This window comes from Callorhinchus milii, unplaced genomic scaffold (assembly GCF_018977255.1).
Source record: "Callorhinchus milii isolate IMCB2004 unplaced genomic scaffold, IMCB_Cmil_1.0 Scaffold1, whole genome shotgun sequence".
In the NCBI taxonomy this organism is placed as follows: Eukaryota; Metazoa; Chordata; class Chondrichthyes; order Chimaeriformes; family Callorhinchidae; genus Callorhinchus; species Callorhinchus milii.
In genome coordinates, this window is record NW_024704742.1 from 91,447,335 (window position 1) to 91,735,692 (window position 288,358).

Sequence of the window (288,358 nt, forward strand, 5' to 3'; positions counted from 1 at the left end):
TTGTGCCAGTTTCATCAGGATTGGTTAAAGAATAGATCCACCGGTGGAGCTGGTTCTCAGGCACCAATTAAACTCTGTGTCTACGTCTGAGCTGCTGAGGTTTGCTTCCTGGGAATTAGCTAAATAGTAGGGCAATCTCAATTTTGCTCCACCATTTCTGGATCCGTAATCTTGTTATTTAATGGAGATCTGTTAATGGGCAGTTTGTCTTGTGATGGGAAATGTGTGGAGCAAGAGAGGACTGGGTGATAGAGTGCAATCTCACCTTTGGAAGATGGCTTTAAATCCATTGGAAGCTGATAGAATGAACACTTCCCTTTAATCTTTACTTTGCAAAACAGCCCAGATTTGCCAGTTGTTGTCAATCTAAATCATTCTGGAAATAGGGTGTGTAAAACAGAAATGTCACACTGGCACATTTCTGAGAAATTCCTAGAGCGAATGGTCTTGGTCTGAAAACCATTGTCCTAAAAAAAGATTGTGCCGAATTTTAGAAACCAGTCTAAATTCAGGTTTAATATGGGAGCTTGTTTCCTGGAAACTGCAGAAATATGAATTAATACAAATTAAGACTGAATTTAACACTTTTCCACAATTCCACACAATCTTAAATGTTAAGACCAGGCTCTTAAATCTAACACCATGGAGATTTGGGGACTCGTTGCTTGAGTTTGGGCCATTGTTGAGGGAGAACCAAAGGAGCTTTCTGCAGGAGTGCTCAATACTGACTCTGGATATAAAAACATATGAAAATGTTCCACCCCCACAATCAGATGAACACAAAACTATTCTGGAACTATCTCCAGCGCTAATTAATTCCCAGCAATTTTAAATTCATGACAATTAACTTGTTTAAACGTTGGGGTTTACTTTCAGGCAACTTGTCAGCCTGTGTTTTATTTCTGAAGTAACATTAAAAGGTGAACAGGGACCAGTTTGTAAACAGGATTATTATTCCCACCAAAAGTCCCGGTTAACGTGTTTCCAGATAATGCAAAGGTACAAGTCAGTGATTGCAGCATTTAAATCACTGAATGATACATTGATACAATGAAAGCTTATTCATACAGTTTCAGTTCCTCACAGCCCTTTGAACCCCATTCAATTCCATGATCTGTTGCCAATGGTCAAAAGTCTATGAATACTGAACTCTCATTTGGGCATTTAAATGTCTGGATTTAACTGTATTAGCAGTTTTGATAAAACATTTGAATGTTTTTTTTCATAATTAAAAGGAAATAAATTACCCTTTGCCACCCTTTTCTCTTCTCCCCCTTCCTGACATGTAGCATTGGCCTGTCCTAACTGGTGGGCAACCAAGCTGTAACTGCCAGGCATCACCTGTCCACGTTACAGTTGAGCTAGCCTTACTAGAAAGTGATGAGTGATCCAGGCTGACTTGCTCTCTAAAGACTCACTTTCTCTGTAGGGATGCATCTTATTCTCTACACAGCAGCTAGACTTGACACACTCAAGTTGTGGGAAACTGTGGCCCCATTCTCAGGTGGATTGGTTTCAGTTTCAGTTATTTGCTTTGTTCTCCCCTCTTCAGGCAAGAGGTCATGCCTCAAACAAGAGGGAACGGGTCACAAACCCTAAGCTGAGATGTCCATCTGTGGCCGTTTGTGCCCAGAGTGCTGTTGCCCTCCCATTTGGGGAGTGAACCTTGCTCCCAATTGGTACTTTTTACCCCAATTTACGCTGATCAATCAAGATAGTCACATTTTCACCAATTTATTCCAATGGGAAATGCTATTGTAGACATGACGAGATCGCTATTTTAGTGTGCAGTGTAAAATATCTCCCATATGGAGACTGGTGTACCTGAACCTTACGCACTACCACTCTGGTAGGCTGGAAATGAATGGAGTGGAGAGGACTGTCAATCTAAAGCATATCACTTGTCAAAGAATGCTGAATAATTAACTAACTCAAAGAACAGGATTTACTCATACTACCAACAACAACTTGCACTTACATAGCACCCTCCACGCAAGGTAGCATCTCAGAGTGCTTAACAGTACTGGAGAGGGCCAGGGGGGCAGATGACCATAAGCACAGTTGAAAAGGAAAGTTTTCAGGCGGGACTTGAAAGAGAGAGATGGGGCAAGGTGGAGGGATTGAGGGAGAATTTTCCACAGTTTGGGGGCGTAGTCGCTGAAAACACGACCTCCAATGGTGGGGCGGAGGGTGCGAGGGACGAGCAGGAGGCTGGTGCCAGTCAAGCGGAGGCACCGGGTGGTGGTTTGGCGAGTGAGGAGGTTGGAGAGGTAGGGAGGTGCCAGAGGGTGAAGGGATTTGAACATGAGTGCGAGGATCTTGAAGTCAATCCGTTCGGTGATGGGGAGCCAGTGGAGCCTGTCCAGAACTGGTGAGATGTGGGTTTGGTCTGGATCAGTATGTGGGCAGCAGAGTTCTGAATGAGCTGGATTTTTTGAATAGTAGAGCTGAGGAGACCAGCGAGGAGTGCGTTTGAGTAATCCAGATGGGAGGTGACAAACACATGCACGAGGGTTTCGGCTGCCTTTGGTGTAAGGTACGGTTGGAGGTGGGCGATGTGACAGAGGTGGAGGAAGGCGGTCCTGGTCAGAGACTGGATGTGAGGGAGGAAGGACAGCTGGGGGTCAAACCGGATGCCTAGGTTGTGCACTGGTTTGGTGAGTGTGAGGGAGAGCCCAGGGAGGTTTGAGGAGTTCAGATCCACAGGAGTGAACACATTGACAAGGAGTATGGCTTCTGTCTTGTCCACATTCAGCTGCAGGAAGTTTACACTCATCCAGGCCTTGATGTCTGCCAGACAAGCTGTTAGAACATCAGCGGACCTAGAGTTGGTACTAGAGGAGGCAAAGTAGATTTGTGTGTCATCCTCATACATGTGGAAGTTTACCCCGTGTCTGCGGATGATATTGCCAAGAGGGAGCATATAGATAAGGAAAAGAAGAGGGCCAAGAATGGAGCCCTGGGGTACCCCGCAGGTGACCGGGTGGAGGTGGGAGGAGAAACCATTTGCCGAGATGAAGTGGAAGCATTTGGTTAATTAGGACCTGTAGCTCAGTGGTTAGAGTCCTGTAGCTCAGTGGTTAGAGCACTCGCTTTGCAAGCGAGAGACCTGAGTTCAATTCCAGGCAGAGGGCGAAACCTTGGGCAAGTTTCCTTACTCCACACAGAGCCTAATAATAATCCCTCAAAAAAAAAACCAAAACAATAATTAAATTGGTCATTTTCAATCTACGACTGTTTGTGGGACATTGCTGTGCCAATTGGCTGCCGCGTTCGCCCACAAATATACAGTCAATTCACTTTACAGTGTGTTCTGTGAAGCGCTTTGGGACGTCCTCCCGACGTGAAAAGCGCTATATCAAATGCAAGGATTATTATTATTATAGGACTCGAACCATGTGAATGTGGGTCCACTAAGGTGGATCAGGGAGGAGAGGCAGTGGAGGAGGATGGCGTGGTGGACTACGTCGAATGTGGCAGATGAACCTAGGCTATTAATGTACCAAATGCACGTTAATAGCTTATTTGTGCATATATCACAAGGTTCATCTGTTCCTAGATTCATAGAAAGTACGGTTCAGAAATAGAGCCCATAAAATCTGGCTGGTGCTTATACTCCACTCCAGTTCTGCTTAATGACCTGTATAATCCAGTTCATAAGAGCATTGATTAAGTCAAATCTAGATGTTCTGCTCTGGCCTACCTAATTACATGGCATTTAGTTTATGATCAAAAATATCTCATTTTAGCAAGTAAAATCTTACTAAGTATACAGACCTTATAACCAGAAAATGCATTGCAGCAGCAGTGAAATAGGGGACTTAATGACAGATGCAATCTGGTTTGCAAAGGATTGTAAATATTGAATTCCTGGGGAGAAATTTACCCGTTTACGATAGCATTACGAAGCATGCAGAATTTGGTAAATTGTTGAATTCAGGCTTAACCTTTGAAGTTGGTTTTCTGCAGTTTTTAAAAGAAACTTGTAACTTTAAAATGTATTTAAGAATTTGTTAAATTCAGAACATTCCAAAATACTAAGAAAATAGATTCAATATTTATGGTCCTTTGAGACTCCAGGTTGAAACTGCATTCTTGACCTCAAATATATTTTTGCCCTTGAGCTCTCACTTGGGCAAGCTGTCTCTTGTTGAGCATCACGTATCACGCTGTGTGTTCAGAATAGGGATGTGAGGATTTATAAACCTGGAACTAACTACACAGAGACAGCTACTTGTGCCACTCTTCATCATTGTCCCCCAATAATATGAAGCTTTTTACAGTTTTGGTGAAGGGATGGTGGAAACTAGGCACAGGAGGCATAAGAATTGGGTTTGATCAACCTGTCAATCCTTTACAGTTTTGAGAGAATATACATCTCAGATGTGAAGTGCAAGTTGCACCTTCTGTTATGTGTTGCTGGTATTCCTTTTAAATCATGCACGAAAGTTCATTTTTAATGCAGAAAACAGCTAGTTTCCAGTGTGAAGTAGGCAGCCCAAATGGCTGACCTAAGCTGCAGCTCCATTTTTATAGCACTTGCATGGAACTTGGTTGTAAGTGATTCAAAAACTACAAGGAACGTTTTAAATTAAATGTTTGATTAGCCAAGGAGCAGTGATGTCAACATTGATTGCCTGAATCCCAGTTTGTCGAAGCATTTTCACACTTACTATACAATAAACATATTTCACACACACTATACAATAAAGTACATTATTAAAATGAAATATTGGTCCATTATAATTGCTGCAGAAGTCTGCAATTGTTACATGTGTAGTTCAGATCTGTTATGCGTAATATCACTGTGAAACAATCTTATATGCTTTTCAAAAGAACTATCAAATGGCAATCTGATTTGAACCAATTTTCATCTCTCAGAAGTATTGAGATCTGTAAGGCACTGATCATCGAACAGTGCAAAGGTTTGAGGCAGAAGTGGCCACTGGACCATCTAGCAGCCATCCAGCTTCCAACCAAATGTAACATTCTTTTCATTACTTATTTACAATTGAAAGAATAAGATCAAATTTTTAGTGAACATCGTGGAGTAGATCTCATTCTTTAATCAATAAACATGAGAATACACTTTGGGCACATTCTATTTTTTGCTAAGCAGTCGTGAATGATTTCAAACATTTGCTGTACTGCCTTATTCATCCAGTTTATTGCTATTTATTGTACTTGTGTAAAAATCTGTTTACACAGAGAAAATCTGTTATCATCAATATCATCATTTTTTGGTTTGTACCAGGGTACTTGAAGGTATTGTGATTTAATTCAAATTGATTTGAGAAAGCCAAGTCTAGTTGGTTTCCAGAGATGAAGGAGTGTTTTAAAAATGTTTGATCTGTAAATGGTTATCAGAAGCTTAACATCAATGTATGTCAATGTCCTGCTACAATTGTGCAACAAAAATACATGAAGTTTTACTTATTTTGAGAATTGGAATTTGAGATAATGATTATTATTATTTTAGAATAAAATGCAGTGGTACATGACTCGGTTCTGTACTAGAAATCATTTCAAATGCTTGATTTTGGCAAATTGCGAAAGAGTTATAAACCAGCCAAGATTTTTCATGTATCATTTAAGTTAAGAATTTGACTTTTCTTTCATTTAGTGGTGACACCTTTAGATTATATTTTAGTTTTGATAAACATTGGGGTAAGAACAAATATGTGTCTATGCTGTCACCAACATAGAATGTCAGGATTTATTATTTTTACTTCTGATCCTGCTGATAGTTGATTAAGTGTTCATGAACATGTGTTTAATTGGGGTGTTGATGGAGAAGTTTTACTTTAATTGCTTTCCAAAGTTCTCCTTAAATAAAATCTACACTGAAACTGAACTCTGGTCTGCTCCATTTTGTATGTCATTTTCTTCCTCACTTACGGTCAGCAACTTGCACCTGGTTTTGTTTGTCCATTTTAGGTAGGAAATAAATTTTGTTTCTTTGCAACGTCCTGATGTTTGAAATCTTGGAGGTTTGGCAACACTGGAATTGTGTGCAAGAACTGGTGGGTCATTATCATTATGCACAGAGGCATCAAAATGAGAAGAGATCACAAGAGAAATTACGTGGTCCTTTAGCCCATTCAATCTCATATTTCCAGAATACACACCCAATTGCATTCACATTTCCAGGATCAAGCTGTTTCCTGGTCTCAAACACCCTTCATGGTAACCCCTTTCTCTGTTGAAAGAAGCACACTTTGATATCTGTCCTAAACATAACCTTCACAGCTGTGAAATTGTGACCTATTGTCCTGTCACCTTGGCATATCTGAAGTTAATGGCCCTATTGAGACAAGGAGCTCACCAGTTACAGTGTGAACCTACATCTGCTTGATGGACATTTCTCAGTTACACCTGATGCAGTCAGAAGCATAAACAAGACTGCCATAAATTACAGACACAGAAATGTATGGACCAGAGAGAATCATTGGCAAATCTATTTTTATTACTCATCCTTCAAGTATAATCCTTAAATTGCCATCACTTTAGTAAGCGTGTGTATGCTGTGTGTGATGTGCCAAATATCATTTGGCAAATAAATATGCACAGATGTGTGCCAGTTCTCTCAAGTTCCTGCCAAGACTTCTTTACAACCTCATAATCATCCCCAGGTAGAGGTTTGAAGCTGGGAATAATAATATTAATATGAAAAAAACACTAATAAAATGACAGTTCCTGCCAAAAATCCAAAAGTAAAATCATCTTTGCTTTGAAGCTATGACTTGTTAAAGCTGGATTTCCTCACTATGTCCATGATGGTACAGATTAATTACAGAGAATGTTACTGGACAGGATGGGGCTACTTTGCACATCAAGCGAGACACTTGGGTTCAATTCCAGGCAGGACAAAACCTAGGGCAAGTTTCCTTACTCCACACGCCTAATAATAATCCCTCCAAAGCCAAAAACAATAATAAATTGGTCATTTTCAATCTACGACTGTTTGTGGGACATTGCTGTGCGCAATTGGCTGCCACGTTCGCCCACAAATATACAGTCAATTCACTTTACAGTGTGTTCTGTGAAGCGCTTTGGGACGTCCTCCCGACGTGAAAAGCGCTATATCAAATGCAAGGATTATTATTATTCTGTGAAGCGCTTTGAGACTTCTAGAAGACATGAAAAGAGCTGTATCAAATGCAAGGATTATTATTATTCTGTGAAGCGCTTTGAGACTTCAAGAAGACATGAAAAGCGCTATATCAAATGCAAGGATTATTATTATTATTAAGTCCATAATGTTTTTCCCCTGCATGGACAATTGCTCCCCATATCCTTAAATAATACTTTAAGCATCTACACCCACAAAACACACAGATCACTGCACTTTACACTAAATCCTATGAAGGGCTTTGGGATGTCTTCCCGACATGAAAGCTATATCAAATGTTATAATTTTTCCCCCCGTAAAATCTCACAACATATCAATTCACAATGAAATGAATGGTGCTAAACAGGTTGGACTCAAGCCAGAACCAGACTGCAACTCTCCATGTAAATGTTTGTAGGTGCTAAATCATTCTGGAATCGATCCATTTATCGAGTGTTTTATTTCACTAAGACAAGCAGCCAATGGAACAGTCCTAAGCATCAACTGTATTCCAATTTTAATAACCCTTATTTAATTTAGCTCCTTTCACATCAGGAGGACAACTCAAAGGATTTACTATATTGTGCAGTGACCTTGTATGTTGTAAGGAAATGGCACAGTTCCTTGCAATAGGGATGTACTCTCACAAAATCACAAAGGAATTAAGGATAAAGAATGCTTATTTTGATCTTCCTACTTCCTTCTGCTCCCGTTCCTTTAGTGAACTGGTTATGAAGGCCCATCATGACCATGACTTCATAACCAGTGATATCAGTTTGGAAAGGATGCTCTCATTGACTGCTTTCCTGGGTTTACAATCTTATCTTGTAAACTATAAAATGACTGTAACAGTGGAACCCAATCCTCCTTCTTTCTGTTCATAACCAAAACCCATTAATATGATTGCCAGTAAGAGCTAACACCCTCCAACCTGAGTCTATGGGCCATGAAATCCTGGAAGAAAACAAATGTGTATCAAATCAACAGGTAGATATCAACAGCTGGAGCTAACTAGGAAACAGCGAGGGTCGTTCCGCTCTGATTGTTACATGCAGTGAATTGAGTGAAGTGAATAAACACGCTTCTTGATGATTGGTAAGCTTGCTGATATTTTGTCCCTGTGTGCTTCTGAAACAGAAACAATGCAATTTTGAAATTGTTATTTGATTTCATATTCATAATGCTGTTTAACTTTATTTTAAAATTACATTAAGTTCACTGATAAGTGCACAGGAACAAATTCACTGAGAGTGCAGAGCAGAACAGCATTTAGCCTACAACTGTGAATCTGCTTCATGGAGCATTGAGTTTGAATCGGTGTATTTGGGCTTACAAGCCAATAGGCATATTATGTTTAGACTTACTGTTAAAATCCTATTATAAGGATACTTTACACTCAGAAATAAAAGTAGCATCAGTACTGCGTCATTCGTAGATTTCTAGACACCTCTAGATTAATGCTATATTACCACTAATCAACTAATGCAACAGAGCAGACTTATCTGATGGTTAAGTAAGATGTAGACATTAAAGAAGGTGCATAATCCTTTGGGGTCAATCTGGCTGAAATGTAGTGATGTAATCCCTGTTGAATGCAACAACCACAGCAATTAATTGCTGGAGATATTGTTGTTTGGTGTTCAAAGACCTTTCTAAGTTTTTTAAGCTAAATAGTTGGCCAATATGAATGAACAGGAGCGGAATTACTTGTGTGGAGTTTTATTTTCAAAATTGCCTTGAATTCAGTAGGGGCTAAACTGAAGTATTAGGACCTTGCTCTTTCAATTCAATCGGATTATTCTTATCACAGAGCAGCACTATATATACTGTATAACCCAAGTTATTTCCCAATCAGCAGACAGTCTTCACATGTCTTGCCATTTGGCGTTCAATAGCTATTTGCATAGTAAGATATTTGTATATAGAAACCATTTGGCTTGTGCATTGCTGAATAAGAAACAACTGACAGAAACCGCTGGTGCATTCTGCTATTTCCTAACATCATGTCAAAGAAAACGTCAAATCCTCCTGTCTGCATACAGTTGTTCTCACTGATTCTCCTGGTTCTCTTTGGACTTTATTGTGTGTTGAAAGGAGCTTCTTTTGCCTCGTTCAGCTGGTGGTACATATTGGGAGCCTCCTGCATTGTGGCAGCTGCCTTTGCTTCATTCCGTGTGTATGAGACCTGCGTATTAACATCTTTGAAAGAGACCACTTTGGAACATCCTGAACCTACACCTAAAAGTGATGACCTGGAAACTGATCTGCAACATCCAGCTGCAATAGGCAAGAGAATACTTACACCGGATGGACTCCACTGTTGAAACTAACACTGTCGTTACTGGCACAACAGTTATCTCTTAGGCAAGTTTCCTTATTTCATATGCCGCTGTTTACCAAGGAATAAGTCAATTGTCAGATTGCTTTTCAGGGGTAATAATCCCTCCCACCCAAAAATGTGGTCACTCAATCCACAAATGTTTGTGGGACATTGCTGTGCGCAATTGGCTGCCACTTTATGCTCACTTTAAATATATATTCTGTGAAGCGCTTTGAGATGTCTCAATGACTTGATAAGGCTCTATATCAAATGCAAAGATTATTATTAATTTGGATATTCATATTTTTCCTGACCGGCTGGGTAAAACTCTTGGAACTTTTAATGTCTAGTTTGGATGATCCAAACCAAATGATCCCTTGAGAAGGAAACCTCTCCTCACCCTTTCCAGAATATCTCCCCTCTGCTCCTGAAGGTGTTGACATATAATGATCTGCACTTTTAGATTACAGGCAGCAAATCTTCTCCAGCACCTTCACCATGCCCAAGTGCCCATACTTGACATGTGAGCATAGACAGTGAGTATGAGCAACCTATTCACCAGGGCTGGGGAGGGGAATTCACAGTCAAGTCCAACTCTGTCCTCACACAACGTCCACAAACAAACCTTCCAACAGATAAAAGTGGACAGTGCAGTGCTCAAGAATGGTAATCCTGTCTGATTTTCTCCCCCAATAGATACTGAGGCAAATTGTAGTACAGTATAATGCTGTCACAGCTGAGATCACAAACAACTGGAGAAATCTTTGGGATATTTTCTAATAAATGATTTGCCAAAGTAATAGCGGTGTTTATACATTGTATTTGTAACTATAACTTAGTACAGTTACCTTAACCCTAATGTGGAATAATTATTCATGTCAGGATTATGCAGCTACTTTAGATTCATGCTCTACGTTCATCCCTTTGCCGATCACATCCCAAGGGTGCTCCTTGGCACATCAATCTCAGAAGAGCATTGGAAACATTTGTCAAAATCCACAGGCTGCATTATCCCACAACCTCAATATAAAAAATTTAGCTTTTATAAAAAGTCCCTTTCAATTTGGAGTTCAAAACTGTTTGTGACTTCTGTAAAAAAAAGTTTAATTGTGAAAAAAGTGATCATTATAATTGTTTGGATGGTTGTTTTGAACTTTGAAAGCGTATGAAATGAATTATTGTAGATATGAAATGTTTGTTATTTAGAACTATTGGAAACAACCGAGGCAATCTCTGACCAAAAGTACAATAAAATATATCAGAACTTATTGTCATTAATTGGTGTTAAGTATTATTATGAGCAATTAACCTGAGTTACAACGTATTCTTGCGATGCAAACCTCTCACATCCTTTTGGCAAGCTTTTAACTCAGTGATGTACAAGACCAGAAAAACATTGGTGTCCATCAAACACTGCTCTACCTCTCATAATCCTCAATTGATTTTTATAACATGTAACTATCTAACTCTCTCTTGAATTTGCTGACACAATCTACCGCCACTTATATCATGAGTAGCCCTTGCTTCTTATCCACTATTTTCTGTCTAAAATAATTAAATGGTCCATTTGTCTCTCTCTCTTCTGAGATTGAGCCCATGTCCTGAGGAATTATCCTGCAAACGCTGGAAATCAAAAATACTAATAATCCTTGCATTTGAGAAGCGCCTTATCACATTGTTGAGACATCTCAAAGCGCTTCACAGAATATACTGTAAAGTGTAGTGACTGTGTATTTTGTGGGCGAAACGCGTCAGCCAATTATGCATTGCAGTGCTCCACAAACAGTCAAGGGTTACATTTACACAGCGCCTTTCAAGTCGGGAGGAGTAAAAGCAAAAATTGTTAAAAGTGCAGAGTAAGTCAACCGTTATTTGAAATAGAAATATAAGTAATAAATTTTGGACTTTGAACTCATCGGCCAGCAGTTGCCAACTCTAGTCTATCGCCACTATGTGGTGCTCTCGCACATCATCAAAATAACAAGTGGAATGAGAACTGCATAATTATTTAATTAGATTAGAAACAAAACATAAAGTATTTCATATACTTATCTCGAAATAATTGTGGTAAATATCGCTTCTTCCTCTTATCTTTATTAAGCAAGCGCAAGTGGACACCTAGTGGTGATCGACCGGTTGGAGACCCCTAGTTTAGGCTGACACTCCATTGTAGTGCTGAGGGAGTGATGCATTTGTGGTGGTGCTGTTGTTTGGATGAAAGGTTAAACTGAGGTGTTGTCTTCCTGTTCACAAAATAGTCAATTCACTTTACAGTATATACTGTGAAGTGTTTGAGATATCTCGAAGATGTGATAAGGTGCTATATCACATGCAAGGATTAACATTATTAGTATAACCGGCTGAACCTTAAAAATCAATTTACAGGAAATTGTGAGACACTTTCAATTATTAGGAAATGATAACATGCTATCGGTTTGTTATGTTGCCACATATGCATACAAAAAACAGTCACTGCACTTTACACAGTAAATCCTGTGAAGCTCTTTGTGATGTTCTCCCGACATGAAAGGTGTTATACCAAATCAAAGGATTATTATTCTTATATCAAACACAGAATCTCTCCAATGTAGAACTGGGGGAGTACTGTGCATGTGGAGGACAGCACCTCCACAAATGTAGCACTCCCCCAGCACTACATTCGAGCCTCAGCCTAGACTATTGAAGTCAGACATTTGAGAGCTCAGAGCCAAATTTGTTACTTAAATTTCTATTTCAAGATGTGGTTGGCCTGATCTGCAGGTTCAACAGATTCTGCTTTAATTTCAGATTTCCAGCATTCTCCATTTTGCAGGACTAATGGGCTCAATCCCAGAAAAGAGGGAGGGAAAGAGAGAAAGAGATGAACACAAAGATTATTGTCACTCAATAAGATTTCAGTAACTGAGTTGATTGACCTGTTGTGGATTCCCCTTATTTTCTGGTCTAATTGAACTGGGAAGGGAATAGATTTCAAGCCACACACAGTTAAGGTGTCTGTGGTAACATTGAATGGGAATGGGCTGAGCAGCAGGTGTTTGCAGTGACTGGAGAGGGGGCCTATGTTAAATATCTGGGTTAGACAGTGTGGCTGGAGGGAGGGAGGTTTGTTACTCTCTCTCTCTGGAGGCTGGCGAGATGCTGAGATCTGCTGGCTTTTTCTGGATTTCTCCTGCCCTTTTCTGAGCTGTGACTCCTGTCAGCGCCCCTTCTGTCACTTTAGACATGCCAGCCAAGCAGCCTGTGTTGTAGCCCAGGGTAAGGAGGAGGGGAGCCAGGGGCAGGCAGCACACAGCAGCTCCACACTGCAGGAGGGAGGCCAAGTGCAATTGGTCCAAAAATGTTGCTTAACTGTGCATGCATTCACTTTTTTTCTTGTTAAAATTTGATGCAAATCTATCCATTTGGTAAGACAGGGATAGCTATCTGATTAATGCATATTATCCTATTAATTTTCACCTGTTTGATGCTGGTTATTTTTTGCTAGCATTCCCCTCAGTGGGATTGAGTTGAATTAAGAAGAATTTAATGATAATTTAATAATTGGAATTCAGGTACAGATCAGCCATGATCAAATAGTATGTTGGAACAGGCTCGAGGGGCTTAATGGCCTACTCCTGGTCTTTTATTCCTATATGTTCCTATGATAGGTTGGTTGGTTAGTGGCCACATGCTCAGGTGATGGTGTTTTAAGGGAATTATTTATCCCCTCAGTTTTCCTTTCTTATTACTTAAGGGGGTGACTGGTGTTTGACTGAGTTTTGTGGATGTTGCCATCCACACTTTAGTGGTCACCCCAAGGTGTGTGATCCTGGGCAGCTGTTTTGACTGCCCAGGGCATCCCAGCTGATCCAGTGCAGACCTCAAGAGACCTACCTGCAATTTAATAATTTGTTGTTCGTGTAGTCTGGCTTTGGGTATTCTTAAATTGATGGGTTTCTGCATGCGTCAGATATCTGGCTGACCAAAAACAACATTGGTTAGCAAACTAATCAGCAGTGTGTTCTGAGCTTTTCCATCCCCTTTAAATTTAAAATAACTCTGCATATGCCAGGGGATGAAATCTGGGGCTATTCTGGTTTGTATAGCTCAGAGCCAAATTTCATGGTCAGTTTAACCATTAAGCTACCCTAGGGTCTAATGTTTTTTTCATTTGGGCATGATGGTCACCATTTATGTTAATTCCTGTCCTGGTATTAGAGAGGTGTTTATCTGTTCTTTATTCTGGTGTAGAAAGACGGATTTATTTTTAACATTATTGAAAGAGGAGGAGCGAAGGCAAGTATCGCCAGCCTTGCTTTTTCTGTCTGTACAATGTTTGCCTTGTAGTTGAGCTTTTTATGTTGCCTTGATTATAAGGATATCTTCCAAGAAACCTTTCCTTGTGTGTTATAACTGTCCTGATCTCCTGCCACTTGGAACTATTGGGGATTGGGATGCTACACTGTGTGACTGGCATTATATACATGCAAGTTGTTGTTGACTGTGTGGTCAGAGTAGCTGCTCCTCAAATTAAACTAACCTGCATTAGTCCTTTAGATAATTTAAATGGTTGTTCTTTGATTTTTTTTCAGGCTTTGAGAAGAGACTGTAATTTGTGCCATGGTGCCGGGTACAGGAAGTATAATACTAGCACTCCCTTTACTGATCACTGACTAATAACCATCTGGAAAGTGCATGTGTATGGACAGGATTTTGATCTGACTCTTCAGCATCTTCATATTGCAGTTGAGGCTCACAAATGAAGCTTAAGGAGTTGGATAGCTAATTGTACCGTAGAACTTCTAAGATGTATTCCACTGGGAGACAGTTTAAAAAAAATTGTTTTTCCTCCTTTCATTCGAAACTCTTTGGATAATTCCTTGATTGAGCTATAATGATCTTTGCATTTGATAAAGCGCTTTTCATGTCTTCTAGACGTCTCAAAGTGCTTCACAGAATATACTGTAAAGTGAATTGACTGTACATTTGTGGGTGAAATGCAGCAGCCAATTGCGCATAGCAGTGTCCCACAAACAGTCGTAGATTGTTTGACCAATTTTTTTTTTAAGGGATTGTTATCAGGCGGGTGGAGTAAGGAAACGTGCCCAAGCTTTCGCCCTGCTGGGAATCGAACCCAGGCTTCTCGCTTGTGAGGCGAATGCTCTAACCACTGAGCTACAGGACTCCACAGCTAGTGGGTTAATAACTTCTCTGGCCTTTGCTTCTGCTGTTTAGCTGACCAGTAGGTGGTGTATGGCAGGGTGGGCTGGGTAACTTACCATCTAATATTTATTTCCTTCTTTTCTCTATAGAGAAAGCTTTGTTTCTCTGTTTGCCTTAATAAATAATTTTGAGACATAAATCTGTTCTTGCCCGACCTCCTACCAGTTTGGAATCTCACTTTGCTTTTACTCTGGGAACGATCGGAAGCACTGTGCTACCCTGCACGAGTGGATTCTTGTAGCTTAGTGGTTGGAACGCTCGTTTCACAAGCGAGAGGACCTGGGCTCGATTCCCGGGTGGGGCAAAACCTTGGGCAGATTTCCTTACTCCACACACCTCTGTTTACCTAGCAGTAAGTAGGAGGTCAGGTGTTAGTCGATTGGCCGATCATTTTCCTGGGGCAATAATCCCTCCCAATAAAAATAATAATTTGGTCCCCGTTGTGGGACACTGCTGTGCACCAATTGGCTGCCGCGTTTCTCCCACGAAATAGTCAATTCACTTTACAGTATATTCTGTGAAGCGCTTTGAGACATTTCAAAGAAGTGATAAGGCGCTATATCAAATATAAATATATTATATAAATGCAAGTTGTTGTTGATCAGCTGGTACATCTGGGTAGATCTTGACCCATTTCATTGAGAACCTGATGGTTTTAATGTGTCACATTACCCTTTTTTAAAAAAAGATATGTTGGTTTTTTGTTACTGTTTTCATTTCATGGCTGAGTTTCTGTTTTTAACACACCAAATTTTCTTTGTAGACTAATATGTCTAGAATGTTTAGAAACCCAAATGAAGGCAACTATTTATAGTTTCCATTGACTTGATAATGTGTATTCTCTCCTTGATTACAGTAATCAATCTTGTGTACTAGGTCTTAATTTTTTTTAACAGACTCTGTAGCTGTGCCATCCGAATTTGAATTCTCTACAGCTGTGGGTCTTAAGGTATTGGAGGAGCAAAATGATTTGCCCAAATTGCCTGAAGTTGCGCATACAGTGCTTGAATTGGAAAAGGTCAGCAAAGCTATTGAGGTGGTCAAGAGTGAGGTGCAAGAGCAACAGCAGAAGCTTTTGAAGTATAAGTCGTTGCTGGAATGTGAGTCGTGTGACTCGATGACCCCATCGACAAGCAATGACTATAACTACAGCTCTCCTACTCCTAAGGTGAAGAATGTTTTACCATCTCTTCAGCGTGTATCAGTGTGTGAAGTACCAGATGCCCAATTCAACCACATTATCTTCAATCCAACTTCGATATCTAACAGTTCTGTAAGTAAGAGCTCACTCAGTGATTTGACTGAGCAAGCTGAAGAGAAACATTTATTTCAGCATGAAACCATGGCCATTTCCAAGACAACACACAGTGAGTGCACAGATCTGCATAATAAGTATATGAATGGTAATCACAGGCTATGCAATGACTTAGAGTATGACCCACTGATGAACTATTCTACTAATTTTGGGAGCCAATATCTCGGGAAGCAAAATATGGAGGAAAAGGAACGATTTCAGAGTTCCATTGAGCACAACCATGAAAAGAGGCACTCGCTAGCATCCAAAAGAGCGAGGAGCTCTGAATCAGAATTCAGTTTGCAGGAGTCATCTGATGAGCTTGTTATTGATATTCCAGAAATTCCACCCCTTGTGAAGGAGTTTGCAACCAGGAAGAGAAATGCTAAATGTTTAAAATCAGCAGTAAGCTTGCAGGAATCTGACGATGATGATGATATTCCTAAGATGCCTCTTTCCATTCAAAAGCCAGCTGCCAAGAAGAGGTTCCAGAGTGAGAGAACTGATAATACTATTTTGAATCTTAGTTTAATTCGTAAAGTAAGGCAGCGCAAGAAGGCTGAGGCCACCGCTCTACTGGTGGACGTGAGAAAATCAACGACTGATACCGATGGCTTTTCAGCAATGAAGGATGGTAACAGCAAATGTGGTATCTATTCAGGGGATTTGCAAGAAAAACAAAAATGTAACTCAAATGAGAGCAATCCATTCACCTTAACAGATGGTCCCGTGAATGAGAGCAGCAGAAGCTATGGGCTTCCGAGCAAATCTGGAAAAAGAAAGCTGTTGGGTCTAGAAATGGTTAAAAAGATAAATTCGGGGACTTGTGCAAATGCCACTAAACCTGCAAAATCTCTGGATCAGGAACTTGGAAGTGAATTTATACCTGATGAGTCCAAAGTGGTGTGTCAGAAACGTGAAGCTATGAAAGAAAAAATCTATGAAGAATCGCATTACAGAGCGTCCAAGAGACTGCCTGAAACCAGCTACACAAATCTGGAAGTCAATTGGCAGACTGCATGCACTGTACTGAAGTGCAGTGGTCAGGGTGCTGTCAATGAGAGCAAATACAGTGATGACTTGGGTAACAATACCTCAAGGATCAATCAGCAAGGACAAAAGTGGCCGAACCAAGGTGACATTTTTGATGATGAAAAAGGGGCTGAGGGTTTGAAAAAGGGAGATGAGAGTCTACGAAATACAATTGATAGAGGGGAGGAATTGTCTCTTTCAGAGGAAGATGTGTCCAGTTCACTTTTAGATGAAGATCTAGACTTTTCTGAATCTGACCCAATGGAGGAATGCTTTAGGATTTTTAATGAATCCTCCAAACAAGAAACTAAAGACAGTGGAACAGAAGCTAAACAGGTATTTACTGTATGTTTACATTGTCTCTTTTGGAAAGACTAAAACACTGAACATTTTGTTAAAAGTTGAATACTTCATACATAAGATGATTGTCTAACTTATTGATTTTGGTCAGTTGTGTTTTCTACGTGTATTTTTGTAATATGTGTGTGTATATATATACACAAAAGCACAAATTATTTGGTAATTGCAGTATATTAAAGAAGCAATAATAATTGCATTTGATATAGTGTCTTGTCTCAAGACATCTCAAAGTGCTTCACAGGATTTATTATAAAGTGGTGTAATTGGCTTTTGTGGGTGATCTCAGCAAAATTTGTCACAGCAATGCCCCACAAACAGCCAAGCAGTGAGTGACTTAATTTTATTTGGGATTTGTTAGCCAGGACACTGAGAGAAACTCAATTCCTTTTTTTTTTTTTTTTTTTTTGAAATGTTGCTATGGGATCTTTATCAGCCACCTGGACAGGCAGGTGGGACATAGTTTTAATGTCTCATTTGAAGGATGGCACCTCAGACAATGCAGTTTACTCCCAGCACTGTATTTGAATGTCAGCATACACAAGTTGGAACATAGACAACTTTAAAGTCAGTGGTATTTGCCTACAAAATACAGTTGCTAAACTTTACAGTATATTCTGTGAAGAGGTTTGAGACATATGTAGGTCGTATTCCAGGCAGGGCGAAACCTTGGGCAAGTTTCCTTACTCCACACGCCTAATAATAATAATCCCTCCAAAAACAATAATAAATTGGTCATTTTCAATCTACGACTGTTTGTGGGACATTGCTGTGCACAATTGGCTGCCGCGTTCGCCCACACATATACAGTCAATTCACTTTACAGTGTGTTCTGTGAAGCGCTTTGGGACATCCTCCCGATGTGAAAAGCGCTATATCAAATGCAAGGATTATTATTATATTCATGCGTGGACCTCTGTCTGGTTTGGATATCCTCAAACATGGGGTCTGGTTTCGCCCCCCCCCCAAAAAATAGGATTTCAAATTGAATTTTGTGCTGCCGCATTAGGAGAGTAGAGCAGTTCATAGAATCATAGAATTGTACAACACAAAAAGAGGCCATTCAGCTCATTGAGTCTGTGCCGGCTGTTTGAAAAGAGCAATGTAATGTCAATCCCACTCCCCAGCCCTTTCCCCATAACCCTGCAAACCTGTGCTCCTCAAATACCCATCCACTGCGTTTTTAAAAGTTGTTATCGAATCAGCCTCCACCACCCTTTCAGGCAATGCATTCCAGATTCGAACAACTCACTGCGTGAAAACATTTCTTCTCGCCTCCCCTCTGCTTCTTTTAGAGACTATTTTAAATCTGTGACCTCGAGTCACTGACACGCCCACCAGTGGAAACAGTTTTTCCCTTTCTAACTTATCAAATCCCCTCATGATTTTGAAAACCTCTATTAGGTCTCCTCGTAACCTTCTCTGCTCCAATGAGAATAATCCCATCCTCTCTAACCTTTCCTCATAATCAAAGTCCCTCATTCCTGGTACCATCCTTGTAAATCTCCTCTGTACCCTTTCCAATGCCTTAACATAATTCCTATAGTGTGGTGCCCAGAACTGGGTGCAGTATTCTAACTGAGGCCTAACCAGTGTTTTATATACGTTAATCATAACCTCCTGACTCTTGTACTCTATGCCCCTATTTATAAAGCCTAGTATCCCATATGCCCTTTCTACAGCTTTATTTACCTGTCCTGCCACCTTCAAGGATTCATTTACCTGAACCCCCAGGTCTCTCTGTTCTTTTAACCCCCTTAAGATTGTATTACCAGCCTGTATTGCCTCCCCTCATTCTTTCTACCAAAATGCATTACCTCACATTTCTCCACATTGAAATTCATCTGCCATGTGTCTGCCCATTTTACCATTCTGTCTATGTCTTCCTGCAGTTGGCTACTATCCTTCTCAGTGTTTACCACCCTACCTAACTGTGTTGTCCACAAACTTGGAAATGGTACTTGCTATACCCAAGTCCCGATCATTTATGTATATAGGAAGAGCATTGGTCCTAATACCGATCCCTGGGGGACACCACTGTACACTTCCTTCCAGTCAGAAAAGCAACAACAACAAGATTCCATTTATAAAGCGCCTTTCACGTCAGGAGGACGTCCCAAGGCGCTGCACAGTTGGGTCATGACCCGAGCAGGGGGGAAATGGTCAGGGTGAGGGGAGGGAAGGGAGGGAGCGAGGAGGGGGGAAATGGTCAGGGTGAGGGGAGGGAAGGGAGGGAGTGAGGAGGGCGAAGAGAGTCGAGAGGGGAGCTGAAGGCTCGGTCAAAGAGAAAGGTTTTGAGACCGGCCTTGAAGGAGGAGAGGGAGGAGGCGGCGAAGGCACTGGGGGATGGAGTTCCAGAGCCTAGGGGCTGAGAGGCTGAAAGCCCGACCACCGATGGTAGGGCGATTGGGGCGGGGGACGTGGAGCAGACCGGAGCCAGAGGAACGGAGGGTACGGGCAGGTAGGTAGGGGGATAGTAGGTTGGAGAGGTAGGAGGGAGCAAGGCCGTGAATGGCCTTGTAGGTGAGGATGAGGATCTTGAAATCAATCCTCTGGGGGATGGGGAGCCAGTGGAGGCGAGCGAGGGTGGGAGTGATGTGGTCGCGAAGCCGGGTGCGGGACAGTACACGAGCTGCAGAGTTCTGAATGACCTGCAGCTTGTGGAGGGAGGTGGCGGGAAGGCCGGCGAGGAGAGAGTTCCCATAGTCCAGCCTTGAGGTGACAAAGGCATGGACCAGTGTTTCAGCACCGTGAGGGGTGAGGTAGTGCCGTAGTCTGGCGATGTTCCGGAGGTGATGGAAGGCGGTGCCAGTTGTGGTGCGGATGTGAGGGAGAAAGGACAACTCAGGGTTGAACAAAACGCCGAGGTTCCTGACTGGCTTTGAGAGGTGGAGAGTGCAGCCTTGGATGCTGATGGTGTCGGCGCCTGAGGTGCGAAGGCGCTGACGTGAGCCAATCAGGAGGGCCTTGGTTTTTCGCACGTTGAGCTGAAGAAAGTTGTCTCTCGTCCAGGACTCGATGTTGGACAGGCAGGCTGTCAGGACATCGGTGGTCGTGGAGTTGAGAGTAGAGGAGGAAAGGTAGAGTTGGGTGTCATCCGCATACATGTGGAAGTTAACTCCATGTCTGCGGATGATGTCACCGAGGGGGAGCATATAGAGGATGAAGATGAGGGGACCGAGGACAGAGCCCTGAGGGACACCACATGAGACAGTACGGGGGGTGGAGGAGAAGCCATTCGTCGAGAGGAGAAGCCATTCGTCGAGAGCCATTCACCACAACTCTCTGCTTTCTGTCTCCCAGCCAGTTCTGGATCCATGCTACCACTGTTCCTTTTATACTATGGGCTTCTATCTTTCTTACAAGTCTTTCATGTAGCACTTTGTCAAATGCCTTTTGAAAGTCCATATAAACTACATCAACTGCACTACCTTTATCCACCCTCTCCGTTACCTCATTGAAAAATTCTATTAGATTTATCAGACAAGATTTGCCTTTAACAAATCTGTACTGGCTTTCCCTAATTAACCCATATTCTTCTAAGTGAAGATTTATTCTGTCCTGGATTATAGTCTCCAGGAGTTTCCCCACTACTGATGTTAGGCTGACTGGCCTGTTGTTCCCAGGATTGTCCTTCTGTCCTTTTTTGTACAGAGGAGTAACATTGGCCACTCTCCAGTCCTCTGGCACCACTCCTGTGTCCAACGAAGATTGAAAAATTGTAGCCAAAGCCTCCGCTATTTGTACCCGTGCCTCCCACAGTACCCTTGGCTGCATCCAGCCCAGACCGGGCGACTTATCTACCTTCAGCCCAATCAACTTTTTCAGTACTTCCTCTCTGTTTATACTTATCCTATCCATTTCCTCTACCCTCTCTGCCGATACTGCGACATTTGGTGCATCCACTTCTTTTGTGAAGACAGATGCAAAGTACTCATTCAGTACATCAGCCATGCCCTCTGCCTCCACAATAAGATTTCTGCCTTGGTCCTTAATTGGCCCCACCCTACCTTTGACTAAATTTTTTTTCTTGATATGTTTGTAAAATATTTTAGAATTCCCTTTAATGTTACCCTCTAACCTTTTTTCGTATAATCTTTTAGCCCCTCTTATTTCCTTTTTCAGTTCTCTTCTGCACTTCCTATATTCTATTTGGTTGTCTTCTGTATCTTGGGTTTGACATTTGTCATACACCTCCTTTTTCTGCTTAATTCTAGATACAATTACTTTCGTCATCCAGGGAGGTTTGAATGCCCTACTTTTCCCTTTTGTGGGAATGTATTTATTCTGCCCCCGAGCTATCTCATCCTTGAAGACCACTGCTCTTTAGTCGTTTACCTGCCAATCTTTCTTTCCAGTCCACCTTGGCTAGGTCCCTTTTTAACTCACTGAAATTTGCCCTCTTCCAGTTGAGTATCTTCACCTTAGATGGTTCCTTGTCCTTTTCCATATGAACTCTGAATTGGATTATTACCAAATTTTGTGGCCTCAACTGGTCCAGGGATTGATCGTTGTACAATTTTTTTTCAGTTCAGAGTAGGTAGAAGCAGCAGAGGAAGCGGTGGCAGCTTTATACGTTGGCTGTCACTTGTATAGCTTTCTGCTGGATTTGCAGGATTCATTTCTAACAATGTTGGTCAGGAAGATCACTATATTAAATGCAAGGATTATTTTATTGGACCCAATGCATTGTAGCTCAGTGATTAGAGCACTTGGCTCACAAGCGTGAGACCTGGGTTTGATTCCTGGCAGGGCGAAACCTTAGGCAAGTTTCCTTACTCCACACGCCTGATAATCCCTCAAGAAAAAAAGCAGTAATAATTTAGTCAATCAATCCACAACTGCTTGTGGGACACTGCTGTGTGCAATTGGCTGCCGCGTTTCGCCCACAAATATACAGTCAATTCACTTTATAGTATATTCTGTGAAATGCTTTGTGACGTCTGGAAGACATGAAAAGCGCTATATCAAATACAAGTATTATTATTTTGTGATGCTTGGTTTGAAGTGGGGCAATGAATAAAAAAAAAGCACACCAGTGTTTCATATGGTCTTCTCTACCATGTTTGCTTTGAGCAATTGGCTGCCACATTTCACTCACAAAATAGTCAATTCACTTTACCGGTACTAATTATTCTGTGAATCCTTTGAGACGTCTCAATGTGATTATCAAATATTATTATTATTTATTTAGAATGTCACAGCGGCCAAAACAAAACCAGATGTGCAAGAATCCGCAAAGGCAAAAAATGCTGTGCCAGGACAAAAGAAGAGGATTGCACACATCTCAAAATTTGCTAAAGTAGGTTTTATGTTCTCAGACAATAATTTTGATCAGGCTCATTCACACAGCTAACTGTGCATCTATAGTAGTTTATAATTAGAACTTATGGGGTAACTGTTGGCCTTATTAAAGGGTATATTTTTGGTTTCATCTACAATCAGGAAAAATCTGTCTGCAGACGAGTAATTGTTCCGTGCTCCCTCCCGATGCCCAAGCTACAGCGCCGGAATCGAATCGTGCAAGTGCAGCAGCAGGCTATACAGCTGACAGCCAATGTGAAAGGTGCTCAGGCCTATAAAGCTGCCACCACTTCCTCTGCTGCTCCTACCTGTTCAAAGAAAATACTTGTGCAAGGAGCAATCCCTCCACCAGTTGGTGCCATAAAATCAGGTAATAAATGCTCTGCTCTCCTAATGCCACAGGCAACAACAACAAGATTACATTTGTATAGCGCCTTTCTTGTCGGGAGGACGTCCCAAGGCGCTGGACAGTGTACAGCATTTCAGACCCGAGCTGGGGTCAGGGGGAGAAGGGAGGGGAGGGGTGTGACCAATGGCATGGTTGAAGGGGATGGGGTCGGGAACATCTTGGGGAAGCAACTCGGGTCAATTGTGGCAGCCAATGTGCACATGCTGAGACTCGGAGCAGACAGGAGTGTACAGCGAGCCATGGTTAGCCCGCTGGGCTGGTGAGGCTCAGTGAGGTGATGGGGGCAGTGATGGGGCCGGTGATGTCTTCCCTGTGAGTCCTGGCCTCGAGATTCAAATGAGGCGGGCGGGATAACATCATGCGGCAGCCAGTTGTTGATTGGCTGAGCCCTCAGAGTCCCGGATGGCGGTGCGGGCGCTAGTGCTGAGACCCTTGCGAGTCCCACCGCACCACCCCGGGTGGCCTTGGGCATCGAACTCCTCACCGGGGAAGTCCTCAGACCTTGCGTCAGCCTCACCATGGGTCACGCTCGCCGCTGAGCTGCCCCAGGCAACGGCTCTGACCGTGTCACAGGTCCCGCTGGACATTGAGCCACGGGTCCAGAGCGAGGCGCCAGTCCCAGCCTCGCTCCGGGCGCCTTGGGCCTTGATCCCAGGTAGGTTGCCTCCAACTCCACTCCACGCTCCCCGTCCACGGGAGACCTCGACTTTGAGCCCCAGAGCTCCTGATGCCCCAGCTCGAATCTGGACAACCCACAGCCAGCCCCGTGCGCCTCGAGGTCCGCGAGCGCCGCGCAGCACAACATTCAGCTCTAGATTGGAAATGTTTTTGGTCCCCGGGTGTCTGACACATTGTGAACTATCTCCATGTTTGAGAGCATCCAAACCAGACACAGTTCCACACTATTGTCACGTGTGGGAAGTTTCCCAGTCTGAAATGGATTGTGCATTCTCTCCCTGGAGCCACACACCCTGCTTATCTATTTCAGAGTATTACAACAACTTGCACTTATATAGCACCCTCCACACAGACTGCTTAACAGTGGTGGAGCCTGACACCGAGCCAGGGGTGGGGGGAGAGGTGACTGTAAGCATGGTCGAAAAGGAAGATTTTCAGACTGTACTTGGAAAAAGGGGAGAAAGGGGGCAAGACGGAGGGATTGAGGGAGAGTGTTCCACGGTTTCTGGACGTAGTGGCTGAAAGCGCGACCTCCAATGGTGGAGCAGGAGCATGAGGGACGAGCAGGAGGCTGGTGCCAGTCGAGTGGAGGTGCCGGGGAGGTAGGGTAGTGCCAGGGAGTGAACGGATATTAGGTATAGATTGGCAAGAGGCAAGGCTTGTAGATCCCAGAGTGAGTTGTGGAATGGCTGAAACCAGCTAAAATCCCCTGGGCTGCCATTGAGAACACTGGGTGACAAGCTTCCCACTGCATGACCAGCTAGGACCAGCCTATCTGTTAAAGTGTTTAAGGTTTGCGCTTGGAGGATTAACAGGTGCCAAGTGGGAAGAATCCCGACTCTTAGTGATTGGTTAGTTGCCCCAGGGCCTGCTGATCTAGGCTGGCTGGTCTTTCATTAGCAGTGCCCAGAGACAACCACAGAGATTGACTTGATTTCCAACATTCAATCAACCTCAGGCAAAAAAAATAATAATAATAATTTGGTGACTCAATCCATGACTTGTTTGTGGGATACTGCTGTGCGCAATTGGCTGCTGCGTTTTGCCCATAATATACAGTCAATTCACTTTACAGTATATATTCTGTGAAGCATTGAGATGTCTCGAAGGTGTGATCAAGCCCTATATCTAATGCTATTATTATATTAACCTTGTAGCTCAGCTCCAAGGAGAGCCTGCTTACCTGCTCTCCTTTACTTTCTCTTTGGCCCCCGAGGGATGGGTGTGTGTTTGGGGGGAATTGATTGGATGCTGCTGAATTTATTATAATACAGTAAGACACTAACTGGTAGTGTTTCTAGTTTCTTCAAATAACTCAGGAAGAAGGTCTGCTACACTTAGTAGCTCCAGCCATAATGCCCACTTAAAAGAGCGGACAGTTTCTCAGATTGCGGCAAAGGTTGCATGTACTTTATCCAAGAGGAAGGACTATTGCACCTCTGTTCTACAGGTGAGGCTTTTGTCATTTACCTTTTAAAGTAAGATTTTTTGAGAAAAAATTGAACCATCATGAAACTGATGTCTGCTTCTTTTGATTGTCTTTTCAGGGAACTAATGTGAAGAGAGCAGCTCCTTCTGCAGAAAGAGGTTCTAACATTTCCAAAAGGGTCAGGCATCGATACCTTAATTTTTTCATTGAAGAATTCTTAAAGATCTGCTCGACTGAGCAAGAGGCCTTCAATAAGGTAACTTTATTTTGAAGTAATTCGAGACATTATCGACGGTATTGTGCATAACTTGCTGTTGCTGAGTAAACCCAAGTTGAAATCATTTTGCTCAACTTTTTGGGAGAGGAATTTTGCATGAATGTTTGATACTTTGTATAGTAAGTACTCTTTAAGAATCTGGTAAGTATGCACACCTTTGAATTCCATTGTGTAGTTAGTTATTTCAATCTGTACTTTCCTTATAACAAACTACATTTATATAGCGCCTTTCACATCAGAAGCACATCCCAAGGCCTTTTTTTCTTTTTGGTCATCCGGGTGTCTGACACATGCAGAAACCAATCGCTGTGTTTAAGAGTATCCAAAACAAACTGAGGTTTCCATACATCCCATCTACACATGGAAATCCCAGAGATAGATTGTTGTAATGGAATGCACACTCGCTCCTTTGAGGGACACATCCTGCTTACCTAATTCCGGAAAGTATTAGGTGCAGGTTGGCAAGACTTGGGGACCCCAGAGTATACGTTGGGGTATAACTGGAGTCTAACCAGCAAATACCCCTTAGCTCGACAAACTTTCTTGCTGCTAGTCCAGCTAGGACCACCTTACCCATTAGGGCTGTGGCTTGCAGGGTTAACATGAGCTGAGTAGGATAAATCCCTGCCCCCAGTGACTGGTCTCCCCTTCCAGGTCCTGCCAATGAGCCAGGCTGGCTGTGCTGTCATCAGCAGTGCCCTGGAATACCGTGGACCTGCCTGGCTCAGGAACCGGACTACCGAGACCACTGCAGAGGGCTGGCTCGATTCCAACATTCCATTGCCAGGCATGTCACCTTGGAGCCAGTTGAACTCCAAGGAGACCCCGCTTTCCTCCCCTCCAAGGAGGATAGTCACTAATCCAAAGTGCTAGACAGTCGAGGATTTGCACCCAAGCGGAGGGTTGGGATCAGAAGGGATGGGGGGGAAGGGTATGTGGAATGGAGTTCCAAAGGGTGGGGGCAGAGAGGCTGAAGGCCCGACCACCGATGTACAATTTAATCATAGCCGTCCTTTCCTATCTATATATTAACTGTAAATGTACAAGAGAATTTGGTTGATCTGCTTATCAGTGGGAGTGAGATGATCAGTCCTCTGCACATGGTGATGATTACTCAGTTGCTGGGAGATTGGAAATGGCTAAAAGCAATGAACTCAAGCATTCGTAATCTGAAATAGGAAAATAGAATAAGAAGTGTCCCTTCAGCCCATTGGGACCATTTCGCAATCTTAAAATCGCGTCAGATCTTTTAATTCCAATATCTTTCACCTTCCCCCTTCTTACCTCTACTTCTCATCGGATGTCAGATCAACTCAATATCTGTCTCAAAGCCTAAATCTTTGAGCACGCTTTAGGTCATTCCTCCTCACCTCCCCCCTTGACTTCCAACCCTAGCTCTGGTGTCCAGCCAGTACTGTAAGTGCTTTCAGAGTGGCCTTTCACCATCTCTGCTGTATGTCTGCATACCAGTCAGCTTGACCAGGCACTTGTATCACTCTGGGTATTTTGCGATGCACCAAAATGACTGCAACGATGTGGGTTATGGAAAAACAAAATATAACTCTTTCAGTATTCCTTTATTATGTTCCTCTTTTCCTCATCTTCCGCAAATGTGTTCAAGGCAATCTCTGAAGAAATGATGATCTATGAACATAATCCAGCCAGGTCTGTATATCTGAACGTAGCTGTAAGTGCTTTGAAGAAACTCCGCAATCTGGGAAATCTTGGTTCAACTGTTTCAAATGGTATGTCTTCAGACTAAGAGAGAATGTCTGTAATAGAAAGTGAGATGGGTCAGTACACGAAGGAAAGGATGGTTATGATTAATTGCTTTTGCTTTTTATTCTAGTTAACTCTTCGGTCAAAGGCTTCCCTCCTGAAGTGGTTCTGGAAGGTCAGTTTCACAATGAGGGCCCATTTTCAATAGATGTGATATTAGCAGACATTTTCTCTGTTTGCTTCCCTGTAAGTGAATATTAGGAAGTTTCACAGGAAAAGTCACACCCCTTGTATTTTCCTAGTAGTGACCTATCTTTTTTTAATGTGCAGTTGATTCCATATCAATAGCCTGCAGTGTGTTTCACATTCTCTATATGAAGAAATCTCATCTGGTCTGATGTTTCAAATGATTTAACTCGCATTTTAAGACTATACCCCCTTGTTTTGTATCCTTATACTAGAATGGGTCTTCTCTTTGTTATTTTGAATACTGTGACTAAATCATCCTTTATGCATTAAAATCCAAGTTACTCAATCTTTTTGTAGCTAAACCCTTTAATTCCAGATATAATCTAGTGAAATTAAGGGTAAGAAAATAAGAGGGACTGATTTACAATTTAAGGTGGAACAAGAGGCTTGTTTCCATCCTGAACCACAGAAGATTCTTCTTTTGAACTAATTACACTGGATATTCACTTTGTCTTTAACTGTACAGTACATGTGTTGTGTAAGACAGATACTGCACTGTATTGGCTGCTCAAGGAATATGTCTTAACTGAAGAACAGTTAAAGGAGAATGGATATCCTCGAGAAAATTTTGATAAGCCAGGAGTTGCACTATTGTTTGGATGTGATAAGTACTATGGTGACCGTGAGTATAGTGTGAAATCTTTCCACCGCATCACATCTGACTACAAATGCATTGTAAATGTTCACTGAAACTTAGATTTATATTGCACAATGTTTCATCAAAACGTCTGTGCTTCACAAGTAGTTGCATTATTTTTGTAAGTGATAGCAAGGTCCTACAAACATTCATGAGGTGACTGGTCAATTAATCTGGAGGATTGATGGTCAGGATACTGGGAGAAACTCCTTTCTCTTTTACAAAAGTGTCATAGGATTTATTAATATCTTCCTGAAGATGGTGAGACAGGATTTCAATTTATAATCATTCACTCTGAGGACTGCATTTCTGACAAAGCATCACTCCCCAAGTACTGCACTGATGTATCGTCCCAGATTAGGGGCCTATCAATTCAAATAGCAACGTGGGACTTAGTGTGGAAAAACACATTCAGCTATTGCTTTCTACAATCATTAGATTTAAAAACCTTTTGTTTTCACTCTTGGTATTTTACACGTTTGTCAGCTGCTGTCTATCCTTTAAGATGTTTTAAGTTGAAACTAACTATCCCAAAGTAGGTATTTGATTATTTACAATATATTGTGCATTGGGATACTAGTCTACAGTAATATTCCATTGTATCTCCCTTTAAAATGATATTTGTACACTACAACCAAATGTATCCAGCAGGTGTTGGTGTAGATACAGAATTGCAATAACTAAAGTAAGCTCAGCTCTCCCAGGCAAACCTTAGCTAATTTTGTTTATTGCCATTCACTCTTATGTAGAAATTACACTTCCAACTATAGAATATTCCCAGCTACATATTTAATGCACCCAGAGAGAGTGCATGTCATAGTGATCTGCATTTCAGTATTTACAGAAATATTTGAATGTACAAAAGGTTTTACAAGCACTCTTGTGAGATTTTTTTTTATTTGTAAGGATTTTTATTCAGTGTTATGTACTGGAAATTACCTTTTTCAGGTAATCTGACTGCAGCTCACTTCTCAAACTATTTTACCAACAAATAGTCACTTTGGAAAATAAAAACCTAAATAGGGTAGAGGAGCAAAGGGGGCCATCAATATAAAATAGTCACAAATAGATCAAATAGGGAAGTTAGAAGAAGTTTCTTCACACAGAGTAGTGGGAATGTGGAACATACAACCACATGGAGTTGTTGAGGCAAATAGCATAGATGTAGTTAAGGGAAAGCTACATAGGTATATGAGGGAGAAAGGAATAGAAGGTTAGGCTTGAAGGCTTAGTTGAAGAAGGGCAGGAGGAGGCTCATGTGGAGCATAAACACCAGCATAGACAACGGGGCCGAATGGCCTGTTCTGTGCATTCTAATGTACATTACAGTAAATTCTGTAAACCTCTTTGAAACACTCACCCTTTGTGGGAGGTGCTAGACCTGGGTTCGATTCCCGGCAGGGCAAAACCTTGGGCAAGTTTCCTCACTCTACACGCCTGATAATAATCCCTCAAGAAAAAAAACAATAATAAAATTGATCACTTCAATGCCCGACTGTTTGTGGGACACTGCTGTGCACAATTGGCTGCCACGTTTCGCCCACAAATATACCTTCAATTCACTTTACAGTCTATTCTGTGAAGCGCTTTGGGACGTCCAGAAGACGTGAAAAGCGCTATATCAAATGCAAGTATTATTATAAGGGTTCTTCTAACCTACAGGAGAATTCTACTGTTAGTTTATCAGTATGAACAGCTGACTTGAAAGGCACATAAACCATTGACTCATCTCGTCCTGAGCAGCAACAGAGTAAAGCTCACACTTAAAACTTAAACTACATATAACTGTTGAGAAATCAGGGATGATTTTAAAGGTTGGGATTTGTTTAGATAATTAATTGTCTGTCGCTAACATTTACTTTTTTTGTGTGAAGTTTGATAACCTACTTTTCCCATTGATTAGATTGTATACCTGAAAGCAGCTGCACATAATAAAAACAAAAATGATAATACTTGCATTTGATAGTCTTATCACATCTTCGAGACGACAAAGCGCTTCACAGAATATACTTTAAAGTAAATTGACTGTATTTTTGTGTGAGAAACACAGCAGCCAATTGAGCATAGCAGAGTCCCACAAACAATCATGGATTAACGACATTTTTTTGAAAAGATATTCCAGTTATGCCCACCACCTGTTCTTTCACAACAACAGTTTGAGATTGCGTACCTGCCTCTGTTGCTGTGTAAACAAAGAGAAAACAGCCCACGTATTGCCAGACCCCTATTCCCGATATTGGTAAATTCTCCACCCTTCAACTTCATTCTTCAAAGCACACAGACTGAATGACTAAAATTTGTTCTGCTCCCACGCTCTTTGCACAAGCTCCTTCTTCAGAGATGGAAAGAGAAATCTTTCAGAACTTCTCTACACTTCCTCGCTCGTGCCCTTCTGTAAAGTGTGTAAGAAAGAGGTTATCTGCTCTCTTGTCAGTAAATGGAATGTGTATAAAGGGGCTTGAACAAAAATTGGAAATGGTTCTACTAAAATCTACTTTTATAATTCTATCACCAGCCTAAAGGGCCTACTAAAATCCCCATTTACTACGACGTATACCAGTGAGTTTCTTCTAAAGAGGAGACTGTTGTTTCTCTTTACTGACAAACAAATGATACAGTAAAAGCTTTCTCCATCTTGTAATTTTGTTCTTTTACTGTCTTCAGCCTGTGTTTCAAATCTTCTCAAGTGATACGGGTTTTTTAGTACTGCTTTTTGGGGATTTTTTTTAATATAGTCGTACATAAATTTTAGAAGAAGTTTACATTTGCTTATTAAGTGGTGTCTTAGCCTGAATTAAAAGTACGTGGGTTCATAGTGCAGGCTGCCAACTATAGGATGGTATTGGGAGTGAGCGCTGTTGGTGGTTTTGTCTTTTGAATGATATGTTAAATTGAGGTTCTGTTTGGGTGGCTATTAAGAGAACATCTGAGGCTATTTGAAAAGAGGAGATATTTTCCTGGGAAGCTGAGCCAACAATGTGCCACATAAATCGGTCATCCATCCCCCCCTGGCTGTTTGGGGGATATAACTGTACACAGCATGGCTTTGGCTACAAATAATCACTGCACTCAACAGTAATTACTGTAAAGTGCTTTAAGATATTTTGACATTAGAGACCCTATCAAATTGCAAGCATTATTTTTATTATTGTTCCTGTAATGTAAAAAGGTTTATGTTGTGACCTTGTTCTTTTTAAGCTTTGAACAAGATTTGCTGCCGTTGTGGAGCATTGTTCTCTGTAACACCTGGAGGAAGTTATATCTCTAAAAAGGAATGTAAATATCATTGGGAACCAGCCCAAACACAACGAGGTGAGTACATATTTTAACACCAAATCCTTAAATCAATCATTCTTTTATACATGTAAGGGAAAGGATACAGGACTTTCCTCTGGGTGCAAATGGTTGGGAACAATTGATTGTACTGAAAATAACATTCAAAGGGTTGAACATTTAAATCGATGGGCAGGTAGTCTTTCGTGTGAATAAATTTATTTTTTGCCTGAAACAAGAGTACGCAATAAATCATTAAAATTTTATAGCACAGAAGGAGGCCATTCGTCCCAAGTGCCTGTGCGGCTCTTTGAAAAAGCTACCAACTAGTCCCACTCCCCCACTCTTACCCTATAACCCTGCAAATTTTTCCTTTTTAAGTCCATAATCAATAATATTAATAATAAAGTTTGCATTTGATATAGTATTTTCTCAGGTCTTTGAGACATCTCAAAGTGCTTCACAGAATATATTGTAAATTAAATTGACTGTATTCTGTGTACTAAACACGCAAAAGGCAAACTGTTGGTGTGATTTGTTTGAAAAGTATCCAGTGTAAACTTCCTATCAACCAGGGTAATCAAGTACTCGGCTTGTTGTTGTTATCATTTTGTGTGATGTTGGGCACCCTACCCTCAAAAATGCTTCTGCATTGGACAGAGCAAAAATATAATTGTGGGAATTACCAGAAATCGATTATCAAGTATTCACCAAGACAAAATTAATATTCTTCCCAGAGAAGAGCTGAATCCCTTTCTTAGTAGGGAGTTCTTAGTTTGTGCCGTACTTGACCTGAGATATTGGCACTTGGTTCAAAATGTTTCATATACCACCATGTTTGTGCGTCACTCTATTGGGTACAAAATTCAGATGACAATAACTTGCATATATATAGCTCTCCTCACACAGGGCGCTTTATTTTGTGGGGATGTTGGGTACCTTACCTTGGGGCAAAAAGAACATTAATTAAACATGTCTGTACTTCCAATGACATAGGGATGTTGTACATTTAAAAAAAANGATGCTCTATGTAATTATAGTGCCTGGTGGATGGGAAATCCAATACAGTTGCTGTAAAGGGTCATTGGGATCAGATGGATGTGAGGTTGCTAAGCTATGCAAGACATCAGTAAATGAAAATAAGGTAGGATATTAAGAACTTGTTTTTGCTGTTAAGTGAAGTCATGCTTATTGTTTGAGATCTACATGTGTAAGGTTTAGCTAGATGATTTCTTCCTGAAATGTGACGAGAGACCATAATGACTCAATCTATTTTAGCTAAGTTAAAGCAACTTTTTAAATATATATATATATATAATATATTCTTGAATTGCTGAGCTCCCATTTGAAACTGAACTAATTTTTTCACCTTCCTGGGTTGATATGTGCATTCAAAATTACCAATTGCCCCCTGAAGAATGGAAAACAAAATTATACATGAGAGCAGGTTATTTTCTCTGTGTTCATAGATGGAAGCATTTTTTTTGTGTGTGCTGCTTTTTTTAATGGCTTTTTGTATGAAGTACTGATGTGAACAGTGCCTCTTCATAGTTGCATGTCTGCAATCGAAAAGAAAACCTTGAAGGTTTTATGAAGACCTTTCTTAGGCTGATGCCCCTTGATGGAAATCCTGGTGTGTTTGCAGTGCACTGTGAGATGGTAAGTATATTTTAAAAAAAACCTTATTTTTATTTCTGCCCTTTATTCCTTTCATCAAACACTTTTGTCCTAAAATCTTTGTACATGAGACAGATTTGTATGTACCTCCAATTTGTGGAGTCCTGTAGCTCAGTGGTTAGAGCACTCGCTTTGCAAGTGAGAGACCTGAGTTCAATTCCAGGCAGAGGGCGAAACCTTGGGCAAGTTTCCTTACTCCACACACAGCCCTAATAATAATCCCTCCAAAAACAATAATTAAATTGGTCATTTTCAATCTATGACTGTTTGTGGGACATTGCTGTGCACAATTGGCTGCCGCGTTCGCCCACAAATATACAGTCAATTCACTTTACAGTGTGTTCTGTGAAGCGCTTTGGGACGTCCTCCTGACGTGAAAAGCACTATATCAAATACAAGGATTATTATTATATAATTTAATATTGTTTGCTGCTGAAGGTGTGAGTTCATCAAACCTATGTATAATGTATCCTCTTTGTTGGCGATCTCGGGACCTACCTATGGCTGGCAGCTTAACTTCTCCAAGGTCAATGCAAATTTAGAAGCAAAAACTAATCTGCCTTTTGGGCATTCTTCAGTTCACTGTTTTCTTGCTTTCTTCTCTTGCAGTGTTACACCAGGCATGGTATGGAAATTGCTCGCGTAAGTGTGGTCAACTCCAGTTTCGAGGTTGTTTATGATACATTTGTTAAACAAGATAATGAGGTGATTGATTACAACACCAGGTAAATAGCATCCAAATTAATTGGTTCTTTTATAGAAGGAGGGTGAGAACTATAATCAGGTATCTAGCTAATTTGATTAGTGGTAGTTTTCCTTGTTTTTAAAGCAGTTTGTCATTGTGGACAAAAAAAATGATGGAGGGAAGGGTAGTAGGATGACGTAGGATAACAGTTTTATAGATATATTCGATTAACTGCTTCATTCCATGCAGACACTGCTAAAATGTGGGACGTGGATCTCAGTTTCATTGTGATGTAAAATGACAAGTTAAAACACACAACACAGATGCTGACTTATACTGTAGAAACTAGTTGTAAATAGCAGCAAAGTTGCCAAAGTACATGACTACCTATAGAAATCTGCAATATGAGTTAATACATGACTAATACATTTAAAAAAATCTTAACAACATTGCAAAGTTTGAAACTAATCAAAAGCCTGTTTATTCTTGAAGATTTGATAAGAATCAATAGTCGTCCAACATTTTACTTCAGTGTCTGAGTTGTACTAACAGAAGCACAGGTAGTGTAGCAAACTATAAATGTGCCTTAGTCTATGTTGCACTAAGTTTCCCAAGGAGGATGGAAGTGTCAGTTTTAAGGTTACCTTTTAACATTGCTCACATTTTATATGGAATAATCAGGAGCATCACAGTTACCATGCTCCCATTTAACATAAGGCTCCAACAGGAGTGCTTGAGAATTCCTAGACTTGGTAAGCTTTTGTTTTCAAAAGGGTTATTGGCTTGACCTTCCTTAAACATTGCCAGGATAATTTAAGAATCTGGTTGTGATATGACTTGATTTTGTAAAGCTGTTGTTAATTGCCAGACTGCCATTTTTTGACTATTATTTAGCATATCCACAACTCTTGGCTGTTTCCATAGTGCGTTCTGGGACTTCAAACCTACAAATGCACAGTCTGTCACTGCATCCTACATTAAATCCTTTGAAGCATTTGGTGATGTGATAAGGCATTGTAACAAACGCAAGGATTTAGGATGTTATCGTTTATAATATAATTCAATATAAAGTAGTAAGTCATTGTTTTAATGTGGAAACAAATTTGGATTCCAAAGCAGTTCTAAGAACAGGAATAGACCATTCAGCCCCTCAAGTTTGTTCGACCATTCTATAAGATCATAACTGATCTGTACCTCAACTCCAAACACCTGCCCTTACCCCATATCCCTTGATTCCCCAACCTAGCAAAAATCTAGCCACTTCAGTCTTGAAAATGTGACTGGATCCAGCATCCACAGCCTTTTGGGGGAGAGATTTCCATTATCCTTTGGGTGAAAAGCTGCTTCCTAATTTCACTCCCAAGTGGCTTAGCTCTAATTTTAACATTATGCCCCCTTGTTCTGGATTCCCCCACCAGAGGAAATAGTTTCTCTGTAGCTACCCTAGCGAATCCCTTTATTTTGAAAACTTCAATTAGATAACCCATCAACCTTATAAACTCAAGGAAATACAGACGAGTTTATGCAAGTTGTTCTTATAATTTAACCTTTTAAGCCCTGATATAATTCTGGTGAATCTGACACTGGACCCCCCCCCCCCCCGAGCCAATATATCCTTCCTGAGGTTGTCTGAAAAATACAGCTACAGCTTTAGTGGATATTTGTTTATTTTTCTTGCTGCTCAGGTTCTAAATTTTTAATTTGTAGATTTTCTGGTGTGACACAGAAGGACTTAGCAAATGCAAAACAGACACTTCGTGAAGTTCAGGCAGTGTTACTGAGCATGTTCAGTGCTGATTCCATCATAATTGGCCATTGTTTAGAAAATGACCTATTTGCACTCAAGGTAAGGCAATTTTATAATTGACAATTTTTGGGAGCAAAAACGTGGAAACTTTATAAAGCTGTAACTTTTAATTGCTTGAACATTGCTAGGAACAAGTCCACTGGGCTGATTGCTTTTGGCCTAGGTGAGCATGGGTTTGACCTTCATGGGCAGGGCAAGACGGGGAAAAAAATAGCTAACACCAAAAATTGGGAGCCCAATTAATTGGGCCTAAAATGTATAAAATAACAATTGCACAACTCAAATTAAAATAAAATGCTGGACCTGGGCTGGAAGAGGGGTGTGCTGCCCCCACTGGTCAGATTTTACACTCGTGTTAATTAAAAAGTGTAAATTTTACCCCGAGTTTCCCTTCACTAAAGGTACCCATATCACTAACTTCAATGGTGACAATTGCTTGCATTTCTCTCCATTTCCTTAAGCCTTTTCTCAGCACATTGGAATGTCCTCCCATCGTGAAAGGCGCTATATAAATTTAATGTTTTCTAACCTGCCCTTCCATGCATTACCTGAGGTCACTTTGCCAACTTTGTGTATATCCCTTTCTTGATGTTCCCAAGTGATGACAAACCTGAATTTGAAACTTTTTTTGTGGCTTGTAATCAAAAAANTGTTGATATATTTCAGCCTTCCTGCATGCACTGAGGTAGTTCCCATTAATCTGTGTTATAATAGTTAATTTCAGGTAACCACTATGCCATTCGCCTATGCAAGAATTCATTCCATTTTAAAAGAGAAATAAAGATGTTTGAAAATTCTTTCCTTCCTTATTTTGTTTCCAGTTAAATCACACTGAAATGTATTTTGGGTGTTTGACATTATTTTTGGTCAACTAAGCTCTCATTCTCTTATTTGATGCACGTGGCAGTGAATATTCATGGATGCCAAAATTTGCTGTAGGTATCGGGTTGGCTCAGCTGGTAGCTCACTTGCCTCTGAGTTGGAAGTCTGTTAGGACTCAGCTCATATTCTCGGCTGACACTCCAGTGCCTTGCTGCTAGAGCAGGTACATCAGTCATTCACCTCATGGCTGTTTGTGGGACATTGCTGTGTGCAAATGACTGTTATATTTACCTACAAATAGTCACTGCACCTGACAGTAATTTACCTGTGAAGCATTTTGAAAGACAACAAATGCAAGGATCATGATATTTGTAAACTTGGGCTTCCAGTTTATGCCAAGTTTCAAACGGCAGCACTGTTTCTTTCTTTAACAATCCAATGCTAAACCCCAGGTAAAGAGATTATTCAAAGTACTGAAGTACTTTATTGTGAGAATGCTCTTTGGTAAGTAGAGAATTACCTATTTTTGCAGAAAGTTATTTCTTTGGAATTATGATCGTTGCGATCCCCTTGTAAAGATATTGACTTGTGTTGGGGTTCATTTTTGATTTCACAGTCCTCTAATACTTGCATTCTTCATGTTTTAGCTGATACATTGAGTGTTGCCAGACTATTTGAACTAAAGACCATCATAGTGGGGGCCTGTGTAGCAACATAGGTCTCAGGTTTCTCATGTTGTTGGTCTTAAGAACATGATCTGCAAAAATTCAAATTGTGTAACTTTTGAAAACTTTCTCAAATTTGTTTTCAATTTTGAAGCTGACCACTGTACCTTCTATCAGTAATGATAATTACTTGGTTACCTGCGGCAGTAGTGGGTTGGTGAAGTAATAGTAATTACTTGGTTACCAGTGGCGATGGTGGTGGGCCAGTGAAGTCTGGCTCATCCTCTCTTTTAAAGATGTATTGACTTGCGAATTGCAAGAGAGAACGTTCTTGCCTTAAACATCCCTGAATGTAGGAATCAGCCTGGGTGTTGCTATCCAACGTTTTTTGGTGAAGAATGGACATCGAATGAGGGCAGCATTTGTCTGGACTTCACTCACCCTAACTCACCCCCTCCCTAGTAATGCGAATAGCCTGTCAGAACTCTGACCATTTGCCTTGTAACAGTTTTGTGCTTGTTAATTTAACAATCAGTTGGTTGTTTGGGGTGGGAGAGACTGTAAAATCTCCATCTACAAGTTCTAACATTTTTATCAATTTTTTTTTAAAAAAAGCAATTACATTGATGATGTTTACTTCAACCGAATGATACCTTGTTTTGGTTAAACAAGGATTGAATGTTGCAAACTTATTTTCCTAAGAATTTTATGTTGATTGCAATTTTACTTCAGATAATGTTTATTTTCTTTCAGATTATACACAGCACAATTATTGACACGTCTATTGTCTTCCCACACCATTTGGGTTTACCTCACAAGCGAGCATTCAGAAACATAGTGGCGGAGTACCTCAGACATATCATCCATGAAAAAGGTAAGTAACTGTATTCTCAGTATGGAAAAACAGTGAGATGTTGAGAATTAAATACACCTCAGCCCTGTGACTGGAAGGGCTGGACAGATGATGTGAAATGTATTGAATCAGTGGAATTGTTCATGTACGTTTAAATTACCTGTGTTAGTAAATTGTTTGCTTTAAGCCCTTCTCTTTTGTCAGATTCACTAAAATGGCATTAACTAAAATTTTGGAGATAATTATACAGAATGTACTATTATTAGTCTTGCCACTTACCCAGCGCCTTGGGACGTCCTCCCAACGTGAAAGGCGCTATACAAATGTAATTTTGTTGTTGATGTTGAATTATTTTCCAAGCTTATAGGAATGTTGGTCTAACCTTCAGAGTGAATTTAGAGATCCCTTAAGATTTGAATATAAATTACTTAGATGGGGCCTGAGGATGATGTTCCCTTTATTTTCCCCTCCCCTACAACCACTTGGCTCTCTCAATGCTGACGTTCATGAAGCTGACTCATTTGTCTTGTGGATTATGGCTTCTGCCTGCTGGTAAACAGGATTGTGGCTTAGTTTGAATGTTGTACTAAAACTGTTATCATATTAATGCAAGATCCAGCTTTCTGAACGATGGCAATGTGTCTTTTGTTGTATCCAGTAGTGTATATCAGCATTGTGGAATTCACTAACAGCTGCAAACTACACTAAACAATCAGCTTTGCAGTTTTTTTTAAAAAAATGATAATTTTTAGATGTTCACATTTGCGATGCCAAAGAACACTTTTTTCCCTGCATTCTAATCTACTGTACATTGAGCAGAGAATAACTAGTGGGCAGTAGTTTCCACAACAAAATGGTTTAGCACTATGAAGATTGATAGTAGGTGGAACATAATGTTCTGGGTGCTAATGGTTAACTTGCATTAAAACCAGATTTGATTTCCCTCCATCTTTCTTTTACTAGCTGAAAGCCACGACTCCATTGGGGATGCTCGCGAATGTGTCGAGCTAATGATCTGGAAAGTGAAGGAGGATGCAAAAGGGAAAAGGCAGTGAGCAGATTCTCTGTAGAGGACAATGCTGGCAGAAAAACAGCCAGCAATTGTGAATCTTTCTCCATTCAAATGGACTGACTGCTTCATCGGTTACACTAATTCTTCAATTTTCAAGAGGATTTACCTTATGTCTGTTATGTTCATAGATGGATGGCTAACAAGGAGTGTTTACAGACCAGTAATCCAACCACTTAAGCCCATGTGCCATAAACTGAGCAAGTAAAGCTCAAAGTGGGCTTTAAATCTTCAAGCTGTTTTCTTATATCTTTTGCTGTTCAGAACCTGTACATGTTCAGTTGTCTCTGGCTGCACATCTTTGTAAAAAGATTGTTTGTCTGTGTTTAAAAGGACTTTTTTTGTTTCGATGCAGACTGAGGCAACTGTGTGCTCCATGTTCTTGTTGACCTCACTGGAAGATTAATAATTTGTGACTGTTACTGCAGGTTTATGAAGGAAACTCACTGGCTTTAGTTGACAGGAAATTCTTGGCTACTAAGTAATGTTTAGAAGTGCATAATGATGAATATTTAAAACTTATTTTAAACACAAATTTATTACAAATCACAGTTGCTTTATTTCTCCACATCAAGCTGGTGAGTGTCTGGGCTAGACGGACTATGAATAACAGTGAGGATATTTGTCTAGTAGTAGAAAGGTTCTGAAAGCATCAGAGTAACTGAGTAACTTGCCCTTCCGCAAAGCTGTACTACTATCTTGGTAATGGCATTATTTTCCAAATATTGCAAATGCTTGTTGCTCAGCCACATATCTCTGAAGAAAGTAGAGGAGGGTGGACTCCTACGTGAAAAGCAGACTCCATTAAATTCCATTACCTTTTATCCACAAGGGCTTGTCTTGTGGATAATACTAAATGTCTAAATACATTTGTTTTATGTTGGCTTGTTATGTGTACAATTCACTCAATATAGTAGTACATAGATTTTGGGGTATAATGGGTTGAGAAGAGGCATAGCTTTTGTGGGGGGAAAAGAGAAGATGTATACATCTCTTTCATCTTACTTTGCCTCCTCCCCACTCCCTCACTAAGAACCACACAACTGTAACCCAGGATGAATGAAGTGACATTCAAATATCACTGCTTCACTGGCACCTTGGCTGAAACAAACACTCATCTGCCTTGCTTTTTTTTTTTTGTCGATGCCTATGGGTGCCAGATTATTAGAGGGGAGCAGGTGGGCACGGAACAGGGGACAGATTCACACAATGAGCTTGGTAGTAACAGTGGAGTCAACACAGCATGAAAGTGAACTTGAACCCTTCTTTAAAGGGTTTAACAGGAAGTGAAGGGCTGGCACACTTTGTCAAGTTTCTGGCTTTATTCTCTATGCCCCACCTGGGGTGAATTCATATCAATGGTTTAACTGGAGTGGGTGAGGCAAACGATGCAATCATTTCAAAATAGTGAAAAGTGCATTTAACTACTGTACACTTAATAAAAAGGAGAAAAACCTATATGGGTCCATCTAATTCCGTTTGTCTACATTTGTCTAGGGGGAAATACTCCTTGCACTTGGTAAAGAATTTGGATTTCAAAAGCTAAAGCAGAGTAGTCGTCTGCTATTGTTTTGTATTTTATGTGCTAGTGTATCTCGTTTGGGTATTTTTGATTTTGAGTTGTAAAGCTCTCTGGCTGCTCAGAAAATTACAATGAACTAATGTTTAATAGTCAGATTTCTGGACAGCAGGTGGAGCACTCTGATGCAGATTTGTGAGGCTTAATATGGAGAGTTGCTGTTCACGAATGCGTCTTGCTCTCTGGGAATAAGAGAGGCATTACTGCAACTCTTACGGTTGGTTTGGAAGTAAAGATTAAATGCTGGGTTCCGAAATGAATTGCCTTGTTCTGATAAATCCCAGATAAAGCAGTTTAGCACTAATGGCCGAAGAAAAGCTAAAAGTAATTTTGCATTCATCAATATTCTCTACCTGTGAGAAATTGTTCCTTGGCTTTACTAGGGACGGCTGCTAATACTTGACAGTTTAAGGATCATGCCAAACTGTTTGGAGGTGTCAGCTCCCCACCTAATCTTGTTGGTTCATTTGTTGGTGTTTGCCTTGATCAGTATCAGAGGAAAAACTACCGACCCTGTGCAACCTGAGGGACTTCAGACATTTATGTTTCATAATTGGTTGCAATTTATTGTTATGAAAATTAAAAAAAAATACAAAATGTGTGCTTTACCCTCAATGTTTCTTTTGGGTCTGGCTGGGTCTTATTGGAGGGCAGCACTGTAATAATAATCCTTGCATTTGATATGATGCGTTATCATGTCTTCAAGACATCTCAAAGTGCTTCACAGAATATACTGTAAAGTGAATTGATTGTATATTTTGTAAATGAAACGTGGAGGCCAATTGTGCACAGCAGTGTCCCACAAACGGTTGTAGATTGAGTGACCAGATTATTACCTTTATTGTTGAAAGAATTATTACCCCCCCAGAAAGCGATCCACCAATCGACTAACAACCCAGTTCTTACTTACTGCAAGGTAAACAGCCTAAGATTTCGCCCTTCCCGGGAATCAAACACAGGTCCTCTCACTTGTGAGGTGAGAGCTCTAACAACTATGCTACAGGACTCCATCATGGCCTCCTACCCTCCTGTCACAGAGGCTTCTGGTCTATGGAAAGGTTGCATCGTGAACTGATGCCCTGTCCTGCATAGGTTAGGGTGGGAGGCCACAGTGTGGTGGGCTTCCAATGGACCAGAGGCCTCTGTAATGCATTTGTTCATGGGCCCCAGCTCCGCCAAGTGCCCACACCAGTTGTTGGATAGGGCAGGAGGACTCTGTGATGCAAGACGCCACCCTATCAGACTAGTTATCTGATCAATTTTGCATTGTAAGTACTTAGAAAAATTTCTAGAATGTGATTAGTTATGTGTTAAGTGGTGTGACAGGTAAAGAGGCGTATCTTATTAAAATTTCACATGGGAAGCAGCTGTGCTATAGCTACTGAGGTGGTAGTTAAGCCAGTCTTGTTATCAGGAATTTACTGTCATAAACTCCAGTCTGAAATTCTTCTGTGCCAATTAAAGATTTTAATAAAATGCTTTAGCTGCCTAATAAGCAAAATAATTACTAAATGTAATAACAGGGTTGGAGGGGAAATACTTCACAATCAAAGAACTCAATTCAGCAATGAAGTAGCATATAGAAAGCAGCAGTCACTAATAAGACATAAATGGAATTGTAAAACCACATGATATTATTCAAAAGGACAAGAGTATTTCTCCCAATGTCCTGGCCAACAATCCTTCAGTTTAATTGATTGTTCGCTCATGTTGAAGATTGCTGTGTGAAAATGGATTGCTGTGTTTGCCTGCCAATAGTTACTACACTTAGATAACGCCTTATCATGTTGCTGAGATGGCTCAAAGTGCTTCAAAGCAATTATCTTAAAAGCACTTAGAGATGTTTTGATGGTGTGGGTGCCATGTCAAATAAAAGGATTATTATTACTATCTCACAATCTTGAACCATTATTTGGCGCTGGCGGCTACCTTCTATTATACTTGAATATGCGGAACTGAAGACTCATAGAATAAGGAACGCTCATTCAGCAAAATGTTCTAGGAATTACAAGACCCAAGTCCACTTCACAGCACCGTTGTTGTACTTTGGAATAAAAATATATTTTAATGTTGAAATATTAACTTGTTTACAAATGACTGAGGAAAACAGTAATGGAAACATATTTCAGAACATTGACTGGAGATACTGCTGGTGTCATTTAGGTGATGGCCAATATTCCTCCAGATGGCCGTTTATGGGATGTTGTGTGCAAATTGGCTGACTACAAAACCTATTACATTTTACAGTATATGCTGTGAAGTGCTTTGAGATGTCCTCCTGACATGAAAGGTGCTATTATAAGATGCAAGTATTATTATCATTAATACAGGTGGGAGGTGGCAGACCATAGAATAATTAGATTGTTGAGGAAACTGATCTCTAGAATGAACAGCACTGAGATAAGTTGATCATTACTGTAAAGATGTAATGTGTCTGGTAGAAGCTGGTGTATGAAGCGAACATGGACCTGGTGGAAGCTGGCTTACAGAGTATCAAATCTACATTTAGTGTCCCGAGACTTTGGATTCTCCCTGTTATCAATGAGGTGGGGTTTGGGTTAAAGGGCCTGCCCCTTGTCCTGGTAGCAGATGAGTTTGTTCTGATCATTGATTTTCAGGTAGTAAACATTACTTCATCCTGGTATGACGTGCTGCTTTGGAAGTAAGCATATCTCACCACAGACTGAAGGATCAAATCAGCTGGAAGCCTTCTGCATGGTTCAACAACACACTGGACAAACTCACTGAACCAATTCAATATTTCCCCTTTCAAAAAAGCGTCTGGTCAACAAAATGGTTGGAGAACTTTAAAATGAATCTGTAAATCAAAGGTGTGGTTATTTGCAGTCAGCCAACAGATGTTCTGAGTTCCATATTATAAACAAGTTTTTAAAGTAATGTCCCTTTGAAAAAGTACATAAAACTAAATACCCTCAGCTTGAACTACTACAGATCAATCAGCACTAACCCAGTTTTGTGCTAATGGGATTAAATGACAGAGTGATGAGATGTGGTATGGAGAGAAGAACCATTCTTAGCAAAGAGAGCGTGACAAAGTAAGATGAATTAGATTGTAGCCTCACAACTGGCTTAGTGAAACTGCAATAACTTTCAAAGCAGATTTAAGCAAAGCTGATTATTTAGTTGTGATATTTGAAATAGCCTTCAGTGCAACTGAAAGCCTTCTTTGGTCACTACTATCAAATGTGTTTGTTTGAATGCTTGAGGCTTTACTCGTTGTTATTGACCATATTCTGATCAGCCTAGAGGAAATTAGTATAAATTGAATTATATTGTAATCCATTTATTTTCTATTTTATGCATACATTTGTAAACTTTGACAAACTATTTTTAACCCTTTTCTTGATGAAGAAGCCTGGAATGTACAGGATCAGTACATTAATATATATATTCAGTGGTACAGAGGGTACATTTCACTGACTGATGTGCAGTTAATAATAATAATAATAATAATAATCCTTGCATTTGATATTGCGCTTTTCACGTCGGGAGGACGTCCCAAAGCGCTTCACAGAATATACTGTAAAGTGAATTGACTGTATATTTGTGGGCGAACGCGGCAGCCAATTGCGCACAGCAATGTCCCACAAACAGTCGTGGATTGAAAATGACCAATTTATTATTGTTTTTGGTTTTGGAGGGATTATTATTAGGCTCTGTGTGGAGTAAGGAAACTTGCCCAAGGTTTCGCCCTCTGCCTGGAATTGAACTCAGGTCTCTCACTTGCAAAGCGAGTGCTCTAACCACTGAGCTACAGGACTCAGCTACAGGACAGTTATTCTATTGAAGGGGGTAGGTTCATTGAATGATCAGCATTTACTTACTCTACATCACTTCTGTATAGTATAGGGGCACATTAAATGATGTGTACAACACCACCAACAAAATTACATTTGTATAGTGCCTTTCACCTCGGGAGGACATCCCGAGGCGCTGAAACGTACCTTATGGCACTTCTGTAGTGAAGAGATAGTAATAGATTCACTGAATGATGAGCATTTATCCAGATTCTTATGTAAGGTGCTTTGACAAACAGACATGTCCTCTGTGAAGCTGACTCCACCTCCAGGATGCTCAGTGACATGGTTTAGGTAGTTGATGGTGACTAACCCTGGTATGCGGCATTGATCCTTGACCTCTAGAATATCAAGGTGTCTGGCATGTCACAACTTTCTTCCTGTATAAGTACTTCTGTCATGCTGAAGGCAGGTATATACTCAATAACTGGTGAAAGAATTCTGATTTTTTAAACAAAAGTTGCTGAAAGGCACTACCTGGAGTCTGAGTTTGTTAACACATGCTCATATATTAAGAGCTTTATGTTCACCTTCATTGGCTCTGTATTTCCAACAAGTATACATGGAGTCCTGTAGCTTAGTGGTTAGAGCACTCTCCTTGTGAACAAGAGGACCTGGTTTTGATTCCCAGGCAGAAGAAAACATTGAGCAAGTTTCTTTACTCCACATGCCTCTGTTTACCGAGCAGTGAGTAGAAACCCGGTGGAGTCCTGTAGCTCAATGGTTAGAGCACTCACTTTCCAAGCGAGAGACCTGAGTTCATTTCCAGGTGGGCGAAACCTTGGGCAAGTTTCCTTACTCCACACGCCTAATAATAATCCCTCCAAAACCCAAAACAATAATAAATTGGTCATTTTCAATCTATAACTGTTTGTGGGACATTGCTGTGCGCAACTGGCTGCCGCATTCACCCACAAATTTACAGTCAATTCACTTTATAGTGTGTTCTGTGAAGAGCTTTGGGATGTCCTTCCAACGTGAAAAGCGCTATATCAAATGCAAGGATTATTATTATTATTGTCAGTCGATTTGCAGTCAGTCGCATTTCCAGGGGTAATAATTGGTTCAAAAAAATAAAATAAATAATAAAATAATAATTTGGTCACTCAATCCACGATTCTTTGTAAGATACTGCTGTGCGCAATTGTCTGCCTCGTTTCGCCCACAAAATATACAGTCAATTCACTTTGCAGTATATTCTGTGAAGCACTTTGAAATGTCTCCAAGATGTGGTAAGATGCTATATCAAAATGCAAGGATTATTATTATTTATTATTTAGAGTAGGACCGTTGCTCAATGGATAGGGATATGTGTCCATGATGTGGGTAGGAGGAAGGTGGCAATGCTGAGCTGTGCTGCTTAACACTGGTATCCAACTAGTGAGGGCTCAAACCTATGCGTATCAGATGTCAAATGACTAACTAGTGACTAACCTTTTTGGCGGAGGTAAGTTGGTCTACTTGGGTTTGAGGTGGCTCAAAGATAATGTGCATGGCAATAGAATGTCAGAAATTGAGTCAATCCTCTGTGGTAGATTCCTGACCGAGGCGGGTCCACGGTACTCCAAGGCACCGGAGATGATAGACCAACTAGCCTGGATCATTGGCAGGAATTGAAAAGGCATACTGGTCAATGAGAGTAAGGATTCTTCCTGCTTGGCCTACATTAATCCTACAAGTCAAAGGTTTGGTCCTTGCTGGGTAAGCAACAACAAAATTACATTTATAGAGCGCCTTTCACATTGGGACAACGTCTCAAAGCACTGAACAGTCAGGTGTCAGGGACCGAGCATGGGGGAGGGGTGGTGTAGGGATGAGGGAAGGCAGAAAGGTGGGAGGGCGAACAAAGGCACGATCAAAGAGAAGGGTCTTGAGACCAGCCTTGAAGGATGCAAGGGAGGAAGTGAGGCGAAGGGACCGTGGGATGGAGTTCCAGAGTGTGGGGGCAGAGAGGCTGAAAGCCTGGCCACCAATGGTCAGGCAGGAGACATGGAGTAGGCCAAAGCCCGCTGAACGGAGGGAGCGGCCAGGTTGGTAGGGAGTCAGCAGGTCAGAGAGGTAGGAGGGGGCAAGGCCATGGAGGGCCTTAAAGGTGAGGACGAGGATCTTGAACTCGATCCTCTGGGAGATGGGGAGCCAGTAAAGTCGGGCGAGGGTGGGAGTGATGGGGTCGCGGAGCCTGGTGCATGAGAGTACACGAGCTGCAGAGTTTTGGATGATCTGCAGCTTGTGAAGGGAAGAGTTGGGAAGGCCGATGAGGAGGGAGTTCCTGTAATCGAGCCTTGATTGAGTCTTGTAGCTCAGTGGTTACAGCACTCGCTTTGCAAGTGAGAGACCTGAGTTCAATTCCAGGCAGGGCGAAACCTTGGGCAAGTTTCCTTACTCCACACGCCTAATAACCCCCCCAAAAACAATAATAAATTGGTCATTTTCAATCCACAACTGTTTGTGGGACATTGCTGTGCGCAATTGGCTTCCGCGGTCGCCCACAAATATACAGTCAATTCACTTTACAGTATATTCTGTGAAGCGCTTTGAGACGTCTAGAAGACGTGAAAAGCGCTATATCAAATGCAAGGATTATTATTATTATTATTATTGAGGTGACACAGTGCTCTCTTTCATTGTCTTGGTGGATTTGATTGTATTTGGGGTTTACTTTTTCCATCCCATTTAAATTTTATATACCTCTATAAGGTCGCTTTCAGACCCTCTTGAAGAGCCCTAATGTAAATCCAATAGCTATTCCTCAATGCTCTTTCCTCTAACACTGGTTCATTCTCAATACTCTCTTCTGCACTGCCTCTAGGGTCAGTGTGTCCTAATGTCACAAAATTTAGAACTGTATGCAGTACTCTTGGTGCACCTCACCAGAGCATGATATAGCTAGAGTATGACTTCTGGGGATGTGAACTTGTGGGTGATCTGCTACCCTGGGTATAATAATCCTTGCATTTATTATAGCGACATCACATTGTCGAGAACGTTTTAAAGTGCTTCACAGGATTTTTACTGTAAAGTGTAATGACTGCATTTTGTAGGCAAACACAGCAGCTAATGAAGTGAATGACCAATTTTATTTGGGGGATTGTTGGCGAAGACACCAGGAGAAACTCCCTTCTCTTTTCAGATAGCATGGGACCTTTAACAACTGGTACCTCGGTTTTAATCTGTGGGATTGCACCTCCAACAATACAGCACATCACCCAGCACTGCATTCGAGAGTCTGCCTAGAGTATGAGTTCAAAGGCCCTACATGGAGCCTGAACCCACAACCTTCTGACTCAGAGACAAGAGTGCTACCAACTTCGGCAAGCTGACCTCAATAAATAACACATTCAGTAAATAATAGCTCAACAACAAATTACACCTGTGTAGCATCTTTCACATCGGGAGGACATGCCAAAGTGCTGATACATTCATGCTCCTTAACATGAAGCTTGCAGGGTATACCTGGTATTCAACTAGCGAGGGCTTAAACCTGTGCATATCTGGCCCAAAACATTCCTTTTGTTTCCTGTGAATTTGTGTGCAGTACTATTGCACTAACAGTAACACTGCATGAATGCCTCATGCTCTCAGAATATTAATATTAGCAATGTGTGGGCAATATTGTCAGAATTGATATTAACACAACATTTAAAATGTGAACTGTTTTCAGATCAGAAAAGGCTTGCACGGAAATATGTTGAGATTGTATATGTGTGGGGTTGGTGGGGGGGGGTTCCTCTGGCCCAGCAATTATACCTGCTGCTGTGCTTGTGCAACAAAAGTAGAAAGCTTGAAATTAAATCAAGGATTAGGGGGCTCATTAATGCACACAGGAGTTTCTTTTCTGAAGTAGCATACAGGTGAATGAGGTGGGATTAAAGCCTAAATCCGATAAGAGGTTTAGAACCTTAAACCCATTAGCTATTCAATTTCATATGCCATTTGCTAATTCCGACTCTTAGACAGGGTTGGGAGTTAGCTGTTTGGTCTCAAAAAAGAAAAGATTGATGAATAAAGAGATTAAAAGGTAGAAAGTTACTGGAAGTAATTAGTGAAGGATCAGCAGCTTCCTTTGTCCCTTTAGGAGATTAAATCTGCAGGTGATTTGATGCCAAGTATTAGTCTTTTGTGGTTTACTTTTTATGGTGATTTGATATATAATAGATTTCTTTCAACTTTACCTTCTTTACCTAACATAATTCTCCAGACGTTCCTCAGGTCTGAACAAGCTGCTTCCTGGTGAGAGAAAGAGACGTAAAAGTGTGTAAACTGTGTGATGTTTCATTGGCAAATGTATTGAATTTATTATGAAATGTTATGAATCTGTTACAGTTTTCACCCTGTTGAATGCGAGTGAGGGACGCAGCTGACAGGAGAAAAGTGAAAATATCTGTTCAAGAAAGGGACTGCAAGGCAAATGGAGAGATCATCAGTGGAGAAGTGGAGAGGATTTGGGAACCATCCATATACTGAGCAGAGGACATGTCCTGTACTTTTCTACAAAGACAAGGGAAAAAGTGATGGCTGTGTGACCTGAGACACTCACACCTACAGCCAGATCGAGTGGTCCAGTGGTACAGTAGATTTCAAGAAGAGATTTTTTTAGCTGAAAAAAGGATTCAGCTGAAGAAAACTGAATAGAAAAGAACTCTGGTTATGGAGGATTATTTTTGTTATTGAATAATCTCTTCCTTCAAACTCAAACCATCACAAGAGACTGGGTTTTGATGAAATTATGGTTAAATCACAAGATCAGAAGATTGAACAAAATGAAAAATACTGCAGATGCTGGGAATCTGAAACAAAAACAGAAGTCGCTGGGAACACTCAGCAGGTCAGGCAGCATCTATGGAGAAAGGAAAGTGAGTCAACGTTTCGGGTCAACGACTCTTTGTCAGAACAGTTCTGATGAAGGGTCGTGGACCCGAAATGTTGACTCACTTTCCTTTCTCCATAGTTGCTGCCTGACCTGCTGAGTGTTCCCTGTGACTTCATTTTTATTTCAGGTCAGAAGATTGGTTCTGAGGAAGCCCTTTAGCCTATCTGATCTCACCCCTCCACAACACCCACCCTCCCATCACAGCATTAATTAAGTCCAATATCCTGGCCACAACCACCCTTCCCGGTAACCTGTTTCATTCACTATTTACCCTCTGGGGAAACAAAAGCGTCCTGGTATCTGAAACTGTCTTTTGCAATTCTGAATTTATAGGTCCTCTTGTTCTATTGTCTCATTGGATTGTAAAGTATTCATCTGGGCCTAGTTTTTCAAGCCTATTTAACATTGTGTAGACCTCTATAAGGTCGCCTCTGAGTTGCCTTCTCTGTAGACTAAAGAGCACTAGCCTGTCTAATCATTGCTCATTCCTCTAACAGGATATTTGTGCAATTCATTTTGGAAGAATCCTGAAGGAATACTGGTCTAGATCACTCAATAGAGGCTGCTATGGCAAGAACATTGAATTGCAAAATTCCAACAATGCTCAAAGCATATCAACATTCTGTTATTTTCATTCATTCTGTTATTTTGGTTGATATTTTATTCATTGAGAATTAACAAGGCAGAAAAAAACATTTTCCTTCTTCTTTTTCATTTGTTCCACCTGCACTCAGTTTGTTGCGCTAACATGCCCCTAATCCCCTAATGCTCTCTCACTAAGAGGATTTGCACCTTTTCAATGATTAAAGGATTGTGAGATCAGACAGAGACAGGTTTTTCTTGGGTGTGGTGGAGGTGGGCTGCATAAAACAGAATACCGAGAGTCGCTAAGTTATCTTCACAACTGGTAATAATGTCAAATGAATTGGAGGAAGTCACTGATTTGCAATAAAAGGAAAATGAAAGTATTCGATTACAAAATACAGTCCCTGCACATTACTTTAAATCCTGCCAGATGCTTTGAGACATCTTCCCAATGTGAAGGATGCCATATCAAATGCAAGGATTGTTATTATTGTTAGTTATTATGAAGAGGGAGAGTGAAAAAAGGAGACTGAAAGAGTGTAAAAAATCTGCTTTAGGTGAAGTTTTTCCATAATTTTAAATTGTGTCCATGTTTTCGATGCTTTGAGCAAACAACAGCTATGATGGTTTGTTATCACTTTCACTCGTTTATTTTGTTCTAAGCAAGTTGCAGTCTCTGCCCACTCTCTGCCATATCTGTTAACAGGAGAGTCTTTATCAGAATCTGCCTTGACCTGATCTCTAATTTGTTACACTAATAATCCTTGCAGTTGATGTACATCAGGATGTCTCAAAGTATTTCAGCAGGTTTTGTTGTAAAGTGTAGTTATTATGTATTTTGTGGGTGAAGGCACCAGCCAATTTGTGCACAGCAATATCCCACAAACAGCCACAAAATAAAAAACTAGTTTCCTCCCTTTGTGCGTAGGCACTTGTCCTAGATAGGAACCACTAGAGTCCTAGAGATAAAAAGGCCTATTTTCAGAGGGAAACTTTGCCTTGCAAGCCAGAAATTTCAGATATAATCAAGTAAACTGCTTGGTGCTAACCCAATACAGCAATACTGGAAGTAATGCAATCTTCAGAAGAGTTATACAAGAAAAACCAAGGTGCAGCTTAATCTTGAACAGTGCTATTGCTCTTGGAGGGACCTCAGACCATTCTGAAGTGTTGCCACAATTGTTAATGGTGCTATCCCTTTAAAACTATTGAATGCTCCTGCAGTGTTCAGCTCCCCAACTTTGTGCGCCAAGGCCTGCCCCTTGTTTAGTCAGACAGGTGCACTTAGATCAGCCCATTCCTTAAATATCTTTTCTCTATTGGCTCCAGTCAGACTCTGCTCTAATTGGACTCTTATTTGCAGTTAAACCAGCCCGAGTATTCCAAGCACCAGAGATTTTGCTTCTGTAATTCCAAAGACTGGAACACTTTTTCCCTTATATCATCTGTTCTCACTTACAACTGGAGCTCATTGGAAAGAAACATTCTCCTCTTTTGAAACAAGGGACTTGCTAACTGCTGTGCCAGGTGAGTCCCAAGTGGTTACTTATTGTTTATCTCACTAGTACATGACTAATCTATATAGTGGCCCACCTGTACATTACAATGCAGATCAGTTAATATTAACCTGACTGTTCATTCACAGCATTTCTGATTTATGCAGTTGAGACACTTAATAACACTTAACCCTATGGTTAGTGTCTGTACATGTTTATGGCTGTTCAGTTTAGTGCCTCTTTTGCTGCTTAGTTACTGTGCTGTTGAACAGCTCTTAGTAATAACGGTGGAAAACCAGCTTGCACATTATGACCGAATTCATGAATTTCCTGAATTTTGCACCATCTTGAGTTTCAAGACAATGACCTTAAGGCAAAGACCAGAAGAAATGTTGTTGCCTCAGAAGCAAAAACCTGTCTGAATTTCTTCTCCTCTGTAACCTGGACAATGGGGCCAGTAATAATCCCTATAAGTCCTGGCTGAGATCAGCTAATGCAGCATTTCCCCATCCCCTGTGGTGATGAATTTTGGACTTTCCAGGTCTGTATGGTTTAGTTTAATACTTGTCCTTCTCGCTAGGTAGTGGACAAAAAGGAATCCTGTATTATTGTCTTCCAGAGCTCAAGTTCCATTCAAAGTATTATGCTACATGTAATTCACATGTACAAACATTGTCGTCATGAGCTATTTCCTGTTTCATACAGCTGCTTGCTCTCTGTAGTGATGATAAGTACTGGTTATACAATACAAAATACAAATTTACCTTTATATAGTGACTTTCATCTCTGGAGGATGATGCCTTAAGTTACTGGACAGACCAAGGTTTGCCCCTGAGCTGGAGGTGGGGGTTGGGAGTGGTGGCAAGGAGGTTGAGGGAGTGAAAGATAACCAGACGTGGGACTAAGAGGAAGGTCTTGAGGTGGAAGGAGATGAGGGAAGAGGTGATATTAAGAGTTTCTGAGATGGAGTTCATACAGAGTGGAGGCAGACAAGCTGAAAGCTTTGACTGCCGATGGTGGGTGGGGGATGTGAAGCTGGACGGAGCAGTAGGTTTGGAAGTGTTTGAGGAGATTGCAGAGGTAGGGTGGGGCAAGACCATGGATGGATTTAAAGTTAGAATGAGGATCTTGAACTTGATTTACTAGTGGATGGGGAGCGAATGGAGCCAGTTGAAAAAAGGAGGTGTTAAGCTTGCGGACCCTAGTGTGGGAAAGGATTCGAGCTGCAGAGTTCTGGATAGTCTGTAGCTTGTGAAGGGAGAGATGGATAGTGCAGTGAGCAGAGTTGGTGTAATCTAACTTCTAAATGATGAATGTGTGGATTAGGGTGAGGATGTTACAAAGTTGAGGGAAAGCTGGACAGGTCAGAGCACGGATGTGAGGCTTAAAGGGCAGTTCAGAGTTGACCAAGACTCTGTTGTTCCACTGGCTCTGTAAGGTGGAGTGCGCCTTCAAGTAGGTTGATGCTATCAATGCCTGTAGTGAGAAGGCACTGATAGGACCCAAGCAGGAGAGCCTTTGTCTTGTCAATGCTCGATTGAAGAAGTTAGAGCTCATCCAGGACTTGAAGTCTGATAGACAATCGATCAGAATATTCCTGCAATCGAAGGTGGAGGCAGATAGATAGGGTTGGGTGTAATCCGCATACATATGAAAGTTAACCCCGTGTCTCAGGATGACATTGCCGAGTGGGAGCATGTAGATGCAGTATTAAAGAGGAGAAGAACGAGGAACAGGAACTGTACACTACACAAATCCAAGCCATGGTGGTAATGAGCATTGTCTTCTGCATTCTTGATACATCTTTTCTTATTCTCTGATACTGGCTCCTTTGTAATGGTGGGAACATAAAACCCCTGGTTTTAGACAGAGCTTTAAACTAGCACCAAGACCTGCACATTTCTTGTAGACCTAGAGCGTAGGATGTGAGTCAAGAACTGAACATAAATCAATCTCATGCGACATCGTTAATCTAACTTTCTCTTTCAGACACTGATTGACTCTCTGTGGATTTCCAGCATTTTCTCTTTTTAGTTCAGAGTTTCTTGCATTAAAATAATCCTTGATTTGATATAGCGCGTTATCACATCATTGAGACAAAGTGCTTCACAAAATATACTGTAAAGCAAATTGACTACTATAATTTGTGGGTGAAATATTATCCCAAATGCAAGGAATATTATTATTTTTCTTTGTTCTGCACTGTATAATAATAATCCTTGCATTTGATATAGGACCTTACCACGTGTTTGAGACGTTTCAGCTCTTCACAGAATATACTGTAAAGTGAATTCACTGCATTTTGTGTAGCTCTTAAGGTTGATTCTCACTGATATTTTGCTTACTATTTGAACAGGACCATTTGGATGAGGTTGGAGAATGAACATGATGAATGATCAGGGAGTTGGCAGATTTTCCTCTGCCATTTCCAGTACCCCTCCCTCCCTGTACAGTTTCTACCAGCAGGGGCTGTACCCCATGACTCCTCATGTTCTCACACTCGCCCAACGCCTGACAGGTACGGAAAAATTCTACCCAGTTAGGCTCAGTTAGATATAAATAACACTGCCACTGATCCTTTACACTTTACTTATCTCTCTCTCTCTCTTTCTCTCTCATATTTTCTTACAGACTCATTAAAGTAAAGGTATAAGTTGCACTAATGTTCATTTTCCAGTTCAAACTCTTTTTCTCTCAGTTTAGTTTGAACAGTTATACTCGAGTTTAAAACATTACATCATTGCATTAGATGATACAGGGCAATCAGGCAGTCCAATTACTCTGTTTCCTCCTTAGGTTGCACTTCCTTTCCCAGAGCATGACTAGCCTTTACCTAAGGCAGGGTGATGAATACCCTCTTATACTGCATACATCGGCAATAATGTGGAGCTAAATCTTTCAGTCAGCTCCAGAGGCTTGCAGGACATGATTATCTGCACACACGCACAGTGCATTAGTATTGCAATGATGTCAAGATGTCCCCTTGATGGAACATCTTGACACTATTGCAATACCAAGAGTGGAGCCTGGAAGGTGTGCCTAAAAATCAGGTGGCTTAATAAGAAATCCCATTAGAAATCCCGCATTTTGCATGCCAGCACCACCTTTTTAGAGCACACATTAGATTGTTCAAAGATACAAGAAAATAAAACAGTCCTCTATCTTCAAGGTCTTTTCAAGGTCCCTTTCAATCATTGTGTGAAGCATACAAATAACTGTACTTTTGTGATGAAGGATATTACCTCAAGCAGGAAGTGGAATTGCTCATTCTGTTGTTGGGTATAGTCCTTGAGGTGAGATACAGGAATCATCACTATGAAAAGCAGAGACGAAGCAGGACAGCATTCACTGCTCAGCAGCTGGAAACCCTGGAAAAGACATTCCAGAGAACCCACTATCCCAATGTAGGAATGAGAGAGACACTGGCAATAAGCACAAACCTGCCCGAGGCAAGACTGCAGGTAACCTCTTTCACTGGCCTGACTTGGCAAAAAATCTAAACTTCTTTCCCAGAAAGAGCGAGAGATCTGGATGCTGTATTTTTGTTTGGAAGTTTCCTGACTATGTTAGTGGATGTGAGTGGGGTGGCTGCGGCTGGAGGTGTGCGTGTGGGTGTAGGTGGTTGTACATGTGTGCGTGCATGCTTCTTTTAAAGTGCTCTCACCGCTATCAGAAATGAATTAGTTTACAACTGATATATAGTGCTTAGAGTCAGATTCTATTATATTGTTAATTTTGGTCCATCTCTGAACATAAGCACATAAGAATTAGGAGCAGAAGTAGGCCATTCGGCCCCTCTAGCCTGCCCCGCCATTCAATAAGATCATGGCTGATCTATTCTAACTCCACCTACCCGCCTTATCCCCATATCCCTTAATCCCTTTATTCACAAAAAATCTATCAATCTCAGTCTTGAATATGTTCAAGGACTGAGTATCTACAGCCCTTTGGGGTAGAGAATTCCATAAATTCACTACCCTCTGAGTGAAGAAGTTTTTCCTCAACTCAGTGTGAAAGGGCTTACCCCTAATTTTAAGACTGTGACCCCTGGTTGTAGTTTCTCCAACTCGGGGTAAAAGTCCCCCACTATCTATTCTGTCGTGCCCTTTAATAATCTTATAGGTCTCTATAAGATCACCTCTCATTCTTTTATATTCTAGAGAATATAGGCCTAAATTGCTCAACCTATTCTCATAACTCATCCCCCTCATCCTTGGTACTAACCGAGTGAATCTACATTGTACCCCCTCCAAGGTGAGTAAATAGGAAGCTCAAAACCGCACACAATACTCTAGGTGTGGTCTCACCAGGGCCCTATACAGTTGCAGCAATACTTCCCTACTCTTACATTCTAACCCTTTTGTAACAAATGCCAACATACTGTTAGCCTTCCTAATTGCTTGCTGTACCTGCAAACTAACTTTTTGTGACTGGCGTACAAGGACACCCAAGTCCCTCTGAACGCTAACACTATCTAAACTCTCCCCTTCTAAAAAATAATCTGTTCTGCTATTTTTGCCACCCAGGTGCATGACCTCACACTTCCCTACATTATACTTCATTTGCCACCTATTTGCCCACTCACCTGGCCTATCTATATCTCGTTGGATTTTTTTAATGTCATCCTCGGTGTTTACTCTCCCTCCTAGTTTAGTGTCATCTGCGAATTTGGATATATTAAGTTTGATGTCCTCATCTAAATCATTGACGTAGATTGTAAATAGTTGAGGCACTCCACTAGTCACATCCTGCCAATCTGAGAAGGACCCGTTTATCCCTGCTTAGAGATTTGTGGATATAATGTTGCTCCAGATTAAATTGTTTTGCTCAATGAAGTTTTTATTAAAGGACTCAGCATACAGTCTATCTTTGAGTACATGTGATGTCTGTTTACTAGTGAATCACATGGTCTAATCATTGGGCTGTGGTGGGAGCGAGGGACAGTGATAGTTGGATGGGCAGTTTTGGCTTAGTCAGATGTTCATTCTGAAATGGAGTTTGTCTCCTATCAATCTTCTAGGTGTGGTTCAAGAACAGGAGAGCAAAGTTTCGTAAAAAGCAGCGCTCTCTCCAAATAGCACAATGTCAAGGGAAGGACGAATGGCAGGTTACGGAGTCCGAACAGAAACAGGAAAAAGACTTGAAGCCAGTCGACAATGAGAGGAAGAGCCTAAGCACAACTCCCAAGGGAGGGGAGAACCAGCTCCCTTTGTTATTGGATTACAAAAGCCCTGTTAATGACTTGGCCTCTCTGAGTTCACTGGCACTCGCACCGTATTCTAATCGCACAATATTACACAAACCGTGGGATAGTGAACTCAGACTCCATGGTGTTGAAGGTAATTCAGTATTGGAAACATTTTGATATGTTTGTGAAGGAGTGAGAGGGTTTGTGCAACCAAAGTAACCTCAAACGTGTTGTTATCTTTAAATCCTTCCCTTATATTTGTATATATATACATATATAATATATATATATACTATTATATATATATACGCACACATAGGCAAGAGTTAATGGTTAGTATCCCATTCCTCGTGCTAATAAACATATGTTCTCTCCTCACTGTCTCTCCTGAAATTATTTTTCCTTTTACTGGAATACAGTTTTCCACATTGCTCCATTCCTCTCCTAAAGACACCGAATCTTCCCGAGGCACAAATCTATGGACAATTTGCTTCCTCGCCCAAGTAGCTAATCTTTATGTCTGAGGTTATTTGACTTTGCTGGACCTTGCAGTTGAGCTTAATCCTGTTATTACCTGCTGTTCCTCACAAAAGTCCTAGAACACGTTGTTGCCAATCAACTTCGCACAAACCTCTCCTCCCATTCCCTCTTTGAACCCCTCCAGTCCAGTTTCCGCCCTGCCCACAGTACAGAGACTGCGCTTGTGAAAGTCACAAACGACATCCTCTCTATCAGTGACCAGGGCCCCCTCTGCCTCCTTGTTCTCCTGGACCTTTCCACCGCGTTCGACACAGTCGATCACGCCATCCTCCTCCACCACCTTTCCTCCGTCATCCACCTCAGTGGGTCCGCACTCACCTGGTTCGAGGCCTACCTCACAAACCACCAGCAGTACATCTGTACAATGGCTTCTCCTACCGCTCTCAACCGGTCACCTGCGGGGTACCCCAAGGATCCATCCTTGGCCCCCTCCTCTTTCTGATGTACATGCTCCCTTTTGGGGATGTCATCCGCAGACATGGGGTACACTTCCACATATATGCAGATGACACCCAACTATATTTTCCCACCTTTCTTTGTGACCCCCAGTCCCCTGATGTTCTGTCAGCCTGTCTGTCAGACCTCAGGAGCTGGATGAGTGCAAATTTCCCTTCAGCTGAACATTGACGAGATGGAAGCCATACTCTTTGGCTCTCTCAACATCTAAAATCTCATGGTTCTCAACTCCTCCACCTACCTGACCTCCCCCTAAAACTCTCCGAACCAGTACGCAATTTAGGCGTCAGGTTCGACCCTCAATTATCCTTCCTCCCCCACATCCGGTCCCTCACCAGCACCGCCTTCTTCCACCCCCAACGCATCGCCCGTCTCTGCCAATATCTCTCTCCAAAAGCCGTTGAAACCCTGATCCATGCTTTTGTCGCCTCTCAGCTGGACTATTCTAACGCCCTCCTCGCCGGTCTCCCCTCCACTACCATCCATAAAATCCAGATTATTCAAAACTCTGCCGCCCGCATTCTCACCCGCACCAAACTCTGCTCCCCGATCACCTCAGTCCTTGCCAGACTGCACTGGCTGCCTGTCCCAAAGAGGATTGACTTCAAGATCCTCACCCCTGTCTTCAAATCCCTCCACTCCTCTGCACTCCCCTACCTCTCTGACCTCTCTCCTCAAAACAGTGCCCGTGGCCTCCTCCTTGTTCCCCGAGTCCTCCGCTCCACCCTTGGTGGCCGTACCTTCAGCCACTGTGCCCCGAGGCTCTGAAACTCCCTTCCTCACTCCCTTCACCTCGTCCCCTCTCTTCCTATTTTTAGGTCTCTGCTGAAGACCTTTCTTTTCGACTGCGCCTTTGGTCACCTTCTTCCCCCTGGCTTGGCCCGGGGATCCGTTACTGTGAAGCGCTCTGAGATGCCTTCTGGCATGGAGGGCGCTATATAAGTCCAAGTTGTTATCATCTGCATGTAATCCACCAATGTCACTGAATAGTGACCAGGTCAAAGATGTTGGCAGATAATTTTCCTCCCTCACCCTAGGATGCTAATTTTAGCATCTCTCCTGAGGTTGGCTCACTCAGCACAGAACAGAAATCAAAACAAGTGTCCTTCCAGGTAGCAAGACTCCGTGTTACTCCAGTTATTCCAGTCAATATCTGTAAATATAGAGCAATTAAACACAAGTGTTTAGTGGTGTTCAGATTAACTTCACACTCTAAACGGGCCTCACCCTATTCTGTGATCTTCAGCTTTTTGTTACTACACTGAAGAAGATGAATGGAGTTTGTAAGCTGTTGCATATGTTTCTCCTGCAGGTGCTGATTCTGATATCGGAGGTTTACGTTGTCTGACGTCTTTGGTAACTCCCACCCACTCGTCAAACATGTGTGTTTTGCAGGATGATTTTAGCAGATATGTTCCCATTCCTGGGTCCATTGGCTGCTATTTTTCTTTTGACCTTCCATTGGGTACCAGCCCTGTTTCCTACATAGACATCAACACAGCTACTGCTCTGTGTAATATGCAGTGTCAGCAATGCCCGCAAGAAGCCTGGACTTGTCCCATCCCCGGGAAGCTGACAAGACTGACCTCCAAATCCTCCAGTATTGAAAGCCTGAGGCTCCGTGCGAAGCAGCATGTGATGGCTCTTGGGCTGCACAAATCCAGCACAGCAAGAGAATACAGGACGATAACAAACACACCTAGCTGGGAATTACATTAGAGGGGAAGTGAGATAGGCGAGCCTGTTCTTCAGGTGCATGTTAGCTGTGAGGAGCATGGTGATGGGTTTCCGAATGTATCGAGATACCCGGTTGACCAACAAAAATTAAACATCTTATCATATTTATTCAAAAAGAGAAGTTTCTCTCAGCCTCCAGACGCACAAAACCTCCAGATAAAGTGTGATGGCTATTTATTTGACTTTGATGGATTACCTACAAAAGAAAACACTTCATGGCACTTGACAGGAATTACTAGCAAAGTACTTTGAAATCTTTTGATATGATAAGTTGCTACAAGAAGTTAAACGTTTTTATGTTCTTATTCTAATGGCACAGAATGCTAGTTTGCCAATGTACTGTGGTGCACTAGATGTAGGACATAAATTACTATTCATAAGATGGTGAGGGGATGGTCATTGGTTTCCAGGACAGAGAGAGAGAGATGGGAAGGAGCTTGTGAAGTAATCTTATTCGACTCACATGCCATGTTAGTGAAGAATGTCAGTGACCATTTATAGGCATGTGGTAAATGGAGTTGCCATTCAATCCATTTGCGCCTGTTGCAGCAGGCTGATTCTTATATAAAACAATAATATTTTTTGCATTTGATATAAAGTTTCAGCGTGTTGTCAAAATGTCTCAAAGCACATTACAGAATTTTACTGTGAAGTGCAGTGACTATTTTTTAGACAAATGTGACAGCTAATTTACACACAGCAATGTTCCACAAACAGCCATGAAATAAATGAATTATTTTATTTGGAGAATTAATTGGACAAAACGTCAACTTTTCAATTGTGCCATAGAATCTGTAACATCCACCTGAATAGGCAGACACCTCCAACAAAACAGCATCTCCAGCACTGAATTGGAGTGTAAATCTAGACTCTAGATTATGATTATTTCTTTGCAAAAAAAATAACAGATTGAAATGTTTCCAATGAAGTCAACATTGTGGCCTGGTTTAAGAGTTATGAACAGACTTCATCCTTTAAATGAATAATACAAATCCCAATATTGCGGGTAGTGGAAATCTGGAACTCTTCCCCCCAAAAGGCTGTGGATGCTGGATCTATTCAAATTTTCAAGACTGAGGTGGATTTGTTAGATAGGGGAATCAAGGGACAGGAGCAAAGGCAGATAATTGGGAGTTGACGTACAGGTCAGCCATGATCTAATAGAATGGTGGGACAGGCTCGAGGGACTGAATAGCCTTCTCCTGTTCGTATGTTCCTACGTTTCCAATGGTCCGATACAGCTGATCCCTGGTGCTTACTGAAAATGTAAGTAATTCTGTTTTATGTATCTGTGGGGAACACATGTTAAATGTGAAATGCAAAGCATTGTTAATTTGTCTTCTAGACAATAAACACTTCCAGAATACTCTGGGCGCTGGGCCCATGAGTTTAAGCAAGAAAATTCTGGCAATGTAACTATAGAGACTGTTCATTGCTCCAAAATTCTGAATACAGTAGAAATCCATTTTTAATTTATTTTAGTGATTATTATAAAACAGGTGAACCTAAATTCAAATACAATTTGAAACAAGAGACTTGGATACTCGGCAAAAATGGCTGGCATCAGTGCAGTGGATACTGTGCTTGAGTGATCCAAGATCCCAAGGAGATGTTGAGAGTTTGCAGCACAGAAAGAGGCCATTCAGCCATTGTGCATGTGCTGGTGCTCTTCCTCTCTGGGGCTAAATTCTCCAATCCTATTCCAATGCTCTTTTCTTATACCCACTTTTTGCCCTGTGATTGGATGCTAATATAATAAAAACCTAATAGTCTAGGCTGACACTCCATTGTGGTAGTGGGGAAGTGCTGCCTTGTTGGGAAGTGCTGTCCTTCAGATGAGATTTTAAATCAAGGTCACTGGCAAACACTGGATAAAATTAAACACCCAATCATAACTAATTGTGGGACATTTGGAAATAGGTTGCTGCATTTGCCTAAAAATACATAATCACTACACTTTATATAAAAAACCTGAAGTGATTTGAGATGTTTTGACATACAGCCAGGATTATGATTATCATATCATTAGTGAAATATGCAAAATACATCATCCTGCCAAAATAATATGGTGAAATGTCAAAGTAAAACTTTTAGCTTCCATAACAACCTCTTTGAGTATGTTTGAAAATGATTAAACTATTGCAAAGTTGTGTAATTCTTTCACAAATCAGACCTGCAAATCTGGTTTTGTCTAAAAAGAGGCTGAGTTGATGTACTGGTTCATCCAGGTAGCTTTACACCTGAGCAAAGACATAGGCTGTTGTTCCAATTGCTTCAATTTGAAACTGAATCACCAAGGCACCTGGTCAAAAGGAAGCCTCCTTCACACATTAAACCTATGATCTTTCATTTCGAACCTCATAGCAACAAGAAGAAGATTACATTTGTATAGCGCCTTTCACGTCAGGAGGACGTCCCAAGGCGCTGGACAGAGTACAGCATTTCAGACCCGAGCTGGGGTTGGGGGGTGGAAAGGAGGGGAGGGGAAATGGGGTGACCAATGGCATGGTGGAAGAGGAGGGTTTTGAGGCGGGACTTGAAGGAGGCTAAGGAGGGGGCGAGGCAGAGTGAATGGGGGATGGAATGCCAGAGGTTGGGGGCAGAGTGGCTGAAGGCTCTCCCGGCAATGATGGGGTGGTGGTCGGAGGACATGGAGCAGTCCGGAGCCAGCTGAGCGGAGGGAACGGCCGGGTTGGTAGGGTGGGGCGAGGCCATGGAGGGCTTTGTAGATGAGGACGAAGATCTTGAACTGGATCCTCTGAAGGATAGGGAGCCAATGGAGTCGGACGAGAATGGAGGAGATGGGGTCACGGAGTTTGGTGCGGGTGAGGACACGGGCTACAGAGTTCTGGATTATCTGCAGCCTGTGGAGGGAGGAGTTGGGAAGGCCGACAAGCAGAGCGTTTCATAGTCCAGCCTGGAGGTGATGAAGGCATGAATAAGAGCTTCAGCGGCCTGAGGGGTGAGGTAGTGGCGGAGTCGGGCGATGTTACGGAGGTGAGGGAATGCAGAGCAGGTCATGACTTGGAAGTGGGGAAGAAAAGACAGTTGAGGATCGAACAAGACACCTAGGTTCCTAACTTTCCTAGCAAAGTAAACAGCGCAATGAACACATTCAAGCACATATCTGGACAGCTCATTTATCATTCTGAGAAATTAGGTGTACAAAAATATCTTTCCAAGCAGCAGCAAAGATATATGTTTCATTAAACAATCTTCTTTCAATCTTGATGCAATTGAGAGATTCAATACCATGTATTTAATTCGACTTGTATGTTCCTGGAGGTATGATTGGCTTTGGGTGATGGGGATGAAATGTTCATACAAATACTGTAGTATCAAATTGCTGTGGATTTTACCAGTATCAACTTCAACTCACTGTGCAATTTCTGATCTATAGCTTGCTTCATCCAATTGTTTAGCAACCAAGAATTTATTTCAAATGGTTTTAAGTGCATGCACACAAAGCAAGTATTGGTTAAAACAAATGCAACTTTTTTTATTGGAATCTTTTTAAAAGAATAAATTGGAGCCTCTCTTGTAGGAGAACTGTTAAATGAACTGCAGGTAAACGAACCTGGACCAATAATTATTGAGTATGTTGCACATATATACCTCGGATCAAACTGTCAAGTCAAGCACCATGCTATCCAGACAAGGCTAACACCTAGCAAGGATATCTATGCAGCTGGTAAACTGGGGAGTACATAGAACTATACATAGTACATAGGGAGGAAGTGCAAGCATGCATGCAAAACAAGTTACAGTGGGGGCTAGAGTTTCTGATCTCCAGAAATATGTTTTTGTTTTACTAAGCTTTTATAATTCTAACCTGAAATGGGATTTTCCTGTCACAAAGATACAGTGGAAAAGATGGCTAATACTTAGCAATTGGCGTACGTCAGAGCCTGATATTTATTTGCTATCAAAACTGGCAGGTTAACAAAAAATTCTACATTATAAACATACAATGGCATATCTGTAATTAACAAGGCCAAGCACTATATACAAAGTAGCATAACAATCCTAAAAAGTGGAAGCATTTCTCATAATGACACACAATATTTAAATACTATACAGCTTCTTCCTCCACACTGCAGGCATGAATCAAATCCCACGTTTCCTGTTGAAAACAATTCTCTGTTACTTCAGGGGGTTCACTTTAATGAGTGAGGAGTCACTGTCAAACACTTTGTTCAAGTGGAGTCTTACAGCTTAATGGTTAGAGCATTTGCCACGCAAACGATAGGACCTGGGTTCGATTCCCGGGCATGGCAAAGGGTTGGGCAAGTTTCTTTACTCCACATGTTTACCAAGCAGTAAGTGGGAACCCAGTTGTTAGTCGATTGGCGGATCGCTTTTCTGGGGGTAATAATCCCTTAAGAAAAATTTGATCACTCAATCCACGACAGTTGGTCTCTCGCTTGCGGGATGAGTGCTCTAACCACTGAGCTACAGGACTCCATGTTTTAGTCTTGGGGCGTGGGGAGGGACAGAAAATTGGTGTACATGTATATAGCTCCAATGGGATAGTCAGCATAAACTTGTTGGGCCAAATGGCCGTCTCTGTTCTGGGATTTCTATATCCTTAGTGGATCCCTGACGGATGGTTGGTTAGCTAGCTCCCCCACAACCCTAGCTCAGTAACTTCTCCACACTAACTACTCTGCAGCTATCAACACTCACGAATTAAACAACAGTTAGAGGAAGATAAGGAATGTAACCATGCTCTGGGTAGGATTTCCACCTGGATTTATATTTGCTCTATTTGTAGCATTTTAGAGCATCCAGAATCTGTCAAATTCAGTCTTAACTTTCAAGCTAGTTCTTATAGTTCTCAAAAGAAACATACAGAAAATTGCTCAAAATTCAGGCTGTATTTAAGAATTTACCAAATTCCAGACACTCTGAAAAGCTCCATAAATAGAGTGAACCAGGTGTAAGGTCTCTCCACTAACGCTTTCTTTGATTATGAATACTGGTTCTCGGCTGTGGCACATCGTTCTTCCAGCCAGATGTTTGTGAACCTATGTAGAAATATACTGTGACGCACTGCATATGTTACTGCTTGCATTATCTAAAAGGTACAAAGTTTACAAAACAAACTTTGTTCACTTTTCACGGCTGATTCCCCTGCACGGGATGTTCACCCGGCTTCTTCAGCAGAGCAGTCAATGCCAGCGTAGGTGAACTTTTCAAACAGCGTTGTGTTTACGTAGGTCTGAATCAAAATAAAAGGAAACACAATAAGATGGAGCCCACTGAACGCTTGTACGACTGAGAGCTCGGCAGCAAATGTGAACAAGCATTTGGTCAAGAGCTTTGGGATGTGCTGCATAAGAGACGTGACATAAGTATAAGTTGTATTGTATTGCAACAGTATTACCTTTCTCTCTTCTAACATTCTGTTAAGTGACACCAGAATTTGAGCGAATGTCGGTCTTTCGTAGGGTTTTTCACGCCAACACTGTCTCATCAGTTCATAGCTGAAAGCATAGAAAATTGTTTATGCTTTTGAAAAAGTTACAAAATGTTAAAAAAATTGTGACAATCTTAAAGTTACAATAAAAAAGTGCTCTAAAGAGATGAATTTGAAAGCACTTCTGACCATTTTTGCTCCATTCTTTTGTCAAGAATACACAAATCAAGATTACAATACATTATAGAGGATATCGAATAGACTACAGTGTAACAGGATAATCTGCTTGGTAGGAGCTTGGCATTTGTTGAGATTATAGAGTACTCAAGCACTGAATTTCCTTGTTAGCTTTTAAAATGACACCACCAGTCTATGACACACAGAGCTTCAGGTAACAGTTTAAATTATAGCCTCTAGAGAGGATGTGACTACCTGACTGGTCCTCATTCACCATAAATCCTTCACTCTCTGAATTTTCTATGGTCTCAGGAGTGCTTTCTTTGAGGATACTTGTCTCCACTCAATGCAGTATGGCTAGCAAATCACACTCAGACTTCATGTCTGAAAGTGGAGTCCTGTAGCTCAGTGGTTAGAGCACTCGCTTTGCAAGCGAGAGACCTGAGTACAATTCCAGGCAGGGCGAAACCTTGGGCAAGTTTCCTTACTCCACATGCCTAATAATAATCCCTCCAAAACCAAAAACAATAATAAATTGGTCATTTTCAATCTATGACTGTTTGTGGGACATCGCTGTGCGCAATTGGCTGCCGCGTTCGCCCACAAATATACAGTCAATTCACTTTACAGTGTGTTCTGTGAAGCGCTTTGGGACGTCCTCCCGACGTGAAAAGCGCTATATCAAATGCAAGGATTATTATTATTATTATTATTACAGTAAAACTCGCATAAATCTGATCAGTACAAATCATATAATCGCCTAAGTTGCACATCTGCCTGAGTCCTGTTCAAGAGTTTATAATTCTATGCAAGGTTGACATAACTCATACTTTGCATAAGTCATATTAAATATATGGTCCCAACTGATACGACTTATGTGATCTTTACTACAGAGTTAAGAGCCGATACCTCCATGTCTCATTGATGTGACTGACAATCTGGACAACCTCCAACAATGCCTATGATTATTGCGACCTGCCTGGCTTCTCTTGACAACTCGGCCTCAGGGAAAACTTGCTCAATAAGCTGGAAAGGCTAACGATCCAAAGCTCAGCATTCATTTTTATGCTGAGGGGTTCTACATCCACTGACAAGGGGAGTCAAATGTATTGAAGGATTTGAGGAACTTACACTTCACCGACACAGTTCAATGGTTTTTCCATCCTGTATCCTTGGGGTAGTTTCTCATAAAGTTCAGCACAGGACATCCCACAATATGGCGTGCCACCTAGCCACAGTTGCAAAGCAAAGAAGGGTTATTTTATGTTATCCTTAAACAGGACAATTTCAATAGTTTAGACGAACCATGCAAGAGTAAAATACCGTCGTGTAAAATACTGGGGTGAAAAATATAATAGCATTTGACAATAGTGCCATTTCACACTGTTGAAACGTCTCAGAATGCTTCAGAAAATTTATTGTAAAATATAGTAAAATATCAGCTGAGTATAAATAGCTGAATGTGGCAGGCAATTTGTGCACAGCAATGCCAAATAAATAGCCATGCGGTGAATGCTCAATTTTATGTGGAGGATTGTTGGGCAGGACATCATGAGAAATTCCCTTCTCTTTTTGAGTAGTGCCATGAAATCCTTAACATCCACTTGAATAGGAAGATAGGACTTTGGTTTAATGTCTTACCGAACAATAGCACCCCTGACAAGGCAGCATATCCCTAGAATGCCAGCCTAAACTAGAAACTCAAAGTCTCATCGTGGGCTTGGACCCATAGCCTTCTGACACCTCAACACCAAGATGTGATGTTTCATAACAGATTCAAGGTGGTAAATATCTCAGAGATGGGCAGGAGATATTCACTATTTTACACACTCAGGGAAGGAATTCAATTCAATTTGATTCACTCTAGTCTCTTAGTTTTCCAGAATTTTGAAAATTCTTAAATACAGCCTTACTTCTGAAACCAGCTGTCTGTAAGTATTTTTCCAAATTAATGAAAATTGGCTTCAAAGTTATGACTGATTTCAACAGTTTGCTCTGAAAGGCTAAGAGAATAAAAACTGAAATGTTTGAAATCTGGAGAGGTGGAATTCAGCCCGTATATAATTGTGGGCTCACTGGTATCATATAAACTCCTGTCTCCTCGCATTCCACATGGTTACGTGAATGAAGTAAAAGATTGCATCACTTACCTAAACTAACAATTTCCCACAAGAGAACCCCATATGACCACCTGCAAAAAGAAAATTCAGTGAGTGAATGTTATATGTTTACAGCTCTTTGGTGATGGGTTATGATTGAGAAACAAGTCATTGTTCTATATATATATGCAGTTGGATCACTTTATCTGAAAAAGGTATTGTTGTAATTTCTGTTTGTTAAGAATGTACAAAACAATGAAACAAAATTTGTGATATTCATAATGTGTTTTTATTGACCATATTATTATAATACTAATAATCCTAGCATTTGATATAGTGCCTTTCATGCTGGGACGATATCTCAACAGGATTTATTGTAAAGTGTAGTGACTGTGTATGTTATAGGGGAAATTTAGCAGCAGTGAATTTGAGTATAGCAATTTCCCACAAAGTCAAGTAGAGGAAGAGGGTCACAAGATCTCAAGATTACAAGACTAGTTTGAATGATGAAGGCCCTTCGGCTCATATGATCCTCCTGAACACCCAGCTTATTTTTCTCCCATTACAGCATCAAGCATCTTTTTAAATAAGTCCAGTGTCCTGGCCTCAACCACCCTTCCTAGCAATCTGCTCCAGTCATTAATTACTGTCTAGGTAAAGAAAAACTTGCTGGTGCTTATCCTGAAATTTCCCTTTGCAACTCTATATCTATGTCTTTTTGTTCTACTATCTTGGTGCATTCTAAAGTAAATAGATTCTGTAAGTTGGGGGAAGTAGCCTCAATGAGCAGATCAGGAAGCTTAAGCATGTGCTCTGAGGATGTTAATACAAGCAGATACAGGTGGAGGTTTCAGGCTGTAGATAAACTAGCAGAGTCAGGCCCAATCCTAGTGTGAGGTGCAGAAGTGAAACTTACACATCGCTGTTCGTAGTGTAAACGCTGTAATTTAAGGACTCAATAGCCATCCATCGAACAGGAAGCCTTCCCTATCAAGAACAGAAATTCAAAAATATTGCATTCAAAGTATCTACGCACACATATTGATTCAATAATAATAATCCTTGTATTAGATATGGTGCCTAATCGCATCAAAATTTCTCAACGGACATCACAGAGGCTTCTGTACAGTGTAGTGACTGTGTGTTTCTAGGTGACTCAAGTAGTTATGTTTTTTATATAAAAATAAAAATAGTAAACATTTAATTTCCTTTATATAAAATTTACTGTCTCTCAATTAAATGTTTACTATTTTTGTTTTTATATAAAAAACATAACTAGTAAACATTTAATTGAAAAACAGTAAATTTTATATAAAGGAAATTACTACCATATCTATATACGCACAAAAAGCTAACTGTGTTATCATGTCTCATGTCTCATGGGCCGGTTTACGATGAATTGCGTAAAAAGGCTGACTTCTGGGCGTTGTCAGGTCATTGCTGATTATTTCCACTGGTTGGTGAGTCAGTGAATAGAGAGCATCAATTTAAGATAACTACCAAAGATCCAAAGCGGGAGGATTAGAAGGATGTTTTTATACAGAGTCGCTAGGATATGGAATGCCCTGCTGGATGCAGTAGTGAAGGTAATATCCATAGAAGCTTTCACAATAGGGAACTAACACCTATCTAAAATGAAGTAATTTTCTGGGGTATGGGAAAAAGCAGGTAAATAGGAACTTTTTTAAAGAGCCAAAACAGTCACAATGGGCCAATATCCTTCTGTACTGTAAATTTCTTTTGTTCCAGCAGAGAGCAGTAGATTTAAGTACTGTGCCAAGATTGTCTTATGAGATAAAGTCATGCCTTCAAAACCTTGTAAGGGAAAGAATGTCTGGTGTGGTTCGTGGGCAATTATCATGGATCTCAGTTAAGCAATATGGAATATTAATACAAAAGACCATCACGCACCTCTGATGGCTCAGTGAATTGACCCATTGAGCAGCTATGTTTCACAGACCAGTGAAGTCCCTTCTCTGGGCTGAATTAGTTGATGCCACCTCAGGCAGCAGTAAGAAATCAGTCAGGGTTCAAGCCCTGATCATTATCCAGTTACCCGTTTGGGGCTGCACATTTGTAAACAATACCAGATGAGGCGGCAACTATGTTTGGTTGTGATGTCCCCTGCAGTCTATCAGACTTCTACTTTGCCTTGTTAAGGCTCACTTGAACAATTGCCTCTTGGGGAGTATTAATTGATGAGTGGTACAGTTTAACTGTATTGTATCTCATGTGGAAGAAAAAAAAGGAGACACAGGGTTCCCCGAAGCCACCAACTCATCCAAGAATGTTATGTGGCCTGGAGAAAGCTGAGGAAGGAGAGAATAATAGCATCCATCCCAAGAACCTGAAAAATTGAATCATTAAACATCGATGCATTTTGATAAAAGAGAGGGTAATAGGAAGAGTGATGATTCTTCTGGAGTATAGCAGACTAGTTGGGTTGAATAGCCTATTTCCATGCGGTATCATACTACAGTAAAACTCGCATACGTTGCATGGCTTATGCAGACTAATTTACGCTTTGCATAAGTCATATTAAATGTGTGATCCCAATTGATATGACTAATGTGAGGTTTACTGTATGTACTGTATGACCCATCTTCGACTTTGCTTTCGATCTCCCTGCTTCCCCTCTACCCCCCCCAATCCCGACCCTCAGCTCGGGTCCATGGCTCTGTCTGTCCAGCGCCTTGGGATATCCTCCCAATGTGAGTGGCGCTATACAAATGTAATTTCGTTGTTGTAACTCCCTGTGTTGTGGTATAATTCAGCAGCTCAATGCCAAATGTTGTAATGGCCACTGCCTCAAGAGCTTCTGCACTTACCATAGTCTTTTTTACATAGACCTCTTTCCCTCTGGACAATCCAAAATCTGCAATCTTAGCAACGTAGTTATCACCCACAAGAATATTTCTCGCTGCTAAATCTCTGTGAATAAACTAAAGAATTAAAGACAACCATCAATAATTGAACACATTGTAGAAGTGTATGGAACAATTAGGGATGGATTTTGCACTGTTTTCCTGCCTTCATATTGCTTGAGCCAATCAGCAAGGCCTCAGTCTTGTTCACATTCAACTGCAGGAAATTTGCCCTCATCCAGGACTTGATGTCCGACAGGCAATCTGTCAGGACAGTAGTGGCCCTGGAGTTGGCCTCGCCCCACCCTACCTCTGCAACCTCCTAACCCCCTACCAATCTGCCCACTCCCTCCGCTCAGCCGGCTCCGGCCTGCTCCACGTTCCCCGACCCACCCGGGAGACCCTTCAGCCACTCTGCCCCCAACCTCTGGAATTCCATGCTCCAATCACTCTCCCTCGCCCCCTCCTTAGCCTCCTTCAAGTCCTGTCTCAAAACCCTCCTCTTCGACCATGCCATTGGTCACCCCCCCTTCCCCTCCCCTCCCTTCTTCCCACCTGACCCCAGCTTGGGTCTGAAATGCTGTACACTGTCCAGCACCTTGGGACGTCCTCCCGATGTGAAAGGCGCTATACAAATGTAATCTTGTTGTTTTCTCCTACAGCTTTTCCCATGCCTTGCTGCAAGGGGAGAGACTTATCTAAGCACCATGTTTCTCTACTGACCAGACAGAGGCCTCATTACCCAATGTATCAGCACAATCACAACATTTATACTAAAAACATTGCGCTGATCCTGAGGTGCACATTTTGGCTTGTTTAGGTGGCTTCTCAAGATACAAATGTTAATATTCTGCGCAATTTTTAGGGTCTGAAATATGCTGGATATACCGACACTCTGGTTAATGTGCCGATCATCAGTCTGCATGCAATACACTTCACAGAGGACATGGGAGTAACAATTCCATTCAGACTTGTGAATGGGAAATCCATCGGTTGGCAACAACAAAGGCAATGCACGTAATGCTCAATGGAATGCTCACCAATAATCCTTACATTTGAACACATATCAAGAGGACATCTCAAAGCTCTTCACAGCATAGTCTGTAAAGTGCATTGATCTTGTACTTTGTAGGTGAACACATCAGCCAATTTGCATGCAACCATATCCCACAAATAGCCAATGAATGACCAATTTTATTTGGGGGATTGTTGGCCAGTCCAGAATTTATTCTAACCTGTTTCTGGCTGAGGTAATCCATCCCTTTGGCTACGTCAGCGGCGAACTGTAAGAGCTGCTGTGAGGTTAATGTGGAAGCGGTGCTGTGCTCAATGGCGTAGGCTGGGTCCGTTTCTAGCACTCGGCTGTTCCGCAGGAAATCCAACAAATTTCCATGTGGCGCAAATTCAATAGCCACGTACAGGTATCCTGCAGAACAAAGATTCCACATCATGTGGAAGAATAGGAATGTCGATCCAGAGAGATGTGAATGTGGCTTATGGTGGATGAAAGGCATATGAAAGAGAAGGGCTTGAAGGAGTAAAGGGATAGGGTACTGAGATAGGATTAAAGCTATATCATTCCTCTGTGAGCCGGTCCAGGCTCGTTGGGCTGAATGGCCTCCTTCTGAGCTGAAGATTTCTATGTTTCTATATTTTGCAAAGATAGCACTAGTACCTTTGTGTTTTGTTCAGCCAAGTGTCTGACACATCAAGAACCCCATCACCATGCTTACCAGTATCCATACCAGACTGAGAGTTCCACATAAACATAGAATTGTCAGTTGCCTAGTATAGAGTGCTCTCTCTCCTGAGGGATGCATCCTGCTCACCAAATCGCTGAAGGTATTAGGAGCAGGTTGTCAGGGGCACAGGCTTGAGGATTCTTGAATTTTCACTGAGTTTAACCAGTAAAAAAACACACAGCTCGCCATTGCGAACATTGGCTGGAAAGCTTCTCCCTGCTTGTCCAGCTAGGACTACATAACCCAATAGGGCTTTGGGTGCAGGATTAAGAGGAAATGAGTGGGGAAAATCGCTGTACCCATAAAGGAAGCAGTATAGAGATACATGAAGCAACCTCATCTCTGACACAGTTCATAGGACAACCCTTGATTAAATGGCCACATTTTTAAGAGTTCTGCTTAACAGGAATTACATTTTGATAGTTACAAATGGAAGTCACAACCAGCGTTTCAAATCCTGTTTGCAAATATCGCAATATTACAATGTAATCTCCAGTGTTCTTGAAAGGGAGAAGGAAATGGCAGGGTATGGGAGGGAGTAAGAAATGGGTGGAGACTCATATGGAGTATAAACATGCACTGGTTGGACTATATGGCCTGTTTCTGTGCCATTCATTTTTTTGTGAATCTGTATAAAAGGAGAAGCCGTGCTACACATTGTTACATTATTCCTGTACAGTTCATTTATAGGCTCTCTTGGTGAAAGTCTGTAATCTTCATTTTACTGAGTAAATGACAATGATAGTCATGTCAGGTCGGGGGAAGAACGGAGGGTGACAGGAGGCTGAAGAAACAGTGAGTACAGTGACACACTATTTTTTCAGGGCCGTCACACTGTGTAAAACAGGATAATTCCTTATCTTGTCTAATGGAGAATGCATTCTATGAAGTGCGTAGACAACTTGTTTGAGGCAAAGCTTGCAGGGTTGTGTGTTAGGGAGGTGGTAGCAGAAGCAGTGTGATTCTCCTTCCCTCTCTGCACCTCCACCCACCCCCCACACTGCTGTATAAACGTGCCATCTGTAAATCAATGCCAGCATCACTTATCAACAGTCCCTTGAAAACTCTCTTTGAACGAGAGCTTGCAAGCGGCTGTTTTTAATGCTATTAGCCATCTCTTTAATAACATTAAAAGATAAGCGTCTGACTGTGGATCTCTGACATGTGCTAAGCCTTCTGTGCACAGAACTCTGAAATTGAATGTTGGCTTATTAACAACAATCTGGCTTCCCGTTCTGCAATGCTCCTGTATTAGAAACGACATCACTTCATACCCGACAGTCAAACACACCGATGGGTAGTTTCTTTTTTCACATTCTCGTCTCCCTAACACCATATGCAATAGTTTTGTGATACATCTCTTCTACTGGTGGAACACAGAGTATTTATTTGCACTGGTATTTCTCTTCACAAGTGTTGTATAAGAACGGGGCAGACACTGAAGCTTTTTCGCTTCTACCCGTTGACTGGGTTTTGCATTGGTTGTATTTCTGTTCCATTGTTTCACAGTGGGCCTGTACCATACAATGACAGAGAGCAGTACGGGAAATCCTACCCCGATGTTCACAGGCTCCCAGCAGGTTTATTATATTTGGGTGATGTCCAAGTTTGCAGAGAACTTCCAGTTCGCCAGCAAAGTCCCTGTGATCATCTTTGGAAGCATATTCTGCAGGAGGAATTAAACAAACCACACTTAAAACACAGGCAAATGGAATTCTAACAATGCCATTGACATTTTAAATAATCTATTTGATAGAATGCACAATGCAATTTACATTTGTGTAGTGCCTTTCATGTCAGGAGGATGTCTCAAAGTGCTTTGCAGTGCTGGATGGGCACTCAAACTGGAGTTGAGAGCCAAGGAGGAGTGAAAGTACAGTCAACTGTGCTTTGAGAATACACAAATGGAGGTAAAAAAACAGGGTATCTGATGCGATAACTGTCACTGGTGATAATTCGGCTCTTGGCAATGTCCCAGTCAATGACTGAACACCCTATGATTCTATTCAAATGGTTACACTCAAAGCCATTTGTGATGCCCATTGAGATGGCTGGTGTTGCTTTTGAAACTGCCATGGCGTCGAGGCACCGAGCATTTCAGCGCTGATCGGGAAACACCAAGTTAAATCAGCTTTCACAGTTAAACAGTATGATCACTGGACTGATAATCTTTAGTTGTTGGGTATGTTATTCATCTATTAAATAACTTATTGTCCTGGCCAACAATTCCCCAAATAAATGGCTGTGAGGGGACATGTGAGCAAACTGGCTGCTGAGTCCGCCCATAAAATACACGGTCAATCTACTTTACAGTATATCCTGTGAAGCGCTTTGAGATGTCTCGACGCCGTGATAAGGCACTATATGAAATGCAAGGATTATTATTATTATCTTCAACCAATACAAAAGCATAACACAAGAGCAATTATTCTTGTGAGGGGAAGGGCTTTCAGACGTCACATACTTGTTACCTTTCATGCGTTTAATAGCAGCGTTCATTTTGAGTCCATCCTTCTTAATTCGGGCTTTCAATACCTGTCCAAAATTCCCTTCGCCAATGATATCCTCAAATTTGATGTCATCCCATTGCAGGACTGGGTAGACAATGGGCATTGCCAAATGAGGTTTCGGTTTCCTGGACAGAGTGAGAGTGCCTGAATTAAACTGAATGACAGGCTCCTCCCTCTTCAAAAGAGAACAAAAGCGGGTTGAGTCTTAACCAGTCAGAAAAAAGCAACGTTTAGAAACAAAATTACATTTCTCTTTTGCTCAGGGATTACTGCTGGGTAGTCAGATCACATGCGATCTTTTAATCCTCAAATTGAAAAACTGAGGCAGCGCGGAAGAGAGTAACCAGGTTCCTTTTGTTCGTGCTTTAATGCAAACCTCTAAGGTTGGTTTTCTGAAAGGATGAGATCAAGTCGACCGAAAAATCTTTTTTATCCTTCAAACCTCTCTTCACCCACAAAATAGCCCGTCACATCAGTTTACATTATATCCTGTGATGCTCTCCGAGATATCACGATTATTAGCCAAATGCACAGCCAAGCTTCATGGCCATTGACATATTAGTTAGGGTGGGGGGGGTGAATGAGGAGGAGGAGGCATGAACCGACCATCGCCATAACATCAGAATAATTCCTATTTGGTGGTTTAGGAATTTCTATATGTAAGCCATGTGTTAGACCTATTGTTGAGGATGCAGCAATTCCACGTTGAGTTGACTGTTTATTAGCACTTGCTGCTTTCTCTGTTACAACAAACACTCATTCAATCGACTGTCGCTGATATGGTGAAGAATTGTGGCAGGCAACATTTTGCAGTAAAAGGGGCTCCACTTAGATTTAAATCACCCAAAAATATGAATTTCTTAACATCCAAGACTAATTTTAGACGTGATAAGGCACTATATCAAGATGTGATAAAGTGCTATATCAAAACGTGATAAGGCGCTATATCAAATGCAGGGATTATAATATTTATTTGAGGTCCATAAAAATGAACTGCAGCATTTTATTATATAAAATAGTTACCAATTTATAGCCACAGAGAGCAACACATGTAATGATTCTTAGCATAACCCTACCGAACTGTTTTGAAAAGCTTGAACCATTCTTCGTTGGAAGTTGTGCCTCTTGAAGTGAAGGACAATGCAAAAGGCTATTAGGATTGTCAGGCAGGTCATTCCAGCTGAGCCCAGAATAGCATAGAGCAGCAGCTTCCCCTCACCACTGTGAGCATAGTGTCGCCCTGCAAAATAAATCAACAGGAGCCCAAGGTAGTTTATTCTCCAAATCATAGAACACAGCTTGACAAGGTAGGTGGGTGATCTGCTGAAACAACGTGATCAAATGGATCCAAACCCCTATTGTGATTGTATATTAAAGACTGGCCACTGATGTGAATCTACCCCACCCCCTCCTCCCCAATTCCTTTACAATAAACAGACCCAAAGCCAGCACACATCTCCACTGGACTATGGGCCCTTGATAATGGGCTTCAGTGTTATTATCCTTGCTAACCGGCACTCTCATGTGCTAAAACGCAGGTCTCTGAGTGGCTTTGGATTAAACTATTACGATGGATTTTGGAAACGGGGAGACAGCTAAATCATAAGTCTAGTAACCTCGCTATCATGCATGCATTGCTTGCAAACAACTAGAGATTTTTTATGCTCGGATCTCACAACCACATTGGAGAGGGATGAGGTTAAGTACATTGCACTTAGTTGAAGATTGGTGTGTGAATATTTGTCAATCGACTGACTATTAACTGTAAGTACCTTATGTTTATTTTCCTTAATTGTTTTTGGTGAACTCTCATCAACACAACAAATATACACTCAGCATGGGTGCAACACCAACACTTCGGCAGAGCAGTCAATACCTGAGGCTTCCTCCAGTGTGTGTAGTTCCATAAGAAAGTTGGGCTTGCTCTCTCCCATGTTATTCTTGGCGCAGACTTCCACCAGGTACGGGGTCTTGGGCTCCAGTCCTCGGAGTTGGAATTGATTAATGGGGTGGTCCCTTATTTTGATTTCTGTCTCCTGAGTGTAATCCACGGCCCCATATATTTTGTAGCGAATGATGATTGAAGATATTGAGTTGCCTTCCTCGATTAACCAGGAAATGAATGCCGAAGTATCAGTAATGTTAAAAATCTTGATTTTAGCAGGAGCGGGTGGCAATTCTGTCAAAGTGAGTAGCAGGTTAGCATAACAACACACCCCGCAAAACTATTTATCTGATTTCAAACGTACACTTATCCTGAAAACCGCACTTCCCAAAGTCCATATAAAGTCCTGGTAAGTGAACTGGGCTCAGTTGAGACATTCAATTCAACAGACTTTTTTTCTTATCCGAAGCTATGCAGTAAATTGTGTAGTATTCCTCAAGAGGTTTCCTAATACTGGTGTTAGTTACCACAAATGGTGGTGCTTAGAGTGGGTTTAGCATTTCTCCCTTTACACTGAATCTGCTGTAATACTGACTGGTCATTTGTGGAAGTATCTACCCTCTACTCTCCTCATCTTGATGCTTTGGCATCTTGTATTTCCAGCCTGAGGAGACAGACCAAGGGCTTTTGACCCTTAAGAGATTCACTTAGTTTGTTATCATCATGCCGCTATTCCATGTCCTTCCCAAACTCACAGAGATTGAGATTTTCAAATCGTGCCATGGTACATCAAATGGTACATGAATTTTACATCAAACCATGGAACAATCCCTGAGCACTGCATTGAAGTGTCAGCTATGAATTCAAAGTCCCAACATGGAGCTTAATCTCACCACCTTCTGACTCAGAGGCGAGAGTGCTACCAACTAAGCCACACTGACACATGAAACTTTGGAATGAAACTTACTGAACCAGTATGTCATTAATACTAGCGATCCTGTTTTGTTATGTGTAATATAACGGGCCAAAAAGATACTTTGAGATCACACCATGTGCTATTCATGGCTGGCTGCTAGGGTCAGTGTGGCACTTCAATGAGCAAAACCTGTCCTTTGCCAAATAAATGGCAGAAATTAAAATTTGTAACAAGGACTACAACAAACAATTAAATAAACATTTGAAACTCACTTTAATAAATATACAGGATAAATCATAGAGTATTTAATTATTAATTATGTTTTTTCTTATTTCTCAGAGTGTACAACGCTCATGAACGTTTTTGTCACCGAGTCAATATGTGTAAATGTCTACATGGCAAGCAGTTTGAACATCTCATATAGACTTAGGAATAAGGGCTTTTGATTCACCCGGTATAATGAATAAATGAACGTTCACATGAAACTTAAAAGGACATCACATTCACTGTGACTCCAGGGAGGAGGATGGTCAGCACGAGCTTCAATAAGAGTAGGAGAAAAGGAAAGAGAAACGTACCATTGCTGTAAGTCCATGAAGTCACCGTATCACACCACTCTCCCATAGACTTGGCTTGAGCTTGCACCCTGCACTTGTACTGGTGTTTCGGCTTCAGATCCGCAATATCCAGACTGGATAGGTTCCCAGGTACTTCAAAGACAGTAGGTTTGCCCTTACTGTCATTGGCGACCTGACATTCAACACGGTACATGACTTCCTCCTGGATACCAGGCACTGACTGCCATGTTAAGATGAGGGAGGTTTGGTTTTTGGGCGTGATTTTGAAATTCAACGGAGCTGGAATACCTGTATATTTTCAAGGTAATATAGTTGCACAGATATTTTAGCTGCTAAATGTTTGTGCTTATTTCAAGAAAATACTGTTTGTTTAATTGCTAAAATTATTTCTTAAAGCTCACTGCACCAAGTAATATCTTGTTATACCTCAGTTAATACTCCTCTAACCACAGGAATACTCTAGGTTAAAGTCCTTAAGTATTTAAAAGTACATTTGCAGATGACACTAAGTTGGGGGAGAGTCAGAGGAGCCAGTGAAAGACTTACAAAGAGCTGAATAGGGAAGTTCAAAACAGATGAATGCAAAGTACTGTAGTTAGGCGCTCCATGGTTGGATAGGAGTTGTCAAGGGGGAACTGAAAGAGATCTATGTCATGATGATAGTCCTGAGTGAGTTAAGACAGGCATACCATGAACCAGCCCTCAATGCTGCATGTGATCTGTGAGCTGCCTAGGGCTGATTTTGACCTCACTACAACAACAACAAGATTATATTTGTATAGCCCCTTTCACATCGGGAGGACGTCCCAAGGCGCTGGACAGAGTATAGTATTTCAGACCCGAGCTGGGGTCGGGAGGGGAGAGGAAGGGGGGTGGCCGATGGCATGGTCGAAGAGGAGGGTCTTGAGGCGGGATATGAAGAAGGCTAACGAGGGGGCGAGGCGGAGTGACTGGGGGATGGAATTCCAGAGATTGGGGGCAGAGTGGCTGAAGGCTCTGCCGCCAGTGGTGGGACGGGTGGGTCGGCGGACGTAGAGCAGGCCAGAGCCGGCTGAGCGGAGGGAGCGGGCGGGTTGGTAGAGGGTTAGGAGATCGCAGAGGTAGGGTGGGGCGAGGCCATGGAGGGCTTTGTATGTGAGGACCAGGATCTTGAACTGGATCCTCTGAAGGATAGGGAGCCAGTGGAGTCGGGCGAGAGTGGGGGAGATGGGATCACAGAGTTTGGTGCGGGAGAGGACACGAGCTGCAGAGTTCTGGATTATCTGCAGTTTGTGGAGGGAGGAGTTGGGAAAGCCGACAAGCAGGGCGTTTGCATAGTCGAGCCTGGAGGTGATGAAGGCATGAACAAGAGTTTCAGTAGCCTGAGGGGTGAGGTAGTGGCGGAGTCAGGCGATGTTACGGGGGTGAGGGAAGGCAGAGCGGGACATGACTTGAATGTGGGGGAGAAAAGACAGTTGAGGGTCGAACAAGACACCTAGGTTCCTGACTGGCTTACAATGGAGCAATAGAGAAATATTCAGAGCTAATCTTTAGCTCATTTATCAACAATATGTTGATTATCACTGGTGACAATTAGCACATTATAGGTTGCAATTTTCATGAGTACGAGGCCAAAAATCAGCACTCCACAACCACCCAGCAGCCAATCCTCACCACTAAGTCAAGTGCTGAGTGGAGCTATTACTGTAATCAGCATAAACCAGTGGAGAATTTGTCAGTGTGTCCTCTGCACATACACTCTCAAACATGTTTATTTGCTGAAGTTCCCTAAATTAATAATAATTCAATTTACACTGAAAATTTCCTATTAGCTGTCTGTTATGTTCCTATTCACTGAGGGACAAAGAAAATCTCTTGTTCATAGGTTTCTGTGGCTAATTGGTGCTGCACTAACAATTGCAACTGCAGGGTGTTTGTGGCTCCCGCCAGCGCCTCCATACCTCAGGCCCTGACAGCATCTCTTCCCTTGGATGCACTCTACATCTCATGGAGCCAATACGGAACCTCAGTATCCTGTTCGACCCTCAACTGTCCTTCATATCCCACGTCTGTGCCATGACGCGTTCCACCTTTTCTGGAACATCACTCACTCCACAACTACCGCATACCGCTGAGACCCTCATACATGCATTCATACCAACTATTCTACTACTTAAACTCCCTGCTTGTCGGCCTCCCCAACTCCTCCCTCCATAGTCTACAGATCATCCAGTACTCTGCAACCCTTATCCTCTCCCACATCAGGCTCCGAGACCCTATCACCTCCATCCTCGCCTGACTCCACTGGCTTCCCATTATACAGAGATACAGTTCAAGATACTGATCCTCACATTCAAAGCCCTTCATGGCCTTGCTCCCACCTACCTCTGCAATCTCCTAACTCCCTACCAACCTGCCTGCTCCCTCCACACAGCGAACTCCGGCCTGCTTCACGTACCCCGCCTCGTGTGCTCCAACAATGCAGGAGGGCCTTCAGCCACTCTGCCCCCACCCTCCAACTCCATCTTGCAGTCCCTCCACTTTGCCCACTCCCTTGCCTCCTTCAAGACCCGTTTCAAGACCCTTCTCTTCGACTGTGCCTTCGGTCACCCTTCTTCCCCCCTGCCCTCCACCTTCCCCAATTCCGACCCTCAGCTAGGGTCCGAAACATTGATTGTCCAGCACCTTCAGACGTCCTCCCGATGTGAAAGGTGCTACACAAATGTAATTTTGTTGTTGTTGTTGTTGTGTGAGTGTGTGATTTTACTGTTTCTCACAAGATTTTTTGCTAAACTGTAAATTGCTAATTGCAGTAGTGGAGGAATTAGTGCGGCTTTCAATTTTTACTGCTTAAAAAATAAAAACATGATTTTTACACAAGAAATATGGTAATTATCTTCAGTGCTAAGGACAGCAATGTAATTAACAAAACCCACCTTAACAGCCATGATTAGATTGGTTTGTTTTCTGGGGGTTGTACATAACTCTGGTAAATTTCTTAATTATCCCAATTGCTGATGCTACGCACAGTGAAATAATTCAGAGTACTATAAGCATATACATTACTTGGGTATTTCGTCCAGAAATTTGCCACTGGGCCAGGATGCCCTTCACCTCCATCTCCCGGGCGACTGAGCTGCACACAGATACTATATTCACACATTGGCTGTAGGTTGTCCAACTTCACTGACGCTGGTGATTCAGTTCCTGAAGAGAAAAGGTCACAGATTATTTTCAAATGATGTTTGTGCTCAATACACTCCATCAACCTTTTATCTTGCAGCCATGTTAGGTTTCTGCTCTGATGAACACTGAATTTGTTGTAAAGGAACTGGCTTGGAACAAGGCAAACTTTTGAGTCCCAACCCCTTGGTCCCAATTAGATATGTTTCTCAGTTCTTGAATAACTGCCAAATGTACCTGCACACAGGAGATTCCTTGCATCAGGAAACTGTGGTAGACATCTGTCAACATGCAATTTGCATTTATATAGCGCCCTTCACGTGGGATAGTGTTTTGGTGATCTGACAAGTGTCACACCACACTTTTTGGAGTGAAAATGCAGTACTGCATGTGATGTGGTATTTTATTCTTTGTGGGATATTTAGCTCAAGGATGCGTTCTTTCCAATAACTATTCCGGAGAATACTTCACAACTTTGTTCCAATGAATTTGGTCAAAGTTGCTTTCTGTGGCTACTAACTGACTGGTAGAGCTGCCACACAGATCTTAGCCACTTTGGGAAATACAGGCTTAAATCAACTGTTAAGTTGGTCATAATATAAAGTAGTCTGTCTTAACCTTTTAAAGCCTATTTAATCACTGTGAATTCCTTTTGCTAACACCATCTTTGTTTTAAATCCGTTTGCAAATAATTGCCAATGTTTAAAATTCCACCATTCAAAGCCTACTTTGCTTGACATAAAGATGACCTTGTGGATCCTTCCTAGTTTCTGGACAAACAACACAAAGGCTTCTCTCCAGTACACAGGAAATTTTTTAAACTTCTAGTAAACACCACACCGCCTTAACCAACTGAACAAAATAATGTTAATTCAATACCATCAAAACACACAATGTTATCAAAGGGATGTAGCTTCTCTTTTCCTCAGAAATGTTGTTTACATACACTACAGGCATATTTCAAACAAAGCACTGCTCACCCTACCCCCAACTCTTTCCTCCTCCCTTCCCCCTCCTCCCATATAGGAAGACTTCCCTGAGAACTGTTGAGTGGCACATTGATTTAAGTTTTAAGTGCAAGAAAGATTAATCAATGAAAACTGTCCTCACATAGAAACTCCAGGAATGTTTATTTGCTTTAGTCCCTTGAAGGAACAATAATGTGGAGTGTGATTTACAGTGAAAAGACCCAGCAGCTGGCCTGGATGCTTCTTCGTGCCTGGGAGAAGAGTGTGTTCAAAAAAATGCTCTAAATGAAGAGATCCTTTCAAGTTACACTCTACATTAAATGGATGTGTCAGCGCGGAACATCCCCGATGTTCTCTGATAATAATAATAATAATAATAATAATAATCCTTGCATTTGATTTAGCGCTTTTCACGTCGGGAGGACGTCCCAAAGCGCTTCACAGAATAGACTGTAAAGTGAATTGACTGTATATTTGTGGGCGAACGCGGCAGCCAATTGCGCACAGCAATGTCCCACAAACAGTCGTAGATTGAAAATGACCAATTTATTATTGTTTTTGTTTTGGAGGGATTATTATTAGGTGTGTGGAGTAAGGAAACTTGCCCAAGGTTTCGCCCTCTGCCTGGAATTGAACTCAGGTCTCTCACTTGCAAAGCGAGTGCTCTAACCACTGAGCTACAGGACTCCACAATGATGTTCTGAAACTGATGTTCCACTGATGTTCTGAAATCAAGGCGTATACTCGTCTTCTGGCTCATGGCTTTTGACTACTGGTTAGCAGGATAACGGCTTTACGATTAATTTTAGTAAACAACAAATTGAATTTATATAGCACCCTTCGCACAGGACAGGATCTCAGAGCCTCAAGCAAAGGGGAAAGGGAGGTGACCATATGTGTGGGGGAAGGGGCATGTTTTTAGGTGGGATTTAACGATAAAAAGTAGTGAGAGGCAGGGAGTATATAGCCACATTCTTAATATTTCTAACAAATAGAAGTCGAAAGCCGTGACCTATCCCAACTTCAGGAAGTCAGTGTTGAGTGGGCTGGGGGAGGGACTCTGCCTCTCACACCCACATACTGGTATTTCATATTCACTATGTAAAGAATCTATCAATTCAAAAGGCATGTGTCCAAAGTGCTTATACCCATTGCACCTCACTGTTTGACTATTGACCAGATGATGTGGAGGGGGAGAGGGAGACCCTCCCATTGAGATGCTGTTTATATCATCCCCAGACCTGGAGAACCAAAGTAAGTAATAACTGCTTTGTTTTTTTTTGCCGATTAAAGCCACAGCAACAAGCAGCTAGCTCAGGTTCAAATACTTTTATTTTTCTCCGAGCATGATTTGCCTATAAAATACAAAATACAGTCACTATGCTCTATAGGAAAGCCTGTGAGGCGCATTAAAATGTTTTGATGAAGTGATAGGAAACTGTATGAGGTATCATTGTTAAGATTATAGCGGTTAGAGACACAGTCTTACCTTCTATGAATGACCATGACTGCACTGCCCTCGCAGGTTTATACAGGAGTTTCAGTGAGATGATTGGCCCATCCCCGATTTGTGAGTTAATGTTGGTATCGACAATGATATATCGAGTGCCGCTGCTAACCCTAAGCGGGGGCTTCTGAGGTGAAGGTGCGACTGTTGAAAGGGTACATCACACAATAAGTCAACACGGCACTGATATGGAAATTGGTGAGAATGAACCACAAAAGTATTCACAATGATGAGAAGAACAAAGCTGGGGACAGATTTTGAGTTTCTCCATGGACCTATGAAGATATATTTACTGTGTATATCCAACCTCTGTGCTTTTACTGGTGGATTAATTTAGTTACTGTGTCTCAAACACAATTATGCAACTGCATAATTATGCAATAGCTGGAGGTGATGCCATTGAAGAGACAGTAAAATTAACTTAGGCCTTTGCTTTCTTTGGTGGCTTTATCGATAGCAGGTAATTGACTTCTCCGACAGACATCGAGGATTGATTGACTGGAAATGACTGTCTGCAAACATTGTGCTCTCTGCAATGATGACACAGAACCAGGTTGCCAGGAAGGATAATTGAGGCCAGGACACTGAAGGGCTTTCTTCATTGAAACTAACCATGTGATCTTGTGAACCCATCACATGGCAGACCTGGTGATAGCGGCAACTGGTGACATGGAAAAAATGGTATCATGCAGTGATACCAACAACACAGTTGTTGGGATCATACCAGTCATATAAACTGAGAAAGACAGACTGGTCCCCAAATAAGAACCTACCTTTAACAGAGATATTGAATGGTCTGTCAGCTATGCCGGCTGCTGTCTGAACACTGCAGAGCCACTCTCCTGAATCTGACCGGTGTATAAGAGGCACTTCGAAGGATGTAATGGTCTGATTAATTGGATGTGTTAATGTCTTTGTGGCAGTCGGCTGAAATTAATAAGTAGGTAACACTATAAAAACATACACAACTCACCACTGGGAAATCAGAGATGCCATCTTATTAACTGAATCTCTTTTGTGCAATATATCTAACAACCACGCTGAGTAAGCCAGCTTTAAACATAGGAATATTGTGATGATAATATTCAAATAATTATTCACATTGACTCCACCAGTGAAAGTACCTTCAAACTTATGAAGCCCCCTTCCCCCCCAAGTAACAATTGCACATATTGACACGTTGTTATGTGACTTATCATGCAGGTGGTGACAATGAGCAATGACATTTTGGCCAAGGTGATCTTAAGATCATAAGATCATCAGAGAGGTTTGAATGAAGATTCCTTGGCCCATTTGGCTTGTCCTCCCATTACTGCATCAAGCTGATTTTTAAATGAGTCCAATGCCCTGGCCTCAAACACCATTCCTGGTAACCTATTCTAGTTGTTTAATTACCCTCCAGGCAAAGAAAAACTTCCTGATGTCTGCCCTGAAATCATCCTTTCCGCGCGGGGGTCTTCCTGGACGGCCCGGAACTGGCCGGCCGGGGGGCGCCGGGGGGCAGTGTCTGCCGGCTGTGCCGCCCGGCCGCGAGCCGGGGGGAGTTACCGAGGGGCCGCGGGGAGAGGTGGCAGGAGAGCCGGGCCGGGCCAAGGGGAAGGGAGAAGCCGGGGGACTTTGAGGTGTGGAGGGACTACCTGGGGCTTTCCAAGACCCTGCTGGAGTCCTATAGCTCAGTGGTTAGAGCACTCGCTTTGCAAGTGAGAGACCTGAGTTCAATTCCAGGCAGAGGGCGAAACCTTGGGTAAGTTTCCTTACTCCACACGCCTAATAATAATCCCTCCAAAAAAACAAAACAATAATAAATTGGTCATTTTCAATCCATGACTGTTTGTGGGACATTGCTGTGTGCAATTGGCTGCCGCGTTCGCCTACAAATATACAGTCAATTCACTTTACAGTATATTCAGTGAAGCGCTTTGGGACGTCTAGAAGACATGAAAAGCGCTATATCAAATGCAAGGATTATTATTATTATTAAATTTGTGTCCTCTTGTTCTGCTGTCTTGGTGTATTCTAAACTATTATTCTGAGTTTATTTTCTCAATCACATTTAAAATCTTATATAGCTCTACAAGGTCTCCCTTGAGACATCTGTTTTCAATGCTGAAGAGTCCTAGCTTATCTAATTTGTGCTCATAACTTATTGCTCTAACGGGGGATCATCCTTCTTCCTTTCCTCTGTACTGTCAGCGCCTTGGGATGTCTCTTGATGTGAAAGGCACTTTACAAATGTAATTTGTTGTTGGTGCCTCTAGGGTCTGGGCAGCCTCCTTATATTCTGGCAACCAAAAATGTACACAATACATTTATTAATAAGTGTATAATAATGTTCAAGGGCAGCTACACTGAAGTATAAATGATTGTCCACTACGTTTATCCAGTGATACTAAGCAACTAATTACAAAGGACATTATGTTATCGGTGCATATTTCCCCTAACAGCACAGTTCATTCCTCTACTGAGAGGAGAGACAGATGGCTTGCAAACCTAGGAGGTGATAATCTCACTCACATAGACCACAAGGCAGCTGCAGTGAGCAAGGAATAGTTTGAGTCGGTCTACAGTGTCCCAAGTGTAGTAGGAGGTGTTCTTCCGAGTTGGGGCTGAGATAGTTTACTCTGCATCTAATCATGCTGCTTTTCTTTTTCTAAGAGTTCTGGATATTGAGTGCCAAAAATAAGAAAGTGGTCGATTTCTTGGTACTAACGTGTCTCACAGAAAACAATAGTAAACACGGGTTGGATTGATGAATTAACAGACCTAGTGTCCCAAAGAACTTACATGAACCTCTCTTCCACTAGGCTTTATAAGGTGAATATTGCCATGAATGGGCAATGGGCGGCCTGTTGCAGTACAGTTGAGGTGTAAGGTAATACCCGAGTTCACTTCAATATTGTCAATGGTATTCACCACCTGAGGAGGCATGTTTCCAACCCCTGAAAGAGACAATCATATTTACAAACAAGGAAAGTGTTTTACAAACCTTCACTGATGAAGCATTGCACTGGTCACCAATAATAGACTGTAAAAATGGAAATAAAAATATCCAACACTGTTGTTTTCTTTGTACTTAATTCTTAGGTGTATGTAAATAATTTTGGTGAATTTATGTCTTGCAGTATTCACTGCTAGAAACAGACATTTGCATTTATGGTAAATTATCATTATGAAACACTCTCTGGTCAGGTATTGCCTGGATTATAAGGAGGCCTAAGAGGTTTTCAAGGAAGAGCAAAGACTGTCTCGGAGAGAAGCGATGCAATTTAGGAAAGTTGAAAATTTAGGAAAGGAATGGGAATATCTCAAGGGAACTAATGAGATTTAGGGAACAAAGAATATCTCAGAGAAATGGAATGGATTTAGGGAACGGTGACTGTCTGAAAGGGAAGCGATGGATTTTGAAGGAGACAGTGTGTTGGAGGAAACTTTACTTCAGTCACTGAAAAAACAGTTTCTAAGTAAACATTTAGTGGCACATTTGTCAACAGATCTGAATTTCACATTTTCAAACAGATCAGTTCCTGAACCTCATTAGGGTGATATGAAGGCTGAAGAAAACAGATTGATACATTAGCATTGCCATCAAATTGCTCAGCATATTTATTTGTCATCCCAATTATTTGACTTTGAAGGCACTGGCAGCCATATTTGTCAAGAAATCCAATCCCACTGGGTTCTAACACAAGCTAATAGCATCACTGGTGTATCTTCTATTATCTAAGAGTCAGCTTTTCTTTCCATAGTATCTTCTTTAGCCTAAAGTCATTCCCTGGTTACAATGTACCTTGCTTTACCTTCTTTCTCACAATGTAAGCCATGCCACCCTTGGGGACACAAGCAGCCTCGGAAGCTGTCGCATGTTCCCTCGTTGTCACACTCACACCTCAGCTGGCAGCCGGGCCCATAAAACCCAGGATCACAAGCTGAAAATAAAAAGGAGGAATGTTTCAACAAATTGCAATCCAACAGTTTTATATTAGTATACATCAAGGATACATTGTCGTGTGCAGCGCCTTGGGACGTCCTCCTGACGTGAAAGGCGCTTTATAAATGGAATCTTGTTGTTGTTGTTGTGTGCTATTAAGTGCTGCACAAAAGTGGTTTTACTGGCCAAGAACGTTAAACTTCTCAAAGTACTTGTTGAAACCTGTAATATTTCAGGGAGATACATAGCAGTCAGTTTTTGTGCACAGTAAGTGTTCAAAAAACATGATCAATTTATCTGTAGGACTGACACCCAGGACACCGTTTGTCTTTTTGAATGGTGCCATAGGATTTTATCCACCCGATCAATAAGCATGCAGAACCTCAGTTTAATGTCTTATCCAAATTATCACCTCTGACAATGAATGTTATCCCAATACTACATCGGTGTGTCAAGGTAGATTATGAGTTCAATTCCTGACGCTGGGTTTTTAACCCATAACCTTCTGATCCAGAGGCAAAAATCCTCCTAAATGAGCCAGGCTGATATCTACAATGAAACCCATTGTAATATAGTATTAGTGTTTGGGGGAATGGAATGCAATACAGTACTAATATAAATGGAGTCTTTGAAAGGTGGCTTATTATTCTCATGCACTCATGCTTTTGCACTCCTTTCATACTTATGCAATATTTCATGCCCTGCTTTCCAAGGTCCTGGAATAAGTTGTTGCTTCCCAGCTTTGCTCCTCCCTCTCCCACCAGTCCCTGCACGAGGTCCTCCAATCGGGTTTCCGTGCCATCCATAGCACAGAAACAGCTTTGGTCAAAGTGCCAAACTTCCACATTATGTGGATGACACTCAACTGTATCTCTCTGCCCCCACCCTCGACTCCAGGACTACTGCTGACCTGACAGAATGTCTGTCAGACATCAAGTCTTGGATGAGAGTTAATTTTTTACAGTTGAACATCAACAAGACTGAGGCCCTCCTGATTGGCTCCCGTCAGCACCTCCACACCTCAGGCACTCACAGCATCACCATCCAGGGATGCACACTCCACCTCACTGAGCCAGTCTGGAACCTTGGCGTCGTGGGACATCCTCCCGACATGAAAGGTGCTATACACATGCAATTTTGTTGTTGTTGTTTGACCCTCAACTATCCTTTGTACCCCACATTGTGTCATGACCCGCTCTGCCTTCTCCCACCTCTGCAACGTCGCCCGGCTCTGCCACTGTCTCACACCAAACTCCCTGCTTGTCGGCCTCCCCAACTCCTCCCTCCATAGGCTATGGATCATCCAGAACTCTGAAACCTGTGTCCTCTCCTGCACCAGACTCCATGACTCTATCACCCCCATCCTCACCCGACTCCACTGGCTTCCCATCACACAGAGGATACAGTTCAAGATCGTGGCCCTCAGTTTCAAAGCCCTCCATGGCCTTGCTCCCTCCTACCTCTACAACTTCCTAACCCCTTACCAACCCGCTCGCTTGCTCCGCTTAGCAGGCTCCAGTCTGCTTCACGACCCCGCCTCGCCTGCCCCACCATTGGCGGATGGGCCTTCAGCCATTCTGCCCCAACCCTCTGGAATGCCGCAGTCCCTTCGCCTCACCCCCTCCCTTGCTTCCTTTAAGACCCATCTCAAAACACTCCTCTTCAACCATGCCTTGAGTCACCCTCCTTCCCCCCCTGCCCTCCATCCTCCCTGATCCCAACCCCCAGCTCGGGTCATGACATCCATTTATCAATTTATCAACATGAAAGGTGCTATACAAATGTAATTTTGTTGTTGTTGTTATGCCCACAAATACCTTCATCACACTGAAGCCCTTTCCATCCAGTGGCACAGGAGCACCCGTAAGGATCCGGAAGGCAGAAAACAGAGAAACTGCAGTTTCCTTCTTTGCAGGTTTCTCTGCAGTTTCTGCCATAAGCACCTTGTTCACAGGCTGAAATTAAAAGGAAAAGGACGTAAATCACACAGAGGCTTTGCATTTCATTTGTACAAAGTTCCAAATTGTGTAATTTTATAACTTACAATTTGATAGTAATAATTAATATATAAAGGTATTACAGTACAACAGATAAAAATAGTTCTATGACAATGGTCCATGATACTTTTTTTTGCAAGGTACAGCACCTTTCATGTCAGAAGGATATCTCAAAGTCCTTCACAGGATGTATTGTAAAGTGTAGTTAGTTTTGCTGGTGACGTCTCATTTGAAGTATATTAAACAGGAGAAAGAAGTGGTAACTGGTAATAATCATACTTGCACATAATATGGTGCCTTATCACATTGCCAAAACATCTCAGAAGCAATTTACAGGATGTTTACTGCCAAGGTGTAGTGACTGTGAATTTGCAGTTGACACGGCAGCCCATTTCGCACCCAGCAACGTCATACAAGCAGCCATAAAGTGATGATCAATTTTAATTGAGGGATGGTAAGCCAGGGGAGAAACTCCCTTCTTTTTTGAATATTATCATGGGATATTTAACATCCACCTGAACGGACATACAGGACCTAGCGTTATCGTGTCATGGTACCTCTGCCAATGCAGGGGAATGCATACTCATGAGAGATAAATGTAACAAAGTCTTCAACTCTGCCAGTCAACAGAATCAGAAGATAGGGTCATCTCAGCTGGACAAGAGGTGTGAAACTTAACATTACAATGTTATTTCTGCTAATGTGCAGATACGAGAATATAAGAATATACAGAATTAATCTTTTCAGAATACAAGATTAAAAAAACACCACCAATGATATTTTCTACACTTTGAGTACATCTTCAGCAGTACACAGTACACGGTGAGAATACACATTTAACAAATGTAACTTTTACACGGTTTGTGAATTTCTTACCAGTTTCGCATTGTTCCCCCATGAAACCAGGTGGACATATGCACTCTCCCACCTCATCATGACAAACACCTCTGTTCAGGCACATTGGGCAGGTGTTTGTGCAGTCAGTGCCCCACTTCTGAGCTTCACATCCTTTAATGGTAATATTAAATGCTTAATATCATTGAGTAATCTTCATTTAAATTCACACCAGCTACGACTACTACGACCAGCAATCTCAATGACACTTTAAACCTACTAGAGACATACTGTACTTGATTTAGTTTTCAATTTAAACAGGTTTCTAGAGGCACCTAAAATATGTCATGAGGTATTTCGAATGTGGTTATTAAAAACATAAATCTACTGTTTACAATAAACAACAACAAATTACATTCATATAGCACCTTTCACATTGGGAGGAGTCCCTAGGCGCTGGACAGTCAAGGATTCAGACTCAAACTGGTGGTTGGGATCAGGAAGGGTGGATGGCAGAGAGGGTAGGAGTAGGAGGGTGACTAAAGGTACGGTTGAAGAGGAGGGTCTTGAGACGAACCTTGAAGGAGGGAAGGGGGTGGGTAGGGCAGGGCGAAGGGCCTGGAGGATGGAGTTCCACAGAGTGTGGTCAGAAAGGCAGAAGGTCCAACCGCCATGTGTGCAGACATGGAGCAGGCTGGAGCCCACTGAGTGGAGGTCATGAACAGGTTGATATGGAATTTATACCATTATCCCTGTTATTCGTGGTCTTGCTGACAAATTAAATGGAGTAAAACACACCATTGAGGCCAATTCTGATATTTATCATTCATTTTTCACTGATAACATAGGGTCAACTTCGCAGTAGCTTATAAAGAATTTTGTCACTGGAATTGATTTGAGTCTTGTTACATATATCATTCCGACTCAAGAGAATGCCACTCTGAAGATAGGAGTGAAGTTCCCACTGGTCACATCATGAACTTCCTGATTTTTTAACAAAGCAATCTGATAAGGAATAAAGTAAGATAAACCCCTGTTGGTTAGAAAATCCACCTGGATCGAGATTTACTCTATCTTCTTAGCATTTTTATTTGCCAGAAATTGGCAAATCAGCTTCAAGATGAAGACTGTATTTAAGAATTTGGTAACTCCTGAACATTGTGAAATGCTAAGAAAACGGAGTGAATCTTGGACCCAGGCAGAATGTATACGCCCTACATACCAATTGAAATTCCAGGAATACCCATCAGGGAGCTGCTGGCAATAATATTTATCAGTCAGACAGGCTCAACTGAATGATTTATGAGTGGGCCAGGGCTGTATTAAGATATCAGGTCCAATGCTAATTGAATGTTGATGCTGATAGATGCCGATGTGCTTTCTGCTTCTGCCACGTCAAGGGGATATCTCAAATTGCTCAAATTGAAATAAAGATAAGTAATAACTTTACATTGAAAATTAAATGGAAATGCATTGGAATTGTCATTCATTTTTCTGGTGATGACTTTATGAGTTAAAATGCAAAATGGTGAAAGGTTCTCGTTTGATGTTTTAAAGCATCTGGGAGGCATCTCTATCATTCACCAAACATCTGGGACTTAATCAGCTTTTGAAGTCAGTTATCAGCCAATCAGCTTGAGGCTCTGAATTTCAACCAGTCTCAGCCTAAAAGACCATTTTAAAATAAAAATTAAGAGTGCACAGAAAAGTGGAAAATTTTCTTAAATTCAGCTGAATTTGGAAATCAGTTTCTTTTTAAGGACGGTGTAAATTCGACTTCCAAATCAAGACTGAAATTAAAGTGTTTTTTAGTCTGCGCAAACTTAAATTTTAAGATGCATTGGACATACAGGCTAAGATAGTGTGAAATATCAGACCTTTAGTTGGTAGGACCTGAGTAGCTGTGGAAGTTGGCTAAACCAGGGTAGCAGGAAATTCCCTGGATCTATCACTGTTACAAGGGTTAAAACAATCAAGACTTTCCGCTATGCCTGTATATTAAATCAAAATAGTTTTGTGAAATTTGCTCACGAAGGGATGTTTCCTCCTAAGCTGAACAATGCAGCTCCTGATGTAATGTGTGTGTCTAACTGCATGGAAATGAGCCAAATTAGTCAACTTTGCTTAGCTTAGTCTCGTGGTCAAGTAAATATAGGAATCTAAAATATGGTTTAAATTGAGAAATTCATAATAATGCAATGACTGGGAATGTATCCAGCTAAGCTGGAGGCAGTTCCTTCTCCACTCAACACTGGTGCTCAGTGGGTGTCTACAGGCTGAATCGTGCATCCAACTTCTTACTCACGTATTATAGTGTTGGGTTGTTTAGTGGGATAGCGGCTTACCCTGAGTATTTGTTTAGTAAACTGCTGCCATTAACCATCAGTCAAATGTTGCGATCCACAAGCTCGAAGGTGAATATACAACCTGGCTTCATGACTTTGTGATCAAGAAAGGTCCCAGGGGATGGAATTGTGGAGAGGTGGGGGAAGTCTGAGGCTATCTGCTTCTTGCATATTCAGGTACAATTATAGAATCAAAGAGTTTTTTAGCATAGAAGGGGCCATTTGACTCATCATCGTTTTGCTGGCTCTCTGAAAGAGCTTGTCCACTTCCTCCCTGCACTTTGTCTATTTTAAATTTTTCTTTTTCAAATAATTGTCCAATTACCCTTTTAAAGCTATTCCTAACATATTCATGATCATTTTCTGAATTTAAACCACACGTGAGATCTCTTTGGAATTGTGAGAAGGATCTGCAGTACATAACAGGAAAGAGCCTTGGCCAGTCTTTATTTGGACATTTAGTGATATGATCAAACTCAGTATTTTAATCAAAGGATCATTTATGAATGGGGGTGGTCAGTCAGAGGGTTAGCACCTATCATTCTGTTTGCCTTTTTTTTCAAGCATTCTGGGATGCTACCCTGTGTGAAGTGTGCTACCTAAGTGCACGTTGTTGTTCTTGTCTTCTGGAGTCATTTTACTTGGAGTTCACAAGGAGAGAAATATGGGGAGAAATTTCACTCGAGTACAGATTTACTTAAATCTATTTTCTTATGTTTTACTTCATCCAGAATTTGGCAAACTGTAAGAACCACAAAAAACGCGCACAACTTCAAAGTTACGACTGAATTCACAAATTAGCCAAATGTTGTGCACTCCAAAACATTGTATAAATAGAACTAGACACAGACAACATTTATTCTCTTCTTCCTATTCTGGATCAACCTGTCCTCGAGTTTCCACAATCTATCCCTTGATTCAAAATTTCCAAATCTTTAATTTTTGCCTCCGATTTTTACCTCGATCCTTATTTTCTTCCTGAGATTTTCCTCACCCTTCAGATCATTAGACTATGGGATTCTCCAAATATCTGAGCAACATCAAAGGCCTGAAAGTCCACGTTGGTCTCAGCCTTAAGAGCGTTACAAAAGTTAAGATTGCACAGAATTGTAGAAAATTCTTAAATTTAATTTTAACTTGGAAATTGTTTTCTGACAGTTTTTTTTTTAAAAAAAGAGCTCTGGGAAAACCTGATTCCAGATTGAGCCTTTATTTAGGAATTTTCCAAAATTCTAAGTTTTGAATGTTAAAACAATGGTCTTCATGTTAAGACCAGATAGATTTTGGGCCACTTTTGCCTCAGGATGGAAATGGTGTTTTCTCCTGGAATACTGGGAATGTTCCAAATGGCTTTTAGTTTCCAGCAAACACCCACAAGCTGGGACAATAGCAGAGATCACCAGGGAGTATAACGTCCGTTGGTGTACTTCTTAACCCTTCAGCAGCCAAAGTTAAACTTCAACTTTTTAGACAAATTTATAGTTCTCTACAAACTTGAAAAAAAATGTAAATGCCTGTTCCCCGACTTGGACATCAATCTTTTCCATTCAAAGTATAAGTTTTGGTAGAAATGTATAAACTCTTGTATATTGCCTACAAACCATAGGCGGGGAAGATAGGTCTTAGGAGGCTCTTGAAGACAGATAGAGAAGGAGCAAGGTGTAGAGGAGAAGGAAGCAGTTTCAGAGGCTAGGGGCAAAGTGGGTGAAGGCTTGAGCATTGATAGTGGGGTGAAGTGGGCAGGGAACATGCAGCAGGCCCACGTTTGCTGAAGGCGTGAGCAGAAGAATGAGCTTCAGAAGATCACAGGAAGAGGGAGGTGTGAGGGCATGGAGGGATTCATGGGGAGGGAGAGGACCTGAGCCAGGGAGCCTGTGGAATCTGGCAATGATGGGCATGCAAAGATGTGTGAGGGTAAGGATAAGGGAGATGGAATTTAGTTTAAGGAGGAGCTGAGCTGGAGTAGACATTGACTAGTGAAAGCCAAGGAAAGAGATACCACAAAAGTAACCAATCTTCTGGCAATCCTTACTTCTTACTATCAGCTTGGTGAATGCTGCTGTTAGAAACGAGCTATCAATCAAGTGCACATAGTAGACCCCAGTGTCATCCAAGCAAGCAGAGGCGATGGAGTATTCAACAGTGTCATTGACGTCCTGTCTGGGTACGGACGTGATAAATATGTCTGACGAGAAACAACAGAAAAGCTGCAGGTTAAAATATGTTCAATAAATTCCTTGTAAAATCCACTGTCAGGCTTCCAAACTGGACACCATTTAAGCGAGCACAAGGCTGCATTTCTCTGGCTATTTTGATGGCTGAATCACAGCACTGACTAGTGTGCTTAGGTAACTTAGGCAACTATTTATATCAGAAATGCAATCACTCCTGTCAATTGGCTGGAAAACTTTAAAATACCTTTGATATAGCAAATTATCACCTCTCAAAGTGTTTCACAGAATTTACTGTAAAGTGTAGTGACTGCAAATGTAGGTAAACAGGACCAAGGCCTTACCCTCATATGTACGGGTGTATAAGGAGTAATCAGTCTGTGAAGTGGTAGGAAGGAAGACCTGAAGTACACTCATCTCATACAGTATTATTGACAGACAGGTATTTGAACAAAGAAAACAGTAACGTTGAACCGGAAACTGACTGAAAATGTTTCTGATCTATACACTGAACAATGATGTAGTGTAACTAAAGAGAGAGCGATCAGTTAGTCTGAAAGAGAATGGACTGAATGCCCTGGGCTAGGTTACCATTTTTATAGATCATCACATCCGCTGTTATCGAAAGTTTCTTCTTGAAAGACATCCTCACACTTTCTCCTTTACTTACAGTCACTGTGATGGCTGTGGGCAAGAAGTTTGCTGCAAAATAAAAGAAAGAATACTGCTTTCACTTGATGCAAATAAAGTTCCTTATTCTACAACTACTTATCAGATACAGAGAATGAGATTGGAATGAGAGAAGGGAAATAACTTCCCCCATCATTGGCTCCAATGTTTTTTCTGCATATTACATGCTGACCCCCATTATAACATCCCACCATTTAGTGTGAGGCATTTTGTAGAGTGGGTGTACTGTGGAACCGTAAGAAATCGAAAGTGAGGAACATCTCTGGCTTCTGGTAGTGATTCGCTGGCTTTGCAAAAAAAGTAATGTCAGTGATGCTTCCTCATGCAGCAAGTAAAATCCGTGGCAACCTGATGACCCACAAATCCTGACCCACAGCCATTTTTAGTGCACTTCAGTAAAACGTGGGTCTGAGTTTATGGACACAAATTGCCGTGCTATAACGGGGTCAATCTACAATACTAAATTATAATACTTGTATTTGATGTAATACCTAAACATGTTAAAACGTTTCAAAACCACACAGCTCAATACTGTATTTTGAAGTGCAGTGACTGTTTCAAAAGGCAAACACAGCTACTAATCCGCACCAGCAACAAGCAGCAATCAAACTGGGTGACAGGGGGGATTGAGAATTTGGTAAAAGAGTGGAATATTGGCCATGTATTGGGTGAACTCCCAGTTCTTACTCTAAATAGTGGAGTGGCAACTTTCAAGTCCATTGAAACCAAGAGGTAGCTCAGAGGAGATCAGTGATCTGTGGTGATCGAGGCACGAGTTAGGAGGAAAAACTGGAAAAGCTAGGGATCTTCCAGCTCGAAAGGAGGTATCTTGGAGGGGATCCTTAGAGATAGCTAAGATTCTAGTGGGTTAGATGAAAGCAATAATCCCTCAAATAAATAAATAAATAAATAAATAAATAAATAAATAAATAAATAAACAAACAAACAAACAAACAAACAAACAAACAAACAAACAAACAAACAAAAAAAAAAATAAATAAATAAATAAATAAACAAACAAACAAACAAACAAACAAACAAATAAATAAATAAATAAATAAATAAATAAATAAATAAATAAATAAATGAATGAATGAATGAATGAATGAATGAATGAATGAATGAATGAATCAATCAATCAATCAATCAGTCAATCAATCAATCAATCAATCAATCAATGAAATCATTTGATCACTCAATCCACGACTGGTTGTGGGTCACTGCTGTGTGTAATTGGTTGCCGCATTTTATTCAAAATATACAGTCAACTCACTTTAGAGTATATTCTGTGAAGCGCTTTGAGATGTCTGAAACAGGTGAAAAGGTGCTACATCAAATGCAAGAATTATTACTATTATTTTAAAATACTTTGAGATTCACCAGCAATGAGAGCAGGATTCTGAGGTAGTGTGTAGGCACAGGGGCACCACATGAGCAGTGTGAGGTGTCAAACCCCTGCCTACACTGTATTCATAAATCAAACCACGGCTGATCCGTGGCCAGAGAGGAAATGTCCTCCTTATTCTTATCAACATGAGAGGCCATGTCCTCTGTGGCTCTTGGGTGTAATTCTACTCTGACAATGCAGCTGATGGCCTGGAAACCTCTTGACATGAGCTTGAGTTTAAAAACTGATCCCAATTTGGACGCCATCAGCTCCTCAAAGTTCACATAAATTGTGTTTGCATTGGTGCTGAAACTGAAAAACAATCCTACCCTATCCCCCGTTTCCAAATGTTATTCTTAGCTGCCAGTTTTTCCCTCTATCCTTCTTTTTCTCCTCTATCCTTCTTTGCAGCAAGCATGCTGCTGTTCTCATATTTGTTTTTTCCCCCTATTGTGGGTAATTTGTTACCTGTCTCCACTTGCTAACCTCACCCTGTGTATGATGTGTTTTTATTTGTCATCTTGCAGTCCTGTGTCCTGTATAAGCACTCTTTCCGTTCTGATTACACAAAATGACACAACACGGAAACAGACCATTTGCGCCAACTAGTACGTACCAGAGTTTTTTTCCACACTAGCTTCCACCCCTCCCACACTCCTCTTCTATACCCTTCTAATCCCTTCTCTCTCTTGGTATCAAGCTTCCTCTTAAATATGTTGATGCTTAATCTTCAAATACATCTTATGGCAGTTGGTTCTGCAATAAAAGGCTTTGCCTGAAACTCGAATCTTTCTCTTTTGGATGCTAATGACTGCCGGCAGGTTTGCAGCATTTCTGTTTTCCCTTCAGATTTCCAGGATGTGGGGTTTTGTTTTCTTTTTAATTCTACCCATTACATTTGCTACACCATGATCTTACTCAACAGACAGCACCGTTGTTATTTCACTGCCATCTCATTTATGCCAGCGTTCCCGATATATAGAATGGGAAAATCAGCAGCCCACACTCAGGCAGACAGGAAAATGGCAGTTTTGTTGAGCGAAGCTTTGTTTCTCTTTTTGCTTTCTGAGCTCCCTCACTGTCTGCCTGTGTTTCCTATTTCTCTGCCTCTGCAGATTATTTCCTCTGTTTCAGAAGAGATTCAGCAAAAAAAAAGGAAGCAAACTCACAGATGAAAAGATGTTGAAAAGATTGTTTTTTTTACTGGCACCGGTGTTATGTGCATTGGCACTCCCCTTACCCTGCCTGACCTCAGTGCTGCTGCTCTGTTCCTTGCTCGGTAAAAGAGATGGCACACAGAGTTTATCTATGGACCATGGGAAATGGGATTTTTAAAAACAAAATAATGTATATTCAGTATAATTAAACCAATTTCATAGTGATAATCTTTTTTTTCTCTTTAATGGAGATCTGGGTGTTAATCCTCTGCCCTTTCATCTTGGGTACTCGCACACCTCCTACTCTCCTCCCTCCCACCCACATACCCTACCACCCAACTGCTGGTTCCGAGGGTCCTTTGGGAGATAGGTTTGGTCTGTCACACTCTGATCACAGTGAAAGGTTCACAATAGGAAACGAATGACCCCGGAGCTAAGGTGGTATCTGGAATAACGGCAGATCTGCTTTTCGCATGATTAAAAAAACAGCAATACCCCTGATAATGAATCTTTAGCTCGGTGAAAACATAATGTGTTGGAAATGAAGGCCCAAAACATAAAGACAATGAGGTTTTAATTGCATTTTTTGTTCATGCCCACCTCCCCCTCTCCATTTTATTTTAAAATCATTACGAGATAAAAACAAATTCTCAGGATCATAGAAATGACAGCCTTTGAGGAGGCCCTTCCAGCCTCTGCTGAGGTTTAATCCTCCACCAAAGCTACCTACTCCAATCCCAATTGCCTCCTCTTTTCCTTGTACACTTCTACATTGTTTCTCTTCAAATGTTTATCCCTTTAGCTCCCTTTTGAATGTTTTATGGTCTCAACCTCCAGAGCTACGGGTAACAATTTTTTGCTAAATAGTCTTGAGCATGCTTTATATGGTAACCGAAAAATAATGTGGTACATCCCGCATGTGCTGTTGAGAATCTCCATCTTGCAAGTATGTGGTTTTTACCTTGTTCTGACATCTTAACAGTAGTTATTCTGGTGCTTGTTTCTTTAAATCGTCCATCGCAATAGAATATTCCAATTCCATCTGACTTCTCCTCTGTCTTCCACATAACCTTCAAAGAGTAGTTTTTGATCCTATTCTGATGCAAAAGCCACCTTGACTGATTGACCAGGGCACAGACATAGTGGCCTATTGATACCTTTGATACCTGATCTGGATCAGGATAACTGCCTGCAACACACAGCAGGGACGTCTCTGAACTTGTGAAGAGAGGACTCGAGTTTATTAATGTCAAGTCAGGCAATGCCTCAGTTAAGCCTAGAGTGAAGAACAAACATATCAATAAGCACACAAGGTCAAAATGAGTTGTAAACATAGAAATATAAACACAGTACTTTATCAAGCAGGAAAGTGTGCTTCCCATCTGTTATCTTATATATAGATATACATATCTAATGATAATGCTTATTATAAATATTAGATGTACCAAAACATTCAATAGTAATAAAAATTATTTGTCCTAGACTAAAAACCTGTTTATCATCCAGTGATAGCTATACCTTTCAAAACAGTGTGAATGGGTAGCCCTGGGAAGCTGCTGCAATTTTGAGCCCCATTTCTCACTGCCTGAAATTGCCTGTGTTGGTTCAGCCCTGGGTCAGTACAGCCCTGTTTCGGCTCAATGTTGGCTCAGTTGAGCACTGGCTCGGAATAGCGCTGATTTGTTTCAGCACTGGCTCAGTTTGTTCAGCCTTGGATTATTCCTTCCTTGGTTCTTCTGAGCCCTGTTTCAGATCAGAACTGTCTCAGTTTTCTCCTCTCTCTCTCTTACACCCAGGCTCTGTTTTCATTTTTTTCTAATTTAATTAAGATTTATCCTTTTTTTAGGAAGGATTCACCCAGCTTTCCTCCAAAGGCAATTTGTGCATTCTTCGCATTTATCATTTTGTTTATAAAAGTCTGGCATTTAGCTCTCCTGATGTATGAGTGAGTAAAGATGGACTGGCAGGTTGGTGGTTTCAGTGTGAAGGCCTGTGATGAATTAATAGATCTCAGCTGGAGCAAGAGTTGTGCCTCGGTTAGGGACTGTAAAAACAATCAGTCTTCCTATGCCTGATAACTGTCAAGAGACCCTGTTGGAAGGTGTGTGTTGAGATTGGGTAAGGATAGCATCAGGCTTGACTGTGATGTTCCCTGGAGATAAATCTCCTGCCAACATTCAGTGTCAAGGCTCGCACATAAATAATGGCCACTTGGGCAAGTTTCTGAATGGTGACAAGAAATTGTGGACAAGCAACCTCAGTGGAAAGGAAATGGAATCAATGTACCTCAGGCAAGGAGAATATTTGAGGTTTTATTGTACACAAGAACATAGGAATGTACAGGAATAGAAAAAGCTTGAATCGTGTTCTGAGCTGAAAGAAAATTAAATAAAAATCTACCCTATTCAATCTCTTGTGTCCTTCAATTTATTACGTCACCAATTAACTGTAAATAATAATAATCACTGCATTTGTTATTCAGCCTTGGGAGGAAATGTTTCAAAGCGCTTCATAGGACTTACTGTAAAGGCTGGTGACTTTATATTGCGTAGTATCCATCATGTCATAATAATAATAATAATAATCCTTGCATTTGATATAGCGCTTTTCACGTCGGGAGGATGTCCCAAAGCGCTTCACAGAACACACTGTAAAGTGAATTGACTGTATATTTGTGGGCGAACGCGGCAGCCAATTGCGCACAGCAATGTCCCACAAACAGTCGTAGATTGAAAATGACCAATTTATTATTGTTTTGTTTTTTTGGAGGGATTATTATTAGGCTCTGTGTGGAGTAAGGAAACTTGCCCAAATTTGACAATGGAAATTACAGCAAAGTTTGATGCTGTTCTTACCTGAAATTCAGACAGACATTTATCAGTCTGGATAGTGATCAGGAACAGGAATATTAGCAGATATTTTTACACTCACTAATCCAAGAGTACTAAATATCATGTGAATGGATTCACAAATATCTCAGTTCAAAACCTACTGGTCCCAAGTATGATAATGTCTCTAAGTGCTTCACAAAATTTTTCTAGAAAATGGGAATGACTGTATTTTTGGCCAACATGGCAGCGAATGACTACATTTTTATCTGGAGGATTGTTAGCCAGGACACCACATGTAAAGGAGTGCACCTCCATCAGCGCAGCATAACTCACACCCCTGCCCCCCCATCCCATCCCCCAGCACTGGAGTGGCAACCTATGTTGTGGGGGCAATGGCTTGATGTGGGGCTTAAACCCAAATGCTACCAACTATGCCAGACTGACACCTACCTATTTTATGTTTAAATACAATTTATGGTGCATTCTCGCAGTAGTTGAAGGTCATAAAATCCATGTATAAATGGTATGGATTATATTACTGTATTGCCTCAGTGGGGAGTGGCCTAATGCTGTTACAAGTGATTGCCCACAATTGGCTCATGGCTACCAACATAAAAATGAATGTAAGCTTACCGACACGAAAAGCACACGTTTTTGATGACGTACTTTGCGATTTAGCTTTTTAAAATTTTGCTTGTTTGACTAGTCACTTGAGGTTTTTGTGAGAGAGCAACACAATCATTTAATTTCAGTCCAAGGACAAGGTAAATTGTCAAGGTCAAGGTTAATTGATGCACAATTTACTGCAACAAGAATCGCAGGGCCTAGGTGTCACTCTTATGTCTGAGTGTTCTTACATGAAGAATGTACATCTTGTTGATCACATATCTCAAATAGCTAGTATACTGAAACTAATTAAACCAAAGCTGCAAACTATACCATTGCTCCATGTATGTGTAAAGAGAGAATAAATATTTGCCAAATATTTTTTCATGTGACGGTGCTCCTTTAACATCCTCTGATGGTGTGAGGCTCATGGCATCTGTGAATTATGATACTTTAAACAAGTAAAATAAACCTTGACCCAGCATTAAGTGCACTTATGTTTGATTTAAGGCTTTGTGTCAATTTTTTACATTTAGGTGGAGGGCAAATTGACCTCAGGAGGTGTTGTGAGAAGTAGATCCAGATGTTTTTTTATTTGACCAGTGTCACATCATGGCCCCATAGTCATAACTACACAGCACAACATACATAAATGTCATTACAACTGGTTTAGAAATTAGTCAGAAAACAAACCAAGAGTGACTGGAGTTTAGGCACGAAGAACATAATGGTGATTGTATCTTACATATGGATCTATTTAAGCACCAAGAAAGTCATGCTCTTGACAAAAGTTATGTTTTATGTCTTTAATTGTGAAAAAGCCAAGTTCACCTAACTCAGAACCTACATCCCCTCCTCTGCACACACAGACACACGCCTCACTGTCCTGTCTCTAAAATTATTAAATATTTAGCGAAAGCATGGTAAGTTCTAGAATATTTGTGTAACATACCTTTAAATATAAGGTGGCAGATGGTGGTGCACAATTTGCCTGACATGTTTGCCTACAAAATACAGTCACTTTGAGACATCTTCCGAATGTGAAAGGTGTTATATGAAATGCAAGGATTATTATTAATTTGATGTGTGAGGTAGAATCTATGATAATGAGAAGTTTGGCGGAGTCTCCAAAAGAAGCCAGCCAGATGGGCCCAATGGTCCTTTTCGATTCCATGATTTGTGTGCTAGTCATTCTAGACTTCAAAATTCCTGTGCTTCTTAATATTGGGAACCAGGGATCAAGTCCCTGCTTGGAGCAAAGTTATTTTCCCAAAACACCGCAACTGTGATTGTTAAGACTGCTAAAAGACTTTAAGGAGGATTCTGAATTACATAGATGGGCATCGAACTATAAAATTGGCCAGATCTGGCATTAGTGAGAGAAACAAAGGCCACACGCTTTGAATCAGAGTGAGATTCGAGAGCAGAGAATTGCAAGATTTTTGTGACAAAGAGCATGGATGCAACAGCTTTTGATGGTATATTCATGTATATATACACATGTATATGTTGGAGGGGTCGGAGGACCATTGGAAGCCCCCAAACAATGGATCTGCTGCAATATAATAAGCTGCCTGGTTTGTCACAGAGGAGCAGGACTTGAGAAGGCTTAGACTCATTAGGAAGGTGTGACTGAGCTGTATCATTTGCTTCATGAAGGCCTGCAGGAACAGGAACAGTTCATCATTAGGACTGGACAAACAGTGCAAACAGTACCAATAGACGTCACCACTGCATCAACTGTTATACAGCTGGGACATTTTCAGACACCACAAAGACCTCTCCAGAGTGAGCCAACTTGTTGTACATCACCTAACACACACACCTCAGTCTTAGGGGGGATCAGAAATATCATCAGTTCCACAGTACTGCTGGAGTCCTATATTCATTGAGAATAATTCACTACTTTCAGTAACCATTAAAGCATCCCATCCACCACAAACCCAACAGAAGGGTTGCCATATATCAACATGCAGATAATGAAAGGGGTGGGAACCATGCTTGCTAATCCCAGGAGGAGCTCATAATTAATGTATTCTAAGGGTATCGACTGTGATAGAAGGATGGATGATGACTGGCTCTTGGGGATACGTGTAAGTGGTGAATCCATAGCTTATAGCCATATTGACTAACACTGGTTATAAGCTGTGTAGGCAATAAACAGAAGAAGACTATTAATTCAGACCGCAGGGTGCAAGATGTCATAACTCAAAGAAAGATTTCTAGCCGAGACCCTGCAAATCCTTGTGGATAAGGGTTACTGAAGTCAGTGTATTTTTGGGGGAGGGTTTGACTCTTCATTGTACTTACATACAGAGCACTACATGATGACATGAATATGAGTAAAATGACACTATTCTATCCTTCATTACATCTTTGAGTGCACATCACTTGAACTAAATAAGTCAAAATGAAATGCTGCACAAATGAATCAAGGAAGTTCAGATGTTTCTGCCCAACATGATAGCACAGTAATACTTCTGATGGACTGTTCAAGAAAGTGTGTCCTAAAATTTGACACTGTCAGCCTTAAAGTATTTTACAGTATGTCACTGGTAATGATGTGAGAAATTAGGCCAGTAGCCAATCAAATCCCTGGCGTTTCAGGTTTGACAGCCAGACTAGTCCCTTAAAGATCTTATATATCTATAAAAGTGACATTAATGATGCGGAACAGAGCAGTGTGTTTGATTAACTTCTTCATGTTTTATGGGATACCCGCAGCACCCCAGAGATTTGGAGCTTGATTCTTTTTTCTTGTGGTGTATTTCTCTCCTCTGGAGAGCCTTCCTGTGCGTATGCAGAACACTGTTTTATGATTTAAAAAGGGATCTAGAATGGCATATTTGCAAATTGGTTTCAAGTCGCTTATTGCAACCTCCACATTGCAAATATCATACTGCAAGATTCACATGCGATTCCAGAGCCAGCAACGTCTGAAATAAGCCAGCGAGCAAAACAGCTGTCCGTTTCCCACCAACATTTTGCGTGACAGCCTTCTTTTTAGGTTAGGCCAGCTTAAGAATCATAATTTGCCATTTTACGACTCTCGGGATCAGATGCTTGCAAACCAGTGATCATACATAGCGACTTGGCTTGCAGATATCACATGTTAGACAATGTCTTGCCAAATGAAAAGACTTCTGGGCTAAAGTAACACACAGCCAAGGTAAATGGTGTTTCACAAGCCAGCCTGATAGAAATGAGTGAGTTGGGCATGGATGGGCTCTTTCATAACGCTAATAAGGCAATGTAGCTCCTTTAGAAATAATTTGATGAAATAGATTTTTTATTTTTGAAAAGGGAGCTGAAAAGTTTTTAATATGTAATATCATAATAAATTGGTACATTTAAACAGGACTTTTGTAATTTTGGGGGTATCAGCTGGATGTCTGACACACGCGGATGCACATCACCATGCTTGAAGATCCAAACCAAACGGAGAGTTCCGTACGCTCATGGAAATTTCCCTGTGTCTGGAATGGAATGCGCACTCTCCCTGGAGGAACACACCCTGCTTATCTAATTCCGAAGAGTATTAGGCACAGGTTGGCAAGAGCCACGGCTTGAGGACCTCAAAATGTGTGCTGGGATACTGCTGGAGTTTAATCAGATAAAACCACATAGCTTCTTGCTGCTTATCCATCTAGGACCATCCTACTCATTAGGGTTTGGGCTTGTAGGGCTAGCAGGAACTGAATGGGAAAAATCAGAGCCAGGCTGCGTCCTGGAGACCTGTATTAGGAACCATCACATTCCATTGAGCAAAGAATTTTGTAAATACATTATTCACTGAACTGAAAAGTTACATGTTGAAATGACACATGAAATTACAAAGGAATTCATATTACATGAAATATGTAGCAGTATCTGTAATATGAGATACTGACACAGAAAACAAGTTACCATAACCCTGAACTGTCACAGATAGCAACTCTGAGACAATAATTTACCTGCAAAATATTGCAAATAATGCAAAAATAGGCTTTGCATTTATTGTCATTTTATTCACTTGGCTTATTTGTTAGTCTGTTGCTATTTTCAGCAGCAGATATTGTTTGGGCATACTGTGGAACACAAAGTCCACTCACATATTGCAGCCCAGCACCATTTTATAGCATTGGTTTGAAGGTGAGGAGCAAGCACAGAGAGAACAGACACATGTTTGGTTGTGGGATTTAAGAGAGGCCCTGCCCTTCCTGTAGCTGTATTGTGAGCATGTTTCACATCATTGTGATGCCATTGAAATTTGCATGCCGATGATTTATTTGGTGACTGTAAGCGTTAATGTGTGAGAGGAGAAACTATATCAGTTGTAAACCACCACTTCAGGTCAATTACACTTACAAAGTCTTTGTGTTAATAATAATATAACCTTGCATTTGATATAGCGCTTTTCACGTCTCAAAGTACTTCACAGAATATACTGTAAAGTGAATTGACTGTATATTTGTGGGCGAAACACAGCAGTCAATTGCGCACAGCAGTGTCCCACAAACAGTCGTGGATTGAGTGACCAAATTGTTAATAAAGGAGGTTGTAAATAAGGAGACCAAAGTGCTTTTTTTTTCTTGAGGGATTATTATCAGGCATGTAGAGTAAAACAATTTATATGTTCCCAAGGTCACAAGCTAAGTTTGGATGAAGAAGGCCGTTCAGCCTTTTGATCTTATCCTTTCAGAATACCCATGCTATCATCCTCCCATCACAGCATCAGTCTGTTTTTTTGAACAAGTTCAACATCCTGGCTGTAACACCCTTCCTGGTAACCCGTCCAGTTGTTAATCACCCTCGGGATAAGTAAATACTTCCTAGTATCTGTCCTGAAATTCCCATTTGCAATCCAAAACCTGTGTCCTCTTGTGCTATTGCTCAGTACATCTGGTAATATTGTTCTTTTCGACCGCGCCTTTGGTCACCTTCCTCCCTCTCACCTTGGCTCGGTCCCGGGATCCGTTACTGTAAAGAGCTCTGAGACAGCGTCCGGCGTGGAGGGCGCTATATAAATCCAAGTTATTGTTGTTGTTCTGGCTTTACCTTTTCAATCTGATTTAAAATCACATTCCTCCATAAGATCCCCTCTGATATGACTTCTCAAGACTGAAGATCCCTAGCTTGTCTAATCATTGTTCATAGCTCATTCCTCTAACATTATGAATCATCCTGGTTGCTGTGCTCTACACAGTTCCTGGGGGTTGGGCAGTCCCCCCCCCCTTATGTTACACTGCCCAGAAGTGCATGCAAAACTAGGTGGGGCTGATCAAAGCACTGCACAAATTGAGTATGATGTCTGGGGATCTGAACTCAACTGATATTGGAAATATAGCCAGGCATCCTGTTTGCCTTCTTCATTGCTGCCCACACTGTTTCGATATGGTCAGCAATATGTTAACTACAACACCCTTAGTTCTCTTTTAGCTTCCTGCTTGGGAAGTTCTATGTGCCGTGCCTTCTATTCTTAGTTCCTGTATGCAGAACCTTCATTTATCAGTGCTGAACTTTAATTCCCAGTTATCAGCCCATGTATATACCCTATAAATATCTATTTGTACCACCTCTGCTTACTCCTCTGATTCCTCTGCTGCCTTCTCTGTTCTTTCAACTTAATGCCAACTGCACATTTAACTACCTAATTTTGGGATCCAGACCATTATTATATACAAAGAATTGGGGGGAGGGGGTCCCAGTACAGAGTCCTGATGCACTCCACTTGATACCTGCCCCATTTTGACCTCGCTTGCCTGAAAAAGATCCTCTGCTTTCTTTCCTTCAGACAATTTTGAATCCATGTTCATTTCTTGTCCTTGATATCCAGGGCTACCAATTTGAAAGAAACTTCCATGTGGCACTTTGTTAAACACCTTTTGGAGTCTAGGTATACTATGTTGTATGGCTCCCCACAGTCAATTTGAGCCCTCAACAAGAGCCAGCCCTTCTGATCCTATGTTACCTATCATTTATTGGATTATTTTTATACATCTAGTCTTCAATTTTCTTTCTGATGATTGACTATATTATTTTCTAAGATCAGTTAATGGGTCTATAATTGCCAGAAGTAACTTTCTTCAATATAGCAACATCCACCTGCTTCCAGGCTATTGAAACCTCACCTGTGGTGATTGAATCCTTCATAATCCATCAGGTCTCCACAAATCTCCCGTCTTGTTTCCCTACATAATACACGGTACAGTACAACTGAACATAAGAACATAAGAATTAGGAGCAGGAGTAGGCCATTCGGCCCCTCGAGCCTGCCCCGCCATTCGATAAGATCATGGGTGATCTTCAGACCTAACTCTAATTATCTGTCCTATCCCCATATCCCCTAATCCCTCGTTTTTTAAAAACTCTATCAGTCTCAGCCTTGAAGATGTCCAAAGACTGAGCATCTACAGCCTTCTGGGGTAGTGAATTCCATAAGTTCACTACCCTCTGAATGAAGAAATGTTTCCTCAACTCTGTTCTAAAAGGCTGACCCTTAATTTTCAGACTGTGACCCCTGGTTACAGATTCTCCTACCAGGGGAAATAGACCCTCAGTGTCTACTTTATCCAGCCCTTTAAGAATCTTCTATGTTTCAATAAGATCTCTGTACTCTAGAGAATACAGCCCTAGTTTATTCAGCCTATCCTCATAGGTCAGTCCCCTCATCCCAGGAACTAACCTAGTGAATCTACGCTGCATCCCTTCTTGGGCAAGTATGTCCTTTTTTAAATAAGGAGACCAAAACTGCACAAAATACTGCACGCAAAACTGGGGGATTTGCTGCTTTTCAGCCCCTTGAGCCTATCTGGAATCTCAGCCTTGCTTATGTCAAGTCAAGTCCTGGTGCTCAAGCAATTTCTACTGGATGTTGGGGGCATGTTCTTAGTGTTCTTCCTGGTAAACCCCCTATAAATGGAAGTAGTCATTTAATATGTTCTCTTTCTGTTGCTAATTCTCTTTTTTAACCTCCTTAGGGGTTTAATGTCTTCCCTTACTACTGTTTTTTGCCATTGTGATTTAAACTCGCTGCTATGTCCCTTTTCTCTCCAGTCCCATCTTCAGTTCTCGTTTAACTTCGCTAATATATTTATGAATCTCTTCCTGTACAGTCTTATATTCAGCCCAATGGTCACCTTCTTTCTCCCTACAATCTTTGCAAACCCTTCCCATTTTTCTTTCAATATTCCTTTCAATTTTCCTATTGATCCATTTTGGAGTATTTTTATTTAATTTGCTCTGCTGCACTGGCTTTGTATTGTCTTGCATATCTGCATAATGTTTTTATAAGGAGTAAAAACCTAAGTATTACTCCTAGTCTATGTCACTTAGCTCAGCCCTCATATCCCTGACGTGTCCCTGTCTAAAGTTGAATACTAAAGTTTGGTTCTGCGCTTGTGCTGTTTCTCAAGTTAAATTGAATGTTATTGAGTTGTGATCACTGTCACCTGACACATTAGTAATTTGTACCCCATGAATAGTGTCCGAGTCACTGATTAAAACTAAGTCAAGAAGGGACCTACCCCTGTGGGGTCCCTGACACTGAGCCAGGAAGCAGTCATGCATTCTATTTCCAAGCTCAGAGCCCTTCCGTCTTGGATATCCACAGTTTATGTTGGGTTAGGTGAAGCCCCCGTCAGTGCTCCCTTCATTTTGTTATACTCATTCCTAATATTCTCATAAAGTGACAAATCATTCTACCAACTTTGTCTGTAGCAAACCCCAAATGTTCTTCCGAGCACATCTAACCAGAGGATCTCATACCATAATTGACCATACCAGCACTGCTGACTCAACTATTTATCATAGAATCCTACAGCACAGAAGGAGGCCATTCGGCCCATTGCGCCTGGGCTGGATCTTTAAAAGAGTTGTCCAATCAGTTCCACCATCTCACTCTTTCCCTATAGCCATGCAATTTTTTTTCTTTTCAAGTAAATATCCAATTTCCCTTTGAAAGTTATTATTGAATCTGCTTCCACCACCCTTTCAAGCAGCGCATTCCAGAACATAACAACTGGTTGCATAAAAAAATTCTCCTCATCTCCCCTCTGGTTCTTTTGCCACTTTACCTCCCACATGCCTCTCAGACATATCCCACCTTTCCTATCCCTCCTACATTTTCCACTTGCGTCCTTGTAAATTGTGTTCACTTTCATCATCCTGATTTTCCATGTCTCTTGTCATTCCCACCGCACTGTAATTACTGGTTACCACTAGTGCCTCCAGATCCACCATTTAATTTCAAGTGCTTCGAGCATTTATGCATATGGATTTAACATTACTTGTTACTCCCTTAAACTTCCTGCCTGGTTGCCTAGACTTGCTCTTTGGAGCTTTCTTGAGATCTTTGTGCTCTCGACTTAAGATGTTTGAATGAAACAAATGGGGTGATATAATAGCAGGTGTCACATCTGTAACAAGTAAATGTGCTCTTACTGGATGGAATCGATTAGTTCCTCCCCCAGATTGATTCCAGTCCTCTCTCTATCTGGTGGGTCATTGACACAATCTAAACTCTATATAAACCTATGAACACAACCCGTCTTCACAGAGGAAACCCGACAAGTCCTGACTCATGTCAAAGGAGGGCTTTTTTTTAACAGACAAATGAGACAGACTGCAGATCCATTGTCAAAACACCCAGAGACTAACAGTATATGGACATACGTTCTCTCCCACAATAAATCAATCAATACATAACTAAACCAGAGGGGAAAACATCAACGAAAGATCTGAATGGTGCGAAATGCAATTTGAAACACGAATTGATGCAAACCACAGCTGTGTCCGGGCTGGGAACCAGAGAGAGGACATTCAGGGGATATATTCTTTGCACTTTTCTCCCATTTAAAAAAAAACAATGCACTTCTCCACTCCCTTCACAACACATGTGGAATAGGGGGCGATCGGAAACAACACAGTGCACTGAATGCCAATCATCCCCGAAACCATCCGGGGGCAGGAATTATATTCAAAGAAATGCGCTTTTAACTAAAATTGATCAACGCCACTTTCATTCCCAGCTTTTAGGAAATAAGTACCAACAACACACAGTGCTTTTCCAGCATTGCAATGATCTCCTGAGATAAGGACAGATATAACTGTAATCAGTGCTGCAGATTATATACACTGACTACAGTCCCACTGGTTATTATTATTACTATTATTATTATTGATCACTGACTACCCATTATCATGATTATTATTATCATAACCGAGTTGCAACAAATTGATTTGAGGGGAGAAAAAAAAACTGACACCACCACACCACACAACAAGAGGTGGTCATTGAAACAGATGTTCTCGTGTTATAATCTGAGGCAAACGCACAATCTTCTTACCTGAGTTTGACAAGACGCAAACATAAATCACTAAACTTTTCAGCAGTTCCATTGCTTGATCAAAGCTGTTTCCAATCACTATTTCACATCACCAGATCCTTCAGTCCTCAGCCCCTATTCCAGATCTTGTGAGTCACTTCGATGTGTGAGTCCACTGTCTCTCTGCAACACAATTCAAACACTGCAAATAATGCGACAATCAAATAGTTCAGAAAGTTTGCTGATTGTTCCTCAGCAGAGAGGAGAGCAGAGCAGAGCAGAGCAGTGCAAAGGCGGATTCAGGATTATTCAATGCCAGGGAGTCGGTGACTGTTCCTTTTTCCTGTTTCCTGTGGGAATGGAAGAGCAACAGCCTGAAGTTACACACCACACACACACACACACAACTGTACACTCTGGAAACCTTGAAACGACGTGATCAGCTGCAGAAAACTGCCAGAAAACCAACAAAACTGTCCTATCAAAAAAATCATGTTTTTTTTTAGCAACTGGTCAGATATGATTAAAGTTGATTCCTGTTATCTTAAGGAGCTTCTTAGAATTTTATCTCTTTCTTTTAAGGGAGGGTCACGTTTTTGCTCAAATAAACCTAGTTACCTACCCAGAGAACAGTAGTTACTTTGTAACACCATAGACAAATGTCAATAAAGTATTATTTTACCCATACATTGGAATACTGAGTATTTATCAGGTACATTTTATCTTAGTTATGGGTCAGCCTGGCTCAGTTGTTATTCTCACCTCTGAGTCAGAAGGTTGTGTGTTAAAGCCTCTACAGGACTTGAAGCTCATACAGTTTAGGCTGTGCTGTGCTCTGCATTGTTGCAAGTGCCATCCTTTAGATGAAACGTTAAAGACCCCATGGCATTATTCCAACCAGAGAAAAGAGTTTCTCTTTCCCAGTGTCCTGGTCAACAATTCCCCAAATAAAATTGGTCATTCAATTTTTGCCTCTATTCACTCATAAAATACACACAGTCACACTACTTTACAGCATATGTTTGAAGCACTCTTGAGAAATCTCAATAAATCTCAATAAGGTGCTGTATCAAATGCAAGGATTATCAAATGCAAGACTACTTTACCTGTACTGTTTACATCTATATATAGTAAATACACAGTCACTACACTTCACAGTGTATTCTGTCAAGCACTTTGAGACATCTCAAAGACGTGATAAAGTGCTATGTCAAATGCAAGGATTATTGTTGTTATGGTGTATGCCCTTACTGGCCCAACATCGACTTGCCTGAGCCTTCTACATTCATGTTAGATGTGTTTTTGAATCCAATGTGGTAGTACAGCCTTAGTGAGAGACCAATTTTTATTTTGGGGATTGTTGGCCGGAACAAGCTCCCTTCTCTTTTAAAATAGTGCTGTGGGATCTTTAACATTCACCTGAACAGGCAGACGGGGTCTTGGTTTAGTGTCTTATCTGAAGAACGTACCTTCAACATTGAATTGAAATGTCAGCATAAACTATATGAATTCCAAGTCCTAACGTGGGGCTTGCACGCATAACCTTCTGACCTAGAGACGAGAGTGCTACCAACTGAGCCAAGCTGACACAGAATGCACACATGCATCTTGTTGCATGGATAATACAAGTCAAAATACATGAGCAATGGTACATGTGTTCACACAAACATAGCACAACTCTACCCAGGAGCACTTAGAGAACCAAGATGTAGTCTCTGCCACTTCAAACTACGCACAGTTATGACTCAGCAAACTGACATGTTTACAACACAGGATGCAAAAACATTACTGAGGAAGTTTCCTTCGTTGCTTCATTGCTGACTACAGCCATCTCCAGGGCAAACATCCGTCACTGAATTGGCCTCATGCTCACCATAACTCTCTCCTTTCTTCTCTTTCCTGATGTTTGAATAGAAGGCTGAATGGGCACAGTTAAGAAATAAGAAAAATACATTGTGGTTTTGGTTGAACTTTTAGTCAAATTCTTCAGAGGTGGATCCAGGTATTTGATTTGTTTTGCTGATAGCAGCTCTGCATTGACTGGAAACATTGAGCGAATTATCAATAATCACATTTAAATCCTTTCCCTGTTCCACCTCCATAAGTGGCACCCCCACACATTGTGTAGATGTTTCCTTTTGAAATCTGTTACCTTCATTGCCCGGCTACAAAGCTTGGTATCAACACCACACCAAGCTGGCCTCTCTCTTCACTTAGCGAACACAAGCCTTCTTCATGTCCCCCACTCTATCAGCCACACCATTTCCAGATTGGCTTTCAACCATTCTCTGGAACTTTATCCTGGAGACCCTCTGATTTGTTCCCTCTCCCCCTTCGTTCAAAGCACAACTCAAAACATTCCTCTGACCAAACCTTCATTCCCCTTCCTACCCACCTTGGCTCCTACCCCCAGATTAGGTACACATTTCGCAGCATCAATCACTTTGAGACTTACTCCTGATTACAAGATGCTATATAAATGCAACTTGTATCGAGAGCAATATTTAATATTTATTTTTGGTGAATATTTGTTAAAACCTTATAATAATAATAATAATAATAAACATAGCACATAAAACAAATAATAATAAACCATTCATTGGATATAGCACCTTTCACATGCTATAAGGGAGGACATCTCAAAGTGCTTCAAGGATTTACAACAACTTGCATTTATATAGTGCCTTTCATGTCGGGTGGCGTCTCAGAGCACTTACTGTGAAGTGTAGTGACTGCGTAATTTGTAGGTGAAAGTGGCAGTCAATTTGTGCACAGCAAGGTCCCACAAACAGCCATGAAGTCAATGACCAATTTTACTTGGGGGACTGTTGATCAGGATGCCTCATCTCCTCAGGCTGTACTGGAGTGTCAAAATTGATCATGAGTTCAAAGTCCCCCTACAGAACTTCAACCCATACTTTCTGACCTAGAGGCGAGAATCAGGCACGTGTCAGCCTGACTCAGTTAGAGCACACTTGCCTTTTACTAGTGAATTCTGGATGTATTAGTCAAAGTCCTTAGACACAGCTTCAATATAAACCTGCTCTCCTTTTCTCATTTTCCTTGGAAATAGATACAGATACATAAAAAGCATAGATGGGGAAAAGATTCCATCTGGGTCCAAATTCACTCTATTGTTATTATTATTATTATTATTATTATTATTTATATACCTTTTTAGAGCATCCAGGACTTGGCAAATTGATGAATTCAGTTTTCTTTGAAGTTGTTTTTCTGAAGTTGATCTTAAAATAACTTACCAAAACATGGTTTCAAATGAAGAATTTAAGCGCTCTAAAATGCTATACAGGTAGAGTAAATATAAGCCCAGGTGGAATTTTCCACAAGACTGTTTGTTCTAAAAAGACCATTACACTACCAGAGCCGTTCATTTTTAAATGGTACTGTGCTCAAACTCCCTCCCCGCGCCCCCAGTCTTCCCTCCTTAATTCCAGCACATTCTATTTCCCTCTTGAAATTGTCAACACTATCTGCTTTCATTGCTTATGTGGTTAAAGTAGATAAATCTAAATTTACAGTTCACCTTTCGACTGTGACCTTATCTTGTGGACCTCTTGACTACATTAAGCATGATAATGTTTACCGAAGCTTTAGTAAGATCACCCCTTAAATTTTCTCCTCTCGAATATAAAAAGTTTTTTGTACAGACTCTCTTTTTGAGCTCAAGTACCTAATCCTTATATCAACTGAATTGTTGTCCTGTCTTCAATGTCAGAGTGCCCTATTATAGTATGAACACTGGAATTATACACAGTAGAGATGGGATTGGGAATTTTTTGTATTAACCCACTATTAGGTGCTGTTATGTATGCTCTAGTTTTGCTTTTTATATACTTTATCAGCAATTTCAATACAATTTCCTTGTTTATGACTGTGAGAATTTACTGTTTGGAATATATTTCCATTGTTTATTTTCTTGTCCAGTTTCATGAATTTACAGTTATCCACATTAAACAACTTCTGACACTTATCAGCCTAACTATTTAATATATCTAGATGTGTCTATTCTGTCCATATGTTCTTTATTATGAGCAACCCACCAAATCTGTTATCATCAGCAAACTTGATCATTTTTGTTTCTGTTCCTACCTCCAAGTCATTTATGTGCACTGTAAACAATGGAGTGCACAGCGGTGAACCCCCAGAGACATCCTGCTAGTCACTGCCTTCCAATATGGAGCTCCATCAACAACTACTCTGCCAATTTTTCATCCACTTTAGAAGTTCTCCCTCCTCCAATTCTACCCTTGCAGAGCAATCACTCACAAATCACTGTGATGAAGACACTGTCTACTCACAGTGAAGAATCAATGACCTCTTTATTTACACCATCAAATACAATACCAAATATTGGTTGCAAAAGGTATGTAATAAAATATTAGATCACTTTCACTCACTTACTAGCTATGAAACAAATTTTCTTATACGTTTGTTTTGCCTCAGCATATTAAATGCAGGGATTACTCGTAGCCAAGCAAATCGGTATCACTACATTTATTGTGATGGGCGAATTGGGAGGACTGTCCCCCTGGTGTTCTGCTTTGTTATGGGGAATTCTACAATTTCCTCAGTGATGTATCAGTCTTTTTATTATCAGTTGTAATGCAACAAGGACCAATTATTTGTTATATTTAAATTGCAGCAAAATATCAGACAGTTCATATGGTCATCAAAACCAGAAAAAGGTTCAGGTGTTTACTGATAACACAGACATAATTTCTCATATGCATACCCAAACTGGGGGCTGCAACAGAAATCTGCCATGTAAGATTCTGATGCCAACTCAGTCCTTTTACCATATGTTTAAAGAATTGGGAATCTAACTGAAGAGCAGTGTTTACATAAGATCTTGGTGAAGAGCTCTCGTAAAAATTGTTGAAGCCTACCTTATGCATCAATTTATAATAATAATAATAATAATAATCCTTGCATTTGATATAGCGCTTTTCACATCTTCTAGATGTCCCAAAGCGCTTCACAGAATATACTGTAAAGTGAATTGACTGTATATTTGTGGGCGAACGCGGCACCCAATTGCGCACAGCAGTGTCCCACAAACAGTCGTGGATTGAAAATGACCAATTTAGCAACCTTATTATATTTAACTCACTGAATGGTCAATTGCATGCTGGCGACAGACTGCTCCTCTCTTCAACATCTTTTTCAATAAACACACCAAGAAACTGGCCATGCACTGAACTTCTGGTTCATGGCATTGGACTGTTAGTAGCCTAATCAGCCTAACCAACCAAAACAATCAAGTAAAACTGATATACCACTAACTAGCAGTCTATTATGCAACATAGGGATAAAGGAGATGGTAAGGGAGGGGATACCACCTTCACACAAGTAGAAGTCAATGATTGTGTTAAATATCATATAGTTGCTGATTTAAATATGTTAACTAAAAACATTGTAATTTGAAGCCAATGAGAAGGATGTTGGAGGCAGAGGGAGCGGTCTGACCCAATGTTCCTCCGATGTTTTTCATCAGACAGATTGGGTATAATTATGGATTCGTCTCAGCAGATTCAAGAGAGAATTGGATAAACAAAGAAATCACTTGAGGGGAATGTGAGAAATAGTAGTGCACAGCCATTTTAGTTTGGAGCCAGCTAGATGGGTGTCTGTTATGGATTTCACATTCTTTCACTGAAATCCAACCTTCACAAACAAAGATATTGGCAGTCATGTACTTAACTGTGAAATGACTTACCCAAATCAACACCAACTTTTCCATCTAATTTGTGAAGCTTTTAGGAATAAAAAAGCTGGAGGGAGCAAATAACTTTCTTTGTGACGACAATAGCTGTTGAGAAGAAAAAAATAAATGAAAGGGTACTCAAAAGTGTGAGGGCAGTTATACAGTAAGGTTAATTGGGAGGGAGGGGTGGAAGGGTGGGGTTGGTTGAGCAGGGTCTCTTTTGGACTGAGTTGGCTCCAAGATGACGGACCTAGCAATACATTAATGGAATTAAATCAATCCTCTATGGCGGTCTCAGTAGTCTGATATGTGATGCAGGCAGGTCTGTAGTACTTACTCCAAGGTTCTGTTGATTATGGACCAGCCTGCCTAGCTCCTTAACAGGTCTCGGAGGAACACATTAATCGCTGACAGCTAGGATTCTTTCCATTCGGCTCCTGTTAATTTTGTAAGCCGAAGCCCTAACAAGTCCAGTTATCCTAGCTGAACAAGAAGATCATCAGTGTGAACAATGATATGCTGCATGGTTTTAGTTGATTAAACTCCAGCATTAACACATTGCACTGGGTTCTCCAACCTTTGACTCCTACCAACCTGCGCCTAAATTCTCTGGAATTCAGTAAGCAGGGTGTGTTCCTCCAGGAGAGAAATAATAATAATAATAATAATCCATGCATTTGATATAGGGCTTTTCACGTCTTCTAGACGTCTCAAAGCACTTCACAGAATATGCTGTAAAGTGAATTGACTATGTTTGTGGAGGAAACGCGGCAGCCAATTTCGCGCAGCAGTGTCCCACAAACAGTCGTGGATTGAAAATGACCAATTTATTATTGTTTTGTTTTTGGAGGGATTATTATTTGGCGTGTGGAGTAAGGAAACTTGCCCAAGGTTTCGCCCTGCCTGGAATTGAACCCAGGTGTCTCGCTTGCAAGGCAAGTGCTCTAACCACTGAGCTACAGGGCTCCACAAAATGCACACTCCAGAAAGGGCACACTCCCCACCAGACAGACAGAAACATATGTGGAACTTTTAGTCATTGATGTAGAGACTCTCAAGCTTGCTGCTGGTTTTCTGTGAAAATCAGAAACCTAATTGACCCCCAAAAAATATAGTGAAGGAAGAAAGCTTACCTAACTTCTAAAGGATGGAACTTATTAAAATGAACCGTTACTGGTGAGGTTTCTACAGTAAATGATAGCCCTACTATATTTAATGTAGAATTGTGGAAGGTAGGGTATAATTAATAAATAAATGCATTATTAAATATTTATTGAAGAGTCAAACATTTTTTAGCATCTATACAATTTATTTGCAAGGCACAAGAAGGTTCTGTAAACAAACTGAGCAAGGTAATTGGACTTATAATGTAGCAAGAAAAAAAAAGGGCCAGATTGCTTTTGCTAGGAATCAATCTTTTGGGGATCTGAATTTTTTAGGCATTTATGTACATTTTTATTCTGTTTAGTTTGACTAAACATTTGTCCTTCTAAGCCTATGAATATAACTTTTAACAAAACGTTGTGATCATAAACATGGATAAATATTTTCAGGTCTATATTTTGTGACTAGTTTGAACATTATTTTTTCATTCTTAACAGTTTACCATGTATCATGACTTTTTATTGTTAAGCATTGTGCCATAGGACAGCTGGAATCAGTACCCAACACTCAGGATTAACTACTGACGAGGTGGGACGTGGGGAAGGAAATCCTGCACTGACATATTGCTAATGTCAAGACGTGCAGGCTAAGCCCCCTACCCGGTACACTAGAAAATAATTTGGGAAAAGGGTGTGAGAGAATCCTTCTACAATGTAATTTAAAATTACTTTTAAAAACAGTGACCAGAATTTTCTAATTATGCTTATTGACCTTCTTAAGCATAGTTCAGAGCACAATCTATCAGGCAAAAAAAAATAATTTACAACATTTGTAGGATCATACAACAAATTCCAATTCAGAATAGACTGTTCAAAGTAATACAATCAAGATGGGATAATTTATGGGTCTACATAAATATCTTACACTTGAAATAAAAAATAAGGTTGAGACTCAAAGTACTTGATTCACTGATAACCTTCATTACATACGATGTGAATTTTAACTGAAGAATTCAAATTGCCCTTCATGTTTCTCAGGTTGCAGGATGGTTGTAAAAAGAATGCAAGAAATGTATGGTTCAATTCATAGATGCTCAAAAATATTGATTGCTGGTAGATTTCTGGGTGTCGACTAAGGAATATAAATAATAAAAATAATAATAATCCTTGCATTTGATATACCGGTTATCACGTCTTCTAGATGTCTCAGATCACTTCACAGAATATACTGTAAAGTAAATTGACTGTATATTTGTGGGTGAAACGCAGCAGCAAATTGCACACAGCAGCTTCCCACAAACAGTCGTGGATTGAAGTCACCAATTTCTTATTTTTTTCTTGAGGGATTATTATCAGGCAGGTGGAAACTTGCCCAAGGTTTTGCCCTGCCGGGAATCGAACCCAGGTTTCTCGCTTGCGAGGCAAGTGCTCTAACCACTGAGCTACAGGAATCCACATATAGGATATGGTGAAAGGGCAGGTAAATGGGACTGAAAAGATTGCTTTGGGACCTCCTCCCGACATGAAAGGCGCTCTATAAATGTAATTTTGTTGGTGTTGCAAAAGAGCAGGCACAGGCATGATGGGCCGAATGGCCTTCTTCTGTGCTGTAAATTCGAATGGTTCTATGGTAACGGTCGTCTCTTACGGTTATGATGGCTCCAACAATTTCTTCCAAAGAATTTCATGAATATGTTTTACTTTCAACTGAAACAGACGCAGTTTAGATTGACTTTTGCTGAAATGGTTTATTGGATAAGACTTGTCATTGTGCTCACATATCTTGTACTCTCTGAATGGTACTTCCCAGATTTACAAGAATGCTTGAAGTAGCTGATGTGGTAAAGACATCCAGTTCTACTGTACTGAAAGCAAAATATTTAACCCGGCTGGCTAATACATATCTGCACTAAATACATGTCACCTGCATAACATCAAATACTTCTTAAAGCAAAAATTGAAAACAACAACTCTGTAATGTGAAAAAAAGTTTATTCCACCATGAAATAAATGTAACAAGAACAATGTGAGTTTATACTGGTATGGAAATTTCTCATTGGTATGTTAAAAGAAATTGAAATGAGTCACTTCAATATCCTTCCAGATTAGTCATGAAAGAGTCCATGTCAGTTCCTGGAGTTCTGAAGGCCTTCTTGCAGTACTTTGTTGTACTCAGCAAGTTGTTTTGTCACATTCTTCACAATTGGCCGGTAGTCACTCTCCATACCCTTTGTGGCTATGACTGATGACCAGAGTTAAGGAAATGACAAAAAGAATCAATGTCTCCTGAGAACGAAACAGATTACGTGTGAAAAAGAAAAGGAATTGTACTATGTACTACATACTGTATCACAAACACTTTATTGACGAAACACCAAGTATTTCCACAATTTCGCTGAGGATCAGACATTGGTCGATATTAGAATAACCAAATCCTTTCTAAAACCTCAGGTCAGTGCTTGTCAAATATTTAGATTGATTGTGTGATATAATTTCAGTCTCCAATAAGCATCTAAAAAAACTAAAACCCAGAGATGTGCTCAATGGACAAATGCACATTATACTTAACTTACTGTTTAAGACACATTTCCTTTGATGGTGTTAGTGGAGATTTGTTAGTTTCTAAGATGTCCATTTGGATTAAAGTTAAATATTTTACCTTTAAAAGTTGCGCAAGATTATTGTACTGTACCTCTGTAAATTTGTTTACCCAAACAGGACCTTAATTTAGAAACTATAAAGTAATCTAATACCAGAATCAAATTCTTAAACTATCTGCATTGTATATAAATATAAACCAATCCAATTTTCATAAACCATTAGGATGCAACTTGTTTAAAAACGAATTAAACATCCATTGACAAAATGCAAAATACTGCAGATGCTAGAAATTAGAAACAAAAACAGAATTCGCTAGGAACACTCAGGAGGTCAGGCAGCATCTATGGAGAAAGGAAAGTTAGTCAGTGTTTTGGTTCCACAACCCTTCAGCAGAACTGGGGCATGTTGGGAGGGAGAGGCTTTTAAGGGCTAACAAAGAGGGGGAAGACAGGGCAAAGAAGACACAGGGTAAATGGGGTAGAGGACAGGGGATGATGGGTTAAAGATGTGTTAATGTGATGCAAAACAAATGGGGGGATTACAACAAAGCAGGGGAATAGAGGTGTTAATAATGCATAAGGGGGAAAAATGCAACAAAATAGGCAGAGGAGAGGGAGGAATTGTGTGTCTGGGACCCAGATGATGTGGTAATGGTTACAGAAGAGGGGGAGAGGGAAGATGAGCTCTTGTGGTCTGAAATTGTTGAAATCAATATTGAGGCCAGTGGGCTGTAAGGTCCCTAGCAGATAAATAATAATAATAATCCTTGCATTTGATATAGCGCTTTTCAAGTCTTCTAGATGTCCCAAAGCGCTTCACAGAATATACTGTAAAGTGAATTGACTGTATATTTGTGGGCGAACGCGGCAGCCAATTGCACACAGCAGTGTCCCACAGTCATGGATTGAAAATGACCAATTTATTATTGTTTTTTGTTTTGGAGGGATTATTATTAGGCTCTGTGTGGAGTAAGGAATCCTTGCATTTGAATCTGACCATCGTGGAGTCCTGTTGCTCAGTGTTTAGAGCACTCGCTTTGCAAGCGAGAGATCTGATTTCAATTCCAGGCAGAGGGCGAAACCTTGGGCAAGTTTCCTTACTCCACACAGAGCCTAATAATAATCCCTCCAAAAAAACAATAATAAATTGGTCATTTTCAATCCACGACTGTTTGTGGGACATTGCTGTGCGCAATTGGCTGCCGCGTTCGCCCACAAATATACAGTCAATTCACTTTACAGTGTGTTCTGTGAAGCGCTTTGGGACGTCCTCCCAACGTGAAAAGCGCTATATCAAATGCAAGGATTATTATTATTATTAAGGAAACTTGCCCAAGGTTTCGCCCTGCCTGGAATTGAACTCAGGTCTCTCGCTTGCAAAGTGCTCTAACCACTGAGCTACAGGACTCCACGAGGTGCTGTTCCTCGAGCTTGCGCTGTGGCTCACTGGAACGGCGTAGGAGACTGTGGATGGAGAGGTCAGAGTGCGAGGGAGAGGGTGTGTTGAAATGGCAAGAAACCGGAAGATCAGGATTGTACTTTGTTTTGCACCATTAACACCTCTTTAACCAATCATCCCATCCCCTACCCCATTTTCTCCTTTGTCTTCCTTGCTCTGACTCCCCCCTCTCCGTTAGCCCTTAAAAACTCTCCCTCCCAACATGTCCCAGTTCTGACGAAGGCTCGTGGACCCGAAACTTTGACTCACTTTCCTTTCTCCATAGATGCTGCCTGATCTGCTGAATGTTTCCAGCGACTTCTGTTTTTGTTAAACATCAATTGATTTGTTCTTTTAATTAAAGTCCTAACACGTTTATATATGCCAGAGCAAACAGAAAGGATTGTACAAGTATAAAGGATTTGGAACAGCCAACAAAGTCATCCGCAACATTTCTGAGTGACTGAGAGGGAAAAACATCACAAGTTTAGAAAAATAAAAATAGACACATCACTTCAATCAAATAATATAGAACATACAAAATTGATTAGACAATGGTAGTACAAAATAAACAATTAGAAAGTTGCCTGGAATTTTTCAAATGGCATGAAAGTGATGATTTCAGATCTTTTGGTATAAAGACATAGAAGTCATCTTGTTTTCGTTGAAGGGGCTAAATCGTGTGTGGAGAACATATTAACAATATGTAGAACAAAGAATGTTTAGCTCTTGCTGGGAAGGAAATGACAGGATCATTCTGTGAAGCGCTTTGAGACGTCGAGAAGACATGAAAAGCGCTATATCAAATGCAAGGATTATATATTATATATTTATTATATATCAGGTTTAGGGACTTCACAATTTTAGGAGCTGTACAACGTATTGAAGTGAAAGGAAAATCAAATGGATAAGAGATAAGCATGCAGCCTTCATGTTTAGCATCTGTCCTGTACCTTACAACTCAACCTCCCAAATCTGCATCTTAAATTATCTTAAAGCATAGTTTGGCATTACTTTAAAAAAGTGTGGCTCATTCTAAACTTCCATTAACAATAATATTTGCGAATGCTTTCAGTATATGATTCCCAATGTGTGGCTTGAACCCACAACCTTCTATCTCAGAGGCAAAAGTGCTATGACTGAGCCAGGCTGACACAAGGTGGGGGTGGGGGTTTGGGGAAGAAGTGCTCCTCAAGGATGAATCTTTTGAGAATATATAGACATTCTTCAGAAAGGGTAAATTAGTACTCTCTTGGCTTCCTAATCTATTATAAAGCTGCTTCTGTGTAGATTTGTACTTGGCTGAATGGTTGCTCTTTTGTTTCACAGAACTTCAGAAGCTCTTAAGAAGCCTTGTAATAAAATCATACAAGTTATGTAACAACAACTCGCATTTATACAATACCACTCATGCAGGGTAGCGTCTCAGAGCGCTTAATGAAAGATACAAATGCAAATCTTCGGTTTCATTTGTAATGCAGTGCAATCTCAAACAATCTGCCACAATATTTGTGGGAACTCAAAAAGATTTTTTCACAGCTTTAAACTAATTCCCAAAGTATCCGTTTCTCTGACCGAGGAGTGGTTTATGCTGCCAACATAATGTGCTTGACTTCAATAAGCACATCAAACACTCGATAATGAATTTCAAGGAACAGAACTTTATCAAAGATTATTAGGTAATGGATGATTTAAAAAACTAATGCAATATCAAAGCTAGGGGAAACAGTAAAATAAAATAGCAGATCATTGCTAGTGAAATGTAATTTGGACATTATTTTAAAATACAAAATCCTGAAAGCGATATAAAATAATATGTAGGAGGTCAAGTAAAATGATTATATCCTGCGAGTTAAATGAGTTATCAAGTAAAATAAATACTTATCAAAAGATTGAAGACATTCAGTCTGTACTTTGTATTCTATAATGTAATTTTTTGGTTATTTTAGTTGAAGTTAAGCACCAGTTTTGTGGCCAAAGTTGTAGTTTTAGTTATTAGGATCCTATTGTATTATAGGGATTTAAAAATGTAGCAGAAATCCCATGACTATAGCTAAACATTTCTATTTCTAAATCTAAGAATTAGTGAATTGTGGTGATATTCCAGGAGGCAGTCAGCTTGCTCCCCAATCTTGCTGAATGATACCATTGTGATACACTTAGCAAGTCTTGTAAATGGATGACATGCTCATTCAGAACCCATGGAAAGGGCAGACTGCTCCAGGATGTTCTGTCACTTAGACTTAGCAGACAACCACTGCAACTTGTATCTTTCATGTAAAAGAAACATCTTGAACTGCTTTACAATATAATACAAAAAATAAGTGAAGGTTTGTAGGATGTTGGATGGGGTATTTGCACCAGCATCATCCTTTGAGCAACAATGTGACAGTAGCTAATGCATCTGAATAAAGGGTGAATGTAGAAGAGGAAATATAAGATAGAATAACTGGGATAAAATGCTATTCTTTGAAATTGCAGCAAGACCATTAGAATTCAAATGAATCTCTTGTAACCCAAATAAATGACAATCATAAAAAGAGAGGATGATTCTAAATAAAATTCTATTTAATATATAATGTTACGTCAGGAAACTTGGCAGCAATTTCTCACCACCAACAATTGCATGAGTCAAATTAATTCGAAATTTGGTTGAGAGAATTCGGATTGGGAAGTTGTATATTTTTAAAATTCAAACAAAATTCAAATCTTATAGTATACACTATTTCCTTTTCCATTACTTCACAGAATCATAGAAATATACAACACAGAAGACCATTCGGCCCATCGTGTCTGTGCGGGCTCTTTGAAAAGAGCTATCCAAATCAATCCCACTGCCTCGCTCTTTCCCCATAGCCCTGAAAACTTGTCCTCCCCAAATAATTATCTACTTCTCTCTTAAAAGCTGTTATCGAATCGGCTTCCACCAGCCTTTCAGGCAATGCATTCCAGATCCAAACAACTCGCTGTGTAAAAACTTTTTTCCTCACCTCCCCTCTGTTTCTTTTAACAACTATTTTAAATCGGTGCTCTCAGGTTACCGACCCACCCGCCAGTGGAAGTAGTTTCTCCTTGTTCACCCTATCGAATCCCCTCATAATTTTGAGAACTTGTATTAAGTCTCATCTTAACCTTCTCTACTCCAAGTAGAATAATCCTAGTGTCTCTAGCCTCTTCTGATAGCTGAAGTCCCTCATTCCTGGTACCATCCTGGTAAATCTCCTTTGCACCCTCTCCAATGCCTTAACATCCTTCATAAAGTGTGCAGCCCCAAACTGAACACAGTACTTTAGCTGACGCCTCACCTGTGTTTTATAAAACTTCATCATAACTTCCTGACTTTTGTATTCGAAGCCGCTATTTATAAAGCCTAGTATCCTGTATGCTTTTTTTAACAGCTCTATCTACATGTCCTGCCACCTTCAAAGATTTATGTATATGAACCCCCGAGTCTTTCTGTTCCTTCACCCTTTTAAATTTCTACCTTCAGCTTATATTGTCTCTCCTCATTCTTTCTCCCAAAATGCATCACGTCACATTTCTCCACATTAAACTTCATCTGCCACGAGTCTGCCCATTTTACCAGTCTATCTATGTCCATTTGCAGTCTGCTACTATCCTCCTCACTGTTTACTATTTTTCCTAGCTTAGTATCATCTGAAAACTTGAAAATTGTACTCCCTGTACCCAAGTTCAGGTCATTTATATAGATCAAAAACAGCAGCGGTCCCAATACTGATCCCTGGGGGACACCACTGTACACTTCAGTCAGAAAAAAAACTCTCTGCTTTCTATCTCCCAGCCAGTTCTGTATCCATGCTGCCACTGTCCCTTTAATACGTGGGCTTCTATTTTGCTTACAAGTCTCTTATGTGGCACTTTATCAAACACCTTTTGAAAATCTATACAAATTACATCAACTGCACTACCTTCATCCACCCTCTCCGTTACTTCCTGAGACCTACAGGCCTTGAATAATCTGATAGTAAATGTCATTGTACCTCTTCCATCTACTTCTCCAAATTGCCAGTACCAGTACTGGTGAATATACAATGGAAACCGTCTTAAGACGGACACATTGGGGCCGGTCGTTTTGTCAGATTTACCCAACGTCCAGGGTTAACTACTGTCTGGCTAAAGGGACTTCCACTGTACATTCTTAAATGTAGGTACTAAATCTTCTAATCAATAATTTGTTAAACAGGAAAAATGCAACTCATGTAACAGTGTGTAAGGATACATTCTTTCATAACAAAGTTGTTCTGTTCATGGTGCTGCCACTTACGCTCCAAGTTTGTCAGCTGAAACAGATATAAGTACAATATTGAGAACTGTCATACTATGTACCAACATTCACAAACAATTTCCAGTTTCCACTCTTTGTTGATAGACCAGCACAGAAAACACATTTCAGAACACAGTAATGTTACGTGTAAGAGAACAAGAGAGAAAATGAGATCCGCCTCTTTGTCAGCTTCAATTCTTTCAGTTACATAAGGTTTAGTGAGGATATTAGAATTGCTAATGATGCATAGGAACTCCACTGGGGAAGTAGGTCATATCAAAGCAAACTTTCCTCGGGTTAGTAATTGCAGTTAACGGAAGGGGCCCCTAGTTATGTGATTTAAAATTATTTTTAAGAAATCACATTTAAGAAATACTGCAAATTAAGTCTTAATCATACATTAAATCAATCAATCTCTGTAGTAGTTTAATTAGAGAGAAAACATTCTAATGTACAAGTCACACAATAACTTGTTCACTCAGCTAAATGAGATCCACATTGTACATAGTGGCCAGGCTGGGTGTCGTTGTGAAAGTAATAATAATAATAATCCTTGCATTGTTTATATATCAGATCCAATTGTTTTGTAACTGTATAGAAATCAGACTGTGAACAAACATCACAAGAACAGATCTTTACAGGCGATAACAAGTGATTTTATTAATGGACTGCACAAGTGAACATGGATTTGGCAGCCTAGGTTACATGAATAATCTGAGATGGGAGTCGTTTTTTTTTCTTCAAATGGCTTACTTATTGACAATGACACACATGTGCGCAAACACACGGACACAAAATTTCCTCACTTCCACAGCCTGGCTTCCTGTTAGTTGCAATTATCTGCTAACTATAAGCTGCAGTGTGAAGATTATGAAACAACTGAACTAACAATGGCTACCCTACATAATTCAGGACACCAGCAGGAAATTTAAGTGTTTATCATGTTGATGTTTATTTCCTAGAAGATAGTGCCGCAATTTCATAAACATGGGAGAATTTTGTAACAAATGATCCAGTGCATTCCTGCCAAATGGAGAAAGTTAAAACTGGCAACTGTGGCTAACAACACTGAACAGCTTACATAAAAGGCAGAATTATTTTCAATTGAATTCTGTTTACAACACCACCACAAGTGACAAGTGAACAATTTTCTATTTAGTTTAAAATCTATTGGAGCTTATTGGAGAAAATATGATGTTTTGGGGAAATGGTTTCTATATTAGTTATGAATGTTATTGGGTCACAATGCTCACTTGTTTATGGGAACCTCTATATCATCTAAGGACTAAGTACCCTTTAGATGTTGTTTCCAGCAGTTTCTAAACAACAAACTGAATGAGAATTTGAGAAAAAGGAAGTTTATGCATTTAGCATTATTGACACTAACAGTTACAAATTGGCAAGACACACATACACCTCTTTTTCACCAAAGAGTATGTATACTTTGTTAATTTAAATGGCAGAATTTAATAACAGATAATTTTTTTAAAAAAGTTACCGGGAATGCAAGTTCACTGACAAACATTTGGAACTAAAAAAAAATTTCCCAAAGGAACTTGACAAGCTCCTGAAAATTAAAAGGATTTAAGGTTATTCGATATTGTGGGAATCATTAGGGAAGTTGGATGTGAAAGCTAGATGGATTAAATGTTTACTCCTGTCTGAAAGTCTATGTTACTACAATAGAACCCAATTAAAAATACTTCATTATAATCTGGTTTGCTTATGTGAACCTTGACATATTCCCAAAAATTCAAAATGCAAGAGTCAGGTCCATTACAACACGACTCCTAAGTATATTTCTTTGTGTATAGATGAATTGTAAGCACCTTCTCTAACCGAGATTGTTCCCTGCAAACCAAGGTGTGTACAATTCTGGCATAGTTAAGAGTGCTCCTCTTACCTGTGCATGAGTCTCATTTTCTTGCAGTTGTACCTTCAAAGCCTCATACTGTTTTGATAGCTGCTGCATAACTTTCCTGAAGGTGTCTCTACGTTTCGTCAGTGTGACCCTCTCTTCCTGCAGTTTCTAAACAACAAATGGAATGAGAATTTGAGAAAAAGAAAGTTTATGCATTCGGCATTACTGGCACATCAAGGCATGGACACTGATAGATAAAAAATTGCAAGGTATACACCAAAGGGTATATGGGCTATGCTATTTATATACTTCATTACCTTACAGTTACCTTATTTTTATAAAAGGAGGATTGAGAGAGAAGTCCAATAATGTGTTGGTGGACCAATATGGCAGAACATAGGCTCTCCCATAGGTCTCACCTTGACTGCACCTATCTCATAACGTAGAACAACAATTTACATTTATATAGTTGCTTTCACATTGGGAGGTGAAAGTGCTTCACACAGCTGACTGGGAGTCTGAGCTGGGGAAAGAAAGGAACTGTTGAGAAGGGAGGTGAAAGTGACTGAAAGCATGGTTGATAAGATAAATTTTAAGGCAGGTTGTGAAGTCAGGAAGCTAAGGCAAAGAGACTCCAGGACGGAGTTCCAGACAAAATTGAGAGCTTGAGAGTGTGTATGAGACCTTCCATGCTGAATATGCTTGAGGGAAATTTTCTCCTCTTGCTCACTCACCCACCCCTTCCGCATTCTGGACTGTGGGGTATGGTGGCAAGCTACAGCATTGTGGCGTGGCGGTCTATTTCAGATTTCTGATCTGTTCAAATTGTACAGTGGCTGCTCCCAGAGATGTTCATTCAAAAAATATGCGAGGTAGAAAACAACTTATCTTATTAACGGTGAAAATAAATCTTTATTTTCTTGCTTTTCGCCAATTAATTCTACCGCTTTTACCTTTTTTCTGTCTTCCCCGGTTGCCTTCAGTCCATCCAAGTTGCTATAGGTTTCTAGTGCATCAGTCATTTGGTCGATCTTTTCTTTTAAGGAATTCAGTTCAGTATTGATTTTGTTTTCCAGTTGCTCTACCTTTTGAAGGTCCTGCTGGAGTCGGTGACTTTCTGTGTGTGCGTGGTGGGGGGAAGGAGGTTGGGAGAGAAACAAAGTGATAATAATAATAATAATCCTTGCATTTGATATAGCGCTTTTCACGTCGGGAGGACGTCCCAAAGCGCTTCAAAGAACACACTGTAAAGTGAATTGACTGTATATTTGTGGGCGAACGCGGCAGCCAATTGCGCAGAGCAATGTCCCACAAACAGTCGTAGATTGAAAATGACCAATTTATTATTGTTTTTGGTTTTGGAGGGATTATTATTAGGTGTGTGGAGTAAGGAAACTTGCCCAAGGTTTCGCCCTGCCTGGAATTGAACTCAGGTCTCTCGCTTGCAAAGCGAGTGCTCTAACCACTGAGCTACAGGACTCCACTTTATATCTGTGTCCCAATTCCTAATAAAATTATTTTAAAAGAAAATAAACTGGGCCATTAAACTAACAGGAGAAAGAATCCTACTTTCCTCTTCCCAGTGAGTGCCTGTCAGTGCAAATGGATGGGCCAGGATTGGAGATATATTTCTTGTTGGAAAGGAAATGCTTCCTTGCGCAAAATCTCGCAAGAGCTTCCACTGCAAGTTTACTTTAAACTTGAGATTATTAGCCACATACGCCTCCCTACACCAACCCCCACCACCCCCGTACACACACACACAGAACACCAACTATATATAATAATCCTTGCATTTGATATAGTGCTTTTCACGTCTTTTCGACATCTCAAAGTGCTTCATAGAATAGACAGAAAAGTGAATTGACCGTATATTTGTGGGCAACCAATTAATGCAAGAGTTGTGCAGACTATATATATTTTTCACATAAGCAAAATGAAGAATCACTGATAGGTTCAAGTGCTTGACCCCTTATCACAATACTTATGAGCCACCATTGGAACAGACTGAATATTGGGAGAAATCAGCCACTGGTTATGGTATCTGTCATCAGAAAGTACAGATAGTACAAATGTTGACTATAAATGACCAAAGTAGATAACAAATCAGCGAGAGAGTGCTTCAAAAAGAATGATCGCACATCAATGATTTAAGACCTTTTTTGAGGTGGGGAGGGAGAAAAGTAATGAAAAGTATCTCAAATGAAAAATCGTGAAATATTAACTAAAAATAAATATCTTAAAGCACTGCAAAACGATTTCCTATGGAAGAAACAAATTAACCAAATGTTGATGGTTTGCTGGAGATTAGAATCAGAACTAATTACAGTATGTTGATTTCTAAGAGAAAAAGGACATAACTATCCCATCAGAATCAGGCGAATTATAGGTGTCAGTAAGTGGAGACTAGTTAGTTTGAGTAATACATAAACTCCTGATAACAAGACCCTGGCTTAACTAGTCACTACCACTTAAGTAGCCATGCTGTCAACATCCTGTTCGCTTCCCATGCAAAATGTTAATAAAGGACTCTGGTTTACTTGTCACTCCACTTAACACGTACCTAGTTACGTTCTATGAATTCTTGTAGATACTACTTTGGATAACTTGTCCTATAAAATGGTGCCTTGCATTGCAGAGGTTTCCCGCACTATCTTGTAACTGATGTGGGGCGCACACCAGAAGTTGGGCGCCCATGCTCACATGCATCACAGATGTATCTGGTCTATTGGAGGGTCCCCCACCCCTTATCCCACCCTGAGTCTGGATAGGGCTGGAGCCCACAGCACAGCCCTCCAATAGACCGCTGCGATGCATCTGAGCATGCGGGTCTACCCTCTGTTAAGTGCCCGCACCAGTCACCGGATCACCTTGTTTCCTGGCAAGACCTATACCTAACTAGTCACTTCGGATAACTAGCCGCTAAGCTCTTTCCCCTTGGAGTGACAAGGTATCAGGAGTTTACTGTACTTAATGCTTAAAACAACACCAGAGTTTGATTTTTTTTACACTTGCTTTGGTGATTGATATGTTCTGTTCAAATAACTAGTTTTGGCTCTTACTTTTCAAAACAAGTAAGATCTTAAATTGGCAGCAGTGGCTCAACATTTCAGCCTTACTGTTCCAAAATGCTTCACCATATAGTGAAAAGAAGGTTCACACTCAAGATCCATTACACAATGAGCACAGTGAGGTCTTGACAACAGCTGCATTGTGTGGAGAGGCACTGAGTACAGACTCGGCACTTTTCCACAGGGAGGGAGACTACAACACAAAAAGGAGGAAGGGGTGGTGAATTTTTATGTAAGGGCCAAAGAGAAGGAAGGAAACTGAAAATGGACACATTTTATACAGAAAACGCAGTTTTTTTTATTAGCGGAGCACTATGAATAATTGTTGCCAGACTTTATAAAACCATATTTATTTATTTCTGATAAATGCAAGGTTATAAAACATTTGTTTTAAAATAATTATCTACTAAAACGTATATGTATGTGTGAGATGTGTGTGCCTGTTTTGGGTGGTGCATATTGCAAAATCAGTGGTTCAATCATAAATAAAAAAAAATTAATAAATCATTAAAAAANGGATAACTGAAATACTATCAAAATCTTATTGAGTAGGATTTAAAACAACTATATGGTGTCCTGTAGCATAGTGATTAGAACACTCGCCTCTCAAGCGACAGGAGCTGGGTTTGATTCCTAGGTAGGGGAAGTTTCCTTGGTCCACACGCCTCGGTTTATTCAGCAGTAAGTTGGAACCCGGTTGTTAGTCAATTGGCGGATCGCTTTTCCGGGGATAATAATCCATTAAAAAAAATCATAATTTAGTCACTCAATCCACGACTGTTTATGGGACACTGCTGTATGCAATTGCCTGCTATGTTTCGCCCACAAAATATACCATCAATTCACTTTAGAGTATACTCTGTGAAGCGCTTTGAGATGTCTCAAAGATGTGATAAGGCGCTATATCAAATGCAAGGATTATTATTATTAACTAGAATGACATCTGTTAAGGTCCTCAGCTGCACAAGGATTTCTATTTGAATATAATTATAGAGCCATGTAATGCTGCATTATTGTTTTCAATCTCATATTCTTCTAGCTCCTTCTTTTAATTAGCATCACTCCTACGCCAAGGTCTCAAGAGATATCAAATAATCTAAAATTTTGCAAACAGAGTTAAAGCAAGTTGGAACAGAAAGTTTGTACTGAACAACCTTTACTTTTCCTCTCTAATCAGATTGAAACACTCAAATTTTTGATGTTCTCAGATAGAGACCAGAATGAAGGTAGATAGAGACCAGTAGAAGGTTGCCACTTGGCTACCAACTAAAGAAAAAGGAACTAAAAAGAAAGTAAATAAAGGATCTGTATCATTCCATTTCATGTTCAATAACAAACTTTCTCAAATGCTCTTTATTCTCTAAGCTCTGGTAAAGCAAGAGGCAGGAAGAGGATACAGTCCAGTTCCTTCTGATATGATGTTAGAGGTCAGAACACTTCAGATTGTGTACTCCTTGGAATGTATTATCTTGAAAGAACCTCTGAATTATCTTGTGGAAAAGTGCCAGAATATAAACTTTGTTTACCCATTTCAACTTCCTTCTTTTCAGTACAAAAATATCACTTTTTTTAAATCGATGTAAGACTTTAAGCAGAAGGAAATATCCAATGACAATTCAAGAACATTCCTAAAGCGATAGGCTTAAATATTTAGAAAACATTTCTTCAAAATTCTTGATTTTATCTTTTTCAATAGTAATGGATTTGAAATCAAAACATGCTGATGTATTACTCATTAGAATAGTGTAAAATTCAACATATCCTTGAGAGAAGGACATATTTGTCATTATGCATTTAGAATATTATGATACTGTATGTATAAAAATTAGGTACTGGGCTACTGTAATGTTAACAGATTACTAGGGTTGGGCTCAAGGAGGAAATCCTGAACAACAATGCAAGTGTCAGTGGAGTCACCAAGTGTTCATTGGAACTACACCCATTGCGAAGGAGAAGTTGAATTCACAGATATCAGAATGTTATAACTGTTTGTTCAGTTTTTTCAACAGTCTTGTAACCATCGTTTGTCCAAGTAACGTCAGATTAGTATTGATTGACTGAATGCAAAGGGCTGAAGTTCTGCAAAATCTATTGCCAAGGCAACAATTAAAAGGTAGTATGTTCGATACACTTTAAACCCTAATTTTATTAAGATAAAATCACAGGTAAATCTAATAAGACACAGAAATAGAGCAAGTATTTGATTACGTCTTACCATCAGTCAAACTCTTGGCAGTGTTCTGAGATTTCTGCATTTCAGTCTCCTTGAAATTTAGGTCCTCTTGCATTGACTTTAGCTCATTTGCAGTTATTGAGGAGATCTGTTTCATTCGGTTCATATTCTGAATTACAGAACCATGGGAACACATTACATGTAGCTAAAACATACTAACCTTTTGTTCAAACGACAAGTCATTAGTGCGTGATACAATTAGTTTCTTCACACAAAATCACAAAAGCTGTTCTTGTGAGGACAAGAAAGGAGAGCTATAACAAAAGATAATATTTATACAGATAGGAAAGTTAAGTTGATATTGCAGACAGGGATTTAGAAACCCAAATTGTTACACAACCCACCTGACCCTTCAGTGACCCATTTTGTTCTTTTAGGCAATTTACAGTGGTACTGGAAATCCCAGTTGCTTTAGTAATCATTTCAAGTTTGTTATTTCAGAGAGTTTAAAAAAAATAATTTATGCTTAAGAATTGAATAGCAGCCGTTTTATAACTTTTACTGTTCTCATAAAAATGTTTACTGGTCAGTCTGGTAATGAAAGGCAGAGTATCAAATTCCCAACTGTAGTATTCCATCCAAAAAAATCTGGTACTATTCCAATAGTTGTGCAGTCAGTGTGGCACTGGATTTTTGCGGGGTGAGGGGGGGAGAGAGGGAGAAGTATCTTGCACGAATTACCATCTATAGAAAATACAAAATACCTAAAATACATTTGCCTACAAAATACACAGTCAATACACCTTACAGTATATGGTGTAAAACTCTTAGAGACGCCCTGATGTAAAAAGTACTAGATCTAGCTCTCTGATCTGACAACCTACTTGACTACCTGCCCCTTCTCTCAACTGACACTGGACTTCTACATGTCCCTCTTCCCCTCCTCTCTTCTATCGAAGGCCGAGCTTTCACCCACTACACCATCAAACTCTAGCATTCTCTGCCTCAATCCCTGTTTTACCCCTTCTTTACCCATCTTCAGATTGCATCTGAAGACCGTCCCCTTTGACTAAGTCCACGGTCACCCCCCTTCTCCTTGCTTGATGTTGAGCTCCATCACTGAAAAGCACTCTGGGTCGCTACCCATGTGAAGGGTGCTATATAAATTCAAATTATTGCTGTTAAATTTAAGCATTTTATTATAAAGATTATTATAAAGAAAATTCACATCTGAGCATGGATATGCACCAAGATATAACTTGAGAATGGTTTCATGAAGTATATAATAAACAATTGGGCAGTTTCATATAAAATAATAAATATTATATGAAAATGCCCAATTAGTTTATACTAGATATAGAACGTGCAGTAGTGTACTGAATATTTTCCATTCAAGTTTTCAATTTAGACTTACTCTACTCATGTGCTCCAGGAGTGCTACAATGCTAGCCTCAAGCTGCACCTTCCGTTCAAACTCTTGGGTTTTGGTTTCTTCATAAGTATCCAGGAATGCTACAAATTAATAAATAAGAATTAAGGCAGTATTCTGAATCTCTTCCAGGCCATGCAGTATCCTTTGTCAGGAGAGCCTGGACATCTGTTTCCAGGTGTCCATCCCTGCTGTATTATACCATCTGGTGGTGTCAAGCTTATGGACCAGGCAGGTTCGAATCCCGGTCTGTGCCGAATTTGCTAGTCTCATATGGAGCTGCGTAGGAAGGCTAAATTGGCCCTGACCAATCAGGGTGCTGTCCCTCTACCGCACCCTCTATTGGTTGTACATGTATGTGGCTGGGTGGGGAGAGATCAGGCTCTGCTGTCGAATGGCCTATTGACACTCATTGTCAAGGCTCATAGATAAACAATGGCCACTTGGGTAGGGTATCGGAAAGCAACCAGCACCTATGGAACTGTATTATGAACCTACAAGAAAGAGCACAAATTCTGGAAGTCTGAAATAAAAACAAAAAAACTGAAAATACAAAGTAAATCAAATGAAATTCTATACAGATAAATGCAAGTTATTGCATGTATGATGTCAAAATAGGCAGCATACCTACTTCAAGGATAGGATAGAAGTTGCCAAGGAGGAAGCTGAAGGAGATCCAGAGGTGTTGACTCACTGCTCACCGTGCTAAATCAGTGTGATGTACAATAAACAAGGCAAACAGGATGCCAGTCTATATTATAATAATCAAATATATCAAATCCTTATCAAATGTAAGGATTACTATTATTATTGTTAAATCAGTTGAGTTCAGATGCTCAGAAGTCAAACTCCAGCTATATAGTGCTCTGGTCAGGCTGCACCGGGAGGACTGCATACAGTTCTGGTTATTGAGCCATAAGGGAGTTGCGCAGAGCTTAGATGCAGTGCAGAAGAGGGATGATCCCCAGTAATGCAGGAATGAGTTATGAGCAATATTAGACAGATAGGGCTCTTCAGCCTTGAAAATAGATATCTCAGAGGGGACCTTATATAGAAGCATATAAGATTTGAAGAGGAATTGAAAAAGTTAACTTGAAACAATATTTTTGGATATGTCAGGCCAGCAGTACAAGAGTGTACAGATTTAGGGCACATTTTCTGGACAAATATCAGGAAGTATTTCTTCACACAGAGGGTAATTAATGACTGGAATGGGTTACCAGGAAGGGTGGTTGAGGCTAGGATGCTGTCTCATAAGATACAGCTTGGCTTCATAATGGGAGGATGGTAGCTTGGGGACTCTGGAAGTATGAGATCAAATGGACTGAAGGGCCTTCATTATATAAACCTCTCCAGTAATAATTATGGTCACACTTCTGATTGATTTGTTCTGTCAGAGATTGTTTCTATTTCATATTTCCAGCATTTGTCTGATCTTTAAATACAGGTGTTTAATAGCTAAACTTCCTGTGTAAGGTGACGTCAGTGCCTTGGGACGTCCTCCTGTCGTGCAAGGGGCTATACAAATGTAATTTTGTAATGTATGATCACTATTCGCAGATGCACAAATGGAACAAGTTAAAGTTAAGAGTCCACATTTTCAAAAGGAAATCATTGTCTGACAGCACTGCAGCATAAGTACCTCTCCCTGGTTTCTAGTACAGTCTAGGGAATAGAAACAAAACAAGATATTCGCAGCAAATGTTTCAAATCTTTTGTGACTACACTTACTTAAAATACCTTCATATTTAAGAGGAGGGTGGGGTCTGTGAAAGGAAATATTAGGCTGTGTTGCCTCTACTATTTTATGCATATCCAAACAGATCAACAATGCCTGTGTGTTTTTCCAAAAAGAACAGGAATTATGGAATTTCATGAACAGGCTAAAAGCTTCTTAATTTTTAAATGGCCATCCCTTCAATTGAGTGTGGACCATATTAATTAATATGCAAACCTAAACCAAGTACACAATAATTATATTCTGTCGGTGGAACTTATATTAGAAAACATTGCTGGTAATTTAATTGCAGAAAATGAGAAAATTCTTATTAGTTTGAATGCCTAGGCTTCCTGATCATTTGTTGCCTGAGGAATAGTTTTCAATCACATGGAAGAGAAACATGGTCTCTTGGTCAAGAACAAGGATCTTTGCAGTTCGGCTATAGTAATAAAGGATTTCATTGATATGGATTTGAAAGGGCTAAAATACTTCGTTTTATTCCATTTCTGCTCAAGTGTTCAATTTCAATTAATCATTTCTGTCTGCATGCATAAGCCAACATGGCTTGGATTTCAAAAAAGTAAATAAGACAATTTAATTTTTACACAGGATATAATTAATTACAAAATGTTAAAAAGGTTTCCTAGGCTTAAGGTTTTAAAATACCAACTATGTTAACATCTGAGGTCATTTTATACATCTACTGCTAATCCACCTTGACAGCGCTACTGCAAAATCTGTTTACTCATTGCACCTTCTTGGAGATTTATGTCCCTGAGATATTGGGAGTGTAAATCAGCTGGATTTTTACAATATCAGTTTTCAGGCTGAGGTACAACTACACATCCAGAAACTCACCATCCATGGTTTCTTCCCTCTTTTTCAGTTCTTTGTACTTCTGATTTCGTTCTCCTAAAATAAAAAGCATTTTCTTTATAGCTCAATGACAGACAAAAACTACAAACCCTTTAATGTGATTCTTCTATTGATCTATTTTTTCAGCAATCAGTTCCAGTGTAACACAAATAAAAAGGTAATAAAAGAATTCAGTCAAATCAAATGACAATTATTTTAACACATCGGAGGGAAATTTGCAGTCAATATGGCATTTCTCACACTGAATGGACCAAAAGCAGAACTCTGATGCCCTTCTAAATGTGAAATCAAAGAAGCCAATTACATACCATTGGACCTGTGGCCCACAAATCAGTCGCTGACTGCTGGATAGTGGAACACCAGCATTTTGAATAACATTTATCACGCTGACTACGAATTTCACCATAATATCTTACACTTCCCCAAGTAAATTTCAATAACACCTTCTGCATTATTATTGGTGCCACGTGATTTAGCTCCAAGTGCTTCATGTCAGAAAGAAAAAAAGAAAGAAAATAAACTAAATAGATGGAGGGTGAACTACATTTAGAGGATGAGAAAGATCATACTGATCATATTTAACTTAAACATTCTCAATTCATATGTACAAAGTAATTTACTAAAGTCATGTTTTACTGGAAAGAAATGTTATAACTTTGTTTTAAGGGTATTGTGAAGCTGGGATGAAGAAAATGTCTTAAAAAATTTTTTCGGGTGGGGGTGAGGCGTGCTTGAATATCTTGGTTTGTATGCAGAGTGTGAACAAATGAGTCAGGATTTTTAAAAATATTGTTGTAAAAATCAATCTGCTATGGAAAAACCTTACTAAAACATGATTATATTATACTGCATACACAAACAGAATCTCAATGGCAACCAGGACAATTTACAATTTACCCACCTCAAGCCCGTGCCTTCGATCTCACTGCTTCCCCGCTGCCCTCCCCACTCCTCCACCCCGACCCTCAGCTCGGGTCCGTAACTGTCTGTCCAACGCCTTGGGATGTCCTCCCGACATGAAAGGCACTATACAAATGTAATTTTGTTGTTGTTGTTATCCAATCACCTTTACCAAGTAAAGCACCGAAAATGGAGAATTATTGTTTCTCAGCAGCCATTCCCTTTTGCTGGCATGATAGCACTATTCTCCAGACCAGAATTCATTCAGATTATTGTCTTTTACAATTCTTACTAAGCAACTAGTTACGGCACATGGCTGTTCTTTTGAAAAATATGGATTGCAAACATAGTAAGTGGAGTATTAGGCTAGACCGGGAGGTCAGTTCTTACCTTCTGTGATTTTCCCAACGAAAATAAGTCAATACAAAAAGGCAAGAGAAAAATGTAAGACAGGTGAAAGGAAACAAAGCTGAGAACTGGCAACAGGAGGCATCAATACAAGTAAATCAGTGACTCAATTTTGAAGGTCAAGGAAGAAAAACTTGTAATGCTCCTTTAATTAGAAAACAAGTTCAATTAATTATTGTCTTGTGAATTCTAAATTGGTCAAAAACATAAATTAAACACAATAAAAGCAGAATGCATTATTTCAAGAGCCTGAATGCCTCATTATGAAATACAAATATAAGGAGTCCATGGGTGGAATTGCTAATCCTTACAAAATTCTATCAGGGAAATCAATTTTCTCAGGACCAGAGGAGAGGCTGAGACTGTAAAATAGGTTCAATGATTGGTAACCAATGAAGACTTTACTGCAATTCTGCATGGCAATGCACAATGCTCCCAGTCATTGTGTACTTAAGGGAATCATTTTACAATTGCTTTCCACTTCTACCTAATTGCCTTTTCAGATCATTTTCATCATTAAGATAGATCCTAAGAAGTCCTTATGTCTTGAAGAATCAAGATTCAAAATTTGTGAAAATGGGATTACCTTTCGGGATGAGCTAATCAAGCACTTCTGCCATGTAACAACAGCACATCAGAATTGCATAAGCATTCTAAATGAGTTTCCGGGCCATAAACAAAACCCACCTTGATGCTCCTCCAAATCCAAGTCAAGATGTCGAATCTCCTCAGTTACCTGGTTGATTTTCTCTCTCATTTCAGTCAATCTATAATATAAATCCACCATTTCTGCTTTAGACTAAAGATATACTCTTCATTATCAAGAATAGTCCTAAACATTGACACGGATGAATGACAAAACTCATTATCATCAAGGGTGTTTTCTTACTGTCTTTCCATACTTGCTATTTCCTGGTTATCTTCTTTAACCTGTTAAAAAACAAGAGGTAAAATAGCTGAAGCATTTCAGTTTTACTGTGCAATCCATGGATGCACACGCCATTTCACTAAGCCAGTCCGGAATCTTGGGGTCTCGTTTGACCCTCAACTATCCTTTCTACCCCACATCTGTGCCATGACCCGCTCTGCCTTCCCCCACCTCCGCAACATCACCCGGCTCTGTCTCATACCACAGGCCGCCGAAACCCTCATACTTACTTTCATTACATCGAGGCTCGACTATGCAAACTCATTGCTTGTCGGCCTCCCCAACTCCTCCCTCCACAGGCTGCAGATCATCCAGAACTCTGCAGCCTGTGTCCTCTTCTGCACCAGGCTCCGTGACCCTATCACCCCCATCCTTGCCCAACTCCACTGGCTTCCCATCACACAGTGGATATAGTTCAAGATCCTGGTCCTCACCTTCAAAGCCCTCCACAGTCTTGCTCTTCCCTACCTCTACGACCTCCTAACCCCCTACCATCCTGTTTGCTCCATCCGCTCAGCGGGCTCTGGCCTGGTTCACGTCCCCCACCTTGCTCGCCCCATTATTGGCAGGTGGGCCCTGCCCCACTCTGCCATTTAGCCCCTCCCCCTCTCCTTATATATACATACATTATATACATATAATCTTTACTAATAAAGACATAATGTCTGTCTCTGTGTCAATCTACTTTCCATATTGGATGCTTTGGTTGCAAGTGAAGTTGCAATGGGTGGGTACAGCTAGTTTATAACAAGCAAACTCAAATCTCAGTATAAATAGAAACAACAGTTGGAAAGAAATCTATCACAACTTGCACAAGTATAAAGGACTTGATGTTGTAATAAACTGTGTATGAGCTTGTGTTGTGCAAAGAAATTATATGACTACTCAAAATGTATATTGTGATGAATTACAGTAGTTACCCACTACTGTGTAAGCCAACTTGGACTCACTCTCAAGATAGAACAATTTATGAGGCCAATGTAAGGATTCTTAATATGAAATTATTTTTAACACTCATATATATTTTATCATATCTTCACCTGCTTTAGTAGTCGTTCTCTCTCTTCCTGTGGAGAGCCCATACTTTTATCCTCTGAGATGATCTGATCACGATGAGATTCCAATTCATTGAGCTTTTCATACAGTACCACGGCTTCTTGCTTTACCTGGGAGTGAGCTATATCCTTCAACAATGGAACATAATTTGGATTTTATGCAACATGTCACATTAATCCAAACACATAATCAAATGACTTAAGGTGGATAGGTCTTAAGGTGGATTGTCAAGGTGGAGAGTGAGGGGGCAAGGCAGAGGGATTCAAGGATGGAATTCCAGAGAATGGAAGCAGTTTGTCTGAAAGATCACCCACCAATGCTGGAGCAGAGATTGTGGGGAATGTGAAGTAGGCCAGTGATGGCTGAGCATAGAGAATGACAAGGGCAGTAGGATCGTAAGAGGTTGCAGAGGTAGGGTGGGGCGAAGCCATGCAGACATTTAAAAGTTAGGACAAGATAATTGAGACAATGCAGTAAAAATTTAAATGAATGATTTGCTTTTGAACCTCTCCTTTTACTCCCTCATCACAATCTTGAATTCATGCTCTCCTATATATATAAACATGTATACATATATAAATAATTAAATCTCAGAATTACTGGCCCACCATACAAACATTTCACATTTGTTTTCATTGAAACTCACTAATATTATGGCATTTTAGGTCTCTTGCTGTTTATAACAAATATTTTACTAGATTTTCAATTTGATTTACTGACAGTATCTAAGAATTCTGCCAATATAAAATACTATTGTCTTTGCATATGAAAGAATACTTTCAATGCAAAGCCCTTCACCACATATCACACCACTTCATTAATTTTCCTCCTCCAACCTCAAGGAGGATATTTTGAGTGAAATTCAGCAAACAGCAAATCAGATGATGTTAAAGGTCATGTCTCTACAGATAATTTTCCACATAAGTGGCGATCTCATACTTTACATTCTTAAGTTCTGATTTGGAGGAATCAACAACTTAAAAATGGAATAAGTGCTAGGCAGTGCTGTGTAGTTGACGCGTATTGGATTTCCAAATCACGAATTTACATATCCAGGGCCAAAGAGCATACAATCATTCACAGATCAAATATCAATGGCAGATGCTGTTTCTTGTTCTGGAGCTGGATGAAAGCAATTAACTATAAGATTTCTAACAGGTAGTAGAGATTAGGAGGCTTGAGTGCTTTGCATGAAAAATAATATACTGAAAGCTACAGATCCCTGTAATCCAAGTTTCCATAAGCACAAATTCAAAGCAGGGCTCCTAAATTTTATAGAAATTATGCAGCTGGTTAACCAGATATTCAGATTTATTATTTCTTCAGGGCTAGTTGCAGTTTAGTCATCATTCTGTTAACTTGTTAGAAAGAATTGCTGACATAGATGACAAACACTTTTCTGTTTCCAGTTATTCAAAGAAAATTGCAAATGTAACCCTTTTCCAGCTAGTGAATAAATACGAAGATAGAAATGTAAACAATGGTTACAACTCTTACAGTCTCCAAAGCTTCCTTCTTTGTGTTCAGCCCATCTAATTCTTGCTGCCGAGCATCCAGCTCCTGAAAATGAAATATAAAAGGAAAGATTCAACATGCTCTTTAAATAACTTCATCAATATAAAAACAATACTGCAGAGATATTTATAGATTTTGCAAAACCCTTTCAGTTCTGTGGTTATATTTCAGAATCAAAATAAAATACTATTCTGCAGTTTTTTATATATAGCTGCAATTTTACATTGAAAGCCACAGAAAACTTAATCAGTTAACATTCCATATATACAAATGAGTCAGGTGTTACTTGCACTTTGAATCATAGGTTTCAACAGAAGTAATTATGATTTTTCACGAGTTCCCTTCTTAGAAATCCTGTTAACAATAGAACTGATAATCAATGTTAACTCTGGAGTAATTTTAGCTTTCAACCACTGGGTACTTTTTTACAAATTGATAAAAAGCACAGATAGTTTGGAACTACCTCAGCACTTAGCTAAAAGGTGTAGTGTTACTATAAACAGGAAAGGTTCATTGAACCTTTCTCCAGACATCCGTTCAGTGTGCTGTAATCAACAACAACAAAATTGCATTTGTAGAGTGCCTGTCACGTCGGGAGTACGTCCCAAGGCGCAGTGTTTCGGAGCCCCCTGAGCGGAGGGAGGGGGCAGTATGGTAGGGGGTTAGGAGGTCACAGAGGTAGGGGGGAAGCAAGGCCGTGGAGGGCTTTGAAGGCGAGGACCAGGATCTTGAACTGAATCCTCTGTGTGATGGGAAGTCAGTGGAGTCGGGCGAGGATAATAATAATCCTTGCATTTGATATAGCGTTTTTCACATCTTCTAGACGTCTCAAAGCACTTCACAGAATATGCTGTAAAATGAATTGACCGCATATTTGTGGGCGAAACGTGGCAGCCAATTGCGCACATCAATGTCCCACAAACAGTCATGGATTGAAAATGATCAATTTATTATTGTTTTTTGTTTTGGAGGGATTATCATCAGGCGTGTGGAGTAAGGAAACTTGCCCAAGGTTTCGCCCTGCCTGGAATTGAACCCAGGTGTCTCGCTTGCAAGGCGAGTGATCTAACCACTGAGCTACAGGACTCCTGGACTACAGGATGGGGGTGATAGGGACACTGAGCCTGGTGCGGGAGAGGACCCGGGCTGCAGAGTTCTGGATGATCTGCAGCCTATGGAGGGAGGAGTTGGAGAGGCCGACAAGCAGGGAGCTTGCATAGTCTGTGTGTGAGACAGTGGCAGAGCTGGGTGATGTTGTGGAGGTGGGGGAAGGCTGAGCAGGTCATAGCACACATGTGGGGTAGAAAGGATAGTTGAGGGTCAAACACGATGCCAAGGTTCTGGACTGGCTCTGTGAGGTGGAGCGTGCATCCTTGGATCATGATGCTTACTGTCAGTACTTGAGGTGTGGAGTTACTGACGGGAGCCAATCAGGAAGGCCTCAGTTTTGTTGACATTCAACTGTAGAAAGTTAGCTCATCCAGGACTTGACGTCTAACAGACATTCTGTCACGACAGCAGTGGTCCTGGAGTTGAGGGTGGAGGCAGAGAATTAGAGTGGATGATGTCACCAAGAGGAAGCATATAAATATTGAAGAGAAGATCAAGGGCAGAGCCCTGAGGAACCCCGCATGAGACGGTGCGGAGGCTAGGGGAAAAGCGTTTTTGGAAATGAAGTGGATTCGGTGTGAGAGGTAGGATCTTAACCATTCAAGGACAGAACCATGAAGGTTGAGGTGAGAGGAGGCGGTGGAGCAGGATCGAGTGGTCAACGGTATCGAAGGCAGCAGAGAGGTCAAGGAGGACGAGGAGGCAGAGTTGGGCAAAATATCTTTTGTCACTTTGACCAAAGCTGTTTCTGGGTCATGCTTCTGTGACGGCAAGGAAACCCGATTGGAGGGGTTCATGAGGGGAGTGGCCGGAGAGGAAAGAGCGAAGCTGGAAAGCAACAACTCGTTTCAGGACCTTGGAAAGGAAAGGGAGGTTGGAGATCGGGCTGTAATTTGAGGAACCGGTTGATGATGTAGAAGTGGAACCTGCAGTCGTCCTTGGCCTCCAAGATTGTCTTGGAGTACAAGGATGATTTAGTGGAGGTGAGGGTGGAGTGGTAGGTTTTGAGAAAGTCCAGTCAGTTCGGCCGATGGACCGTTAAATTAGGTTGGAGCCGGGTGCGTTAAGCGGCTAGCACCTATACCTTGTGGGAGCAAAGGTGGCTGGTGTACCAGGGTGCCTTCCTTGAGTAGGAGGTGGTCGGGAAGTGAGGGGAGCAAGGGCATCGAGAGTGGATGACAGGGAATTGTGGAGGAGAGTGACCGAGGAGGATTGGTAATTGCGGGAAGAAGCCCGGAGGGAGAGGAGTTCAGATGACTCCAACGCAGCGGAGAGGGAGGGTGGGGGAGATTTTTTTCTAAGGCAGTAGGAGATGGAGGTTGATTGGGTGGTGGTGGGGAGAGGGATTGAGGAGTTAAAAGAGATTAAGTAATGGTCCGAGATGGCTTTGTGGGTGATAGTGAGGTCCGAGACGGTGAGGTCCTAGGTGATCACCAGGTCGATGGGGTGACCGTGGACGTGGGTGTCGGAGTGGATGTGGAGGGAGAGGTTGAGGGAGCAGAGGAGGGAGTAGAAGTCAGAATAGGTAGAGTAGGAGGAGATGAAGGTTAAAGTCGCCTAGGATGAGGAGGCATTCGGAGCAGAGGGAGAGGATGGTGGAGATGTCGGGGGGAACGCGTTAGATAAGGAGAATTTTGAGGGAAAGATTGGAGGGATGGTAGAGGGGAAGGTGCTCAAAGGAGGGGAAGGTTCCGGAGGAATGAGGGGATAGGCCGAGCGGGGACCGGGAGATGAGAGCCACGCCACCACCACAATGGTTAGGTCGAGGGTGGTGATGGAAGGTGTAGCCGGATGGTGTGGCCTGTGTCAGGGGGAAGGTGTCACCTGGAGTGATCCAGGTTTCAGTGAGGGCGAGAATGTTGATGTGTTCATCGACGATGAGGTCTTGGATGGTGAGTGTTTTGTTGGAGAGGGAACAGACGTTTTGGAGACCTTTTTGGCCAAGAAAACGTCGTGCTCTGCCACTGTCAAGCTCTCTGGGATGTTACCCTACATAAGGGTCGCTAGTTGTATAAATGCAAGTTGTTGTTGTTGTATGTTTCTAACATAAATGGACAATTAATATTAGTAATACTTGGACTTAAGTCACTGCAAACAAAATACTTTTTAGTAATGTTCGATAAGCTAAAGCTGTTGGAAGGTAGCTCAGTGTCACTCCAAACATCTACTTACCCGAATAAATCTAATTTCTCTCTGAAACCCTTATGGTGGGGGGGGGGGGGAATCTTCTGTTAATTCTCAGGTTACTTTATTATAATCCAATCAATAAATTTATATGGTGATTATTTATCAGAAAAAATGACCCACGTGTAACAGATGTTCATTTGTTGATTTCATTTTCATGTATTTGGCCTGTTTGTCTTCTGACATATTTTTGATGATGGTATCTGCTGCCTGTTTTTCCTTTTCGATTTCTTCATCTATAACTCGAATAAGATCTTCCTTCCTGCAAACAGGAAAAGTAAGTGACAGTGTCAAAATCAATTTGTAATCTGGAAAATCAGAAATGTATTCAATTTGGGAAAATATAAAGAAATAGCTACAAAATACGTACTCCATTATACTTTGCAGTAAAAAGATTTATTACAAAATAGCGTACATTTTGCTCCTATTTTTTCCAGGTTTATATAATAATAATCCTTGTATTTGATATAGTGCATCATTGCATCTTTGAGATGTCTCAAAGCACTTCATAGAATATACTGTTAAGTGGATTGACTGTATTCTGTGAGGGAAATGTGTTAGTTTTGAAAAATCATTTAAGGTTTGCAAGTTTGGAAAAAAAACGTAAAAGGTTTGCAATTTAGGTAATATTGTTTGTGGAGATTTACAAATGTGCTCTCAATGCACATTGAGGTAATACGAGGAATGTGCTCTGGCAATACCAGAAGCATCCGCTCACCTCTCTTCCAAAGCTACTTACTTGAGAGGACTAAACTCTTTTTAAAAGGGAGAAACAAAACAAAAATCCAGCACATGCTTTTTGTTTTCGATCTCCCTGTTTCCACCCCTGCCCTCCCCCCTCCCCACCCCGACCCTCAGCTTGGGTCCACAACTCTGTCTGTCCAGTGCCTTGGGACATCCTCCCAACTTGAAAGGCGCTATACAAATGTAATTTTGTTGTTGTTTGGCTGTAACCAACCAAATGTTTCAAATATCAATTGAAGTAAAACGTCTAAAAATGTAAAACTTATCTGTTACTATATAAGTAAATATATAAAAGATAATAATAATCCTTGCATTTGATATAGCACCTTATCACATTGAGACATTTCAAAGCGCTATACAGAACATATTGTAAATGATTGACCGTGTATTTTGTAATACATTTTATAACATGCTCAATTGTCAGTACTGCAAGCCATAAGAAATTGTTGATGACAATGTATTTACACATACAATGAATTCTCATCTCTTGTAAAACATATTTGTAACTGGTTTGAAAAGCTACTCTTTTATAGTGTGTAGACTATAGTGTAGACTTGTGGTGGCCAACCTGTGGCTCGCAGAGCCATCAAGAAGCAGCCTCTGAACATTCACATGAGACATAGTGTGATTTAGTTTTTTTCGTGATTGAATATTTCTTGATTCATGGCATAAATCAATAATAATAATAATCCTTGCATTGGATATAATGCTTTATCACGTCATTGAGACATTTCTAAGAGCTTCACAGAATATGTTGTCAAGTGGATATTCAATCAAGAAAATTTTTTTGTTGGCTGACCATAAAGGTTGACTACCACTGCTGTAGAAAGCTTGGCAAGTTTAAGATTTGATCAGAAATACATTGTAACTTCTTGTTGAGGATATTTTAATATTCCTTAAAAGTATAATTTTTATGGGTAAATTCTGGACACTTGTGACGGTGCTAGCACTCCTAAGGTACAGTACAGCAGATGCAGGATAAACTTCCTTCTATTTTTCCTATTTTCCTGATAACTTCAATCTCAGAATAGCAGCCTCTACTGCACAAGCATGATTCCCCTCTCTCCCATTTCCCATACCAGCTCTCTTTATAAATTTTGATTGCCATTTTGGTGTCAATTTTGAGCCAAATCGTGATTTTTTCCCCCTGATGTCTAGCAATTCTATGGAGATAGCTTACTATAGCCAGTGCTGATGGGACACTCATTTCATCATTCCAGTTCTATTTTCCCTTTCAGAGTGCAGTATCTACCCCCTCTTACGCTTGTAATGGGATTTTGGCTTAACTGCCGCAATACTATTTTCACCCAAACTAATTTGTTTGTATTTTTTCAGATGCCAAAGGAGCAATGGGTAAATGTAATTTGCAATAAAACTGAAAATGAAATACCTTTACAATAGAAAATATCATCATTTACTCAGCATTATAGCCACAAAATTATATTCAATATCACCAGTTAACAAAAACCTCACTAAGAATGGTTATTCATTGGTGTTATTCATAGAATCATAGAATTATACAGCACAGAAGGAGGCCATTCAGCCCATCATGTCTGTGCCGGCTCTTTGAAAAGTGTTATTGAAACCAATCCCACTCCCCCACTCTCTCCCCATAGCCTTGCAAACTTTTCCTCCCCAAATAATGATCCACTTCTCTGTTAAAAGTTGTTATCGGATCAGCTTCTACCACCCTTTCAGGCAATGCATTCCAGATCGGAACAACTCGCTGTGTGAAACAATTTGTCCTCGCCTCCCCTCTGTTTCTTTTAACAACTGTTTTAAATCGATGTTCTCAAGTTACCGACCCACCCGCCAGTGGAATTCTGTAGTATATTAAGTGCAACAATGTATTAAAGACTGAAAATCAGTAACACAAATCTTGTGACCCCTGACGTGTGTAAAACACATACCATCTCAATCACTGGATTAACTATTAACAGAAAATATTTAAACATAATGTTGTTCATTTATGTCTTTGACAGGCTTATATGAACCTGCTTTATGTAAGTCATCATTTTAAGAAACAAAAATATTACCATACTTTGTAAATCTAGTTTATATATCCCTTGGTAAAAAAACACTGTAGTGGTACATTTTAGTTAATATTTAGCTGGGAATCCAATTTACATTTCGGAACAAAGGTCATCACTAAACTTTTTCTCATATGAACTGGGAAACATCAACTATCTGTTAGTTTGAAAGAGAACGTTGGACGATCATCTTAACAGGTATGACTTTTACAGCGGATATAAATTATTTTCTTTTAAAGGGAGTAGGACTTTATGGAATTGTGTAGAAAATCAGATCTCCTTACTTTGTGTGTTTAAAGCATTGAAAACTGCTGAAAGTCTTTTTAGTGTTTTCTAGTTTAAACAAACAAGGTAGTCAATGATGAAAACACCAGTTTTAAAAAACAAATCTGAAACTGCGATTGCTGCCTTATGTAGGACATGACGACTAAAGTTCTCGAGCTTGGGTTCCAGTTGAAATTTGGGAAGAATGCCATCATAGAGAACATTGGAGAAATCTCTTAGAAGTTCCAAAAGCATGGATAAAAGTTTCAGACATGGTAATAAAAAGATTGGGGTGTAAAAACATAATGTTTTGGAGGGGGAAGAAGAATGGAGCAGAAGTTGCATTTGAAATTCAGCTCAGAGTCAAACAGAACTGAGTTTTTTAAAATACAATATACATTTATATAGTGCCGTTCATACTGGGAAGACACCCCAAATTGTATTCATGACCGTATCTCGTGAATTCATGACATGTATACATAATATTTCAAGGTTCACCATTGGTTCACCAAAAGATAAATTTACTTTAATCTTTTCAAAATATTCATATTTTTCAATTTTAACCAGGATATCTAACTTTGTTGGTCTGCAATTTCCCATTAATTGCTATTTTATCATAAATATTTAATTTACACCCTTCCAGTGTCTCTTTCAAAGCATGGTTCACTTCTCCAGTATAAATTCCAACTTTCCCCTCCATATTACACAGTAGATTTACTTTAGTTTTCACAAAACCCAGAGTATTGGTGCCCGGTGGACAAGTAATAGCTAGGAATGCGATATAACTTGCTTCCCATGCTAAAATATGATCACATTTTGGGTTGTAGCTTAGTGGTTGGAGCACTCACTTTGCAGGTGAGAGACCTGGGTTCAATTCCAGGCAGAGGGCGAAACCTTGGGCAAGTTTCCTTACTCCACACAGAGCCTAATAATAATCCCTCCAAAACCAAAAACAATAATAAATTGATCATTTTCAATCTACGACTGTTTGTGGGACGTTGCTGTGCGCAATTGGCTGCCGCGTTCGCCCACCAATATACAGTCAATTCACTTTACATTGTGTTCTGTGAAGCGCTTTGGGACGTCCTCCCGACGTGAAAAGCGCTATATCAAATGCAAAGATTATTATTATTATTATTATTATTGTCAGGATGGTGCTGGCTACACTTCTCATGTGCTGCATATGTGTGCAAACGCAGGTGACTTTGTGACGAAAGGATGCTAGTGGCACTTAAATATTAGCTTCTTGCACAAAGCTCGTATGTCCAGGGTGCAGGAAATGACATCAATGGTGACTTGACCACCTGGAAGACTGTTACGTTTTTGTGCTTCACTCAGAACCCACCTCTGCCTTTTAACAAAGTTCCCCTATAATCTATTCTCTCTTCTGGTATCTTCTGTACATCTTAGATAAATATTAACTAAAAACTTGTATTTTAACAGAACAAGGGCATGGCGAAACCCTGGTTTCAACTCTGGACTGGAATTCTCTTTATGACCACTGCTACAACAGCCTCATCCCTATGTGTTTTCAGTGGCACAATTGTAAGTATAGTAGCTTAATGAACACATGTTTATTGCATTTGCCAAGTAATTCTAAGTATTATAAAAACAACTTGACAATATGACTAGCATGTCTCAGTTTTCCCTTGTTTTCTTCTTTCAAAATCCTGGTTAAAGTCAACATAATTGTGACTTTACTCAATCTTCAATGTATCCTCAATTAATGCTCCAATATTGTTCTACCTGTTAGCAATAGTAAATCAATTGTCAATCATGTGCATTTCTGGATGGCACATAGCAAAACTGTTTATTTGCACATTTATTTATCTGCATTGGACTGGAACTGGATGTTGGGCTGTGATACAGTCAAAATAATTCCGTCTGCACATCTGTAAAGTTTCACACTTCCTCAAAAGTCGTTAAAGATGTGATCTAAATGCTCTTGAGTAGCATTCTTTGCGACTGCTTGCACATGTGCAGAACTGGCTTTTTCTCCAATTACACAAAGGTCAGTCTCCCAAAGTAAGTTTCACCCACATCCACCACTATCTCTCCACTTGGATATCAAGAACGTTATCCATGCCTTAATCAGATCCAGATTCCATTGGCCCCATCGGTGCCTGGCTCCATGACTCCCCAATTGCTAGCAGATTGAATTCAAAATCAAATCTCTTCAATAGCCTCACCCTACCGTTGACCTCTTCGTGCCTGCTTCATGTTCCCCACCTCGCTCGCCCCACTATTGGTGGGCGAGCCTTCTGCCACTATGCCTGCACCCTCTGGAACTCCATCCCTCTGTCCTCCGCCTCACCCCCTCCCTTGCCTCCTTCAAGACCCATCTCAACACCCTCCTCTTCGACCGTGCTTTCAATCTCCCTGCCGTACCCCCTACTTTCCACACTCCCCGAACCCCCAGCTTGGGTCCGAAACTCTGCCTGTCTAGTGCCTTGGGACATTCTCCCGACGTGAAAGGCGCTATACAAATGTAATTTTGTTGTTGTTGTTCTGCAACCCTACTGCCACAGACACTACCCTACTCAGCAAACACTTGCTTGCTTCGTGTCCCCCACAGAATCCACTCACCATTTAACCATTCTGTCCCCAGTCTCGCACATCTCTCCATCTTAGAATCCCTCCAGCTCGCCCCCTTCCTCCTTACCTTTAAACGTATCTTCTCAAATGTGATTTCGGTCGCCTTCCCCTTATCCCCGAGATCAGGTAGAGGGAAGATCATTCTACTCTCAAGTAATCCAAGATACTTTCACATACATTTGAGAATGAATTGTTGAAATTTAATAAGAATTAAATCGACAAAACATTCTGTGAGTTAACTAGACGTCAAACTCACAGAATAACAACTTTTGTTTTCTCCCACAGTGTGACTGCAGTGGAAAGAATCTTACCTTTATTCCTGATAACCTATCTGCAAACATAACCAAGTTAATCCTCACTAATAACAATATTTCTTTGACTTATCGTGATGTTCAAATTCTTCGGAATTTAACACATCTGAAAGAACTGTACCTTGGATACAACCTGATACAAAGTTTATCTTCTGAAGTATTCAGCAAGTTAAAAAACTTGGCTATATTGGAACTACACAATAACTGCCTCACATATCTGGATAGTAATGTTATGCCATCATCGAATTTAACACATTTAACAATATATGGAAATCAATGGAACTGCAGTTGTTCCCTTCTAGATTTACAGACATGGATCAATCGCTCAAAAGCAATTTTAGGTAAGATTTACTTCTATTAACCTTTTTTAAAGCTCTGTTAGACTCATCCTCAGACCCCTTTTGTTCTGCTAAATAGTCTTACCATCTTTATTTGTTTTACACCTGCTACAGTGAAATGATATGGTGAATTAATGAAATTAATCTGAATGTTTTTAGTTTAGAAAAAAACGCATACATCTGTTTTAGGGAATTTAACCAGTACAACATGCAAAACCCCTGAAAAAATGAAGTACTTCACTATCGAGACAGCTCCCATCAACCAAAGTGAATGCTTCTCTGCATCTAAGAGTACTCCTGCTATCACTAAAAGCAACTTTATTACAAACCAGTCTGTGACGATGCATGTTGTTGGATCACAGACTTCTGCTGTGACTACACAAAACACCACGAATAATCAGAAAGATGGATCAGGTAAAATACAATTTTTGTCTGAAGTTACTTGCTGGTATGTTTATAAATAACACAAAACTAGCTGCCACATTTGCCTACAAAAATGCACAGTCCCTACACTTTACAGTGAAGCACTTTGATACCTTCTCCTGAGATAAAAGGCACAAAGTGATGATTGACAAGTGATAAGAAAGGAGATAAGTGATTTTACCCCACAAGCCCATCCAATGCTGGTCAGAGAGCACAGTTTCAAACAGCCAACACAGTGATAATGGGCCAAATGACCCTTTGTGCTGTAAATGGTTCAATGAATATAGGTGTTTATGAATCATTTCTGTTGGTATATCCCATGGTTCTGTGTGTGTTTTAATATTCAGATAATTGTGGTCCACTGGGCTTTAGTGTATTTAGCATTTTTGGAATTAATAACATTTGTAGATTAGTGTGGACTTAACCATCATTTCAATAAAGAGGGGAAGAGAGTCCCTCTCAAAAAACTGCCATTCAATACTTGAAAACAAACCAGCAACAGAGAATCACCATATAAATGCAGCACTGAAACCATGTGCAAACCACATTCCAAATACTCACTACATTTTGAGACCTCTGCTGCCTCTTATCATCACAACAATGGCCGGCTAATTTCCACCGTATTTTTGTTAATATCCAATACACTTCTGCACTTTGCCTGGATTTTTTTTAAAGCTACATACAACTCTCCTAAAACATAGGGCAGAATTTGCCCTTGTTGATCAAGAATGTAGACAGTAATTCCACTTTTCAGGTTCACTTAAATATAACTTATATTTGGTCCAGTCAAAATAACTTGCACCTAAGCTTACACCAATATGCAAAGTATTAACACTCGATACTAACAAATACTGTATTACGACTTTCTAACTTTATTATTCTTATTGAAAGATCGACATAGAATTGGAAAATCTTGGAAACTCCTGTTGACCATTATGGCTGGCTCAGCTGGTTCCTCTTTTCTACTAATCATCATTGTAAAATGCTTCAAATGGTACAAATGGCTCTCTGCCTACGACCACCATAAATTGAGGGAAGAACCAGAGCTGATCATGGAAAATCCATCTGAGATAGGTTTGAATAGTGTTCCATGGGCCACAACTACAGATGAAACCAATGACCAAGAAGAGGAAACAAAGACAACCACGTACAAGCTTCCTGAAGACGATGATGGATATATTGAAGATGTTTATATAGATACAATAGAATTCAAAGATTATGAGGAGTAAAAATGATTTATGATCTGGGTTGTAGTATAAGATTTGATATCCAAGGTGGCAGCCTCTGTCAGGTACAATTAAGGCTGATTAAGTTAGAACAGCCAACATTTTAACTACTACTTTAGCATATTTAGCTCTGCTTTCCCTCAACACACTGGCTGTAGTTTGTGCAACAAAACTATTTCCCCAAATTCACATAAAATCATGTGAGGATATGGGAAGTCAAGATCAGGAATATCATAACAAGAATTTATAAAAAATCTCCGTAAGTCATAAAAATATCCATACATCTTACTATTCTCCTAAAATATTTATCATCTTTCTTTAGGAGAAGAAAATTGTCATATTCATCCAATTTCTGTGAATCTGTTAGCTATGTTTGTTCAAAATATATACAAAGGTGCACACAAACATAAAAAGGTGCATTTTTTCCAACTGACTGCATATGGTAGTCCACAATATTGAGATGTCTATGTTTGAAGATAGAAAACAAGGATAGACAACTGTTAGAAGTTACCTTTGATCTACTTAGGACTAAGATAGCTATTCAAGTGCACCAGATTAGAATGAAGTTTGGAATATAAAGAATGAATATCCCACTTTCAAATGTATGCATGCATACATCTCAGATTTTAACATTTACTCTTTCTCAACGCCTTTTCTCCTTAACCAGTGAATTGATGTAGCAATGAGAAGAACCTAAAAATGATAAACCGCCAAAATGGAGATAATTTAAATTAAAAAATGGTATTAGAATCCAAATTAAAATCTTTAAAAAAAATCTGATAAATTGAACTGATTAGTGATAGAAAAGTAAACTTTGATGAATGAATCTGAACTCGTAAGCAGAACATAACATATAGGAGCAGGAGTAGGCCATTCGGCCCTTCGAGCCTGCCTCGCCATTCAATCATGGCAGATCTTCTTATCTAACTCCAGCTAATAACCTGACCCTGCCTTATCCCCATATCCCTTAATCCCTTTTGCAATAAGAAACATATCTATCTCAGTCTTGAGTATGTTCAAGGACTGAGCGTCAACAGCCCTTTGGGGTAGTGAGTTCCATACATTCTCCACCCTTTGAGTGAAGAAGTTCTTCCTCAACTCAGTGCGAAAGGGCTGGCCTCTGATTTTAAGGTTGTGACCTCTGGTTTTAGTTTTTCCAACCAGGGGAAACAATCTCCCACTATCTACTCTATCATGCCCTTTGATGATCTTATAGGTTTCTGTAAGATCCCCTCTAATTCTTCTATATTCTAGAGAATATAGGCCCTAATTGGTCAGCCTATCCTCGTAACTCATCCCCTTCAGCCCTGGTACTAACCGAGTAAATCTACGCTGCACCCCTCCAAGGCAAGTACATCTTTCCTTAAATGAGAAGACCAAAGCTGGACACAGTATTCCAGGTGAGGTCTCACCAGGGCCCTATACAGTTGCAGCAAGACTTCCCTACTCTTATACTCTAATCCTTTCATAATGAATGCTAACAAACCGTTCGCCTTCCTAATTGTTTGCTGCACCTGCAGACTAACTTTCTGTGACTGGTGTACAAGGACACCCAAGTCCCTCTGGACGCTAACACATTCCAATCTCTCCCCTTCTAAAAAATAATCCGCTCTACTGTTTTGCTACCTATGAACATGATTCATAAATAGGAAGAAAATGATACTGTCTACTGGTGGATTTATTTTATTGACATTCAGATCCATTTTGCTATGTAGAATGCACTCCAATATTGTAATAATATATAAACATTTATCTTCAAAAAGGAATGACATGTATAATGCACAGTCAATCCAACAACTAGTTGCATTTATATAGCATTCCAGAGCACTTAACAGTGTATCCTGTGGATCGCTATGAGATATCTTGATTTGATAAGGTTTTATAACAAATGCAAGGATTATTATTATTTATATGTGTAACCAAAAGCAAAATTTGTAAATGTAAATTTGTATTACATTGCTGTGCACAATCGGCTGCCGCGTTTCGCCCACAAATATAGTCAATTCACTTTACAGTATATTCTGTGAAGCCCTTTGAGACGTCTAGAAGATGTGAAAAGGGCTATATCAAATGCAAGGATTATTATTATTACATTTAATATTACGTAATGACTTGAATTACATTTTTACAATCAGGGAAATAGCAATTAGCACTGTGTGAACAGAATATAACGCTGCCAAGGAATTGCTTCAATACGTTAAACCTAATGTACTAGATAGTCTTCAATATAAATATTGTGATTATCACTACTCACTCTCGGCGTTCTGTGAAGATTATATCCATGCTCTGAGTTTCTCGATCATTTTGTGCTTTCAGCTAAAACACAAATTCACAAAATAAGAATACTGCAGAAGCTGCTTTATGGTTGATGATGATGGTTAACTCTTGACATTGGGTAAATCGGACAAAGCACCCGGCCACGATTCATTTTTATTCTTACCCATTTCAAATATGCTGGTTAATTAGGACAAAAATCAAATTTCGGTTAATCCGGAAAAAATGGGAAGCCCACATGTGTCCATCTTAAGCGGTTTTCACTGTACAATGACAGCTTCAGTAAAGTCCATATCCTATACAGAGGGTGAAAATTTAGATTTGTATGGCTCCTTATCACATTGAAGGACCAACCTGCCCCCTAACAACCTGCCTGCTTCCTCCGCTCAGCGGGCTCCAGCCTGCTTCACATCCCCCGCCTCGCTCGCCCCACCATTAACGGGCGGGCCTTCAGCTACTCTGCGCCCCACCCTCTTGAACTCAATCCTGCAGTCCCCTCATCTTGCCCCCTCCCTTGCCTCCTTCAAGACCCTCCTCGTCGACCAGGCCTTCGGTCACCCTCCTTCCCCCCATGCCCTCCATTCTCCCCAATCCTGATCCTCAGCTCAGGTCTGAAACACTGATTATCCAGCACTGTGGGACGTCCTCCCGAAGTAAAAGATGCTATACAAGTGTAATTTTGTTGTTGTTGATGAAATCTCTCCAGCTGTCCCAGCCGATAATTCCCCCAAAGAAAATTGGTGATTCATTTCAGAGGTGTTTATAGGATATTGCTGTATGCAAATTGGCTGCCACGTGCACTTACAAAATACAGTCACTGTGCTTTACAGTAGATTCTCTGAAGCTCTTTGAGACATCCTCTCAACATGAAAGCCACTATATCAAATGCAAGGTTTGTTTTTCTGTCCTTTCCGGTCTGACTGTGCCACCCAACATCCTGAGGGCAACCGTTAAAATTTCCTCCCAGGTATCCAATAATGATACTTGACAATTAAACTTCTGGAGGTCCAGAGCTTTCCTTGAGGGTATTTTCTTTCTCTCTCCAATTAAGGAAGCACAAATAGTTCAAATGGGATCTGGAACTGAATGATCAGAAGCAACCTGAAGTTGCTTCCCACCATTGTGGCACTGACACAGGACAAAAGTTTCAGTTCCCCAAAATAAAAATGAGTCATTTATTACATGTGAAATATTGCTGTCCACAAATTAGCTGCTGCATTCACCTACAAATAAATGGTGAATTCACTTTGCAACATTTACTCGTGGCATTTGGGAGACGTTTTGACATTAATAGACACTGTATTAAATGCAAGGATCATTATATTATTGCTACTACTATTAGTATTGGAGGAACTTATTGCATGGAACAGGTAATTATGTTAATTTAGCCAAACTAAATATGATAAAAAAACTTTCATTTTATTTGTCATTATAATACTTACAATGTTAAAGTCATTCATAACTTCCTCCATATCTGTATTTGTGTTCAGTTTATCCACCAGCTAAAGACATATCATAGAATAAATTGAGAAAACATAAAATACAGATTATATCATTATTTGACGAGTTTTTAAAAATATCTGCTTTGTTAATTTATTGAGTTTTACTTTGAACCACATTTAAAATGTTTATAATTGAGCAGAAAAAGCACAAACTATTGTGCCTCTTCCACAAAAATACAAGTCACTTACAAAAACAAATCAACAATATCCAACGCACCATATTGTAGTCTGCTAGCTGCCCCTGGAAGTCTTTAATTTCTACAGCCAATGCTTCAGCTCTGTGGCAAATGATTAAGAATGTCAATGAAGATGTACAGAATAAAGTATTTAAAACATGAGAATTTGAATACTCTCAGGACTGAGAACTTACCTCTTTTCATAAGATAAATAGACAGAATTTTCTTGATTAAACATATCGATTTCCTTTTGTAGCTTGCTAACTTCTGTAGTAAGTTCATTTATTTTGGCTCTGTATGAAAAAGATTCACAAAATATTAACATCATAATCTTACACAATCCTGTTTTTCCTACCTTCAAGTTAATAAAAAGTTACTCCTCCCTCCACAGGCTGCAGATCATCCAGAACTCTGTAACCCATGTCCTATCCCCAGCACCAGGTTCTGCGATCCCATCACTCAGAGGATACAGTTCAAGATCCTGGTCCTCAACTTCAAAGCCCTCCACGGCCTTGCTCCTCCCTAACTCTGTAAACCTATCCTCTCCCTCCAAACAGCGGGCTCCAGCTTGCTTCACGACCCCCACCTTGCCCGCCCTACCATTGGTGGATGGGCCTTCAGTCTCTCTGCCCCAACCTCTGGAACTCCATCCCACAGTCCCTCCGCCTTGCCCCCTCCCTTGCCTTCAAGGCACGTCTCAAGACTCTCCTCTTTGACCATGCCTTTGGCCATCTACCTATCCCTAACTTCCCTGCCCTCCACCCCTTCTGATCCCAACCACCAGCTCGGGTGCAGATCCCTGACTGTCCAGCGCCTTGGGACATCCTCCTGACGTGAAAGGCACTTTATAAATGTAATTTGTTGTTGTTGTCACAACTGCTAATTCTGGGAACTCATCCCTCTACCTCCTTGGTCTCACCTCATCTCCATCTGTCTTTAAATCCTGCCTCAAAACATACCTTTTTGACCACACCTATGGTCACCTCTCCCCTCCCCCCCTTTCTCAGCTTCCCTAACCCATTTTAGTAAAGTACTCCGAGACTTTAACTTACATGAAGTTCGCTGTAAATAAATGTAAGTTGTTGTATATCGATTAAGTAGTCTGACACATGCTGAGTTTTACGATTGAAATAAACATTCTATACTAATCACACAGGTCCATCAAAACAAAAACATCTCGACACTGACCTAAGGAGTCCAAGAAAATAGGATTTGTCCAGGATCTGACGTTGTGGACCTATAAAGACAATTTAAAAATAAAAACACATATTCCTGTTGTAAATTATAATTCAATCCTGCATTGTCCAATTAAAAATATAAACAAGACTTTTCACATTTTCAAAACACATTTGACCAAATAATTTGACCGTATGAATTTAAAAATGGAGAAAAGTTTACATACCTTTCATTCCAGTTTTCATTCCGCTCAAACCTTGCTGTGTTACAGGGCGATCGGCAACTTTGATCTGAGCAGAGAGCAGTCCTCCAGGCATTAGCCCCCCACTACGGGTTCCAGGTCTAGATGTTCCAGGAGTCATCTAAAGAGACAGAGCTTACTCGTTGAAAGGGCACAAGTATAAGTAACAATTTCCAGACAAACACAATTCTAATGTATATAGCACTCCTTCACTTTTTCTTGCTTCAGGCCCATTTCCAATTTTGTAACTTTGCAAATTCTGATTTCTAAAAAAAATTATAACACGGACAAATTCTGAAACTACATTAATCTCCTCTTACTTTTTTGTTTGTCAGCCAGATACCTGACATACTAAGATTCTATCAAATAACTGTACATACCGCAGTTCCCATCCTCACAGCAGTTGATGGAGCTCGAAGAGCAGTTGAAGGAGGTCTTCCAGTAGGTCCCAAATTGGCTTTGGCCACTGATCGACTTGCTGAAGCTGGCCTTTGACCACTCGCCATGCTTTCGTATATTAAATGTAATATTTTGTATCTTAAAGGTCTATAACCAAAAATGAAAATGGTTACTTAAACTAATAAGTTTAAGTGGAGTCCTGTAGCTCAGTGGTTAGAGCACTAACCTTGGGCAAATTTCCTTACTCCACACGCCTGATAATAATCTCTCAAGAAAAAAAATAATTTGGTCACTTCAATCCGTGACTGTTTGTGGACACATCTGTGTGCAATTTCCTGCGCGTGTCATCCACAAATATACCGTCATTCACTTTGCCCACCACGGGGGCCAACCTCTCCTCCCTGATCCACATCCCTATTCTTCCTCCCCCACCTCGCCCCCCACTTTCCGCTACCAACTGTCCCCTCCGCATCGGTCTACAAAACGTCTGTTTCCTCTCCAACACAACACTCACCATCCAAGACCTCACTGTCGATGAACACATCAACATTCTCGCCCTCACTGAAACCTGGATCACTCCAGGCGACATCTTCCCCGATAGAGGCCACACCACCCAACTACACGTTCCATCACACCCCACGACTTAACCGCTCAACTCTACCGCTCGACCTCCACCTTCGACTCCAGGACCACTGTTGTCCTGACAGAATGTCTGTCAGACATCAAGTCCTGGATGAGAGCTAACTTTCTTCAGTTTGAAAACCAACAAGACCGAGGCTCTTTTGATCTGCTCCCATCAGTGCCTCCACACCTCAGCATGACCGTCCAGGGATGCACACTCCACCTTACTAAGCCAGTCTGGAACCTTGGACCCTCAACTATCCTTTCTACCCCACATCTGCGCCATGACCCGCTCTGCCTTCCCCCACCTCCGCAGGGTCACCCTGCTCCACCACTGTCTCACACCGCAGGCCGCCAAAACCCTCATACGTGCATTCATTACATTGAGGCTCGACTATGCAAACTCCCTGCTTGTCGGTCTCCCCAACTCCTCCCTCCATAGGCTGCAGATCATCCAGAACTCTGCAGCCTGTGTCCTCTCCCCCACCAGGCTCCATGTCCCTATCACCCCCATCCTCGCCCGACTCCACCGGCTTCCCCTCACACAGAGGATACAGTTCACGATCCTGGTCCTCACCTTCAAAGCCCTCCACAGACTTGCTCCCCCCAACCTCTGCGGCTTTCTAACCCCCCACCATTCTGCCCGTTCCCTCCGCTCAGTGGGCTCCAACCTGCTTCACATTCCCCGCCTCACCCACCACAGCGTTGGCGCGCGGGCCTTCTGCCACTCTGCTCCCACCCTCTGGAACTCCATCCCGCAGTCCCTCAGCCTCGCCCCCTCCCTTACCTCCTTCAAGGCCCATCTCAGGACCCTCCTCTTCGACCGTGCGCTCGATCGCCCTCCTTCCCCCTCTGCCCTCCACCCTCCCCAGTCCCGACCCCCAGCTCGGTCCGAAACACTGACTGTCCAGTGCCTTGGGACGTCCTCCCGATGTGAACCGCCCTATTCAAATGTAATGTCGTCGTCGTCGTGCATTGATCGAGCGTCACCGTCTACGGTCTGTAGTTGACACAGTGTCGGGGTCGCCGCTTATTGTGTGTAAAGACATCTAATCGATGCTGTACACACGGTATATATCATCATACACACGGCAGTCAGTCAGGCAGTCAGTCCCGGGTCCGCGGTCAGTCACCGCGGTGTTACACACACCGGGTCAGCGCGGGCCCTCTCGCTGGTCGCCGTCTCCACAGCAACCGCCCGTGGGGGGGGAGGGAGGGGCCTGCGGGATATCGCGAGATTACGGTTCTCGCGCGCGGGGCGGGAGCGGAGGGGGAGGGGGAATCTCGTGTGACGTCAACCCCTCCGCCCCTCCCCCCACCACCGCGCGCGGATCGTTCCGAACCCGAAGCGCGGCGCACGCGCAGCTCCTTCCTCTGACTCTGGCAGGGTTTTGGGTATCTCAGTGCAATGGGGGTGGGGGGGGGGAGGGGGGGGAATGCTTCCCCCTGTGGGTGTGGCTCAATGCAATTATCGAAGTGTTGCTGGGCAGAGGGGGGAGTGTGGCTCAGTGCAATAAGTGAATGGGCCCAACAAGGGAAGGGATGTAAATTGTTGCATGGTCTGCAAGATAATAAAAATAATAATAATAATAATAATCTTTGCATTTGATATAGCGCTTTTCACGTCGGGAGGACGTCCCAAAGCGCTTCACAGAACACACTGTAAAGTGAATTGACTGTATATTTGTGGGCGAACGCGGCAGCCAATTGCGCACAGCAATGTCCCACAAACAGTCGTGGATTGAAAATGACCAATTTATTATTGTTTTTGGTTTTGGAGCGATTATTATTAGGGCTGTGTGTGGAGTAAGGAAACTTGCCCAAGGTTTCACCCTCTGCCTGGAATTGAACTCAGGTCTCTCATTTGCAAAGCGAGTGCTCTAACCACTGAGCTACAGGACTCCAAGATGAGCAGAGCATTTTGTGTATTCCTTGTATTTGAAGCTGGCAATTTCGCTGCTTACAGGCAAGCGGCGCAGCCGATTTGCTCACCGGAATGAAAATCCGAATTCTTATTCTTACAAAGATGCTATGTTCCCCCTTGCTCCGGGCCCTTCAAATTCTTTGAATGTGTGTTCCTTGTGTTCTGCTCACACCCCAACTCCTCCACCCGCTGCCTCTGCTCAGCTGTCTTGGGTCTTCTGTAAATCCCTGGTTCCATCCGCTCTACAATTGGTCCTGTTTTCAGTCATTTTGCCGGTATCTCTGGAACTTTTTGTTTCAATCCTTCCATCTTGTCCACTCTTTCCCCATCTCCAAATCACATCTGAAGACTTTCCTCTTCGGCAGTGTCATCGGTCACCTCCCCCTACCCCACCGCTCTTTTCGGCTTGGCATTAAGCCACGCCACTGTTAATCGCTCCATGACTCTACATACATGGAGGGTGCTATGTAAATGCACATTGCTCTTTTTGTCATGTTAATAGTCCTAACAGCATACCCACTTCCCTGCTCTGATGAACTCCTGCGCTGCTTGTTGTCTCATTGGGAAAGTTAAATTTATTCCACTGATAAAGTCAGTTTGGTACATAACTCATTCCTTCTTAATGAAGTATTTAGGAACAGTAATTTTCTACACTTTGATCATGCTGATCTCTTTCTAAACAGCAACAAAATTATATTTGTATAGTGCCTTTCATATCGGGAGGACGTCCCAAGGCACCGGACAGTCAGTGTTGGGGACGGAATTGGGGAGAGTGGAGGGCAGAGGGGGAAGGAGGGTGATCGAAGGCACGGTCGAAGAGCAGATGGGTTTTGAAGAAGGCAAGGGAGGGGTAGAGGTGGAGGGACTGCGGGATGGAGTTCCAGAGGATGGTGGCAGAGTGACTGAAGGCCCGCATGCCAATGGTGGAGCGGACGAGGCAGGGGACGTGAAACAGACCGGAGCCTGCTGAGCAGAGGGAGTGTGCAGGTTGATAGGGAGGAGCAAGGCCATGGAGGGCTTTGAAGGTGAGGACCAGCATCTTGAATCTTGAACCCCAGCTCTTTAGGATGTCCTCCCAACGTGAAAGGCGCTCTATAAATATAATTTTGTTGTTGTTGAATTGTGATGGGAAGCCAGTGGAGTCAGACGAGGATGGAGGTGATAGGGTCGTGGAGCCTGATGCAGGAGAGGACAAGGGCTAAGGATCACACGATTCAGGAATGCTGTGGTTCCATCTGAAGCTTCAGGCATTAGGTATGCTGAGATGTGATCCTGGAGCAGAATTTCAATCCAGAAGTGGAAAAGAATTTAAATCAAGCAATAATCTCTTATGCCCCCTATCAGATGCCAAACGTTGACATCAGGCCATGTTTTGCATAGGGATTCTCTCTGATTGTTTCAATGCGTTTCTGAATTGGGTGAAGATTGACATCCCGGATGCATTACTGAATGACATGGATCATATATCTATCTGATCACACAACAATCACAGTATCAGCGTTATATTCTCACAAAAATGAATGCTGCACAACACCTTCAAAGGTGGTTGATTCAGCACACATACTGCCAGCAGAGTTCACCGTTCTTTAGGCGGCTGCTTGGAATCTGCTGTTTGAATGTTCCCTTAACAACAACAACAACAACAAGATTCCATTTATAAAGCGCCTTTCCCGTCAGGAGGACGTCCCAAGGCGCTGCACAGTTGGGTCAGGACCCGAGCAGGGGGGAAATGGTCAGGGTGAGGGGAGGGAAGGGAGGGAGCGAGGAGGAGGAAGAGAGTCGAGAGGGGAGCTGAAGACACGGTCAAAGAGAAAGGTCTTGAGACCGGCCTTGAAGGAGGAAAGGGAGGAGGCGGCGAAGGCACTGGGGGATGGAGTTCCAGAGCCTGGGGGCTGAGAGGCTGAAGGCCCGACCACCGATGGTAGGGCGGTTGGGGCGGGGGATGTGGAGCAAACCGGAGCCAGAGGAACGGAGGGTACGGGCAGGTAGGTAGGGGGATAGTAGGTCGGAGAGGTAGGAGGGAGCAAGGCCGTGAATGGCCTTGTAGGTGAGGATGAGGATCTTGAATTCAATCCTCTGGGGGATGGGGAGCCAGTGGAGGCGAGCGAAGGTGGGAGTGATGTGGTCCCGAAGCCTGGTGCGGGACAGTACACGAGCTGCAGAGTTCTGAATGACCTGCAGCTTGTGGAGGGAGGGGCCGGGAAGGCCGACGAGGAGAGAGTTCCCATAGTCCAGCCTTGAGGTGACAAAGGCGTGGACCAGAGTTTCAGCAGCGTGAGGGGTGAGGTAATGCCGTAGTCTGGAGATGTTCCGGAGGTGATGGAAGGCGGTGCCAGTTGTGGTGCGGATGTGAGGGAGAAAGGACAGCCCAGGGTCGAATAAAAAGCTTAGTCAAAGCTTTCAGTACAATAGTGTTGGAACTTCCAGTTTTTAAATGATGTTGAGCTTGTTGTTTTAAACAGACTCAATTTGGTCCAAACCAATACTTTTTTTCCATTTTTCTGCAAAATGTTTTTTGAAGGGAACTTCTTCCTCTTGCTTCTGCAATTTCTCACCTGCAATTTCTCTTTTCTTAGCCAGGCACTATGTATCTAACTAGAAATAAGTGGCTGCAGGTGGCGAGCTAGGTGTCTAACATGTGGAAACCAATCACTATTCTTAAGAGAATATCCCCAATATTCTAGGTGCGGTCTCACCAAGGCCTTATACAACTGCAGCAAGACTTCCCTACTCTTGTACTCTAACCCTTTTGCAACGAACAGCAACATGATATTAGCCTTCCTGCATTCACTGCACTTTACAGTGAATCATCTAAAGTACATTGATCCATTTTCCTGTTGTGAAGGTGTTACATGAAATAAAAGGATTATCATTATCTATCCTCATCATAGTGAGCGTCAACATTCACTTGTCTTCAGCTGGTTTTAGCTGGCATACTGCAGACTATTTGCTGAGCCTTAAATTTACTCAAGAATAGTTTTAAAAGAACCCTGTTACCTTTTTAAGACTGTGGGTGTCGCTGTTGCACAATGAAGCAGCACTACCAAGATACATGTGTACTGTGTCGAGAGGTGCTGTTCGTCAATGGCCCAGTAATTTATTTGCAGTATTTTACAGTGAAACTATTTCAATGATTAATCTTTCCCCAACTCACCTCACTCAGCTCCCACCCATAGCTCCGGTGCTCAGCCAGAATTGTCAAGCATTCTGGACGTCCTCCCAACATGAAAGGCCCTAAATAATTGTAAATCATATAGTATTATTGTTGTATTTTCATTTAGCTTGGATTATGTTAGTGCCACAGATGTCTTATTTGACTACAGATCTGAAATTCTGTGTCATGTTGTATTAAGGAAATATTTTGAAAGTAACATTAGATGAAACGTGTGGGGTGTTGAATGCTATGGGTTTGCTTTCTCACATCCTCCCTCAATTCCTGAATGAAACCCAATTAACCGCATATCGAATGTGTCAAAGTCTTCAGTAGATCTTAACTCCTCACCCATGTCAACCCTTTCACGTGCCTGGGGCATTACCAGGCTGTGGTCTAAGTGATTTTTCTTTGACTTTGATTCCTCACCTCTGCAATGCCCCTTGTACCATCAGCGGCCTCCCCCCGCTTTCCTTGCAAGACCCCTTTTCTGGGTGAGTGCTTTGTTGTGTGCCACCCTGCAGGACTCAGTGGTCATGTGTTCCACAACAATAATAATCTTTACATTTAGAAAAATGCCTTTCACTTCGAGAGGACATCTCAAATGGCTTCACAATATACTGTACCGCAAAGTGGAGCACCTGTATCTGAGGGTAATCTGGGTCTGTAGTGCTGGGGGAGGAAGGAGTGTGTGGAGTCCTGTAGCTTAGTGGTTAGACCACTCGCCTCACAAGCAAGAGGATCTGAGTTCAATTCCCGAGCAGGGCAAAACGTTGGGCACATTTTCTTACTCCACACACTTCTGTTTACCTAGCAGTAAGTAGGAACCTGATTTATAGTTGATTGGTGGATTGCTTTTCCGCGGATAATAATCCCTTAAAAAAATAATTGGTCACTGTCGTGCGCAATTGGCTACCAGGTGTTGCCCACAAAATATAGGGTCAATTAATTTTACAATATATTCTATGAAGCACTTTGTGATGTCTCGAAGTTGTGATAAGGCACTACAGCAAATGCAAGGATTATTATTATTATTATTATATTATAGAAGGTGGTCCAAGGAGGGCACAATAACGATCATCATCCTTGAGGTGGGATTCAGTAAGGTGGTGGATGGGTTGGGGAAGAACCCTACTCTCTACTGGTGTGTCCCCAGGGGAGTCCAATAGTGCCTGTGAAGAGGTTGCTCTTGAAGCAGATACCATTAGTATTTCATTACTTAATTGGAGCTAAATGTGCAGTAACCTTAATCTTGCACACTTTTGTCTCAATGCGTCTTTTCTGCCTCCTCCCAATCTCCTCCCAGCCTCCTTGGCCTCTGCTCCAAAGATGAGCTTCTCATTTACAATAAAGATAAGTATTGCATTTGCCTAAAATACACAATCACTATAATTTACAGTATGTCCTGTGAAGCTCAATCATGGCTTTGTCATATCCTGCTTAGATTTTTTGCCGGTCTCCCTAGCTCCACCATTCACAAGCTGCAACTCATCCAAAACTTCGTCCCTGCATCCTCACCCATGCTAAACTCTGCATAGCCATTATCCAATCCTCACACGTCTCCACTGGTTACTTGCTTAATTTCAATGTCCTCATCCACCCATACCCAGGACCTTCTTATCTCTCTGATCTTCTCCTGTCCCACTCCTCTCCGCTCAGTTAACACAAGCTGGACGTGTGCGCCCTACACTAAACATGGACAGGAGCGATAAGTACAAAGAACTATTAAATTTAGCTCAACAATGTTTCAGATTGTGACAGTTAAAGAATTCTGTAATTATACAGCCACTGGTGAAATCCATGAAGAACAAATCAATTCAGTTAAGCAATTGAGTTTCATTTCTAAGCTAGTCGCAGGGCTGTCTGTCAACATCTTACTTTATTGAATTTTAGCAGTTTTCAACCTGCTGCCTGAATGGAACATGTTGTTAGTGGAGCAGGGAGGACGGGCCGGGTGGGGCAGGGGGGATAGGGAGCAGAAAGAAAGAGATAGAAAGCTGACATCAACTTATTGGTTTTAATTAGATCATGGCCGCCCATCGGGAAAATTCAGTGACACGTTAATAGCAAACCAACACAGCCTTTGGGCAGCTAAGGGATGCACATTGACTCAATGTCCTAAGTCGCTCAGTTTTAATAGTTGACATTCGCGTGGCTCTGATTCAAATTGTTTACTGTGCTGCAGAGTTGAACTGTGACTTGGAATCACATTCATTGAATAAAGACCTACTGTCTTGTTCCAAAACATAGACAAACGGAGGCGGATAGATAGACAGACTGAACATGTCATTTTTCTAATTTGTCTGGATCTGAATAATAAATCACTGATTTCGAACCAGTCTCATTCTCTTATTCAATTGAAATGAGAGGAAAGCAATATTACCACCAATGCTTTCATTGGTTTTTATACTGTAATGATTCTTGTCTGGTTTTTCTGTCAAGCAGTTATGAATGTCGTTTAGGAAATGTTGATGGCAATGTTTTAAAAAAAAGCAGTTTATTCATTTTTTCCAAGCCTTCAGCCCATGCTGTACATACCATTCTCCCAGCAAGAGTGCTGGCATCCTTCATGTCAGAAGTCTATCTTCCAACATCTCTGAATGAAATAGCCTGTGGTACATGTGTAATACTGCTGCTAGCTGGCTCTCTCTTTGCTGCTGCAGAGAAAGCTGGTAGTGTCAGACCTGGGCACCTTCCCAGCAGAGATGAGAGGTGAGTGTGCGAATATTCATTGTTGAGTACCTGGATATGAGGAAAGCATTGATTGGCACATTAGAGAAGCTTATTCTTAGAACAAACATTAGTGTTTTCCTTTACATTCATACCAGCACAAGAAAATATATATTATCGGCCCATCACACCTGTTCCTTTTCCAGGCCATGCAAAGCCCCTATTTATTCTGTCTCTGGAGAAAATGCTGCAAAGATGTTCTGTGTTTCTCAAAGATATTCGATTAGCCCTCCCTCCCCAATCCTGAATATTTACTTGAAAGCAATTAGTCAGTTTTGTTGAACAGATAATGTCATTTGTACCTGAAAGCACATGGTTAAGTTAGTTTGGAAGCAGCTTCCAATGTTGATGACAGCTTGGCTTTTATCATCTTTCTGGCTTCTGTAACCGCTGTTTCACAGTATGAGCTCTGTTCCAGAAATCCCCTATCATTTATGATCAGGAAAGACTTCCACAGGGGATGTTTGTGGCTTTATTTTGTGCAGATGCTTCCCAGGGACTGCACAAGATGCTCATAGTTTAAGATCCCCTGAAATACCAAGGATAATCTAAGGGCTCAATATATTTCATAGGTGATTCTATGGGAAAATGGCTATAAACTTAATGGCTCTTTTCAACCCTGTGCTAAACCTATGGACTCTGACTGAGGAATGGTACAATGCTTCACGTTTCTGTACATGATTGTCCGTTAGGAACATTTTCAGTGGGACAAAACAGTGCTATCGGCTTTTTGAACCACAGGTGATGCTTTACAACAACAACAAAATTACATTTGTAAAGCACCTTTCACGGCGGGAGGATGTCCCAAGGCGCTGAACAGTCGGGGAACAGGACCCGAGCGTGGAGGGCCATGGTTGGGATGAGGAAGGGCAGAGAGGTAGGAGGGCGGCTGAAAGCACGGTCGAAAAGGAGGGTCTTGAGTCATGCTTTGGAAGGAGGAAAAAGAGGGAGCAAAGCGAAGGGAATGGGGGATGGAGTTCCAAAGGGTGGGGCAGAGAGGCTGAAAGCTCGGCCGCCGATGGTAGGGGAGGTCGGGCGGGAGACATGGGGCAGGACGGAGCCGGCTGAATGGAGGGGGCGGACAGGTTGATAAGATGTTAGCAGGTCAGAGAGGTAGGAGAAGCAAGGCCATGGAGGGCCTTGAAAGTGAGGATGAGGATTTTGAATTCTATCCTCTGAGGGATGGGGAGCCAGTGGAGCCGGGCGAGGGTGGGGGTGATGGTGTCACGGAGCCTGATGTGGGAGAGGACATGAGCTGCAGAGTTCTGGATGAGCTGCAGCTTGTGGAGGGAAGATTTGGGGAGCCGACAAGGAGGGAGTTTTCTTAGTTGAGTTTTGAGGTAACGAATGCATGTATGAGGTTTTCAACGGCCTGGCGGTTGAGGCAATGTTGTAGATATGGGGAAGAAAGGACAGTTGAGGGTCGGACAACATGCCAGGTTTCTGACTAGTTGGGTGGGGTGGAGTGTACATCCGTGTATGCTGATGCTGCCTGAGGTGCGGAGGTGCTGGAGTGAGCCAATCAGCAGGGCCTCGGTCTTGCTGACATTCAGCTGTAGAAAGTTGGCTCTCAACCAGGACTTGATGGCTTGACAGGCAGTCTGTCAGTTGTCCTGGAATCGAGAGTGGAGGCAGAGAGATAGAGTTGGTGTCATCTGCGCACATGTGGAACTTGACCCCATGCATACAGTATCACCCGAGGAAAATTATAAAGGTCTTGCTGGATTGCTGTATGTTGTTCAGTGCAACAAAGGGGAGGAAGCCTATTCTGTTGAATGTGAATGAATGCTGAGAGCTAGTGACTTGAAATAAGTTGGAGTTGTGAAGTTGGGCTGGTTCCTGGAGAACTTTGAAAAGTCAGGGGGTTGTAGGGGCCAGGGGGTGAGGTAATGATGGTTGTTTTGAAAGGGAAGAATAGAAGGCACTGGTGGAAGATAATAACAATAATAATAATAATTCTTACATTTGGTAGAGCACCTTTGCCCATCTGAAGGACTTCTTAAAGCGTTTCACAGGAATTATTGTGCAGGGGAGGAACTGTGTATTTGTTAGCAAATGCAGCAGTACAATTACACACAAAATGTCCCACAAACAGCCATGAAATGAAAAAACACTCTTATTTGGGGGATTGTTGACCAGGACACCGGGAGAAACTCCCTTCTCTATTCAAATAGTGCAGTTGGATGTTTAATTTCCACCTGACAGTCAGATGGGACCTCGGTTTCATAGAAATTTGGGAAGGACTGACTATATCACATAAAGAAATTTTGATCCACAACATTCCAATAGTGGCCTCATCATTTATTATGTAAGGTTAGAATATCTTGACTTGGCTTGTAAACAAATGATCTTGACCAAGTATCCTGATACAATAAGCCTTATTTATGATGACAACAGCGACTAATCTTATTCACAAATGCTAAGCGCGAGAAATTCATGTATTAGAAAAGAAACAGGAATTTAGATTGGTCATGTTATTTGGGGAATGAATTAAGATAACGTATGGAACTCGTTACCCCAAAGGGCTGTTGACGCTCAGTCCTTGAACATATTCAAGACTGAGATAGATAGATTTCTTATTGCAAAAGGGTTTAAGGGATATGGGGATAAGGCAAGGTTAGGTTATTAGCTGGAGTTAGATTAGAGGATCAGCCATGATTGAATGGCGAGGCAGGCTCGAAGGGCCGAATGGCCTACTCCTGCTCCTACATGTTATGTAAGACGAATATATGTAAATTCACGTGCAAAATTCCTGTGAGCCTGGCTTTGCTATGTTTTGTGGGAGGAGTTGTTTAACATAGAAAATTGCAATAAGGTTCATTGTTATTATTATTATTGTATTTTAGAGGAACATCAGCACTGTATATATAAATTCTTTGGAATATGTATGTGTACTGGAATAAGACACCCAACTCTCTCTCTGCCTCAACCTTCAATTCCAGGACAGTGCTGTTCTGACCGATTGTCTGTAGGACATCAAGTCCTGGATGAGAGCTAACTTTCTCCAGTTGAATGTCGATAAGAGCTCTCCAGCTTGGCTCCCGTTAGTGCCTTCTCACCTTAGTATCAATTTACATATATGCACTCACCACATCATGGAGCCAGTGCGTAAGTTTGGTGTCTTGTTTAACTCTCAACTGTCCTCCATTCATCCTTTGACCCATTCTTCTTTCTCCCACACAATGATTAACTGCACATCTCTCCTCATGCTGGTCTTAACATTTAATTTTATACAGAATTGTAAAAAAAATCTTCAATTTAGTCTTCAATTGGAAGCTGTTTCTGGCAGCTGTTTACTTCTTTAAAAGAACTAGCTTCCAAATTAAGACTCATTCTGCATAATCCTAAATTTTAAGAGAAAATTTTAACAAGCATTTTGGTCTTTTGAACCTCAAACCTATACTGCTCAACCTGTTATTCTGAGTGATTTAATTGGTGATTGTGGAAATGGGATTTTTATTTCTGCCACTGTCAGACCACAGGAAACGTTCTCAAATCTGATAATATGATGGTATTGGCAGTGGCTTTATTTTTAAACAAAATAAAGATTATCAAGTTCTTGTTTATACAGCCGGTTCTCACACACAATCCTTGTGCACGTTCAAAAATGTGGCCTTTACAGGCCATTTTTGGAGTTTGAAGCAATGCTTTCATTGTTTATGGCCTGTATTACAACAACAACTTGCATTTATACAGCGTGCTTCACATAGGATAGCATCTTGGAGCCCCGTACAGTGATGCGGTTGGATGGTGAGCAAGGGAAAATGGGGAGGTGACCATATTCGTGTTCGAAGAGGTGGGTTTTAAGGTAGCAAAGGTAGATAAAAATGGGCGAGGCGGAATGATTGAGGCAGGGTGTTCCAGAGATAAGCGTGTAGTGACTGAAGGTTCAGCCACTGATGGTGTCGCACAGGGGAATAGGGGTGTGCAGCAGATCTGTGTTAGCTGAGTGGAAGGGCCAGGCAGAGGAGTATTATACCAGCAGGTCAGAGTGGAAGGGAGGTACTAGATATGAAGGGACTTGTATGTCTTGATAAGGATATTCAAATTGATTCTTTCAGACATGGGGAATCAGTGGAGCCTGGCAAGGATTGGGGTGATGGTGGTGTGGAGTTTGGTATGGGTGAGCATGTGGGTGGCAGAGTTTTGTATTAGCTAGACCTTGTGAATGCTGGAAATGGGGAGATCAGCAACTGATGCATTAGAGAGTGAGTTTATGACAATCCTAGTTTGCATACAAATTGAGTTACAATTGATACATGTATTATGTATGTTGAATCTTGTTACACAAGTTGCCCTGTCCTGAGCTATTGGACACAGGATTTACTGATTGAGTAGCTGCCACCAACTGCAATTTTGACCTTCGCTGTGAATTTAGTAACTTGGCCTTTGGATAGAGTGTTATCGCAAACCCCCTTTATGATAGGAACACTCCAAGACGTTCTCCTAAAATCAACAATATAAGTGCAAATTACTGTTATAGTCTGAATATCTACAAAATGTCAGTCTTAAAGCAAAGACTTTGCTCATAACAAACAAGGGATAACATCTGTGTGTTTCGTAAAGACTGGGACACACGTTGACAAAGGTAAGGGTAGGGAAGGGCGCAGTGAATGTTAGTGTCAAAATCTTAATACGGAATACTTTAGATGATGGATAGGAACTTTAGATGATCGATACCATGAGCTGTATATTGCCTTGCACCTGGTTCCACTTGATCTATGCAGATATTTCATTTTGGCTGCAAGGGCTGCAAAAGGTTGGGCTGTAAGCGCAAAAGATTGTTTGGCAAGGACAAGGCTGTGTAATGTGAGTTGGGCTGCAAAGTTTATTGCTAAAAGCTCTGATGGCAAAATAGCTATAAAATGTACTGAGCTGTTAATTAACCATGCACTCCCCATGTGCACAGTGGGAGTTACAGTATTTACTTACATGTTAGTTTAACATCTAAGAGTCCCGGAGCTGCCAAGCAGGACTTTCCTATTAGACTGGTACAATGCCCAGTTTCTTCTTGTGGTTCTTCAGGGATCATTTAACGCTCAATATGCCTATTGGGCTGACAGTTTAATTCTTACTGAATCAGTGCAGAAAATATATTCTCTTAGGATTATCCCTATCCAGAATGAATTCCAATTTGTGTTAATTTCCTTCTGGAGGGTGTTGCTGTTTGTTGAGCACTTAGAAAACGCTGAACCGTATGTAGAATGGGATTTTCTATTATAAGCATATATCGTCATTGTCGGAGGAGCACCCTTGCTGGATGCACAAGGAGGTACAGAGCAAAACCCAAATCATTCAGCGAGTGAGGAAGACCAGTTAAATCAATGTTCAGAAGTTCCCAATTGCATATTCATATTCAATTTGTTCTTCACATAGTATGTTTAAGATTATTATTATGTTTCAGTGCTCTGAGACGCAATCCTGCATGAAGGGTGCTATATAAAGGCAAATTATTGTATGTGGAGATGAATCTTTTGCTTATGTCACATATACAATGATATTTCTGCAAATAGCCACAGTGTTCAGACTAAAGTTTCTTCCTACTTCTGGAAGTTGCACTTAAAGGGAACGTCTGCTATGGTTTCTTATGGCAGTGACTGCTGTTTCTGACCATGACTCCTCAACACCGGCTGTCTCCTGCATGTACTGCCTCTCTCTCCAGGTTGTCGACACCTTAATCACATCTTAACTACTTGAACACCCTGCTCGACAGACTCCTCAACTCCTCTCTACACATGCTGCTTACGAACTCTGCAGCCAATGCCCTCTCTCACACCAGGCTCCATGAGCTCACTTGGCTGCACTAGCTCTTCATTCACAGTGGATTGAATTCAAGATCCTTGTCCTTGCAATTAAATCTGGCTATGTTCTAGCCCCATCCTACTTCTGCAACTACCTGAAAGCCTAACGCTCAGACCGCTCCCTCCACTTAGCGAAGCCCATCCTGCTTCATGTTCCCTGCCGGACCTGCCCCACCATCGGCGGTTGGTCTTTCAGCCGTTCTGCCCCACTCTATGGAACTGAATTCCAGAGACCCTTCACCTCACACCCTCCCTCCCCACCTTTAGAGTCCACCTTTCTTTCTGACCTCAATTTTAATCATCTTTCCCGTGAAGCACTTTGAGGCCTACTCCCAACGTGAAAGTCTCTATACACTTTATACACTAAGGCTCTTTACTTACCTGCCCGTACCCTCCATTCCTCTGGTCTGCTCCACAGCCCCGCCCCAACCGCCCTACCATCGGTGGCCGGGCCTTCAGCCTCTCAGCCCCGAGGCTCTGGAACTCTATCCCCCAGTGCCTTCGCCTTACCTCCTCCCTTTCCTCCTTCAAGGCCGGTCTCAAGACCTTTCTCTTTGACCGTGTCTTCAGCTCCCCTCTCGACTCTCTACCCCCTCTTCGCTCCCTCCCTCCCTTCCCTCCCCTCACCCTGACCATTTCCCCCCTGCTCGAGTCCTGACCCAACTGTACAGCGCCTTGGGACGTTCTCCCGACGTGAAAGGCGCTCTATAAATGAAATCTTGTTGTTGTATATAAATATAAAATTGTTTTTGTCGTTCTCCCGATGTCCTAGCCAACAATCCATCAGATAAAATTAATCATTCACCTCATGGCTGTTTGTGGGACATTGCATTGTGCAGATTAGTTTCCACAATCACCTTAAAATACACAATCACTAAATTTTACAGTGAATCCTGTGAAACCTTTGAGGTGTCCTGCTAGCATGAAAGGGGCTATATGAAATGCAAGATTATTATTATAATTGCATTATAGCTTGTTCCTTTTTCCACTAGCTTCGCACCTTTGAGCTGCTCAAGGACAAAGGGTGGTGTTCAGTGCCTCTGCCAGAAGAGATTGAAAAGTTAATTGTTTTAAAAAAATGTTGTTGACTATAAAATAAGTACCTGGACTCAGTGCAGGTCCACCTAGTTAAGGGCAATCCTGAAAGACAAGGTGCTGTGTCTTGGGTTAACCAATTCTGGTAGTAAAAATCATTTCACTGGGTTGATATTTGTCAGATGAAAGTTCACCAACCATAACTTCTGGGTCACAACCCCGCATTCTGAAAGATTAAAGATTATTACCAAATGCACAAATGATTATCGTAAGTTATCCAGAAGGAATAACCTGTCATAAACAAAGTCAAAGCAGACCCTTTTAATGGTAAACTGCATCAGAGCGACTTTATGAACATCACAATGGCTAGTGAATCTTTGATAACTTTTTAAAAATATATTCAAACAGGAATCTGTATTAATCTGGTTAAAACTGCCCTACCACTTTGGGGCAGGCAGAAGAGGTGGAAATTGAGTGAGGGAGTGCTTAAAATTAGTAAGGGAAATACAAAATTGAAAGCTTGTGGTTTCACTGTGCCAGAAACTGCTGTGAATACGATTTGCCTTCTGGTACTATTGATTTGTTGATGATGACCAGATATTCCAATGTTTTCCAAAAAAGACACTAGAGTTTAATTTGTTAACAATCAAGAAAACAAAGTGTATTACCTGATGGGAAGCTGCTACGTGATCAATGGTTTATAGACTTGACTCATGAGGGAAAAGTATGTGTCTGACTCATGGGTTAGGTTTGTGAACACTGTTAACCTGCAGCATTATCTGTTTTACAGTAATTAAGTTTGAACACCTGCTAATAATGGGTGATTTCAACCTGCGCCTAAACTCCTCTTGCTCCCACCTTCTCGGATTTCACTGCCCTCCTCTCCTCCCTAAACCTCACCCTCCACATAAACTCGCTGACCCACAGCCGTAGCCACTCCCTCGACCTCGCCATCGCACATAGCCTTGACATTTCCGACCTGTCAATCACGGACAAGGCCATCTCGGACCATTTCCTCATCTCCTTCTCCTCCCACATCCCCTTCCCCTCTTCCAAGCCCTCCACCATTTTTTTACACCCCTGGAAAAAGCTCCTCACTAAGTCCCTCACAAATGCCCTCTCTTCCTCGGACCCCCTCTCCCTCTGGCCCTCCACCCACAGCGATCCTGATGCAGCTGTCAAGCTGCTCAATGACCATCTCTCCACAACCTTCAATTCCCTGACTCCCTTAAAATACAGGGTCATTTCCAAACCCACCCGCCCACCCCCCCCCCCCCCCCCCCACCCCCCAGTACAATAGGCATCTCCGCTCACTTAAAACACAAACCCGGACATTCGAGCGCAGATGGCATAAATCCAGCCTCATGATTCACTGTGGCTGGAGCACTTCCACACCGACCACCACGCCCTTTCACAGGCCAAAACTGACTTTTACTCCAAAGTCATCCTGGAGTCAAACAACAATCCAAAGACGCTGTTTTCCACCATCCTCACCTCCTTCGTGCACCCCTCAAGCCCCCTCTATCCTCACATCAAACGCCAAGTGTGAAGAGGTCCTAGATTTCTTCGCCTCAAAGATTGAAAACATCTGCTTGGCTGCATCATCCTCCCCACTACCCCATTGTGCCCTTCCACCCCCCCCCCGCCAGACCATCCACACCGCCTTATCTCTCCACTACAGCTACTGCCACTCCCCACTCCTTACATTCCTTTGGCCCCTTTCTCCTTCATCCCTTTCCACACAATCACCCAGATGAAGTTCACCACCTGCTGGCTCAACCCTCTCCCCACCCAGCTGCTGGTCACTCAACCCCCCCATTCTCTCCCCTCTGCTGCCCGACAATGTTAACCAGTCTCTCTCCGCAGGCACTGTTCCACTCCCCCTGAAAACCGCTGTCATTATAGCCCCCTCCTCAAAAAACACACCCTCGATCCCTCTAATCTTTCACACTACCATCCCATCTCGTGGAGTCCTGTAGCTCAGTGGTTAGAGCACTCGCTTTGCAAGTGAGAGACCTGAGTTCAATTCCAGGCAGGTCAGGGCGAAACCTTGGGCAAGTTTCCTTACTCCACACGCCTAATAATAATCCCTCCAAAAAAACAAAACAATAATAAATTGGTCATTTTCAATCTACGACTGTTTGTGGGACATTGCTGTGCGCAATTGGCTGCCGCGTTCGCCCACAAATATACAGTCAATTCACTTTACAGTGTGTTCTGTGAAGCGCTTTGGGACGTCCTCCTGACGTGAAAAGCGCTATATCAAATGCAAGGATTATTATTAAGGATTATTATTATTATTATCTCCAACCTACCCTTCCTTGCCAAAGTCCTGGAACACATTGTTGCAGGTCAACTTCCGTCACACCTCTCCCTCCACTCTCTCCTTGAGCCACTGCAGTCTGGTTTCCGCCCTGTCCACAGCACAGAGACAGCGCTTGACAAAGTCACAAACAACATTCTCTCTATCTGTGACCAGGGCTCCCTCTGCCTCCTCATCCTCCTGGATCTCTCTGCCATGTTCAACACAGTCAACCACGCCATCCTCCTCCATTGCCTCGTTTCCCTCATCTACCTTAGTGGACCCGCACTCGCATAGATCGAGTCCTACTTAACCACTACCTCCATTTTATCTTGGCAAATGGTTTCTCCTCCCGCCCCTGCCCGGTCACCTGTGGGGTACCCAGGGCTCCATCCTTGACCCTCTTCTTTTCCTTATCTATATGCTCCCTCTAGGCGATGTCATCCGCAGACATGGGGTAAACTTCCACATGTATGCGGGTGACACACAAATCTACTTTGCTTCCTCCAGTACCAACTCCTGGTCTGCCAATGATTTAGCAGCTTCTCTGGCAGACATCAGGGCCTGGATGAGTGGAAACTTCCTGCAGCTGAATGTGGACAAGACGGAAGCCATACTCCTTGGCTCCCATCAACGTCTTCACCTTGTGGATCTGAACTCCTCAACCTCCCTGGGCTCTCCCTTACACTCACCGAGCCAATACACAATCTAGGCATCCAGTTCGATCCCCAGCTGACCTTCCTGGCTCAGTCCCTGATGAGGAACGCCTTCCTCCACCTCCCCCACATTGCCCGCCTTTGACTGTACCTTATTCCAAATGCAGGCAAAACCTTGTGCATACGTTTGTCACCTCCCGCCTGGATTACTCAAACGCACTCCTCGCCGGTCTTCCCAGCTTCACTATTCACAAGATCCAGCTCATTCAGAACTCTGCTGCCCACACACTGACCTGGACCAAGCTCCGTACCCACATCTCACCAGTTCTGGCCAGGCTCCACTGGCTCCCCATCACCGGATCGACTTCAAGATCCTCACACTCGTGTTCAAATCTCTTCACTCTCTGGCACCTTCCTACCTCTCCTCATTCCCCAATCCACCACTCGGCACCTCTGCTCGACTGGCACCAGCCTCCTGCTTGTCCCTCGTGCCTCTGCTACACCATCGTAGGTCACGCTTTCAGCTTTCAGCCATTACATCCCCAAACTCTGGAACACTCTCCTTCAATTCCTCCGCCTTGTCGCCTCTCTCCCCTTTTTCAAGTCCCACCTAAAAACCTTCCTTTTTGACCGTGCTTACAGTCATCCCTCCCACCTCTGGCTCTGAGTAAGGCTCCGCCATTGTTAAGTGCTCTGAGACCCTATTTGGTGAGCGCTATATAAGTGCAAGCTGTTGTCGTTGTTGTTGAACTAGCCTCATTCTGAACTAATGATTTATTTTCTCTTACTGATAAAAAATAATACTTTACAGATAAACATTACAGAGCGAGTTTCACATTCCAAACACTTATTTCTCTCTCTTGTGAATCTGTTAAAGGTCTTTCCAACGTTCAGAATATACACTTCTTAATCTCCTTTGGATGTTCAGGTGAACGTTAAAGATCCCATGGCACTGCTGTATAACAAAAAGAGAAGGGATTTTCTCCTGGTATCCTGGTCAATATTTTCCCAGATAAAATTGGTCATTCACTTCATGGCAATTTGTATTGCAGGATATTTCTGTGTGCAAATTAACTGCCGTGTTTACCACATTATGGTAAATCCTGTGAAGTACTATGAAACATCCTGACATGAAAAAGATGCTATATCAAATGCAAGGATTATGATATTATTATTGTTGTTATTATTATTATTATCTGGCTTGTGTTAAATATAGAAACAAACTAATAGGGTTTGTGAAAGAGTAGTCCTGGGCTTTCATCAAAGAAAGAGCAAATTTGCACCACAAATTGAAATCAAACAAGTGTCTTATTTAAACCAACATAAAGACTATCCTCACAGCAACATTGGAAGCATCTTCTTTGTACCAGGAGAGAAACCTCACTGATCTTTCTGCTGCACCGTGGGTATAGAGTTTCTCTCATCCATCCATGCAGCACTGGTCTTGGGGAAAACTCCTCAAAATAACTGACGTATTGGTCCATTATATAATGAATGGTTTATAGTCTTGACTCATGGGACAAAAGCATGTGTCTGACTCATGGGTTCAGCTCGTGACTACTGTTAACAGTACCTTTATTTGGTTTCCAGTGATTACATTAGAGCTAGCCACATTTTGAAAAATGAGCATCAGCCCAACTCATTGGTAGCATCAGAAGGTTGTGGATTCAAGCCCCACATTGGGATTTTGAACTCACAGCCTAGGTTGACACTCCAACACAGAGCCAATGGACTGTTGTTTGTTAGATGATTGTTGTATTGTCTTAATTTGAAAGAAGACCTGTAGCTCAGTGGTTAGAGCACACACCTCGCAAGTGAGAGACCTGGGTTCAATTCCCAGCAGTTTGAAACCTTGGGCGAGTTTTCTTACTCCACACGTCTGATAATAATCCCTCAAGAAAAAAACCCAATCATAAATTGGTCACTTCAATCCACAACTGTTTGTGAGACATTGATGTGCGCAATTGCTGCAGCGTTTCGTCCACAAATATACAGTCAATTCACTTTATAGTATATTGTGTGAAGTGCTTTGAGATGCCTAGAAGACGTGAAAAACACTATGTCAAATGCAAGGATTATTATTGTTAAAGGAGGTGCTAAGCCGAGGTCCCATCTGCTTATTCAGATGGATGTTTAAGATTCCATGGCACTATTCGAAAAATGAGTCAGTTTCTCCTGATGTTTTGGCCAACAAACCCAGGATAAAATTGGATATTCACTTTGTGACTGTTTGCGGGAAATTTCTGTAAATGAATTGGCTGCCACATTTGCCTACAAATACACAGTCACTACTGCTGTCCACCAGCGGTCAACGTTTATGGTTTCTTGATTTATGCCACAAATAAAGAAATATTCAATCAAGAAAACACACAGCTGATTGAACATGGACTTACTTAGACTCCTGCGAATATTTGGGGCAGAATGGGACTGGTGTTTCTTCAAGTTCCCACGAACCACAGGTTGGACCATGAGCTCATTACCTGACCCTAAACTTCAGAACTGGAAGCAATAAATACTACCAGCTGGTAACATTGGCTTCACCGACTAGGACATGAGAGCACCTGTCTTTTGCAAATTGTCTTCCATTAAGACAAATGTGAGATGGCGAGGACCATGTGAGAATTCATTAACTGTTATAAAACATTTGGGTCAAATAATAGACATTTGATCTGTAGATTGCCCTTTCCTTCCGTGTGGTTCCTATGCCCCATACTCTCTCTTTCCAATAGGGAGGTTGGGTGGTCTCAGATCGGGAATCCTCCTCGACAAAAGCAGTCAGAACTGCACCTTTGTAGGGCTGCCGGAAGGCATGTGTAGGTAGTGTGGGAACGGAGGATTATCTCTTTGATGATGTAATGAGTGATTTTTAACTAGTTTCATACACGCACACTGGGCGACACACAGCAGCAACCTGAGGAACCGGTTATTTTTTTACACGTGAATCTGCTGCATGTGGAAATGTGGGAAGGAATCTTCACACACTGGCTGCCAGGATACAAATCTGAGCTCTCCAAGCAAAGCAAGGCACATAAATCAAAATTTGATTATTAAGTAGATATTTGTTGCCATGGTAAACTGTGCAGTCAATTATTAACTCAATTGTTACTTTGTGTAAGTACTTTTACAGGTAGACTTTATTATACGTTTTATATCTGTTTTAATCTGCAATCTGACCTTATAGAGTCAAATCACCAGGTTATAGCGGAGGTCACAGGGTAATATAAAGGCTTGTTGTGTTCTGAAATGTTATCCCGTTTGCCCGTTCAGATGGACTTTAAAGGTCTTGTGGCCCTATTTGAAAAGAGAGGGGAGTTTCCCTTGGTGTGCTGACCAACACACCAATTTCAAATAAAATTCATTTCATGGCTGTTTGTGGGATATTCTGTGTGCAAATTGCATTCTCCCACAAAATACAGTTGATACACTAAACAGAAACTTTGTACTGTGCTTTGACACATTCTCAACATCATAGGTGCTATATGAAACACAAGATTATTGTATTATATACTGGAAATTAATATTGTGAAAATATTATGAAAATAAGTACACAAGTCTCTTCAGATTCAGAATTTACCATCTGAAATCACTTTAAAAATCATATTCATCACAAATTTTGAAATTATTCAAGCCTGTTTAGTTGAAGGAGGCTGCTGAAATAGCTAAACAAGTATCAAAAGAGTAACACTGTGATGTCAATACTATCTCAACAATAGTATTAAACACAAATGCAGTCTAACTTTAGAAATTCCTTAAGCAATGAATGTGAATGACTAAAATGTGCCAAGCTTAGCTCCGGATTCTGATTAGTAAAAAACGATTCCGGGGCAGGAAGATTTCACTGTGGTTTACACGATTATGGCATAAATATAAATATTAACACAAACACTTTAATTTAAATCAACTACAGCAGCTGCAATTTACAATCAAATTTGTCTCATATACAAATTAATGATGTCTCAATGTCCTGATCTGATAAGAACATAATAATAATAATAATAATCGTCCTTGTATTTGATATAGTACCTTATCATGTCGTTGAGATGTCTGAAAGCGCTTCACAGAATATATTGTAAAGAGGATTGTCTGTATATTTTGTAGGTGAAATGCGGCAGCCATTGTACACAGCAGTCATGGATTGAGTAACCAAATATTTATTTATGTATTTATTTTGAGGGATTGTTATCCCTGGAAAGCTATCTGCCAATCGAGTAACAACCAGGTTCCTACTTACTGCTAGGTAAACAGAAGTGTGTGGAGTAAGGAAACTTGCCTAAGCTCTTGCGTCACCCCAGAATCAAACCTGGAACCTCTCGCTTGCGAGGCAAACGTGCTAACCACTACGCTACAGGACTCCACACGAGATTAATTTTTGGAGAGAGGGGGGAGCTCCTGTTCATTGCTTCACAGTAAACAACACACATTGCGCACAGCAGTCAATGTTTGTGAACTATTGTTGGTGATTTAATTATGAAAGCACACAAATTCAGGCCCAAACCTTTACATTTCGCAAAGTTATATCTTACATGAACCTTTATTGCACACCTGCGGTACATGTTACATAAAATCTAGGTGGACAGCAGAGAGTGCTGTAACATAAGAGCATTAAAATGCTTTGTACAGATGTTGTGAGGCATCAGCCAGCAGACACTGAGTGCCTACACATGCTGCTTTGCCCACTTTCCCCTTCTGGCAGTGAAGTAATAAGATTGCGTGTAATATCCTAGCCAGCAGCACCAGTCAATTATACTCCATGGCAACACATTGCTGCTCCTGAACCACAGTAACCTGCCACAGCTGCGAGGCATTCTTGGACAGATGCAATTTAATCATCTGGGACTAAATTCCAAATGCTGTTGCCCATATGCAGGCTTCCCCTGGCAAGAGCTGACACTTCACAAAAGGTAGTTAACGTTCCTTGCTTTCTGTGGTAGCTGCGTGGAATTCAATGGCAAATTCATCATTGCATAGCACACAAAGCTTCTATGAATAGGCATGGGTGTCTGCTTTCAACAGCTACCAATTTGTGACTTGAAAAACATTTCTGCCTTATTTTGTTACCAGGTCTACTGGGTGAGTTTAGTAATTAATGGGAAGCATGGGATATTTGCATGCAGACCACACTTTAAGCACTGAATTACACCCTGAACATTACTTATGTAAATTTAGACAGATGGCATAATTTGTGAGGTTAATGGAATTTTTGGGTTCAACCAAGCATCTGACCAGCTGTATGATTAAGAGTATTCAAACCAGACTGAGAGTTCCACATATATATGCCACCTAGACATGGAAATTTCCCTGTGTCTGGAATAGAACGGGCACTCTCTCCTTGAAGGAATGCACCCGAATTCCAGAGAGTATTTACCCCCCACCCCACGTGGGTACAGTTGAGCACCATCTTTGCTCTTGAAATAAAGTTTGCATAGTCATTCATTTCACCATTCCACTCCCAAACAGTGTGTCCCTGTTGTCGAGGTCTCCCAAGGCGAAAGCCTCCTGTGCATCATCAAAAAACCTCGACTTCAGCTTTTGGGGAGCTCCTCACTCGTCTCCTGTCTTAGACATGTTTGCGCATTTATTTCCCATTTTAAAAAAGGGTTTATGTACGGAGATGGGTTCAGCCTTCGATTATCATCTCATTGTGCTTGTTGACCTATGTCACAGCCTTGTGTGAAAACAGTGCCTGATCAGCTAGGGTCCTGCCATCAAATTTTGACACTGGCAAATTTGACAAAGACAAATTTCATGTGTAACGTTTTAGTGCAAAAAATGATGCAAGACCTTTACTGTGGTATTGCTTGCCTACTGGGATTTTGATCCCTAAATGGTTAGATGCCTAGTAAATGTACATACACCAAATAGACATAACCTGAGGGATATGCAATCCTGTGATGAGTATCGTTGTAAGTGATAAATCATTAAGTAAAAAGAAGATAAAATGCTGCACTGCAAACATTTGGGGTGCAGCTGGTGCAGGGTGTGTTAGTGCAATCTTGTCCAGCCAGCTTTTGAACAGCGTTATTGGAAGAGGTCCCAATTCTTGGCTGTTGGAAGTTGTCAGCCTGTCCAAAAAACTCAGAGAAGTATCGACCAAACCCATTTAACCTTTTGTGTGCCAATTACCATTGGCAGGCCATCAAAACAATAATATCTTCAGATACATAACAGGTTGATCACCAGAATAAGTTAGAAAAGCACTGTGAATTTCACCCTAGTCTTTATAATAATAATCCTTATATTTTAATTTCGCTCCTTATCATGTCATTGAGACATCTCAAAGAGCTTGACAGAATATATTGTAAAGTGAATTGACTATATTTTATGGGCAAAACTGCACAGAGCATTGTCCCACAAATTGAGTGATCAAATTATTATTATTTCTTATTTTAACATAACATAACATGTAGGAGCAGGAGTAGGCCATTTGGCCCTTCGAGCCTGCCCCGCCATTCAATCATGGCTGATCTTCTAATCTAACTCCAGCTAATAGCCTAACCCTGCCTTATCCCCATATCCCTTAATCCCTTTTTCAATAAGAAATATATTTATCTCAGTCTTGAATATGTTTAAGGACTAAGCGTCAACAGCCCTTTGGGGTAACGAGTTCCATAAAAGTTCCATCATTTTTTTCAGAAGGGATTATTACCCCCGGAAAGCAATCCGCCAATCAACTAACAACTGGGTTCCTACTTAATGCTAGGTAAACAGAGACGTGTGGAGTAGGGAAACTTGCCTAACATTTTGCTCTGCCCAGGAATTTAACCCCACTTGCAAGACGAGTGCTCTAACCAATGAGCTACAGGACTCCTTGTAGATCTCACAGGACTGTTGTAGTGAATGTTCAAGCGAATCCCGGCGAGGTTCTGTGTTGGGTCAATTGGTGCAGTGAGACGTCCTTCAAGCAACTGACCCAAATAATTCTATCAAAAAAAGCTTCACTACATTTTGTGGAATAAGCACATTTTTGGACAATAGTAATTGGTAAAAAAAAAGCCTGCTTGTGCCTCCCAAGGGATGCATCTAATAGATTTAGTTAAGTAAGTACAGATGTGGATCACCGTTCTATACAATCATGTACTGCACTTGCCTTTCTACATGACAAAGCTCGTGGCTGGATTTACTCCAACAATAACGTGGAGTCAGAATAATCAGTCAATTGGCAGTTTCAAAAAAATAAAGTCTTCTCTCATTTGAACATAGAGACAGAGCTATTTAATGCCAGCCCCATTTTAATCCCATTTGAACATACAACTTATACTTTTTTATACTTATACCTTTTTTTAAAAAAAAAGAATTACATCGATGTCCCATAGCCTTTTCATATGTCAAACCAATCGGGCATCAAACTACTTAACAACAACAAGATTGCATTTATAGAGCGCCTTTCACGTCGGGAGGACGTCCCAAAGTGCTGAACTGCCCACTTAAACTGTTTAATTAGCATATAACATAAGTCACTGACTGATGACACTTGATATTTAACATTCCCTCCTCTTGCACTCTGTCCCCACCCTCACCCAGCTCAAAATATCTTAGGTAGACAGGATCTGGAGGATGGTATTGGGAGGGTTTGAAATCTACAAGGTAGCAATAACATTCTTGCCTGGGTTAGATGGTATTCCAACTGGGAGTGAGCCCTGTTACTTTACAAGTTGCAGCAACCTCTCCAAATTGTATTGTTTCCACTTAACATTGTGGTCATTAATGCCATTGGACTGGTTGATGAAGGAAAGGGTGAGTATTTGAGGTTCCAAAACATGTTTGCACTGTTTTCAAATGTACTTTATGCATTCAAGTTTTTTTCATGTCCGAAATATTGCCCACCCCCGTCCCTATGTCATCTGCATTGTAGCCAAAACCCTCATGTATGTTCTTCCCACCTCCAGACTTAATGTATCTAATGCTCTCTTATTTTTGCTTTACCCTTCATCTGGAAGGATGAGATTGGATGGGACAGCAACAACAAAATTTCATTTATAGAACGCCTTTCACATCGGGAGGACGTCCCAAGGTCCTTCTTCAAAGGCCCTTCTTCTTCCAAACCTTTCTTGTGATGAACTCCAGGTTCTTGAGGATTCTACAGCACATATCCTCTCCTGCAGTAGCCACTTTAGGCCCACCACCATCGTCCCCACCAGGCTCATTTGGCTCCCTATCCTCCAGTGGATTGATTTCATGAACCTCATTTTGATTTTCAAATGCATTCATATCCCTCCTCACTCAACCTCTTCTCTAGCCCCACACTTCCAACAACTTCCTCCACTCTACAAACTCAAGTCAGCTGGATGTCCTCTGATCCCCCCACCATTGGCAACTGAGCCCAAGCCTTCAGTCACTACACCCCAGGCCTTGAAAGTCTTTTTCAGAATTCCTCTACCTTGCATGTGGTTACTGCATCAGCACGAATGTATAAGGATTTTCCTGGATTTCTTAAAAATTGGTAAACATTAATATTTGTAGATTTAAAGATTGATTTAACAATCTTTTTCGACAACAAAAATGTGTGTTCTGTTTGTTTCAGTAACTTCACCCTTTTGTTTCAAGGGTGTAACCTAGCATAATACAAGTACATCAATCACTGGGGTATTCTACAAAATTCTTGTTGCATTAAAAAAACCTGGAAATTCTGTGAATCATCATAGTTATTGTTAATTGATTTCAATAGTTGTAAAAATCACAGCCCTTATGTGTTCCAGACTTTCCAAACAAAACTGTTGCTAAGTATGTCTCTTACAGAGTGGAATTTAAAGTCTGCATGCACTAGACTTTATAGCATGTGTTTAGCAGACATCACGCTAGGGAACATTGCTGCATATTTTACTTAGTAACATGCCTTTATACTGTAAATGGTTTATTGTGTGTAATCCTACTACATACAGTACTTTTCTGCTAAAGTGTGAATTCAATGATAAGTGACAAATTGTAGATTTGTGATAATTCCACCCGGATCCACGTTATTCCGAAATGATTATTCTATGAACATCAGACAGGCACAAACATAATTGAGGAAATAAAGGCACGTATCGAGGAAAGAAATGTGACTTTCTGGTTTTACCAAAGACTAGAGGCAAAGAGAACGAGAGGGTGGGAGCAAGAAGGAAAGAGAATACAATGAATAGTACAAGCAAAAAGTGACCGCTGCAGGTTTTGACAATAGCTTGGGTAACCTCTTATTGCGGACAATATGCATTTTAAATACTTATAGAAAAAAGAAGCGCTTGGGTGGGGAGTTGTATTGTGGTCTCACTCACATCTGCTGGACTCATATACCTGATACCTGCTATTGATTTATCCTGGGACGAGGGGGAGGGAGGATAATAATAATAATAATCCTTGCATTTGATATAGCGCTTTTCACGTCGGGAGGACGTCCCAAAGCGCTTCACAGAACACACTGTAAAGTGAATTGACTGTATATTTGTGGGCGAACGCGGCAGCCAATTGCGCACAGCAATGTCCCACAAACAGTCGTAGATTGAAAATGATCAATTTATTATTGTTTTTGGTTTTGGAGGGATTATTATTAGGCTCTGTGTGGAGTAAGGAAACTTGCCCAAGGTTTCGCCCTGCCTGGAATTGAACTCAGGTCTCTCGCTTGCAAAGCGAGTGCTCTAACCACTGAGCTACAGGACTCCAGGATGGGGTGGGGGAGAGAAAGAGGGAGATCTTGTAGGTGACTCTATAGTGTGTACATGGCTGCCAGTGTCATGAGTGTGCCCTATTGGGTTCGAACGAGGAGTTACTGTATTTAGATCTCGTCCCCAACAAAATGCAATGTATGTTTTTTTGTATAAAAACCTTTTTCCCTGAGATGCAGAAAATATTTCTAAGTTTCAGTTCAGTAAAGTTCAGTACAGTCAGTACATTGAACAGAATCTAATTCCCCCAAAACGCCTGTCTTTTAAATTTGGACTGAACACAAAGATTTGTGCACTTACTGAAATATCAGTCCATTGCGGTACAGAGAAATTTGTGGATCAAACCCCATCATGAGTGCTTAATGGTACAACATGGTGTATTTTTCACCCACAAATTATACAGTCAATTCACTTTACAATATATTCTGTGATGTGCTTCGAGATGTCTCAACAACCTGATAAGATGCTATATCAAATGCAAGGATTATTATTATAACATTATTTTTATTCCTATCTCACTCAGTCGAAGGGTAAGTATAATGTGAAAATGTCTTTCTTTGTGTTTTCCCATCTCCCCCCGCAACAAGCCCCTTTTAAATTTCAGGCGTGACCTATAAGATTTGCTGCAAAGGATTACAAGGATGCAGCTGGATAACAGAGGATATTACAGCAGCATATTTTAATAAGTATTTAAAGAGTACAATCTGAAAGTAATAAATGAAACGATTGGGTAAACTCCCATTGCTGGCAGTGAACATTGTGTTGAGCTGGCTTGGTTGCAGGTTGTAGATGTTGATAGATCTACAGCAGCATACTTGAGTTTTGTGCAACTTGCCAGCAATGTTGGGATGACCTAGTGAGTTCTAATGTTACAACTTTCAGGTTCCCAGCTGAAATGGTTGCTCACATCCGAGTCTTGAGGGTCATTGATCTGAGCTTCTGCAGTACAGAAACTTATCACTAGATGGTGCAGGATGTCATATTATCCTACAGCGTCTCAGCCATAGAAAGGACTTACATATCTACAGTTCCTAATCACATCAAACACTTTAAAGCACTTTACAGTAATTATTTTTTTGGTTGGCTAATGCAGTAGCCATTTTGAACAAGCAAGGTCCCACAAAGAGCTTTATTGTGAATGACCAACTTATTGTGGAGTGCTATAGCATATTGGCTAGAACACTCGCCTCGCAAAGAAGAGGAGCAGGGTTCAATTCCCAGGTGGGGCGAAACCTTAGGAAAGTTTCCTTACTCCACATGCCTCTATTTACCTAGTAGTAACCTAGTTGTTAGTCAATTAGCAAATTGCTTTCCTGGGGTAATAATCCCTTCAAAAATCAAAAAAAAGTTGTGGCCTGGTCAATCAATCCACAACTGTTTGTGGAACACTGTTGTGCATAATTGGCTACTGCGTTTCGCCCACAAAATATACAGTCAATCCACTTTACAGTATATTCTGTGAAGCGCTTTGAGACGTCTCAACGACATGATAGGGCGCTAAATCGAATGCAAGTATTATTATTATTAATAATAATTAATAATTAATTATTTAATAACCTGACCCCACCTCAGGTCTGAAATGCTGTACTCTGTCCAACGCCTTGGGACATTCTTCCGATGTGAAAGGCGCTATACAAACGTAATTTTGCTATTGTTGTTAATATTATCTGGAGAATTTTAATCCAGGACACCACGGCACTAATCCTGTTTGGGTTCAGTGTTTTTTGTCTGTGTTAGAGCAAATCTTTCTAAGAAGTAGAAAGAAGTATTCAATTGTTCTAAAGCATTCTTTTGATGTGTTGATTTCCAATTCTTTTGATGTGTTGATTGACACAAAAGGTGGTCGGTTCAAGTCCCACGATAGGATTTTTGAGCTCATGGTTGAGACTGACATTTCTAGTGCATCCTATACTAATGGGTGCTCAAGTCCTGGAGAAAGACAGCACCACCGCCCGCAATACGGCTTAAAGGGGTTTAGGGAGAGATGGAACAACAGGACATATCCATCTTAATGGGTAGCGGAGCAATGGTAGAAAAGTAACTTTTTTTTAAAAAAGAAAACTTTGGGTGGGTAGTATGCAACTGGACAATCAAACGTATTCTTTCATAGAGTCATAATAATAATTATAATCCTTGCATTTGATATAACGCCTTATCACGGTCTTTGAGCTATCTCAAAGCACTTCACAGAATATACTATTAATTAAATTGATTGTATATTTTGTGGACGAAACGTAGAAATTTACAGCATTGAAGGAGACCAGTTGGCCCATCGAGCTCTCAGGACAAGATGTTCAATCAGTCCTTTAAACCCACGGTTTGCCCTATCCCCACACCCCTTTCAGCTGCTAATCTACACATATCTGTCTACTTCCCTCTTGAAACCCACAGTGGACTCTGTCACTATCATTTTATTAGGCAGGGCACTCCACATCACAACAGCTCTCAGAGTGAAAAGAAATTCTCCTAAGCACCCCTTTCACTCTTTTTGTGGCTACCTTATCTATGTCTTATTGTATAGATGTCTTATCTATATCCTCTTGTCACTGACTCCTGTACCTTTCCCCCTCTCACCTACTCATATTGCGAAATGTACAAGATTTTGATATTGCTTTTAAAATTACAGTTGGCAACGTAATGCTTAAAGCTTTGAGAAGTGCGAGCCGTTAGTAGGTCTCCATGAAACCCATCACCTGCTACCTCGACCCCCTTCCCACCAACTTACTGATCACCCAGCTCCCCCTCCTCTGCCCACTACTGGCTGACGTCATCAACCAGTCCCTCTCCTCCGGATCAGTCCCTGCCTCCGTCAAAACAGCTGTCATCATCCCCCTCCCTTCCCATTTTCAAGTCTTTGCTGAAGACCTTTCTTTTCGACCGCGCCTTTGGTCACCATCCCTCCCCTTGGCTCGGCCCCGGGATCCGCTACGGTGAAGCTCTCTGAGACGCCGTCCGGCGTGGAGGACGCTATATAAATTCAAATTGTTGTTGTTGTTATCAGTACAGTACAGGAAAAAAAGTGTCATTAATAATGTACCAAAGCAACAAGAGAGAAACCAGGCTTGCCATCAGTCAGAGCTTCAATGATGCTCACATTGGAATCTAGGTACGTGTTTGCAGCTTGTGGTTTGGACATTGCTGTGGTAACCAAGCTTCTTTGAGGGAAGCCCTTTGTGTGACAAGGTGGGCAGATGCTTAATCTTGCTGCGACCTACGTCAGCAAGCAGCGCAGGCCGCACCCTTGTGTGGGAAGCTGATGCAGGCATGTAACCTAGGGAATCCTGCACTGTTTTGCCTTTCGGGTGAAAGTAAACATGGCTATCTAAAAATACTGAGCAGAGGAATCCACTGCATCAGATTTCACTCACTTAAATCGGGAAACTCTGTACACTAGGAAGCAGAAAAGCAATCACGTGCTTCAGAGCTGCCCGGCTAAAGCTACTGAATCCATTCAAATATCTGATTTATACACTGTGAACCAGCATGAAATTAAACATACATGGTCCAGGAAGTGTAACTCTCCCGATTTGCTGCTAGCAAAAGAAGAAAATGCTATTATTTTGTTTGTATTGCTGACAGGCGGAGTTGGCTACTTTCCAAGAAATCACGATCCCATTCATTGCAAAGTATTTTGCTGACTCTCTAGCCCTGCCACCATGTGTCAGCACGTCTGAAATAATTCCTTTTCCACTCCCATTTCATGAGGTGGCCATCATGCCTATTGGGATTTCTTTAATATGTTTGCTTTGGTTACCAAGGATGAATAGTGGCTGATTCCAGCCAATCTTCAGCTTGAGATTAATAGTTAATAGTTGATACCCCATTGATTCTTAAAACCTGTGGGAAAATTGTATTCCAATTTCATTGTTTGAGAGGTAAAGGCACAAGTTCTTTTGTAATCAGCAATTGAGTACACTTGTTTCCATTATGAGCAAATAATGAATAATAATCCTTGCACTTGATATACTGATATGACACTTGATTAAGTCGTCAAAACATCTCAAAGTGTCTTACAGTAAAGGATTTACAGTAAAGTGTAGTGACTGTGTATTTGTCAGTGAACTCGGCAGCCAATCTGCACACAGCAATGGCCCACAAATGGACATGAAGTGAATGATCAATTTTATCAGGGGATTTTTGGCCAGGATATCAGGAGAAATTCCCTTCACTTTTTTGAGTAGTACCATGGTATCTTTAATGTCTACCTGGGCAGGCCTGATGGACTTTGATTTAATATCTGATTTGTAGGACAGTACTTCCGACACTAATAATAATAATAATCCATTCATTTGATATGGAGCCTTATCACGTCATTGCGACATCTCAAAGAACTTTGCAGGATATAGTGTAAAGTGTGGTGATTGTGTATTTTGTGGGCGAAAGGTACAGTGCTCCCTGTACTTTATTGGAGAGTCAGAATTTGAGTTCAAAGTCTCAATATCGGATGTAAACAACAACAACAACATTTTTTTTGCCATTTATATATATAGCGCTCGTCACAATGGCATGATAAAGCACTATATCAAATGTAAGTATTATTATTCTAATACAATATTTCAGTTAATCAGGAGGACCTGAAAGACCAACACTGAGATTTCTCACACTGTTTGCTGACTGCCATCAATCAGGTACATGAAAGTGTTTGGCTGCTCTTCAGTGCGTGGAACAGAAAGAGCTGCATGTCATTTGTGTTCCGAGTTGGATGATGCATTTCAGCCTGATGTGTGTTCTCGTCAAGGGGATATTCATGTCATATCTGATGCTGGTTCTCGTTTAGCAAACAAACTGATGGCCCCTTTGCAAATGGGTAGGGTCTATTTCTTTTCAATACTGTGAGTGGTGCTTGGCACTAGGACAGAGAGACAAACAGCTTCCACTACTTTAGCTAATACACACAAAGGGTAGAATTTCTGGCAGTGAACACTAGATGGCAATCAACAACAACAACTTGCATTTGTATAGCACCCCTCACACAGGGTAACATCCCAGAGTGCCTGTTCCCGCTCCCAATTGTCTGACTGCCCAGTGTCATGTCTAATTGTGCAGTGCTATTATCAGTCTTCATTGAGTAGTTATTAGGAAGCTATTGGGTCCTTTTTTATAAATTATCTTGAAATGTTTATTGTGGAGCATTAAAGTAATGTGAAAGGTACTCAGCAAAATAGAAGTTAAACAAAGTGCTAAAATGTTTCAATGCTGGCTGAGAGCTAAAGTCTCCATGCCTCACTTTTGTGTTAATAATTATTTGGAGCTTGTGACATTTATAATAGATTTTGAGTTTGATGTATGTAATGGCCTGATTATTGCATGAAACAATAAAATTTTTGCTAGTAATACCGTTACATGAATCACTTGTAAAGCAAAAGGCAAAATACTATAGATCCTGGAAATCTGAAATAAAACAGAAGTCGCTGGGAAGACCCAGCAGGTCAGGCAGCATTTATGGCGAGAGGAAATGTCATTCACCAAAACGTTAGCTCACTTTCCTCGCTCCATAGATGCTGCCATGCTACGGAGTATTCCCAGCGACTTCTGTTTTTATTTCACTTGTAGAGGGTCAATGGCAAGATGTCTCTGGCCTAAGAATTGTTGCATTTGATATTACACTTTTCCTGTTCTGGGAATGTCAAAAATCGCTTAGCAGTTTACTGTAAAGTGTAGTGACTGTATATTGTGTATTGATTACATATTTGTTAGATAAATGTCGTTGTCATATTTACTCACAGCAATATCCCAGAATCAGATATGACATGAATATCCCCTACACATTTCGTGTGCCCAGCCAGCAGTGTTGATCGAGTGCTTTGGGACATCCTCCCAACATGAAAGGTCCTGTATAAATGCAAATTGTATTTTTTTTATTTGGGGGATTGTTGCCCAAGACACCGGGTGAAACTCCCTAATCATATTCGAATAATGCCATGGGAAGTTTAACATCTACCTGAACTGGCAGATGGGACCTTGGTTTAATATTTCATCTAAAGGACAGCACTTTTGACAAGAAGAGCTCTCCCAGTACAGGTATGATTGTTGCTCATTACAGGTGTACAAACAAAGGGAAAAGCTGAGAATTGGAGTTTGGGAGGTAAAAGCTGGGTTTAACTAGTGCAATAGTGACACTATTGAGATAGTGTTGTTACTGAACCTCAAAGGGTGAGTCATGACAATAATCACGTAGGCTCCTGTCTTCAAATAAGGAGAAGTGGAGTGAGTGACGCATCCGGCTTAAGTGGAGCTTTTCATTTTTCGGGTGTGTGGAGAATGAAAGTCAATGTTTGCCCCTCCCTCTCTCTCTCCCACCCTCTTCTTTCTTTCTTTCTTTCTTTCTTTCTTTCTTTCTTTCTTTCTTTCTTTCTTTCTTTCTTTCTTTCTTTCTTTCTTTCTTTCTTTCTTTCTTTCTTTCTTTCTTTCTTTCTTTCTTTCTTTCTTTCTTTCTTCCTTCCTTCCTTCCTTCCTTCCTTCCTTCCTTCCTTCCTTCCTTCCTTCCTTCCTTCCTTCCTTCCTTCCTTCCTTCCTTCCTTCCTTCCTTCCTTCCTTCCTTCCTTCTTTCCTTCCTTCCTTCCTTCCTTCCTTCCTTCTTTCTTTCTTTCTTAAGTCAGCTCAAGAGTTTCCGTCACTTGATGGGAGACATTTAATGACGCAGGTTGAAGGTGACCTTTTGGAATGACTGGCAAGTGAGGTATGCAGTGCATCCATTGATCTGTGAGGATGAGGAAACAACATTATCTCCAAGGTAAAAATGGAGCTACAAGTTCCCCAAACTCATCTCCAGGCACTTCTCCCTAGCAAGGGGATTTCCAAAACTTTGGGATTGCTGGAAACAAAATATGTTTCCAAAATCAAACAGTTGGCCTGATGGGAAATGAAATTGTAAAACACTGACGATTGACAAAACCGGACTGTGGAGGTGCTGCACCAACCTGTGACTCAGGTTTAGTAAGTCAGAAGCAGTAACTGTAAATACACGCATGATTGGTTATGCCTCATTGTATTGTGCCAATGTTCAATGTCTCTAAAGAGTCTTCAACTTTCACTTCTGCTCATAATTGTAATTATTAGAGCAGTTTTAGTCTGTAGGAGAGAGTAACATTACAAGGAAAGAACGTCTACTTTATAACACTTTTATCACGTTAAAGAACGCAAGGCATTTTATAGTAATTTATGTTAACTCGAGCGACTGCTTTTGGGATATAATGGGATATGTTCCCGTTATAGTCCTGTATCTTAGTGGTTTGAGCACTCACCTCGCAAGCGAGAGGACCTCGGTTTGATTCCCGGACAGGGGGAAACATTAAGCAACTTTTCTGACTCTATATACCTCTGTTTATCCAGCAGTAATAGGTACCTGGTCGTTCGTTGATTGGCAGATTGCTTTTCTGGGCCAATAATCACTTTAAAAAAAATGTGGTCACTCAATCCACGACTATTTTGGGACACTGCTTTGCGCAATTGACTACCACATTTAGTCCATAAAATACGTAATCAATTCACTTTACAGTATATTCTATGAACCGCTTTGAGACGTCGCAAGAACTGACACAAATGTTGTACAAAAATATAGATGTCATTAATTCAGATGAATTATAAGAAATTAAAAGAATATATCACATAATGCTTACGTATGCTTACGAATTGATGCACGGTTCACAACAAATTAAGTTGACCTAACCAAATGCTGCAGAAGAGATAGAGTAGCAGTGTCCAATGTAATGTCCATTTTAATGTGTCCTTCTAATCCAAATATCTATGTCCATCCAAAGGTGTCCAAGTATTGTTGTACGTTTCTCAGTTTGATGACCCAAAAGCTACCAGGTGTTATTGCATGTTCAATTTGATCACTCGAAAGTATCCAGGTATCATGGCACGTCCAATTCTCTTATAGCATGTCCAATTCGATCCCTCTCTTTGGATTCTTTCTGCTGATTCTCTTCCGAATCGATCTCCATTTATACAGCTCCTTAGGTGACCTTTCACTTATTGTCTTTTGCAAAATGGTTCTTTGTAAAAAATACGACACAGCTCTCTCTCCAGCTGCAGACCATTTTTCCATGAGAAAATGATTGATAAAGACTGAAAACAGTTTATTGTTTATAAACAGTTTCTTGTTTCTTCTGCGAAGCTAGTCACAACCTGCTCCTATCACGTGTGATTGATCACACCTCAAACATATATATAAACATTGCTAATATAATTTGAGATATTATTTAACACATTAATTACAGAATCTAACACCTCTAGTGTATTGGTTAGAGCACTCACCTCGCAAGTGAGAAGACCTGGGTTTGATTCCCCGGTAGGGTGAAACCTTAGGCCAGTTTTCTTACTCCACATACCTCTGTTTACTTAGCAGTAAGTAAGAACCCGGTTGTTAGTCAATTAGTGGATCACTTTTCTGGGGGGGTTAATCCCTTCCAAAAATTTTTTAATATAAAAACAATAATAAATATTTTGTCACTCAATCCACGATTGTTTGTGGTATGCAATTCACTGCCCACAACATATACAGTCAATTCACTGTATAGTACATTCTGTGAGGCACATTGAACCGTCTTAAAGACAAAGCCATCTTGATTGCAAGAATTATTATCATTATCTGTGACCAGAGCTCTCTCTCCTAGTCCTTCTTGATCGTTCTGCCATCTTCAACACTGTTAACCACCCTATTCTTCTCCACCGCCTCTCTCAGCTCCATTTTCATGGTTCGGTTCTTGCCAGGTTTCACTCTTACCTTTTTCCACCATCTTTACTTTGCATCCACTATGGCTATTCCTCCAGCCCTCGCACTGTCACATGTAGTATTCCTCAGGGCTCTGTCCTTGGTCTTCTCGTCTTTAATATTTATATGTTCCCACTCGGTGATATCATCTGTGGGCACGGGGTAACCTTCTACATGCATGCGGTTGACATCCAACTCTACCTCTTTGCCTCCACCCTTGACGCCAGGATCACAATCTGACGAACTGTCTGTCAGTCATCAAATCCCAGATGAGAGCCAGTTTTTCCAGTTGAATGACGACAGGATGAGCCACTGAGCCAGTCTGGAACTTTGGCATCTTGTTCGACCCTCAACTGTCTTTTAAACCCCACAACCTCAGGCTGCTGAGACCCTCATCCATGCTTTCATCACATCCAAGCTTGACTACGCTAACTCCCTGCTCGCCAAATTTCCCAACTCTTCCCTTCACAAGATTATTCAGAACTCTGCAGCTTGTGTCCTCTCCCACACCAAAATCTGTGAGCTGATCACCCCCATTTTCACCCAGCTTCACTGGCTCCCTGTACCCCAGAGGATCGGGTTTAGGATCCTTTTCATCACTTTCAAAGTCCTCCACAGTCTTTCTCTTCTCTACCACTGCGACCTACTAACACCTTGCCAACCTTCCCGTTCCTGCGGCTCAGTGGGCACTGGCCTGTTCCATGTCCCCGTCCTGCCTGCCCTACAATTGATGGATGTGCCTTCAATCTTTATGCTCCCACACTCTGGAACTCTATCTCAGGGTCCTTTTGCCTTGTCCCCTCTCTCACCTTCTTCAACAACAACAAGTTACATTTACACAGCGCCTTTCACATCAGCAGGACGTCCCAAGGCGGTGGACAGTCAAGGATTTGGACCCAAGCAGGGATCTGGGATCAGGAGGGGTGGAGGCCAGGGTGGCGAAGAGCAGCATGGTGACCAAATGCGCGGTCGAAGAGGAAGATCTTGAGACGTGCCTTGAAGGAGGCAAGAGAGGGAGCGAGGCGAAGGGATTGTCGGATGGAGTTCCATAGGGTGGGAGCAGAAAGGCTGAAGGCCCGACTACCATTGGTGGAACGGGTTGGGCGGGGGGACGGAGCTTGCTGAGTGGAGGGAGCGGAGAGGTTGATATGGCATAAGCAGGTCACAGAGGTAAGAAGGCTCATCTCAAGACCTTTCTCTTGATCGTGCCTTTGGTCATCTTCCAGTTGCCACTCCTCATGGCCCCCTCTTGATTCCATTCCCCAGCTTGGGTGCAAACCCTTGACTGTCCACTTCTTCCCGACACTATATAAATGCAATTTGTTGTTGTTTTTGTTGCTTCTGCGCCGATCTCACCCAATTTGTTCAGCTCCCACTCGCTGGTCTCGCAATGCTCACTGTGAGACATGGAAATTCTAGGTGCCTCACTTGTCTCTCACCTGACGAGCTGACACTGGACAGGAGCGATGGCTCCATTCTACCCCATGCTTGATGATACAGTGCAGGCTGCTTTCTGACACAGTACATCAAGAACCCACAAGGGGGCGCCTCACTCCTAGACTTGGCTTTTGTCAGTGACCAATACAGGAAATAGTGTGGTTGTTGAACTATAAGCAATATTTATCAATCATAGCTCAGTAACATTTAATCTGACTTGCAAAACAGCACAGCACACAACCAAATCCCAGTATACAACTTTAGATGGGCAAACTTCATTGGTACGAGGACCTAGCTTAGTGACATAAACTGGGAGCTGCTTCTCGTGGGTAGATTAGTTGAGGGTAAATGGGCATGCTTCAAAGATATTAGGCAGAACATAATAAACATAATAATAATCCTTGCATTTGAGATAGTGCCTTATCACACTGTTGACTGTAAAATGAATGTTGTGGATGAAATTATGAAGTACGCCAAGTAAACACCTGAGTGCAGCAGAGACAAATTATCACCTCCCCCAAGCCCTCACATTATAATAATAATAATCCTTGCATTTGATATAGCGCTTTTCACGTCTTCTAGATGTCTTAAAGCGCTTAACAGATATACTGTAAAATGAATTGACCGTATATTTGTGGGCGAAACGCGGCAGCCAATTGCGCACAGCAGTATCCCACAAACAGTCGTGGATTGAAAATGACCAGTTTATTATTGTGTTTTGGTTTGGAGGGATTATTAGGCGTGTGGAGTAAGGAAACTTGCCCAAGGTTTCGCCCTACCTGGTTATAACAGATCTGTGAAAGAAATGGCCACCAAATTGCTTCTGGGGTGACCACGACATTACTTTCCACTGGACAGAATGGCTTACTGCGTATGTCTACAATTGCTCAGCCTAGAAATGCACCCGAGAGTAGTAGAGACTGACTGGCTGGCTTTCTCCTCACCTCATACACATGCCAGTCCGTGCTGGGAGTCAGACATATACTGCACCTCTGGTAAATCCTGCAGGTCCGTGGGACATCTGTATTATATGCTTGTACTTCGTAACCAGTAGTCTGGTGTTGGGCAGAGTACAAGGCTGTACAGAAGGAGCTAAATTTGAATTGGGGAGACTAACTGGAAAGGACACAGCAACAGATGCAAACCATCATACCAGATAATATATCTAATATTATAACTAGGAGTATATTCAGGGATATTTATATTTCCTAAATACTGTATAAACTGTCAATCAGTCAATCAATTTCTATAGCCAAAATTGTTCTGAGGCAAAACTGATCATTGTAGCAAATCTTTGTTTCTAGTGCTTTATTAAAAGTTATGGAGGGAGAAAGTTTTACGATCAAAATCTGATACAATTCAAATAACAATAGAGTAATTCAGTTTGACAAACTTATTGTAGCTGGAACTCATTCAATTGGCTGTGTTTATCTACAAAATACACAGTCAATACACTTCACAATATATCCTGTGAGGTGCTATGAACTGTCCTCCTGAAATGAAATCTGCAATATCAACTGTAAGGGTTATTATTCTTCTACTCCAGCAGCAGATCACATTGAATTGGAATTTACGTGGGAGGAGTCCATGGTGTGACTTGGAATCCCTTTGAGAAATACCACAAATTAGACCTGTTATCTCAGGATTTGATTATAGACTGTGGGAGCCTAATGAAGGGAAGGGAAATCAAAGATACAATAGGAGTACAGTTTATAATATGTGGTGACTTTATGGGCTTGTAATTTCAATTGTGCTTGTCTCATCAGTTTCCAACTCTCAGGCTTTATAACTCATTCAGGTAGTTCTCACCACTGATCTTGTTCACTGTTTAAACAAAAATACCATTGGACAAATAGAGATAAACAGCAAAAATATTGATCACAGTTCTTTAACATGTGGACTTTTTTTCTTAAATGGGTCTTTTTATTTGCCCTTCAAGCAGGGTAGTGTCTTATAGAACTTTAATGGCTTTAAACTTGAAGTTCACCTATGCTCATTGACGGGAGGTAATGCATGTTTACCATCTATATATGATTTCCCTTTGTTTACAATGGAATGCATGCTCGCTGCGCAGATGGACGCACCCTCCTTAACAAGTTCTGAAAGCTATTTCACAGGTTAGCAAGTTCCAAGGCTTGGGGACTCCAGAGTTTGCATTGAGGTGCTGATTAAGTGCCACCGATAAGTTTTCAAAGACATATCTTTCAACAATCTACAAAACTTAGCCCATTAAACAAAGAGAGAATTCAATACAATAAAACATTGCAATCCCAAATTACATTTGTAAAGCGCCTTTCACATCAGGAGGAGGGAGCAGACAGGTTGATAAGGGGTTAGCAGGTTGGAGAGATAGAAGTAGGAGAGGGCAAGGCTGTTGAGGGCCTTGAAGGTGAGGACGAGGACACAATGAGCTGTGTGCTGAAGTTATGCAAGGTATCTGGCACACATGGAAACCCATCGCCATTTGTCCAAACCAAGCTGAAAGTTTCATATATGTATGTCACCTACGTATGTGGATAGCCCTTTGTCTGGAATGGAATGCACACACTCCCTCGAGAGACGCACCCTCCTAACCTAATTCTGAAACGAATTTACAAAGGTAGCAAGTTCCAAGGAAATCCAAAGTTTGTACTGAGGTAATACTGCTGTTCAATAATTTAAATCTGCAGAGCTTGTCATTGTGAATAGTGTCTGGTAATCTTCTTCCTGCTTGTTCAGCTGGGACCATTATGGCTTTGGATTACAGGGTTACCAAGAGCGAAATGGGAAGAATCTTTGCTTATTTTTCAGTGATTGGACTTCCAAGTCCTGCCAATGATCCAGGTTGGCTGGTTATCAGTAGTGTATGCACACTTTCCTGAAACCAGACTATCAAGCCAGCCACAGAGGCTCACCTCTATTTTGATATTCTATTACAGATGGAGGCCATTCAGCCTATCTTGACTGTCGATTCTTTGAAAGGAGTATCCAATTCAATCCCACTCCCCCACTCTCTCCTCATAGCCCTGCAAACGTTTCCTCCCCAAATAATTATCTATTTCTCTCTTAAAAGCTGTTATCGAATCGGCTTCCACCACCCTTTCAGGCAATGCATTCCAGATCCGAACAACTCACTGTGTAAAAACATTTCTCCTCACCTTCCCTCTGTTTCTTTTAACAACTATTTTAAATCAGTGCCCTTGGGTTACCAACCCACCCACCAGTGGAATAGTTTCTCCTAACGAATCTCCTCATAATTTTGAAAACTTCTATTAAATCTCCTCTTAACCTTCTCTACTCAAAGGAGAATAATCCTGGCTTCTCCAGCCTCTCCTGATAACTGAAGTCCCTCATTCCTGGTACCATCCTGGTAAACCTGCTTTGCACCCTCTCCAATGCCTTGACATCCTTCATAAAGTGTGGTGCCCAGAACTGAACACAGTCTCTAGCTGAGGCCTAACCAATGTTTTATAAAGGTTCATCATAACTTCCTGACTTTTGTATTCTATGCCCCTATTTATAAAGCCGAGTATCCCGTATGCTTTTTTAACAGCTTTATCTCCCTGTCCTGTCACCTTCAAAGATTTACTTATATGAACCCCCGGGTCTCTCTGTTCCTTCACTCCCTTTAAGACTGTACCATCGGCTGATATTGCCTCTCCTCATTCTTCCTCCCAAAATGCATCACTTTGCAATTCTCCACATTAAACTTCATCTGCCACATGTCGGCCCATTTTACCAGTCTGTCTATTGCCAAGATTGTCACTTTGAGCCATCTGAACCCAAACGAGATCCCACTTACCTCCTGCCAAAGAGGATAGATGAACTTCTTAAGCTTAAAGCCATTAGTGTCATAAAGCTGCCATGGTTAAATAAATCTTCTTGAACACTGGCTCAAATCATTGGCCATTTCAAAAAAAGCTAAAAATACCAAAAGCAAAATTTCTTTCCAACTAATTGACGTGAAATACCAAGGCACTAATACCTATCTCTCAGCATCTTTAATGTATTTACCTCATCAGTGATGAGATAGTTCATTTCAGCTAGTATTTTTAAAAACATATAAGGATATTGGCAAGACAAAAACAAACTTAAAGAACTGATGTCTTATATTATGGTCCTTTATGATATAACACTATTCCTAAACATAATCATTGCATGTATTTTAAAACCTATAAGATTTGAACATCTCAAAGTGCTTCACAGGTAATCACTTTCACGTGTTGTGACTGCATATGAATACCCCTCTGCCTAAAAAGCCAGGGTTTGAAGTAATAGAATAATGGAAAGTATACAGCAAACATGGTGGCCATTCAGCCCATCATGTATGCGCTGTTACTAGTTTTCCCACTGGAGCTATTTACGGTAAGCCCATTCCCCTGTGTTTTTTCTCCCCTCCCCCTCCTTTTGTTAGATGCTATTCAGACCATTATATGCGTGTTAGTAATAATTTTCCCACTAGAACTATCTACATCAAATCCATTCTCTTTTCTCTCAGTATCCCTTTAATATTTCAGTATATCTGAAACCCATGTATTTGCGTAATTTCTGACTAATTTATTGTACAATATTTTAAATGGGATTGAAAAAATAAATCCAGATCAATACTTTTGGATGTATCAAGCCAGTAGAACAAGAGGACATAGGTTTAGAGTTGTAAAGGGCAATTTCAGGAGAAACACCAGAAGCTTTTCTATGCAGAGAGTAAATAACGATTGCAACACAGTGTCAGGAAAGATGGTTAAGGTAAGACTGGATCATTTAAAAAGCAGCCTGATGCAGTGATCGGGGCATGGTAGGGTGGGTGTTCTGCAGGGATGAGATCAGATGGGCCAAAGGGCTTTCTTCATTCAGGCAATCATGTGATCTTGTGATCTTGAACAATACTTGTACCATTTCAGTTTAAGTCAAAGTTTATGGGTAAATATTGTGGAAGTTGCTTACCAAGATCCAAAAGGTCCCACATCTAAAGCCATTACAAAAATATTTACAATCAATCCTATAATTACTATCCTGCATTATAATGTCAATTCTCTTGTTAGATAATTTTAATCTATTGATATTTGAGATCAATTCTATATCATTGATGCTTCTCTATTTACACTACAACTGTTGAATAAGTTTAGATCTAGATTTGCAGGTGATCTATTTTTTCATGCTTCTTCCTTAACCTTTCTTTTTAATTCCTCCAACCACCTCCTACCCCACTGTGATATAGTTGCATTGTTGATAGGGAGGGTACAATTCACCCCAAGTGGCCATTATTCAACATCAACAACTTGCATTTATACAGCGTCATTCACATGGCTTAGTGTCTCAGAGAACTATTCATGTGTAAACATTGACAGTGAAAAAATACTAGATTTCTCTACACAATGTTTGCACTCCTTATTTGGAGCCCAGCACTCCCTTCTTTTACATGATGAAACTGGCTTTCCTGTTCAAACTGGTCTATTATGAGCTTAAAAACTAGAGTGTGCTTAAAAGCAAGATACTAGGAACAGTGCACTAATTCCTCAAGTACATAGAGTCGAAGGTAACACTTATTAAGAATGAACACATATGCTGATGTTCATCAAGGTGTTCCTTGTCTTATATTCGCACAAGAAAAAACCTCAGATTTTGCCCCAATAATTCTTGACTTTCATATAGTCACTGTTTTAGTGTCAGCTTGGCAAAGTTGGTAGCACTCTCTTCTGAGTCAGAAGGTTGTGGGTTCAAGGCCCATGTTGGACTGTAAACGCATAGTCTAGACTGACACTCCAATGCATTGGTGGAGCTGTACTGGATTGTTGGAAGTGCTGTCCTTCAGATGAGATGTTAAACTAAGGTCCAGTCTGGCCTGTTCAGCTGGACTTTAAAAATCCTGTGGCCCTATTTGAAAAGATAAGGGAGTTTCTCCCGGTGTCCTGGACAATAATCCCTTAGATAGAATTAAACATTCACTTCATGGCTGCTTTTGGGACATTGCTGTCTGCAAATTGGCTGCTGCATTCACCTACAAAATACACACTATCGTTGCACTTCACAGTAAATCTTGTAAAGCATTTTGAAACATCCTTCTGATGTGAAAGGTGCTACATCAAATGCAAGGATTATTACATCAATAACATCTCTGCTAAATATTTGTCCGCTTGTTAGGGCAACAACCTAAGCTGGGAAGGATATCCTACTTTCTCAGCATTGCCCCATGCCAGCCTTCTTTTCCAGCAGCCTCACCTTCAACTCTTTTTTGATGAGGAATACAATTGTTTCTGTTATCGACGACAATTCTCATTACAAAGTGCCAAAAGTGCAAAATCCGAAATGCAAAAAGCAGCGGGCATTATGCTCAAAATTCGATTGCCATAATTTTTTAATCACTAAAAAAATTACTATTTCACACCTGATAAACCCAGTGACTAGGATTATGTTCATCGTATCCTGTTTGCACGCACCCTCATCAGGGAAAAAAAAATGCGAAACTCTGCAGGGTGTTCTACACATCCAGAATAAAGTAATCTGCTGTAACGTCTTTTCATGAAGCGAATGCTCCTTTAACTGAAGCACAAACATGTCGTCTGTGTGGTGAGGAGCAGAGCGGAGACTAAGTGGTGGATCACACTAATAGCTTCAAGCACCAGATTCAGGGTGCTTAGGTTCATCACATTCATCTTTACTGGAGGGATTAGGTTGGGGCCACCATGTATTTGATCTGCTGCCATAATATCTACTAAGGGAACCTCACGGTTGAATAATGTCTTCTGGCAGTAAAATATATTCCTGCTTACTGGAGGGCAATTTGCATTCCTGTTTTAGTTATAAAAAAATAAAATAGAATAAAATCATCCCATAAAGTTGAGTGACTACAAGCCACTGCTTGCCATGATTGCTTCTTTTGAAGCAAAGTATATCAATTGTACCTGAAATGTACAACAGCTGGAGCTCTCCTAACTGGATAAAAGTCAGAGAGAATAGTTTCCTTACTTCAGAAGTGTCCTGTAGATTTAGAAGTGATGGACAGAATAATAATTACATTGCTATTATATAATAATGAAATAATTAAATGCAGGATATTGCAGTAGTATTGGGGCATTACTCGTTTTCTTTCAGAGCCATGAAGGGCATATAATTGATGAGAATACCAGGCATTAATGTAATAGTCATAAAAACCTCTTTGACCAATGTCACAAAGCATTTAGTTAGTTGTCAATGCACTTTCTTAACTCTTAATGGACCAAAAATTTACATAGGGTTTTTGCAAGGCAAATTCACAGCAATACTATTCCCCCCTGTGTACTAACACTTGCGACAGATTACTTTTCTTTTTTTTTAATGCTTTATTATTGTGGTATTTTTGATACCGCAAAACACAAAAATTCTGTTCTTGCTAAAAATAATAATAATATTTACTCCCTTGATATAGCACCTTTCATATCGGGAAAATGTCTCAGAAAGCTTCACAGGATATACTATAAAGTGTTGTTCCTGTGTATTTTGGAAGTAAACTTGCATTGTTCCAAAAGGTGATCTTCCATATGAAACTAGTGAACTCTCTCACAAGAAACGTATCACTGTGTCCCAGTTTAGCATCATTTGGAAGGCTGCAACTTTGCAATGTGGGACATTGGTCAAAGTCAAATCCAAATGGGGCTGTGGAATATAGGGAATATATCCCTTTTATATTCCAGGTCATGAATAGAAAGCCAAAGAAAAAGGCAGCAGTAGGTCTAATAAAGACCACAAATGAAAAGGGTGGTGGACTGCATGTGTGCCTTGACCAAATTTATGATTATGACTGTTGTGGGGAAATCTGGAGTAATCCAGAAAGGTGAGCGGACACACAGGCCCTTAGGTACTGAACATGGAAATAACAAAAATGAGTCCAGATAGTTGGATGATACCTGATTGATGCATTATCGCACTATGTCTAAAACGGGAATTGACAAGGAACTTTTTCCCCCATGTCAATGATCTTCACATCCGATTTGTTTCCATCTAGTTCTGTGTGAACTGATTCAATTGAGCATAAGAACTGTGGTTGTGAACTCAGGAAACTTGTAGACAAATTAAGTTAATTTAGAGGTGCATTTGACATTTATCACTAGGAATGTACCTGGAAGTACAATAACAACAACTTACAATTATATAGTGTCCTTCCCACAAGATAGGGTCTCAAACCTCTGCACAGAGTCAAGTTGGACGCTAAGCAAGTGAGAAAAGAGAGATGACCGTAGGTGCAGTCAAAGAGGTAGTATTTCAGGTGGGAATCAATGGTAAAGAGGACGAGTGAAGTGGAGGGATTGAGGCAGGATTTTTACAGAGATTTGGAGTGCTGCGGCTGAAAGCACGGCTACCGATGATGGCACGGAGGGATCAGAAAATTCGCAGCAGGCCTGTGTCTGCTGAGTGAAGCGGGCAGTGGAGTGGGGTATGAAGAGGTCAGAGAGACAGAGAGATGCAGGGTGTGAAGGGATTTGTATATGCAGGTGAGAATTTTAAAGTGGATCCACTCAGCGACAAGGAGCTAGTGGAGCCTGGTGAGGTTGAAATGAATGGTGTGAGGCAATGGTTCGAGTGAGGATTCGAGTTTTGTATACAAGAGGTGGTCCACACAAAGCTATTGTTGTTGGTGATGTCAATGAAGCAGCCGTTCTGGCGTATGGATCTTTATATTCCAACTTTTGACTGCCAATTGAAAGGACACCAGCTTTTTACTGACTTTAATTCCATTAAATAACGTAAAAATGTATCCCATGATCTGAGAAACAATTTGTGTTTTTAAAGCACCTTAGAGCGGTTCACAGGTAATTACTGTCAAGTGTAGTTCCTGATTTTGTAGATGTTTGTGTACAGCAAGGTTCCACCAATGACCTGAAGTGAGAAACCATTCAGGAGGATTATTAACCAGGACACCAGGAGAAAACACTTCTGCTTTTGAATAGTCTCATTGGATAGAATGTCCATCTAAAACAGGCACCTGGGACCTTGGTCAACATCTTATTTGAAGGATGGAGGAATAAAAGTAAGTTCAGTTTTATTCAATACATCCCTATAGTGTGGAATGATTGATATCAAACTTTGTCTCGGCTCAGTTTACATTGTAACAACGAATTCTATTTTTGGTGGCCTCTTACGAGGTTGACTTTGTGATTGATTCAAACCTGTTTGCAGAGCAGAAGCTCACACCTCCATGGTACACATTTACTTTGGCTCTACAGCGCAGCAAGCTGCAGTTTATCTCCTGTAAACAGGCCAAGCCACCCTGGAGTAAGTGTCTCATCACAGGGCGCCTTGCGGTACCCAGCTGTTGACTGATGTTTCACAGAGGCTACCTTGTTGACAATAGTGGAAGTCAATAGGAAGGACTATTTTGCATGTAGTCATGTGGTTGAATCGATATGAAGCAGCGCTGTTTCCAGATTCAATGGAGCATAAGAGTTGCTAAGGTTGTAGGTCAAGTCATCTGACTGCACAGGAGCTGAATTTACCTCCAAACTTTGAACTTTTGAAGTTTGGGGCTGTTCCTTTTGCGTTCTTGTAAAATTTTTGGTGATTTAAAAAAAATTAACTGATAATAATTCCCAGGATTCTATTCGGTAAAAAAAGTAAAAAAGATGAAAGGAGAAAATTTCATTCAGTTCCTTAATCATTGTGGGAGACAATAGGTCTAGTTTTAATCTAGTTTTATTCTAGAATTACATTTCAGAGCGTCCAGAATTGTTGAATTCAGTCTTAACACAAAGTTGTTTTTCTGTAGTTGTTAAAAAGAAACTTAAGAGTCACCTAGCTTCAAAATTATAAGTGTATCTAAGAATTTGCAAAATAGAGAAAATCTAGACCTTGGTGGAATTTCTCCATCCCACCTCTCCCCACTCAAAAATGTTTTGGTAGTTTTTCCATTAGACCTTAGATGTGCGGAATAAGAAATGGATAGTTTTATTATTTCAAGGGGTGGTATGATAACTATTGCTGTTGAAAGAGCTTGTAAATATTTATTCTGATATAGATCTAAAACGTGGTGATGGGTTTACAAATCTGAGACACAAATAGGAACTCCTTCTGGTAACTGTTATGTCATATAGATCTGCTGCAGAAACACAGGAACTCTGCTTCAAAGTCATTTTTCTTCCATAGTAGAATTTCTGTATGATATATTTCCAGTTACCAGGAGGAAATTCATTCACGATTTGACTGGCCTGGCTCAGCGGTAACACTCTTGCCTCTGAGTCAGAAGGTTGTGCTGTCAAGCCCCACTTCGGGACTTAGAATCACATAGTCTAAACTGACACTCAAATGCAGTGCTTGGGATGTGCTGCATTGTCTGAGGTGCCATCCTTCGGTTGAGATGTTAAACCGAGGTCCCATCTACCTGTTCAGGTGGATTTTAAAGATCCCACGACATTATTCAAAAAGAGAAGGGAGTTTCTCCCAGTACCCTGGCCAACAAATCCCCCAAATAAAATTGCTTGCTCATTCCGTAACTGTGTGTGGGACACTGCTGCCACATTTCGCTCACAAAATACACAGTCAATCCACTTTACAGTATAACCTGTGAAGCACTTTGAGACTCTCAATGATGTGAAAGGCGCTACATCAAATGCAAGGATAATTAATGAATATTATTATATCTTGTGAAGAACTTTGAGACATTTCAATAATATGAGAAGACGCTTATATCAAATGCAAGGATTATTATTATTTATTAATAAAAATCAAGACCCAGGCAACCTGTGGAACCAAACCGTATAGTGAATGATCACCTTCAGAAGAGAATGGCAGAAAGTTAAACAACAATTTAAAATGAAAGGGTGACATTTGAAGTCTGTGAAATGTGAATCAGCACATTGCTGAAAAACTCCAGCCAGGCGATGCCATAATTTATCAGACTGTATAAATAACTGTAAAATGTTGCATTGGACAGCCAGGTCGGATTATTTTTCAACTGTTTATTAATTTACACAACCCAAATTTGGGATTGAGGAGGGTGGAGAGCGGGGGGGGAAAGGAGGGTGATCGAAAGCATAATCAAAGAGGAGGTCCTTGAGAAGGAGGTAAGGAATGGGGCGAGGTGGAGGGATGTGGGTTGGAGTTCCAGAAGGTGGGGGCAGAGTTGCTGAAGGCCCGCCCGCCCGCCAATGGTGGGGCGGATGAAGTGGGGGACGTGGAGCAGGCTGGAGCCTGTTAAGCGGAGGGTGCTGCCAGGTTGGTAGGGGGTTAGGAAGTTGTAGAGGTAGGGGGGAACAAGACCATGGAGAGCTTTGAAGGTGAGGACCAGGATCTTGAACTGTATCCTCTGTGTGATGGGAAGCCAGTGGAGTTGGGTGAGGATGGGGGTGATAGGGTCATGGAGCTGGTACGGAAGAGGACATGGGCTGCAGAGTTCTGGATGATCTGCAGCCTACGGAGGGAGGAGTTGGGGAGACTGACAAGCAAGGAGTGGGCATAGTCAAGCATCAATGTTATTAATACGTATATGAGGTTTTTGGCCTGCGATGTGAGACAATAGTGGAACTGGGCGATGTTGCGGAGGTAAGGAAAGGCAGAGCGGGTCATGGCATGGATGTGGGGTAGAAAAGATAGTTGAGGGTCAAACAAGATGCCAAGGTTCCGGACAGGCACTGTGAGGAGCAGTGTGCATCCTTAAATGATGATGTTATCAGCGCCTGAGGTGTGGCGGCACTGACGGATGCCAATCAGGAAGGCCTCGGTCTTGTTGACATTGCCCGAAAGGGTGGTGGAAGCAGATTTAATAATAACTTTCAAAAGGGAATTGGATATATACTTGAAAAGAAAACATTTGCAAGTCTATGGGGAAAGAGCAAGGGATTGGGACTAATTGGATAGTTCTTAAAGAGCTGGCACAGGCATGATGGGCCAAAGGCGTCTTTATGTACCGTAAGATTCTAAGCTTTTAAGCTTGCAATTTTTTAACCAACATTTTGTTCCTTCAATCTGAACTTTTGCGTGACTTGGCAACCAAGTGTTGAATTGATTTTCTTTTTCCATGTGCTTTTTTTCCCCACCTCCTTTCTTTCCTTCAAGGCCTTTTAGTGCTTGTTCATACACCCACGCTTGCCGCAGGGGGAGTGGGGAGGGAACTGGCACATAATGATTCTGCAGACACTCGATTTTCCATTCTTCAATGCCAGAACTGCTTGAGGGGGAATAGAGCTGGGCACAAAAGCGGAAACCAATTTTCTCCGAAACAGAATGCCTCACCTGCAAGCATCACCACTCCACAAAACTGCTATTTCGAACAGTCGATCTGATATTTGGGGCTGTGAAAATGAGCACATGCTGCTGCTAGAAGTACCTTTTGGCCTGAGGATGAAATGTCTGTCTTTTCCTCACCAGAATTTCAGCACTGTGTTCACCACGTCTATGTGCGTGTGTGTGTGGATTCTCCGCTTCATTGCCAACCTAAACTCAAGCTTTGCAGAGAGGGACTGATGATAGGCTGTCAGCAAGATTATACTTCAAAGGTAGCTGCCCGATATAATTAAAGACTTCATTGACAGGCTTTTGATGAATTCCTACCATAAAATTAAATTTGTCGAATTAGCCGGTGCTTTGTAATGAGAGTTATGTCATATTCTTTACATATTACACAACCTCTGCTTTCATTGAGAAGATTAAGCAATTCAGATGTCCATACCGAACACTTAACACTATTAGCTGGCAACATCCTGGCTAATGTTTGCATAAAAGAAGGCTAGGATATCAGCATAGCATCAGCAAAAAGCAGCCACTGCCAAGTCTAAGTGACGTTGGGTTGATTTCATAAGCACTGTAATTAGATGAGGCGGATGGGAAGTAAAGCAATGACTATAAAAGGAGCTAGGAGTGAACAACTTCCTGAAAAAGATACACCCCATGAATGCTTGTGAGGGATTGGTCCTTAATTTACAATAGCTTTCATTTAGCGGTGGTAAACTCAGTCCTCATAACATTATTAATGCACATAATGTTATCACTGTGTTTATTTAAACAGCTTAGTCGCAACCGGATAACATTGTAAAACAATCAAGGTGCAGAAAAGGCTTATCAGACATCTATAAGGTCCGTATGTAGCAGTGCCCACGAATGCGATCTGCTCCTCCCAGACCTCTTGAGTAAAATTGTGCTTTATTACTGTAATTCTTTTAAAAGAAACAATTTATGGAGTGGGAACCACCTAGACTACCAATGAGTCTTAGTAGAAGTAAAAATATTAAGGAATATAGAGAAAGAGCTGGAAAGTGGGATTAATAAAAGTTGCAACTTTTTCTTCTTTGCAAAAAGTGGTTTGGCTTCAATTGACTATAGGTCCTCCTGTGCTCAAGGTTTTTAACTTTATATACTGACTTTATTCTTTATATTTGTACTACACTGACTTGCAATGCACCATGGTATGAAGCTTCAAGTATCTACTTGCTGCCTTTTAAGTACACCTGAAGGCAGTGTTCCAATCACCTGTGAATACTTACAAGTAAATGCTTGAGCAACTTCAGTTTACACAATCTCCAATAAATGAGCATTGAATCACATGGTGAGGCCAAAACCTTATCCAGTAAAGAAATATTGAGGTTCAACTCTTGTGCTTTTTGTTATTTGGTCAGCCAGGTGTCTGACATGCGGAAACCCTTCACCTCACTTAAGAGTATTCAAACCGAGCTGAGAATTCCATGCATCCCACCTACCAATGGGAATCCCAGAGATAAATTGTTGGAATGGAATGTGCACTCTCTCTCTGGAGAGATGCATCCTGCTTACCTAATTCTAGAAAGTATTAGGCACAGGTTGACAAGAGCCAAGGCTTGGGGATCCTAGAGGGTGCGTTGGGGTCCTGCTGAATTCTAATCATCTAAAACCTCACAGCTTGACGTTGATATTGCTGTCTGGCAAGCTTTCCCATTGCTTGTCCGCCTAGGACCTTCTAACGGTTAGGGCTTTGGCTTGCAGGGTTAACAGAAGCTGAATGGGAGGATTTCTTGCCCCAGTGACTGGTCTGCCCAGGATAGCAGGAAAAACTTCTCTTTTCAAATAGTGCCATGGGAAATTTTAACTTCCACCTGAACAGGGAGACAGGCCTCGGTTTAACATCTCATTTGAAAGAAAGCACCTCCAACAATGCAGTGTTCCCCCAAATACCTCAGTGTCAGCCTAGAGTATATGAATTCAATGTCCCGACATAGGGCTTGAACCCAGTCTTCTAACTCAAAAGCAAGAGTGCTACCAACTGAGATATCCGATTACACCAACCTGGCTGAAACTGAAAAGCTGATACTAAAATGGTACTTGATTGCTTTTTGTATGGTGTGCAGTCTTTGAGTTTATTAGTGGCATCTTATGTATGTGCCCATTTGTCCCAGAATCTATTATTATTTTGATACTGTGTTGAATGTGATGGTTTCAATCAAGAGTTTGCCATAGGTTACCGAGCATATCAGAGGCAACTCAGAGAAAATGAGGATGACCCCTAGTGTAAGATGGATCAAGTAGAAGGAATTACTTGGTTAGGTAGGTATCTACAGTCTTGATAGGAAATGTCTGGGGTGGGTTTGGGGGCTGGATGGGAGGTGGTGGTTGAGGTGGTTCTCTGAATCGCTCTTGAATGTTTCCTCCAGGTTTTTGAGAATTCCTTGTTATTTCTGCCATTTTTTCCAACAGTTAAGTGACGAATATTCAGGGAGATGTTCATTTATGAAAAAATAAATAACTTGTGCTTGCAGAGGATATCTTGCAAAGTCACTGTCATCAGTCAAATAAGAGCAATGGTTCACAGAGAATAAAGAACCAACAGTGGAGCAGATGACTGTTGTTGCATTCTGTGGGCTAGTAAAAGCCACTTAAAAAGCTCATATGACAGTCACAGGGAGTTTTCTTTGACACTGAGCCATTTTTCATCTGAGAAACATTCATATTTGATCATTTTGTAACAAAAGCGCTTTCTTCCCTGAATGCTATTGCGATCACTAACCCCCTATATTAGGGATGCCCATTTAAAGAAACGTGGTTACTGCTAAGTGTGTGAGTGTTAACTTTTATTTGGTATGTTTAACAGAGTAAGATTCTTATAGTTCCTATTTTTCTTTCAATGCAATCTGCCAGAGAGCAGCACCATGTTTACAGCTGCAATTCTCTCTGGTTCCCTTTGGGGAGATGCCCAGTATCTGGCTGCTGTACACTGTCAAAGGGGCACACCCACAGTACCAGCAAATCCTCTACAAATCCCCGAGTCCTCCGCTCCACCCTTGGCGGCCGTGCCTTTAGCCACTATGCTCCGAGGCTCTGGAACTCCCTTCCTCACTCAACTTCGCCTCGCTCCCTCCCTTCCTATTTCTGGTCTCTGCTAAAGACCTTTCTTTTCGACTGCGCCTTTGGTCACCTTCCCCCCCGTCCCCCTGGCTCGGTCCCGGGGTCCGTTACTGTGAAGCACTCTGAGACGCCGTCCGGCGTGGAGGGTGCTATATAAATCCAAGTTGTTGTTGTTACATACATCTCCAGCTTTCACTCTATCATTCCTATTTTTGGGGGTCAGCTGGGTAGCGCTCTGGGACTCTACCATGCAAGAGGGGCACTATATAAATGCAAGTTGTTGTTATTGTTGTTGTTATATCTGACACAGGCGGAAACGCATCACTTGCTCAAGAGTATCCAAACCAAACTGAGAATTCACAACTATGCATGGAAATTCCAGAGACAGATTGTTATAATGTAATGTACACTCTCTCCCTGGAGGGGCGATTCCTGCTTACCTAATTCCGCAAAGTATTAGGTGCAAGTTGGCAGGAGCCAAGCCTTGGGGACCCTAGAGTGAGCATTGGGGCTATTGCTGGAGTCTAACCAGCTAAAACCGCAAAGTTTACCATTGATATTGCTGTCTGGCAAGCTTTCCCGCTGCTTGTCCCCCTAGAACCACCCTAACTTCTACTGGTTAAATGTATGCATGAGCGAGAAGGGAATAGAGGGGTGTTCAGAAAGCTATAAAACCTATTAGGGTAGAGGCTCATGTGGAGTATAAACTCATGGCTCAGTTGGAGTCCTGTAGCTCAGTGGTTAGAGAACTTGCCTCTGAGTTCAATTCCCGATAGGATGAAATGTTGGGCAAGTTTCCTTACTCTACATGCCTCTGTTTACCTAGCAGTAAGTAGGAACCCGGTTGTTAGTCGATTGGTGGATCGCTTGTCTGGGGGTAATAATTCCTTCAAAAAAATATTAGTAATAAAATTGGTCATTCAATCCATAACTGTTTGTGGGACACTGCTGTGCGAAACTGGCTGGTGCATTTCGCCCACGAAATATACAGTCAATTCATTTTACAGTATATTCCGTGAAGCACTTTGAGATTTCTCGATATAAGGCTCTATATCAAATGCAAGGATTATTATTTATTATTATATTTATATAATAATAATCCTTGCATTTGATATAGCGCTTTTCACGTCTTCTTGATGTCTCAAAGCACTTCACGGAATAGACTGTAAAGTGAATTGACCATATATTTGTGGGCGAAACGCGGCAGCCAATTGCGCTCAGCAGTGTCCCACAAACAGTCGTGGATTGAAAATGACCTATTTTTTTTTGAGGGATTATTATTAGGCGTGTGGAGTAAGGACACTTGCCCAAGGTTTCGCCCTGCCTGGAAGTGAACCCAGGTGTCACGTTTGCAAAACGAGTGCTCTAACCACTGAGTTACAGGACTCCACAAACTCCACAAAGTTTATTTATAAACTCCGGCATGGACTAATTGGGCTCAATGGCCTGTTTTGGTGCTGCTAATTGGATATAGTTGCCATCTATATTTGAAACCATAGGAACAACGCTCGGACCAGAACACTCAGTTTGATTTGGATCCTCCTAATCATAGTGATGGGTTTCCCTACGTGCCAGACACCCAACTGACCCCCAAAAATTAGATGTAGTTGACAACTACGTTTGAAACCATGGAAACAAAACTTTATTTGGGATTTAAAATCATTCTTAAGCTTCATAATTAGTAGAGCTTGCTTCGTCCTGGGTGGGGAGGCACAATTTCGCTAGTGAGATTTTTATGTCATACGTCAGCTTTTTAAATTTGGAGAATAAAATTGTGGCTTTGTATTGTCTCTAGGTGTGTCCATTATCCACAGGGAAGTAGAGACCAATTTGTATGGTTCTATCTAATACCTGAAAGGCTCTTGCAATTCCTTTTGTGGGTGAGCTCCAGATCTTGGTTATGCCAGTGAGCATAGATAATAATAATTATCCTTGTGGAGCCCTGTAGCTTAGTGGTTAAAGCACTCAGTTCGCAAGCAAGAGGACCTTGGTTTTTTGATGGGTTCGATACCCGGCAGGGCGAAATGTTAGCCACGTTTCCTTACTCCACACGCTTCTGTTTATCTAGCAGTAAATAGGAACCTGGTTGTTAGTTGATTGGCATTCTGGAGGTAATAACTCCTTCAAAAATAATAATAATAAATTGGTCACTTCAATCCACAACTATTTGTGGGACACTGCTGTATGCAATTGGCTGCTGTATTTAGCCCACAAATATACAATCAATTCACTTTACAGTATATTCTGTGAAGCACTTTGAGTCGTCTCGAAGACGTGATAAGGTGCTATATCAAATGCATGGATTATTATTGTTATTATTATTATTATTCCCGGGCAGGGTGAAATGTTGTCAAGTTTTCTTAGTCCACACGCCTCTATTTACCCAGCAGTAAGTAGGAACCCGGTTGTCAATTGGCGGATCACTTTTTCGGGAGTAATAATTCCTTAAAAAAAATTTGGTCAATCAATCAATCATCGACTGTTTGAGGGACATTGCTGTGTGCAATTCGATTCCATGTTTCGCTCACAAAATACACAGTCAATTCACTTTACAGTATATTCTGTGAAGCGCTTTGAGACGTCCCGAAGACGTGATAAGGCGCTATATCAAATGCAAGGATTATTATTATTATTATAATATCAAATGCAAGGGTTATTATTTATTATTATTGCATTTGATATAGAGCCTTATCACGTTGTTGAGACGTATCAAAGTGCTTCACAGAAAATACTGTAAAGTGAATTGACTAAGTGCCAGGAACTTCACCACATAGAGGGTTGGTGTGTTGGATATCAAGCCACCTGGTACCAGATTAGTGTCGAGTATCAAGAGTATCGCTATAATAAAATTAAAATTTGATTTAGTGTTTATTATTGCCAATATCTCAAAGGTAGTTCTCGTGAAGTGTATGATTGTATTTGCAGATGGACATCGCCATCAATTTGCACAAAGCCCGGTCCCTCATATGGCAAAACAATCAACTTTTATCCGTAAATTTGTTGGCCAGGACGCCCAGGAGAATTTTCTCTTTTGAATAGTGTCTTGGGTTTGTATTGTAGTGACATCTTTAACAACTATTTAAATATACAAATGGAACCTCAAATGTCTCATCCAAAGGATTGTTTCTCCAGCAATGCAGTGCCTTCCCACTCCTGGCACTGGAGCTCGGTGAACTTAAAACAACAACAACAACTTGCACGCATATAGTGCCCTTCACGCGGGCTAGCATCCCAGAGGGCTTGAAGCGTCAATTTGACTTCTTGTCCTTTAAAACAAGAACTAGTTGCAACAATTTCTAAGCCATTTTAGTGCCAGTCAGCAGTGTCAAACTTTGAGGCGTCCTCCTCAGTGCAAATGCTGTGGTGTTGTAGTAAATGTTTCACAGCATCCTTAACGTAACTGCTGCTTATCCTCTGTTGTGATATGTTAAATCAAGATCCTGCTTGTCTGTTTTCAAGTGGACTATAAAAATTCCACAGTATTATTCAGTAAGAAAAGTAGTTCTCTCCCTTTATCCTGGCCAACAATTCAGCAGATTAATTGGCCACTTACTGCTTGGCTGTTTATGGGCCATTGCTAGTGCAAATATTACCTTGTTTACTTACAAAAACAAATCACTATACTTGACTATAACTACCCGCGAAACGCTTTTAGAGACATTTTTTTACAAAATGTTATAAATTCCAAATTCTTTCTTTCTACTGTTGTGAGGAAGGCCCTTTTGTCACGTGTCAGCCTGGCTCAGATGGTAATACTCTCACTTCTGAGTCAGATAGTACTGGGTTCAAACCCCTCATCAGGATTTTGAGCTCAGAGTCTTAGCTGACACTCAAATATAGTGTTGGGGGATTGCTGCATTGTCAGATATATTGTCATTTAGTTGAGACATTAAACCAAGGTCCCGTATGCCTGTTCAGGTGGATGTTAAAGATCCAGGTGGAGTCCTGTAGCTCAGTTGTTAGACACTCACTTGCAATTGAAAGACCTGGTTTTGATTCCCGGCACAGCAAAATGTTGTGCAAGTTTCCTTACTCCACATGCCTTTGTTTACCTAGCAGTAAGTTGTTAGTCGATTGGTGGATCGCTTTTCCAGGGGTAATAATAGCTTCAAAAAATAATAATAATAATAAAGTGGTCACTTCAATAATAAATTAGTCATTTTCAATCCATGACTGTTTGTGGGACACTGCTGTGCGCAATTGGTTGCTGCGTTTCGCCCCCAGAATACACAGTCAACTCACTTTACAGTATATTCTGTGAAACGCTTTGGGACGTCTCGAAGACATGATAAGGAACTGCATCTAATGCAAGGATTATTATTATTATAATACTATTCGGAAAGAAAAGGACGTTTCAACCAGTGTCCTGACCAACAATCCCCCAAACAAAATCGGTCACTCACTCCACGACTGTTTGTGGGACATTGCTGTGCTTTCACGTTCACTACACAGTCACTGCAGTTTGCAGAAAACTCTGTGAAGGGCCTTGAGATGGTGTGACATGATAAGCTGCTGCATCAAATGCAAGGGTTACTATTAAATGGTATGATAATTGTCACCAGTGATAATTATCAATCACATGTCCCAACTATCTGAAAGGTTTTGTACAGGTTATCAGCAAATAGCAATGCGGGATTAATATACACTGACAGTTCCTATATGGTGAATCAAGGCAGCTAGGAGCTTCAGCTACCAGCTCGTAATCTGTTAACTGAAGTTGCTAGGTGCCTCGATTCACCATATAGGAACTCATGCCCAAAGTGCCTGGGGTTGTCACATGTCAAAGGGTATAAATACGTTAACATTAATGTTTCTCCAATTAGCCGAATAATTATTAACACTACATGTACAGCATTAGCCACACTGTGACACGTAAAGAATGAGCCTATCATTACATCAAAACAGCAAATATCTGGCTTGGCAAAGCAATCAGGTATAATGATTTTAGCTTGTCTTGTCTGTGCAGCATTTCAGTGCAATGAAATACACATGCATAGTTAACACTTGAGGCATGCTCTACCATCCCAAGTCAGAGGTGCAGACAGCTTTACAACAAATTACACTTGTATAGCGCCCTTCACATCAGAAAGATGTCCCAGGGCACTGGACAATCAGGGGTTTTTGGATCCCAGCTGGGAGTTGGGGTCAGAAGGGGTGGAGGGCAGGGGGTGGGCGTGGGAGGGTGGCCAAAGGCATGGTTGAAGAGGAAGGTCTTTACACGGGACTTCAGGGGTGAGGCAGAGGGATTGCGGGATAGAGTTCCAGAATGTAGGGGCAGAAATGCTGAATGCCCAATTGGTGAATGGTGGGGCAGGAAGTGCGGGGTTCCTGAAGCAGACCACTGCTTATAGTTAGACATTGATTTCTTTCAAAATAACTCTCAATCAAATCAAAGAACACCATGTGGACATACAGTGAAAACATGTCCATGGTTCTATGGTGCACAATAAATATCTAATAATGAGGTTCACTTCACTTGACAGATTTATGAAGGTGATTGGAGCCTCAATAGTAAGTGTAGCCATTAACTGAATGTCAGGTACCTGTTAAAAATTGGTGCTCATTTTGTTAACTGGTGTAAACATCATATCCCAGAATGTGCAGGTCATCGGATTTTGAACTCAGAGACTAGGCTGAAACTACAATGCAGGCCTGGGGTGTGCTGCACTGTTGGAGGTGCCATCCTTTGGATGAAACATTGAACTGAGGTCTCATCTGCCTGTTCAGGTGGATGTTAAAGAATCCGTGGCACCTTTCAAAAATAGAAAGATATTTCCTCATGTGTCCTATATCCAGTGCTATATAAAATGCAAAGATAATCATTACAGTACTGATTGTATATTCTAGTTTATGTAACATCTTTAATTTATTTAAATCTGCTTGAATATCAAGCCTGTCAAGGTTAAATACTGCAGTGCCAGCAATGTTGGTCCACCACTAGGAATCAAACAACAACTTGCATTTATCTAGAGCCCTTCATGTAACTTAATGTCCTCGGGTGCTTACCAAGAATGGAGTCAGATACTGAGCGGGGGACGGAGAAGGTGGAGAGGGAGGGGGCAAGATGACTGCAGGTATGTTTGAAGAGGTAGTTTTAGGCAGAGGGGGTAAGGAGGAGAGTTCCATAGGTTAGGGGCGTAGTAGTTGAATCATTCAGTTTATGAAGCATCTGATAAACCATCAAATGCAAATTTCACAGAAGGGACTCCAGCAATATCAGCAAAAATGTGCATGCCATAGAAGGTCTGCAAATATTTAACTATTGCATTGAGATGGTTTATGAGAATACTACCATCTGAGCTCCACAATGACCTAGTCGGTAATGGCAAAACCAAAACTTATCAAACTAAAAAGTCACAGGTTTAAATCCCAGTGTGTGTTCAGTCAGGTGATCCCTGCCAGGGTCAGCAGCTGAGGTGTTACAAATTGTCTCACCGCCAGGTTGGGGAGGTGAATATTGGCCAGATCATTTGTTTAATTCCTGATTTCTCCCCAGTGACCAATATTGTATATAGTATCTAGACCTTTACAGTATATAGTTTAGGACAAGACATGTGCATACGATTGCCAGGAAGGCAAATTGGATAGACCTTGGCCTTTTGTATAGCAATTCTTATATTCTTATTCAAGGTGGGGAGAGGAGGGGAAGAGTTGTATGTGAACATCAGAGGTCTTTAATTCTACATAGCCTTAGTTTGTTAAATCATTTAGTCCTATAAATTAGAAAACATGAACTTTATGCAGAATTGTGGAAAATACTCAAATTCAGTAGTTGATAGTTGATTTTGTGCACTTCTCTTTAAGATGAGCCTGCGGAGCTTCATCGGGAAAACTTACACTTGAGCGAGGTATTGGAATGTGTCTGGCACCAATGGAGCCATATCCCAATAAAAGTAAAAATTGAGTCAAACACCTTCAAGTAGTGGAGTGAATGAGAAAAATGTGAAATGTGTGTGTGTGTGTGCTCGGGGGGGCGGGGGTTAAGGGAGGCGGTGTGAGAAAAGGGAGTGGAATACCATCAACTTGTTTTATGGTGACAGCTAGTTGCTGGAGGCTGTTGAGCAAGGAGCAGGTCAGGGCCATAAAATCTAATTTTACATATTTGTTTTTAAAATTAGACAGTCAATAATCTTGTCTTAGAAAATCAATGTCTGCCGACTGAATCCATTTTCGCTTCAGGGACATAGAAACGAAAATCACTGCTAAATCTGAGAGAGAAATATCCTTGTGACCGTACAATTTATGATTTTAGTGGCCTGCCTTAACCCAACGACATACCTTGAGGGTATCAGATGGTCCACCGCTGTGAACATTAAAAGTAGCGAGGTTTAAGGTAGCAACCAAGTGAACCCTAGAGTGCTGGGTAAGCAAAACCCTTTGGACGTGATGTGAGAATCTGCGTTCAAGGTGTGCATCGTCAGCATACACACATTAACAAGGCATGTGAAGAGAAAGCTTGATTCTTCTCTGAAGTGCCCAGGTGACAGTACAGGTATGCATGCTCCTTTTCCCTGGGGGCATTGTTGTTTTTTTGTCTTTGTGAATATTATATTTAAATACCAAAATTCTCCGATATTTACTGCACTTGGTTGGAAAAAATTGTGAAGATGAAGAAGAATGTTGTTTTACCTTAACATCCACCCCCCAACCCCCACCCCACAAACAACAATCATTTAATTTGCTTCACGAAATTAGAAAAAAGGAGTAAATCAAGCTGTAGCAAATAAGCATTGAAATCTAAAAAGCTTCTGTCAGTGGGAAAGCGACATTAAATGCTCTCTCAGGGAGCCTTAGGTGTTATGAGCTGATATACTGAGAGATAGTGCAGAGTTTCTGCATGACCACTCTACAGCATCAGGATCCATGACCACACACCGTGACCATCAGATCAGATCATACACATGAGCAATGATGTGACTACAAGGGTGTACAGACCTTGCTTCTCATAAATTGGTTAAAAGGGGGCAATTTGAGTCGAATGTTGAAGTCTCTCAGCATTCAAGTCAACGATATTTAAGTAATAGCTTATTCAAACTTTACCCCCATAGACTGTTGGTCCCGACAGCTGTGGAGGGAGCTGGAATCTTGCTAGATCATAAGAATTTCCCATGGTATAGGAAGTGTAGTTATTTTAGGTAAAATAAACGCTATTGCAAAGCTCACCTAGTTCCAATGTAGCAGCTTGACCCAGTTTTAGTGACTGAACCCTTTATGTTTTAACCGCCCCCCCAACCCCCCCACACACACAAAAATGGAAAAGAACAGCTGTGACCAATCATACAGGAGGTGCTTCCTTTTTTGCTTGGGCCTTGTTGGGTCCTTAAAGGGTAATGTAAAGTGTAAAATAAGGAAGCAGGAGTTAACTTTGCTATGCACCTCCATTCTTCCTGGACATATATGACATATATGACATAATGGCTGGCAACTGGTTGCTCATATCAGTTGGCCTTGGCATACAAAGTAAAGCAGATTGTGATAGAGCAGTGGTGGCCAACCTTATTGATTGGCCAACAAAATAAATATTTCTTGATTGAATATTTCTTGATTTATGCCATAATGAATCAAGGAAAAAATGGAAACAAAACATTGATTTTAAACAGACTAACCTAGACTAGTGCAAATGTTTGGTGGACCACTTCTTGACAGCCCTGTGGGCCATTTCTGGCCCGTGGGTCATGGGTTGGCCATCATTGTAAAAGAGCACTAAGATGAGCTGTTCACATCAATGAACATAAAACTGCTCAGTGCTTGGTGGCTATCATTCATTCGAGGATTGTGTGAACGTTCAAGATAATCACGTCCAAGTATATATTCGTAGAGCAAAGGATTGACCTAACACATTAGAGAGCCACCATTGATGATTTTTCTTCCTCAGCTTTACTATATTTCCCGCTCTTAAAGGAACATTAAGATGTCAACCTGGCTCATTTGCCTCTGAGTCAAAAGGAAGTGTGTGGATTCAAACCTCATGTTGAGATTTTGAGCTCATAGTCTATGCTGATACTCCAATACATCTGGAGCGATATCAAATGCAAGAATTATTAATATTAATAATAAAACATCCTCAGTCACCCTTAATTCAAATTGCCTGAAAATACACAGTAATATTATTATTAATAATTACCTTTGTATTTGGTGTAGCACTGTTCATGTCAGGAGGACGTCTCAAAGCGCTTCATAGGGTTTATTGTAAAGTGATGTGACTGTGTGTGTTTCGAACATGGCTATGAAACATGTGCATGACACTACTGTAACAAAAATAACATGAGTCTTTTTGGCTGTTTGCTCCCTACCCTACGCCTCTCCTTACCCCCAACTCCTCCTCTCCTTAACTCCACCTCCCTTTCCTCTCCAAAGTCCTGGAATGAGTTGTTGCTCGCAGCTTTGCTCCTTCCTCTCCCGCCACTCCCTTCAGGAATCCCTCCAATCGGATTTCCGTGACACCCACAGCAGAGAAACAGCCCTGGTCAAAGTGACAAATGACATTCTGTCCATCTGCGATCAGGATGCCCTCTGCCTCCTCGTCCTCCTTATCCTCTCTGCTGCCTTTAACACCGTTGTCCACTCTATCTTCATCCACTGCCTCTTCTCTCACCTCAACCTTCATGGTTCTGCCCTTGACTGGTTCATATTGTACCTCTCTCTCCACCTCCACTTCAATTCCACAAACAAGTTCTCCTTTAGCCCCCGCACTGTCTTGTGCGGTGTTCTTCAGGGCTCTGTCCTTGGTTCTCTCCTATTCAATATCTATATGTTCCCTCTTGGTGACATCATCCGCAGACATGGGTCAACTTCAACATGTAGGCAGATGACACTGAACTGTACCTCTCTGCCTCCACCCTTGATTCCAGGACCACTGCTATCCTGACAGAATGTCTGTAAGACATCAAATCCTGGATGAGAGCTAACTTTCTTCAGTTCAACATCAACAAGACTGAGGCTCTCCTGATTGGCTCCTGTCAGTACCTCCACACCGCAGGCGTTGATAGCATCACCATCCATCGATGACGCCGTCCGGCATGGAGGGCGCTACATAAATCCAAGTTGTTGTTGTTGTTATCGATCCACACTCCACCTTACTAAGCCAGTTCAGAACCTTGTCATCTTGTTTGATCCTCAACTATCCTTTCTACCCCAGATCCATGCCAAGACCCGCTCTGCCTTCCCCCACCTCCACAACAACCCCTGGCTCTGCCACTGTCTCACACTGCAGGCCACCAAAACCTTCATACATGCATTCATAACATCCAGGCTTGCCTATGCAAACCCTTTGCTTGTCGGCCTCCCCAACTACTCCCTCCATAGGCTGCAGATCATCCAGAACTCTGCAGCCAGTGTCCTCTCCCGCACCAGGCTCCGTGTCTCGTGACCCTATCACCCCCATCCTCGCCCATCACACAGATACAGTTCAAGATCCTGGTCTTCACCTTCAAAGTCCTCCATGGCCTTGCTCCTCCCCTACCCCTGCGACCTCCTAACCCCCTACCATCCTGCCCGCTCAGTGGGCTCCAGCCTCCTTCACGTCCCCCGACTCGCCCGCTCCACCATTGATAGGAGGGCCTTCTGCCACTCTGCCCCCACCCTCTGGAACTCCATCCCATAGTCCTTCCACCTTACCCCCTCCATTGCCTTTTTCAAGATCCATCTCAAGACCCACCTCTTTGACCGTTCTTTTGATCTCCCTGCTCCCCACCTGACCTCCACCCTCCCCGATCCCGACCCCCAGCTCGGGCCAGAAACATTGACTTCCTGTGCCTTGGGATGTCCTTTCGATGTGAAAGGCGCTATACAAATGTAATTTTGATGTTGTTGTTCTCACCACACAAAACATATCTTGACAAATATTTTCTTTTAATGGAGACAGGACGCTGTAGAATCACATATGGGCTTGGTTAGACCTCAATGCATCCCTATTTGGAAGACAGTACCCTGTACCCAGATCTCAGATGAAATGGACTTGAAATCTGCAATCAAAACTTTCAGATCCCTGAATCCTGCCCAAATTCCTTCAGTACCTTCTCACAGAGTTAATAACCTGTGTTAACAGTACCAGAAACTGCACTTGCTTGGGCGAGCCTGTGGAGGTCATTCAAAGTCAAACTGATCTAAACTGGACAAACACAGAAAATCCTGAAAAATGTACAATCAGCATCAGAAAGAAGGGCTCATGTTTCAGATGTAATCTTTCATGAGCTATGTGACCTCAGCTCTGCTGTGGATATCTAGTTAATTATGGTTTAGGACTGTCCCATGATTTTTTTTTCAAACGAGTTTATCCTTGCCAGCTACTTTGCATCTGTCTGCAATGGAGATGGGCGTCAGCCTTCAATATCTCACTTACAGGACATGGCTCAAACTTAGCCTTGTTGGGTCAACAGAAGGGAAAAAGCCAAGTTCTAGGCCTAACTTAAGGAACATTCAGAAGGATGTTTATACATTTCTCATCACATCACACATGCACTTAACTAGCGCAATGTAACATCATTTTAATAATCGCCTCTTTTAATTGACCCTTTGTACCTTCTCAGTAATTTCTTTCTCTCAGCACACGACTGCATGGCAGTAGTGAGGCCAGCGGTCACTGAGATCCTATAAACAAACCTATCTAATAACAATGGGTTCATGAGCCTGGCACTGGCCAGTACAGTGGAGTTAAAATATTGAATTTACAGCTTTAGTTTCCTGGATTGATTCCAGCTCAGCCACAAGTTATGTCAGAAAAAGTCATGTGGTGTGGTTGATCTAATGTAATGTGTAAAGGCTGAACCTTTGGTTCTTCGAGATTGCTTAGATCAGTGATACTGGAAAAGGTTCCGCTTGATGATTTCTTTGCAGATTTGAATGCTGTTAGGATTTAGAATTCTCTGAAATATTGCAGTATTTGTTACACAGCCATTCTGCCCACACTGTATGGAACGTCATTTTGGAGGCCCTTTAACTTGTTCCCTCTCTCCTTCCCTTACTCCCTGCCTCACCTCATTCAAAGTCCGTCTCAAGACGTACCTCTTTGACTACACCTTGTCCAGCATGTCCACATGTTTTGATGTTGGATTAATATAATAGCAGATATGTTTGTCTCAGTGGGAGATGGACAATCCAATTATCTTAACCCTTAGATTCCTGACTATTCCAGGGAAATACCAGATTCTCAACTCACACAACCTGATCCTGAAACAATCACAACATTAAGGCAATGAAGACTTAAACATTTGCAGTAATTCTATTACTCTGACATTAATGCTATTCAGCTAAACCAATTTAAATTAAATTTAAAGAACCATTCTGCTGGCAATATCTATCTTCTCTTTCATATTATTTAACATAATTTTGCATTGACCTCCAACAATGCAGGACTCACACTCACCCAACCCTGTTTTAGAGTGGCAACTTAAACTGGGAGTTCAAAGAATGATTTGGGGCTTGAATCCACAATCTTTTGACTCAGAAGCGAGAGTCCCACAAACTGAACCAGGTTGACACCTGATGACATGCACTGTGATATATCTAAAATATTCCATGATAGATCCAATCAGTTACATGTTTGATGCATATTTAGAGAGGATATAGCTGGGAGTACGTGACTCAGGAAAATGGTGTCATGAACATAACACATCTAATATGTTTATGAGGATGGATGCTGCCTTTCCCTTAATATGGTCTGCAAAAATAAAAATCCATTAAAAACAGTTAAACGGCATAAATCTTAAATAATTAAGAATACTGGCTAACTTTAACTCCAAGAAGGAATAATATATATCAAAGGGTACCTAGGGGATTGTACCGTTGCCAGTTCAATAAATGTTCTGCAAAGGCATTAAAAATGAATTGAAACAATTCAAACCATGAAAAAAATTATGGGGAGGTGCATTTGAGCTGTTGGTCATTTATATTGCCAATTTACTGCCCTTCTATAAATAACAGTCTAGGCATTATTTTGGGGTATTATTCCCAGTTAACAAGTTCTGAAGTTGGATTAATGTGATAATAAATGTCTTTGTGCCAATTAACTTAACCCTTAGAATGCTGATAAATTCAGGGATATGACAGATTCATTTTACAACCCTGAACCTGTATCCATTTGTTTTGCTGCCCAATACAATGGGCTAAATGGCCTTCTTCTGTACTGTAAAAGCCTTGGCATATCTGAAATAAAAATATGTTGCTAGTTCTAATGAAGAATCTTACCTGAGTTCTTTTTAAACTATTTTTTAGATGTTGATAGCCCTCATATGGAGTTTCAATGATGTTTTGTGCTACTTGTCTTTTGCCTTTTTATTTCCACTTTGGAGGCATCCATTTAAGAAGTGTGAACAACACTTTAAAAATTAACCTTTGACTCAAATGTGGCATTTATTTTCTTTGGCAAAGATGTGAAAAATGCACATGGTCACATCATAGGCATGACCAGGTCAATCTCTGACATGTGAAAACACATTTAAATAGAAAAGGTTGCTGATGAACAAGTATCCTTGCTAAAGGCTAAGGAATGGTGTGTATTCCAACTGTGCTAATTCCAAATGTGTTCTAACCTGTGCTGTAAATCAAATTCAAAAAACATTTGGTTCCCCTAAGCATACAGTATTCATTTAAATGCAGTAAGTGTAATGAACTCCGAAATTCTAATCTGCGTGAAAGGCCCTATATGTTTGTGGACAGAAGTTGTTGTTTAATGGTTTTTACATTGTATTAGTGCATTCATCTCTGTGCTTGGCTTCATTAGAATACTCATTATCTACAATAGTAAATGGCTTGATTGTGAAGAAAAAAAGCTTACCTCATACATTTGTGTGTCAGCCTGACTCAAGTTGATAGAACTCTCAACTCTTAGTCAGAAGGTTGTGGGTTCAAGCCTACGTTGGGAATTTAAACTCATAGTAAATGCTTACACTCTGATATAGTGCTGAGGGTGTGCTGCACTGCTGCAGGTGCTGTTATTTTGATGGGTTGTTAAACTAAGGTCCCATCTGTTAAAGATCCCATGACACTATTTGAAAAGAGAAGAGTTTTTTCCAGTGTCCTTACCGACAATAACCCCAAATAAAATTGGTCATTCATTTCATGGTTGTTTATGAAACATTGACTATGGGGTTTGCTTACAAATTCATAGTCACTGCACTTTACAGTATATCCTTGTTTCGTCCACAAAATACACAGTCATTTCACTTTACAGTATATTCTGTGAAGCGCTTTGAGACATCTCGAAGACGTGACAAGGTGCTATATCAAATGCAAGGATTATTATTATTATTATCAAATGTAAGGATTATTATTATATCCTGTAAAACAGTTTGATGTGAAAGGCATTGTATCAAATGTAAAGATTATTATTATTATAAAGAGCAAATAGGACCACCATCTGGAATATCGTGTGAAATTCTGATTATTGCAGGAAGGACAGAGTTGAATTAAGACGATAGGAAACCAGCAAACACGCAGTCTACATTTTACAAAAAAACTAATTTTGAGCTGTTTCGTGATAATGTGCAACATCAAATGTAAGGATTATTATTTTTATGAATCCGGGTATCACAAATTTATGTGATGAGGAAGCTGGGGAAAAGAAAGCACTTGATTGTAATTTTGTAGATTATTCAGGGAATTGACAGGATTGATGCAGGCAAATTGTTCAGTTTGGGAAAGGGTTCCATCGGTAGGGGACAGAAATAAAAAATGAGGATTTGTTTTCGAAAAGTCAAGTTTTGAGATAAAGTGTAACATTCTTGTAAAATATGCTATTGAGGAACTACACCTTGATGCATTTCTAGAGAGGGAAGGGATTAAAATGTACGATGAGATAAATGTGATTGAGAATCAAAAAGCGACTGGCTTATTCATCCAAAGGCAGTTTCTTTAATGTTTTTAAGTTGTTCAACGAATGCAGTTGAAATATTTCCTGCAGAAAATAACTTCTCTGTTGCAGCAAATACAAATTGAGCTGCCCACGAACATCCAAACAACAATAGCAGGACTGGTAATATAAAATTGCCGCATGTGATTGAGCATTGAGGAACAGGTAACAGCCTTACAACAGGTAAATTGCAACAGGGAGTTAACATATGAAAGAGGATTGAAAAACTGCTATGGAGGATGGAAGAATTTAAAAATGAATCTTTGTTATTTCACTTAAAATATTTCTGGCTGGCCAAGATGTACTGGTTGCGAATGACTGAGTCTCTATTGGTGACTCCTGATGCCAACTACTGTCGTTTTGACTCAAATATATGCAATTGCAATAGAATAATTGAAGAATATTGCCTGACCAATTGTCCTCTTCATCTCTGATTCACTATATCAGAGATAAAGAGGAGAATTGGAAAAAAAATGCATCTGTCAATGGCTAACCAGAACATTCTGCTTTGAAAAGATTCCAGTGCAGTGCAACAATCCTTATCTTTGGATAGTGATGAGATGTGTATTTGCAGGGAGATTCCAGCCGCAGATTTCCTGCAAATCGTAGAATTCTTCATTGTTTTCTCAAATGGCAACTAGTACAGTAGTTTGGAAGGTGACTAAGGAAACCTGGCAGCTCCCAGCAGCTGAGGTAGAGGCACTCCACTCACCTGCTATCTAAATGCACATAGATTGAATTACCTGGCTTTGGGGTGATGTATGGGGGACTGAAGCCCAGATGAATGGAGAGATTTCTTTGTCCAAGACCAAATGGCTTTTAGTCACGCAGAGAATAGCACTGCAGCTGTGACCAGAGAGGATGAAAATATGACTTCACACAGCCACAGAGGATGGAATAAATAACCTTACAAAGCATCAGCAAAATTGGAGCCAACGATTTATGCAGACAATGTGCGGAGACCTTTTGACTGAAAAGCTGGGCGCTCCCGATGTGTGCCCTTTTGAATTCAGAATATGTATCTTTATTTCACGGTAAAATGTGCTATAAGCTCCTTGTGGAACATCAATGAAATGTAACATTCTGCAACACCATCTAATGTAATCGCTTTAACATGTGTTGCTGTTAAATTTCTGCAACGTGTTTCATTTTAGCCTTAATCTCCATCATGGGTTAAAATGAAATGATCGTTTTTCGTACATGTCATTTTATGGAGAATATACAGTGCGATTACTGCCTTATTGTGGCTTGCGGGCCTCAAATAGACTGGCACTTACTATCTATTTCTGGCAACTTAGTACACCCTTAGCGTTCAACCAATCAGTCATTTGAAGCAGTTACAACAGAGAATGTGCCTTTCATATCTCAGCAATTTACTGTTGCTACTTTCTATAATCTTAACGTAAATGTTGGGCATTATAGTTGTAAAAAAAGTACAGCACCAGTTTATGACCTTTCCAACAGCTTAGTTTCCACAAAGGCCAACATTGATTCGAGAATCAAAATCTCTATGCAATAGTGGAAAAAAATACTATTTACAATCTGAAAACGGGCTGTTTGCAAAACGCTTACCTCAGTCAGATTGTGCCCACAAACTACTTTCCATCGTAAAGTAACAAAGATGGTCTAACTTGCAACATTCCCAAAAGGATTTGTCAAATACTGAATCCTGGGGGTATCCGGATGTATCCAGGATAATCTCTGGAATGCTGCTCCTTTGCCAAGCTCCAGCCTAATAATAATAATAATAGCAATAATGCCTCATTTGACTGTAATCTGACATCATGGATTGGTTAGGGAGGGAAACAATCAGCCAGGGTTCCTGCTGCTGAGCACTGCCCTGTGACACCTGCTGGAAACATGTGCCTGTGTGAATACGTTTGAGGCCTCAAATTCTACCTAGGCTCAGCCTGTAAGATTATTCCACATTAAAAATTGCAAATGCTCACAGTTGTGCAAAAATTCTTGAATGTAGTCTAAATTTGGTATTTGGTTATTTGCAAGAACCTCAGAAAGCTGGTTTCTGAACTTGAAACATTGCCACAATTCTCCTTGATCTTAAATTCTAAGACAAAATGGTTGTACAGCCTTATTCCAGGTGTAATTCGGGTCTCTGCTGAGAACAGGATCCATTTAACCTGTGATCCATGCCACCGTCCCCTCTGCCATAGTCAAAACAGTTGGTAGCAACAATAACAACAACTTGCATGTATATAATGTGTTCCATGCAGGGTAGTGTCTCTAGGTGCTAGCACTCTCGCCTCTCACTCAGAAGGTTGTGGGTTCATGTCCCACATCAGGACTTTCAGCTCACATAGTGCATGCTGACACTCTATTGCAGTGCTGGGGGTGCGGTGCATTGTTGGAGATGCCGTCCTTTAGATGCGACTTTAAATCGAGGTCCCATCTGTTTACAAAAGCAATTGCTTCATGGCAAGTAAACTTCTCTGTGATGAGGCACTATAATAATGTAAGTAGTTTATTTTCAGAGAAGGGGAGAAACAAGGACAAACGTAGAGAAGAAGTGAATTGAGCTTTGTCTGGAACTCCATCTGTTCTGATTCCACTGCAGTGGAAACCCATTCCTACTCTGGTTTCTGTGAGCATTTATATAGTCATATGAATCCGTGTTAATCTGATTTAAGAATATTGTTAAACGGGTTTTAAAGTTTGCCTACAAAATACACATACACTATACTTCACTGTGAATCCCGTTGAACATTTTGAGTCATCCTCCACATGTGAAAGGTGCTATATCAAATTCAATGTCATTATTGTTATGAAGTGGAGACATTCAAAAAGATTAAAATCTCTAGAATCTATTTGTAAATGCTCCATTGCTCAGAACCAAGTTCAAGTATGTTCCCTGCTGGAAACCACAGAAAGTGTGGGCCGTACCAACACATCTCCACAAACCACAATTGCTATTTTCCCCTACACAAGTCACACATGTGTATAGTAAACACAAGGATTTCATAAGTCAGCTTTTCTGAGCCACAGGACCAGAAAACAGCCATTTCTTTCATTGCAGCAATAGTCCCGCAGTATATTCATATTCCTTTAATATCATTCATAGAATAACAAATTATTTTTTTCTGAAAGGGGGAGTTTTGCTCGACCCTTCTTATTTTGGCCACGTTTGGCTTGGGTAAATAAACATCTCATTTTACAGAAAATAATCTAGTGTGTGCTTTTGCTTCATTTGAGAACTTTTCTTTATGTTCCCCCACTCCTCCTTCCCGTCATCACTCCTTCCCATCATCACCGCTTCTTTCCTCAAGTCTCCATAAAGCGAGTACTCACTATCTCTCGGAGAGTATACACCTTCCCTCCCTCCAGGAATCTGTCAATATCAATCTGCAGAGACACATTGATTGTAGAGCGCGGAAACAGACCATTCAGCCCAACTAGTCTGTGCCGGGCTCCACATGACATTCCACCAACTTCTTACTTCCTCTCATACCCTTCTATCCCCTTCTCCCTCATGTTTATATCTAACTTCAAGAGGCACGTGTGGAAGTGATGCTGATGAGTCCACTTTTGATTCTCTGTTGAGAGAAAGCCTGGCTGAGTAGCACGGGATCTTTAACGTCCACTTGAATAAGCAGACAGGACATCCGTAGCCTCACTCACGGTGTATCTCATATATATATGTGAGAGAGAGAGAGAAAGTAGGACTCCTGATGGTGTTTTCCTAGTGTAGAGTGGGAGGAAGAGGAGTATTCATCCACTTGCACTGTCACTCATCCCGGGAACAGTGGCCAGCTGCGAGCGGTGCCTTGATGTGTTGCCAACGAGTACTGCTGCATTGCTCCGAGAGGAGAGAGAGCAGGGAAGTGGCATTGATTGGGTAGCTCTTCCAAAGAAGCAGCATGGCACGATGGGCCAAATGGCCTCCTCCTGTGTATAATATTCTATGATTCTATGATTCTAGGAGTTTATTAACTGGAAATGAGCCTCTTGTAAGGGCTTAGATTAAAAGATAGGCCAACTTTTAAGTAACTTTCCATCAAGAAGCCAACATGAGTAATCTTTGAATCAGAGTAAACAGAAGATATGTTCAGGACGGCCTTGTGATATGATAAATGGCTCCAGCAATGAGGCTGACCGGGTAACTCGGGAATGGGTCACCAGCAGCATCAGAAGGGCAGATTATTATCAGATCACACTAACACTCATAGCATATTCTCTTTGCTGCACTTCAATGAGGTTTTAGTTAAAGTGAATCTTACAAAGCATTCTTGCAGCTGGAGGAAATCATTTCATAATGACTTTGTCATTGCCTTGTACAACAATAATAACTTTTGGATTTCGTATAGCACCTTATCACATCTCTGAAATGTCTCAAAATGCTTCACATGATTTACTGTGAAATTTTTAGGCAAACATGGCTGCCAACTTGTGCACAGCAATGATCCACAAACAGTAAGCTATCTGTGGTAATTATGACTTTTATAATCATCAGCATACACTTTCACAAATATTCACTTTACATTGGTTCTTTGCTCATTTCATAGTGCATTGCATTTCATCTCAGTCTTACTTCGTCTATTAGAAGCAGCAAGTGAGGAAAGGCCGTTAAGCTTATTCCTTCTACAATTTAAGTTTATTTCTTCTACACTCCATCCAGCCAATATAAATAATGTGTATCAGTACAAAAGAGGTACAACCTCTGACGGTTGTTACCTAACATTGCAAATGTATCATCTTGTCTATTGTCTTGGTGTATCCTAAGATATTGATCTGGGTTTACTTTTTCAATCCCATTTAAGATTGTATGCACCTCCATGAGGTCCCCTCATGTCTACTTTGGAGACTGAAGAGTCCTAGCTTGTCTACAAAGATACTACATGACAGCAATTCAAGTGAAGCTCTATGAAACATTTCAGCATCATAGACACTACATCAAATGCAAGGAGTATAATTATGAATCACCCACAAATCCTTTAAGCAAGGCAGAGGAAAGCTGCAGTGTCCAGTGTTAATGGAATTTAATAAAATTGCTACAAAGCTTTTATGAAATAAAAATAAGCTCTTTTGCATTTTGAGATGTGCTAAAAATGAATGTGCTGTCATCTGCAATAATTTACTCCCACATCAAACCACTTTTTGCTGCAAACCAATACATCTGTTCACAAGCGTTTATAATACATAAACAAACTTTTTTTTGGCTAAGTTCACTGAGAGACTTGAGAAAAATATTAGAAAAAATTAGTCATTATGATGTATTTCTTTTTTGGAACAGAAGATGTAAAATGTTATTTTTGAAATTTTACTTTTTTAATTATGGCTTTGCAAAAATTATGTCAACATTGAGCTAATGCAGCATGAATCATGTCAGCATATTATATTAATATTGTCTACATCATGGTCAGGTCACTTATTCCAATGGCATGCCACCAAGACAGATGCGGCAGCATTGGAGATAGAGATCAAAATGTAAACTAACCCTTTGACACCCCTTTTATGCTGCGAGGACATATAAAATTCTGATCTGTTAGAAACCAATCTTGACAGGATTCAGATTATATCTCTGATCTGAAGAAGTTTCTGAATCAGGAGAAGATTGAATCGCAGGCTAGTGTGTTTACTATGGCTTACAACAGGGGTAAAAGAGGAGCAAAGACTTGATTGGGACTTCTGGAATACACCGACCTGAGACCAAATCCTTCACTTCAGCATGTTTGAAATTGGCATCCAGAGGAGGGAGATGTTTTTTCAAAAATGAGAATGGGGTGAATATGTTTTGCCTGGCAATTTTTAAATCAAAACAGGATTGAATTTAGAACAAAATCAGAATCACAGCTGGAATCTGCTCTTACTATGTGCATAATCATAGAATTGAAGAAAAAACATAGTTTATGTCAAGAAAATCATTTTTTGTTTAAACTGTGCGCTTTGTCCCTTTCAGCGAGTTGGGGAGGTCCCAGATTCTGACCTGAAATAGCTGATGTGTCCTGGGACAGATGTTTGGGTGGTGTCATGATTTCAGTGATCTGGGGGGAAATGGGCGAAAAAACAACCAGCTGAGACTTAGTGTGCTGTGAGTAGCTGAGCTGTGAAAAGAAAGTCCCAGTTGCCGAGTTCTCTTTCTGAGCAAAAGTATGGCTATTTGGTCAGCCATTGTTATATATAGAGTGCACCTCAGCATGAGTCAATGCATTGTGGAGAGAAGGGGTAAAAGAAAAAATCAGGAGCAAAATTGGAGGACCAAAAGTTTTCTTTTCAAAAAAATACCTTTTTCTCAAAACAAATTCACAGATATACGTACAAAATGCTTTCCCCCTAAACTACCAACTAAATATTGTGCCCCATTATTTGCTGAACCTTTTAGTGTATCTGTGCTTCTAAAGACCTTCTGAATTAAGTTGGGAGCTCCTCAACCACGCCTGAGGCCATCACCACTGTAGCCAACAAGTCAATCCTATCATCTGTCATAAAGATCTGGGACATGGATAATTGGCCTGAATTGAGAGAGTAATGTGTGAAGTCAGGATAATTTGCATGTACATTTGTGATTAATTTTTTGGCAGCGGACATTCATATAATGATATGTCTTTGAATTTAGGAATGTGAAGGCTGCATGGATCAATGCACTCACCTACATATTTGTGGTTGATAACGCCAAGTACATTTAATCACTCAACAGTAGCTGAGGTTCCAGCCACTATTGCTCTGTTCTAGGTAGTAGCATAATAACAATCCTTGCATTTCATATAGCGCGTGATACTACATTGTTGAGACTTCCCAAAGCGCTTCGTAGAATATAATGCAAAGTGAATTGGCCGTATATTTTGTGTGTGAAATGTGGCAACCAATTGCGCACAGCAGGGTCTAGCCTTTCAGCACTTCATTCAAATGACCATTTTCATGTGAAATGTGAGACATTATATGCAGGGAATGTGGGAAGCCTGCAAGATAACAGCACTCAGGCTTCTCCATGAGGTTACAATTGGAAATTGCAACCCACCGTAAGAGACACATCTCCCAAGGGATCAGAGCACTAATATTGGTGCTGTTCAGCTGGACTTTGAGAAGGTTCATATGTCAATCACTCGTTAAAAGTATAATATGTGTGTTTACTTTTCCTCCTAAGAATTTGGAGATGATCAAAAAGCAGTTCACGGGAATATAAGAGAGCTTCAGACGTAAAAGGCCTTTTAGCTCATTTGATCTCATCGTTTCAGAACACCAACCCTGTCATCTTCCCATTACACCATCAAACTATTCTTTAGATGCAACTCTCTGGTCTCACCCAGCCACTTACGCCTTTTGATTACCTTAGTGGTGCATTTCAAACCTGTGACAATCTTGACCATGTGCCCTCTTGTCCTGCTGTCTCGTCTTGGCTGAAATATTGTTAGAAATGATATGGAGGTCCCAATTTGCACATGACACTGAAGCCAAACTGAAAAATCAATATGCACAGGTTTGTAAGGATCTGGAGAAGCTATGGGTTTGGGGCAGAATGGTAGCAGATTCTGCTCTAATCACTGAGCTACAGGACTCCAACGGTCATTGGTTGTTGGTAAATAATGGTCATTGGTTTAATGCCTGGAAAGGTTGTCATGTTATGTTCTAGGTTCATTTTCTCTATCCCAAAAAACAACATCTTATATACTTCTAGAAAGTCCCTCTCAGACTTTTTTTTCTAAGGTGCTTGACCTATCCAGTTGTTCCACTCAAGACCTCTAGTACTGGCGATAAGCCTCATCCTTTGCGCCTGAAGACCATGTGTAGGGTTACCTCCCCCTGGCTCATGCTCCGTCACTATCAAGCGCTCTGGAAGCCAACCCTGCTTTGAGGGGTGCTATATAAATGCAAGTTGTTGTTTCCAGTTTCTGTATAAAGGCGACTTTTATGCACTCGCAGAATTGCTGGAAAACTGTTTGGAGGAAGGACTCTTCCCACATCACTCACATGGCCTTCACAGCAACCAATAAGCAATGCTGACAGGCTCCATGAAGATGTCCTCGGATTGAACCTCACCCCTTGTGATGAAGTAAAATAACAGATTCTGGGGGGTAACTTGTTATGGGAGGTAAGGGTGAATGGGGCAAAAATGCTTTTCAAATGACAAGTATTGTTTTTGAAAATAAACTACCAATGTTTATGTTTTCATTCTGACAACTCGCCAACCTCGCTTGTGCTGCTTTTCTCTGATGTATTTCACATTTGTCACTAAGAAAAATAAGTAGCGGTGGTAAATTTTGTTTTTACATTTTAGCATTGTGTAACTTCCTTCTCTATGAGCCTGTTATACTTTTTATGTTCTGTGTTAACAGGCATATGCAAAAATGTCTCACATGGACCGTGGGTTAATGCAACAAAACTAATTGATTCACTTTGATGTGGAGATTCAGGATACTTGAAGACACTTCAAACATTATCTGCGTTTCTTCCAATATAATGTGCTCTGTTGTCGGAAAGTTTTGGAGAAGTTTGTTATGCAACATTCATGGATAATCACAAACAGTGAAGCAGCACAGCACTATGGCAACATATTTACTGTAAACCGATCTATTAATGAATAATTGATGTAATATCTAGATGCATGTAGCATGTGCACATTATATAGCATTTTCTCATTCACAGTCACGCTATATTTTTATTCTTAAGAGATTGACATCTGCAAGGTTAAGCAGTCCATGACTGAATTGCTTGGCTCCAATCCAGGAGTAAATGGCTCGACTGCAGTGTTCATTCCAAATTAATTTGTGTAACCGGACATGTAAATATGCACACGGATGTCATAAGATGGATAATAGATTCAAATCGTAACAGATTTTTAGCAAAGTTTAGAAAGCCTGTGCTGTCCTTTTTTAAGGGATGATGATGAGACAAGTGTAGACCTGCAGCTATTATCCTTGCCAATATTACACAAATAACCCCCTGAGGGCTGTGTAAATAAAAACTCCACGTTGGAGTGAGCATTGTAAAGGTAGGATGGTAGCGAGCCCAATTTTAGATGGATTGAAAAAGTAAACCCAGAACAATCCTTTAGGATGCAACATGATGGTAGAACAAGAAAACACGAGTTTAGAGTCATAAAGGGCAACTTTAGGGGAGACACCAGGAAGTTCTTCTTTACCCAGAAAGTAATCGACGACTGGAATAGATTGTCAGGAGGGGTGGCTGAGGCCAGGATACTAGACTCATTTTAAAAGCAGCTTGATGTTGTGATGGGAGGACAGTGGGGTGGGTGTTCTGGGGAATTAGATCAGATGAGCCAAAGGGCCTTCTTCATCCAAACCAATCTTGTGATCTGTGACCTGATGAAGAATCGGGATAAATTCAGAGGGGCTAATTCAGAAGAATAGAAAGCAGGACTGTTGTATGGCTGGCAACAGTGGATGATGTGAGGCAAAAAACATATCACTTTTAGGGTTAGGGTTAGTGTGATACAAAGACATTTGTGGGGTAACATTCTACCTGGGTTTAAATTTATTCCATTAATGTAACATTTCACATAGTGTGCAGAATTGTTGAGCTCAGTTTTGATCTTGGAGCTGGTTTTCTATATTTCTTAAAGGTAATTGCAGAAAGTGTGCTTTAAAATTAAGACTGTATTTAAGAATTATGCTCTGAAATGTTACATTGTGTGCCTGAGAATTCTTTAGTTTTAGAGTAAACCTCATTTATAGAGGCCTCTAGGGAAAGCTCCAAGTTTCCTTCTCCTACATACTGACATCAGCTGGGACCTACACTTTCAGCACATCCTCTGAAAAGAATGGAGAACTCCCTTTGCTGCACTTGTGCACACTCATTCCAAAGCAGATAACATTTTGTTCTCTTTCTAAGGGAGTCGTGTAAACAAAGATTTTTCTAAAAACATTGTTTATGGTTATTAAAGGACTCTTAAGTACATGTCTATGATGTGTCAGGTGGTTACCTCAGCCCCGAGGCTCTGGAACTCCATCCCCCAATGCCTTCGCCGCCTCCTCCCTTTCCTCCTTCAAGGCCGGTCTCAAGACCTTTTTCTTTGACTGTGCCTTCAGCTCCCCTCTCGACTCTCTACCCCCTCCTCGCTCCCTCCCTTCCCTCCCCTCACCCTGACCATTTCCTCCCTGCTTGGGTCCCGACCCAACTGTACAGCGCCTTGGGACGTCCTCCCGACGTGAAAGGCGCTCTATAAATGGAATCTTGTTGTTGTTGTTACTTTTAACATTCCCAGCTACAGCTTCTGCTCAGTGTGAAATTGAGCTGAACAGACCTGCAAAGCCCAGGTTTGTGATACTCGGTTTGCACTGTGAGCTAACATCATTGGGCTAGAAAGGGAAAAAGGTCAGAGAGGAATGCTCCCGATTGCTATTGAGAAGTTCCTGTTGGAAAGTGCGTGCGGATTTTGAATAAGGCTTGACTGTGCTGCCTTGACAGTTGAATAGCCTGCCAGGACTCATTGTTTGAGCTTACATGTGATAAATGGCCACCTGAGTAAAATACTACAGGGCTGGCAGCATGTTTGCAATTACATGCCAATACTTAGGGAAGAAAATTTGGAATTTAGCTATAACAATGTGGGGATTTTCACAATGAGTAAAAATGTATTTCAGAAGCTCCAGGAAGAGATGAGACACAAATGTGTGCTCATGTTTGCCAAGACAGTGCAATATTAACAGATCTGTTCTGAGTGCACGCTATACAGAAGCAAGGCATGCCATTGTAGGGAAAATGAGAAGGAAATTCATCCCGGATCACATCTGTGCCTGTTTCAGTGACTCTGACAAGTGAGAGGAGCAGAGTTCTGGGTACAGGGCAGATGTCTACAACAACAATAACAACAAGATTACATTTGTATAGCAACTTTCAATGTCAGGAGGATGTCCTAAGGCACTGGACAGTGTACAGCATTTCAGACCCCCGCTGGGATCGGGGGGCGAGAGGGGAGGGGAAGGAGGGTGGCTGATGGCATAGTCGAAGAGGAGGGTTTTGAGTTGGGACTTGAAGAAGGCTAAGGAGGGGGTGAGGCAGAGTGATTGGGGGATGGAATTCCAGAAGTTGGAGGCAGAGTGGCTGAAGGCTCTCCCGCCAATGGTGGGACGGGTGGGTTGAGGGATATGGAGCAGGCCGGAGCCGGCTGAGCGAAGGGAGCGGGTGGGTTGGTAGGGGGTTAGGAGGTCACAGAGGTAGGGTGGGGCGAGACCATGGAGAGTTTTGTAGATGAGGACCAAGATCTTGAACTGGATCCTCTGAGGGATAGGGAGCCAATGGAGTCAGGTGAGAGTGGGGGAGATGGGGTCACGGATTTTGGTGCGGGAGAGGACACGGGCTGCAGAGTTCTGGATTATCTGCAGCCTGTGGAGGAAGGAGTTGGGAAGGCCAACAAGCAGGGCATTTGCACAGTCGAGCCTGGAGGTGATGAAGGCATGAACAAGAGTTTCAGTGGTCTGAGGGGTGAGGTAGTGGCGGAGTCGGCGATGTTACGGAGGTGAGGGAAGGTAGAGAGGGTCATGGCTTGGATGTGGGGAAGAAGACAGTTGAGGGTCGAATAATACACCTGACTGGCTTGGTGAGTTGAAGTGAGCAACCAGGGAGGTTGATGCTGCCAGAGCCTGAGGTGCTGAGGCGCTGGTGTGAGCCAATCAGGAGGGCCTCAGTCTTTATTCACATTCAACTGTAAGAAATTTGCCCTCATCCAGGACTTGATGTCTGACAGGCAGTCTGTCAGGACAGCAGTGGTCCTGGAGTTGAGGGTGGAGGCAGAAAGATAGAGTTGGGTGTTATCCGCATACTAATGGATGTTGACCCCATGTCTGCGGATGATGTCACCAAGGGGGAGCATGTAGATATTAAAAAGGAGAGGGCCAAGGAACAGAGCCCTGGGGGACGCCAGACGTGACAGTGCGGGGGCTGGAGGAGAAACCGTTAAAGGCAACAAAGTGGAGACGGTGAGAGAGATAGGAATCGAACCAGGCAGGGGCAGGTCCACGAAGATTAAGTAAAGGGGAGAGGCGGTGTATGAGGATGGAGTGGTTAACAGTGTCGAAGGCGGCAGAGAGGTCGAGAAGGATAAGCAGGTAGAGGGAGCCCTGATCACAGATGTTCTGAATGTCATTAGTGACTTTGACCAGGGCTGTTTCCGTGCTGTGGGCAGTGCGGAAGCCGGATTGGAGGGGTTCAAAGAGGGAATGGCGAGAAAGGAGAGGTGCTGGGATGCGATGATTCGTTCCGGAACTATTCTCTGGGAAGTAGTGTGTGTTCTTTGGGGAACCCTGAGAAAAGGTGAAGGAGATGTGGGTGGGTCCAGATAGATGGAGGAAAAGTTCTAAAAATAAGAAAAACCACACTCAGTAATTTTTTTGTAAGTTATGATTTTTTTTGTAAACTCTGCCCCTGCTCATACATGTGGATGTCAGGTGCGGGCATGCTTAGACTCCAACAGTTGAATAACCGCCTGACACTCGCTCTTGAGGTATTAGCAGGAACCTGGCCTGTTGAGCCATATACTCTGTCTGAGAGCCAAACATTGAGGAGAAGAAAACAATTCATCTATGAAATAAAAACACGCTGAAGATATCCAAAAATGCATCAACAACTTTCATTTTAAAAAAACTACTTAAAGGATAAAAGAAGCAGCTAAGATCATGAAAAATCAAAGCAATAAAGGTGTAGTAATAACAGTGATGCAATCCCTTTATAAACAAGTAAAGAAAAGTTTGCTATTTTCAGGGGTCAGTGAGTGATAGGCCCCCATTGAACATAATAGAGGTATCGGCTAACAATCCTCCAGATTACAGCAACAACAAATTACATTTGTATGTAGCACATTTCACGTCGGGAGGACGTTCCAAGGTGATGGACAGTCAGGAATTTGACCTGAGCTGGGGACTGGAATCAGGAGGGGTGGAGGGCATAGAGGTGTGGATAGGATGGTGACCGCAGGTGCAGTCGAAGAGGAGGGTCTTGAAGAAGGGACGTAAGGGGGCGAATCAAAAGAACTGTGGAATGGAGTTCCAAAGACTGAAGGCCCGACCGCCGGGCTGGGGACATGGAGCAGGCCAAAGTCTTCTGAACCGAGGGAGTGGACCGGTCGGTATGGAGTTAGCAGGTCACAGAGGAGGAGCAAGGCCATGGAGGAATTTGAAAGCGAGCCTGGCAGGAATTAGCCTAGAAAAATAATAGGTGATTCACCTGATGGCTGTTTGTGGGAATTTTGTCTTCAAAAACAGTCAGTAACAATCACGGCAATTGTCTTTGAGGCGTTTTATTGTGCTGTAATAGTTGCAAGCTCTTTCTTTCCAACTCAATTCATTGACCTTAAGCGGGTGAAAGGTTGAGTGGAATTCACTGGGTTATGAACCAAGAGTTTCCTTGGATATTTGTAACAAAAATAACAATGAGAAAAGCAACATCCAGATAAATGCCTTTCAATTTCTTTCATACTGCAGGGCACCTCAAGAGACTTTCTCTATATATTTGCCTCCATTTCCAGGCAGAGAAAATGCTTGCTCCAGTCACAGGTGGTTAGGATAGGACTGGAGGGTGAAAGTTAGTAAATATCACGGCTGTAATGAACACAGGCCAGGTGTTTAACCCTCATCAAGCTTTTCTTAGAGAGTGCCCCAGGCTTTGTCAACATCATTTCTATTGTGTTGAATGGGATAAATGGCTAACCATATTACGGGCTGCTTTGAAATCCAATTTCAAATTAATTTCAATAATATTTAATTCAGGTAGCTACTGAGGTTGTTCAAAATGTGCATGTTTATTATTATAATAATAATGATTATTATTATTATTCCATTTAGATCCTGTATCATAGAAATCTCTTAAAAGTTCTTCACATTTAATTTCTAGTCATTTGGTGACTGTGTATTTGTCAGTATATGCAGCAGCCAATTTGCGCACAGCAATGTCACAACAAACAGCTATGACTGATTTTATCTAGAAGATTGTTGGCCAGGACACCAGAAGCTTATACAGTACATCCAAATTCTTTCTTATTAAGAAACCTCTCGAGTATCTTAACTGAACAACACCATGTTTCAAGTTTTCTTTATTGCTTATTGCACATATTAACAACTGGCTGTGGGAATGAAAAAGGTTGTCTTTCTTTTGCTCAGCTTTTGGTTCCCTCCTAACTGCACATAAACAACAACTTGCATTTATTTAGTGTCCCTCATGCAGGGTAGCAGGCCAGAACGCTGAAACAGAACCACTCTTTACTTCCCCCAACCATCTTCAATGAAACATGAAGGCAAAGAAAAATTATATAAGGCTCCATGCTCTGCTTGTGGATTAGGTGTCAGTGTGCCTCAGTTAGTAGCACTGTTGGTTGTGAGTCAAAAGATTTTGGTTTCAAGTCCTGTTGAACTCACAGGCTAGGGTGATGGTTCTGATGGAATGAACAGAGCAAAATATCGTTGAGTCCACAAGAATTAATTCACTGCATCGAATGTTGCTCTTGTTGGTTGGAGCTAAATAACTCACTTCACTCATCCAATGTGGAGTCCTGTAACGTAGTGGTCAGGGCATTCGCCTCACAAGCGAGAAGACCCGGATTCAATTCGTGGATGGAGCAAAACCTTAGAACAAGCTTCCTTACTCCACATGCCTCTGTTTACCTAGCAGTAAGTAGGAACCCGATTGTTGATCGATTGACGGATCGCTTTCCGGGGGTAATAATCTCTTTAAAAAAATGTGATCACTCAATCCATGATTGTTTGTGGGCCATCCTGCATTTCTCCCACAAATATAAAGTCAATTCACTTTCCAATATATTCTGTGAAGCACTTTGAGATGCCTCAACAACATGTTAACCCGCCTTATCCAATGCAAGGATTATTATTATTATACATAATGGCCTAGTGTGAAAGGACCACCTAGTATAGCACCACGATCATGCAGACTGGAAAGGTTTGTGCTGAGCTAGCTACTGGCATGGTATAATTGTCCTAAATGCCCCTGGGTTAGGGAGGTGAAAGTCAGACAAAATTGGCATTCCTGATTTTAATCCAGAGACTCCTGCTGGAATAGGATCGGGCTCAGACCTGGTGCATTTGCACTTGAATAGTCCACTGACACTCACTGTCAAGGCTCATACATAAATAATGGAGTCCTATAGCCTATTGGCTAGAGCATTCACCTCGCAAGAGAGAGGACCTGGGTTCAATTTCCAGGCGGGGGGAAACATTAGGCAAGTTTCTTTATTCCACAAGCCTCTATTTACCCAAAAGTAAGTAGGAACCTGGTTATTAATCAATTGACAGATCACTTTTTCGAGGGTAATAATCTCTTCAAAAAAATAGAAATAATAATAATTTGGTCACTCAATCCATGACTGCTTGTGGGACACTGCTGTGTGCAATTGGTTTTACAGTATGTTCTGTGAAGCATTTTGAGATGTTCGAAGACATGATAAGGCACTATATCAAATGCAAAGATTATTATTATGGCTATTTGTGCACTAGGTGCCAGTGGAAGCATAGGGAAGTGAATAGAAGGGAGGGAGAGACCCCAATTGTTGGAAAGAGAGAAAAACTGTTTTTTCTTATTTTTAGTTTGATATATGCAAGTTCCTGCAGCCTTCAAAGGGTTAACATTTCATTTTTCAAAATTCCTCTGAAAGGTTTCATTGGCGAGAATCTTTAATGGTCTGATTTGAATCAATCCCCTGCCCCCACCCTCCCACCAACACCCCCCACCCCTGGGCTCCTCCCCCAAGTTACTTTTGAACCAGTGTCAGGATGTGGGAGATCGTTTTTTTCTGACCCAACATCAGAGGGAGTAAATTTGCACCATTCCGATGGTTGGTTTTAATTTGAGCCAGTAGTCTGAACAAAATAAGTGAAAAGCTTTTTTCAATCATTCAGTGTTATACACATTTGATGGACCTGAACATTCAATAGTTACAGACCAAACCAACTTTTCAGCCTGGCACTTGATAGCATGGTGTCAGCCTGGATCAGTTGATAGCAATGTGTCAGCCTGGCTCGATTGATAGCACTCTTACCTCTGAGTCAGAGATTGTGGGTTCAAGTGCCTAGGCCAGACTTTTGTAATTCATGTTGTCTAAGCTGACATTGCATTCCAGTGGACCCGGAAATGTGTTCTTCAGATGAGATGATAAACAAGGTCCGGTCTGCCTGTCCAGGTGGATGTTGAAGATCCCATGGTGCTATTTGAAACAAGAAGAGAGTTTCTCTTGGTGTCCTAGTCAACAATCCTCCAAATAGAATTGGTCATTCACTTAATGAATTTCAGAGTTTGCCTATAAAATATACAGCACAACACATCACAGTTATTCCTGTGTCATACTTTGAGATATCCTTCTGATTTGAAAGGTACTTTATCGAATACATATTAATGTATTTATATATTTATCGAATATTGATCTATCAAAATCAACAATAACTTACACATATTTCGCTCCCTTTATTTAGGATAATGTCTCAGCGAGCTTTACAGTGTCAGGGTTAGATACTGAACAGGGAAGAGGGGGCATCGCGGAGATGACCATAGGCATGGTTGAAGAGGTAGGTTTTAAGGTGGAACCATTACAACATGGTATAGGATAATTATCTGTATAAGTAATGGTCGTTATGTCATTATGAAAGTTTTACCAAGTCCTCAAAGTCACTCGATTGAGACCACATTGAGTGACTGAGCTATGTCATCACATTCCATTTATTTGCATCTGCAGTATTTTGTGTTTTGTCTATTTATTTGTTTGTTGTAAGGAAGCCACAAAAGACGAAAAGCGATTTTTTTCTTAGTATTACATCTTTTATTTTACAGTTTAACAATTCTGGATTGCAATGTTGTATTCCCCTCCCCCCTCCCAGCTTCTTTCCTTTCTCTGCCAATGCTGTACTAGATACAGACACCAGGGGGTGCTCTAAGCACTGTGGGGTGGGGGTGGGGGTTGACATCTTTCCTCCACTTAGTGCCTCAGTATAGTTGAGATCAGGAACTCTGCTCTGTGCCATGTTGAAGGTTCAATATAAGGCACCATTATGCGACTTACAAATTAATAACTGACATATTGGGGATAATCTGTGATCAATTCTTCACGGCTGTAACTGAACATGCCACCTCCAGGGATACAGTGGACTAGATACCAGACCTTGAAATGTGTTTTTCATTTCCTCCTCTCATCCCTCCACTTTCAAAGGTGGTAACTCAGCCTCCTGTACCTTGCACAAGTGGTCATTTTTGACATGTGACTTAGACACTAAGTGCTGCCCCAAAATTGAGGGTTTTTGATAGAGTCAATAGGGAGAACTTATTTCCATTGGTGAGTGAGTCCATGACTAGAGGGCATCAATTTAAGATAATTACCAAGAGAGCAAAGGGAGAAATTAGAAGAAATTTTGTTTAATAGAGTTTATTACGATGTAGAATGTCCTGCTGGGTTCAGAATGATTCAAACTCATCTGGAATCTAACCAACTAAAACCACGTAGCTTGCCATTGATATCACTGTCTGGCAAGCTTTCCCGCTGTTTGTACACCCTACCCATTAGGCCTTTGGCTTGCAAAGTTAACCGGAGATGAATGGGATGATTCCCTGCCCCTAACAACTGATCTGCCTTTCCAAGTCATACTGATGAGCCAGGTTGCCTGTGCTGTTATCAGCAGTGCCCTGGAATACTGCGGACCTGCCTAGCTCAGGAACCAAGCTACCAAGATCCCACAGAATTGGCTCAATTCTGACATTTTGTTGCCAAACATGTCACCTTGGAGCCAGTTCAGCTCAAAGGAAACCCCAAGGAGGATAACTCAAACTCATTTCTTTGAAAACCCTTTCAGGCAGCAGACGGGAGATTTTTTAATCCATTCCATTTGTCTGCACTAGATTTGAACTCTGCTCCCCAGGTGAAAGGACAATGGACTAAGCAACCCACACTATCACAGATTCTCTTATTGCAGCTTGTGTTTTAATTATTTAACCTGTGTGATTTTGCTTTTCCCAGACTAAATCTTTCACCTGAAGATTGATAGATTGCCACCTCAAAATACAGTCCAAAGACTCACTGTTAGTACTCTCCAGCCTTCTCGATTTTGGCTGATGCTTAATAATAGCAGAGGAATTCTTAACCCTGTGCCCCACTACCCAGCATTACACGAAGGAAACAGCCATTTTATGTTAAACTAACACTGGCTGTCAGGCTCTCGGTATCAAACTCCTCGTGACATCACCTAATGCGTGTACTTTGGATTCTGCTGCTGGATAACCGGGCTCATGCTATCAGAGGTAACAGCATAAAGCAGTCGTGTCTTGGCACAGTGGTGGATTTTTTAGCTCCACATATCTTTACTGCACCAAACACCCATGTGCAATTCCTCCCTAGTCTGCCCTGATCCGACTGCTCCCAGGCAACAAAGAGTAAATGTTTTGTTGATGGTAATTAGCACACGCGAGCATTTATTACCTTGCAGATATTTGTTATCAGCATTTTGAGGGAACGGATGCTTTGCCTGCCACGTTGTGCAAAGCTCTGCAAACATGTTACTGAACTGCAGGTGTGGACTGCCAGCAGTGGTGGTTTTTGGAGGTGGGTTGCAGTCACTTCAATGGTTGAATGGTTCATTGTGCATGAAGGACATGAGTGACTCTCATATCAAGTGTCTACTGCATGCAAAGCTAAGGATGTTCTCACTTTGTAGAATGCCTCCATATAATAATAATAAATAAAACCTTGCATTTGACATAGCCCTTTATCATTTCAAACGTTTCAAAGTGCACCAATTCTGTGCTCTTTACATTTCAAGCTAAACTCAGTGAAACAATTTCTTCTTTGCTTTTCCCCATTTCTCTCCTCCTTTCCTAAAGGCATTAGCTAGGGGATTGAGGTTCACATGCACCATGCATTCCCATTGTCCATTGTCAAAGTGGTCCTTCTTCTTGTAATTTATAAAATACCTGGGCAAACCCTGGATAAATACCTGACTAACACTGCTAAACAACTGGGAAAACACACCTGGTAAATAGTGGATACACACCAGACAAACACTGCATATACATCCAGGCATAAAAACATTAAGAGAAGGGAAGAAGAGCTGGAAAGAGGATTTTTTTTTTAAAAAAGGGTCACTATTGGTAATAATCAATGGACTAGATGGCCTCCTTCAGCACTAAAAGTTTCTATATGTGTTTATAGATCAGACAGTAGGCTTTGGTGCGGGAGGGGAGAGAAACTTGTTCTTATCCAATGATAATCATAATCCTTGCATTTGTTATATTAGTGCCTTAACACATTGGAAGGACATCTCAAAGTCTTCACAGGAACTACTGTCAATTGGAGTGATTGTATATTTGTAGGCAAAGGCGACAGCACAAACTCGCATAGCACTGTCCCACAAATAGCTATGATCAATTTTATTTGGGGGATTGTTGGCTAGGACACTGGGAGAACCTCCCTTCTGTTTCTGAATAAAGCCATGTGATCTTTAATGTCCACCTAAACAGGCAGACGGGACCTCAGTTTAACATCTCATCTGAAGGATGGCACCTCCAACAACTCAACACACCCCCAGTATCTCATTGGAATGTCAACTTAGACTACATGAATTCAAGTTCTGACGTGGAATTTGATTCCACAACCCTCTGACTGAGAGGCGAGAGTACTACCTTTGTGCCAAACTGATACACAAAAAACAGCATATGTAAACCTTTCAAGGGGGGAAAGTGGGGAGGGCAGTGATCAGAAATAGAAGTCCCAGCTGACTCTCTCCCCCACTCCTCTCCAGTTAAACAATGAGGTCAATTGCAGCATCCTCACTTCTGCCCCAGTTGAGATGATCTCACTCAGTAAAATCCATGGATTAAATCAGGCACTTTTGAGGTCTTTATGGCTCAATATTACTCAGAAACTTTCACAAGAGTGTCCAAACAACTGGGAGAGTGTTACATCAATGCTCAGGAACTCTGTTTGAATGCAATATGCTTGCACAGCATAGCACAGTACAGCCAGCCGGGGGTCTGTGGGTTTTTGATTCAATGTCAGTATTATTGATTCAGATTGGTAATTGCTACATATTAGATACCAACTAAACAGCCATGTAGATATACACCATCAAACATGTGAAAGGATTCAAGATTACATAGCCTGTGTTTGTGTGTGTGTGTCCTAGGTGTGTGTTCAAGCCCAACCGAAGCTGATAAGATTTCTACGATTTGTTAGAAAAAGCATATCTGGCATTTTTCTGTTTTTTTTTAAGTTTAAATGCTGCCGTCAAAATGAATGAGTTGCCAAACTGTGTGATGCTAAACACGCAGACTGTTTGCTAGGACAATGCACGCACAGTCTGCTCAGAGCCTGTGAGGCTGGGGCAAGTCACACAAACTTTACCACGATCTGGCATGAGTTCAACTTTCAATATCTTAATTGACTTTTAGCCTTTTCTCTAGTGCAAAAGTACGAACATCTTTATGTTCAGGCCTGTGTTTACACTGGTATTCAAAAGAACTTTCACAGAATTAGGCACTTCTCTGACTCTCCCTTCAACAAGGGGAAGCATACTGAGGAGGTTTCTTTATGAAAGCTCTGAACTGTTACCTAAGTAGCACAAGAAATAAGGAATCTGTATCATTTAAGGGAACTGTGCCATGTTCTAGGGAGGTGTAGGGAGGCAGCATTATTATAATAACAGATTAAAATAACTAAATCTATCACCATAGTGATGGGGCCCGAATGACATTATTATGAGAAATGAACTCAGACAATTCAAAGTCAAAATTGATGCCCAATAATGACAAATGTTTAGTATTCAGTACAAGCACATCCTATAATATGGAGAGATTGGGCCTGAAAAGTATTATCTTTGTAGGAGAGCATTACGCTAACCAACCCAGAGAAATAATATCCAGATCCTGCATTGCTGAATTTAGGTAAAGCATATTAACGTGTACAAAATATTCTACAGAATTATCACATTGTTCCAACTGTCAAAAGAAGAAAGAATTTGCATTTCATAGCCCATCACATCAAAAACCATTTCACAGTAATTAGTATCAAGTGCCATGATATAGTGTAACTTAATATCAAGTGTAGAGCATCTGAAAGAGAATATAAGGAAGAACTATTTCATGTAGAAGGTAGTGAGAATGTATCATTTGATGGCCAAAGTGATGGTTGAAGTAGATAGTGTAGATTCATTTAAGAGGAAGCTAGATATACATGGGAGGGAGAAGAGAATGGAAGGGTATGAGAGAGAGTAAGGAATGGGTGGAGGGTCCTGTGGAGTATAAACACTGGCATGGATTGGTCGGGCCCAATGGCCTGTTTCCATGCTGTACAATCTATGAGTGATAGTCAATTTGCACACAGCAAGGGTCCACAAGCAGCCATAAAGTCACATCAAGGCTCGATTACCGAACATCACATCAAGGCTCGATTACGGTAACTCCATCCTCATCGGCCTTCCCAACTCTTTCCTTCACATGCTGCAGATCATCCCAAACTCTGCAGCTCGTGTACTCTCACGCACCAGGCTCCACGAACCCATCAGTCCCCCTTGCCCAACTCCACTGGCTCCCCATCCCTCAGGGGATCGAGTTCAAGATCCTTATCTTCACTTTTAAGGCCATCCATGGCCTTGCCCCCTCCTACCTCTCTGACCTGCTGGCTCCCTACCAACCTGCTCGCTCCATCTGTTCATCGGGCTCTGGCCTGCTCCATGTCTCCCTCCCGACCCGCTCTACCATCGGTGTCCGGGCTTTCAGCCTCTCTGCCTCCACACTCTGGAACACCAACCCACGGTCACTTTGTCTCGCTTCCTCTCTTGCCTCCTTTAAGGCTGGTCTCAAGACCCTTCTCTTCGACTGTGCCTTTGGTCTCCCTCTCACTTCTCTGCCTTTCCTCACCCCTACACCACCCCTCCCCCATGCTCGGGCCCCGACACCTGACTGTTCAGCGCTTTGAGACATCCTCCCGATGTGAAAGGCGCTCTATAAATGTCATTTTGTTGTTGCTGTTGTAAAGTGAATGATTAATTTAGTTGGAGGAATATTGGCCAACACACTGAAAAAGTCCGTTATCTGAAGAACAGTCAAAGAGGACTTTAACATTTCATTTGAAGAATGGCCCTTTTGCAGACTTTCAGTGTTACATTGAGACGTAAATAATAATCCTTACATCTGGCATGTAATGCCTAGTCTGAGAGCTCAAGTCCCAACAAGGGTCTTAAACCCACAATATTTTGGTCAGGAGGCCAGACTGCTACCAACTGAGCCAGGCTGATGTTTTGGATGTGCTTGTTGGTGTCTCACCATCCTCTTTTGTTTCTAATCTTTACCACAGCTGATTTGAGGCAGCCTGAGACAGAATGTTTCACCAATGTTCACAAGACTGCAAGATCAGTCCTCATGAAGAAGAGCCTTCGGCCCATCTGATCTCATCCCTCCAGAACACCCACCCTACCATCACAGCCTCAAACTGCTTCTTAAATGAGTCCAGGGTTCAGGCCTGGCAACCGGTTCCAGTCGTTGATTGATGAGTTTTGTGTCCTCCACAATGATACACTACAGCCAGTTGTCCATGACTCAGATAGGAAAGTGCTATTCATTCATTGTACTGTATTTATAGCGCTGTTCTGCTTTTTATCTACAGTCTAATGGAGGATTTTAGGTCTGTTTTTTGCAACTTTATTTGTGGGCAAGTATGTACATGTGCTTAAGATTCCACTGTGAACCTTCAAACACAAGTTCAATTTTGGTCCTGCGTGCATTTCACAATTGGGAGAAATTTGTAAGTTTCATAACTGTTTTCACCCAGGGGAATGTCAGATGATAATTGCAGATTGGCTTCTCAACACCGTTGCAATGTTGGCAAAGTCAATTCCTTTTTAAAGAACTACAGGAAACTGAGACAGAATCGAGACTGAATTTTTGCAAATCTTGCAGAATTTCCACAGTCTTAAGTTATGAAAACAGTTGGGCAAAATGTTCCGATGGGTGTGCAAGGAGTGGCTTTGCTAGTGTGTGATTGTAATGGGAATTCACAAAAATTGCCGAGATCACCTGAAGCAATGTGTTTAAGGCTGGAGTCCTGTTGCGTAGTTGTTAGCATGCTTGCCTAGCAAGCTAGATGACCCTGGTTTGATTCCTGGGCAGAGCAAAACCTTAGGCAAGTTTCCATGCTCCACACGCCTCTGTTTACCTACCAATAAGCAGGAACATGGTTGTCAGTTGATTGGCAGATCGCTTCCCGGAGCTAATATTATCCCCCCACCCCCTTAAATTACAAATTTGGTCCCTCGATCCATAACTGTTTGTGGGATACTGTTGTGAGCAATTGGCTGTCATGTTTTGCCCACAAAATACACAATCAATCCACTTGCACTTTGAGATGTCTCAATGACGTGATAAGGCGCTAGATCAAATGCAAGGATTATGATTATTATTATTATTAACAGAAGTCTCCCCTTCCCCCTAGAATGGTCTTAAGGCTAAGAATGTGAGAAACGTTAGGTATCCTGGTCAGCTTTGATAGCGTTCTGATCGTTTAAGTGCAGGAAATAGACGATCGCATGCTTAGTTAGGGTTGAATACTTGCAGTGCACTTGGAGTTCAAAAGCAGCAATGACTCATACAGGTGTGCACAGGTAAATCCAAGGCAATTTAATGCTGGCAGCAGCATGAGCATTCTGTCACTGTGCCAAGCTCATTACTTGCATACTGTGGAAAAGGCGTAGGAGTATGTGGGTGTAAACATTGCAGTAAAAGTAAGAATAATCTCTTAATTGATTTATATTATATTCAGGATTTGAAATAAAATTCTGTTGCATAAATGCAAATGCTTTATCCCCAGAGTATGGAAGGTGGGCATGATACAAGTGTACCAGTATTATATATCAGAGTTTCAAGGATTTATTTCCCCCTCCTCCAAATTGTTGTGCCTCCCTTTTTCCTCTCCTGAATGTATTTGACTAGACCTATGATCACAGAATGCGCTCTTGGTAGCTATTATGGTGGAGTCCTGTAGCATAGTGGTTAGAGCATTCACCTCGCACGCAAGAGGACCTGGGTTCGATTCCTGGTCAGGGCAAAACATTGAACAAGTTTCCTTACTCCAAAAGCCTCTGTTTACCTAGCAGTATCTGGTTGCCAGTCGATTGGCAGATGGGTTTCTGGGGATAATAATCCCTCAAAAAGGGTATGTTCACTCAATCCACGACTATTTGTCCGAAACTGTGGTGTGCAATTGGCTGTGAAGTTTCACCCACAAAATATGCAGTCAATTGACTTTACAGGATATTCTCTGAAGTGCTTTGAGGCATTTCAACAATGTGGAAAGGCCCTAAATCAAATGCAAGGATTACCTTATATTATTATTATTCCTGTGTGAGGGTTTACAGTGTGAGTGTTGGCAACCTGATTATCAGGAGAAGCGGAAAGAAACCTAACTGAGCCCAATCTTAGCCTCACCTGATATCATCACTTATGTTTGTTCCAGCAAGCTGAGCTTTGGATTGCGATCAGGAGTGGGAAACTTGAGCTGCAGTCCCCACTCCAGTACAAAACCTGCCGCATGTTTCCTTCACCGACAACAACAATTTGCATGTACATAACACCTAGCATTCAGCAGGACATCTCAAGGTCCTTCACACATTTGACTGAGCTGCAGTTGGGGATTCTGAGGAGTGTGGGGAGGGATGGTGACTGAAAGCATAGTTGAAAAGAAAGGGTTTGAAGTGGGCTTTAAAGTTGTGGGAGGAGAGGGCAAGGTGGAGGGACTCTGGGATGGAGATCCAGGAAGTGGGGGCAGAATATTGAAAGCTCTCCCTAATGGTGGGGCAGTGTGGGTGCAGAATATGAAGCAGGTTGGTGCCTGCTGAGCAGAGAGAGTGATAGGTTCCACAGAGAAAATAGTAATAACCTACAACACACAGATTACTTTTGGGTGCAGAGGCTCCGTGGGTTCTTGTCACAGGTCACTGTAATGGACAGAGCTTCCCAAGCCATCGAGGAAGTATGGTAGACGGACACAATAGGTTTAGTTTGCTAAATTGCCTGTTTTAATATTCTATGAATTAAGAAATCTTTTATGAAACAGGGCAAAATGAATTGTAAAGTCACCAATTGTTTCTTAAATAAGAACTGCTTTTATGGATTGCTTGATGTTTTAATCCTGTGGAAACTGGCCAGAAGTAAACAAGGTGGATTGTACACTCCATGCATGGGATCTCAAGGCTGCTTAAGTACAATATGAACACGTAAGTGACCTTGTGCAATAGCCTGTCTGTACATCAATGTCTGAGGTATGTCAGAGCAACAGGAATATCTGGTAAATATTCATGAATTAAGGAGAGTAAAAGCAAGAATAATCTCTTAATTATGTGCAGGATTAGAACATATAGTAAATAATAATTGCTGCATTTGAAATAGCACCTTTCACATCAGGAGGGTGTCTCAAAGTGCTTCACAGGATTTTACTGAATATGTAAGAATTGTATTCTGTAGGCAAATGTGGCAGCCAATATACACACAACCATGAAGTGAATGACCAATGTTTTATCTTGGGGATTGTCAGCCAGGACACCAGGAAAAACTGTTCTCTTCTCAAACAATGCCATGGGCCACAAAACACATACACAGTATATCCTGTGAAGTGCTTTGAGAAGTCTCTACGACATGATAATGCGTTATACCAAAAACAAGGATTATATGGGATCTTTGACCTGAACATCCCCAAGCAGGACCTTGGTTTAATATCTCATCTAAAGGATGAGAAAAATCCAAAGAAGTTTAGAATTGTAGCAATATAGATAGGCTGTCACAAACCTAGTAGAGTTCTTTGATAAAATCATTAAGGGATCTACGTGTGTTATTTATATGGATTTTCAAAAGACCTTTGATAAGGTGCCGTATAAAAAATTGCTAGCTAAAATTAAGGTATGTATAGAATGAGGAGAAACTACCTGGATGTAGATTTAGACTATTTTAGAGCATGCAGAATGTGTAAAAATGTTGAATTTGATCTTGGTTGAGTTGGTAGCACTCTCATCTGTGTGTCAGAGGGTTGTGGTTTCAAGCTCCATTTGGGGACTTTGAGCTTCAAGTCTAGCTTGGAGCGTGAAGTCCTGTAGCTTAATGGTTAGAGCATTCGTCTCACAAGCGAGATGACCTGGATTCGATATCCGGGCAAGGTGAAACAAGTTTCTTCACTTCAAACGCTTCTGTTTACCTAGCAGTAACTAGGAACCCATTTGTTAGTCGATTGGTGGATCGCTTTTCTGGGGGTAATAATCCCTTCAACAATAAAAAAATTTGGTTACTCAATCCACGACAGTCATTTTACTTTACGGTATATTCTGTGAAACGTTTTAAGACGTCTCGAAGATGTGATAAGGTGCTATTTCAAATGCAAGGATTATTATACCTTGATACTCCAGTGCAATGCTGGCTGAGCGCTGCATTATCAAAGGTGCAATCCTTCAGATGAGATGTTAAACCAAGCTACCATCTGTCTGTTCAATTGGACGTTAAAGATCCCATGGTAGTATTCATTGAAAGAAGGGTTTTCCTTTTGCTGACCTGGTTACTCATAAGATTGATGTGGGCACTTCCAGCTTCCAGAGTGGATTGTGATAAAAAGAAATAGCCACCTTCTAGATGGCAGGTTGTTGCTGATATGCTCCGTATATACACTCTGATGTAGGCTATGTACAGGAAGTGCCGCTGACATCAATTCGCAAAGGAAATGACAACAGCTATGCTTCCTGCACAAACACTCAACGGGTAAGAAAGCGATATCAGTGGTGATCTGATGACCTGGAAGGTATCTATTTTTTCACCCTTAGTTTTAAGGTGGGAGTATGGCATTATAGACTCAGATTCACTGCATTATAACAGAGTCACCCTGTATTTGGGAACAAAGAGTACTTAGGATATGGAGATAAAGTAGGGAAGTGGTATTAAAAGATCTGTTATATCATAAACTCGTGGGGCAGACTCACTGGGCTGAATGGCCACATCCTGCCCCTATGTCATCAGATGATAATAATAATCCTTGCATTTGATATAGCGCTTTACACGTCTTCTAGACGTCACAAAGTGCTTCACAGAATATGCTATAAAGTGAATTGACCGTATATTTGTGGGTGAAACGCGGCAGTCAATTGCACACAGCAGTGTCCCACAAACCGTTGTAGATTGAGTGACCAAATTATTGTTTTTTTTATTTTTTTGGAGGGATTATTATTAGGCGTGTGGAGTAAGGAAACTTGCCCAAGGTTTTGCCCTGCCTGGAATTGAACCCAGGTGTCTTGCTTGCAAGGCGAGTGCTCTAACCACTGAGCTACAGGACTCCAATCCATTGCGTATTTCATTGTAATCTATTCCATTGCCCTTTGTCCCTTCACCTCCAATAGGTAGGTGTCACTGGGATCAGTGGCAGGGTACAAATAGGCTAAAATATAACGTTGTGTAAGCCTCGTGTTATAAAGAGTTGAATACAGCTTGACATTGATCAGCTCAAAGTCCTCTCCTTCACAGCAATGCTTAGCAATGAATACAGAGGTTGGTGATAATTCTGTGAATGGATTTTTCAGACAAAGTCCAAAGTTCAGCATTTCAAGCTGGAGCAATTCTTGATGGCATTGCGTGCACAAATTTATGAGTGCACAGGCTATACCTGCCAGATAAGAGCATGAAGATAATTTAAAGCATTGTGTTATCTCTCTATTTGTGCCTCAGCAAACTCTCCATTTCAACAACAACATCAATACATAACCACAGTGACAGTTTATACTTAGATAGCCTTTCACATTGGTTGGATGTTTCAAAGTGCTTTACCTTACTCACTGGGAACCTGAGATCAGATGAACCAAAGTGCTTTCTTCATCCAGATGAATCTTGTGATCTTGTGAAGTTATGTTTCATGTGTTAAAGCGATAGTGACCTAGCGAGATGTCAATCTTCAGGCCTGTCATTGATAATAATAAATAATAATCCTTTCAATCGGTATAGTGTGTTATCATAGGAGTCCTGTAGCATAGTGGTTAGAGCACTTGCCTCACAATCGAGAGACCTGGGTTTGATTCGCAGCAGGGTGAAACCTAGGGCAAGTTTCCTTCCTCTACACACCTGATAATAATCCCTCAAGAAAAAAACAATAATAATTTGATCACTCAATCCACGACTGTTTGTGGGACACTGCTGTGCGCAATTGGCTGCCGCGTGGGACGTCCTCCTGACGTGAAAGGCGCTTTATAAATGGAATCTTGTTGTTGTTGTTGTTTCACCCATAAAATAAACAGTCAATTCACTTTACAGTATATTCTGTGAAACGCTTTGAGACATCTAGAAGACGTGAAAAGTGCTATATCAAATTCAAGGATTATTATTATTATCATGTTGTGAGATGTCTCAAAATACTTTGAGGGATTTTGCTGTGAAATGTAATGACTGTATCTGTAGATGAACGCGGCAGCCAATTTGCACACAGCAATGACCCACAAACAGCCAAGAAGTAAATGACCCATTTTATTTGGGGGAATTGGTGGCCATGACACCAGGAGAAACAAGGATGGAGAAATTAGGAGTGAGATTCACCATCAACACAAATGAAGCAGATCACAAATGCAGTTAAAAAAACAGAAAGCTGTGTTTTTTTTCCAGATAGGCTAAATCAAAATTGAATGGTTGCCATTTTCATTGAGTGAGACTTGGCAGCTCAGACCATCCGTTTTCAGCTCAATGATAGGCAAGAGAGAGCAAAAGTGTTTAGTCAGTGTGACTCACTGTGTTCTCAATCCATGCAGTCAGCACACTGTTCAATCAGAGCACTTAGTAAACCTATTGGGAAGGATGTTTCTGTTCATGACACTGGAAACACAATGCTTTGTCACACTGACTGATCATTGATACTCTAAGCCAGTGTAATAAATAGAGTGAGCTCTTGCCATTTTAAGCAGATTGATTCCGACAAGTTCAATTTGTACCATTCTGGTGAGTTGGAATATGCAAAACATTTGCATAAAGTGTTGTGACTGTGTATATTATAAATGAATACAGCATCCAATTTGTTCAGAGCAGTATCCCCAAAACATATATGTTAATCAATCATTTTGTGGCAATTATATGAACAATAGTTTTCTTTGAGTCATTTTTCTCACCGTCTTTCCTCTCCTGAAAATATGACTTATTTTTCCAATTGCTAGGCTTTGGGTACATGGACACCAGGTAACATACATTCATGTTTAAGTTTTGCCATGGAACGTTAGTTAGGGGACTATGTGACTGGGAGCTGGGGAAGGAGGGGAAGGGAGCATCATAACTGAGTCCAATTCTGTTCTTACCCATTGTCCCGACATGTGATTCCATGGGGCAAGGGTCACTGGGTAACAATCAGAGGTCTGAAATCCCACATGACTTTCATATTAAGATCAACAGCGATATTTGATGAAAGATTAGATTAATGTTTACTCTCTATAGTCTAGTCTCAGATAGTTTAGGCTGACTCTCCAATGCAGTGCAGGGATGGACTGCATTGTTGGAAGTTCCATCCTCTGGCTGAGATGTTAAATCAAGGTCCCCATCCATCTGTGGATAACAATACTTTTGGAGAATGGAGAAAAGGCAGAGAAATAGAATTGAATAAAGTTAGAGTTACCATAGAATTCATGTTATAATAATAATAATCCTTGCATTTGATATAACCCTTTTCACGTCTTCTAGACGTCTCAAAGCGCTTCACAGAATATGGTGTAAAGTGAATTGATTGTATACTTGTGGGTGAAATGCGGGATGTAAATTGCGCACAGCAGTGTCCCACAAACAGTTGTGGATTGAAAATGACCAATTTATTATTGTTTTATTTTGGAGGGATTATTTTTGTTGAGCCGAATGATTAATTCTTCTTCCTAAGTTGACTTTAGTTGTTGAAGGCCATCCTGAATTTGACACCCATTTGATGCTGTGGCTTTATAATGAGAGAACGAGGGCCACTTGGAGTTGTGTGGGGAGAAATTCCACCTGGGTTTAGATTTACTCCATTCATGGGTTATTTTAGAGGGAATTTGGCAAATTCTCAAATACAGCCTTCATTTTGAAGCTGGTTTTCTTTGAAGAATCACAAAAAACCACTTTCAAACTCATGAAAGAATTCAACAATTTCCCAATTTACTGGATACTCTAAAATGTTACATCAATACAGTAAATACATCAATAGGGTCCGACTCCGCCACTGTCAAGCATTCCGGGATGCTACCCCGTGTGAAGGGTGCTAAATAAATGCAAGTTGTTGTGGCTGCTATAAATCTGGACCCTGGTGGAATTTTTCCAATGTGCATTTCAACAGTGCCTCTGGAGGCTGAGCTGTGCTAACTGGATCGGAAACCGTGTAAAGCACCACTGCTTTTGTGAAACGTGTGCAACAAGCTTTCTGTAGTTTCTTTATTGGGCACAACAACATAATCCTGGACTCTGACAGGTCCAGGGAAGTGATTTCCCCAGTTTGGTTGGTTTTGTAACTTTTCAGCATACGTGGGATCTCATTTGTGGTATGGGATTTCTGAATAAGAAATCTAAGATGCTCCAATAGGGACTAATATCTATCGACTATTCACGTCAACCAGCCCACGAGAATACAGTCCAACTCAATCTACTTCTGGAGTGGAGTTCCCGTAGGTGGACAGGAATTTTGATTCCTATTCAAGAATCCTGTTTAAGAGAACACAAATTCAGACTCGTCATGATACCGAAACAAAATATTTCAGTATTAAAACTACAGAATTGGTAGGAACTGCTTTACTACTGTAATGTTAATAATAATGATAATCCTTGCATTTCATATAGCACCTTATCACGTTGTTGAGAAGTCTCAAAGCGCTTCACAGAATATATTGTAAAATGGATGTATATATTTTGTGGGCGAAATGTGGAAGCCAATTGCACACAATAATATCCCACATACAGTCATGGAATGAGTGACCAAACTGTTTTTATTTAGAAACATTTTTTTGTGAGGTATCATTAGCCCCAGAAGTAATCCGCCAATCGACTAACAACCAGGTTTCTACTTATGCTACGAGACTCCACAGGCCTTGTTTTAAGATATCAAGCCTGATTTACTAAAGTGAGCACTCATAATTTTTAATTTTTTAAAAAAAATGAAAACACTAATCTTAGATCTGATCTCCGGTTTATGCAGCAAAAACTGATTCCAGCCAGTTTGGTTGTAGGGACACGGCAACTGGCTACAGTTCTGGGCTAGGAAGGAGATCAAAATCAGCTCTGGGTACTGTCCTGTGTCCTTTGCAAGAATGTGCATCTGAGTGGATAATAATAATAATAGTAAATAATCCTTGCATTTCATATTACTCTTTCACATAAGGAAGATGTCTCAAAGCATTTTACAGGATTTACCTTGAAGTATAGTGACTGTATGATTTGTAGGTGAATGCTGTAGCCAACTTGCACACTTTTTTAGTACAACAGATTTTTCCTTTTTCCCGATACAAAAAAATTCTGTTGTTTAAGGTACATTCCTTCACCGGAAATAGGTTACGCACATGTTTTTTGGGATGCTCCTTTTAACACAGTCAGGAGTCGCTCCTGTGTACACCACATCCATGTGTGTGCCTGCACACACCCTGTTGGAAGGTGCCCCGATGTGCATCGTACCACACATACCATACATATATTTTCGTGTCTCTCTTTGGTTACATCTCGAGCGTCCTTTTGTACCCCTATGTTTATTTTGGTCAGTTTTGGGTGCACTCGTGGGCTACCCAGTGGGTGGGCCTTGTGCGGTTTGTGCCGCAGTAGCTGACAACTTGCACACAGCAATATCCTACACAGCTATGAAGTGAATGACCAATTTTAATTGGGGGAATTGTTAGCCAGTTCACTGGGAGAAACTCTCTTCTCTTTTCAAATAGTGCCCTAGGTTCTTTTACGTTAACTAGGACAGGGACCTTGGTATAACGTCTTATTGGTAGGACAACATGTCTGACAAAGCAGTGACCCCCAGCATTGGATTGGAATCTAGGTGTGGACAGAAATAGATTTGGGGCTTAATTGTCAGATTGCTTCTGCTCCTTTCCCCACCCCAAATCATTTGAATAACAACAACAACAACAAGATTCCATTTATAGAGCGCCTTTCACGTCGGGAGGACGTCCCAAGGCGCTATACAGTTGGGTCAGGACCCGAGCAAGGGGGAAATGGTCAGGGTGAGGAGAGGGAAGGGAGGGAGCGAGGAGGGGGTAGAGAGTCGAGAGGGGAGCTGAAGGCACGGTCAAAGAGAAAGGTCTTGAGACCGGCCTTGAAGGAGGAAAGGGAGGAGGCGGCGAAGGCACTGGGGGATAGAGTTCCAGAGCCTAGGGGCTGAGAGGCTGAAGGCCCGGCCACCGATGGTAGGGCGGTTGGGGCGGGGGATGTGGAGCAGACCGGAGCCAGAGGAACGGAGGGTACGGGCAGGTAGGTAGGGGGATAGTAGGTCGGAGAGGTAGGAGGGAGCAAGGCCGTGAATGGCCTTGTAGGTGAGGGTGAGGATCTTGAATTCGATCCTCTGGGGGATGGGGAGCCAGTGGAGGCGAGCGAGGGTGGGAGTGATGTGGTCCCGAAGCCTGGTGCGGGACAGTACACGAGCTGCAGAGTTCTGAATGACCTGCAGCTTGTGGAGGGAGGTGGCGGGAAGGCCGGCGAGGAGAGAGTTCCCATAGTCCAGCCTTGAGGTGATAAAGGCGTGGACCAGGGTTTCAGCAGCGTGAGGGGTGAGGTAGTGCCGTAGTCTGGCGACATTCCGGAGGTGATGGAAGGCGGTGCCAGTTGTGGCGCGGATATGAGGGAGAAAGGACAGCTCAGGGTCGAACAGAACCCCGAGGTTCCTGACCGGCTTTGAGAGGTGGAGAGTGCAGCCTTGGATGCTGATGTTGTCAGCGCCTGAGGTGCGGAGGCGCTGACGTGAACCAATCAGGAGGGCCTCAGTTTTGCGCACGTTGACCTCAGAAAGTTGTCTCTCGGCCAGGACTCGATGTCGGACAGGCAGCTGTCAGGACATCGGTGGTCGTGGAGTTGAGGGTAGAGGAGGAAAGGTAGAGTTGGGTGTCATCCGCATACATGTGGAAGTTAACCCCATGTCTGCAGATGATGTCACCAAGGGGGAGCATATAGAGGGTGAAGAATAACCTACCAACAGTCCCTCTGCAGCCGTGCACTTATAATTAGGCCCTTGGATGAGGCTCAAGAAGGGGGCCAGTGACATTGGGATTACACCCCATTATCAGCTGCAGAAGATTAGAGAAAAAGTTGGTGGGTGCGAGTAGCAAAGAGATGTTGAGCCTCCCATCTATGCATTGATTGTCCAGCATTACTTGCTGAGGCTGAGGGTTTAAATACCCTGGTGGTGTAACAGCATATGTATGCAGCACACATTCCTGCCTTAGACATGCTGGCTCTTACGCCAGTTCAGATATTTACTCTGACACGAGGAGTTGGGGAGAAATTAAGAATTTGGCAACTCAACCAGTTTATTCAGCAAAACAAAGGTTTGCAAAAGGCTGGGATTGATTTTCTGTAAGACCTCAGCAGACTGGTGTAATACCCTCTCTGGAATTTGTCTTGAATGTAAATCACATCATGCTCTTCATTTCCTCTGTGGTATTCTCAGAGGTGGTTAATAACACTGGTCTGCAATCAATGTCCACAATCCAAAATACATGATCAAACTCATTTGTAAGTGGAACTCTATCCAAGTCCTACAACAAGCCCTCCATTTCTGCTAAATAAATCTGCCCCATCAAATCATATCAATCTGCATCATACTATGACATTAATACCAGCAAACGTTTCCTATTGTGAGGGAGAACATTACAATAGCATGTCAAATTGTCTGAGTTTTACAGTAATTGCTATCAAGTGTAGTAACTGTTTTGCAAGGAAAAGCAGGAACCATATAACACACAGCAAAGACCCACAAATGGCTGTGAAATCAATCACTGATTTCTCTGGAAACATTCCTAACTCATCAAATTTGTTTCATGTAATCTTTAACATCCACCTAAACAGAAGGATGGGTCTTTAGTTTACCAAAGGGTGGCACCTCTAACAATGCAATAATCCCCCGACACTGCACTGGATTGTCTGTGAGCTCTCCGTACACCAGCTGATTTTGCCCATTATAATATTAATAATAATAATAGTCTTTGGATTTGAGAAAGCATCTTTAACATCAGGAGGGCATCTCAAAGTGCTTCACAGGGCTTGCTGCAAAGTAAAGTGACTGTTTATTTTGTAGGTGAAAAGTGGCAGCCAATTTGCACACAGTAATGACCTACAAAGGACCATGAAATGAGTGACTAATTTAATCTGGGAGATTGTTTACTAGGACATTGTTTACTAAAGCTCACAAGAAGTTATTCTGCATGAAGGGCACTATATAAATTCAACTTTTGTTCTAATGTAAAACCAAAAGGAGGGCATATACATTCAAATACAGCATTAATGATCATTCATTTTTTGGAATGTTATTATTTGGAATAATTATCTTCCTAAATCAAACTGGAAAATGGTGATAAGATACCCTCTGAGCAGGGATCAGTGCAGAATGAATTGGAATTTATTCCCATCCCCACAGTTTGTGCTCTTCAATTCATCTTATGACCAAGTGGAGCCACATGACCGGAGGGGTATGCATGAGTCATTTACTGGATGATGTACACGTGACATCAGTCCTGCTGATCACACAGGAATGTAGATTGCTCTTTATTACATTATGCGGGAGAGATGGGGGATCCAAAACACAAAGCATAGCAACATAACCTTTCCCAGCCCAACCTTTCCCAGGCTGCTAGTCCGCAAGGAGTTACCATGAATATCAAGTAGCACTGCATTCCTTGAAGGGAGATTTTGAGACCAAAATCTAGGCAGTATAAGTATTATGGTAACATTACATATATAACCTGAAGAGGAGACAGCATATTCTAATAATAATAATATAATAATAATCCCTGCATTTGATATAGTGGTTAGAGACCTCGCCTCACAAGCAAGAGATTGGATTCAGTTTCCAGCAGGGTGAAATGTTGGGCAAGTTTCCTTACTCCACACGCCTCTGTTTAGCTAGCAGGAGTAGGAACCCGGTTGTTAGTCGACTGGCGGATTGCTTTGCTGGGGATAATAATCCCTCAAAGAAAACAATAATTTGGTCACTCAATCCATGACGTTTGTGGGACACTGTGTGCGCAATTGGCTGCTGCGTTTCTCTCACAAATATACAGTCAATTCACTTTACAGTATATTCTGTGAAGCGGTTTGAGACGTCTAGAAGACGTGAAAAGCGCTCTATCAAATGCAAGGATTATTATTATTATTACATCGTTGAGCCATCTCAAAGCGCTTCACAGAATATACTGCAAAGTGAAGTGACTGCATATTTTGTGGGCGAAACATGGTAGCTATTTGCACACAGCAGTGTTCCGCATAGAGTCGTGGATTGAGTAATTAAATTATTATTATTTTTTGAAGGGATTATTATCCCCGGAAGGCAATCTGCCAATCGACTAACAACCAGATCGTCTCACTTGCGAGGTGAGTGCTCTAACCAATATGCTACAGGACTTCACATATTAATCATCCCCAAAATACAGTTCAGGGCCTTCTTTCTTACTCTTGTGATATAGCATCTGAGGTTCTACATCTGAGAATTTTCTTCTCCACCACCTGACAATGGTAGCAGGTAACTACCATTGTCAGGGGCAGAAACAACCAATGCCAAAACTGTATTCGTCAAATATGAAGTGGGATAGAAACAGGAGGCTTAGGTCAATTTGGATTTCAATGACTTAAGAGAATCATCACAAAAGAGTTTTGGAAAACAGAAGATCCTTCAGCCCATTTGATCTCTTCCTTCTAAAGTATCCACCCTACTTCCTTCCAATTGCAGCCCCAAGCTGTTTCTCAAATTCATGGGCTGTGCTTTTGCAACACTCCCTCCTTCCATCACAATGACTGAGCCTTCAGTCACTGTACCTCCACTTGGTGAAAATCTCTCCCCAAATTCTTTCATCTTGAGCTTTCTATCCCCATCTTTAAAACCCTCTGGAAAACATATCACTTGGACCATGTCGTTGGTCAACATCCTCAGACACCCTCTCTTCTCTCCCAGATTGGTGACCCCCATCATGTTTGTGAAGTGCTTTGAGAAGTTAATTCTATGTGAAGGGTGCTAGATAAATGCAAGCTGCTGTAATGTACCCGATTCTTCATTTGCAATAGGTGTTCTGATTCAAAGAACTGTTTATACCATTTACATACTCTTATCTGCAGATCTCTCAATAGTCCCGTTAACTGGTTAAAACCTGAACGGTTATTTCTGAGTTGATTTGTTGCATTTTTGTCCCAGTTGGCGTCAGTCTCATCTGAATCATTTCTATTCTCAGTCATAAACCAGGCAATCCATCTATAGAAGGTGCTACAGCTAAGCCTGATCTCTCTCCACTGCACCCCGCACCACTCCCCCCACCATGACAGTCACACACACACACGCACAACCTGTAGAGGGTGCTGAAGAGGATCGAGAAGCAGGAATCTCCCCATAGCTGAAACCAGCAAACTCAGAACAGATAATAATAATAATAATAATCCTTGCATTTGATTTAGCGCTTTTCACGTCGGGAGGACGTCCCAAAGCGCTTCACAGAATATACTGTAAAGTGAATTGACTGTATATTTGTGGGCGCACAGCAGCGTCCCCACAAACAGTCATGGATTGAAAATGAACAATTTTATTATTGTTTTGTTTTTTGGCGGGATTATTATTAGGCGTGTGGAGTAAGGAAACTTGCCCAAGGTTTCGCCCTGCCTAGAATTGAACTCAGGTCTTTTGCTTGCAAAGTGAGTGCTCTAACCACTGAGCTACAGGACTCCACAAATATAATCCTTGCATATGATATGGCGCCTTATCATGTCTTGGAGACGTCACAAAGTACTTAACATATCCCATTAGTTAAACCTGGTGTGCAAGCGACAAAATTTATCCACTATATCATCAAGGCTGATAAAGATGATTCTGTAATGTTCTTTTAATTGTGCAGCTACTCATTGCCAGCAAATAGTCAAGTTACCTTCATTGTGATGATTTGAGATAACATTGGTGCAAAAGCAGGTTGTATGGCATTTATACTTATTAGACATCAAAAGGAAGCAGCGTGCTGATTATGTTCAAAGTTACTAGTTTTCTTTCTTGTACTGCTGTTATGGGAGGGCAGACGTGTTAAAGTGTCATTGCTTTAATTAAGAGGCGCGGTTTCCTCCCTAATTGAGAGCTATAAGATCACTTACCGTTTCAGGTCATATTTCTGCCTTTTTCACAAGCGAGCGGAATTGCTGGTGTTAGATATTCCAAGCAAATCAGCCAGATTCTTCTGAGCAGAAGAGCCTTTTCTTCTTCAAAGTCAAGTAATTCCCTTGTGTCATGTGTGAAATATAGTTTTTGGTTACAAATATTCATTATTCCTCTTCTTGGTGGAGTCCTGTACTGTAATGGTTAGTGCACTCGCCTCGCAAGTGAGAGGCCCCATGTTTGATTCCTGGGCGGGGCAAAACCTTAGCAAGTTTCCTTACTCCACATGCTCAGTTACCTAGCCAGTAAGTCAGAACCCGATTGTTAATCGATTGGCGAATTGCTTTCTGGGGGTAATAATCCCTCCAAAAAAAGAAAAAAAAGTGGCCACTCAATCCATGGCTGTTTGTGGAAATCTGCTATGCACAATAGGCTGTTGCGTTTCGCCCACAAAATACACAGTCAATCAACTTTACAATATATTCTGTGAAGCAGTTTCAGACATCTCAATGACGTGATAAAGCATCACATCAAATGCAAGGATTATACTATTATTATCCTTTTAGCAAGATTTCTCCGCTTTAGTCTCTTTCACTTATCGGCTATCCATTTATTTTCACGAACTTTACAACAGTCATTTAACAAAAAACTTTGTGAAGAGCTTTGAGTTGCTTTGAATTGATGCTATAATGTCCTCCCGACGTGAAAGGCGCTATACAAATGTAATCTTGCTGTTGTTGTATATCAAATGCAAGGATTGTTTCATCTATGTATCTCAGTTCTGACTTCTGTGAAGTTGGATTGAATCTAACGGAGGTTCTTGAGGGTTGCATTTCTGATCAGCATCCGTATAGAGACTTCGGCTGCATTGGATTATAATGGGGAAATCCCATCAGAGGCCAACATTGTCACTGCCGTAGCATGGAATGCTGGCTGGAATTTTAGCCCTCTGAAACCCGTCTGGAGATCAACAACACCACTGGACTGGAAATGTCAGGCTGGACTCATCAGAGTATATGCAGCATTCATAAGATACAAACCTTTGTGTCAATCTCACAAATTAGATCCTTTTTGTTGAAATGGGGCACAGTGTTCTCCGAAACATTAGGGGATAAGGGGTGGTGGAAGCTGAGGCTCACTACAGATTGGGAACAGGAATCTTACTTTCAACACTGTGGGTGGTGTGTGTTTATGTCAGAAATCACCCACCAAACCAGTTGCAAGATTTGGTGGAAAGCATTTTTACAAGATTTTGCTGTATTTTCTGGCCTGCATTTATGTTTACTCAGCAAACAGACTGTTATTACTGTGTGTCTGAACTAGCAATTCTAAAATAAAGTCACTGAGTTCTTAAATGGGTAAAATCTTTGTCAAATGAAAATCTGACTCAGTTGGTAGTATTCTTTCTCTGAGTCAAACGTATGTGGGTTCAAGTCTCATGTCAGGACTTTAAACACATAGTCCTTTGATGAGACGGTAAACCAAGGTCCTGTCCGCCTGTTCAGGTGGACATTAAAGATCACACTATTCTTTTGGTGTCCTGGCCAACAAATCCTCAAAGTAAGGATAAAAAATCAGAAGGACCCCTAGTCGTAACGAGAGTATGTAATTCGTCATTTTAACAAGGACAGCCTGAGTACTGTGTGGTACTTCACTTTGCTAGGAAATACTTTGTAATATTGTATGATTTGACTTCATGGACTTCATTGGCATGGATGGGACGTCAGATTGAACAAGCTCAAAGCAGAGAGTGGAGGAGAGGTGGGAGTGAAGTTGAGTGGTGACTTCACATGTATTTGAATAGGAAGGACAGTTTGGAGATGATTCATATCTGCAGTTTGGAATGACTGAGGTTGTTTTTTGGTGAGGGGATAATTGTATTTTTGAAAGGAAGGGGGAGAGTGCAAGAAGAGATAGCAGGGGGAAGAGGAGGGATGAGTGGGTGATCAACAGCTGGGGGTGCAAGGGGTAAGTGGTGGATTTCAATGTGGGACTTGAGGGTGGAGAATGACAAGGAAAGCATGGAGTCAAAAGTGTGGAGGGTAAAGCAGGAGAGGAGGGGCTTGGAGTGGAGGGAATGGAGGGAGGAAAAGGAAGCTGCTGCCAGGTGGATTTTGTTGATTTTGTTCATGAGGAGGTCAAAACCATCTCACATTAAGAATCATAGGGAATGGTATGGCCAAGATCTGACAATGATTATAATAATAATAATCATAATGATAATATTAAACTAGAGAAGCTGGGATTGTTCTCCTTGGAGCACAGAAGGTTAAGGTGAGATTTAATAGAGGTGTTCAAAATTATGGGTTGATAACCGGGGACATAGATTCAATAGATTCAAGATAATTGGCAAAAGAAACAGACAGGAGTTGAGGAGAATTTTTTTTACACAGAGAGTTGTTATGGTCTGGAATCCACTGCCTGAAAGGGTGGTGGATGCGGATTCAACAACAACTTTCAAAAGGAAATTGAATAGGTACTTGAAAAAGAAAAACTTGCAAGGATAGGGGGAAAGAGCAGGGGAATGGGACTGATTGGGTAGCTTTTCCAAAGAGCTGGCACAGGCACAATGGGCTGAATGGCCTCCTTCTGTACTGTAATATTCTATGATTCTTTGATTCTATAATAATTCTTGCATTTGATATAGTGCCTAATCACATTGTTGAGATGGCTCAAAGCGCTTTACAGAATATATTGTAAAGTGAATTGACTGCATATTTTGTGGGTGAAATGATAGAGAACACTACCAATCAAATTCAACCTCTCTATTCTAGCAGAGGGTAAAAACAACCTGTTGCAAGAGCTGTGCTGATACTCTTTCTGAGTCAGTAACAAAGAGTGACTCCTACTTGAGTGGAGGGGAGGCATGAAGTGAAGTGGTTAGTCTGTGCTGGGTGAACGCAGGCATTCCTGGGATGATTTGCAAGTCATCTACTCTGTTACGAGAGCTCTGATTTCCACACACAGCAGCATCACTCTTAGACGAGGAATAATTTATATTTGTATATTTGATCGTTTCACCTGCAAATGATTCGAGTACAAGTCAATTCATTTTAAAGTGTGTGAAGCACTTTGTGACGTCTTGAGGATGTGGAAACACTATATCAAATGCAAGGATTATTATTATTGTTATTTTGCTGCTGAATAGTTTGTAATATTGTGTGATCTGACTTCACAGACATTTGCATGGGTGGGACAGGGGAGTGGTGGAAGAGGGGGAGAACAGTCCACTTGCAGCACATTTGGGTTTGTTCTTATTTGATATGTGGAATCCTCAGTCTGGTTTGGATACGCTTGAACATGGTGATGGTTTTCCACATGTGTAGGACATCACAGTGACCAAATATTTGTTGTATTTGATGCTTTAGGTATTTCTGCGTGTCAGAACCCAGAAAGATCCAAGACTCCAACAAACCATGAATACATTGTCGTGTCAATAATAATAATAATAAATAATGTTTTAAGTGTTTCAATGTTTACATAGCAACTTCTATGCGTAGATTGCACTGTATGACCTTCGATTGTTTTTGTAAAGTCTTCCAGTTTTGGGCCATGTTGTTGCATGCTACAGAGAGTACCGAATGACAACAGTGCAATCATAAGTGAGCTGTTTAATCAGTGACGATGATGGAAAATGCTTTTAGCCTGAATTGGATTTCAAAACATTTTAATAAAAAATGTAGTCTTGAGCCTCAGAATAAATTAAAATCAGCCCCATGTCAGGACTCTGAACTCACAGTCTTGGCTAGCACTGCAATACGGTACTGGAGGTGAACTGCATTGTCAGAGATGCCATCCTTCAGATCATATGTTAAACTGAGGCTGATCATATGTTAAAACTTTCTATGTGGTTGCAGTGTTTTGCCTGAAAAATACAGTCACTGTACTTTACAGTATATGTTTTGAAGCACTTTGAGACAACCATGAAAGGTGCTATATCAATTGCAAGGATTATTATTAGAGAATTAGTGAACCATCACCTATTTATTTAGCAATTCCAGACTTCATTTCTCCAAAACTCTGCTCTCTAGCTTTCCTAGCGCAACCATCCACAAGATCCTGATCATCCAAAACCTAGCAGCTTGCATTGGAGCACCCGTAGAGGGTGAGCTCACACTGAATACCGCTAAGCGAATGGATAATTCATGTTGGTGTTATGTTCATTTTAGGAACACATAAAGAATATTGCAACATTGCCTATCTTTTCCAATGAAACAGATGCAAATTTTCAGTGCTATTCTCATGACTATATCCCCTCATCAGTTTCGCCCACAAAGTATACAGTCAATTTACTTTACAGCATATTATGTAAAGCGCTTTGAGAAGTCTCAATAACTTGATAAAATACCACATCAAATGCAAGAATTATTATTATCCCTGTGCATCATCCTTGTGAATTTACACTGCACTTTTTCCATTGTTCTCATATTCTTTTTATGAACCGACCAGAACTGAATGCATTACTATAAATGTAGCTTACCCAGTGTCATGTAAAACTGATTTCTTTGCCTTTGAAGTTAATTGTTTTCGTATATAAACTCAGATTTCCCATTCACCTTTTATTGACCTTTTCTCTACCGGCACCCCAGCTTCAAAGATTTGTGTGTCTTCACCTGTAGATCTCTCTATTCCTCAAGATAATAATGATCCTTACAACAACAACAGCAACTTGCATCTATATAGCGCCCTTCATGCCAGACGGCATCTCGTCTTCCATCTAGTGTACCTCCTGGTGCACATCAGGAGGACATCTCAAAGTGCTTTGCAGGCTATATTTTAAAGTGTAGTGACTGTAGGTCAACATCAATAAGAACTACAACAACTAGGGTACCCTTCCTTATTTTACATTTAATATTTTATATTTAACAGTCACCTCCACTGTGTGGTCATGAAATGTAGAATATATTCAAAATGAAACCATGTGCAGACTAAATATAGGACAGATGTGAAGTTTGTGTGGAAATCTATATTTATGTATTACAAGTTTCACATTACATACTTTTCTGTTGCCTGGGAACAGGGAGCACAGTTTCTTTTATGTTTTATTTTTTTCCTCTTTCATGTTTACACAGTAATTACAGTCCCAATTTCATAATGTTAACATTCAGCAGCTGTCAGCAGCCAACATCAATAAGCAAACATTTCAACAATTTATACCACCAAAAGTTGGTATAATACATTTTTATGAGATAACAAAAATCAATATTTGGTGTGTCAGAAAGCCATACACATACACGCTCTCTTACTCAATAATAATAATCCTTGCATTTGATATAGTGCTTTTCACGTCTTCTAGACGTCTCAAAGCGCTTCACAGAATATACTGTAAGGTGAGTTGACTGTATATTTGTGGGTGAAACACAGCAGCCAATTGGTCCCAGCAATGTCCCACAAACAGTCGTGGATTGAAGTGACCAAATTATTATTTTTTTTCTTGAGGGATTATTAAGGAGTAAGGAAACTTGCCCAAGGTCTCACCCTGCCAGGAATTGAACCCAGGTCTCTCACTTGCAAAGCAAACGTTCTAACCACTGAGCTACAGGACTCCACAACAAAAACAACAACACAATGACATTTATATAATGGCTTTCATGTCAGAAGGATGTCCCAAGACGCTGCTACTCACTCACTGTCACACACATAAACACCCGACATTTTGCTCACTCACTCACATGCACACACTCTTTCTGTCTCAAATAAACATAATCTGTCCTTGCTCTCTTGAACTCCATCCTACAGTCCGTCCAACTTGCTCCCTCGCTTCTTTCAAGGCATGTCTCGAAACAACATCAACTTTCATTTGTATAGCGCCCTTCACACGGGCAGCATTTCAGAACGCTCAATAGTGGCTTAGGTTGATGCCAAGCGCGGGGGGGAGGGAGGTGACAGAAGGTATGGTTGAAAAGGAAAATCTTCAGATGTAAGTTAAAGACAGACAGGCAAGATGGAGAGATTGAGGTAAGGAGTTTCAGAGATTTGGGGCATACTGACTGAAAGAACAGCCTCCAATTGTGTAGAGCAGGAGAAGAAGGAGGTGTAACAGACCCGTGCCAGCTAAGAAGAAGGTGGTGGGTGGAGAAGTGGGATGTGAGCAGATCAGAGAGTTAGGGGGGGTTGCCAGGGGAAGAGATTTAAAAATGAGGATCTTGAAATCAATTCATTCTGCAACAGTGGAGCATGGCAAGACTCGGGGTGATTGGAGTGAGGAGCCTGGAACAGCTGAGGCGACAGAAGCGACAGAGTTTTGAATTATTTGAACCTTGTTAATGGAGCTGGGAGACTGTTGTGGAGTGCATTGGAAAAATCAATGCAGGAGGTCACGAAAGCTTGAATGAGAATTTCAGCAGTCTTTCAAGTAAGATAAGGGTGAAGCTGGGTATAAAAGATAAGGGTGAAACTGGGTAAAAAAGATAAGGTAAAGGCAGGTGATGTGGCGAAGGTGGAGGAAGGGAATCCTGGTCAAGGAGTGAGTGTGGGGTACGAAGGGTAATTGGGAATCGAACCTGAGCCAATGTTGTGAACAGATTCACTCACAATACTCCTCCACCCTCACCCCAGGTGTGTTGATGTCCTGTGATTTAATGTGTTTTTCTCCCTGGTGTAATCCACCCCCATTGTTATTATCCAGTCTATGGAAGAAACTTGTGCTGAGAGGAGCCTATAACCTGTGATTTCTGTGAATAGGATCTTTTCCTGCTTCATAGAATGGGGAACAGCATCTATTGCTGGGCACGATAGAATTCAGGAGGAGGAACAGATTGTGGCAAGGCAGGCAGTGCAGGAGAGTGGGTGCACTTGGCAATACCACCCAGGCATTTAAAGAAGGGTCAGCTTCATAACTAACAGTCTGTACCTCAACAGGGAGAATGGAGAATGTACAGAAACAGTAGCAGCTCATACAAGCAGACCTGCAATGGAGATCCTCAGTGGAGTGGGGGGGAGCAGGAAGAAATAATGTTATTAATAACAAGAGTAATTCTTGCATTTGATACAATGCCATTTAGATCAGGAGGACAGCTCAAAGCGCTTCACAGGATTATCTGTAAAGTGCAGTAACTGTGTATTTGTAACCAAACTCGGTAGCCAATTTATACACAGGAATGTCTCACAAACTGCTATGAAGTAAGTGACCAATTTTATTTGGTGGATTGTTGGTCAGGACATCAGAAGAAACTCCCTTCTCTTTTTAAATAGTGCCATGGGATCTTTAACATCCACCTAAACAGAAAGTTAGGACTTTGGTTTTAATGTCTCATCCAAACGATGACAACTCCAACAATAGAGCACACCCCCAGTATTGTATTGGAGGTTGTGGCAGTTGAATGTCTCAACATAAAGCTTGAACCCACAACCTGCTAAGCGATACACAAGAATGATGCCAGCTGAGGAGTGCTACATTCAAATTTATTAAAACACAATAGACAATTGAATGAATGAAGCCGGCCCATGCTGGTATCAACAATATCGATGGGGATACAATTGGAGTTCTGAAACAGTAGTTTCACTTTTTGAAAAAGTCTACCAGTGCTTTGCCCAGGAGGCCATAGAGGTAGAATCAATGCAGGCAGACGATTAAATGGGAAATAGATATTAATAATCTTTGCACTTGATATAGAGCCTTATCATGACCTTGAGATGTCGTATTAATGTATTACTTCCCTACAAAATACAGGGTCCAAACGCTTATAACAATGCAATGTGTAATTACCTGTTATGAAATGTTGCACTTTCCACCCCTATATATGTATTTTGCAAACTGGAGATTTCAGTCGGCACTCAAAATATTCTATACATATTGCATGTGTGTGTGTGTGTATGTGTGTGTCTGTGTCTGTGTGTGTACTCCTGTCAATATGAGTAAACTTGTGTGCTTTTTAATTTTGAAACAAGATTTCTATCTATCATTAAATGCTGCTGCAGTATATATATCTAAATTCCTTTCAAAGATTATATTACTGAATTGAGTAATTGACTCTGAAGTCCTTCAGTAAACTATTGATCCTGATGGTGCCACACAAAAGAGTTTTGTTGATGACAATGACATATCCTGCTGGATATGTATTTGTCTAAATTGAATTAATCTCGACAAATTCACTCTTTGAAAGAAAGAGCATATTGAGAGACATTTGGCCATGTTATGTCTTTAGCGTTTACCAGGACAAGAAGGAATTTTTAATTTAACATCTCAAAACATCACAAGAAAGATTCAGATGTAGAGAGTCCTTCAACCTATTTGATCTTGACCTTCCAAACCCTATCATCATATCATCACAAATATAAAATAAATTCACTTTACATTATATTCTGTGAAGAGCTTTGAGACTTCTAGAAGACGTGAAAAGTGCTATATCAAATGCAAGAATTATTTATTATTATTATCAAGCTTTTTTTTAATTGGTACTGGAAATCTGGAACACTCTTCCCCAAAAGGCTATGGATGCTGGATCCATTAAAATTTTCAAGACTGAGGTGGATAGATTTTTGTTAGGTCAGGGTATTAAGGGATATGGGGCAAAGGCGGATAATTGGAGTTGAAGTATGGATTAGCCATGATCTAATAGAATTGTGAAACAGGCTCAAGGGGCTGAATGGCCTACTGTGTTCTATGTTCCTATGACTTGGTTTCAACCAACTTTCCTAGTCTCATCTGAAGGGTGTGCCTGAACACTTCAGTGTGTGTATATCAAGATTAGATGTTACTGAAATTCCATATGTGGCTTTGACCCGCAAGCTCATGGCTAGAATAGTATTAACTGAGTCAACTGTTACCCTTTTATCACAGTTGCCAACATTTACACAGGACGCCCGGCCTGACCAAAAAAAAAGCCATACTTTCCACCCTCCACCCTCATCTCTGAAGTGCTTTGTGCTACACAACGTGCTTTATCTGAGGTGCTTTGGTCGGATTGGCTCCATACGATTGTTTTCCTGGCTGTAAAGTTGGACTGTCACATTGTGTAGAATTGTGGAAAGTTTACAACTCAGCCTTAATTTAAACAAAATTATCTTACAGGCCTTAGCCAGTCATCAATGGTTTCAATGTACAGATATTTTAGTATATTTTGGACAGTTGCCTTGGTTAGAAAAGTCTAATGCAGTGGATTATAACTATAGCTTTGTTGAGTTGTACAATGTATCATGATGTTTAATAAACAGCTTGTTAATGGGGTCCCTTTAGCAAATCACAAGTCATAAAACTGAATGTGATGTTATATAATGAAGCTGAATATGCTTACGTCATTACTGTTCATAAAAAGAACAGTGTTCTCTTCTCTGAACTGAAAAGCATCCTTAAGATTTTTACTTAGGTTTCCTGTTGTTTTCAAAAGGAACGCATAAGCTGCAAACCAAGAACTTTCCGAAATTAGTTATACCAAAGCTGAATAAGAAACTCAAAACTGTACTGTGGTGATTTGTTTTTTAAAGTAATCCATTCCAGAAGACCGCAGGTTACAGATGGGAAGATCTACATTTTTCTACACGTAAGTGTGCATTTTGATTTAGGTGACGGTTATCTTTACATTGAAACCAAGATAAAGTGAAAATCTGCTTTTCCTTTCAACAGGCAAATGCAGTGCAGCTGGATAGATTTCTTTTATATATAAAAATGTCCACATGTGCTATCCATTGCTGTTGGAAAAGCGTACCATCATGTGAAAAAATTTGCTACGGAAATTAAGCCTATAGCAGTTGACCACAATTTCTTGTAGTAACAAGTCAGTCTTGGTTAATGGAAGTGTTGTGATGAAGAGTCATGACTGATTTTCAGTTACCTTCTGATGCTTGACAATGGATTGGTTTAAGACAATGGAATATTTCATACCTAATTGATCTTCTGCAGGCCATGGCATTATAGCAGGAAGCTGAAGGCAACCAAATGCATATTTTTCATGTTTAAGGGAATTAACTAAATCCAACAGAAGCTGATTTAGAACTGGTGCGGACTAAAGCAATCTGACAGTTTAATTAAAATAAAGAAAAGGTACTGTTTTCTGGCACACAAATCATATAATGGCCTAAAGTGCCAAAATACCCATATTTTTCACCTTATCGTTTCAGTGAATCATTGTAAATTTCACTGCAGAGAGATTTAATTGTAAAGTTAAACTAGTGCTAACTTTCAGTTGATGTACAGTAAAGACTCAGCAAAGAGAAGAATGTTAGTGCTCAGAACACATTCCCACACTTTCATCATTCGGTGTTGATCAAACTCAAACAATGCATGGATAACGACTACAGATGCACATTAAAGTTTTTTTAAGTCTGCTCTAACATTCGAGTTGGAATTCCACATGGGTCTAGATTTACTCTATTTACTTATCTCATTCATGCCTTCATTACAACCTGGTTTCACTAGGCCAACACCTTGCTTGTCGGCCTTCCCAATTCTTCCCTCCACAAGCTGCAGATCATCCAGAACTCGGCAGCTCATGTCCTCTCCCACACAAAGCTCCTTGACCCCATCACACCCACCCTTGCCCGGCTCCATTGGCTCCCCATCCCTCAGAGGAAAGAGTTCAAAATTTTCATCCTCACCTTCAAGGCGCTCCATGGCCTTGCTCCCTCCTACCGCTCCGACCTGCTAACCCTTTATCAACCTGTCCGCTCCCTCTGCTCAGCAGGTTCCTGCCTACTCCATGTCCCGCACCATCAGCGGTCAGGCCTTCAGCCTCTCTGCCTCCACCCTCTGGAACTCCATCCCACATTCCCTTCACCTCGCTCCCTCCCTTGCCTCCTTCAAGGCACACCTCAGGACCTTCCTCTCCAACCGTGCCTTCGGCCACCCTCCTATCCCCACCTTCCCCGCCCTCCACCATTCCTGATTCCAACACCCCCAACCTCCCCCTGCTTGGGTCCTAATCCCTGATTGTTCATTGGCTTTACAAATGTAATTTTGTATTTTGTATTTTGTTATCTATTTAATTCAGAGCATCCAGAATTTCAAAAATTCTTAAATACAGCCTTAATTTTGAAGCTGGGTTTTCTGTAAGTTCTTTTAAGAACTAGAGAAGAAAACAATTGCAAAGTTAAGACTGAATTCAGCAATTTGTTAAATTCTGCTTCAGTCAATAAATTTACCTTTTTAGTGTGAAATCGACAACAATTTTGCACTATTCAATCCCTAATTTACCTAGAGCTGGTTAAACCAACAAGTCTTATTTCACTTAGCACTTTCACCCAACAGAGGATGTGAATTTCATTCTATCAGCTTGGCCTCGATTTGAACACATTGGTCAATGTACATTTGCCTACCACTTAGTTCCTGCAAACCAAGCTTCTTTTGTTTCTGTTATACATTTCCTTGTCCACAAACTACAGCCAACCAAATATGTATAAGGCTATTGGCTGTTTGTGGGGCATTGCTCTGTGTATAGTTAGTGGTTGTTGCGTTCGCCCTCAAAATACTTAATCACTACATTTTACAATACATCTTATGAATTGCTTTGAGGCAGCCTTCTGATCTAAAAAGCACTATAGCAAATGCAAGAAATTATTATTTATTATTTTTATATTATTCAGTAATGATCAAATTCATCTTTTCCTTCTGCAAAAGATGAGAAGTTTAGCAGAAGGAAAAGATGTACAGAGCTTTCCCATTTTTATTCATCTGTAACTTCATCTCATTGACAGTAATAATAATTCTTGCATTTGATGTAGCGCCTTTCATGTTGGGAGAGCATTTCAAAGTCTTCACAGGGTATACTATAAAGTGTACCATATATACTGTATATTATGGGAATTTGGCAGATCATGGCAGATGAAACTTAATGTAGAAAAATGCAAAATGCATCACATCGGGACAAAAAATCTAGGACTATTATTTAAATGGTAAGAAAATATGGAAAATGAAAATATTGAGCTGAAATACTAGGGTAATCCTGACATTTAATAAATCACTAGTGCAACTGCACTTCGAATACTGTGTTTAGTTCTGGTCACGGCAGTGTAAAGAGGATTATGCAGCAATTGAGGGGATGCAGAGAAGGATAGTCAAAATGGTTGAGGGGATGGAGGGATTGGACTATGACGAGCAATTAGATAAACTGGGCATGTTCACACTGGCGAAGATAAGGTTGAGTGGCGATATGATTACGATCTTTAAGATTCTGAAGGGAATAGATAATGTAGACAATGATAAGCTATTTTATCTTGTACTGAACAGTAGAACCAGAGGACACACATGGCCTGCAATTGAAGGAGGTAAATTCAGAACCAATCTGCGGAAACACTACTTAAGTGAGTGACTAGTAAACTTATGGAACAGGCTCCCTAGGGAGATGGTGGAAGCAGAAATTGTTCTTTGTTTCAAGAACAAATTTGATAGATTTCTGCTAGAAAATAATATCTTGGGATACAGTATATAGTTTCGGACACAACATGTCAAGCGACTGCCAGAATGGTGGAAGGCAATTAGATGGACCTTGATCTTCTTTCGCCTAATAAAGTCTTATGTTCTTATGTTCTTAAATAGAGTGACTGTTTACCTTGTCAGCAAACTAGGCAGCCATTTTGCACACAACAATAATAATAATAATAATAATCCTTGCATTTGATATAGCGCTTTTCACGTCGGGAGGACGTCCCAAAGTGCTTCACAGAACACACTGTAAAGTGAATTGACTGTATATTTGTGGGCGAACGCGGCAGCCAATTGTGCACAGCAATGTCCCACAAACGGTCATGGATTGAAAATGACCAATTTATTATTGTTTTTGGTTTTGGAGGGATTATTATTAGGCGGGTGGAGCAAGGAAACTTGCCCAAGGTTTCGCCCTCTGCCTGGAATTGAACTCAGGTCTCTCACTTGCAAAGCGAGTGCTCGAACCACTGAGCTACAGGACTCCACAAAGCAGCATGTCTCATAAGCAGCCATTAAGTGTATATGCAATTTTATTGGGGGATTGCTGTCTCGGAGATGGTGAGAAACTAACGGATTGAAGATGGAAAGAAAACAAATTTAATTGCCCCTCACCCAGAGTCACAATGTATTGTCAATCTAATCTCATTGGCAATTCCATAGTGGATGTGATGAAGCTGGGAAGCTGCTTTCAAATTTAATTACTGAATTCTTGCAATTATTGTGTCACCAAGTTAACCAGAGTCAACTGAAGGCCCTTCCACTAAAGTAGAGCTTGCTTAACAATCCAATTTTTAAAAAAAATCAAATACAGTCAAAGGGCATAATGCACAGAAAAAAGAAAGAACTTGCATTTCTGATTGTGTCTTATCATGTTAAAATATCTCAAAAGGTAATTTTAGTGACTGCTTTCATAAGCAAATATTTACATAGCAAAGTTCCACTAATTAATCTAGTGGATTGTTGGCCAGGAGGCTAGAAGAAACTTCCTTATGTTTCTGAATAGTATCATGGATCTTTAAAGCACCAAGCAAATGAGATCTCAGTTTAACATCTCATCTGAAATGCAGTACCTTTGGTAATGCCACAATCCCCAGGACTATCAACCTGTACTAGGAGCTTGAGTCCTAATAATAATAATAATAATCCCTCCAAAAACCAAAACCAATAATAAATTGGTCAATTTCAATCTACCACCGTTTGTGGGACATTGCTGTGCGCAATTGGCTGCCGCGTTCGCCCACAAATATACAGTCAATTCATTTTACAGTGTGTTCTGTGAAGCGCTTTGGGACGTCCTTCCGACGTGAAAAGCGCTATATCAAATGCAAGGATTATTATTATTATTATTATTATTATTATTATTATTATTATTATTATTATTATGTGGCTTGAAATAATATGTGCCTTATGACATACAGACTACCAACCAACCAAAACAATTTAGGCATTTTCATAATCCTCTCAAATGGACTGATGCCAATCTGTTGCAGGTGCTGGTTCACGCAATGGTAAAATATGCAACAACAAAGTAAACATAATAGAGTTCTTGCAATGCCTAATTAGGTTTTAAATCTTTCTAATGTCACTGGGGTAAATTTGTCAGTAGTAGCTCAATATAAGTGTAATTATTTTGCTAATGTTGTGGAAGACTGCATGAATGATAAAGAGAGAAAGCCAATGTGCCCTATCTCCCTGCACCAACCTTTGAGTTTTGAATAAAAGAGCAATGTAAAGTGCTGTTTTCCTCAGGCAAGTGTAATAAAATACAATAGTTGGTATAAGAAAGCTAAACATTTCCCCTGGAGAACATTTCCATTCAGGTCCTTTTTAATGCTACTATGTGCATTTGCGTCCTACAATTGTAAGACTATTTAAACCTTTATGTAGATTAAGACAAGTCCTGACACAGATCAAACAAAATATTCTTTTTCTATTTAAACTGGAGGGTGGGGGAATGATGTGGGGAATGGGTTCTGCCACATTACCATGTTAATTAGTTAACTGATTTAAACCATCACAGACAGAGAAGGTCAATCTTTTTAAGGATGAGCAAGTTGCTAAAATCAAGATTGTATTCCTCTCTAATAGAATGTAGTGATGTATAGTGGGCACAAGGTGACAAACACAGCAGCTGTGGTGGTTGCTGTGCTGTGATGGCGGACAACGGGGCTAGCAAAATACTGGGATAATCTGGTTGATGCCAGCTTCCGTAAAACAAATCTCCTGCAATGAGCAGATGTACAAAGACGAGAACCCTCCCACATTGGTTTACCTGATACCCATGGGGTCTAATTTGAATGTTTTTTCAGGGGATTTCTTATTAAAAATATTGTGAAGAAATACTGCAAATTAGGTATTCAATTGGGTCTCTTTTTGTTAACTGGAAGTGCTTCATGCTTCATTCATCACATGCTATCACACAAGCTGCTCTTTATTCTTAACACGCTTCAAAAATGCATGGACCAAAAGGGCACAGGCAAATGTGATGATTAAATACAATTGTTGACCAAAAGCTAAATTTACTAAATCTGTTTATTTCATAGTCTATTTACATTGTCTCATTCCGTGTTCATGAACTCTGGAGTTCACCGTCTGTGCTAACATTGTAGTAGCAATAATAATAATAATAATCCTCGCATTTGGTATAGCACCATTCATTGTCAGGAGAATGCCCCAAAGTGCTTCGCAGGATATACTGTAAAGAGTTGTCACTGTGTATTTTGTAGGCGAACACAACATCTATTTGGCCACAACAATGTCCTACAAGCCATGAAGTGAATGATCAATTTTATTTTATTTGGCCAGCAGACCAGGAGAAACTTCCTTCTCTTTTCTAATAGTACCATGGGATCTTTTACATCCACTGAACAAGCAGACAGGATCTCAGTTAAACATCCCATCCTTAAGATGGCATCACCGAGAATGCGGCACATCCCCACTGGAACGTCAGCTTAGATTACCAAGTCCCAAAATGGAGCTTGAACCCACAACCTTCTTACTCAAAGGTGAGAGACATTTGCCTGTGCCCCGTTTGGTCCATGCATTTTTGAAACATGTTAAGAATAAAGAGCAGCTTGTGTGATAGCATGTGATGAATGAAGCATGAAGCACTTCCAGTTAACAAAAAGAGACCCAATTGCATACCTAATTTGCAGCCCCTGGGCTCTGGAACTCTATCCCCCAGTGCCCTCGCCTTGCTTCCTCCCTTTCCTCCTTCAAGGCCTGTCTCAAGACCTTTCTCTTTGATCGTGCCTTCAGCTCCCCTCTCGACTCTCTACCCCCTCCTCGCTCCCTCCCTTCCCTTCCCTCACCCTGACCATTTCCCCCTGCTCGGGTTCTAACCCAACTGTCAAGCGCCTTGGGACATCCTCCCAACGTGAAAGGCGCTCTATAAATGGAATCTTGTTGTTGTTGTTGTTGAGAGTACTATCACCTGAGCCAGGCTGACATACAGACTGAGCCAGCAGTACCAATAGTGCAAGGTGGTTCATTCAACGGCAGACTTTTACTTCAGAGAGTGGTGGAAGGATCAGCAGCACTATCTGAGGGTGGTGTATGAAACTTCAGAGTGCCTTGATCGGAGTGGCATTAAATGGGGGCATTTGACGTTATTATCAAATGCTATTATTATTATTTGGCCAAGATTCTGCTTTATCAGGGATAGGCTGTTGACCTGAGTTCCAATTTCTTGCCTCTTTTATTTGTTGGGGTCAGATGGATGTCTGGAATACTACAACAACAACAACAAAAACAACAACTTGCTTTTAAAGCTTCCCAGAGCACTTTAACACAAACCCATCACCATACTTAAAAGTATCCAAAGCAGACTTAGAGCTCCACTTACATATGATGCCGACACAAGGAAATTTCTCTGTGTCTGGAATAGAATGTGCACTCTCTCCCACTGAAGGAATGCTCCTGCTTAGCTATTTCTGAAGAGTATTTAGCGCAGACTGCTGAAGGTCAAGGATTGGCAAACCCAGAGTGTGCTTAGCCAGTTTGCCGTTGAGTCGTCCTCTAGAATTCCCTATTTACGCCACTTGCAAGACTGCATCCGCTAATGGTTGTCGGTGACCGTTTTGAGGACAAGCAGCCGGAAAGTCAGAGGATCATTCCTTCATTAAATGTAACCACTTGGCAAGACTGTCTAAACTTGACTACAAGTCTCCTTTCATTCACAATCAAAGGGTTTAGATGTCATCCTCCGAGATGCTATGCTGCCGGGTCAATGAGATTTCCTCTGGAACACCACATTGGTAACATTCCAGTTCTGGTGATCTGTAGTGCACACATTCATGGTACATTACTTAATGTGTCACTGAGCTGGATCTACTTCTTAGGCATCAAAGACTACAAATGAGTATTCTTTGGTACTCCAACATTCTCGCTGTCTCATCAATGGCTGTCAAACTCTCTATTTTTGATGATGTTTAAAATACCTCCTCGGTCATTAAAATCATCACTTCACATCAGTAAACAGCACTGCGGATTGTTCTGAAGCACTATTTATAGTTGAGAATTTGCTTATGTTAAGATGTTGTCATACCATACAAAAATAGTAAAATTAGCAAATTTGCAAGTGCAGTTTATAGAAATTCTAATTTCATCAAAATCCTGATTCAAGAGTAATATTTTCTGGCAAGTTAATTATGTGTTGTCGGATTTTGCTTGGGTTTGTGTTGCGTTTGAGGTATGAGGGGAAGAGGAGGGGTAGGAGGGCAGCAGCCTTTAATAAAGTCTAAGCTAGAGATTCAATTAACCTAAATATTATTCCATCCATTAAGTAACAGGAGAACAGATTAGGTACACAGCAAAACATATATTAAATCAACTAAAACTATACAGAGGCAAAGAGCCTCAGTGTCCACTTGTATCTGCAATTCACAATGCTGCAATGATTTTAATACAAAATTATCGCCCCTATGTCTTATTCAACAACATTTACCAAACTCTCCTCAGATTATAAAACTATATTCATACCAATACAAGTGATTCTCTCACATCCAAATAATATTGGAAATTCACTCGATAGCTGACCATGGGATATTACTATGTGCAAATTGGCTACCGCATTCGCCCAAAAAACATAGTCACTACAATTCACAGTATATCCTGTGAAGTGCTTTGAGACATCTCAACAATGTGATAAGGCATTATATTGCAAACTAAAATTATAATTATTATTGTACCCCGAACCTTGTCTGATCCCTATGGTCGAGAATCATGATAAAATGGAAGAATTGGTTTGAAGAAGGAAGAGGTGATAACTTTGTCACCATACGTCCATGAACACCCTCTGTTCAAAGGGTGAGCAAGCAGATGACAATGAAAAAAGTCTGGGAAATTACTTCACTATCTCAAGATCCTCAGTGGAGATGCTCCAAAGTAACTGGTTCTACTTTGTTGCATTTGGAATTTGGTTCCCCAACCATCAGCAAATCAACCCCAAGACCCTTTTGTTGACCTTCAAGTAACCCTACCTCTGTCATCTCTTTCTGTCAACTACTTCTGTCAGCTTCATTTTCTTGCCCACTGCCTGCACTCAACAAACCAGGGCCTGCTAAATGTTTTCCCTCAATCCATAGCCAGTGGCTGAGCTTTCAGCAATGTACCCCAATCTCTAGTACTCACTTCAAAAATGTATAATCTCTCTTTCACTAACATCAGATCAAAGCCTATCTCTTTGATTATACATTCAGTCATCCTCCCCTATTCCCTTGTCTATGTAAAATGCTTTATGATAGTCTCCCCATAAGGCATTATCTGAGTTCAAGTTGTTGTGATTGTTGAAAGAAGATAGCAGGCAAAAGGGCCAAGAGCTTTCTCCTTTTCTCCCTCCACCATCTCTTTCTGATCACAAGATAGGAAGCTGTTGAGAACCATTTCCCCAGGACATCTCCAGGAGTGGAACGTTATGATACTCATCGGAACTCACTGCATTCTTCACCCCCGATAGGTGGGTCTGAGCTACAAGTAGATTGTAGGTAGCTCTTGGAATGGGCGGTCCCTTTAACGGTACTATGAAGTACAAATTTTAATATGTTACTTACATAGTAATGTTCAGAATCAAAGCGGGAGGGGGAGAAGGAAAGCATTAATTCCATATGTTTTGAAGCGCAATGAATACATTACAATGAATACATTACATGTTTTTTTTTAGATGTTCATTTGCTGCAGTTGTTTCTAATTTAGTACGGCATCAAATCATAAAGTGAAATGGAGTCAGCACTGGCCTAAATTCATCAAGTCTAGAACTAGAGTAAAAGTGGTATAAATTTCAACAGAAATCACAGCGAGGCAAAGTGGAGTCGATAAAATCCATCTGCCTCCTTTCTAGTGGATAAGATTTTTACTAATAAAATACTTATGCTCTGAGTATACAGATTTGCAGGAAATCTCCTTTCTTGATCTACACTGTCCAATTAAGCAAAATATATTAAAATATATACTGTATACCAGGTAATGGTATCACATTACCAATTGTGGCACTAACACCTCTCCCTGTGGGTCTGTTTCTACACTGGAAGAACATATTTTCTCATCTTATACTTACATAGTGCATAAACCAGCACTAAAAGACAGATTTATGGAGACATCCAAGTGTGGAATTCTCACCTCCCCCTTTCCAAATCAATGGGGAAAATTCCACCCTGAACCTAATATCCACCCAGCTACGTGGAAATCTTAAAGAACAGCCCAATACTTAGCCAAGTCATAACTCTTGTTTGAACCCCAATAAACGACGAAAATCCATCCAAGAATGTTTTCAATCATTATCTATTGGAGGAGTTTGAGTGGTCTATTTAGTTTTTGGCTGCTAACATGGCTGAATGTTAATGGGTGAAGTGCTGGGGGATATTGATGACAACCACACAGAAAGAATAATATTGCGACAGGAGCATTATATTTATTGTATGGTTACCTGCAGGCGATCACCAGTACATAATGCTGAGAGTAAATGTTATACATAACTAATTCTATTATGCCTATAACATCCATAATACCATGCACAGAGTCTAAATTCTTTATTCTTGCCAGGTGATTTCATGATAATCCCTGTCTAATGATGTTGAAAGACAAGCCTTCTGCATGCCATTTGACTGCACTGTTCCAAACAGAAAAATAATGACTAGCTGTAGTGGTAAACAAAGGTATAAGAGCAATAACAACTTTTGTATTTATATCACACTCTCACATAGATTATTGTCTCAGACTGCTTTAATAAAGGAGCAGTGGGAGGTCGGGTGAGAGACAACTAAAGAAAGCGTTTTGCCCACAAAATACATAGTCAACCACTTTACAATATATTCCAGGAAACGTTTTCAGATGTCTCAATGGCATGATAAGGCGCTATATCAAATGCAAAGCTTATTACTATTATAGGTGCGTCCAATTAGATAGTTGGAGGTGCATTTTCCTTTGGAGAGGAAAAAAAAATTGCTTAAAAAAAAGTGTTACTGCAGTTTGGGTATTCACCTATAACCTATTACGGAGTCCCATAGTGCAGTGGTTAGAGTACTCGCCTCGCAAGCGAGAGGACCTGGATTCAATTCCCGGGTGAGGCAAAACCTTAGGCAAGTTTCCTCTGTTTACCTAACAATAAGTAGGAACTCAGTTGTTAGTTGATTGGCGAATCGCCCTCTGGGAGTAATAATCCCTCCCCCCCAAAAAAATGTGGACACTCAATCCACTACTGTTTGTGGGACACTGCTGTGCACAATTGGCTGCCATGTTTCACCTACACAATCAATCCACTTTAGAATACATTATATGAAACTCTTTGAGATGTCTCAATGACGTGATAACACAATATATCAAATGCAAGGATTATTACTATTATTGAAAACATTACGGCCGCACTCAACTCAACATTTGTTCCTTTTGTACAGAATGGTTTGGACAACGAATTGAACATCCTGTTTGAAATTGATCCAAATTCATTCAATGGGCCAATTCCTTTTGAAACAGTACTTACTTTGGCCCTGAATGCAGTACTACGTGTTGTAAAACTAAGTCTGGAAGTTCTACTGGTCTGGTTATACCTGAATTATTGCATAGTTTTTTTNGTTTAAAGAGAAAATCTGTTCCAATCATTCGGCTGGACGTGTTCCACAGGCATTTTTGAATTCTTTGCAGATGGAACATTTCTTTGCTAGTACAAAGGATAGAACACATCAATGCAGATGAAATCAGGAAGCATTTTGCTGGAACCAAACCATAGCCTTGGTACAGGAAAGGATTAAAAGGCAAAGGGAAGAATGCATTAAAAGCGTTTTGAAACAACTAAAAAACACATCTCCATTTCTTCGCCTCTATCTTCTTGCACATCTGACAACAATGGGTAAAAAGATGGCGTTATTAACCAAAACTAGTGCAGTGGGGATACTCGACAAATGGAGACAGAACAAATTCTCCCAACAGTTGATGACGAGAAACAAGCCTGTTCTTTATAAAAACGTGGTATTTCTTTTCAAATTTTTAAATCACTTTTTGATGAAAAACAGATTATGTCCTGTCTGTTTCCCACTTCAATGCATTTTTTTCAAGACTCCTGTTCTCTGCGCAAAAAATATAAGAGAGACTGGGCGATGACTGCTTTCCTACAAGATCTTCCCAGATGCACAATGAACTCTGAATGCTTATAATAATTTAGCAAGTGATTGCATGCAATGCTTGAAATCACACCACAACTGCCTGCAAGCCAAAACAGAGTTCTGTACACTGACAGGCAAGTGCTCGTGGAAGCTCAGTTGTTATTACATCATCGATGAAAAGTAAAGTCAACAACAACTAAAAAAACTATGCAATAATTCAGGTATAATTGGAAAATATGATGGAAAATAAATGCAAATCATTTCCAAGAACTAATTTGCACCTGGATTAGACTTTCACATTGTGCACAATTCTGGCAATTGTTATCAATTTTATTGATGTATTAATCGTTCAATATCAATATATACACCTGTGCTTTCCTTTGTTTGGCAGTGCTGGAGTTACAGTGAGACTGGCTGTAAGACCAGCATCAGATCCAAAGGTAAAAGTTTCCTTCCCTTCCCATATTTATGATGGGATGGGCCCAGAATGATTTTCCTGCCCTTTAAATAAACATTTTCTGACAATTTAAGATCTGTAGCTTAGTGGTTAGAGCACTCGCCTCACAAACGAGAGGACCTGGGTTCAATTCTTGGCCAGGGCGAAATGTTAGGGCAACTGTCCTTGTTCCACATGCCTGTTTGCTTAACAGTAAGTAGGAATCCAGTTGTTAGTTGATTGGCGGATTGCTTTTCCAGAGGTAATAATCCCTTCAAAACAATTTTTTTTAAAAACTACTAATTTGGTCACTCAATTCATGACTGTTTGCGGGACACTGCTGTGTGCAATTCTCTGCCTCGTTTCGCCCATAAAATATACAGTCAATACACTTTACAGTGTATTCTGTGAAGCGCTTTGTGACGTCTTGAAGTTGTAATAAGCCACTATATCAAATGCAAGGATTATTATTATTATTATTGAACCCCACATTTAACAATGTTCTCCTCCCATGGTGCTTCATGTGTCAGTCTGGTTCAATTGGCAGCATTCTTGCTTTGGAGGCTGAAGGCTGTGGGTTCAAGCCCAGTATTGGAAATTGGGACTTAAATAATCTAGGTTGACATTCCAAAGCAGCACTGGGCATGTCCTGCATCGAGACATCAAACTGAGGTCTTGTTTGCCTGTTCAAGTGGACGTTAAACGTGAAAATTATTGAAATACAACAACAAAATTACATTTGTATAACAACTTTCACGTCAAGAGGACTGCCGTGAAATAAACTGCAATGGGAAAGTATTGTTTCACTTACTAATTATTTCTCATATTTTTGTACATTCAGGAAATTGCAATTAGCACTTCTCACTTCTTTGGGAAACATCGCAAATTAGACCCCAATATATATGTTTAGGAAATGTTATTGAAGTCAATCCTATGTGCACGTTACCTGAAATTGATAGGTATCTGTTTCCTGCTTATTAGGAATGTCCCAGTTCTTCCTGGAAGAGGATCAGTGTGAAGAAAAGACATTGCCTTTTTCCCTATTGGTATTTATGATGAATGTTTCAGTGGAAAAATCATTGTGCAGTATGTTCCTTGCTGTGAAATGCTTTGAATCATTTAGGCATTATAAAAATAAATCGATAAATATCTAAAAAGGAGACAACTACAGGGGTATGGGGAAAGGCCAAGTAAATGGAACTGAAAGGATTGCTCTTAAAAGAGCCAGCACAGACACAATAGGCCGAATGGCCTTCTTCCGTCCTGTATATTTTTTATGGTTCTATGGAAGTACAGTATAGACCATATACTCTGTAAGGTCTGTTAGGTTTACTGCACATTCACATACACAACACTAATCAGTAGCAGTATCAAGTTGGTTTACCTGTTGCATGGGAATAATAATAATAATAATAATCCTTGCATTTGATATAGCGCCTTATCACAACTTTGAGACGTCTCAAAGCACTTCAAAAAATATACTGCAAAGTGAATTGACTGTATATTTTTGGTGCGAAACTCGGCGGCCAATTGTGCATTGTGCATTACAGTGTTCCACAAACAGTCGTGGATTGAAGTGAGCAATTTATTATTTTTTTTTGAAGGAATTATTATCCCTGGAAAAGCGATCTGCCAATCAACTAACAACTGGGTTCCTACTTACTACTACGTAAACAGAGGCGTGTGGAGTAAGGAAATTTGCCCAGCATTTGACCCTGCTGGGAATCAAACCCAAGTCTTTCACTTGCGAGGCGAGTGCTCTAACCACTGAGCTACATTTTTACTGACATAAATGAATACCATAAACATTTCACTACTTCGAGAATGATTTCACATCTAATCTAATTCAGATTTGTTCAAGTTTATTGATCTGTGTTGAATAAAAAGCTTGTCTATAAAAACATAAGAAATTGCTAGTCAAAAGAAGACCAAGCTCCACCTAGTTTGCCTTCCACCATCCTGGCAGTTGCATGTCATGTCCTATGTTAAATAAAGTGCTAAATAACATAGGATATTCTATAGAGAAGATATAAGTGCTCTAACTTGAATAGATTGCATCGATTGTCTGCTGTGCAAATTTCAGAAGCAATTGAAAGATAAAGCCCTTTGATGCATTTACCTGGCAACATGGAATGATGCAGGGCAGCTGTGATCATCTACTAATATTGCAACAATTCATGATGTATCTGACATCAACATTGCAGAGGTAGGGGAAGGGAAGAAAATTGGAGTGGAAAAATGTGCAAAGTTAAGCAGTGAATAATAGAATATAGTTTACTCAAAAAGTTAAGTCAAGTTCCCAAGTTATCAGAAATCCATTTTTTTAAGAATAGAAAACAGTAATTGGTAAAGGAATGCAATCATATCATTAATTTCATATCTGTCCATTCATACAGTCCAAATCTCCAATGTTGTATTTTAACAACAAGCCTTATACATCTTAGTAACAGCAAATATTAATAAGAACAGGTGTATCTTAAGCCCGGTGGTTGGTAGGAGCTTGTAAAGACTTGGATCCTAAAAGGCAGCAGATATCTTATAACCTAGTTCCTGCTATAAACATTCAGCAATGCAGTTGTGGATTGAACAGTCCTCAATATTCACTTATTAACCATCATAATGTGACCAGAACAAATTTTCTCACATTTAATGTCTAAGTTGCAGTATTTTCTTTGCATATAGTGGTAAAGTTTGCAGGATAGCTTAATGCATTGTGTTAATTTAAATGAACAAATGCCACAAGCTTTAACTCATTCTGCATTGTTGGAGGGGGCAGGCCTTTGGATAAAGCATTAAACTGATGTCCTATCTGCCTGTTCAGGTAGATGTTAAAAATCCCATGGCATTTTTCAAAAAGACAAGGGGATTTTCTCCAAGGTCATGGCAAACAATCCCCCAGATAAAGTTGGTTATTCACTTCATGGCTGTTTGTGGGACATTGCTGTGTGCAAATTGGCTGCTGTGTTCGCCTATAAAATACACAGATGTGATCAACGTTATTATTATGGTCTGATAGAATCCCAGTCAACTCATAGGTTATCTGCTCCAGAAGTACATTACATCAACTCCGAGACCTTGTGGGTCAATCTGATGTACTTTCAAAGACTGCAGGACATTCCCTTTTGCACAACTTAGATTCCTTATTTAGCAATCCTGTTAAGAAGCACCACAAATTAGACAGTGTTGATTTCTAGTGGAACAAAGGGAAGGGAATGTTGTGAAAAAGGATAAGAAAGAACTGTACTAAATCTCTTGTGTTTCAAATGCTGTGAGTCAGATGTGGCATTGGCCAACTAAACCCTATGAAGAAATACTAAAAATC

General features: G+C 41.1%; 5 protein-coding genes, 1 long non-coding RNA gene and 1 other non-coding gene across 10 annotated transcripts; 3 read left to right on the forward strand and 4 right to left on the reverse strand.

Moving 5' to 3' along the window:
* The first annotated feature begins 9,114 nt into the window (after positions 1-9,114).
* LOC103178071 (RNA exonuclease 1 homolog) lies at positions 9,115-38,992 on the forward strand. The gene is made up of 16 exons (XM_042346832.1): positions 9,115-9,397; positions 9,895-9,954; positions 15,530-17,295; positions 22,762-22,990; positions 25,027-25,157; positions 25,255-25,392; positions 27,035-27,158; positions 27,263-27,307; positions 27,848-28,003; positions 31,217-31,330; positions 32,332-32,420; positions 32,843-32,950; positions 33,578-33,693; positions 35,361-35,499; positions 37,701-37,821; positions 38,764-38,992. The coding sequence occupies exons 1-16, from the start codon at positions 9,115-9,117 to the stop codon at positions 38,853-38,855; spliced, it is 3,711 nt and encodes a 1,236-aa protein (XP_042202766.1). The 3' UTR covers positions 38,856-38,992.
* On the reverse strand, positions 14,524-14,595 carry trnav-cac. Its single transcript has one exon. It is a non-coding gene; the product is annotated as a tRNA-Val (tRNA).
* Positions 38,993-53,596: 14,604 nt separating the features above from the next.
* On the forward strand, positions 53,597-59,120 carry LOC103178070 (diencephalon/mesencephalon homeobox protein 1). Its single transcript, XM_042346836.1, has 4 exons — positions 53,597-53,735; positions 54,452-54,678; positions 56,238-56,556; positions 58,714-59,120. Exons 1-4 carry the CDS (start codon positions 53,597-53,599, stop codon positions 59,118-59,120), a joined length of 1,092 nt encoding a protein of 363 aa, XP_042202770.1.
* A 3,144-nt stretch (positions 59,121-62,264) lies between these two features.
* On the reverse strand, positions 62,265-110,531 carry tek (TEK tyrosine kinase, endothelial). The gene is made up of 23 exons (XM_007892573.2): positions 110,238-110,531; positions 98,436-98,750; positions 94,832-94,942; positions 94,102-94,254; positions 89,767-89,898; positions 88,711-88,848; positions 86,763-86,891; positions 85,750-85,904; positions 83,739-83,892; positions 82,948-83,109; positions 80,374-80,514; positions 77,329-77,616; positions 75,826-76,128; positions 75,026-75,189; positions 73,911-74,124; positions 72,995-73,105; positions 70,933-71,123; positions 69,662-69,775; positions 67,750-67,820; positions 66,885-66,925; positions 65,866-65,962; positions 64,525-64,624; positions 62,265-64,359 (listed from the first exon to the last, which is right to left on the reverse strand). The coding sequence occupies exons 1-23, from the start codon at positions 110,287-110,289 to the stop codon at positions 64,285-64,287; spliced, it is 3,411 nt and encodes a 1,136-aa protein (XP_007890764.1). The 5' UTR covers positions 110,290-110,531; the 3' UTR covers positions 62,265-64,284.
* Positions 110,532-119,019: 8,488 nt separating this feature from the next.
* ift74 (intraflagellar transport 74) lies at positions 119,020-160,121 on the reverse strand. 3 transcript variants are annotated; one of them, XM_007892570.2, is made up of 21 exons: positions 160,069-160,121; positions 158,279-158,444; positions 157,884-158,019; positions 157,670-157,718; positions 156,676-156,774; positions 156,523-156,583; positions 156,246-156,305; positions 154,784-154,845; positions 144,722-144,860; positions 141,287-141,349; positions 139,774-139,917; positions 138,695-138,735; positions 138,493-138,572; positions 137,788-137,790; positions 136,480-136,533; positions 133,887-133,984; positions 132,515-132,641; positions 128,182-128,345; positions 127,271-127,396; positions 125,323-125,383; positions 119,020-119,286 (listed from the first exon to the last, which is right to left on the reverse strand). In XM_007892570.2, the coding sequence occupies exons 2-21, from the start codon at positions 158,402-158,404 to the stop codon at positions 119,171-119,173; spliced, it is 1,809 nt and encodes a 602-aa protein (XP_007890761.1). In that variant the 5' UTR covers positions 158,405-158,444; positions 160,069-160,121; the 3' UTR covers positions 119,020-119,170. The 3 variants fall into 3 exon arrangements, with proteins under 3 accessions (XP_007890761.1, XP_007890762.1, XP_007890763.1); XM_007892571.2 differs by lacking the exon at positions 160,069-160,121 and adding an exon at positions 159,706-159,727; XM_007892572.2 differs by lacking the exon at positions 137,788-137,790.
* On the forward strand, positions 147,509-153,492 carry LOC103178067 (leucine-rich repeat-containing protein 19). 2 transcript variants are annotated; one of them, XM_007892569.2, is made up of 5 exons: positions 147,509-147,570; positions 149,080-149,181; positions 150,517-150,883; positions 151,070-151,294; positions 152,195-153,492. In XM_007892569.2, exons 2-5 carry the CDS (start codon positions 149,089-149,091, stop codon positions 152,530-152,532), a joined length of 1,023 nt encoding a protein of 340 aa, XP_007890760.1. In that variant the 5' UTR covers positions 147,509-147,570; positions 149,080-149,088; the 3' UTR covers positions 152,533-153,492. The 2 variants fall into 2 exon arrangements, with proteins under 2 accessions (XP_007890760.1, XP_042189059.1); XM_042333125.1 differs by lacking the exon at positions 147,509-147,570 and having other exon boundaries at positions 149,123-149,181; positions 150,845-150,883.
* A 6,352-nt stretch (positions 160,122-166,473) lies between the features above and the next one.
* LOC103178066 lies at positions 166,474-177,154 on the reverse strand. Its single transcript, XR_487798.2, has 3 exons — positions 176,937-177,154; positions 173,628-173,785; positions 166,474-166,735 (listed from the first exon to the last, which is right to left on the reverse strand). It is a non-coding gene; the product is annotated as an uncharacterized LOC103178066 (long non-coding RNA).
* Between the last annotated feature and the right edge of the window lie 111,204 nt (positions 177,155-288,358).

Coding starts and splice junctions, on each gene's coding strand:
- LOC103178071 (XM_042346832.1), top strand. CDS start 9,115: ATGTCAAAGAAAACGTCAAATCCTCCTGTCTGCATACAGTTGTTCTCA. Junction 17,296..22,761: donor GTGGAACAGAAGCTAAACAG/GTATTTACTGTA, acceptor ATCTACAATCAG/GAAAAATCTGTCTGCAGACG. Junction 35,500..37,700: donor ATGACCTATTTGCACTCAAG/GTAAGGCAATTT, acceptor ATTTTCTTTCAG/ATTATACACAGCACAATTAT.
- LOC103178070 (XM_042346836.1), top strand. CDS start 53,597: ATGAACATGATGAATGATCAGGGAGTTGGCAGATTTTCCTCTGCCATT. Junction 53,736..54,451: donor ACTCGCCCAACGCCTGACAG/GTACGGAAAAAT, acceptor TTTGTGATGAAG/GATATTACCTCAAGCAGGAA. Junction 54,679..56,237: donor TGCCCGAGGCAAGACTGCAG/GTAACCTCTTTC, acceptor TCAATCTTCTAG/GTGTGGTTCAAGAACAGGAG.
- tek (XM_007892573.2), bottom strand. CDS start 110,289: ATGGAACTGCTGAAAAGTTTAGTGATTTATGTTTGCGTCTTGTCAAAC. Junction 69,776..70,932: donor ATTACCTCAGCCAGAAACAG/GTTAGAATAAAT, acceptor TTAATTCTTTAG/TTTATTCACAGAGATTTAGC. Junction 65,963..66,884: donor GTGGGAAATTGTTAGTTTAG/GTAAGTGATGCA, acceptor AACTGTGGCTAG/GTGGCACGCCATATTGTGGG.
- LOC103178067 (XM_007892569.2), top strand. CDS start 149,089: ATGGCGAAACCCTGGTTTCAACTCTGGACTGGAATTCTCTTTATGACC. Junction 150,884..151,069: donor TCGCTCAAAAGCAATTTTAG/GTAAGATTTACT, acceptor CATCTGTTTTAG/GGAATTTAACCAGTACAACA. Junction 151,295..152,194: donor TAATCAGAAAGATGGATCAG/GTAAAATACAAT, acceptor TCTTATTGAAAG/ATCGACATAGAATTGGAAAA.
- ift74 (XM_007892570.2), bottom strand. CDS start 158,404: ATGGCGAGTGGTCAAAGGCCAGCTTCAGCAAGTCGATCAGTGGCCAAA. Junction 133,985..136,479: donor GAGGGAAGAAACCATGGATG/GTGAGTTTCTGG, acceptor ATTAATTTGTAG/CATTCCTGGATACTTATGAA. Junction 127,397..128,181: donor CCGGGGAAGACAGAAAAAAG/GTAAAAGCGGTA, acceptor TTTGTTGTTTAG/AAACTGCAGGAAGAGAGGGT.